The sequence below is a fragment of the Schistocerca serialis genome, chromosome 1 (assembly GCF_023864345.2).
Source record: "Schistocerca serialis cubense isolate TAMUIC-IGC-003099 chromosome 1, iqSchSeri2.2, whole genome shotgun sequence".
NCBI lineage: Eukaryota > Metazoa > Arthropoda > Insecta > Orthoptera > Acrididae > Schistocerca > Schistocerca serialis.
In genome coordinates, this window is record NC_064638.1 from 579,755,723 (window position 1) to 580,044,080 (window position 288,358).

Here is a 288,358-nt window from a genome sequence, read left to right on the forward strand (position 1 = left end):
GTACGAGAGCAGGAAATTTGCTTTCGCCATTCGGAAGAGTTAGCATCTGCAAGCAGTTTCTCTTGATAGGACCGATTCCTTTGCAATGATGACGTACAACCTCTTCTGTCTGCTACAGTAGTTGAAATATCGCCTAAACGCAGTAAAAGACGTCGATCTCATCTTAGTTTCAGTAAAGACACTTTGGACAGCTCAATCGTCGCTAATAAGAACAATTCTTCCAAAGAAACCCAAATTTAAAAAAAAATCTGGCAAATGAATCTGTCAAAGACCTTCCAGTCGGAACTTAACGACATGATTGAATTTAGCGAGATATTATCTGATAAAACTGCTTTATCTCCCGCTAATACTGGAGCACGCACAGCGTCGGTTGCAGTAGCTACTACTGATATATTTTTTTGCATCTGGTGCTACGAAAAAAAAAGATGAAACATACTCTACAATTCACACGTAAATGACTGGCAGAGGGTCCTTTGAACCACCTTCAGTCTTGCTCTAGCGTTTCTCTCTCTATCAGAGCGTGGAAAAAATGAGGGCTTAAATCTTTCCGTACGAGATCTGATTTCTCTTATGTTATTATGATGGTCGTTCCTCTGTATGTAAGTTCCCACTAATGAAATATTTATGAATTCAAAGGTGATTCAAATTTCGTGGCAAAAAGCCGTTGTTTCAATGATTCCCGCCTCAACTCGCTTTCATATCTGTGAAAATCCTATTTTTCGCAGTAATACAAAACGACCCCTTCTTCTGACTCTTTCGACATCTTCTGTCAGTCTTATCTGGTAAGGGCCCCGTACCGCAAAGAAATACTGTGGCAGTGTAGACAGTCTCTTTGGTATACCTGTTACATCTTCTGTTCTGCTCGCAACACGCAGTCTTCGGTTTTCCTTTCCCACAACATTGTCTACGTGATCGTGCCAACTTAATTTGTTCGTAACTGTAATTCCTAACTATTTAGTTGAATTAACAGCATTTAGATTTGTGCGATTTATCGTGTGAACGAAATTTAACGGATTTCTTTTAGTACTCATATGGACGACGACACACTTTTCCTTACTCAGAGACATTTTTCATTTTTCGCACCATACAGATATCTTAAATAAATCGTTTTGCAATTAGTTTCATCTTCTGAGAACTTTACTAGGCGCTAACTAACAGCATCATCTACATACAGGAGGTCTGATCAGATCCTCACCTAAATCGCATATATAGATCAGGAACAGCAGACAGCCTACAATACTTCCCTGGGAAACGCCAGATACTGTATCACTTTTGTTTTGTTCGATTATTTTTCATCGATTACTGCGTACTGTGTCCTTCTTGATAGGAACTCAAGGATCCAGTCCCACACCTGAAAATACAGGGTGGTCCAGGGTGGGCCAAATATCTCACGAAATAAGCGTCAAACGAAAAAACTACAAAGAACGAAACTTGCCTATCTTGAAGGGGGAAACCAGATGGAGCTATGGTTGGCCCGCTAGATCGCGCTGCCATAGGTCAAACGGATATCAACTGCGTTTTTTTAAAATATGAACCCCCATTTATATTACATATTCGTGTAGTATGTAAAGAAATATGAATGTTTTAGTTGGACCACTATTTTCGCTCTTTGATAGATGGCGCTGTAATAGTCACAAACGTATAAGTACGTGGTATCACGTAACATTCCGCCAGTGCGGACGGTATTCGCTTCGTGACACATTATCCGTCTTAAAATGGACCGTTTACCAATTGTGGAAAAGGTCGATATCGTGTTCATGTATGTCTATTGTGATCAAAGTGCCCAACGGGCGTGTGCTATGTATGCTCCTCGGTATGCTGGGCGACATCATCCAAGTGTCCGGACGGTTCGCCGGATAGTTACGTTATTTAAGGAAACAGGAAGTGTTCAGCCACATGTGAAACGTCAACTACGACCTGCAACAAATGATGATGTCCAAGTAGGTGTTTTAGCTGCTGTCGCGGCTAATCCGCATTTCAGTAGCAAACAAACTGCGCGAGAATTGGGAATCTCAAAAACGTCGGTGTTGAGAATGCTGCATCAACATCGATTGAATCACGCTGTAACAGCATGCGTTCTCAGAAATGATAAGTTCACAAAGGTACATGTATCACACTGGAACAACCGAAATAAAATGTTTAATTTAAAAAACCTACCTGTTACCAACTGTTGGTCTAAAATTGTGAGCCATATGTTTGTGACTGTTACAGAGCCATCTATCACAAAGCGAAAAAAGTGGTCCAACTAAAAGATTCATATGTCTTTACGTACTACACGAATATGTAACAAAAAATGGGGGTACATATTTTTAAAAAAAACGCAGTTGATATCCGTTTGACCTATGGAAGCGCCAGTACCTTGCTTCAGAGATTAAAAACCTGTCATGTCATCATAATCGAAACACGAGGTCACTCTTATTTGGTATCCTAACTGTGCCCACTCACAAAACAAAAAAATTTGCAAACTCCTTCTCAGTTGCCGCTGTCCGCCTCTGGAACAAACTGCCCCTTACCTTGCGCAAAATTCGATCTCCTGCTGCTTTTAAGAAGAAGTTGAAGCATTTCCTACTATCATCCTCATAAAGTTCTCCACAAAATTAATGTACCAAGCCAATCCTCTCATCTGTCAAATAGCAAAGCTAGCGTCTCCTATCTTGCTCCTGAGATGCCTTCCTCTTCATCTATCTCTATTAGCCACGCAATCTTCTTTTCCTTTATATTTCCTTAATTATGTTTCATCATGTCTCTATTCTTCTCCTCCCTTCACCATGAGTCTCCCTCATACTCCCTGCTGCCAGCACTCCTATCTAAAATCTGTCTCTTCAATAATGTCTAATTATAACAGTACATGTGACCTAAGAATATAAACTCTATATGTATGTATTTTTCCAGGTGTACCTGTCAAATTGTTTATTTCACTTTTTGTACTAGATGTAGTTTAACATGCCTACTAAAACATATGAATGTAAAATAAGTAGAATGCCTGGTTAGATGTAAGAGAGGGCCTGATGGCCCTAATCTTGCCAGGTTAAATAAATAAATAAATCTAGCGGGCCAACCATAGCGCCATCTGGTTTCCCCCTACAAGCTCGACAAGATTCGTTCTCTGTAGTTTTATCGTTTGATGCTTATTTCGTAAGATATTTGGCCTGGTCACGATCAATGGACCACCTTGTAAACTCCATAAGTACGTAGTTTGATTAGGACTGTTCTGTTAAAAGCCTTCTAGATCGGGGATCCAAATGTGGTTCATCAATTCAGATTTCTCAGTGCGCTACTGGCGAAAGAGCTCCCTAAAGATAGCGCCATGTATTTAAAAGAATTCAAAGTATTTTTGAAACGCGACAAGAAAACAGGAAACGATACTTCCGATCGCAAAAGAGTACACTAAAAATTTTGCAGCTCCGCGACAGTTAATTGAAAAACAACTCATAAAAACAACACTTACGGCGATTGTTAAGTGCGTTTGGAAAAGGAACGGTTGATAAATAAGATACGTGTTCGTCATTTCTATTTTACGAGAAGAACAATGCAATAACGTCGATACGATGGAAGTAAAGAGTAAACAGTGTAAACAGAATGCTGATTATCACTAATGACAACACCGCCCACAAACCAGACGACTTGGTCTCTTCTGAATCAAACTAGGTGCATGCTAATACATCTGCAGCCTTCACGAACCTGATGCAGTTTGTTATACAGTATCTGATTGATATTGCCTTCACCTAAGAGCCGTATTGTTATCAACAAAACGTAATGGGAATCACTAGGGGGTGTAAGATACTAAGCGCAGGCAGAACAAGAAAAAGGTGAAAGTTGCCTCTTAAACAGCACATTCAATTCCTCAATATTTTGCTTTCAATTATTCGCGAACTAGTCTATAACCATACTTTTACCAACAAAACGTAGTGGAAATCACTGGAGGGGCTATAAGATATTTACCGCAGGTAGTACAAAGACAGGGTGGAAGTTGCCTGTTAAGCAGCACATTCAATTACTCAGTAGCTTCTCTTTCAATAATTCGCGAACTGGTCTCTGCTAATATTTTCCAAAGGCGTTCTGTGACCTGTATCGATAGCTGTGTAGGTGTTCTTTGGTTTGTGATTACGGCGGAAGCGTGTTACCTATGGTGGTTTCCGCGCTCCCAACCAGTCAGACAACTGGCAGTTAGTTTGAAACACTCTTTGTTCTGAGGATATGTGATGGGTAGACTCAGGTCAGAAGTGGCACCAGCAGTCGATAATTTGGTGAAAACATTCCATTTATTCATTCTGGTTGCTAATATGCAATGTGCTGCAGTCAATTCATTCATGTGGTACTCGTATCACACGGTTTATTTTTCATTAATTTTGGCTGGTAAACTTGTGGTGATCTGCGAAGGCGAGCTATTGATTAGACGTGTGGTGTTACAAATGTTAAGTCTTCATGTTTCCGGTGAGCTTGAAGCGGGTTACAGTATCGTGCTCTTGTCATTCGTTTCGAATCATTATCCACTCAATTCCGTCATTCTTTCCTACAATTTAAACCATTGTCTATTTCACTGAAAGTCGTGCCATATGCCAGGTGCTCATAATTAAAATTTTCCCTATACAACACGTTATAACACAGAAAGTTATTACCGTGCGAGGACCAAACTTGGTAGCATTAATGCCAAGGACAAGGGGAAGAGAAATAATGCGGAATCAATTCAATTGAAACACTTATAATGTTCTGCTGCGGTACGTCATACCATTACATACCTGTACCAATACTGCTCCAAAATGGTCTCAATATGGTGCCCATCAATGTCCAGAAGAGTCTAAATGCGAAGGATTGCTTTCTGCGCAGCAGAACGAAGTATATCCGTAGTTATGCTTAATACCTCTCTTGATATGCCGCGCTTCAACTCAGCACATGTGTGAATGTTCCCTCGCTAAACACTGTCCTTCAGGTATCCCCACAACTACAAATCACAGGGAGTGAGATGAGGTGATCGTGCCGGCCAAGCATTTGGAAACGATCGACTGATAATTCGATCATTACCAAACGTGTTTCGGAAAAGCAAGTGAACTTCACGAGACGGGTGGGGCCTCACATTGAATGAAAACTGTTCAGTTCAATGCGTGTCTCTCCTGTAGGGCGGGTATGACATGCTGGCGAAGCATATCGCATTAACGCTGGCCAGTCACACTGCGCATCTTTGGCCCTTGAGCGCCAACCTGCTCAGAAAAGAATGGGCCAAGGATGAACATGGCCGTGAAGCCACACCATACGGTGTCACGTTCACCATACAGAGGGACTTCATGCCCACTGATTGGAGGTGAAGATCTCCACATTTGGCAATTCTGTGTGTTCACCTCGCCCGTTAGAGATAAATGAGCTTCGTCTGTCCATAGGATGGTCGAGTGGCAGCTCTCGTCAGCTTCAGTCCTTGCGAGAAAGTGGAGAAAGAAGTCAACAGGTCTTTGTGCGTCCTGTGATGCAAGCTGCTACACGATGTGGATCTTGTACGGATACCATTTGAGAATGGTTCGAAGCTCCACGGATCACGGGATGTTCAGCTGTCGTAACACAGCACGCGCACTGCCTGACGATTCGGAATTGCGAGCAGTTTTGTCTGCCATAGCAACAGCGATTTCATCGACCACCTGCGGTGCAACCGGTCGTCGGCCTCTTCCCGGAGCGACGCCCAGTTCTCCAGTTGATTCGAACATCTTCATCGTACTCCGCACAGCAGGTGGAGAAAGAAGACCCTTCCGTAATCCCTTCAACCCGTGATATTCTCGAAGTGCGAAAAAAATGTTCAAATGTGTGTGAAACCTTATGGGACTTGACTGCTAAGGTCATCAGTCCCTAAGCTTACACACTACTTAACCTAAATTATCCTAAGGACATACACACACACCCATGCCCGAGGGAGGACTCGAACCTCCGCCGGGACCAGCCGCACACTTTCGAAGTGCAGACGCAGCTGTTGTTTTGATAATAGAGCTTCACTAATAATGTTCTGCTTATTCTGTCTAAACTTATGTTGACACGTCAAGAAACGCACTGTGACTGGTCAGGTGTGTGAGACAAAAGAATCACGATGAGTGATCACGGCACCTGGTAGCCGTAGTTGGAACCGGACGGTGGCGCTGTGACACATGGAAATCATGTACCCTATACTCTGGACATTAATGCTACCAACTCTGGTACTCGTGTGGTAATCAGTTTCCACGTTAGAAAGTGCTAAATAGGGAAAGTTTAATTATAACCAGCCGGTATTTGAATTGGAGGATTATTGAATCCTCACGTGTCTCTTGAAAGTCTAGTGGTTCAAATGGCTCTGAGCACTATGGGACTTAACATCTATGGTCATCAGTCCCCTAGAACTTAGAACTACTTAAACCTAACTAACCTAAGGACATCACACAACACCCAGCCATCACGAGGCAGAGAAAATCCCTGACCCCGCCGGGAATCGAACCCGGGAACCCGGGCGTGGGAAGCGAGAACGCTACCGCACGACCACGAGATGCGGGCGAAAGTCTAGTGGAAATAACTTTGTTCATTTAATTTGAAGTCAATATAGATCATTTAATTACATTTGCTGTTACTCATCTCTACTTTTCTAAGTTATTTTTTAATGTTTACTTATATACCGGGTGGGTCTTTTGTCTGACGCCAGCTTGTGTACATATGTTGCAAGGCACCCCCTTTTGTCTATTAATCAGTGCAAAAAGTGCAGATGATAAGGTAATTCGTTATTCAAGTAGTTTTCCCACATTAATCGTGATAAATATCCTGTTCTCTGCATGCAAATTTTCAAGCGTGAAGGTAAGTTTTGTTGTCGATTGCTGAATATAGAATTGCCGTGGCAGATTTTCTACAGCGCTTGTTCATGTTCCATTAAGCAATTTGCACAGCGCATTGCATGGATGTGTTCAGTATTCAATAATAGTTCTTGTAGATTCAGTTCTTTCGAACGACGTCGTTTTTCAAATAACGTGAAGCATCATCGTCAATTAGTATAAGGAGTGATAAAAAACTTCTCATTTCACGGCGCTGCTGGAGCCTGTATGCAACGTAGCGCGACTGCGATGCGGACATATAAGCAACGACATGCAGGTAAGGGATTAGCGTGGGGGTAAGAACAAGGGGAGACGGCACTTCCTATGCAGAGCACAGCCATCAACTGAAGCCAGAGGCAGCATCTCGGTGAGTGCAGGAAGTGAGTTTCTCAGTTAAATACCGTGTGACGCTTGCCGTCTTAGCTCTCGTACATCTAATCGGCATTCTTTCCTGAACTCGTATTTTGATACAATATAAAGTATCACTCCAGTGCAGCATAAATACACACTCGACACAGCAATATGGCGGCGGTGGCTTCACTTTTGCTACGTAAGGGCATCTTCCTTATTCTAACCTCCTTGGGAATTAATGTGACTTTCATGTTTATCCGACGTGCATGAGGTAAATGCTGAAACGCGAACTATGGCGATGTTATTGCCAAATATGACGAAACAGGACCGACGTGCTGTTATTATTTTCTTGGCTGCCACAAAACCTGGTAGACATCCTTCGGAGAATGAAGAATGTGTATGGGGCAACAAGTTTGTCGAAGACCACAGTTGTGGGATGGTGGACCAGGTTATGTGATGGTCGCGATGGGATACAAAACCCCAGACGCTCGCAGAATCTACGCCAGCTGAAGTGGAATCTCGAGCACCCGCCCTATAATCCTGATCTCTCCCCATGCGCAATATCACGCATTCTGCCCCTTAAAAAAGGCCACGAGGGGTCGACAATTCCTGTCGAGTAAGGGTGTGCACCAGGCTGTTATGGATTTCCTCACGCTGCAGGACACGGTGTTTTGTCAAACGGATGTTCTCAACCCGGTGCGTTGGTCGGAGGACTGCATCAATGCTCACTGCGATTTTGCCTGACTGGCATGCTCGGTGATCGCCCCTTATAATTTTCGTGTTTAAGGGTACAGTGATTACAAACAGGGACCAAGATCCACACTCCACACTTTTCAGCTACAAGTTAGTCACTATTACACTCTTGTAATTTTTATACAATTTTACGAGTGATTTTTCGCAGGGGTTGATGTTCAGTCACACAGGGTAAGGATGAATTTTATTAATTGCGTGATGTTTTGTAAGTGTGAGCTACAAAATTAATTTGTTATCATTTTCCAAAGATTACATTATGAAATTGTTTGTTGGATCATGCATTTATTTATAATAAGGCGTAGTTTCACTAAATCATGGTCTGGAGATAGTACTTGGATTAGTGGTTGAATCTCCTGAGATAGCAGCCCATTTGCAAACTGATGACACATTCCATGATCCTGAACTAAGATTCTATTGATTCCTTTACTAATTAAAGTTGCAGTTTATTTCAGTTAACTGTAATTGAACTCAGGTTGGAATAAACTTTATACAGACATGTTGCCTTTCAGATCAGCCATCGCTAAACTGCAAATTCATATAAACACGACAGCAGAAGCGCTCGTAGCTTCAACAACAGCTAACCAAACCACTCAGTTCGTGGCCACTTTCCACAATGATTCAAGAAACATGTGTGGAGGGACATCTGGTAATATTTTAACATACTCGTAATCATTTTCTTGCCAAAGTAAATTTCGGGCACTTTCGGAAGCTATCTCGTATCTAAAACAGTCCTCCAAAGTGGAAGTAGTGGTAGTGAATTAAGGTAGGCATAGTAATATTGTAATAAAACACGTTCACAACATGGGAACATTGGATGAAACGTGCTGATGCTTAAGGTACAATACTGAAGCTTTGACCATCATTTAATCTGGCTTAAATCTGTAAGGAATGAAGAATAAAGGAATAATATTGCATGTGTAAGTGTTAATTGCGGTCTCTTTATTTCAATCACTGCTGTACCTTGAATCCCGTCTTATGTGACAGTCATTTTGGGAAACATAATAGCGTTTGATGATAATATATTCAAAGAAATTATAAGTATAAAAAATGAAACTTTTATCGTTGAAGTAGTGGGAGTAGGAGTTCAGAAGGGACAAATGTTTAATTCCAAAACATTCGTCGTCATACATATTTCCAATCTACATCTTTATTGATGACCAAAAAATCTTCGTATTTATTGAGTGATAACCATGTCAAGTGGCAACAGTTACGAGAATAGCAGTTCAGGCAGGGATGGGGGTCGCCTGGAAAGCAATGCTCTCGATGCCGCACTCGTTGGTCCCCCTGAGGATCTTGAAGTAGCCGGCGTCTCCCCAGTCGCCGCCCCAGCTGTTCTTGACGATCCAATACTTCTCTCCAGAGGCCTCGTCCACTCCGTATCCCACCAGCAGCACCGAGTGGCTCACGGACTGCACAGTGAGTGACACAGACGATTAAGCACTAATAAATAAATTATTCGTAATTACCTCACATTGTCAGAAGAAGAGTGATCTCTCTGTCATTGAAAAAACGCTTCCAAAATAGAAGATTCATTGCCCAGATCGCAGTTGATACATACCCTGACCAGTGGTTTCAGTGAAGTTATACTGCCATCTTCAGGTAATCGGATACATGAATTGTAAAGCACCCATGTGTGGTACATTGCCACCTGGCCACTGGAAACATGGAGCTAAACTCACAAAAAGACAGTCTCATGCAACAGAAAGTACACTAAAATGGAGGCCATAACTATATCAGCAAGGCACAAAGGCGTCATATACTCTGTGATAAAAGTATCCGGACACCCCCACAAAATACGTTTTTCATATTAGCTGCATTGTACTCCCAGGTACTCCATATCAGCGACTTCAGTGGTCATTAGACATCGAGAGAGCAGAACGGGGTGCTCCGTGGAACTCACGGACTTCGAACGTGGTCAGGTAATTGGGTGTCACTTGTGTCATATGCTTGTGCGCGAGATTTCCAGACTCCTAAACATCCCTAGGTCCACTGTTTCCGAAGTGATAGTGAAGTGGAAACGTGAAGCGACACGTACAGCACAAAAGCGTACAGACCGACCTCGTCTGTTGACTGACAGAAAGCGCCGACAGTTGAAGAGAGTCGTAATGTGTAATACGCAGACATCTATCCAGACCATCACACAGGAATTCCAAACTGCATCAGGATCCACTGCAAGTATTATGACAGTTAGGCGGTAGGTGAGAAAGCCGGCCGAGGTGGCCGAGCGGTTCTAGGCGCTACAGTCTGGAGCCGCGCGACCGCTACGGTCGCAGGTTCGAATCCTGCCTCGGGCATGGGTGTGTGTGATGTCCTTAGGTTAGTTAGGTTTAAGTAGTTCTAAGTTCTAGGGGACTGATGACCTCAGCAGTTAAGACCCATAGTGCTCAGAGCCATTTTTTGGTAGGTGAGAAAACTTGGATTTAATGGTCGACCGACTGCTCATAAGCCACACTTCACACCGGTAAGCCAAACGACGCATCTCTTGGTGTAAGGAGCGTAAACACTGGACGATTGAACAGTGGAAAAACATTGTTTGGAGTGACGAATCATGGTACACAATGTGGTGATCCGATGACAGGGTGTGGGTACGGCTGTGCCCGATGAACGTCGTCTGACAGCGTGTGTAGCGCCAACAGTGAAATTCGGAGGCGGTGGTCTTATGGTGTGGTCGTGTTTTTCATGGAGGGGGCTTGCATCCCTTGTTGTTTTGCGTGGCACTATCACAGCACAGGCCTACATTGATGTTTTAAGCACCTTCTTGCTTCCCACTGTTGAAGAGCAATTCTGGGATGGCGATTGCATCTTTCAACACGATCGAGCACCTGTTCATAATGCACGGCCTGTGGCGGAGTGGTTACACGATAATAACATCCCTGTAATAGACTGGCCTGCATAGAGTCCTATAGAACAGCTTTGGGATGTTTTGGAACGCCGACGCCGTGCCAGGCCTCATCGACCGACATCGATACCTCTCCTCAGTGCAGCACTCCGTGAAGAATGGGCTGCCATTTCCCAAGAAATCTTCCAGCACCTGATTGAACGTATGCCTGCGAATGTGAAAGCTGTTATCAAAGTTAAGTGTGGGCCAACTCCATATTGAATTCCAGCATTACCGATGAAGGGCGCCACGAACTTGTAAGTCATTTTCAGCCAGGTGTCCGGATACTTTTGATCACATAGTGTATATCAGATAGAGCGCATCCTTTGTTGTCAGATGCGCATATGTTGACAACCGGTTAATCAACACAGACACATCTAAGTGCAGCGGACGTGCTTTATCTTATGTATTTGACACCTCTGTGTCTTGTTGATACAGTTATGACTTTCACTTTAGTGTACTTAGTGTTGCATGAGAGTGTCTTTCCTATGAGTTTAACTCCATTTTTTCAATGGCCGGATGGGAATGTACCACACATAGGGACTTCATAATTCAAATATCTGACTAGATGAAGATGGTAGTATAAGTTCACTGAAACTAGTAATCAGGATATATACCAATTGCGGTCTGGGTACTAGAACTTGTATTTTGGAAGCCATTTCACATAATTGAGTTATTCGCATTTGCTTATAGTATTTTGGTTCCTTCCATACAACTAAAAATGCTTAACGTTTCAGTGATAGGGCTCACAGACAAATAAATTGTTTTGAACGACTTCATGGTTACCTTTTACTCTAAATACTATTTCTTCGTAAAATCCAAGCTTGTGATTTCGGCCGTATGGCCATTACCAAATGGAGTACAGTGAAAATTGTGCTTCCGTACATACCAAAACTTGCAAAAATATCTGACACGCATATATGTCATCAGCCTTTTAATACTGAGCGTATGCACTTTATGATGACATACCGTAAACTTCAGGTATCTTTTAAAGTTTTAACATGTACGGAAGCATAATTTTCGCAATAGTCCACTTGATAATGACCACGCGGCCATAATAAGAATAGTGTATTTCATGAATAAATAGTTTTTGATGTAAATGGCAACCATAACATCTAATAAGTAATATTAAGAATAGTGTTTTTTTATGCCTCTCTTCCACAGTGTGAGGGATGTTTTTTGTGGTTGTAATAAAGTCTTATTTGGACCAGAGGCCTTTTGCTTTATTTAAAAAGTCCTGTGTGGTCCCTGTAACAACTATGACTTTGCTTATAAATCTTTTTATCAAGATCATAAACAGTTTTCATGTATAGTTTTATACTCACATGTTTGGGCCCCTACAGTAGTTCTACGTTTTCGTTTACACACGGATGTTAGATTTTTAGCACACCACAATGCACTGGCACACAGTATCTTCTCGTTTTCATGTTATTATTAATCGACATTCACTTCATGAACTTTGTGGGATTTGTATTGATCACGCGTCTTTTGTTTTCTTTATGTGGTTGTGGCAGAGTCTGCCATTCCTCTTTGTTTCTTTTTTAAAAAACTAATTTGCGGTACGTTCCCCTGTGACTAAACTTCTGAAGTCATCGGTCCCTAGGCTTACACACTACTTAATCTAACTTAAACTAACTTACGCTAAGGACAACACACACACCCTCCCCCGAGGGAGGACTCGAACCTCCGACGGGGGGAGCCGCACTAACCGTGGCAAGACGCCTTAGAATAGGAATAGCAGCCGCGCGGCTGCTATTCCTCCCTTCGTGTTCTACGCACGGTATATTCTATGTAGGCCTATACAATTATGTCTCTCTTTCTCTCTCTCTCTCTCTCTCTCTCTCTCTCTCTCTCTCCTTTCTCTCCATGTGTGTGTGTGCGTGTGTGTGTGTGTGTGTGTGTGTGTGTGTGTGTGTGTGCGTGACCGTGCGTGCACCTAGAATCACACAGGAGAATGGTAGACAGTGCATATCCACAAAAACATCACGTTAATTTAAACAATAGGTTTCCGATGTCCTTAAATCGATTTATAAGCACGACCACGATTGTTACAGTGACCACTGAAGTCGCTTTCAATAAAAACCAGAAGCATCTGGTCCAAACGAGACTATTACAGTCGCAAAAGACGGAACAGGACACATGTTAATGAAAATGCGCTTTCATTTCGACGCACGGGTTTCGTTAAATTACTTTAAACATAGTTGGTCTACAATTAAACATTGGTTTGGTTGAAGGTTCAAGAACAGTTCGTTCAGTAAGTTCTTGACGTATGATGAATTACTGCATTTTCGTCTGCTTTCCGTTTACGTTAAGGAAATTTCTGCTTGCACATTTTTCAAGGATTCTTGTAGTTGGCTCTGGTCTTTATGGTCTTGTTCCACGTTCACTTGCAGCACTACCCATTTCCTGTTATAACATTTGAGTAAATGTTTCATTATACCACAAATTGAACCATAGACCTGTTAGTGGATATCAATGCCGGATGTTCCACCATTCACCATTATGCCGTCTTGAACTCTGCTGGAGGAATGGCAGCCCATTCATCCTCAAGATGAACGCTGAAGTCTTGAGCGAAGTCGACGTCCCAACTAATCTCAAACGTGTTTCCTTGGGTTTAGATCGGGGCTCTGGACAGGTTCAAATGGTTCAAATGGCTCTGAGCACTATGGGACTTAACTTCTCAGGTCATCAGTCCCCTAGAACTTAGAACTACTTAAACCTAACTAACCGAAGGACATCACACACATCCTTGCCCGAGGCAGGATTCGAACCTGCGACCGTAGCGGTAGCGCGGTCCCAGACTGTAGCGCCTAGAACCGCTCGGCCACTCCGGCCGGCCTCTGGACAGGCCAGCCCATCTCAAGAGTGTTATTGTCCACAAAGCAATGCCTCACAGATGTTGCTTTACGTTGCAGTGCATTATCATGCTGATTCATTCGTTGCCTCCGAACTGTTGATATACTGTAAACAGTACACAATACTGGAAAATGTGATCACATCCTTCCGCTTTTAACGTTTTCTTAAGTGTAGGAAGGAATCGACATTCTAACCTCGAAAACTACCCCACTACCATAATACCATCTCCACCACACTTCACTGTTTGGCGCTACGCATGATGGCAGGTAACATTCTCCCGGCATTCGCTACACCCATACCTATTCATCGAATTGCTACAGGGCATAGTGTGATTCATGACTGCAAATCACTCGTTTTCAGTCATCCACTATCCAACGGCTTCGCTATTTCCGCCATCTCAAGCATCGCTTAGAAGTGATCACAGAAATGCGTGACCTAAGAGGAGTTTCTCGACCACTGTACCACGCTCATTTTAAATCCTTACACACACTCATTGTTCTAGCTGAACTGCTGGAAGCACTTTGGAACTGAAAACTGATTCCTTCGGCTGATTTCGTGTGGTTTTTTTACCCTGTTCCTGTCCGTCGTTACACGAGATCTACCTGGTCTTGGTTGAGCTGTGGCTTGTCGTTAACATTTCCGCTTCACAATCGGAAATAGCCGACTTCGGGACTTTAGAAAAGCTTTAATGTCCCCGATTAATTTTTAACTCGGGTGACATCTAGTGACTAGTGCAGGTTGGAAGTCACTGAGCTGTCCTGACCCACCCGTCTTTCTGTTACTGCTTCTAATACCACCGCCTCCATATCTAGTGGTCGATTCCTAATTACATATGGGTGTTTGAACGTCTTTGATCAGATACTGTAATTTATTTACACTCCAGTTCAAAGCGGTGTACGTTGTTGTCTCAATGCGAAAGGAACTGAAGTGAACGCCGAAAACAACTTCGCAGGGAGGTAAAAACAAGAAAGGAATGAAAGTACTGAAGGAAAACGTGACAGGACGTGCAAGCACGTGTTAATGGTGTGCGTAGGAGAGACCCGATGCCGAGTGGAGGAGTAGGGTTCAAGTATCTACCCGAAAGAAGTAAGGTGCACACAAGAAATGCCCCATTGATGATATGAATTAATGTCTTACCACCTAGCAATTTACGTGATATTCAGTACATGAAAATGTCCAGACTCTGACAGCACTGCACTTCAAGCATAGCGAGAAAATCCTGAGAAAAATGGTTCTATCTGTGGGATTTGGTTTTAAAAGATGTCAGCATAAAAGAATCAAGTGCGAAAGAGACTATATATTATCAAAACAGGGAGGCTACATTTTCACGACAAAATCAATCATAAGAATTAAAATGTCCAGCGGTTCATGTAGACGAGACGTGAATTCAGACCCATCACAGTACGAATATATGCTCTGGAAATGATAGCGTGCGATTATTGTCAAATAAAAGTGTTGGTTTCTTATTTCCGTCTATGGTCAGTAATGTTATGTCCTGTCTGAGGACATAACACTTTGTGATCGTAGACGGAAATAAAGAAATTTATTCTGCACTTTGCCAGAGTGGCCCTGCGGTTTTAGGCGCTACAGTCTGGAACCGAGCGCCCGCTCCGGTCGCCGGTTCGAATCCTGCCTCGGGCATGGATGTGTGTGATGTCCTTAGGTTAGTTAGGTCTAATTAGTTCCAAGTTCTAGGGGACTGATGACCTCAGAAGTTGAGTCGCATGGTGCTCAGAGCCATTTGAACCATTTTTTATTCTGACTTTCCGGATCACTGTTCGAGTCGTGACCATCTCGCCGCTTGTGAAAAAATTGCTGCTCATTGCCTAATTTTCAGGGCATTTACTTATTGGCATGTAGCTTGTGAGTGTGTCCTAACCTTCCCCCCTCCTCCCCCCCCCCCCCCTCCAGGTTACGTGGTGCTATCATCGCTTTCCCGTTTTACCTGCTAAATATAATGTTCGTTCTTTAAAAAAATACTGTTTTGTTCTGTGACTGGTTCTCAAATAATAAAAATACTATCATAAACAAAAAAATGTAGTATACACTCAACAGACTCTGAGCATGATAACATTTTTAGATGTAGAAAGGAAACCACTTTTGGAAATTTATGTAATCGTAAAATTACTACAGCTCACTCTGTCGTAAAATTACTTTGAATTCGATAAGGAAATAAGCACACAGGAAGAGCGGGCAGTAATGGGAAATTGTATAGCAGGTACTACCGAAGACATATTTCTTAATGTGCTAGGAGAACAATTTTTCACCTCCAGTTCTGCTTCCCTCAACAAAATTATCTCTGACTACCTTAGATCTAATTTATTTGTCAACATATCGCGTCAATGGAACGATCTGTCATTTGACAAATGTTAAAAAGTAACACGAAATTTCTATAGAAGGTAAATACCTAACCTATATTAACATCGCGGTAAATAAAAGTAATTACGTTCGAAGATGTTTTATGGACATCACTCTATCTAGACGTAAGTACAACATAAGATAAAAATCTTACAGAACAGTTACATAAACGTAGAATTAAATGCTTCTTAAATGTAACGTTAACAGGAGCACTTTAACACCAGTTTTTTTACTTCTTCCTTTACAAATGGTTGGTGAAAGCCTACAACACTAAAAACAACAGAATTGCATCTAAAATAACCTTTTTCTGCTGCCACTCACAATTTCCCTTATGTTTCTCTTTTGCACGACACATTTCGGAAAATGATTCTCATTTTCAAGAACGTTTTTCGTATATTACATTTTTTCGATGTGTGAGGGGCCATATCGATCCATTACCTTTACTGTAATACGAGGTGCGACAGTAAAGTAATGAGACTGATGTGAAAAAAATGTTGCTTACAGTTTCAGTCAAGTTTACTGTTGTCTCCTTCAAAGTAATGTCCTTCTGATTGTACACACATTTTCCAGCGCTTCTGCCACTGATGGAAACATTTCTGGAACTCATCTTCTGTAATATCCTCCAAGACCCTCGTCACAGCTTTTTGGATATCTTGTGTTTTTTGAAAATTGTGTCCAATGACCGCCGTTTTGACTCTTGGAAATAGAAAAAAGTTGCACGGAGCGATATCTAGTGAACAAGATGGCTGTGGTAGTACTGAAGTTTGTTTTGAGGTTAAAAATTTCTGTACTGACAGCAGTATGGGATGGTGTATCATCGTAATGCAGAATCCAATAATCACCGATGTTGGCACGGACACGAAGAACTCTTTTACGAAGTCTTTCTAAAATTTCTTTGTAGTAATATTGGATAACTGTTAGTCCAGGAGGCACCCACTCTTTACGAACAATTCCCTTGGAATCAAAGAAGCACACAAGGATGCATTTCACTTTTGACTTTGACATGAGACCTTTTTTTCGTCTGGGTGATCCTTTTGAGCACCATTGCGAACTTTCGCATTTTGTCTCTGGATCGTGCTAAAAAAAACAACTTTCATCACCAGTGATAACACGGCTCAACAATTCTGGATTGATTTCCGTTTGCTCTAATAGATCGGCTGCCACGTTTTTCCGTGTTTTTCGCTGTTGTGGTGTGAGATTTTTGGGGACCATTTTTGCAAAATCTTTCTCACACCAAGATCTTCAGTTATTATTAGACGAACCGTTTCTCGGTTGATGTTCGTTCTTCTGTAATCATTTTCACGGATAACCTTCGATCGGAGCGTACGAGCTCACGCACCCTGGCCAAGTTGACATCCGTCCATGAGGTTGATCGTCGTCCACTGTGGTCTTCATCTTCAACATTCGTTCTGGCTTCACTAAACATTTTATGCCAACGAAAAACTTGAGCTCTTGACATAACCTCCTCTCCAAAAGCCTTCTGAAGCTTACCGTAAGTTGTCGCCATGTTTTCACCCAATTTAACGTAAAAAGAAATGGCATACCGTTGGGCAATATTATGCGGTTCCATTTCCGTGACGAGAGACACAAACACGTGTTAACTTATTACAGCACAACTCATGACTTAGCAGTTACATCGATGTGTCGCTTGGACTAGAAGCAGCTCATAGACCAAGGTCAAATATATTGTGCTCACGCCACACCTTGCAAAGAAAATCAGTCTCATTACTTTATTGTCGCACCTCGTATGTAAACACGCGTAATTTTGTAAGAAATGATCGATCTTCATATAGAGATAATTGCGAATTTTTAAAGTGAATTTCTTAATATGCACCAATAACATCTTTAAGAAAAGAAACTGATAGTGATACACAGAAATAAGTACTTTCGTAAATATGGACCATAATGTATGGTCTGCACAGATTTTGTTTTTGTTTAATGGAATTAGTATTTTATTACACCCATTGCTGATTTGCAAATCTATGTGCTTTAAAAGAGTTAACAATATTTCATACCCCTGCCAGTCTTTGCATATTTAAAATGTTCCAGCGGTTTTAATCTAATTTCATGTACGGAATTAAAAAAAAAAGATTTCTAAGTTCTAGGCGACTGATGATCTCAGAAGTTAAATCGCATAGTGCTCAAAGCCATTTGAACCCTTTTTTGGCAAATCGGATAAGTGGTTCTATGGTTATCACAGTCAGTCTTAAACACCTGGTACTGAATTCTCCCATCTCAAACTGGTATTCCTGTACATGGAATCATATCTCAACTTGGTACATATTTTGTCGTCGGAAATGATTAGCTTGCATATTAATTACAACAAAAATTATTCTATACGTTTATATTAGGTATACTGAAAAATTAATGTATTGAAGATCCGTTTCTATTTCAACGCAGTTCTGACAAAGCTGATTTGTCGTGGTGACTGTTAAGTTGTTTCTTTTATTTTATTCACAAATGCCACACCTTATAAACTCATTACTTTAATTAAGCCGATAAAATCACGGTCTTTCTCGACTGTACTTTCGTCCAATAAGCCATTCTGCTTTCATAATGAAACATTGTTATAAACCTATTTCACCCCATTAGTGGCTGAATTTCCAGAACTCTGAGACATATATGTTTTTTATTTCTAACCGAGATGTCAAATATCACTTTTCATAGGTATAGCTTTAGAAATGTCTTAGTAGTTCTTTAATAGTGATTTATTTTCCAAAAAAAATCACCCACAATTTCACCACCTTTGGGGTTGAATTTCTAAAAATTCAGAAACGTATTTTTTTTTTAATTTCTGTCCGAGGAACCAAATTCCAATTTTCGTATTTATAGCTTTAAAATTGTCATAATAGCGACATATTTCCAAAAACCTTTCATCCTCTGTTTCACCATCTTAGGGGTGGAATTTCGAAAAATCTATTCTGAAACGATGCCCATAATGTAAGTTCTCTCGCCAAATTTTAAGTTTCTATCTCTAGCAGTTTGAATTGTGCGATGATTAGTCTATCAGTCAGGACGTTTCCTTTTATGTGTAAAAAGTACTAGATTATTGAGAAAAATACCCTGTGTAGAAAGAATAGTATATCATTCTCTCTATAGCGTTATCTTTGTTGACTACATGTAAAAGTATCTGTATGACTGTTTTGTTTTTGTGCTTCCGCAGTTCTGAACCTATACTGTGCACGGTAAATTGTATGTGATTAACATGTATGACTTTCTCTGTAAGTGGACAACAAGAAAACCGTAAGTAAGAGTTTTTTTCCAAATTCACCGTGAACTCTTTATCAATATCGATCACTACTTACAATATTGGCCGGCCGCTGTGGACCAACGGTTCTAGGCGCTACAGTCTGGAACCGCGCGACCGCTACGGTCGCAGGTTCGAATCCTACCTCGGGTATGGATGTGTGTGATGTCCTTAGGTTAGTTAGGTTTAAGTAGTTCTAAGTTCTATGGGACTGATGACCTCAGATGTTAAACTCCATAGTGCTCAGAGCCATTTGAACCATTTTACAATATTGCTTTTGTTTATACAGGGTGAACATTAATAAAACCGACAAACTGCAGGTACGAATTCTGACCGGAAATGTATCTTTGCCCAGTAGATGGCGATGATGAATGAAAGAAATTCGTCCCTGCAGTTTGTCGGTTTTATTAATGTTCACCCAGTATATTACAGTAAAGGCAACAGCATAATACAGCAGCTCATACATCGAAAACTTTACGAACAAATTACATAACATACGAAAAACATACTTGAAATGGAAACCATTCCCAGAAACGCTTCGTGCAAAAGACAAATAAGAAGAAAGACTTGACTGGTAGCAGAAAAATGTTATTTTATAAACAGAAGGTACCAGCTTACCTCACAAATATTTTGTAAAGAGGAAGTTAATTGCGACATTAATAGGGTACGGGCGTCAACGTGTACTACTCACCACGAGCGGGTTGAAGTCCGACCTGGTGGTGGACTCGACGTGCTTATAGACGCCACTCGTGTAGGCCCGGAAGTCGTCGTAGACCATGAAGTCCACAGAGAGTGGACCGTTCTGTATCAGCGCCTCCTGCATCAGCACCTCGTTGCAGCCACCGTAGTAGCCTGCAAACGAAACCCAAACTCAGTTCCCCAAACTCTCCGGAACAATATACAGGCTGTTTCAAAAATATTCATACCATTTCACAACAGCATAATTACTAAACGAATGAAGACATTAACTTCTGGTGATTTTTAACTTATGTGTAGTGTGTTGCGGCACACTCCAGCGGTGTCAAACTGTTGTCGTCGCATCTGGATTGGACAGATTACATCTTAGCGAGCCTTTCAGGCTATAAAAATATTTCTATATAAAGTAATTAATATTAATTATAATTTATTTGCGATTGTATATGTGTTGCGAGGGCGGACAAGAGATACCAAACAAACAGTCTTCGCACATATTATAAAAGTAGGATGATCCATTGCAGTCTAACTTGGTACACATACAACTTACTGTCTGGAAGGAACCGATGTGGATGTAAGAACCACCTACCACTTAAAAGGGTGGGTGAGTGGGATGAAAAAGAAACCTAGCTCACGATTTGCAAATAGCCAGACTACATTCATCCAGTATTTGAGACTGAGAGCACTTAGTGAGTTGCAACAAACTTTACACATAAGTTCAAACCTTCAGGAGACTTTTTGTCGCTGACATCCCCCACAAAAAGGTGAAAGATAAAATGTATATCGCTGTTCGTGCATTAAAACGCACGCATCAGGCATAACCTTTCAATGTATTGCTTCTTTACTACTAACTCTATTTGCAACATAAGTTACGAACAATATTCATATATAACACAAAATGTACTTATGACGCTTTGATTTATTACTTCTTTACTACCAACTCTATATTCACAACATGTTTAGTAGATAATAACCACATATACCACTGAATGTACCTGAAAAGTTTATATCATTGTAAGTCACATAGTTCAGGAGATATGACGCCATAAATGTATACGTAGCTCAATGTCACGTCAAACAGTCACTGTACGGTGAAATTCGTTAGAGATACAGGTGAAATATGTGTACAAATACATGTGAAATGTGTTAAAAATAAGTGAAATATAAGTGACATGTGCGTACACTGGAAAGCCACAGGAAGAAGGAACAGATGGACAGAGAGAAAGGTAGGAGGAGATGAACAGTGAGGCTGGATGTGAGCAGAGAGAGGATGAGGATTAAATGGACAGAGTGTGGACAGTGGTGAGGAAAAGATGGACAAAGAGAGAGGGGAGGAGATGGATTTAGAGGGCGAATGAGGACGGATTTAGAGAGGAGCCATGGGGTGGACAAAGGAGCAGACGTACTGTGGGGGGGGGGGGGGGAGGAGATGGACATACGGGGGAGAGAAGGAAATAGAAAGCAGAGCAAGAAATGGATATAGCGGTGGGAAGAGGGAATGGACAGAGGGAGGAGGAGCATAGATACAGAAGGGGGAGTACCAGATGGACAGAGAGTGGGGATGCAGGAGGTGGACAGACTGGGCGAGGAGAACGGGTGGAGAGGGGGACGAAGAGATAGACAGACAGAATGGGAAGGAGGGCATGGGTTCATAGAAGATGAGAATAAATACTTAGCCGGGAACGCCGGACACTCATCTAGTTGCCCACACATTTTACCGGTACTGATTGCTATTAAATCAGAAGTTGGCAGTTTTCGCCTGGCTGGCGTTTTCCATTGTGAGGGACCTCTTCTCTGTGCCCACTTTGAACAGTCCTTTGCGCATAGATACATTAGAGAGGTGCCAGAGAAGCGATCCTGACCTTTAGAGGTGCGAATTAGCACTCTTGGGTTGGCTATAAAAGTGGGGCCTTTTGCGCATCGGTCGTTTTCTCCGAAACGCGAGTCGTTAAATAACTCTTACAGCAATAGCTCTACCTTACTAGGACCCGTCTTCGTCCGCCATCAAGGCGTATATCCATGGCTCGTACAGTCAGTCTCCAAACCATATGGACCCAGTTCAGATGCCATGTGAAGGCGGTTTCACAGAGTGCTACAATCACGAAGACGTCGCTCTAATACTACTGATTAGTCGGAGAATCAATGCATGGTCTTGCTGACCGCTAGTTATGACAATCAAACCATACGGAATTATGATGGCCACTCGTATTTGAGACGTTAACTGGACCACTGTTGTCGCCATGTTGCTGCTAGGGTAACCTACTTCGTTCTGCTGCTGTGTACCATCGTTAGACAGTATCTCTTTTGTTCACCCTAAATTACATGTTTCATTTGTTCCTTTTGAAAGTTTTCTCTAATCATCTATGTGTGTAGTTCTTCTTGACTGACTGGGAGTTGTAATCACTGTCTTGTATTCCGGCACTTTGCCACAGTAACTTTTCACTTTGTGTGTGTTTCATTGTTAACGTAATTGTGTTTTCTTTTCAAATTACATCTATTTAAGTAGTCTGTAGTCGATTATCATTTCAGTAGAGTTATGCTATTCCCTTTTGACGTTAATCTGTCATCAAGCTGGATCTACTTCTCTGTGGCTGTGTAGATAAGGTTGAATTACCCCTGTTGAAAGAAATCAGTTAGATGCCTTAGGTTCTGGCAGGATAGAGGAAGGTAGAGGGTGCTTCTTTTCAAATCACACACAGCTCGGAAAGCGGTTCAGCAATTTCACAATAGGACTCCAAAGATTTTATTTTCAAAACATCCATGCAATACTGCTACTCCTGTAGCACTATGCGAGCCGTCGAGTTGGACGAATATTAACAGCGTCACATGGCGCCACACAGTTTGTTATGAAACTGAGGACATGTTAGGGATTTGATACGGAACTCGTTACAAGCAGATGATAAAAAATCGTGTGGCAACCACAGCTCCCCAACATCGTCCCTCTCACCCTTATGAGTACTTTGATACGGCCTGCCGTCATTTCTGCCCCTATGGCAATCTCTTCATCTCAGAGCAGCACATACACCCAACATCGTCTATTATACGCGGTATATATTCCGGTTTCTGCCTACAGATCTCTAGTGCAATGCAAGTTATTCATTGATTACTTACCATATGTCATATCACCCTGCCCCTTCTCCGTATTAATGTTTTACAAATGCTTCTCTCCTCGCCAATTGTCCAGAGAACCTCCCGATTTGTCATCATTTCATCTACCTTTCAACATACTTCTACAGCACATCTCAAATGCTTCGGTTACTTTCTTTTCTGATTTTTCCACAGTCCATGATTCACATCTATGCGTTGCTGTGCTCCAAAAGTACGTTTTCAGAAATTTCTTCCTCAAATTAAGAACAATTTTTGATACTCGTGGACCTCCCTATAAGGAATGCCCTCTTTGGCTGTGTTAGTCTGCTTTCCATGTCCTCCTCGGTTCGCCCGTCACGTGTTACTTTGTTTCCTGTTTCCATGGTAGCATAATTTCTTCACCTCATCTGCTTCGTGGACCCCAATTTTGATCAGTTTCTCGCTATTCTCATTTCTGCTATTTGTCGTCTTACCCCTTGTTCTATTCATTGCTTTCCTCGCCGATTCTGCGGAGACCCACATCTTTTCTCACTTCTTTTCAGCGCCCTTCTCTTCTTTTTTTAATTTTCTCCCGTCCACTCACTTCCACAGAATTTTGTGTTCAGCTTGAACGTGTTCTAAAATATCATTCTCAAAATTTAAGCGTTGTATAATATGAGAGATCAGACTGTCTGTATTCTGAGCAGCTGAGTTACGACACGGACGAGTTAACGTCGAAGCACAAGGCAGACTGAAGATGGATCTGGAAGAAACGCAGGACACTGTCCTTTTCAAAGGAACAATCCCTGCAATTGCCTTAAATGGTTTAGGGAAAGAAAGAAAAATCTGCACACAGACATCCCGTTGGAAATCTGAACAGCTGCCCCCCGGCTGAGGGAATCTGGTGGAGAACATGCAGCGAATGGCGGTCGCATTACTTGTCAGGTTCCATCCGGACTCAGCATGACAGGCATGTGCAGCCTCCATGAGAGAAATGTTACTAATAATATCCCGTGCGTTGCTAACGATGCAGGAAAAGGAGACATTTCATAAAAGACAGAGGTACACATAATGCCCTCCGCCAGAGACGATAAGGTAGCTTGTACAGTGTACGTATATACGAAAAGGATTGCTCACCGCCGATGAATTCGTAGGCAGAGGAGTAGTGACGCGTACAGGTGACGTTAGTGGAACATTCCGTGTTGCTGCCGACATATGGGCTGCACGACTCCTCCACGAGACCGTAATCCTGCACGAAGGAGAAAAAACATATTAAAGTAATTACGGCAGCTAAAATCTTACTGCACAAACAACATCATTTTAGGCCAGACAAAGGCGATAAATATGTTAGACAAGCCACATCCTAAAGACAGGCCGTAACTTCAGATTTCGTTGCACCATACAGTTGCTCCACACACGACCTACAACCTGGTCCATGGACCTCATGGAGAAACTATAAATGCAATATATGCAAATAAGATCAAGACAGAAGCAAGATACTAAGTGAAGTAACGAAATTTAAGATGAAATATTTTCTCAGCAATCTGATCGATCGGATGAATAAATACCGAATGCACAAATACATTTTATGTGGTAGTAATTGACTATGTTTAGTAAATATGTAATTCACCTACTATAAACTATTAATTCATGGAGAACAGAAAGCATTTTCACGCAGTTTCAATATTTTTTTTCATGCCAAAACATCAACAGAACTCCTATTCGACTTCATACGTAATTATGTGTTGACCGTTTTGTAATAAATGATATCAAAATGTCAGCAATAGCCCTCATCTCAAGTACGTACGAGTATGTCCACAAAGTAAGTTCCGTTTGGTTATATAAAACAAACGTGTACAAACACAGAAAAAATATTTATTGCACAAAAATCTATAACTATTAAACAACTTTTCTACATAGCTTCCGAAATGTTGTAGGCACTTGTCACAGCGTGGCACAAGTTTTTGTGTGCCTTATTCATAGAATGTTGCCCCCTGTGTATTCAACTATGTGGTAACATGTTCTTTCAGCTCGTCATCATCGTTGAATTGTTGACCACCAAGAACAGATTTTTGGTGTAAGAAGAGATGAAAGTCGCTAGGAGCGAGGTTCGGGCTGTACAGAGGATAATCAAACGCGTCCCAGTGAAATTCCTGTAAGAGTTTTTGGTCCAATTCGGGGTATGAGGTCGGGCATTATCGTGGAAAAAAACAACACCTTTTGACAGTAATCCTCGGCGCAATTTCTTAATGGTTTCGCAGTAACCATGTGCATTGATTGTTTGGCCTCGTGGTAAGAAAACAATCAGCAAAATGCGTTTTCTGTCCCAAAGAACGGTGCACTTGACTTTTCGAGGTGTCAATATTTGCTTACGCTTAACCTTCTTTGGGGATGAAGTGTGCCTCCATTCCACTGATTGCCGTTTTGTTCCAGGGGTGTGGTACGATACCCAAGTTTCATCCCCCGTGAGTATCTGAGAAAGAAAACCATCGCCTACTTCATTGTAGCGTGTCAAAAACTGAAGTGCACTGCCCATCTGTTGTTTTTTGTGTTCAGTAAGAATATTGGGTACCCAACGTGAGCAAAGTTTTCGAAATTTCACTTTTTAAGTAGCAATTTCATGAATTAGTGGTCGTGAGATTTGCGGAACTTCCATAGCAAGGGCACTAAGTGTAAACTTACGGTTGTGCTTAATCTTCTCTTCAATTTTGTGAACCAGTTCATCAGTAACCATAGACGGGCGTCCACTTCGTTCTTCATCGTGCACTTGATCATGTCCTTCATTGAACAGTCTGACCCATCTTCTAACCATTGAATCACTCATAGCATTTTATCCGTATACCTCACAGATTTGCCGATGAATTTCCTTTGGTTTAACTTTCTTTGCATTTAAAAAAAGAATCACAGATCTGATTTCACACGCGGCGGCATTTTCAATTACGGCTGACATTATAAAGAAGCACTGCAAAGCACTCGTCGGCAGCAGCGATCTGAAAATGGCGTACCTGTCTTCTCCTTGAGTCAGAGTAACTGCCGCGCAAGCTCGGAACTGCTATCGTAGCGCTGCCGCGGATAGAAATAGATACGGAACTTACTTTGTGGACGACACTCGTATATTAGCACACACACTGAGGTGACGGAAGTCATGGGGTACTTCTTAATATCGTGTCAGTCCTTGTTTTGCCCGACGTAGTGCAGCAGTTCGACAGGGCATGGACTCCACAAGTCGTTGCAAAGTGTTGTTGATGGAGGATTCTGTGCACGAAACGACCTCTCGATTATGTCCCATGTCGGGCAACTTGGCGGGCCATATCATTCTCTCGAATTGTCCAGACTGTTCTTCAAACCAATCGCGAACAACTGTGGCACGGTGACATGGTGCATTGTCGTGCATAAAAGCCGCGTGGGGTAGCTGCACAGTCTAGGGCATCTTGCCATGGTTCGCGCGCGGTCCCCCTTGTCGGAGGTTCGAGCCCTCCATCGGGCACGGGTGTGTGTGTTGCCCTTAGTGTAAGTTATTTTAGGTTAGATTAAGTAGTGTGTAACGCTAGGGACCGATGACCTCAGCAGTTTGGTCCCATAGGAACTTACCACAAATTTCCTTTCCTTTCCATCCATAAAAATTCCATCGTTGTTTGAGAACATGACGTCTACGAACGGCTGATAACGGTTTCCAAGTAGCCGAACATAACCATCTCCAGTCAATGATCAGTCCATTCCATGTAAACACAGCCCACTCCATTATGGAGGCAGCACCACCTTGCACAGTGCCTTGTGACAACTTGAGTCCATGGCTTCGTGACACCTGCGCCACATCCGAACCTTATCGTGAGCTCTTACCAACTGAAATTTGGACTCATCTGACCAGGCCAAGGTTTTCCAGTGTCTGAAGTCCAACTGACATGGTCACGAGCCCAGGACAAGCGCTGCAGGCGAGGTCGTGCTGTGGTTTGCTGCCATAGCTCACTTTCGCCAAATTTCGTAGCACTGTCCTAACGGATACGTTCGTCGTACGTGTTGCACTGATTTCTGCGGTTATTTCACTCAGTGTTGCTTGTCTGTTAGCACTGACTACACACACGCCCTGTTCTCGGTTGTTAAGTGAAGGCCATCAGCCACTGCGTTGTCTGTGATGAGAGATAATGCTCGAAATTTGGTAGTCTCGGTACGCTCTTGACACTGTGAATCTCGGAATATTGAATTCCGTAACGGTTTCCGAAACAGAATGTCCCATACGTCTAGTTCGAACTACCACTCCGAGTTCAAAGTCTGCTAACTACTGTCCTGCGGCCATAATTAAGAGTTACGTCTTTTCACCTGACTCACCAGAGTACAAATGACAGTCCCGCCAATGCTCTGCTCTTTCATACCTCGGTCCGCCCCGATAGCTGAGTGGTCAGCGTGGCGGTCTGTCACGCCAAGGGGCCCGGCTTCGATGCCCGGCTGGTTCAAAAATGGTTCAAATGGCTCTGAGCACCATGGGACTTAACATCTGTGGTCATCAGTCCCCTAGAACTTAGAACTACTTAAACCTAACTAACCTAAGGACATCATCACACACATCCATTCCCGAGGCAGGATTCGAACCTGCGACCGTAGCGGTCACCCGGTTCCAGACTGAAGCGCCTAGAACCGCACGGCCACACCGGTCGGCTTTCCCAGCTGGGTCGAGGATTTCTCCGCTCAGGGACTGGGTGTTGTGTTGTCCTCATTATCATTTCATTTCATCATCATCAGTGGAAGGCAACGGGAAACCACCACTGTAATCACTTCCCTAGACGCTCATGCGGTGGACCTCTCTGACGAGGCTTCCCCCAAGACAAGACCAGCCGTAAGGCAGAACACAAAGTTTAAGTTCATATCTTGTGTATGGGATACTGCCACTATCTGCATATGTGGATATCGCTATCCCATGACTTTTGTCACCTCAGTATAAATACAATATAAAAACTTTACTACAGGGTGACCTAACTTCACGAAAAAATTTCGGATGTTGTTTAGAGACATTTTCTGAGTATTTTGGTATCAGAGACTCGTGAGTCCAGCGGTTCGTTACAGAGTAATGATGTAATAATGATTTATTCTGGTTCTTACTGCAGTTACCTTTGTGTCTGTGAAAATATTTTCACAACAGTGATAAAGCCTGTAAATTCGTCACCAAAACGGACAAAACAGAGTACTGCAACAAACCGCAGACCCTCTTAGTGAACTGATGCCCGTGGTGCACATCGGCCATCTCTCGCCAGCCAACCAGTGCGTACTGTTGTGTGCCACTGATAACGTACTAATCCGAGACAGAAACGAGTAATACAGAATATAATACTGAGGGCCAAGAGAAAAGTGCACTTTGCTTTTGTGAACAGGAGGTATACTGTGTGAACGAACCATATTTGTTTCCAAACATATACATGACAGCACGTCTTCTGTCAAGAAAGAAAAGGAAGAAATGGAAACCTTAAGCCCTATATCCGAGATGGGTTCAATAGAGTTTTAAATGAAAAGATAGAGCTATGAAGTATGAAATTCCTCGAAAATTTTACACCAATTGTATTGCGATTTCCTGCAGCACCTAGAGCTCACCATCGGTGTCAAATGGCTCTGAGCACTATGGGACTTAACATCTGTGGTCATCAGTCCCCTAGAACGTAGAACTACTTAAACCTAACTAACCTAAGGACATCACACACATCCATGCCCGAAGCAGGATTCATCGGTGTCGTGGTGACACTAGACAACCAGACAATACAGATGATTATGAAGAGACCTTAAACCTAAGAGGATGGTTTTAATATGTAGATGTAAAATAGTACTATATTTTAATAATTTATCGTGACTGATAGATTGTACGCTGCTATTCTTAAATTTTATTCACATATTGCTTCTATACCTATGAGCACGACGTTAGATAGCGCTCCGTCTTCAGGCCACAAGTGGCCCATCGGGACCATCCGACCGCCGTGTCATCCTCATATGAGGAAGCGGATAGGAGGGGCGTGTGGTCAGCACACCGCTCTCCCGGTCGTTATGATGGTTTTCTTTGACCGGAGCCGCCACTATTCGGTCGAGTAGCTCCTCAGTTGGCATCACGAAGCTGAGTGTACCCCGAAAAATGGCAACAGCACATGGCGACCCGGATGGTCACCCATCCAAGTGCCGACCACGCCCGACAGCGCTTAGCTTCGGTGATCTGACGGGAACCGGTGTATCCACTGCGGCAAGGCCGTTGCCACGACGTTAGATAGATGTGGAATATTAATTATCTTTTTAAATATGCAGGCTGCCATTGGCATAAGTTCTTTATACTAACACATTCTGGAGCACTGACGATATTGCCAACGCAGCAGATAATTTGATGAGCAAACTGGAAACAAATATATCTTGTAAATCAGTACATGTAGCGTAACTTATATTGTTTCACATTACCGATTCAACTTTATAGAAAGAATGTACTGATGATCTCACATTATTTTATAAATGACACTTTAAACAGGGTGCTTGAAAGTGATCTACGACCATAATTGCACAAAAGTATGAAAATAAACTGAAAATTAACAATTGCAAGCAGCATGAAGTCATTCAAAAATTCATACCAATCATGGAGCCAGGTTCAAAGAAAATCATAGCTTAAATAACTGTACAGCAACTGTGGACCCTACAACGAGACAACTGAAGAAGTTCACTAAAATTTTGAATATTAACTACATATTAAGTTTCATCACGTTAAATACAAATAAGTTAATCCCTCTTAGTTTATCTAGGGTCTCATTTAAATTGGGAGTTGTTGTATTCTAGGCCCGCATCTCGTGGTCGTGCGGTAGCGTTCTCGCTTCCCACGCCCGGGTTCCCGGGTTCGATTCCCGGCGGGGTCAGGGATTTTCTCTGCCTCGTGATGGCTGGGTGTTGTGTGCTGTCCTTAGGTTAGTTAGGTTTAAGTAGTTCTATGTTCTAGGGGACTGATGACCATAGATGTTAAGTCCCATAGTGCTCAGAGCCATTTGAACCATTTTTTTTGTATTCTAGGACTGAAGCCCCCTATGGTACAGTGAGGTCTGCTGGGCTGCCTACCCGGCAGACGTCAACAACACAACAAGCAGCAACATGGTTGCAGTCAGGCTCGTGGGAAGTGCAACACGGGATAGGAGGCACCATCACTGCTGCACTGTTTACTTAATCTTGTCTTGTGTAAGAAAATAGAGCTGGTCGAGTGACGTTCAGCCCAGACAACATTTCAGAGCCTACACGGTTCCATGATAGTCAGTCGAATTGTTACTGCAGTGATAAGCATTTACCTCAGAGTTCTACGACCTGTTTTCCACAAGTTGCCTGACAGTGGTCATGGATTAACCATCGAGCAACCTGCCAAACTTCTACTCCGGTTTATGAAAATTTATAGAGTAAACTACACCTAGCAAGCTTACTATCCAGGACAGGACTTTGAATAAGCAACATATAATTAATCCAGTTTGGATTTTGCTTCTAAGTGATTTTCAGTGAACTAATGTATTTTATACACAACCTACCCATACGACTCGAACTATATACTGTGCATTGAATAAACTTGGTGAAGCTCGGTAATACCATTATTTGCACTTGCGTAGCGACCTCGGAGAAACTGAATTTTATTTGGGGTGCAATGTAACTGCCCTCACAAAAAATGGCGACACGGATGTTTGATAATTTACTTGAGTGACAATTTACATTGCAAAATTTTTTTGTAAATTTGTGGTTAGATCTTATGAGATAAAACTGCTTAGGTCATCGGTCCCTAAGCTTACACACTAGTTAATCTAACTTAAACTAACTTACGCTATGGACAACACACACACTCGTGCCCGAGGGAGGACTCGAACCTCCGACATGGGGAGCCACGCGGACGCGGACCTTGACAAGAAGCCCAGACCGCGCGGCTGCCCCGAGTGGCTTTACGTTGCAGTTGTGGTTACTTCATGCAGAGCATATTTTTGAACTATTCTCAGTGAAATATTTTGGTCTTCCTGCCAATTCCTTGAATTTGTTCTGATCAGACGTTTTTCCGTTTCAGTTTTGTAACTCTGAAACTGGATATCGCAATGTAATTAATATTGCTCCTGCAAAATGCGCAAAGGACACAGGAGTTTATCTTAGCAAAATTGTCCCACCCGAAAGTTAACCTAGCCCAAGCGATGAGAATGCCATTTCCGCCGTTTCCCAGTTTCGACAAGAAGTTGGAGCCGTGGCTCAACCACGTGGCCAGATCGGAACTACATACGCAGGCACTAAATCACAGGTGAAGAGCAACAAAGAGCCTTTCCCCATGCATATTTTGGTGATATGTACATTCTCATCCAGAAGCTTAATCATGAGGTAGAGCCTAGTGAATTAATAAACGTTCAGTTGAAAGAGAGCAAACAGATTACTATGATTCCCAAACACATGCAGTGCGGCTATACATATTTTTTCTCTGCGATTGAATTAAGAAAACGGACAAAGTTAGTGTGAGTGGTTAGCCTAATTACATTGGTTAACGTGCGATTTGTAAATTCCATTGTCTCAGTGAGAAGCAATCATACCTGAATTCATTACCGTGGAAGATTATTCTATTGCATCCAGCCGACAAATTTCTGAAAAATGATTTATTGGGGTTAGACGCTTGTTTACCACTCATCTGTGCTTTTGAACAAACAGTGACGTTGTCCATGGCATTGCAGGATTTCTCGATCATACCGTATTTCAAACTAGTACACCGCGCAGCAGCCCAGAGCGTTCACACCACCCCAGATCACGTGACGGGCCGGACAAAGCCAGCTGCTCTCTAGGCAAAGCAAGAAAACAAGTTCCCACGAAGTTACGCTCTTGTCTTAGTTATTTTATAATGCACCAGTGTGATGACTGTTATTTTCAAAGGACCAAGTGTATACAAGAAACACCACAAGGCCTAACTGTGTAATTCTGCACATCAGCTGTACATTAATGTCGTACTGACGAGTGGGTTCCGTTTTAGAAAGACTTTCAGGTAAACGTAGTTTTGCCATGGTCCACAAAAATTTCAAGTAGTGACGTAGCAATCAACTGCACCCTTGTCATTTTCCAGACTAATACAGGTCCTTCATCCACAATTCTCAATTGACAGTCTTATGAACAGTTAAGCTCACCACGTCTCAGAGTCAGCTGGCCAGTTACAACAATGACTGCATATCAGTCTGCCGTCAGTTCTGTACTAATGTACTTTGCAAGGATACAACAACCTCAGCAAAGCTGTTAGTGATCAACTAGCAGGGCGCTAGTAATATTCTTGCTCTCAGCCTATTCTCAAATTTGTGACTGGAAGAGCACGACTCAGCCAATCAACTGCTGGCCGTAGTACCTCATACATACCTTATGTGCCTCTTACGCAGGTTCGCAGCTACCTTAGGCAGCAAAACTACTTCTGTCAGGGATTATGGAGCACGTATTACGCTAAAGTGTTCAGCAATACCAAAATTGTTCAGAGTGCAAAACATTCCCTTTGTCTTGAAGGACAAACTTTGAATTCCAACTACTACAGGAATAAGGTGTCATTGGACCAAACAGCAACAGCCAATGGCTAAACCAATTGCGTCTGTAGAGAAACCAGATGGTCATATTCAAGTAGTAGAGTTACATAGCCCACCCAAAGGATACTGCTGTCTATCGTAAAGTTGTAAAGCTCGTCGGCCAGAGTGGTCCACAGACAGCTTGGCATCTACCCAAGTTCAAACTACTTCATAGGTTATTTGCCTCTTTATTTTACTTAGGCAAGCAATGTTGGGCGCCATCTCGAATCACCAAGCTGTTGGGTTACTCCATGTCTGACAATCAGGCCTTTACCAGAAAGCACCTCAATTAGCTACGTCCAAGATGCGGAAAACATCTCACATTTTTTTTTCCAGATGCTCTCCGTTCGTATGTCGACCTGGGCGACCCACGACAGCCTCAGCCAGCGTCTTCTCCACCTCATGGCCACATTTCGATGGACAGGGACAGTGCTACTGTCTTCGAAACCATCCCGATGCAGGTCGATGTTTGCCGACTGCAAGACCTCATCCCACTGACCCACTCATTGAGGCTGTTACCCACGACATCGATATGGGTCCGCCATCTTTGCCGGCCGCGGTGGCCGAGCGGTTCTAGGCGCTTCAGTCCGGAACAACGTGGCTGCTGCGGTCGCAGGTTCGTATCATGCCTCAGGCATGGATGTGTGTGATGTCCTTAGGTTAGTTAGGTTTAAGTAGTTCTAAGTCTGGGGGGCTGATGACCTCAGTTGTTAAGTCCCATAGTGCTAAGCGCCATTTGAACCCTCTTCTTGAACCGCCATCTTTTCCCTAGGCAGAGGGGCGTGGGAGGGGGGATTCTGCACCCTAGGGCTTAGTCCCCCTGCCATTACAGCCAGGTCTGCCAGATTGTCTACCCAGTAGACATCAACAGCACAACAGTAACACGTTTACGGTCAGGCTCGCAGAGGGCGCTACACAGACATGCAGCGCCAAAATCACTGCATTCTTTTCTTACGCCAGTCACTTTTAGGAAAATAGAGTAGGGCAAGCAACAGGTTGCTCAAGCATATTTAGGAGACTGCACGTCTCCACGATAGCAAGTGGAATTGTGACCCCAGTGAGATGAAGTGCTCAGCAGTTACCTCCAGATTCTATTAATGGTGTCAGCCTGCATAGCTGGGTGCTTACGTGCTCGTCTCCCATGCAAGCGGGCCCGGGTTCGATTCCCGACCAGGTTGGAGATTTTCTCTGCTCGGGGACTGGGTGTTGTGTTGTGCTCATCATCATTTCATCCTCATCACCGGTGCGCAAGTCGCCCAATGTAGCGTCGACTGAAGACGTGCTCTTGGCGGCCGAACTTCCTTGGATGAGGCCTCTCGGCCAACGATGCCATACGCTCATTTCATTTTTTCTGCTAGTGGTTACCCTCGAGTTTCATAGCAGTTTGCTATCAAACACATGGGGTCGCAAATGTCGGGAAATACCCCAGAAGTGGATGACAGATGTTGAATATGTACGTCACCAGATGACGTACCTCGCCGCATGTGCAGTGGCTGGGCATGTTGATCCTACTCTCGCGGGTAGTGGGCAGTGTTAGACATCGCTCCACTAGACTACTCTGTTTTCGTAAATGTACACCAGTTCATCGTACCAGTGTATTACCACAAGCACTACCGCATCACATCGGACAATACAGGAATGAGTACAGAGTACCCTAGTGTAACAATGTGTAGGGCCTAGCACTGTTCCCCTATCGGCGAGGGTAACATCTATAAGCCAAACTGCTGCACATAGGTGAAGTACGCCATCTGCTGACGTTACACGTTCAACATTTGTCATCCACTTTTGGCGTATTTACCGTCATTTCCGACACCAAGTTTCTTATAACAAATTAATCATATCAGTGTTTCTACATCGCTTCTGTATAGTGCCTTGAATGAAAGTGGTAATTTTCATTAATACTGCCATTTGTGGTTACGTAGCCGTCTTGAAGAATCCGACATTTGGCGTTCAATACAGCCCTTCGTGACTGCTGTCACAACAGGAGTACTGGCCGATATCTGAGGTAGTGGTCTCAGACTGAAACTTCCTGGCAGATTAAAAATGTGTGCCAGATCGAACCCGGGACATTTCTTTCTTCTAGTAGTACCAGCTTCACAAGGTTATCAGGAGAACTACTGTGAAATTTAAGAGGTCGCAGAAGAGGTACTGATGGAAATACAGCTGTGAGAGTGGGTCGTGCGTGAGTTGCGCTTGCAGGGTGAGTCGTGAATCGTGGTAGGGTAGCTCTCGCACTTTCCCCTGAAAGGCAAAGGCCCTAGGTTCAATCCCAGTGCAGCCCAGAGTTTTAATCTACTAGGAAGTTTGAAAGCAGTGCACACACAACCGCACAGTGAAAATTCATTCTGGTCCCAGACTACATGGGAAACACTACCCTAAGGCGCTGCAACTTTTGGTATTGTTAGTGTTCAGCCAAGGATCAGTGTGACAGTAACATTCATCAATTAAGGACTGGTAATAAACCTGTGAGTATAATGTACCTTGCCATATCTGCCGGCCACGAGGTAGGCGAACCCTCCGGAGCAGCCCTGGTCGAGCGGGCTGCAGCTGACCACGTCCTGCGGGGAGAATACGGGCTGCTGCGTGCTGTTGGTCTGGATGCGGATGCGCGCCTCCAGCATGCCGGCCGCGGAGAAGGCGAAGCAGCTACCGCAGTTACCTTGGTTCCTGCAAATAAAGACGCTCTCACTGTGCGACACTTCAGCAACAACGGATCAGGCTGAGGCAGAATTTTTCTTGCCGAGGCTGTTTTTCTTTTCATACTTACCGTACTGTGTTGTTATTTACGGTACCTGATGTGTGTAAATTTTAGTGCTAACGGCAAAGAGAAAACATTGCCCGTGTAATTCAGTGAAGATAAAGCGGGAAAGAGTTTAAATAGTGTAGGAGTGACGTTACGGAGAAATGCTGAGGGATGGCATGTGAATTTTTGTGGAAAACTATTTGAAAGTACATGAGGTCAATTAAGTTCTGTGGAAGAGTGTATGGAGTAAAGCTTAAATGGTATATAATCAAAGAGTACTGACCAGGTGAAAATTCCTCAGTCAGTATTAAATTATAGCTGGTTTATGTATTCCCACAGTTTAGAAAACTGTAAGTTACAAAACAGATAAGCAAATTTACCGTTTCAGATCATGAGGTATCCGTAATTTAACATACAGACTATGTTTCTTTGATATTTGTTTATGTTTGCGTTAATGTTTGCACCAACTATGAAAATCTGAATTGCCAGTGCTCTCTCTCTCTCTCTCTCTCTTTCTCTCTTTCGGTGTGTGTGTGTGTGTGTGTGTGTGTGTGTGTGTGTGTGTGTGTGTGTGTGTGTAGGTTATGAGCCCTGAACCAACGATGATGTAAAGATGCATTACTACTAAATAGCATTTTTTTAAATCTGGATATCGGACTGTGAAAGAACGTTGTCAAAAGCAGCAAATCAGATAGGAGATCAATTTCAACTTACGACAGAATCAAACGGGTGCCTGATAAATAGCAGGACGTTGTTAAAAGTAGTCACACAGAAAGAAAAGGAGATTAATTCAATTTGACGACAGAATTTATAAGGTGCCTGCTTTGGGGAAGCTTGTGAATACCCTGTACGCACAACGGCAAACCTTTTACTGTGTTTAGTAATATTTGCCTAACACAGTAAATGTCTTTCATCTATTTTACGTTCTCTCTAAGACGACCCTCGCTGAAGAAGCTGACGGGAGTGACTGAAATCGATATAAACTGACTGACATCGACCGGTGTTTACTTATTTATGGTCGCTGCTAGCTCAAAGTATCAGACAGTGCTGTATTTAATACGCCTGCGTCTACGAAAGCAGAAGTGAAACACTGAGGTAACGACCACTGAAATGCTATATGTAATAGAATTTCAAATAACCTTCATTACTGATTACAGACGCATGAAGATAGATGCTAACCAGCCCGAGAAAGTCTACTCACAAAGTTCTGAGGACCGTCGTGATATGATTACTGCTATCCCTTACATATCGTTGCAGTAGGGACCGCGAGAACAAGGTTAGATTATTTACAGCGCGCACAGAGAGATTTCCAAACAGTGATTCTTTCTGCGCTCTATAAATGAATGGAGCGGGGAGAAGCCCTAACAACTGGTACAGTGAGAAGAAGTCTATCACGCACTTCATAATGATTTGCAGAGTATGATTGTAGATGTAGACGTCAAAAGCGGATGTTTTAACATTTGTACAACTTTGTGACTCCACAATGAGGTGGAATGTAGGTTTCGAAAATTCCAATCAGATTAAAACTGTGCCTGATCGATATTCAAGTCCAGAAACTTTCCTTTCAGGGCCATTGCCCTTACTGGCTGAGCTAGCCATGTACGACTCGGGACTCACGCTCACAGCTGCGCTTCGGCCAGTACCTCCGTCACACTTCCCGCGATTCACAGTAACTCTCTACGTACACGGAAGACCTTTTCTGCCAGGAAAGAGATCGCGGAGAAATGGCTTATCGATTACATTTTCGCCGGCCGAAGTGGCCGTGCGGTTCTAGGCGCTGCAGTCTGGAACCGCGAGACCGCTATGGTCGCAGGTTCGAATCCTGCCTCGGGCATGGATGTGTGTGATGTCCTTAGGATAGTTAGGTTTAACTAGTTCTAAGTTCTAGGGGACTAATGACCTCAGAAGTTGAGTCCCATAGTGCTCAGAGCCATTTGAACCATTTGATTATATTTTCAGAATGAATATACAGGGTGTTTCAAAAACGACGGGTATATTTGAAACGGCAATAAAAACTAAACGAACAGCGATAGAAATACACCGTTTGTTGCAATATGCTTGGGACAACAGTACATTTTCAGGCAGACAAACTTTCGAAATTACAGTAGTTACAATTTTCAACAACAGATGGCGCTGCGGTCTGGGAAACTCTATAGTACGATATTTTCCACATATCCACCATGCGTAGCAATAATATGGCGTAGTCTCTGAATGAAATTACCCGAAACCTTTGACAACGTGTCTGGCGGAATGGCTTCACATGCAGATGAGATGTACTGCTTCAGCTGTTCAATTGTTTCTGGATTCTGGTGGTACACCTGGTCTTTCAAGTGTCCCCACAGAAAGAAGTCACAGGGGTTCATGTCTAGCGAATAGGGAGGCCAATCCACGCCGCCTCCTGTATGTTTCGGATAGCCCAAAGCAATCACACGATCATCGAAATATTCATTCAGGAAATTAAAGACGTCGGCCGTGCGATGTGGCCAGGCACCATCTTGCATAAACCACGAGGTGTTCGCAGTGTCGTCTAAGGCAGTTTGTACCGCCACAAATTCACGAAAAATGTCCAGATAGCGTGACGCAGTAATCGTTTCGGATCTGAAAAATGGGCCAATGATTCCTTTGGAAGAAATGGCGGCCCAGACCAGTACTTTTTGAGGATGCAGGGACGATGGGACTGCAACATGGGGCTTTTCGGTTCCCCATATGCGCCAGTTCTGTTTATTGACGAAGCCGTCCAGGTAAAAATAAGCTTCGACAGTAAACCAAATGCTGCCCACATGCATATCGCCGTCATCAATCATGTGCACTATATCGTTAGCGAATGTCTCTCGTGCAGCAATGGTAGCGGCGCTGAGGGGTTGCCGCGTTTGAATTTTGTATGGATAGAGGTGTAAACTCTGGCGCATGAGACGATACGTGGACGTTGGCGTCATTTGGACCGCAGCTGCAACACGGCGAACGGAAACCCGAGGCCACTGTTGGATCACCTGCTGCACTAGCTGCGCGTTGCCCTCTGTGGTTGCCGTACGCGGTCGCCCTACCTTTCCAGCACGTTCATCCGTCACGTTCCCAGTCCGTTGAAATTTTTCAAACAGATCCTTTATTGTATCGCTTTTCGGTCCTTTGGTTACATTAAACCTTCGTTGAAAACTTCGTCTTGTTGCAACAGCACTGTGTTCTAGGCGGTGGAATTCCAACACCAGAAAAATCCTCTGTTCTAAGGAATAAACCTTGTTGTCTACAGCACACTTGCACGTTGTGAACAGCACACGCTTACAGCAGAAAGACGACGTACAGAATGGCGCACCCACCGACTGCGTTGTCTTCTATATCTTTCACATCACTTGCAGCGCCATCTGTTGTTGAAAATTGTAACTACTGTAATTTCGAAAGTTTGTCCGCCTGAAAATGTACTGTTGTCCCAAGCATATTGCAACAAACGGTGTATTTCTATCGCTGCTCGTTTAGTTTTTATTGCCGTTTCAAATATACCGGTCATTTTTGAAACACCCTGTATCACTCCACTGCGAAGTGTGATCTGTAATTAATGGCAAGACTGAGAGTTGCTGTCCGGCTCACAATTTAATCTGCTGGGAATTTTCAAAACATGCTGAGTGATCGGATACCCATAAACAATTCACCATATGCGATCTTTACTAGTCTGTCATCTAACATATTGCCAGTCAACATAAGAAGAATGGAAGTCGAACTAAACCATTGACTGTTTCTGTCTGCCGTTCGTAGTGACTTTTTGACGTTCAACTTAGCTGCACACTCCAGTTGGTCAGGAGGAGGCTCACCTGACTGGAGACACGTAGTTGACTCCGTCGACGTCCCTCCAGTCCCACTGCCTGGGCAGGTAGGAGGCGCGTCGCTTCAGCTCCGCCGTCACAGGTGCGGGCCCCGGCCTCTCTGCCAGCCACGTACTGCAAAAAGAACATACACCCGTCCGCTGTCACTCGTGTTGACGGCATCGTCCATTCGACTAGTGTTAGGGCTACTTATCTTCCTTTTATAAGAGAAGCCGACTTCGTATGGGTAGTACCAAGCATATAAGGCCGGACAACTTTATTAAAACTGACAGAACAACGTTAACTCTAAATTCTAGTATTACTTAAATGATTTAATCATCACAGTTCAAAAAAGTTCTCATAAATCACGACTTCGTCGGCAAAGATCGTCTTAATTCAACTAACTGACACGAAATATGTATTAATTATACAGAAAACCTTCCTGTCTGTCTGTGTGAAAACCATACCTACAGAAACTGCTGAGATTAGCCCAAACACACAAACAGCAAAAAGCGGCGGGTGTCTTTATAGATGTGTATACAGGGGATGTCCGGCACATAGGTCTCGTGCGGTTGAAGCGGTACTGAATAGCATATTTCATGACAGGTGGATTGGTCGTAGAAGCACCATACCATACCCCGCGCATTCACCGGATCTGACGTCCCCGGATTTCTTTCTGTGGGGAAAGTTGAATGGTATTTACTATCGCGATCCACCGACAACGCCTGACAACATGCGTCAGCGCATTCTCAATGTATGTGCGAACATTACGGAAGGCGAACTACTCGCTGTTGAGAGGAATGTCGTTACACGTATTGCCACATACATTGAGGTTGACGGCCATCATTTTGAGCATTTATTGCATCAATGTGGTATTTACAAGTAGTCACGCTGTAACAGCGTGCGTTCTCAGAAATGATAAGTTCACAAATGTACATGTATCACATTGGAACAACCGAAATAAAATGTTCAAACGTACCCACGTTCTGTATTTTAATTTAAAAAACCTGCCTGTTACCAACTGTTCGTAAAAATTGTGTGCCATATGTTTGTGACTATTACAGCGCCATCTATCACAAAGCGAAAAAAGTGGTCCAACTAAAACAGTCATAATTGTTTACGTATTACACGAATATGTAATAAAAAATGGGGGTTCCTATGTAACAAAACGCAGCGCCATCTAGCGGGCCAACCATAGCGCCATCTGGTTTCCCCCTTCAAGCTAGACGAGTTTCGTTCTTTGTAGTTTTTTCGTTTGATGCTTATTTTGTGAGATATTTGGCCCGGTCACTATCAATGGACCACCCTGTATAGCGCGATTCAGCTACCCCTACCTATGGGTTTTATATAACCTGCAACGCCTTCAAAAACTGCGTGCGATATTTTCATAGTTTTCGTTACATGCAAACTGCAAGACCTACAGGAAAAAATGAATAAGACCTTTTCATGGGAAACTTAATGTAGTTAAATTTTATACTGGGATACATTTCCGCTAGAGGCCGCAGTTTTCGAATTATTCATGAAAAACGCACAAAAGTGACCATAAGACGCGTGTCTCTTCAGCTCCGCCTTCAAACACGCTTCTCTTGAATAATTCGAAAACAATCGCCTCCAGCGAAAAGGTGTCCCCGTACAAAATTTAACTACATTAAATTTCCTACAAAAAGGTCCTGTTCATTTTTTCTATAGGGCTAATAGTTCCTATGTAACGAAGGAGGGAATATGAAAATCTTGCTTGTGGTATTTGAATGCAATGCGGGTTGCATAAAACCCATAGGTAGAGACAGTTTAATTAACCTGTGTATAAAGATATGTAGTAATATTAAAGTCAACATTGTTTCACAATTACTTAGCAATAATCTGAATTACAGTCGGAAGTAGCCCGTACACAAGCATGATGAAAATTGTTGTAAGATAATAATATGTTGCCTATTCCATGATATTTCGCGATTTCACCCGAAAGATGTTAACTTGCTGCAACCACTTTCCCACTGACAAACACTCAGCCATTCGCAAGTGAAATTTAGAGTTGAAGAATGCCAGTATTGTTAGCTATATTTATGCGACGCATGCACATCTTGTCAGCATCGCCACCGCTGTAGAATTTAGCACCTTTAATTCGGCAGCATATCGCGGTAATGCGAGTTGGCTTCGTCACAGTGGTCCAAAACGTGTCTAACCATAGGCATACACAAGAAAACGGCGGCGAGGAGATGAGGGCCGGGGGGGGGGGGGGGGAGAATGCAAGAGAAAGGTGGCACTTTCTCCTCTTGGAACCATTCTAGAGCATAACTGTTTGAAGCATATTGCAAAGGCTACCGTGCCGCTATCAGAACGGACGGCAAAAAGACATAATAACCATGAGCCCATTCGGCACGGTTTGTCTATCTTGTGCACGGAAGACGCACTGTTACGTGCTTTGAAAGTTCGAAAATATATCTCAAGTTATTCTCAGCCGATGTTACGAAGTAACATAAAGTTGAGAACGGATATTATCTGACAGGCGAAAATATTGCATTATTGAGAAGTTTTAGAATAATTCATGCTATTTAGCAATATATCAAAACTTTGTAGTGTTGCACTCTGCCTGATTTCTAGCGACCTGTCAAGGACCTCCTAAGTTGATGGTAAACGATCATTCTGTTTAGATGGACATGCGGAGTTGTTAGATGGTCGTCTGAGACTGAATAATAGCTAATTTAGTCTTTCTGGTTATTGAATGAAAAGATTAGAATCTCAGCCATTGCAAAATTCTCTTGAAAGTAGGCTTACCTTTTGCCTCCAGCCATATTAATGAGCTCTTCTCTTGTCATTCCTACAAACTTATCGTATACCTTTGCTTTCCACAACTTCTGCGACTTGTTTATTTCAGTTACCAAACGTGTCTCCTGCAAAACGTCAACTATTTGCGCCATCTGCAACAGGAAGATACCTTAGTCATATTCCAATAAATGCTGGTATGTAGTAAGCATCGAAGATAAACATTTGAGTTTCTGAACTGCCTAGCTCTATTAGATAAAGCCTGAAGATTTAGTGTGCACTGTCAAACATTTTGGTATCATCGTAGTGCCAAAGATTACAAGTTATTAGAGTACACTAAAAACTAAAATATTACCTTTTTTACTAAATGTCCGTCGAAATTACGCAATTCAAAATTTTTTTTAAGATTGCATAGGCAAATTTAATGCGAGATGCTGAAGTGTAATTAAGTGATAGTAAATAAACTTACGAAGTGTCAGTCAAATTACATAAATGTGCTGAATCAGGTCGTTGTGATGTGAATGTAAGTGTCTAAATGGAACCGCATTAACATGAAAGATTCGTGAGTCAGCAATTAGTCTCAATCCAAGCGAAATACAAACCGTTACAGCAGTGTGCCGAATGGTAACTGATAATAACAGTACTATGATTTTGATATACGTCTTGCAGTAAATAACTGAGTTTTCGTAAAAATAGTTGCCCAGAGACGTACGAGCGCTGTAATGATGGCTTGTAAATCTCAGAGAACCTCTGGTAAAAAGCTGAGAATAAATGTAAATATAATTCATATTCTGTACTCTGATGATTACGCCAATTAGAAACTGAAGCAGAAAAGACGCTCCACAAGCGTTCAGATCAATGTCAGTCCATATGTAAATTTGCAGTGTTCCAAAATATACATAACATAACTTTCCTTTATTAGGGATCGAGGTGGACGGATTCGAATGTCCGTATAAGATTGTTGCTGAAACACTAAGCTTGTGTTATGTCATTATGTGCAAGATGATTCGCGATGGAGCAATATGAATACTGGTAATGATGAATAAAGATATTAAAAGTGATTCTTTGAATTACCATGTTGTTATTCAACAGGAGTAATGTGAACAAGCACTAACGACAGTTAGAAAAGCGGTAGCATCGGAATTCTAATTGAGCACTCCCTACATTGTATTTCTGTGTTATACCGCTTCACCATCTCACTCTCTGCATAAAGTGAATTGAGGATACTTTAACTCCTTTCTAGGCCTCAAAGGGTATAACTCTGATTCTATAGTAGTCTGAGGGAAGATGCCAAATGAGGCACAGTACGTACCAAATTTCTTGATAAACACTATCCGATCAAAGCTATCCAAACGCTATTAGTGGGCATAAATAAGGAGTGTATACGCTCTTCACCTTTATGACGGTTTGAGCTTTGCAGGGGACACTTTCAACGAAGTGTCGGATGCTGGGGTCTGGGGAGAAAGTGATGTTCCAGCTCATCCCAGTGACGATCCATTGGGTTCATATCGGGACTATGAACAGGACATCCATTTCAGGAATGAGAGGATGCATTGTCATGAAGTTTCAAACATTCTTTGTCCCCGAACTGTTCGTCTACTCTACGCAGTAAGCGATGCTACAAAATGTGTTCATATCCTCCCCCATTTAGCATTTTCTTAAGGGCAACAGGAGGCAACATCATAAACACGAGAAGCACCTCCATACCGTTACACCACCTTCTCCGTACTTCATTGTTGGCATTACTCACGAAGGCAGGTAAGGTTCTCCAGGCATTCGCCAAACCCAAACCCTTCCATCGGATAGCCACAGGATCTAACGTTATCAATCACTCGAAATCGCCCGATACCTGTCACCTACTGTTCAGTGGCGTCGATCCTGTCGTCACCTCAAGCATCACTAAGCAATGCCTGCAGTACAGCGTGGCTTACGAGCAACTGCTCGAATATTGTACCTCATTCGTTTTAACTCTTACGCGTGGTCATTGTGCCAATTGGACTTCTGGTAACAATTTGGAATTAACAACTGATTCCTTTCTGCTGACTTCACGTTACTTTTTACAGCCACCTCCGCAATGCTCGATGGTCCCTCTCGTCAGTATGTGAGGTCTGCCTGGTACTGGTTTCTCTGTGGTTGTTCTTTCACCTTTCCATTTCAAAATCACATCCCCAGCTGTCGATTTGGGCAGCTTTAGAAGGATTGAAATGTCACTCAAGGATTTCTTATTCCGGTGACGTCCAGTTAAATAGTCCATGTTTGAAGCAACTGGGCTCTGCTGGCCAACCCATTCTGTTGGTATTGAATCTCTTCTGACAACACAATACTTGAAGTTTTAAACATGGCTGCGTAGTCAGTAACCGTTTACAAATCACAGTTAAAGCAATTACAGCCCTCGGTCACAAAATTTAAGTCTTTTGACCAGGTTTTGACACTTCTTGGGTGCCTTCATCAGAAATTAAATATTCAAATTGGCCTATAATATAAGTACAAAATTATAGGAAAATTTTTTTATATAATAGTTTAAGTAATGACTAACAATACAAGGAAGAAAGAGTATTTACATATCACGTATAAGATAAATATCAAGCGATACGGCTTCAGTCACAAAATTTTAAAAAAGAATACATGGAAGGCGCGCCACTATGAGCTGCTCATTCATATAAATCCACAGGTAGCAACAGACTGAGTCGCCCGCGTTTGCAACTGCGGGCAGGTTAACATGGTACCAAGAGTGCCATCTAGTAGCCGCAAGTACAAGCTAGCTACTTAACATTCAAATAACGACAGACGAATATCATGATTAACATTATTCAGTGCATGACGTAAAAGGTAATATTTTGTTTGACAGCAGCAGATAAGGCAACATTTTCTCTACATCAGAGCTTAGAAGTACAGTTTAAAGGATGAAAACACCATTACAGAAAACACAAAGGGGGCTGAATACACAGCCTGTAGAAAAACGATATAACGTGAAATACAGCCAATATAAACCATTTAATAAACGAAAAATTATGATCTGATTTGGATTGAAAAAACATTTCGGTAACTGCAAGAGGAAACCCGAAAGCAAATATCAAGTAACAGCTTTATACAGTTGAAGAAATTTTATTACGTAATTATACCTGGTCATTGGGAATGAGGCTATCATGTAGAGAAAGATGTTTAAAAATTTCTAATTCTTCGAGAATATCTAATCTACGTCCTTTCTTCTCGGAGTGCAAAATGTTGATATCGTGAACAGTTTTAGGCGCGTGACCTGTAATCAGAAGATGGTCGGCAAAAGACAAATTTTGGGTGCTAGTGCCATTTTTCCTTAAAAGATGTTCTTTATATCTGATTCTAAAGGCAGGCCCTGTTTCTCCAATGTAGTAAGAACAGCAGATGTCGCAGAAAAACTTATAGACGCCAGAATTTTCCAAAGGGTAACGAGTCGTTTTTAACTTATGAATGAAGTTTCTCTTCAAATTATTATTGGTAAAAAAGGCAACGTTATGGCTATATTTACGACGAAAAAAGGCATTGAATCTAATACGAGATGGGCCCCGAGAATGGGATAGAAAAATGTTTTTTGAGTTATATTCAATGATAGAGGTGCCGAGAGTAGTAACTCTTTTAACAGTTTTCTTTTTAGGGATGTCATCCACTAGGCCAGGTTCATATTCGTTACTAACTGCTACCGTTTGGAGCAAATTAATCTCTTCATTGAATTTTTCTTTCGAGAGTGGAACAGAAGTAGCCCTATGAATAGCAGAGTGAAAAAAAAGCGTTTTTATGAGTTTGTAGTTGCATGGAGGACGAAGGTACGATCTGGTCAGTGTATGTTTCTTTACGAAAAACATTGAATGAGATTTTATTTTCCTCTACTGTGAGCGTCAAGTCAAGAAAATTTAATTGACGGGCCTCGTTTTCGAGTTCGATGGTGAAAGAAATTATCTCATGAATTTCATTAAAGAGATCGAAAATACGGTCAATGCCATCAGCAAGTCCCTTGTAAACGACTAACATATCTACAACGTATCTGACATAGGAGAGAATGCCTAGTGCTGTAGCTGAAAAACAGTTGAAAAACCTTTCTTCTAGAGAGTTAATGAAAATATCAGTAAGAATACCAGCTAACGGATTTCCCATAGCGACACCGTCGGATTGCTGGCACAATTGTTCATTAAATTCAAAATAGTTGTATTTGACTACGACTGTGATTAGATTCATGAAGTCTGTGATTTCTTCATCTGAAAGATTTTTTTGAAATGACGTAAATTTTTTTCTACGATCCTAAGCGTTTCTTGTACGGGAACGTTAGTATAAAGATTTTTGACGTCTAGTAAAAACAACTTGGTATCTGAACTGCCTTCTAAATCTTTTATTTTATGGACTAAGGCGTGACTATTTGGGATGGAATAATTGTCCTTGAATGATTTTGTCAGAGTTTCATGCAGAAATTTGGTTAAATCATGGTATGCGCTAGTCATAATATTAGAAATCGGCCGTATCGGATGGTTAGGTTTGTGAATTTTAAATTGAGACCGAAGTTTTGGGGCTGAGGGTTCATGTGGATAAGTATTTTCTTCTGAAAAGGTTCGATTAGAAATTTTGCGCTATTGATAGCTGACCTGACTTCTTTTTGTAATTCTGGAGTCGGATCCTCAAGCATGTGACATGTGGGTACTGTTTCTTTCTTGTACAATTAAACAGTACTTACACTTCTATATAAAAAAAAATTTCCCATAATTTTGTACTTATGTTATAGGCCAATTTGAATATTTAATTTCTGATGAAGGCAGTCATAGAAGTGTTGAAACCTGATCAAAGGACTTAAATTTTGTGACCGAGGGCTGTAATTGGTTTAACTGCAATAGAATACTCTTCGCCTCCTTTCATATTGGCCTCTCGTGACAATTCCGCATTACACAGAGGTATGCGGGTACTTTCGAACATTTAGCTGTAAGAAAATCATTCCTGGTTTAGAAATACTGTATTCACACTATAGGCTCCTGCATGTCTTGCTGTTCCTTTGGCACGAACGTTAGCCACCTTCCATACATACTTACTGGGTAAGTATCCATTGGATATGAATTCGCTAAACGAATGTACAGAATCTTATTTTTGACACATATATTCGATTGTTCGTATTGTATTAACTTTATATTAACTGAGGCAACAGCAGGAAGGATTCCTTAAGAACGCCATAGCTTTCCCCCTTCTCCGTCCTCCTCCCTGTCCCCTCTAGAGAGCTTAGTCAGTAGAACGCTCAGGTCTATCCTTCATTCCCTTTTTCAATAGAGTTTTGATTGAATTAGTAGAATTACGCAATAGAATAGCGTATCTTACCAGTTGCGGCTTTGCTGCGAACGGATCCTCGTGGGTCTTTTTGGAGACTGGCGAGTTCTTGACACCGTAGTAGCAGGACCAGTGCCTCTGCGTGACGTCATGCGACCAGCCATTGAAAGTACGGTCGCAGATACTAGTTACTGTGCCATTATCCTGAAAACATCAGATGTCAGCAGTGAGCATACTTAGCCCCACGTTAACAATCTAACCTACTTCCGTAAATCAGATCTTACCGAGGTGTAGTAAGAGAATGCGAAGTAGCTCCTGCCGTTGACGGTCACTTCAAACCCCTGGTTGTATATCAATGTCCAGGTGCCCACGTTACCAAACTGGTCAGTAGCGATGTTGGGATACGTCAAGTCGACCGTAACTGTCTGGACGGCATCTTTGGACAAATAAACAAATTTCTTTCAAAATAATGAAACACAACAATTTCTTGTGACAAGAGTAGATTGAAGTTGGTAGAAGTTGCATAAATTATTATCTATCCACATGCAAGGCTTTTACAAAACGTAACTGCTTCCCTGAGGTACCTCCACGTCTTTGTAGACCGTGAATCACATGAAAATACATCTATAAGCTTCCGTCTTCTCTAAAAATATTAAGCCAGATTCCAACTTCCACAAACGGCAAATTTCGTCGTGTACATTCCTAAATCGCTCTCGTGCCAGTACTACAATAAAGCCTAAAGCGTGCTTAGGTGCTATTTAGGCACGAAATACATTGATGGGAACATAAAGTGTTATACCATGAGCAGCAGTCCGATGTTTATCAAACTTTATGGAGATGTTCGTCACATCACGGATTTACTTGATAAAACTTTCATTGAAGTTGGAACTGATGTCAAACATCAGTATCAGGTATACCCTAACGGGTAGGAATACATTCTTTTACTGGGTAGTTATAAAGTGCAGCTACTCAGAGAGGTCCCATATGGCTTGTAATTATCGTATAGTAGCGAAACGTGTTACACATTCCAATGCCTTAACGCGGAACCGATTCATGACGAAAAAACTTAGTTCTAGTTTTGGTCAGCAGGAGCGAATCTGGCGCTCTGAAAGCAAGAGAGACGTACGAAAATGTTTCATACGTAATGAATTAGAAATAAGACGTGGGCAAAAAAGGCCAAACAAATTAGAAAACCGTAATGTTGATTTTATTACTAACTGCTGCTTACGCAGTTTGTTCTATATGAGCATAGGAGACGTCGAAAACGCCAGATTTGCACCTGGTGACCAAAATTGGAACTATTTTTTTTTTCCAGATCAGATCGTTCCCATTAAACTATTAGAATATCTACCAAGTTTCATTGCCATGCTACAATTGAAGTCCACAACGGACCTCTGTAAGCAGCACCACTTTAATTATAATCACATGGTGTTTGTTGTGGCACATAAGGAAAAAGCCTTCGGATGTCATCGTGAGGATTTTGAGGAATTCCTCACCATCCTTGAAACACACTCCGTGTCATTTCACGAAGATTGCTGGCTGGAGACTGGTATGAAAATGTACGTCTTTGCACAGCATCCCAGACATCCTCTAGGAGACCGGGTAGGCGAGTGAACAATCCGTACATTCCCCAAGGCGTTCATGGTCTGAACTGCAATATGATGTCATGCGTGCATTATCTTTCCGAAACAACCATTTGGCACCCTGGTCATAAAGGGTACAGGAACAGGGCTTACCACTCTTGACAAACAACATTCCACCTCCCTTCGGCAGTTACCACATCAGTCCTGTTGTCATATCCAATAGCTTCCCACACCACGAATCCACAAGGTGGACCTTTCACCAGGTCGTCTACGGCCACGGTGGAGACGATACGACCGCCACAAATAGTCGTCTGTGGTATGGCGTCAGCAGTAAACGACGCATTGTAGATCCACGTCTCAAACCAGCGTGTACTAGTCTGTTCCCAACGGTACGTAGTGACACTTTGCCTGTAACCAGCTGTTGCCAAAAGTCTAAATGCCGGAGCCAGTCCAACAGTCCTACGATCTTCTCGTAGTGCGGTCCTTCTGGAAAGACACCTCCCTACTATTCTCGTCACACTGTTGTCGTCAGCCCATCTCGCCGCCACCCTTCTGCAGTCATTAGTCTGTGCTCTCTATCGGCCTAATGCTCCCGTATCAATCGTACAATTGATTCAACCTTTTTCAAAGTCCGAAAGACAACAGGAGCTGTACATGTACGCCCTCTGGATACACCGTGTTACGAAATCCACCTGAAAACAGCTTGAACGATATACACAAACACACGGACACACAGCAGCCATGCCATATTCACTTTATTCGTCATCTGTAGGAATGGCTTTTTTCTGTAAATATAATCTCAAAAATGGAAGAAATATTGATCAACACATTCTGCAAGCACGGAATACTGCAGTACCAATTTTTGTGGGGTTCGGTCAAGAAATTCACGGTGCACCGCTTTCCATTTTCGTCTGTGAATCGGCGATGCACTTCTCTTCGTCTGCACTACAATCACACAAAACACGTTCGCAGAATAGAAACATTAGAATATAGTTTTCGATCATGAAGAAAACAATGTAAGAATGCCTAGCACAATGATTAGGATACAAAGTGAAACATCGTTAAATTTGACATCGATGAAACGGATAGGGACATGCCAGAGGAAATCGAAGGTACATGACATTTTTCGTATGTCAGTGAAATATTCTTATATATAACAAACTTTTTTGCCTGACTGAGGCTGAATTCCGGACATGTCCTTACGTAGGTTACATTGTCTAAGTTATAAACACCGCGATCTAGGAGTAGCGATTTTGAATTAGTAACCAAAACGTTCTTGGTCCGGGGTTCCAACTTTACACTGCTTAAATTTTGAATGAAAATCATCAGCAATGGCGGTCGACGGCTTACGTCATAAGAAGTCCCCTCATTCAGCCAACGGTTTTGCAAAAGAGCTTCAACGAGCGGAAAGCTGTTCAGGACACTTTCTTGCCCATGAGGATGAAGAAGGAAATGGAAACCACTGCATTAAAGACACGTGATGTGTACCCTCAGGACATGTGGCCCGTAATTGAAAAAGTGTCAGTATGATCTCTCGTTTGGCAAATGATTCCGGACTCGTCCCCCATTCGGATCTCCAGGAGGAGTCTGCCAAAGGGGAGGTGACCACGAGAAAAAGACTGAATAAACAACGAAAGGACAAAGTTCTACGAGTTGCGCCGTGGAATGACAGAAGTCTGGACGTGGTACGGAAGTTAGAAAATTTGAAAATGGAAATGCTAAGGCTCGATTTGGATATAGTGGGCGTCACTGAAGTGAAATGGGAAAAAGACAAGGATTTCTGGTCAGACGAGAAAAAGTAACATCAGCAGCAGCAGAAAATGGAATAATAGCAGTAGGACTCATTATGAATAAGAAGATAAGGCAGAGAGTGTGTTACTGCGAACAGTTCAGTGATGGGATTGTTCTCATCAGAGTCAGAAGCAAACCAAAACCGAAAACATTAGTTTGGGTATACTTGCCGACGTTGCAAGCATAGGATGAAGATATAGAAAAAGTATTTGAGGATACTGAGCGGGTAATTCAGTAAGTAAATGGAGATTAAAATCTAATGGTAACGGGGGATTGGAATGCTGTTGTAGGGGAAGGAGTAGAAGAAAAGATTAAGCGAGAATATGGACTTGGTTTGGTAGTAGGAAAGAGAGAGGAGAAACAGTAACTGAGCTCTGCAAAAAATTTAACCTAGTAATAGTGAATACTCTGTTCAAGAACCACAAGAGAAGGAGGTATACTTGGAAAAGGCAGGGACATGTGGGAAGATTTCAATAAGATTAGATCAAAATCAAACAAAGATTTGGAAATCAGGTTCTGCATTGTAACACGTACCCAGAAACAGATATAGACTCAGATCACAATTTATTAATGATGAAGATACAATTCAGAAAGAATCAGTGTGCAAAGAAGTGTGATACGGAAGTACTAAGGAATGAAGACATAAGCTTTAGGTTCTCTGAGACTATAGATACTGCGATAACGAATAGCTCAGTAAGCAATTCATTCGAAGAGGAAGGGACATTTCTAAAAAGAGCAATCAGAATGTTGGACAGAGGCATATAGGCACAAGGAAGATAGCTGCGAAGAAACCATTGGTAAAAGAAGAAATACTTCAACTGATCGAGGAGAGAAGAAAGCACAAAAATGTTCAGGGGAATTCAGGAATACAGAAATACAGGACACTTATGAACGATATAAACAGGAAGTGCAGGGAAGCTAAGGTGAAATTTTTACTTGAAAAGTGTGACGAAATCGAAAAAGAAATGATTGTTGGAATGGTTGACTCAGTGTACAGAAAAGTCAAAACAACTTTTGGTGAAATTAAAACTAATAGTAAATACATTAAGAGTCAGATGGGATTCCCACAGTTAAATGTAGAGGAGATAGCTCTTAGGTGGAGAGGGTGCATTGAGGGCCTCTCTAAGGGACAGGACTTGTCTGATGGCGTTACAGAAGAAACAGGAGTCAATAAGAAAGAGATAGGGGATTCGGTATTAGAATAAGAATTTAAAAGAACTTTGGAAGACTTAAGATCAAACAAGGCCGAAGGGACAAATAACATTCCATCAAAATTTCTAAAATCTTTGGGGGAAGTGGCAAGAAAACAACTATTCATATTGGTGCATAGAAGGTATGAGACTGGCGATATTCCAACAGACTTTCGGAAGAACATCATCCACACAATGCCGAAAACAGCAAGAGCGGAGAAGTGCGAGAAGTATCGCACAATGTGCTTAATAATTCATGCATCCAAGTTGCTGACAAGAATAGTACACAGAAAAATGGAAAAGAAAACTGAGGATTCAGTAGATGACGATCAGTTTTGCTTTATCTAAGGTAAAGGCACCGGACACGCAGTTCCGACGTCGCTGTTGATAATGGATGCGCGACTGAAGAAAATCACACATTGTACACCTACATCTACGTACGTATACCACAAGCCAACGTATTGTGCTTGGCGGAGGGTACCATGTACCACTACTAGTCATTCCCTTTCCCGTTCCACTCCCAAGTAGAACCAGGGAAGAACGACTATCTACAGGGTGGTCCATTGATAGTGACCGGGCCAAATATCTCACGAAATAATCATGAAACGAAAAACAACAAAGAACGAAACTCGTCTAGCTTGAAGGGTGAAACCAGATGGCGCTATGGTTGTCCCGCTAGATGGTGCCGCCATAGGTCAAACAGATATCAACTGCGTTTTTTTTAAAAATAGGAACCCCCATTTTTTATTACATATTCGTGTAGTACGTAAAGAAATATGAATGTTTTAGTTCGACCACTTTTTTCGTTTTGTGACAGATGGCGCTGTAATAGTCACAAACGTATAACTACGTGGTACCACGTAACATTCCACCAGTGCGGACGGTATTTGCTTCGTAATACATTACCCGTACCAGTGTTAAAATGGACCGTTTACCAATTGCGGAAAAGATCGATATCGTGTTGATGTATGGCTATTGTGACCAAAATGCCCAACGGGCGTGTGATATGTATGGTGCTCGGTATTCCGGACGACATCATCCAAGTGACCGGACGGTTCGCCGGATAGTTACCTTACATAAGGAAAGAGGAAGTGTTTAGCCACGTGTGAAACGTCAATCACGACCTGCAACAAATGATGATGGAGAAGTAGGTGTTTTAGCTGCTGTCGCGGCTAATCCACACATCAGTAGCAGACAAATTGCGCGAGAATCGGGAATCTCAAAAATGTCGGTGTTGAAAATGCTACATCAACATCGATTGTACCAGTACCATATTTCTATGCATCAGGAATTGCATGGCGACGACTCTGAACGTCGTGTACGGTTCTGCCACTGGGCACGAGAGAATTTACGGGACGATGACAGATTTTTTGCACGCGTTCTATTTAGCGAGGAAGCGTTATTCACCAACAGCGGTAACGTAAATGGGCATAATATGCACTATTGGGCAACAGAAAATCCACAATGGCTGCGACAAGTGGAACATCAGCGACCTTTGCGGGTTAATGTATGTTGCAGCATTATGAGAGGAAGGATAATTGGCGGCTATTTTATCGATGGCAATCTAAATGGTGCAGTGTATGCTGATTTCCTACGTAATGTTCTACCGATGTTGCTAAAAGATGTTTCACTGCATGACAGAATGGCGATGTACTTCCAGCATGATGGATGTCCGGCACATATCTCGCGTGCGGTTGAAGCGGTATTGAACAGCATATTTCATGACAGGTGGATTGGTCGTAGAAGCACCATACCATGGCCCGCACCTTCACCGGATCTGACGTCCCCGGATTTCTTTCTGTGGGGAAAGTTGAAGGATATTTGCTATCGTGATCCTCCGACAACGCCTTACAACATGCGTCAGCGCATTGCCAATGCATGTGCGAACTACTCGCTGCTGAGAGGAAAGTCTTTACACGTATTGCCAAATGCACTGAGGTTGACGGACATCATTTTGAGCATTTATTGCATTTATGTGCTATTTACAGATAATCACGCTGTAACACTATGTGTTCTCAGAAATGATATGTTCACAAAGGTACATGTATCACATTGGAACAACCGTAATAAAATGTTCAAACGTATTTTTTTTTCTTTATTGATTTTCAATTCCCTCCGAAGGGGGCGGGCTGGCAGCAGCTTACTACGCTGCTCTACAGCCTACAGACCTTTCTTAAAAAAAAAAAAAAAAAAAAAAAAAGAAAAAAAGGAAGAAGAAAGAAACAAGAAAAAACAGGCGATAAAATGGTGATTTAAAGTGGAAAATGGCGTAAAAATGCGGAAAGTTAAAACAGAAAGCAAAAGGGGATGGCAATGTTGATAAAATACACTGGAATAAGACAAGTAACATAGTAGACACACAATTAAAAAACATGGCGACAGTCTGGTTTCTGTTCGCAAAAAAAAGCACACCCAGCGACAGTATATGGCTGTTCGCTACACTTCCCAAAAGACACAACACAGAGCACGCACTGGAAAAAATCACTGTAAAACACTGCACGAAAAAGGCGGCACAAAGATGGCACTCCCGATCCAAGGCAGATGGGGGGGGGGGACCAGGAGTAGGGGGAAAAACAAGGAGGGAGGAGAGGAAAAAACGAAAAGGAGGGGGAACCAAGGAGGGAGAGGACTAATAAAGGGGGAGAAGGGCAGACGCGAGACGGAATGAGAGGAGGCAGAGGAGGGAACTGTAAAAGGACTCGGGTGAGAGAAGGGGGCAAAAAGAGGGGAGGTGTGAAAGAAAGAGGATGGAAGGGGGGAGAGGGAGCCCGGGAAAAGGACAGAGGAAAGGAGGGGGAGTGAGGATCAGAGTTGATATGAGGGATAAATAGAGGGAGAGAGGGCATCATCCAGGAGGGGGAGTTGATGGAAGCCACCTTGGGAAAGGAGATGTAGGGTGTAGAGATTGAGGGTAGGGGGGACACAATGGTGAAGATGTGGCAGGGGGCGGGGATCAGAGAGGAGAGGAGCAAACAGGGGGTGAGGGGTTCAAGACGGTGGGAGGTGTAGAGGATGTGGATATGTTCGAGGAATAGGAGCAGATGGGGGAAAGGAATGAGATCATAGAGGATCCGCGTGGGGGACGGGAGGCGAATACGGAAGGCGAGGCGGAGTGCATGACGCTCAAGGATCTGGAGGGACTTATAGAATTTGGGGGGGGGGGGCAGATATCCAGGCAGGACTGGCATAACATGGGATGGGACGGATTAAGGATTTGTAGGTGTGGAGGATGGTAGAGGGGTGCAACCCCCATGTCCGGCCAGAGAGGAGTTTGAGGAGTCGGAGGCGGTTGTGGGCTTTGGATTGGATGGAGCGGAGATGAGGGATCCAGGTGAGGTGACGGTCAATGCTGAGGTCAAGGTAGGTGAGGGTGGAGGTAAGTTCAAACGTACCGACGTACTGTATTTTAATTTAAAAAACCTACCTGTTACCAACTGTAGGTCTAAAATTGTTTGTTTGTGACTAGTACAGCGCCATTTATCACAAAGGAAAAAAGTGGTCCAACTAAAACATTCATATTTCTTTACGTACTACACGAATGTGTAATAAAAAACGGGGGTTCCTATTTAAAAAACGCTGTTGATGTCCGTTTGACCTATGGCAGCGCCATCTAGCGGGACAACCATAGCGCCATCTGGTTTCCCCCTTCAAGCTAGACAAGTTTCTTTCTTTGTAGTTTTTTCGTTTGATGCTTATTTTGTGATATATTTGGCCCGGTCACGATCAATGGACCACCCTGTATGTGCCTCCATAAGAGCCCTAATCTCTGAAATCTTATCTTCATGTTGCTTACGCGAAATGCACGTTGGTGGCAGTAGAATAGTTCTGTAGTGAGCGTCAAATATCGGTTCTCCAAATTTTCTGAATAGTAATCCTCGAAAAGATCGTCACCTTCCCTCCAGTGGTTCCCATTTGAGTTCCCGAGGCACCTCTATAATACTTGAGTGTTGTTAGAACCTATCGGTAACAAATCTAGCAGCCCGTCTTGAATTACTTCAATGTCTTCTTTTAAACTAAACACTCGAGTACTACTCGACAATGTGTCGCTCTAGCGTCCTATATGCGATCTCATTTTCAGATGAACCATGTTGTTGTTGTGGTCTTCAGTCCAGAGACTGGTTTGATGCAGCTCCGCATGCTACTCTATCCTGTGCAAGCCTCTTCACCTCCCAGTACCTACTGCAACCTACATCCTTCTGAATCTGTTTAGCGTAGTCATCTCTTGGTCTCCCTCTACGATTTTTACCCTCTACGCTTCCCTCCAATACTAAGTTGGTGAGCTCTTGATGCCTCAGAATATGCCCTACCAACCGATCCCTTCTTCTAGTCAAGGTGTGCCACAAACTCCTCTTCTCTCCAATTCTATTCAATACCTCCTCATTAGTTATGTGATCTACCCATCTAATCTTCAGCATTCTTCTGTAACACCACATTTCGAAAGCTTCTATTCTCTTTTTGTCTGAACTATTTATCGTCCACGTTTCACTTGCATACAAGGTTACACACCATACAAATACTTTCAGAAACGACTTCCTGACACTTAAATCTATACTCGACGTTGACAAATTTCTCTTCTTCAGAAACGCTTTCCTTGCTATTGCCACTCTACATTTTATATCGTCTCTACTTCGACCATCATCAGTTATTTTGCTTGCCAATTAGCAAAACTCATTTACTACCTTAAACGTCTCATTTCCTAATCTAATACCCGTAGCATTACCCGATTTAATTCGACTACATTCCATTATCCTCGTTTTGCTCTTGTTGATGTTCATCTTATATCCTCCTTTCAAGACACTGTCCATTCCGTTCAACTGCTCTTCCAGGTCCTTTAACTGTCTCTGACAGAATTACAATGTCATCGGCGAATCTCAAAGTTTTTATTTCTTCTCCATGGATTTTAATTCCTACTCCGAATTTTTCCTTTGTTTCCTTCACTGCTTGCTCAATATACAGATTGAATAACATCGGGGATAGGCTACAACCCTGTCTCACTCCCTTCCCAACCACTGCTTCCCTTTCATGCCCCTCGACTCTTATAAATGCCATCTGGTTTCTGTATAAATTGTAAATAGCCTTTCGTTCCCTGCATTTTACCCCTGCCACCTTCAGAATTTGAAAGAGAGTACTCCAGTCAACAGATGAACCATACTTCCCCAAAATTCTCCCAATAAACCAAAGTCGACCATTCTTCTTCCCTGCTACAATCCTTGCGAGCTCATTCCATTTCATCTTGTTTTGTAACGTTACGCCTATGTATTTAATCGACGTGACTGTGTAAAACAGCACACTGCCAATGCTGTAGCCGAAGATCACGGGTCTGTTTTTCCCACTAATCTGCATTAATTTGCATGTTTCTTCATTTATAGCTAGCTGCCATTCATCACACCAACAGGAAATTTTGTCTAAGTCGTCTTGTATCCTCCTACAGTCACTCAACGACGACACCTTCCCATATACCACAGCATCATCAGCATACTACCGCACGCTGCTACTTACCCTGTCTGCCAGGTCATTTATACATACAGAAAATATCTTCCCCTGAGCACTCCTGTCGATTCCCTTGTATATGATGAACACTCGTCGTCGAAGACAACACACTGGGTTCTGTTACTTAAGAAGACTTCGAGTATTTCACATACCTGGGAACCTAGCCCGACGCTTGTACCTTCGGTAACTGTCGGCAGTGTGGCACCGTGCCTAATGCTTTACGGATATCTAGGAATATGGAATCCCACTGTTGCCTTCATACATGGTTCGCATGATCTCGTGAGAAAAAGGCAAGCTGAGTTTCCCACGATCGATGCTTTCTAAAACCGTGCTCATTTGTGGACAAGGAAATTTATGATATTCGACTGAGAATATGTTCAAGGATTTTGCAGAAAACCGGTCTTGAAGATACTGGTCTATAATTTTGAGGGTCCATTCTTTTACCCTTCTCATACAGAGGAGTCGTCTGCGCTTTTTTCCAGTCGCATGGGGCTTTGCGTTGGCCGAGAGATTCGCGATATATGCAAGCTAAGTGACGGACCTATTCTGTGGAGTACTCTACGTAACGCCAAACTGGGATTCCATCAAGACCTGACAACTGTTCTGCATAAAACTCTGTTGTTTCTCTCCTCCAGAGATGCTTATTACTATGTCCTCCATAGTGGAGTCTGTGCGATGGACAAACGACGGTATGTTTGTACCATTCTCCCGCGTCAACGACTTCTCAATATGCGAAATTGAGAACTTCGTCTTTGCTATCTCCTTCTGCCACAACAGTCTGGTCACGGGTGATTGGATGGAAGCCTTAGACCCACGTAGCGATTTTACGTAGGACCAGAATTTTCTCGGGTTCTCGGCAAGATCTGTTGCTAAAGTATGACGAGGTAGTTGTTGTAAGCTTCGCCCATCGACCTTTTTACAAAGGCAAGAATTTCTATTAACTTTAGCCTGTTGTCATTTGCGCGTTCTCTTTTGAACCGCGAGTGCGACAGCATTTTTCGAATTTCGCTGTTAAACCAAGGTGGGTGTTTTTCGTCCTTAATCCAATTACTCGGCACAGTATGATTTGCACTTCGTTAAATTTTTGCCTCTAGTTCCTCTACGTCCATCGTATTGGAACTAAATGACGTCAGTTCATTGCGTAATTGGGATGCTAGCAACTGTCTAGCTGCTCTTTCCAGCAAAAATACTCTCGTAGCCTTCTTGATTGACCTGTCAAATTTACTAACCAAAGCTGCTATGACGACATCATGGTCACTAATCTCTGTACACTGACGCCGTCGATTATGTCAGGCTTGTTTGTAGCAACACGGACTTTCATAGGATTTCTCGACCTTGAAAACGCGTTCGACAGTGTAAAGTGGTGCTAGACGTTCGCAATTCTCGGAAAAGTTGGAGTAAGCTGCAGGGAATGATGGGTAATATGCAACATGTACACGAACCAAGAGGAAACAATAAGAGTGGACCGCTACGGTCGCAGGTTCGAATCCTGCCTCGGGCAGGGATATGTTTGATGTCCTTAGGTTAGTTAGGTTTAAGTAGTTCTTAGTTCTAGGGGACTGATCACCTCAGAAGTTAAGTCCCATAGTGCTCAGAGCCATTTGAACCATTTGAATAGCAGTGGAAAACCAAGGAGGAACTGCTCGAATCCAAAAGGGTTAAGACAGGGAGGAAGTTTTTCGTCCCTACTGTACAATGTACACATCGAAGATGCAATGACGGAAATAAAAGAAAGTTTCAAGATGGGGATTAAAATTCAAGGTCAAAAGATATCGGTAATAAATTTCGCTGATGACATTACTATCCTAAGTGAAAGTCAAGAAGCATTACGGCATGTATTGAATGGAATTAACAGTGTAATGAGTATAGAATATGGATTGAGAGTAAATAGAAGAAAGGAGAAAATGATGAGAAGTAGAAGAAATGAGAATACCGAGAAGCTTAACATCAGAATTCGTGATCAGGAAATACACGAAATTAAGGAATTTTGCCACCTAGAAAGCAAAATGACCTACGATAGACGGAGCAAGAAGGACATCAGACGCAGACTAACACTGGAAAAAAGGGCATTCCTGGCCAAGGGAAATCCACTGATATCAAACATAGATATTAATTTGAGAAAGAGATTTCCTGACTGATTGATGTCCCCGGGCAGAGAAAATCCCCAAGCCGACCGGGAATCGAACCCGGGACCCCGTGATCCAGAGGCAGCAACGCTGAGATTTCTTAGAATGCACTTTTAGAGCACATCATTGTATGCTGGTGAAATATGGACTGTGGAAAAACCGGAACAGAAATGAATCGAAGCATTTGAGATGTGATGCTACTCAAGAATGTTAAAAAATAGTTAGATCGAGGAGGTAAGAAATAAGAAGGTTCTCCGCAGAATCGGCAGGAACGGAATGTGTAGAAAACAGTGACTAGAAGAAGGAACAGGACGATAGAGTATGTTAAGATAACAGGGATTAACTTCCATGGAACTACAGGGAGCTGCAGAGGGTAAAAACTGCAGAGGAAGACAGAGATTGGAATTCATCCAGCCAGTAATAGAGGAGAGAGATTGCAAGTGCTACAACGGGGCCGAAAAGTTAGGCACAGCAGAGGAATTCGTGGCGGGTAGCACCAAAGCAGTCAGAAGACTATTGACTCACAATAAAAAAAAAACATGGTGCACCTCATATCTGAAACGTGAAGTCCAAATACCCGTCTAGGCCGTCCGGATTTAGTTTTTCTGTAGTCCCTAAATCGTTTAAAGCAAATTCCGGGATTGTTTCTTTGGAGACACGATCGATTTCCTTCAGGCCGCTTGTCCAACCAGAGCATGTGCTCCGTCTCAAAAGTCCTGGTCATCGACAGAAAGTTAAACGTTAAACTTCTTTCCTTCCCTTATCTTCAGTCTAGCCGTACTTGTCTCCTACTTTCAAATATCCACGGCTATGTGTCCATCGATGGACTACCAAACCAGGAAGAAATGGATCAATTAATGTTCAGACGGAGTTGTTTTCGCAGAGAATATTTGTTCAATAGCAGAGAGTAAACTGTTATAAAACTCGCTGACAGATTACAACTTTATGTCGGACTCGAACTCGAAACCAGATCGTGGACTTCCGTGGTCAGTTCCTTCACCAGTTAGTCCTTTCTCATCTCTAGCGACTCCTTGTGCAGTCTGCAAGCTCTTGACCAGTGTAACCCTCGCCATCCCTTGGTCATTGCTATCCAGGATTCCCTGTATGCCCTTGAACAATGTGGACGCTCAGTGACCGTCGTCAAGTTCTTGACCACGTCGGGATACTGGGGATTGATAGCCTGGCCAAACTGGCTACCAGTAAGCTGACTCTTCAAATCAGTATTCAAACTTTAGGGTACTGGAATAAGGAATAGCTCACTTTGACTTCACCAAATAAACTACATGCAATAAAGGAGACGACAAATCTACAAGGTCCTCCATGCAGGGCGCTTGCAAGGACTCTACCATCCTTTGCCTGCTCCGCATTGGCCATACTTGGCAGATTCATGGTCATCTCCTTTGCCATGAGGACCCAGTCCACTGATGTTGTGGTTCTCATTTCACAGTGGTTCACATTTTGCTGGACTGTGCCAGCCTGGCAGCCCTGCGGTGGACTCTCAACCTCCCTCACTCGCTACCCCTGGTATTAGGAGACGATGCTTCTGCAGCAGACTTAGTTTTGCATTTTGTTCATAAAGGGGGCTTTTACCACTCCTTTTAAGGAAGGGAAATTAACCTTATCGGCCCATTGCGGGAGTCTTCATAAAGGGGGCTTTTACCACTCCCTTTAGGGGATGGCCACTTAACCTTCTCGGCACACTGAGGGGTTGACACAGCATTGCGTTGCCTCCTCTGCCCAGACTGGGCAGCAGCTGTCTCGGCTTGGTGGCCCACCCTGCCCCTAACCCTACCTGCTCTTCCCCCTCCCCCCCCCCCCCCCCCTCTCATGTGGTCTGTTTGACTTGCTCGTCTTATGTCTATCTGTGCTTCTCTTGTCCTGCCGTGTTGGCAGTCTTTCCTAGGCAATTTCTGAGTTGGGTACCTCTGGTAAGTGGAGGGGGATGGGGCTGTATGTCCCCTCATTGTATTCTGATTTTGGGTTCTTCTTGCTGCTCCCTAGATGGAGCATCATGCCTCCCTTTCTTCATGTGTCTCCCTTTCTTCCTCTTTTGTCCCTTATCTCGCCTTCGCTGACTTTTGGTACACCTTGGGTTTTCCTTCCCCTGAGTTTTCCGCAGTAGGTCATTCGATATTAATGAAAGCTTTTATTATGTTGTCAGTCTGCATGTTATACACTCTGTACTTTGGGCATCTCCACTTACTTTGCTGTCCAAACAGCTAAACTCGACTAGTACTTCCCATGTCTCATTTCCTAGTCCGAATCATTCAGCATTATCTTAATTCGATTGCGTTCTATTACCCTTGTTTTACTTTTGTCAACTAAGAATCTCTTTTCAAGACACTAACCATTCCGTTCCACTGCTCTTCCAAGTCCTATGCCACCTTTGACATATATCACAATTTCGTTGGAAAACATGGAAGTTTGTATCTTTCCTTCCTGAATGTAAATTCATTTTCCGAATTTATCCTTGGTTTCATTTACTTCCTGCTCATTGTACTTATTTGATAACACTGGGGACAGGCTATGTCCATCTCTCACTCCCTTTTTGACTACTTCGTAACCTTTTTCGTCTCTCTCAACTCTAACTGCAGTCTAGTTTCTATACCAGTACCTTTACCTCGGATGCAAGCCCAGAAGCGTAGCAACTAGCAATTTCGGCGAGAAGTTTTGATGGAATATATCTCAACCCACATAGAAATAAAGCGCTCGTATTAAATATACACAGATCAAATAAAGTTTTGCATCACCTCGGTTCCGAGAATTCCGGAACCTGTACAGAAAACTGGAATAGAGATCAACATAAACATCATTTCTGCTCATGAAAACCACACATTGCATGTTGTACCACCACACAGCGAGACCTTCAGAAGTGGTGGTCCAGATTGCTGTACACAACGGTACCTCTAATACCAAGTAGCACGTCCTCTTGCATTGGTTCGTTTCTGTATTCGTCGTGGCATACTATCCACAAGTTCATCAAGGCACTGTTGGTCCAGATTGTCCCACTCCTCAGCGGCGATTCGGCGTATATACCTCAGAGTGGCTGGTGGGTCACTTCGTCCATAAACAGCCCTTTACAATTTATCCCAGGCATTTTCGATAGGGTTCATGTCTGGAGAACATACTGGCCACTCTAGTCGAGCGATGTCGTTATCCTAAATGAAGTCATTCACAAAATGTGCACGATGGGGCGTGAATTGCCGTCCATGAAGACGAATGCCTCGCCAATATGCTGCCGATATGACGGACTATCGGTCGGAGGATGGCACTCACGTATCGTGCAGCCGTTGCAGTGCCTTCCATGACCACCACAGGCGTGAGTTGGTCCTGCATAATACCACCCCAAAACAGCAGCGAACCTCCACGCTGGACAGTGTGTCTAAGGCGTTCAGCCTGACCGGGTTGCCTCCAAACACGTCTCCGACGATTGTCTGGTTGAAGGCATATTCGACACTCATCGGTGAAGAGAACGTGATGTCAATCCTGAGCGGTTCATTCGGCATGTTGTTGGACCCATCTATACCTCGCTACATGGTGTCGTGGTTGCAAAGATTGACCTCGCCATGGATGTTGGGAGTGAAGTTGCGCATCATGCAGCCTATTGCGCATAGCTTGAGTCGTAACACGACGTCGTGTGGTTGCACGAAAAGCATTATTCAACATGGTGACGTTGCTGTCAGGGTTCCTCTTAGCCACAACCCGCAGGTAGCGGTCATCCACTGCAGTAGTAGCCCTTGGGCGGCCTGAGCGAGGCACGTCATCGACAGTTCCTGTCTCTCTGTATCTCGTCCATGTCTGAACAAAATCGATTTGGTTCACTCCGAGACGCCTGGATAATTTGATTGTTGATAGCCCTTCCTGGCACAAAGTAACATACGGACGCGATCGAACCGCGGAATTGACCGTCTAGGCATGGTTGAACTACAGACAACACGAGCCGTGTACCTCCTTCCTGGTGGAATGATTGGAACTGATTGGCTGTCGGACCCCTCCGCCTAATAGGCACTGCTCATGTATGGTTGTTTACATCTTTGGGCGGGTTTAGTGACATCTCTGAACAGTCAAAGGGACTGTGTCTGTGATAGGATATCCACAGTCAACGTCTATCTTCAGGAGTTCCAGGAACTAGGGTGATACAAAACTTTTTTGATGTGTGTACTATTACTACAACTAATTTGCCATTTCTTGTTACATGGTATGTTAATATTTGTTATAGATGCTGACTATATTTACAGCAGTTAATTGTGAATTTATTTACAGGACAAGAACAAATCGATAACATCGTTTTGCTAGAAACTTTCTGTTCAGCTACTTACCAAACGAGTCGCAGGTGGCGGTATTGTCGAGATTCCTCTCGCCTTCGTAGAAAGTCCAGCTGCCCTGCACGTCACTGTACAGGCAACTCGCTGGAGTGTCTGCTGTAACGCCCACCAACAGCAGGGCTGCCACCACCACCGACACGCACGGGGATGTAAACATGGCTGCTGTCTCAACTCCTGCAGCCAAAATTAAATGTGAGATACTATACATCAACAAAGTATTAAGTGGATCTAGTTATACCCACCTCTCTCCTTTCAGATTTCCTATATACTACACATTATGGTCTCTTTCAGTTCTATTCGCGTAAGAAGTGCAAGAAGAATGTTTGTCAAATGTCAGTGTATGCGCTGTAAATCAGTCTAAACCCGCATTAGCGGTCCATACCGGAACAATGACGCTCCAACCAAGATAACATTCAGAGTCATTCCTAGTAATAAATCTTCAGACTAGTTTCTAAACTTGTCTGATAAACCCACGTGATTGTAATTTCGTCAATAAGCATTAGTGTGGTATTGAGGATCAGCACAACACGTGCACTGAAAATTGTGTTGCTGTTGTTCCTGCTGTTCCAATACCTCTACAGCCAGACTTCAAAACCTATGGCAAGGCAGGCTAGCTACAAGATCATTCTGCCAAGGCTGGAATTTTGTTGCTATTTCACAGACCAAGGGCCTGGCCACCGCAGTGGTGGCTCGAATTAGCCCAAGCCAGGGACCAGCGCTGCTTCCCCTTGGTTGACTACGTGATCAAAATAGAATCAATAAATGTCATAAAAATCAGACCAACTGAGTACTAGTACTGGTCGCTCGCACCTAGCAGTATCTCGTCTCCGACTGTTGTCTGCACTGAGGCCTACTCCAAGATAGACAACCGTCCCGTATGGATCACTCAGCTTTATCTAAGTCGAGCCACATCATCCACCAACTACTGGCCTACTGGCCAGTGCTAGACCTGCTGCTACTGGGACTTGAGCAGCAGCCATCAAGAAGGGGGTCCACCTTAAGGTTTTTGGACGTCTACATGTGGCATAGGTTCAGTATCAGCACACGAACCTCGCGCCTAGCCCACTACAGGTACTGCAGGGCTGTGCTACACGTATGCCTACTATGGGATATATACAGACCCTGAGGCATAACACAGGTTATAAGAGTTCTGGCGGAGTCTCTGTTGGGGAGGCAGTTACCATTTCAGATCAGATTAGCAATTCGTAACTGCACGTTTAAAAACATACAAATGCGTGATAACACAGGACAGCGTTAAGGACTTTCATGGGTACAGTCTCATTGACGTATTGATAACTTGTGGATCCTGAACGGAGCCGATCGTCCATGATGTATGTTGAGCAAGACAACCAATGTGACATCACAAGTTCGTTATGTGGCCCGTATTACTCGTGAGACCCGTATCTGCAAGCCAGACGGCAGCAAGGCGCGTATGCCACCGCTGCTTTGTTGAGCCTCCGTTCTGCTGCCCTCGCGTCCTCGACTGGTGCAGGCAGAGCACGCAATCTGATCATTGCTAAGGCATCCACCGCTCCATGGGCACCATGCCCAGTGACGAGTCATCGTCTTCAGATACTTTACGACCATCTTTTTAAATAAAGAACTCTGTCGTTATTCGAAGAATTTCTGATTCTTCGACGTCGAGCAGCTGGTAATATGCACCCAACGTCAACGTCCTACACAGCATTCTCAGATTGCCACCCTGCATACAATAGTGTCCGGGCCTGCGGCACTATTACATTCCGTGCAGTCAGTTCCACAATCGGAATATCACGAGAAATGACAGCTGAGTTCGACATCCCTTACAGGACAGTTCTTCATGATGAGATTCCAACCGTTAACCACGAGATCGACTCCGATGACAAATGGTCCCCCCCGCAGCATTTGTCATGGGCCCATCGATAGAATTGTAAAATTACTGCCGCTAACGAAGTCACAGTGACTTGCACATTGACAGCAACCAAGATATTATACAGATCTGACGCTGAATTTCGATAGCCATCACGATCGAAAATTTTTGTCGCAGTCCTACCCCACAGTCAGGCACAGATATACAGTCACGATTTTCAGCCAGTACAATAGTGATATTGGGAGAGATCGGGAAGTGCCATGTGTCACATACAATGTCGCAGCCTGTATGATTTTTGTAATTGATGTAAGTTCCATCGAAACTTAACGACACGTTACATGTCCACCAAGCCTGCCTCACGTTCCGTTTCAAATCTTTAATCGGCCAGTACGTACTTGAGCTGACATGGAGGCATTACAGTAAAATAACTGAAAAACGAAACAACTAATTCGTTTCAGTAACAATTGTTACCATCCTCCGTGCTCACCCTATGCAATGCATCACTTCTTATTTTAAAAGTAGGGAACATTTACAGCTTGGATGGTCAAGCCAACTTCTTCACCTCACCTTGCAACTGACAGTAGATACCTAGGCAGACAAGATACTGCTAGGTGCGACCTAGGCAGTAAAATAACGAGTGACGGATGGAGCAAGGAGGACATCCAAAGCAGACTAGCAACGGCAAAAAGGGCATTCCTGACCAAGAGTAGTCTACTAATATCGGTCTTAATTTGAGGAAAAATTTCGGAGAACGTACGTCTGGACTACAGCTTTGTATGGTAGTGAAACATGGACTGTGGGACAACCAGAAAGGAAGAGAATCGATGCATTAGGTGGACTGATATGGAAAGGAATGAGGAGGTTCTGTGCAGAATCGGAGAGGAAACGAATATGTCGAAAACACTGACGAGGAGAAGGGACAGTATGATGGGACATCTGTTAAGACATGAGGGATGACTTCCATAGTACTAGAGGGAGCTGTAGAAAGCAAAAACTGTAGAGGAAGACAGGAGTACATCCTGTAAATAATAGAGGACGTAGGTTGTAAGTGCTACTATGGGATGAAGAGTTTAGCAGGAGAGGAATTCATGGCTGGCTGCATCAAACCAGTCAGAGGACTGATGACCCAAAAAAAAGTGTTACAACCTGTCATGGACCACTACCAACCTCACTTAGGAACATATTGTGTGGATGTTCCTATCATCTGGAGATATATACAGCTTAAAAATTGTTGAGGACTGCCCTCTGTGCCCACGCAGACAACTAGAGAACCGAACTATTAGCCCAGACTGACGTGAGTCAAGCATACCTGACAGAAATGCAGTGTGCAGGTACCGCACAGCTCACATTCCAATTAGGAGATCCAGGGGGCCCTGGCGTCCAGTATGTTGTATTCCTTTTTTTCCGCAACGCTTCGACACAATTCAGAATCGATGTCGAGTGAACAAAATACGAGATCAAATGGATTCAGAACTTCGTATCAGATAGAACTCAACATGTCGTTCTCATTGGAGCTTAATTCTCGGATGTAAAACTAACTTGGGGAGTACCGCAAAGGAGTGTTACAGGACCGTTACTATTGACTATACGTACAAAATGTTTATTCGTGGATCGTGCTGTTCTATACAGAGAAGTCGTGATGACAGAAAACTGCAACGAAATGCAGGATATCCTGCAGAGGAAACACTCTTTTTGAATGGAGATACAGTTGACTTGCAACGTAAGATTCTTTTACGTTCGAAAATATTTCTAGTGATATATCACTGCAAACATTGAAAACTGTAAAATACCTACGAATGACCGCCCAAATCAACCCAAGTAGAATAATCATATAAAATTAATTGTACTAAAATCAAATGCCGGGATCAGACTCATAGAAGGAATATTAACGAAGTGCAATTTATCTATTCAAAAAAGCAGATAAAAATTCATTTGACGCCTTCTGAGAGACAGTCTCCACTCATTCCAAATTAATAATAGAAGAGTAGACCAGACGAGGCTTGAAGTGAAAGAAATAGTATAGGCAGCAGTTGAGAGATTTATAACAAATAAATTAACAAACGACGGAGCTGATCCTCCTTGGTTCACAAAACGAGTTAGAACACTTTTGCAGAAACAACGAAACAAACATGCCAAATTGACAGACGCACAATCCCCAAGATTGGCGATCCTTTACAAAAGCTCGAAATTTAACGCGAACTTCAATGCGAGATGCTTATAATAGTTTCTACAACGAAAATTTGTCTCGAAACCTGGCAGAAAATCCAAAGAGATTCTGGTCGTATGTGAAGTATGTTAGCGGCAAGAAACAATCAATGCCTTCTCTGCGCGATAGCAATGGAGATACTATCGAAGACAGTGCTGCCATAGCAGAGTTGCTAAACACAGCCTTCCGAAATGCCTTCACAAAAGAAGACGCAGTAAATATTCCAGAATTCAACTCGAGAACAGCTGCCAACATGAGTAACGTCGAAGTAAATATCCTCGGAATAGTGAAGCAACTTAAATCACTTAATAAAAGCAAGTCTTCTGGTCCAGACTGTACACCAATTAGGTTCCTTTCGGAGTAGACGGTTTGGGAGACAATCTGAGCAGCCGTCTTAGGTTGTCTGCAGATGAAGCTGTCGTTTATCGACTAATAAAGTCATCAGAAGATCATAACAAACTGCAAAATGATTTAGAAAAGATATCTGAATGGTGTGAAAATTTGCAGTTGACCCTAAATAATAACGAAAAGTGTGAGCTCATCAACATGAGTGCTAAAAGGAATTCGTTAAACTTCGGTTACACGATAAATCAGTCTAATCAAAAAGCCGTAAATTCAACTAAATATCTAGGTATTACAATTACGAACAACTTAAATTGAAGGAACACATAGAAAATGTTGAGGGGAAAACTAACCAAAGACTGTTTTATTGGCAGGACACTTAAAAATGTAACAGATCTACTACCCTTGTCCGTCCTCTTTTAGATTATTGCTGCGCGGTGTTGGATCCTTACCAGATAGGACTGACGGAGTACATCGAAAATGCTCAAAGCAGGGCAGCACGTTTTGTATTATGGCGAAATATGTGAGAGAGTGTCACTGAAATGATGCAGGATTTGGGCTGGACAGCATTAAAAGAAAGGTGTTTTTCGTTGCGACGGAAGCTTCTCACGAAATTCCAATCACCAACTTTCTCTTCCGAATGCGAAAAAATTTTGTTGATACCGACCTACATAGGGAGAAACGATCACCACGATAAAATAAGGGAAATCAGAGCTCGTACGGAAAGATATAGCTGTTCGTTCCTGCCGCGCGCTATACGAGATTGGAATAATAGAATATTGTGAAGGTGGTTCGACGAACCCTCTGCCAGGCACTAAAATGTGATTTACAGAGTACCCATGTAGATGTAGATGTAGATCTAAGAAAGAAGTGTTTCACAAAGAACTCCTTCGACCATTATTGAGTCTTGCCCGTCAGTCTAGGACATTTTTCAGGCAGGATAACAAGTGACACAGATTTAACGTAGAATGGGATGTTTTGTCACAGATTCATTTCGTTAACACGAGAGCACTACGGAGACAAACAGTGCCAGTGTCTCCACAGCAGAAGCGTTCTTCATCATGCAAAGGTTTTTTTGTTAAATGGTTCAAATGGCTCTGAGCACTATGGGACTTAACTTCTGAGGTCATCAGTCCCCTAGAACTTAGAACTCCTTAAACCTAGCTAACCTAAGGACATCGCACACATCCATGCCCGAGGCAGGATTAGAACCTGCGACCGCAACGGTACCGCGGTTCCAGGCTGAAGCGCCTAGAACCGCACCGCCACTTCGGCCGGCGTTTATTGTTAAAATTCCGACACCGGAGGACATATTTCCACATACGACCCACAAAATGACTAAGACGGCAAAGTCAAATAAATCAGAGTTAATTTGATGGCTTACTGGCTGTCGTCCTACCCACGCATAGTTCGCGATAAGAACAGGGAAGGGAAGAAATGACAGGATGCGCTCCGCCACAGACGATAATGTGGCTTGTTTTGTATACAGGGTATTTCGAAGTCCTTGCAACAAACGTCTCAGGGTGACAGATCACATATAGAGAACAGCTTATGTTGGAGACAAACTGTTCGCTGACACTCTTCAGCGACACTAGACGTCGTTTAAGTCTGGTTTGTACCCTGATAGGCAGCAGGGTGTAGGCACTCTGCAGCGTTCATATGCAGTGTGTGTTGCCTACCATTCGGTTCAAAAAAATTGTTCAAATGGCTCTGAGCACTATGGGACTTAACATCTGTGGTCATCAGTCCCCGAGAACTTAGAACTACTTAAACCTAACTAACCTAAGGACATCACACACATCCATGCCCGAGGCAGGATTCGAACCTGCGACCGTAGCAGTCGCACGGTTCCGGACTGCGCGCCTAGAACCGCGAGACCACCGCGGCCGGCCTACCATTCGGTCATCTGATCCTTGTGAAAGGCAGTAGGTCGCGCAAAATTAAAGTTCTTGAATCGCTTCTGAAAGGTTCTGATGGTTTTCTTGCAGAAAATCACTGTCAGTTTACTGCGATAAATAGTATGCTGCGCACTAGGTTGGTAGACCTTCCTAGTTCAGTGAAACCTCGTCTCCAGGGCCGGCGAATACTAAAGGACACCTAACATCGTTGGGAAGCGCCAGCGCATCTTTGCCTCTAACAAAACTTATTTCCCATGACATCAACTATCACCCTTAGACGTTCGATTCACAGACTTTGAAACACCTTTAATACGCATGTGTTATCAATTGTTTCTTCTCAACGCTTCACCACCGTGAAATTCATTTATTTTAATTTATAGGTGTAATTTTTGTTTTACAAAGGTTTGCACTTCCTCAATGTGAGATGTGATCATTCTTTTGAGATTCACTTAATGTTTTACAACCATTAATCACTATAATAGTTGTATAATGAGTGTTGGAGAGGGCCCGTTCAAGGAAACGCAGGCTGGCTTTACCTAAATAACTGGTAGAAGCAGTTAGCGAAATGTTGTCCTCGTTAAAAATACGATTTGGTAAGTACAAAATCTGAACGATTATGACAGTGCGAAACCTATGTCGTTTCGGTTACGTAAAGATAATATTTACCATCTAAAACTACGCTATAGAAAATTAGGCGCATTTGTGTCAGCAAGGTTCTTTTCCAATACACAGTCAGCCACGGATTGAAAGTTTCAGCGTGATACACACACCAATCCTTACCAGCTGGTCACTGCTCTTATTGTTGTTTTCGTAGGCTTCAGTCCGAAGACTCGTTTGAGGCAGCTGTCACGCTAGTCTAACCTGTGCAAACCTCTTCATCTACGAGTAACTGCTGCAACCTACATTGATTTGAACCTACTTACTGTGGTAAAAGCTCCGTCTCCCTCCAAAATTTGTACCCCGACGCATCCTTCCGTTACTAAATTCATGATTCCTTCATGCCTCATGATCTTTCCTGTCACCATATCCCCACAAGTCTCTGTGTGGCCATCTTTACAGAGATGGTTGCAGGACCTAAGCTGTTTAGTACAGAATGTCGAAACAAAACACCTTTCAGACGTATAAATTTCCAGTTATTATATTACTCAGCAACCGGTTTCGGCGGTATATTATGCCATCTTTAGGCCCCCTGGCCGACGTGAAGGAAGATTCTCATCTCTGGTCCAGCCAAACAGGAACCAGCATTCACTGTCTGGTATCTGTCAGTTTGTGACACAACGATCCCTTCGATTATCACAGTCGGCAAGTAATGATTGAATGGATAGCTGTGTCAAAAACCGACAGATACCAGTCAGTGAATGCTGGCGCCTGTTTTGACGGGACACGAGGTGAGAATCTTCCTAAACGTCGGTCAGGGGGCGTGAAGATGAAGTAATATATCACCGAAACTGGTTGCTCAATAAAATAACAACTGGAAATTTAGACGGCTGGAAGATTCAGATCCCCACAATTTCTTTTCTCCCCAAACCGATACACTCTTCAACTGCTCGATAGTAATCTGGCGTATCCATCTAATCTTTAGCATTGTTCTGCTACAAGAAGATAAAAGGTTATGCTTTTGCCTGAGCTGTTTATCGTAGACGTTCCACTTCAGTACAAGGCTACGCTCTAGACGAGTACCTTTAGAAAAGACTTCCTAATATTTGAATTTATTTTCGAATTTGACGAATTTCTCTTTTTCAGGAATGCCTTTCTGATTATTGGCAGTCTAAATTTTATCTCTTTTCTATTTCGGCCATCATAAGTTATTTTACCGCTCAAATAACAAAATTCATTAATTACTTTTCGTGTCTCATTTCCTAATGTAATGTCCTCAGCATCGCCTAATTTGACTCTACTACATTCAAAACATTCCCTGTAAACACTGCTGCACAACTTCAATCTATTTACAGGACGGCACTTAGTGGTTAATAGAAAAGTGTAAAAGACAATGTACGCATGCATAAGTGACGAATGCTGCAACTAATAATAATTATGTACTTGACGCCAAATAACATTCTGTTAAGCTGATGTAAAGGTATCCTTGCCCTGAGGATGGTCACTTGACTAAAACCGTCTGTCGATAAATAAATACACATTGCAGCAGCTTCTGTTAGTTTCGCAAAGCTGTTTTTTAAATGTACTACACTCCATTAAACATTTCGTTACCCTTGTTTTACTTTTATTGAGGTTCATCTTATAAACTTTTATGAAGGCACTGTCTATTCCGTTCAACTGGTCTTCCGAGTCCTTCGTCGTCTCTAACAGAATTAGTCATCCACAAACCTCAAAGCTTAGTTTCCCTCACCCGCATTTTAATTTCATCGATTCAGATATAGTAGTGTAATTGTCAAAACACGTCTTACATTAAACAATCACGGACGAATGCTGATCTCTACTTATATACTTTAAATTTTCCTCGTTGCGAAAGGAATAATTGAAAGAAGGTAATTCTGTCCTCGACATAAGGTGGGTTTGAACACCGCAGTTATCTACTGGCGTAGACCTATTGGATTTGGTACGTTCTTTTCTTCCTTTGAAGTGTCTTACACCACCAGTTATAAAGAGATGGAGAGTGGTTTCCAAACAGCGCTTTAAGACGTATATAAATTATTTCCAGACGTGAAAGATGCAACAAGTAACGGAAAGGCACCTAGGACTAATTGACCCTAAGTTTTAGTAATCTGTCTTACCCGTTTACCGAGCCAGACAGCAATTGAAAATTGCTGCATAGGCCTGCTGACATAGGAATTAATTTGGCAGTATTTTCATTGTCTACAATCCAAAACTCTGTAATATTTTTATTATTGATTAATGTTTCATCGAAACTTCACGTCAGATTGCAAATCAACCGAGCCTGCCCCATGTTCCGATTCAAATCATCAATTTGCCAAGACGTCTTGGAACTGACATGAAAATATTGCCGTAAAATAAATATAAAACGAAATGATTGATTCATTTCAGTGACTGTTATTAAACGCTATCATTTTCGAAATTCATCTTCACTAGTAACACATTGTTGAAACTTCGGTTTTTACCTTCGGCATCTCATTGTACTAGTATGATTTAAGTTATGTTTGACGAACGGTAGTCCACATTATGTTCATTGTATCGTAAACAGTCCGATAAAAAGAATTTGAAGTTGTGCACTGGAGGACGTGACACCTATCTCCGGTTCCCATAATAGTACAGCAAGCCCTGGTGTAATCCTGATTGAATGACACAAATAGTAGACACAGTTTTTTAATTTTTGGGCATATTAAGGGACCTGTAGACTTTCGAGCTCCTGTAGGATCACTCTATGATGTTTGTTGTATGTTAATCGGCGACCTACAAACGACGGAGAGGCTCCGTCCCCGCTGCAGCCGCAGTGGTCCACAACCCCACGACGGCTACCGCAGTCCACTTCACCCCTCCATCGCCCCACACCGAACCCAGGGTTATTGTGCGGTTCGGCCCTCGGTGGACCCCCCAGGGAACGTCTCACACCAGACGAGTGTAACCCCTGTGTTTGCGTGGTGTACGCGTACATGGAGAACTTGTTTGCGCAGCAATCGCCGACATAGTGCAGCTGAGGCGGAATAAGGGGAACCAGCCCGCATTCGCCGAGGCAGATGGAAAACCGCCTAAAAACCATCCACAGACTGGCCGGCTCACTGGACCTCGACACAAGTCCGCCGGGCGGATTCGTGCTGGGGACCAGGCGGTCCTTCCCGCTCCGGAAAGCCGTGCGTTAGACCGCTCGGCTAACCGGGAGGGCTTCACTCTATGATAGTCAACACACTTTTTAATCGCTGATTCTACAGGTAATAACGGCAACGCTTGTCGCAGGAAAGCAACGCACATATCGGGGATCAACATAGGCTGTCAGTCTTGGAAAATAACAGAAATGAAAGCCTCCTGGTACACTTACCTCGTGCCTGACGTCGATGATGGCCAGCTCTGTAAGGCTGGCTTTATACCCACAGACTGATAACATCGGTTGACATGTTGATGGCTATCGTCCAGATAGAGTAATGTCAGATATTGTTTTCACTTTGTTCTATATCGAGGGACTACTTACTTGCCGTACCCTGATGATGTGGTGCACTTAGCGTTATCAATGAAAGGCGAGTAAACGCGCACCGTTTAGGTTGACTCAGAAACTATTCCACGTTGGGCAAAGAGTGAACAGGCAAAGCTATTTACTTCAGGCAATCTAATTTAAATAATAATTTTTTCTTGAGATTTTTATCTTCCCAGAGCCCTAAAAATACTCGACACAGTACACGCATTTGTATTTATTTCTTCGTCTTCTTCTTCCTCTTCCACTTTTCTCTAACTGATAATGCGATTATTATCACAGTACAGTTTACTAGTAATAGCCTCCCAACCTGATATTGTTTTCTCTGCAAATACACAAAAAAACTTATTATTTCATTTGGATACCTTGACTTTATATTTGGTCAAAACATTTTTCGTGTCATAATGGATTCGCCGTTACTTGGCAGAATAAATTTCAAATTTAAAGGGTGAAAAGTAAACAAACTGCGCCTTGTTGCACTAACATTTGTTTATTACTAACCATTTTTCGGCTTATTAGACAGTCATTAGTAATATTCACGATAAACGCTAGCTTGGAGGAAGCGAAACCTTGACAACTAAAGATAACTATTGCACAGAATGGTCATGACATAAGGCAGAAATTGACAAATCGCGCACTCATCGCTCGCATTATACATGGTGAACCCGAACCCCTCTGTCGACACAATCTCAGAGGTTATTCATGGATATTTTCCAAGTACTTTGGTATAAGAATCAGTCGAACGAAACGAGACATAATAAATAAGTAATTCGTCTATTATTTCAAAAGTAATCGCCATAACTGTTAATACATATATCCCACTGCGAAACAAAGCGTTCAATACCTTCATGGAAAAATGTTTGCGGTTGCCTGCGGAAACAGGTCTGTACCCAAGCTACCACTTCTCCGTCCGAACCAAATCGACAGCCACAGATGTCTTTCTTCACGGCTCCAAAACTGTGGAAGTTACATGGAGAACTATCAGGAGGATGCGTAAGGGCCTCTCTACTTCTCACTGGACGGACATCACGATCTCCTCAGAAACGAACTCCGTTCAAACGCGAGAATGAATGAAAAACTCGGTGCGTAATCTTCTCTTGTACATTGAGGTGAGAAAAGTCATAGGATAGCGATATGCACATGTGTAGGTGGCGGCAGTAACGCATACACAAGGTGTAAAAGGGCAGTGCATTGGCGGAGCTGTCATTCAGACTTAGGTAATTCAGGTGAAAAGGTTTCCGGTGTGATTATGGCCGCACGACGGGAATTAACAGATTTTGACCGTAGTGTGGTAGTTGCAGTTAGACGCATGGGAAATTTCATTTCGGAAATCGTTAGGGAATTCGATATTCAGCGATCCATACTGTCAAGAGCTTGCCGAGAATACTAAATTTCAGGCTTTACCTATCACGTCTATCACCACGGATCACTTAACGTCCTAGAGCAGCGGCGTTTCGTAATGTTGTCAAAGCTAACATACAAGCAACACCGGGTCAAATAACCACAGAAATCAGTGAGGGACGTACGACGAGCGTATCCGTTAGGACAGTTCGGCGAAATTTTGGCGTTTATGGGCTGTAGTATGGAAGCAAACGACTGACACGAGTGCCTTTGCTAACAGCACGACATCGCCTGCAGCGGCTCTCCTGACAATATCGGTTGGACCCCAGTCGCCTGGAAAACCGCGCCCTCGTCAAATGAGTCCCTGTTTCAGTTGGTAAGAGCTGATGGTAGGATTCGACTGTGGCGCAGACCCCTCGAAGCCGTGGACCCAAGTTGTCAACAAGGCACTGTGCAAGCTGGTGGTGGATCCAGAATGGAGTGAGCTGTGTTTACGCTAGATCCTGTGGTCCAACTAAACCGACAATTGACTGAAAATGGTTGTGTTCGGCTGCTTTGAGATCGTTTGCAGCAATTCATGGACTTCATGTTCCAAACAACAATGGAATTATTGTGGATTACAATGTGCTACGTAACCCGGCCACAGTTGTTCGCGAGTGTTTTGAAGAACTTTCTGGACAATTCGAGCATATGATTTGGCCACGTAGATAGCCCGAGATGAATCCCATCGAACACTTATGGGATATAATCTAGTCCTACATCGGCAACATTTTCGCGATGGTGGATGGCTACAGAGGCAGTATGGGTCAATATTTCTGCGTGGGAGTTCTAACGACTTTTTGAATCCATGCCACGTCGAACTGCTGCACTACACCGGGCAAAAGCAAGCCCGACATGACGTTAGGACGTATCCCGTGACTTCTGTCACCTCACTGTATGCAGAACGAAGACCCTTCCTACTCTGTTGGGTTGGATTGGAATGCTAATGACTTGCACGTTTATTAATACACTGTACGAGGGTAATCCCAAAAGTAAGATCTCCTATTTTTTTATAAGTAAATAGACCTGTTTATTTCTACAATGGTTCAAAATGGTTCAAATGGTTCTGAGCACTATGGGACTTAACTTCTGAGGTCATCATTCCCCTAGAACTTAGAACTAATTAAACCTAACTAACTTAAGGACATCACACACATCCATGCCCGAGGCAGGATTCGAACCTGCGACCGTAGCGGTCGCGCAGTTCCAGACTATAGCGCCTAGAACCACTCGGCCACCCCGGCCGGCTTTCTACAATGGTTTACATCAGTTTCAGTTTACAGCTTGATCATTTAGCTGTTTTTCGACATAATCACCATTTCTGTCGATGCATTTTTGTAGACGCTGTGGCAGTTTTTGCATGCCCATGTCATACCAGCTCGCCGCCATGCTGTTTAGAAACTTATGAACCTCCTCTTTCACCTCGTCTTCAGAGCTGAATCGCTGGGACCATAATTAACGCTGACAGGTACTGTGAGACTCTGAAAAAACTCAAACGGGCGATTCAGAACCGGAGAAGAGGAATGCTGAGCAAGGGCGTACACATTCTCCATGACAACGCGCACCCACACATCGCTCGGAAAACCCTTGCTCTCCTGCAACAGTTTCAGTGGAACATAATCACCCACCCTATAGTCCCGACTTGGCGCCCAGTGACTACCACCTGTTCCCTAGGTTAAAAGAACATTTGGCCGGAAAGCGATTCAGCTCCGATGACGAGGTGAAAGAATTAGCAATCATATACAACCGCTCACTTGACGAAAGGTTGTTTCTAAAGACTGGAAAGTAGCACAGGTCACACCAATATTCAAGAAAGGCAATAGGAATAACCCACTGAATTAGAGACCCATCTCACTGACCTCAATTTTCGGTAGGATTTTGGAGCATATACTGTACTCGAACATTACAAATCACCTTGAAGAAAATGACTTATTGATACATAACCAACACGGATTCAGAAAATATCGATCTTGTGCAACACAGCTTCCCATGAAGTAATGAGTGCTGTCGACAAGGAATCTCAAATCGATTCCATATTCCTAGATTTCCAGAAGGCTTTTGATACCGTTCCTCACAAGCAAGTATTGATCAAAATGCGTGCACATGGAGTATCGTCTCAGTTGTGTGACTGGATTCGTGATTTCCTCTCAGAGAGGTCGCAGTTCGAAGTGATAGACGGTAAATCATCGAGTAGAACAGAAGTGATATCTGGCGTTCCGCAAGGTAATGTCATAGGCCTTCTGCTGTTCCTGATTTACATAAATGATCTAGGTGATAATCTGCAGCTCCCTTAGATTGTTTGCAGATGACGCTGTAATTTACCGTCGAGTAAAATCATCAGACGATCAATTCCAACTACAAAATGATCTAGAGAGAATTTCCGTATGGTAAGAAAAGTGGCAATTGGCACTAAACAAAGAAATGTGGGAGGTCATCCACATGGGTACTAAAAGAAATCCGATAAATCGCACAAATCTAGGGGTTGCCAATTCTACTAAATGCATAGGAATTACAATTACGAGCAACTTAAATTGGAAAGACCACATGGATAACGTTGTGCGAAAGGCGAAACAAAGACTGCGCTTTGTTGGTAGAACGCTTAGAAGATGCGACAAACCCACTAAAGAGACAGCCTATATTACACTTGTCCGTCCTCTGCTGGAACATTGCTGCGCGGTGTGGGATCCTTACCAGGTAGGATTGACGGAGGACATCGAAAAAATGCAAAGAAGGGCAGCTCGTTTCGTGTTATCGCGCTGCAGGGGTGAGAGTGTCACTGATATGATATGCGAGTTGGGGTGGCAGTCACTAAAACAAAGGCGGTTTTCTTTGCGGCAAGTTCTATTTACGAAATTTCAATCACCAACTTCCTCTTCCGAATGCGAAAATATTTTGTTAGCACCCACCTACGTAGGGAGAAATGACCATCATAATAAAATAAGAGAAATCATAGCTCGAACGGAAAGGTTTAGGTGCTCCTCTTTCCCACGCGCCATTCGACAGCGGAATGGTACAGAAGTAGTATGAAAATGGTTCGATGAACCCTCTGCCAGGCACTTAAGTGTGAATTGCAGAGTAACCATTTAGAGGTAGACGTAGATGTAGATATAGATGTATCTTACACTTTGTCTATCTGTGACGTGTGTTCTCCAGGCACAAGTAATATTCGTATTGTTGAGACTTACTCGGCTTATTGATAAAGACTACATGAATTTACGCAGAGACTCAGTGCTTGAACTGCAGAAAGTGTGCTTATTTGATGTCTCATGGTATACATTCCCTTTGCACTGCGTATGGCTATAAACCACCTTGCATAAACGCTTTTACGCTTGAGATACTTAGTATGACTGCACATACTTATTTGGAGCCAATTTTCCTTCTATAACCACTATAAATCATTACATTCGTGAAGTACGTGTTCACTGCATAGGTAATTTTCTATAAACTCTTCCGGTCAGATGACGTTACTAAAATTAGTTCTTAGGTCTGAATTTTGTATATGAGAGGGCATAGTTTTCAACTCAGAGCTTATGCGGATACACTATCACTGGTAATCCGATTTTCAAACCTAGTAGTAACCCTGCAAGGTTAGGTCCACTACCTATTTGTTTGTTGTTTGACGCAGTTTGCTGGTACACAATCAACGACTAGGAACAACAACTTTACCTTCGAACACAACCATAATATCCAAATAAATTACTTTATCACCTTCCGAGAAAACTCTGGCTAAGCACACTGAGGTGACAGAAGTCATGGGACAGCGATAGGCACATATACAGATGGCGGTAGGAACTCGCTCACACGATATAAAAGGGCACTGCACTGACGAAGCTGTTATGTGTGCTCATTTGATTCAGGTGAAAAAGTTTCCGACGTCATTGTGGCAGCACTACGGGAATTAACAGACTTCGAACGCGGAATGGTATTTGGAGCTAGACGCAGAGGGCCTTCCAGTTCGGAAATCGTTAGGAAATTCAATATTCCTACAGTGTAAAGAGTGTGTCGAGAATACCACAGACAGTGCATTACGTCTGACCACACTTAATGACCAAGAGCATCGGCGTTTGAGTAGGGTTGTTAGTGCACGCAGACAAGCAACACTGCGTCAAATAATTGAAGAGATCAATATGGGACGTACGACGAATGTATCCGTTACAACAGTGCGGCGAAACTTGGCGTTAATGGGCCAGGGCAGCAGACGACCAAAACGAGTACCTTTGCTAATAGCACGAGATCATCTGCAGGCCCTGTCCTGGTTTTGTGACAAGGTCGGTTGGACGCTAGACGACTGGAAAACCGTAGCCTGATCAGGTGAGTCCCGATTTCACCTGATAAGACCTAATGGCAGGGCTCGAGTGTGGGTTCGAGTGTGGCGTAGACCCCACAAAACCAAAAACAAAAGCTGTCAACAAGGCTCTGTGCAAGCTGGTGGTGGCCCCATTACGGTATGGGCTGTGTTTACATGGAATGACCTGGTCCTCTGGTCCAGCTGAACCGATCGTGGTCTAGAATTGCTCAAGTTCGGCTACATGGAGACCATTTGCTGCCATTCATGGACCTCGTGTTCCCAAACAACGATGAAATTTTTATGCATGACAATGTGCCATGTCAGAACATTCTGGACAATTCGAGCGAGCTATTTGGCCACCCAGATCGCCCGATATAAATTCCTTTCAACAATTATGAGACATAATCGACAGGCCAATTCGTGCAGAAGAACACTTTCGCAATTGTGGACGGCTGTGAAGACAGCATGGCTCAATACTTCTGCGGGGGACGTTCTACGACTTGTTGAGTCCATGCCATGTCGAGACGCTGCACTACGCAGGACAAAAGAAGGTCCAACACGATATTAGGAGGTATCCCGTGACTTTTATCACCTCACTGTATGCAAAATTTAACATTTGAGCCAAGTGGAATTTAATTACCGTCTCTCACAACTGTTGCTGAAAGTGACAGAATTCACAACTGCAAAGAATATGGTACGTAAAGTATAATTTCATCAGCTAGTTCTGTAGTGAATAGTTCAAGGATGGGGAGTTAAATGTCGATTGCTGCTGTGTATGGTTGCTAATGCAGAGGCTTCGTAATTTCGCAATTACCAACAAACACTTAAACAAGCTTGAATAGAAAAGGATTTGGCCGAATGTCTTACCGGCACTTTCACACTGACATTTGAGGCATCCCAGACCCCACAAAGGAAAAAAATTGGGCCGGCCGGGATGGCCGAGCGGTTCTAGGCGCTACAGTCTGGAACCGCGCGACCGCAACAGCCGCAGGTTCGAATCCTGCCTCGGGCATGGATGTGTATGATGTCCTTAGTTTAGTTAGATTTAAGTAGTTCTAAGTTCTAGGGGACTGATGACCTCAGAAGTTAAGTCGCATAGTGCTCAGAGCCATTTAAACCATTTGAAAAAATTAGAAATTTGTGGTAATGTCTTACGGGACCAAACTGCTGAGGTCATCGGTCCCTAAGCTTACACACTATTTAATCTAACATAAACTAACTTACGCTAAGGACGACACACACACCCATGCCCGAGGGAGGACTCGATCCTCTGACGGGGGGAGCCACACAGACCGTGACAAGACGCCCTGGACCGCGTGGGTACCCCGCGCGGCTTGCCAAGGAAATCCACTGTACTCTAAGGCTTCTTACGCACTGATTTTCAGTAGCAGGTTACGCACTTGGTTGCCACACTCATCTGATCATCAGAAATCACGAAGACACGAAGGAACATACCTGGCGAGGCCGGCCGCGGTGGTCTAGCGGTTCTAGGCGCTCAGTCCGGAACCGCGGGACTGCTACGTTCGCAGGTTCGAATCCTGCCTCGGGCATGGATGTGTGTGATGTCCTTAGGTTAGTTAGGTTTAAGTAGTTCTAAGTTCTAGGGGGCTGATGACCACAGATGTTAAGTCCCATAGTGCTCAGAGCCATACCTGGCGACCAAGTAGTGGGGCAGCCAACGTGTTGGCTTGAAGCATGCCACGCATGTGTGTAGAGTTTAACAAGCAGTCGGCGACAAGAGTGTTTCCAGAACATGCCGTTTGATACAAAATGAAACCGAACATCGTGTGGTGATATTGGATGTTTATTCCAATGAATATTCAAACCGAGAGTTGGAAAAGAAGTCAGTGATAGGAGGTAGTTGACACTTTTGCGAACAAAGAACTGAATGAGAAACGAAAAGGGAGCGATTTTTATTCAGTAGTGATATATTCGCTTTCCCATGCTTCGATTTTACATACAGTTACTGTTTTCCTTGAATTTCCTAGTTGTTAATAGTTCTTCGCTATTTATTACAATGTCATCGGCGAACCTCAAAGTTTTTATTTCTTCTCCCTGGATTTTAATACCTACTCCAAATTTTTCTTTTGTTTCCTTTACTGCTTGCTCAATATACAGATTGAATAACATCGGGGAGAGGCTACAACCCTGTCTCACTCGCATCCCAACCACTGCTTCCCTTTCATGCCCCTCGACTCTTATAACTGCCATCTGGTTTCTGAACAAATTGTAAATAGCCTTTCGCTCCCTGTGTTTTACCCCTGCCACCTTTAGAATTTGAAAGAGAGTATTCCAGTCAACATTGTCAAAAGCTTTCTCTAAGTCTACAAATGCTAGAAACGTAGGTTTGCCTTTCCTTAATCTTTCTTCTAAGATAAGTCGTAAGGTCAGTATTGCCTCACGTGTTCCAACATTTCTGATCTTCCCCGAAGCCGGCTTCTACCAGTCTGTAAATAATTCGCGTTAGTATTTTGCAGCTGTGGCTTATTAAACTGATAGTTCGGTAATTTTCACATCTGTCAACACCTGCTTTCTTTGGGATTGGAATTGTTATATTCTTCTTGAAGTCTGAGGGTATTTCGCTTGTCTCGTACGTCTTGCTCACCAGATGGTAGAGTTTTGTCAGGACTGGCTCTCCCAAGGCCGTCAGTAGTTCTAATGGAATGTTGTCTACTCCCGGGGCCTTGTTTCGACTCAGGTCTTTCAGTGCTCTGTCAAACTCTTCACGCACTATCGTATCTCCCATTTCATCTTCATCTACATCCTCTTCCATTTCTATAATATTGTCCTCAAGTACATCGCACTTGTATAGACCCTCTATATACTCCTTCCACCTTTCTGCTTTCCCCTCTTTGCTTAGAACTGGGTTTCCATCTGAGCTCTTGATATTCATACAAGTGGCTCTCTTTTCTCCAAAGGTCTCTTTAATTTTCCTGTAGTCTGTATCTATCTTACCTCTAGTGAGATAAGCCTCTACATCCTTACATTTGTTCTCTAGCCATGTCTGCTTAGCCATTTTGCACTTCCTGCCAATCTCATTTTTGAGACGTTTGTATTCCTTTTTGCCTGCTTCATTTACTGCATTTTTATATTTTCTCCTTTCATCAATTAAATTCAATATTTCTTCTGTTACCCAAGGATTTCAACTAGCCCTCGTCTTTTTACCTACTTGATCCTCTGCTGCTTTCACTACTTCATCTCTCAAAGCTACCCATTCGTCTTCTACTGTATTTCTTTCCCCCATTCCTGTCAATTGTTCCCTTATGCTGTCCCTGAAACTCTGTATAACCTCTGGTTTAGTCAGTTTATCCAGGTCCCATCTCCTTAAATTTCCACCTTTTTGCAATTTCTTCAGTTTTAATCTACAGTTCATAACCAATAGATTGTGGTCAGAGTCCACATCTGCCCCTGGAAATGTCCTACAATTTAAAACCTGGTTCCTAAATCTCTGTCTTACCATTATATAATCTATCTGATACCTTTTAGTATCTCCAGGATTCTTCCATGTATACAACCTTCTTTTATGATTCCTGAACCAAGTGTTAGCTATGATTAAGTTATGCTCTGTGCAAAATTCTACCAGACGGCTTCCTCTTTCATTTCTTAGCCCCTATCCATATTCACCTACTATGTTTCCTTCTCACCCTTTTCCTACTCTCGAATTCCAGTCACCCATGACTATTAAATTTTCGTCCCCTTCACTACCTGAATAATTTCTTTTATCTCATTATATATTTCATCAATTTCTTCATCATCTGCAGAGTTAGTTGGCATATAAACTTGTACTACTGTAGTAGGCGTGAGCTTCGTGTCTATCTTGGCCACAATAATGCGTTCACTATGCTGTTTGTAGCAGCTTACCCGCACTCCTATTTTTTTATTCATTATTAAACCTACTCATGCATTACCCCTATTTGATTTTGTATTTATAACCCTGTATTCACCTGACCAGAAGTCTTGTTCCTCCTGCCACCGAACTTCACTAATTACCACTATATCTAACTTTAACCTATCCATTTCCCTCTCTAAATTTTCTAACCTACCTGCCCGATTAAGGGATCTGACATTCCACGCTCCGATCCGTAGAATGCCAGTTTTCTTTCTCCTGATAACGACGTCCTCCTGAGTAGTCCCCGCCCGGAGATCCGAATGGGGGACTATTTTACCTCCGGAATATTTTACCCAAGAGGACGCCATCATCATTTAACCATACAGTAAAGCTGCCTGCCCTCGGGAAAAATTACGGCTGTAGTTTCCCCTTGCTTTCAGCCGTTCGCAGTACCAGCACAGCAAGGCCGTTTTGGTTAGTGTTACAGGGCCAGATCAGTCAATCATCAAGACTGTTGCCCCTGCAACTACTGAAAAGGCTGCTGCCCCTCTTCAGGAACCACACGTTTGTCTAGCCTCTCAACAGATACACCTCCGTTGTGGTTGCACCTACAGTACGGCTATCTGCATCGTTGAGGCACGCAAGCCTTCCCACCAACGGCAAGGTCCATGGTTCATGGGGGGAGGGAATGTGTTGTATGAACACATAATAATGCCTAACCAGAGAATAAGTGCTGGATAACTGAACCGGTGATTCTGGCAGAGTCTGTAAAGTTAACTGGAGAATAAATTTCGACAGTGGCAGGACTGGTTATAGAATTAATAACGACAAGATTGTTTGTTAGAACGAGTAAGGAAACGGAACGGGGACATCACACAAATTACATGGAAGAATATAGCGATTCCAAATTTATACAAAAATTTCGTACTACTATTACTTTTCGATCTCATGCTTGAGAAACTGGAGCATATGAACCAAATGTGAAACTGTTCCCTAACATAAAATTTTGGCTTGTTCTAGGTGTAATAGGCATTTGATATTGGTGCTTCGTCAATTACATTCTGTCGTGTTATTTATGTAAATGAGGTAGATAAAAATGACCATTTGTGCCAAAGCAGCCTCGCTTATTTGGCGAGTGTTAGAACTGCTGCAATATTAGAAAGGTCTGTTTCGTTTCATCTAGCAGACAATGACAAAATAGACGCAATCAAATCGATAAACCACACCAGTCTTGGGTATTATTCGTATTCAGTATTAAACAACGACATTTTAATTTTTCATGCAGCAAAACGTTTGATGAATTTTGATGAGGTAATAGCTTCTTGCAGAGAAAGGAACACACACCGTGTAAAGACGTAGCAAGATTAGAGAGAAAAAATTCTAGGAACTAACGATTGAAGAAATGTACACTGTCTTGACATTACTATTTTATGTTTCCTATATTTAATTTTATGTCACGCGAAAGAAATAGTTATTAGCTAACAGACAATAAAGAATGCAAATTTTCTGAAGAGATCTCATTCTCCCGATCACAAATAATCCCATATGGTATTAATTGTGGGTTTTTTAAGGAGGGAAGATGCCAAACCGGCAGACTGGGAGCAGGAGAGACACCACAGGACATTTTAATTCCCACTGTCCTAAATATAGGCTTGATGGCTTCCATTACAAACGGTACGCGTTTGAATTTCACAGAGCGAAATAAAGTGGCGTGTGATAGAAGAATGCTGTGTGAAGAGGCGTGGCACTGCACTTTGGCACACTTAAGACCGAATAACATGTCTTACATTTCCTCGAACATTGGGTTTTATATATCAACTTCTTCAGAAAGAAGTGCGCTACAAAATGAACAAATTTTTGAAAAATCGGTTTTTTTTAGTTTTTGACTTCCTATTTCAAACGCTCAAGGGGCAAGGGAGGGCAGCACTATCAAGTTTTTGCCTCGGTTCGGAAATATCGTAGATCTATGACTGTAAGTGTTTATTCTGCCACACTTGGTACCAGAAACTTTGCATATATATCATACTTTCATTCAGCCTTGCTTTGAAGGTAATTCAATATCGACGCACAAACAGAAGATACTCGGAATCATTACAGCACCAAAATAAAATTAAATATTCTTCACCTGATTTGACTGACGTATATATTACAGACTGAACTGTCTAAATTTGAACAATTCCATTAATACTATCGTTGTTTGTGGAGGCACCAACTCGACTAAACTGCGTCCTACGTCCTATGACGACGACAGCTGGCTGGTTGGTTGGTTGGTTGATTTGGGGGAGGGGACCAAACAGCGAGGTCCTCGGTCCCATCGGATTAGGGAATGAGGGGGAAGGAAGTCGGCCGTGTCCTTTCAAAGGAACTATCCTGGTATCCGTCTGAAGCGATTTAGGGAAATCACGGAAAACCTAAATCAGGATGGTCGGTCGCGGGTTTGAACCGTCTTCCTCCCGAATGCGAATCCAATGAGCTAGCCACTGCGCCACCTCGCTCGGTGATGGTGGTGATGACGACGACGTCGACGACGTTTAGTTGTTTAGCGCGCTAAACGGCGAGGACATCAGCGCCGAATAAAATAACCTACGTCCGATACCGTTGGAGGTCGCTCCTACACTAAGATTTATCTCGTTATAACTTTGAACTGAACTTCGGGCATCTTCGCAAACTCTCGTGGACGATGGGTTTCACAATGCGTTTATTATTAAACTGTATTTACTACCAACGTCTGTATCACTTTGAGATTAATGAGTATTTCCCTGAGTTTTGAGTTTCTAATTTGTGAAGCTTTAAGGAATATGATTATATTCATGTGATTAACTTTCGGAGGCTGGGCCTGCTGAATACGTTACGACCAGCGCTTGCTTGTCTCAATGTACGCTATCTGGTGAAAAGTATCTGCCGGCCGCTGTGGCCGAGCGGTTCGAGGCGCTTCAGTCCGGAACCCCAAGCGCTTCAGTCCGGAACCGCGCTGTTGCTACGGTAGCAGGTTCGAATCCTGCCTCGGGCATGGATGTGTGCGATGTCCTTAGGTTAGTTAGGTTTAAGTAGTTCTAAGTCTAGGGGACTGGTGACCTCAGATGTTAAGTCCCAAAGTATCTGGACATGCTATGTAATTTGGAATTGATCGCCAGATGGCAACAGAGGCGGGTCCGCCAGTATAAAATTAGGCGAGGAGTATCGTGTCGTCAGTAGAGATGCCGTAATAGCAGAATGGGTCGTCGAGGAGACGTCAATGACTTCGAACGTGGACTAGTCATTGGATGTTACCCAAGTAATAAATCAATCAGGCATATTTTAACCGTTATGAAGGTGCCTAATTTGACTATTGGTGCTGTAACTGTGACGTGGAAGCACGTAAGAACAACCACAACAGACCTCACGTATTGCCGGACAGGGATCATCGATCATTACGGTGTGTATTATCAAAAAAAATAACACATGAAATCAGCGGAAGGAACCACCCGTGAGCTCGAAAATTCACAGTCCAGCTAGGACAATGACTGTGCTCAGGGAGTTAAAAAGAATGAGTTACGATGGTCGAGCCATACACATCTGCAGTCAGTGCTAACCGACGCTTGAGATAGTGTTATGATCGACGGTACGGGGCAGTAGATGACTGGAAATGAGTGTTTTGGAGTGATGAATCACGCTGTATCCTGTGGCAGTCCGATGAAAGGCTATGGGTTTGGCGAGTGCCTCGAGAACGTTGCCTGCCAATAGTGTAGTACAGATGATGTGATGTTATGGTACGACGGTGTTTTTCGTGTTTATGCTGTGGCCCCTCAATGGGCCTAAGAAAACGGTAAATGCGGGAGGATATGAACACATTTTACAGCACTGTGTATTGCATAAAGTAGAGGAACGGTTCGGAGACGATGACTGCTTACATCTGTATGACAATTCACTCTGTGATAAAGTTACATCTCTGAGGCAATGGTTTGTGGACAATAACATTCCTAAAATTGACTGACTTGCCCAGAGTCTTCTGCTGAACCGATAGGAACACCTTTGGGATGAGTTGGAACATATACTTTGCTCCAGAGTCCAGCGTCCGACTACCTTCTTTGGTTTTGGCTCTTGAGGAAGAATGGGCTGTTATTCCTCCACAGGCATTCAGACACCTCACTGGAAGTGTCCCCATTACAATTCAGTTAGGTATAAAGCAGAATGGTGGACACAATCCGTGTTAATTTCCGCTAACAGGTGGTCGGATGCTTTTGATCAGATAGCACACATTCCCACACGGGCCATCTGTTACGCCAGCGACTGCTGCCTAACGTTGCACGAACATCGGTGTCTGGTCCTGTGCGTTTGCGCAACTTTTAAATGGCTCGCCTGTTTGCGCTGAGGGTGACTTTGCCCAGCACGATTACTTTTAATAAAAATGATCAGAAAGGAAAGTGTCGGTTCTGATGGAAATGCCACAGCTGCTTTCGATATTTATAGATAAATTGTGTAACTAACTGTAGCATTGGTACATTTGGCAATTTACTGTATCTTCTGACACATTTCACATCATTTGCTACTAGTTCTGCATTGTACAGTGGACTGGGACTATTCTATACATGCATTTATACACTCCTGGAAATTGAAATAAGAACACCGTGAATTCATTGTCCCAGGAAGGGGAAACTTTATTGACACATTCCTGGGGTCAGGTACATCACATGATCACACTGACAGAACCACAGGCACATAGACACAGGCAACAGAGCATGCACAATGTCGGCACTAGTACAGTGTATATCCACCTTTCGCAGCAATGCAGGCTGCTATTCTCCCATGGAGACGATCGTAGAGATGCTGGATGTAGTCCTGTGGAACGGCTTGCCATGCCATTTCCACCTGGCGCCTCAGTTGGACCAGCGTTCGTGCTGGACATGCAGACCGCGTGAGACGACGCTTCATCCAGTCCCAAACATGCTCAATGGGGGACAGATCCGGAGATCTTGCTGGCCAGGGTAGTTGACTTACACCTTCTAGAGCACGTTGGGTGGCACGGGATACATGCGGACGTGCATTGTCCTGTTGGAACAGCAAGTTCCCTTGCCGATCTAGGAATGGTAGAACGATGGGTTCGATGACGGTTTGGATGTACCGTGCACTATTCAGTGTCCCCTCGACGATCACCAGTGGTGTATGGCCAGTGTAGGAGATCGCTCCCCACACCATGATGCCGGGTGTTGGCCCTGTGTGCCTCGGTCGTATGCAGTCCTGATTGTGGCGCTCACCTGCACGGCGCCAAACACGCATACGACCATCATTGGCACCAAGGCAGAAGCGACTCTCATCGCTGAAGACGACACGTCTCCATTCGTCCCTCCATTCACGCCTGTCGCGACACCACTGGAGGCGGGCTGCACGATGTTGGGGCGTGAGCGGAAGACGGCCTAACGGTGTGCGGGACCGTAGCCCAGCTTCATGGAGACGGTTGCGAATGGTCCTCGCCGATACCCCAGGAGCAACAGTGTCCCTAATTTGCTGTGAAGTGGCGGTGCGGTCCCCTACGGCACTGCGTAGGATCCTACGGTCTTGGCGTGCATCCGTGCGTAGCTGCGGTCCGATCCCAGGTCGACGGGCACGTGCACCTTCCGCCGACCACTGGCGACAACATCGATGTACTGTGGAGACCTCACGCCCCACGTGTTGAGCAATTCGGCGGTACGTCCACCCGGCCTCCCGCATGCCCACTATACGCCCACGCTCAAAGTCCGTCAACTGCACATACGGTTCACGTCCACGCTGTCGCGGCATGCTACCAGTGTTAAAGACTGCGATGGAGCTCCGTATGCCACGGCAAACTGGCTGACACTGACGGCGGCGGTGCACAAATGCTGCGCAGCTAGCGCCATTCGACGGCCATCACCGCGGTTCCTGGTGTGTCCGCTGTGCCGTGCGTGTGATCATTGCTTGTACAGCCCTCTCGCAGTGTCCGGAGCAAGTATGGTGGGTCTGACACACCGGTGTCAATGTGTTCTTTTTTCCATTTCCAGGAGTGTAGAATGATTCCGCTTTGGTCACTTTATTGTGTTGTGGCTGCAGAAAAGTGAGTGATAATCTGCAGAATTGTGAATGATTATGTTTAGTTTCAGAATCCTTGAGATATCACGCGGGATTTACGGGCCTCAAGTTGCGTGGCATCTTAGGCGATGTATTAGTGATTTCATTTAATTTTAATCTGTGTCAACTCACAATTTGTAACTAGTCCTGTATTATGTATTAGTTTATGTATTATTATGTTTAAAATTATCGTGCGAGACCACTTACATAATTTCTGAGCATATTATTAGTATTATTATTATTGCGCAAAAGCCAGTATTTCTATTTCATTGTAGAATGGGTGACACTACACATAGGATGTATAGGCTTTACGTTGTACAGCATTACAGTTGTTGCATTACTCGTTTCTCATTTTACACTAACATATCCTGCTTAGTTGATTATTTTTCACATACGATGTAAACCTTTGGAATCTATGGCATGTGACGTGCGAAGCAAGCGTCTCGCATCTGTAGTCCCGTCCATTACAGACGGCTAATGACTGATACTCGACTTCTAAAAAAAAATATTTGTGATGGAGACTGTACAATTGTGATATACAGCATATTTAACTGTAGCGTCAGATTGCAGCTTCTACATTTATCGTGTAAAATGTACGCTTCCCTAATGTTACTATTCAACACTTACGTCATTTATTTGACCAATATCAGACTAAAATTGCAGGTATGTGGCCAGTAAGTAAAATTTGAGTATGAATTTATCAGTTGGGATCAGTGTGCGTTCTGAAACACAGCGCAAAATTAATCTCAGCATCAATCACTGATCTGACGCTATTCTGTTTCACAATATTGATGCGCAGGAAATACATGACAAGTTAAGAGCACATAATCTCTACCTTAGGACGTTAATGACTTAAGTGCGACGGTCGTTGCTTATCGTATTACACAACTCAACAGAAGAGATATCGACTAGCTGTTATTGCAAACTCCTAGCCACAACCGAACCGGTGCCAATGGTAACTCTCTTCCCTCAAACGCTTGTAAGATACGAAAAAACGTAATTTTGTAACTGTCGATGACGAATGGTCATCTTGTTAAGAAAGTATGCGTGAAGTTTGTAGGTGTGACGTGTGGCCAGTGAGTCAGACTATAGATACTGGAGAACAGGGGAAGCGCCATTTGGGCTGCTTGGTGTCACGCATGAGGCAATTGTTGGAAATCGATAGGTGTTCAACCTAATGAAGGAGAGGGGAAAACTTTTCAAATCAGTAAAGAATTCTTGTAATGGGAGCTAGAAGGATCTGGAAAACCGAAATGCATAGGATTCAATGATTTTTAGAGCTTCATGGAATTCGAGGGACTGTAAATCTACGTAACACTTTAGAGAGTGGGTTGGCTCAAAGAGCTGTAGGTGTGCAGGATAACTGATGGAGATAACCTCACTTTTAGCCAGTTATAACTGTCAGTTGTAACATAGCCGACTGTGAGTTTTCTGTAGCACGGTTAATAGGAGGGGCTGCCACATTGGTTTAATATCCAGAGCTAGCACAATGTATTTTATCAATGATAAGGATGATAATGTGTGGTCACATTAAATATTCATGAATTCGCAAGTTCTAAATGATTCGTTCTCTAATTTTTTTTTTTTTTTTTTTGGGTTTTGGTACGGTTTATCTAAATGAGAAACTAATTGCATCAGGTAATAAAGTGACTTGGATGGGGGTTTTATTTATTTATTTATTTACACGTCAAGTTCTGTAGGACCAAATTGAGGAGCAAATCTCCAATGTCATGGAAGGTGTCAGTACATGAAATTACACCATAAAAGTAATAAGAGATAAAAATAAAATGTTTATGAACCCGGAAAAAAATCTGTCCATAATTTAAGTAAGCGCAATCAGCAATACAACAAGAATCAACTTACTTTTTCAATGAACTCCTCGACAGAATAGAAGGAGTGACCCATGAGAAAACTCTTCACTTTGAATATGAAAGCGCGTGGATTAATGCTGAGATTCTTGAATTCGAATGGTAGCTTACTGAAAATTAATGCAGCAGTATACTGTTCACCCATATGCACAAGAGTTAAGGAAGTCCAATCCAAATGCAGGTCTGATTACTGCCGAGTATTAACTGAGTGAAAGCTGTTTATTCTTGGGAATAACCTAATATTATTAACAAGAAATGACAGTAAGGAATATATATATTGAGAGGCCAATGTCAAAATACCCAGACCCGTAAACAGGGGCCGACAAGAGGTTCATGAACTTACACCACTTATTGCCCGAACCGCCCGTTTCTGAGCCAAAAATATCGTTTTAAAATGGGAAGAGTTGAAACTTCGTGGCAGATTAAAACTGTGTGCCGGACCGTGACTCGAACTCGAATCTCGGTCCGGCACACAGTTTTGATCTGCCACGAAGTTTCACATCAGCGTACACTCCGCTGCAGAGTGAAAATCTCATTATGGAAAGAGCTACCCCAAAATATAACACCATACGACATAAGCGAATGAAAATAAGCAAAGTAGATTAATTTTCGCGTCGAACGATCACCCACTTCAGATACCGTTCGAATAGTAAACATGGCAGCATTACGGCTTTGAACAAGATCCTGAACGTGGGCTTCTCACGACAGTTTACTATCTACATGAACACCTAGAAATTTGAACTGTTCAGTTTCACTAATCATATGCCCATTCTGTGACATTAAAGCGTCAGGTTTTGTTGAATTGTGTGTTAGAAACTGTAAAAACTGAGCCTTACTGTGATTTAGCGTTAGTTTATTTTCTGCAAGCCATGAACTTAGGTCATTTGAAACCGAGCCAGCGTTGCACACAACATCCCTTACTACCAAGCTAGTGTCATCAGCAAACAGAAATATTTTAGAGTTGCCCGTGATATTAGAGGGCATGTCATTTATATAAAAAAGGAACAGGAGTGGGCCCAAAACTGTTCCCTGGGGCACCCCACACTTCACTGTACCTCTCTCAGACCCCACATCACAGCCATTCTCAACATAATGCGACTTAACTTCTGAGGTCATCAGTCGCCTAGAACTTAGAACTAATTAAACCTAACTAACCTAAGGACATCACACACATCCACACCCGAGTCTCAACATTATGAATAATGACCATTTGCTCTCTGTTGCTAAAATAAGAGGTGAACCAATTTTGAGCTACTCTCCGTATTCGGTAATGGTCCAACTTCTGGTGCAATATTTTGTGAGTAACACAATCAAACGTCTTGGTTAAATCAAAAAATATGCGTAGTGTTCGAAACCTTTTGTTTAACGCATCCAGTATCCCACAGAGAAAAGAGAATATAGCATTTTCAGTTGTTAAACGACTTCTAAAGCCGAACTGTACATTTGATAGCAAATCGTGTGATATAAAATGATCAATTATCCTTACATAGACAGCCTTTTCAATAAATTTAGCAAAAAGCATAGAAATAGGTCTAAAATTGCCTACATTATCCCTTTCTCCCTTTTTATAAAGCGGCTTTACTACTGAGTACCTTTATCGTTCAGGAAACTGACCATTCCTACAGGAAAAATTATAAATATGACGCAAATAGAGGGCTAACATGTGCAGCACAGTAACATTCTGCTAGGCTCTCCATCATGAACATGACAGTCCTTAGTCTTGAGTGATTTAATTATTGACTCAATCTCCCCCCTGTCTGTATCACAAAGGAGTATTTCAGACATCAATCTCGGAAAGGCATTTGCCAGGAAAGCTATATGATTCCCTGTAGAAACTAAATTTTTATTTAATTCACTAGCAATGCTCAGGAAATGATTGTTAAATACTGTACATATATCTGATTTATCAGTAACAGAAATATTTTTACTACGAACTGACTTTATATCGTCAACCTTGTGCTGCTCACCAGACACTTCCTTCACAACTGACCATATAGTTTTAATTTTATCCTGTGAGTTAGCTATTCTATTTGTATACCACATATTCTTTGCCTTCCTAATAACATTTTTAAGCACCTTACAGTACTGTTTGTAATGGGCTACTGTAGCTCGATTGTGACTACTTGTAACATTTTGATATAATTCCCGCTTTGTTCTACATGATATCCTTATCCCACTAGTCAGCCACCCGGGCTGCCAATTACTACTAGTATCCCGTTTAGAAGTTTAGAACGTTCTAGTGGAAAGAAACACTCAAAGAGCACGAGAAATGTGAAGGGATCATTGTGCTTTTTGGAGGGTAGGGTAAGGAACTAGGATAGCGATCATTATATCGGAGTATTTGAGAATGAAGAGATAGTTTATGCACAGTCGTAGTGCAGACGAATGCTCTGGAACGGAAGATGTCGAAGTTGGGTGTTGTTGGCGGCAACAAGTAATGGTCGATTGGACTGAAAGGATCAAACACGGCGAAAAAGTGCATCCTTTGCATTAAAGCAGAAGTAACGTGCAGAGTGCGTAACTATTAAAACGTCATTTGGAAAAATGGGTCCTCAATGACGGTCTGAGTGTTCTCAGAATGACTGGCTGCAGCTGACGTCCGACGCGAAGTGGTCCTTTCATTGTAAGCCACGTTGCCGTGAAAGATGACTTTAATCTGTCAATGGCGATTGTCGTAGGGCTTCCATTTTTATTAGCGCCGAAAGCCTTTTCGCAACCCGTAATCACCTTGAGCGGGCCATCAAGCGGTGGCTCGCATGGCTTTCAACTGGTATCGTGACGAATAAACGCAGTTCATGGAAGTCGAACGACAGTATCGCACATAGTTTCCTCATCTAAACAATAAGTTTAACACTTCGATGATATTGTTGAATGGATCACAGAAACATTTTACGAGCAATATAGAATTCGCCCGGAGACAAGTTTAGAAGTCGTCGCGATCAGGTCTTCTTAGAGAGCTTTTCGCAAATCCTGTAAGACAATCCGTAGATTTTCTGTCCGGTAGTGGAAGGTAAGGCAACTAAGGGAATCTTCCAGTTGTCGATATAAAGGCTGCACTAAGCCGCTGGCTGTGTGATTGTATGCTGTAGGGGAAAAAGTAGAATTCAAACTGTCTGCTTGGATCTCTTCTTGCCGGCCGGTGTGGCCGAGCGGTTCTAGGCCCTTCAGTCTGGAACCGCGCCACCGCTACGGTCGCAGATACGAATCCTGCCTCGGGCATGGATGTGTGTGATGTCCTTAGGTTAGTTAGGTTTAAGTAGTTCTAATTTCTAGGAAACTGATGACCTCAGATGTTAAGTGCCATAGTGCTCAGAGCCATTTGAACCATTCTTTGGATCTGTTGTTATTTTAAAATCTAAATAGTACGTTAAAACGCGTGATACATCTGTAAATTAAAACGGTTATTGTTCCTTTGGAGGGCTTCAGGGGAAAGTCTAAGTACTTTACTGTTGCCAAGCACGACACGCGATTTAAGGATGACAGAAGTGTTCCAACGATGTCGCTGTGCGCATATTTCAAATTCTGATTCGCTAGAGCAAACGTAGCAAGAGGAGTTCAAAAATTACGGCTTGCCAAACGAGGCTTTTGCCGTTTTTGGTTATGCTAGATGAAGCAAATGTCTTCTCCTTCTACTGTAGGGAATGAACTGTTGCCACACGAAGAGATGACCTGCTGTCGAAAATCAGATGTACTAAACGACGTACATTCGACACTGAGACATCAATTTGCGAGATGCTGAGTGGGATTCCAAAGCATCAGAGTTTTAGGTTACCTGTGAGTGTGATAAATACACTGACGGAAAAAATCGATGCATCAAAAAGCAATTAATGTAGCGGTATGAAATTTGGGGAATACACTTTTCTAGGTGACATATTAAAGTGATTAACATAGCAAGATCACAGATTCTTATAAGCGCGAGATAAGACGTTGCAAATGTGAAATGCTAGTATATCAACAATCGGCGTAGCCGCGAGAACGTAGGGTGCAAGCATGTGTAGTACAGGTGCCGGATGACAGTTTGTGGGATGGAGAGCCATGCTTGTTGCACATGATCGGTTAGTGCAGTTTGTGAACGACGCTGGAGTTGTCGTCCGATAATATTCCATACGGGCTCCATTGGAGACAGATCTGGTGATCGAGCAGGCCAAGGTGAAATTTTACACTCTGTAGAGCATGTTGGTTTACGACAGCGGTATGTGGGCTAGCGATATCCTGTTAGAAAACACCTCCTGTAATGCTGCTCATGAAGGGCATACAACAGCTCGAATCACCAGATTGGCTTTCAGATTTTCAGTCAAGGTGCGTGGGATAACCAAGAGCGTACCAAACCTAGGTACGCTGCAGGCCCTCAACTGACCTCCTCCTAACCACAAACATCACTGGCACCGAGGTGAAAACCAGATTTCATCAGAAAACACAACAGACTTCCACCCTGCCCTGCAATGAGCTCTCCCTTGTCACCACTGAATAGCGGTGGTTTGGGGCAGTGGAGCGCACGCTAAAGGCGTCTGTCTGGCTCGGAGCTGTCCTTGAAGTAACCGTTTTGCTACTAAAATTTCTGCTGCAAATGGAGTACTATGTGCCAGAGCCATACGCCGAACATGATGGCCACTGGGCCGTCCGAAGCCCGGTCTTCTTGCGAAGGTACATTCTCGGGACCACCGCTGCCAGTAATCACGTACAATGGCCGTATTCCTGCAAGTCTTTCTGCAATATCCCAGAAGGGGCATCGAGCGTCTCTTAGCATTATTAAAAGACCTTGTCCAAGCTCAATGAGGGTTTAATAATGGGGTCTTTGTCGTCTTAAAGGCATTCGTGACTAACATCAACTCACTTCCACCAATCTCAAAGGTAACTAATGCTGACGGCCACTACAGCAGGTATTTAAAGCAAACCTGATTTGCATCCTCATAGTGGCGGGCGCTGCTAGTGTCGTTCTGCCGGAGTGGCCGAGCGGTTCTAGGCGCTACAGTCGGGAACCGCGCGACCGCTACGGTCGCAGGTTCGAATCCTGCCTCGGGCATGGATGTACGAGGGCAGGTCAATAAGTAATGCAACACATTTTTTTTTTGAAACAGGGGTTGTTTTATTCAACATTGAAATACACCAGGTTATTCCCCAATCTTTTATCTACACAACACTATTTTTGAACGTAATCTCCATTCAATGCTACGGCCTTACGCCACCTTGAAATGAGGGCCTGTATGCCTGCACGATACCATTCCACTGGTCGATGTCGGAGCCAACGTTGTACTGCATCAATAACTTCTTCATCATCCGCGTAGTGCGTCCCACGGATTGCGTCCTTCATTGGGCCAAACATATGGAAATCCGACAGTGCGAGAGCGGGGCTGTAGGGTGCATGAGGAAGAACAGTCCACTGAAGTTTTGTGAGCTCCTCTCGGGTGCGAAGACTTGTGTGAGGTCTTGCGTTGTCATGAAGAAGGAGACGTTCGTTCTGATTTTTGTGCCTACGAACACGCTGAAGTCGTTTCTTCAATTTCTGAAGAGTAGCACAATACACTTCAGAGTTGATCGTTTGACCATGGAGAAGGACATCGAACAGAATAACCCCTTCAGCATCCCAGAAGACTGTAACCATGACTTTACCAGCTGAGGGTATGGCTTTAAACTTTTTCTTGGTAGGGGAGTGGGTGTGGCGCCACTCCATTGATTGCCGTTTTGTTTCAGGGTCGAAGTGATGAACCCATGTTTCATCGCCTGTAACAATCTTTGACAAGAAATTGTCACCCTCAGCCTCATGACGAGCAAGCAATTCCGCACAGATGGTTCTCCTTTGCTCTTTATGGTGTTCGGTTAGACAACGAGGGACCCAGCGGGAACAAACCTTTGAATATCCCAACTGGTGAACAATTGTGACAGCACTACCAACAGAGATGTCAAGTTGAGCACTGAGTTGTTTGATGGTGATCCGTCGATCATCTCGAACGAGTGTGTTCGCACGCTCCGCCATTGCAGGAGTCACAGCTGTGCACGGCCGGCCCGCACGCGGGAGATCAGACAGTCTTGCTTGACCTTGCGGCGATGATGACACACGCATTGCCCAACGACTCACCGTGCTTTTGTCCACTGCCAGATCACCGTAGACATTCTGCAAGCGCCTATGAATATCTGAGATGCCCTGGTTTTCCGCCAAAAGAAACTCGATCAAAAATATTCCACAAGGAATTTCCGGTTTTTTCAACCAAAATTGGCCGAGAAAAAAAAATGTGTTGCATTACTTATTGAACTGCCCTCGTAAGTGATGTCCTTAGGTTAGTTAGGTTCAAGTAGTTCTAAGTTCTAGGGGACTGATGACCTCAGATGTTAAGTCCCATAGTGCTCAGAGCCATTTGAGCTTTTTGAGTGTCGTTCTTATGCGACTGGCGTGAAATTTGGACAGACATCTTTCAGACGTAGAAACACGCCTACCAACTTTCGTTTATGTCGCACTACTCCTTCTTGGTGTTGCAATTTTTTTCCGTCGGTGTATATTCAGTTAATTTTGTACAGGGTGTCTCTCCTAAGAGTCGTCAGGCACATTTTCACTGGGGTTTTAGCAAATATTTGCAGTTTTGTTTTTGCTCTGTGTAGTTGGAGTCAGTCTCAACAATTACTGCACCTTTCATGCGATGCCCAGTGTCAACGGAAAGCTCTGTTTGTTTCCCATAGCAAACAAAATTATTTTTCAAAACGGAATTGTACGTGTCCATAGAGCGCACTCGAATCATTCTAGTCCGATATTTGTTTTATCGACATGTAGTAACACCAACAGTAAAACACGAAAAATAAACAGTAATGCAGCAGCGACTTACAAGGGAAACTCCCCTCCGCATCCCCTCATATTTAGTGCTAAGATGGCCCAGTAGATAGCCCGTCAGGAACTGAAAGCAGGAAGAAGGTGTACTGAACTGTGAAGAAAAAGCAAAATAGAAACAGTGAACGGTCCAAGCTTAAGAAGTGCAATACCGAGAAAAGTGCTACCATAGCGGCGTCATGGTTAAGTGGCCACGGAGTTGGACTGTAAACCGGACGAGCTGTGTTCAGAACTCTTTCGTGCCATTTACTTTTTTTTATTTCACAACATTATGAACTGTTCGTCCGGTCATTGAAATGTTTGTTCTCTTTCTGTAGTCTTAGCAGTTATCACACTATATTCATTGGTTATAGAATATGAGTCATGTGGCAAGAATACTTTACCGTCTCAAGTAAATGTGATGAACAGTGAGAGCAGATGAGCTACCACATACATGTCTCATAGGAATGAAAACAACAAATAAACAGATGTGAACTATATTACAACAAAGGAGTTCAAGAGTCAAAACGTGCAAAACGGAACGCAACTTCAAAAACGTTAAAAACTGTGACTATGAAACTGCTGCGTTTTTTTGTTGTAGCTTATATGACAAACTAATGTGTTTTCATCATTTCCTTGGGAGTGATCACGTTCACATTCATACGTAACCTAAATCGGGCAAGGAGGCATATCTCACTCACTTACCAAACGTACAGATTAGGTACGTCGATAAGAGATTCCTATCTTACGACGCACGCACTGTCTGTCACTAATATCGTGAATGGCACACATGACATGCTTTCCGGTGGAGGATTCGGTTGAATTGTCACCTTGTCATCAAACGTTGCGGTTCCCATTCACAAACCACTTACTACGGGCTGCTAATAGAGTAAAATGAAATGAAAATTGAATCAAGACAGGCGTTGATATACATCAACGGGGACAGTTGAAAATGTGTGCCTCGAGTGGGACTCGAACCCGGGATCTCCTGCTTACATGGCAGGCGCTCCATTCATTTTTTTTTTCGGTATTGTTGGTTGCGTTTGGTCTGGGACGACGTCACAAGACAAACGTTCAAGTTGATCGTTGATTTCTTTACTCAGTTCTTTATTACAGAGGGCGAGCAGCCCTCTGACCCATCTGAGCCACCGAGGGCACAGAGGATAGTGCGACTGCAGGGGCTTATTCCTTGCACGCTCCGCGTGAGACCCACATTCCCATCTTAATGTCCACACACTACATTCGTAGTGCCCCTGCCCATTACACCCATTACTCGCGGCAGACAATCTTACCGAGTCCCGTAATAGTTCGGGCAATACTTTTGCATCTGTAGAGAAGAAGAAGGCTAATGGCCGGTTAGCCTTAACTATATATGAAGATGGTATGTGTTCTTTCATACATGTCCGAGAGAACACATACCATCTTCATGTATAGCTAATAGAGTAGTCGTGCAGAATCAACTTATCATTGTAGGTCTCTACCTTACACCTCGCTGTTGCTAACAGGCGTTACACCACCACACACACACACACACACACACACACAAATGTGAATACAGGAAACAGCGGAAAAAAATTAAATTGGCGGGAGCGCGATCTGAACACGGTTCGACCGCGTGTTGCCGAACACCGCGGCCACTTAACCACGACACCATTGCTATATTAAGCTACTCTTTATTCCACTTTTTGTCCCTGGCCGGTCACTGTTTCTATTTTGCTTTTTTTCATAGTTTAGTACACCTTCTTCCTGTTTTCATACTTGACCTGCGTTCATTTTTGACGGGCTGTCCACTGGGCCCTCTTACCAGTAAGTCTGAGGGAGCTGCCCATGTTAGTAGCGGTGCGTGTTTGGCAGTAGCAGTCAGCGCGGCCCAGGCAGTGCTGCAGTTGCTGCAGTACTGGTTATTCTTCGCGTTTTACTGCTCCTATTAATACATATCGATGAAACAAATATCGCACTATATTAATTTCGGTGTATCTACCAATGGGACGTAAAATTACGCTTTAAAAATAATTTTGTTTGTAACGTGAAACAAATCGACGCTTTCTGTCGACACTGGGCAATGCATGGAAGACGTGATGAGTACTCCTTGTTTGGACTCACTCCAACAACACAACGCAAAACCAGGTTGCAAATATCTGCTGAAACACCAGAGAAAATGCTCCAGACGACTCTTGGGAGAGACACCCTTTCTGTGCATCAAATCAGTCAGTAAACTGTCCCTTTTTCGTAGCTGTTTTCCTGATGTGACAAATTTATTTTATTTTCACTTTGTGGCTGCATACCACTGCTGTCCCAACAGTCGACAGTTAACTTAGAGGAGAGAATCGGGTGCGCAATCTGCGTATGAAACGCATAAACTTTTTTCTTTATGTTACCGTTATAATACTGCTTGTGTATCTTATTTTCTGAGTCGGAGATCAGAGATCAGCCCATAATTCACCTAACTAGCATAGAGAACCGCCAAAAAGCTGCACTCCTGCTGACCAGTAAGCAAAAACTACGGTCGTATTCGATCTGGGTCTGGCTCGCTCGCCTTCCTGTTGGGGAAGCAGGCGCTACGCGCGCTAAGCCGTAGGAGCAGAGCATCAAACCACTCTAGGGGCAGCTAACTCAAAAAAAAAAGTACGTCTTGAGCACTGTTCGAGGTATCGAGACCAAACAATTTAATTTGTCTGGTTTCGGAGCAAACTGCACGATGAAGTCGGGGTATCTTGGTCATTCTTTAAGGGGACGAGAAGGAGTTGGGGGGGGGGGGGGGGGGGGGACGAGGCAGATGCAAGCTGTGTCGCCGGCTGATTTTAAAAGGCGACAAAATCTGAAGTTTTAATACGGCTAAAAAAAGAAGTATGAAAGTTTTATGTAGATGAAAAAGTGTGAGAATAAGTTAAAACAACAAATAATTCACAAAATCTAGCGTCTCACTGTAAACTGTGTACAGTATTGTGAAACAGATGACAGACGAAGTGCTTGAGTTGGTCGCCTTGGCTGCCTCTTTCAAAATAGCGAAGATCTTATTTGGCAGTGCTGGGAACTCTATTCCTACCCTGCGCCTACAGAACACTTGGCAACGTACCTAAGTCAGTTTGAAAGGCCCTGCAGTAGCGAAAAACTTCGTAATAAGGAAATAAAGATACATGTCAGTATATGACTGCCTAACAATTCCTTAAATGTTTGGAAGCCCATTGTTCTCGCGGACATGGACTGTGGCAGATGATATAAACAAAGAAAACTAACCACCTTAGCCCTACCATCAAAGAAATTCATTTCAAACGTCTAGTTTCGGCACAATACTTATGCCATCTTCAGGTTCACTATAAAACAAAAGAGTACCTACATTCCTTGGCTCAAGTATCGTAGCACCCATATAATGCTAGTAGTAGTGTATGACATACGTCAGGAGTGTATAGTCTATGACCTGTTGTCATGACTGACAATGGTGACAACACGTTGTAGATTATACACTCCTGACGTATGTCATACACTACTACTAGCATTATATGCGTGCTACGATACTTGAGCCACGGAATGAAGCCACTCTTTTGGTCGACAGTGGAGTAGATGGGGTATGTGCTACGCAGAAACTATTAATTTGAAATAAATTTCTTTGGTGATACGAGTGTGGTGGTTCGTTTCCTTTATTTCTGATTCCTTAAATAGCAGTAGGGATATCCCTGGGAAAAACAATTTGTAATAAACACAGAAAGAATAAGTAAACTATGCACTGCCCGTCACGCGCCATAGTCTTTTGAAACCTGACGTTCTGATTAAGGGGCATGCTCTCCCCCCCCCCCCCCCCCCCCCCAACACTAATCCCTCTCTTTTGGAACTGTCATTGATACCATTTACATTGCTCTTCTTCTTTTCACAATCATCTAAAATAATATTTCTGCTTTGTCTGCAACTTATTTTAAGTTTTCCCTCATTCCCTTTTTTCTCGGCGTTGAAGCAACTAAAATGCGCGAACTGTTTATCCATTTCGTTGTATTCCACACTGTTTATCATATGACTGTTACTTTTCGCTGCAATAAATGAAACTGCTTTCGAAACTTCTTGTTTTGAGCTATAAATCACGGGCATGTCGGAAAGCATCCTTCTCGATACTAAACCACAACCGTTTTTCCTTTAGTGTTACGGATACATTAAATAGCCACTAGCGATTTATACACTTTCTTTCAACAATTAAAGCATTTACATGTCAGCCAGTCGCTGTCCTGTGACCATCCAGTTCGTACAGGAGAAGCGAAAACGATTCCGTCGACAAAGCGGTACTCAACTGCGCTGGTTGCTGTGGGTTTTGCAACGCACGCTCCCCTCCGCTCAGGACACGGCAAGAAGCGAATAGATTTTAGTTAAATACTCTGCGAGTGACATAACTTAATTTTGGTTGCATAATTCATTTTGGAGCTGTAATTCAAAATGTATTACACTATAAGCGTTTCACTTCTGCTTCACTAACTGGTGCCTCACACCCCTAGCCTAGGCAGCTCTGGTCTTAAAGACATATGTGTGAGTTTGGTATGTAAAAATTAGACGTCATGGCTGAATGAAATTGCGAAAACGGTTCATTATGTCTGAAAATGCAAGGGGTGAGTGTAGCGAGAAGGGCGGGGGGTGGAGGGAAAGGGGAGGTGTAATAGGCGCTTCAAAATTGCACACGGAGCGGCGAAATCCCTTGAGTCAGTCCTGCGCGGTGATCATTTCTCTGATTTCCGGCGCACGGCGAACGTGAGAGGATTGCCGTCGATGGAAAATGTGAGCGAACCTCCGGTAAAAATACTTCAAACCAAGTCTGCATCGCAATTCACGCACTTTAGTTGGTTTATGAAAGATAGAAACTGTCTGCTCTACTGTGCTTGTCAAATTCCTTTCTTGTTGATCAGACAGAGGGCCTGCACCTCTGTTGCTACAAGGACGCTGTCAGAGGGACCGATCGCTAAGCTATGTTCTTATAATGGTGTGAAAACCCTTCGGAATGGTCAAAGGGCTCTCTTCATATGTGACATAATAATGAAGAAATCTAAATAGCAGAAATAAACATCGCGAGTTGTCTTGTTCGCAAAGCGTTGAGATATCTCTGCCTCTTTGAATTATCAAATGGTATCTGAGTCTATATATAATATATATATATATATATATATATATATATATATATATATATATATATATATTTCCCATTCCGTGAATCAGAAATCGACGATTTTTGCCTGTTTTCGACACTTATATTGGCAAGATATCGGTCCTAGAGATTCAAACACTTCATAGAATGTTTTAATTTCAAGTCTAACGTCAGATACGAAAATGAAAGAAATTTTTTTTTGTGTCATATAATTACAAATTAACAATTTTCTGATTTTTTCCTTTACTGATGTTATGATACCTTTCTTCTTGCCAATTTTCATTATTCTACGTCAGCGGGAAGTACCCTGCAGGTTTTGATGAGTGAGTTCGCGAGTCTCTAAATCTGTGACATAAATGACCGTATCTTCCGATTGCACTGACTTTGAAGCTAACGTTTATTACACCGCCAAGAGATCATAGATCTTAGCATGTGACAGAAATTTCAGCTTCATACATGTGATCATTTCTAAGAAAAAGCCGTCTTAGCAGACGGACAGATAGACAGTCAGCTAACAAACGACACAGGATTTTTTTTCGTACGATAGTTGCAAATTAACACTAATCGGACGTTTCCCTTTACTTGCGCTTTAAAGCCTTCCTTCTTCCTAAAAGTTCATGCTTCTCCGTCAACGGAAAGTACCCTATAGGTTTTGATGAGTTTGCGAGTATCAATATACGTGACAAATGGTCGTACCTTTTGATTTCACTGACTTAGGAGCTAACGTTTATTACGTCGCCAAGAGTCCATGGGTCTGAGCATGTGACACATATTTGAACTTGGTACGTCTACCATTGCTAGGAAAAAGTGTTTTTAACAATCGAACACACAGACAGACGGACGGACAACAGAATGATCCTACAGGATTCAGTTTTTACCGATTGAGGCACGGAATACTAAAAATCAGTTTACAGAACTTATTCGCACTGATCAAATTACTGCACTCAAGTTTTACCAAGTCATATTTTAAATAATATTCACGTTATTTGATATTACTGATAGCATACACACATCATTCGGTTCTGCTAAGAAATTCCCCAGTGGAGTAGAAGGAGTTGGTCACCAATAAGTCCTTTAGGCTCCTCTTAAACTAAAATCCAAGAGCGGATAAACTTTTTATGGCTGCTGGTAAGCTATTGAAAATGGATATTCGTGAATAGGGACACCTTTCTGAACCAAAGTAACTGACTTTAAATCTTCGGGAGGATTATTTTTATCTTTAGTATCGATTCCATGACCTGAGATGTTGGTTTGAAAAAAAAGTGTTACTTATTTATGACAAAGGCTGTACCTTAGTTCCCTGAGCACGCACCTGCAAGACGTTCTTGAATTCGTACGATGTATAATTCGTATTACACGATTTTGGTATCGGGCACAGATAAGATCAGTTACTGATAATACTTAAGTGTTTTCCACGGATGTTCACCCGAAATCCACAATCTTTGCGATAGGAAACGGTCAGGCAGACTCTGAGCGTTGAGTTGGCGGCGATCATCGCGTGGCCGTCAACCTTTCTTTTCTGCTGCAAAACATGAAGCGGGGATTACTGACTGCCGTTCGAGGAAGTCTTAATCGTGAAGGAAATTTCCCGCTTGGCAACTTTCAATTTTCCAGGAGACAGTCAGCGCGTCCTTTCGTGGTCAGACTATCTGGGAGCAGGGACTACATGAGGAACTCCAGAGAGGTTGTTGACGGGTGGGAGTTGTGCCGAAACTGGCGAATCTGCATCTGCAATATCTGTGAAATGCGTGGCTGGTGTTCTTTTTTATTGTGCCTTATATTAAGTTTCTTCCCGTTCACTCACGGATGGAGCATTGAAAGAAGACTGCTTTACTCTCTGTGCGAGCTGTTACTTGCTGAAGAACACTCGGGTTTCTGCTCCAAAAGTGCTGCTTCTTAGAGTGTTTACCTATGACGGTTTTGCGGTTATATGTTACCCTATCTCGTCTGTGAGTCTCTTGTGTCCATTGACACGGCCCTACTTTGCATACGTTAGATTGTCCCATTTCACTCAAAACTGACAAGAGTCTCATAGATGTGATCAGTGTTCAAGGATGGGCCTTCAAGTACACTGCTTGACAAAAACAAATGAAGCACCCAGGAGGAGTAGAGGAAACCAAACTTCACGGCTTTAGAGGGGGTGTGATGTTATTTCAGTGGCTGCAAAATTGATTCAAAACTACAAATAATTTGGCAGTATGAGCCCACTTATCAGTATGACGTTGCACCCCCCTGACCTGGATGCATGCACTGATTCCATTTAGTTTTCAAAACGTAAAAGAGTGTTAATTGTTCAGTTACGCTTATCAGAGATCCATTTTACAACTGACAGTGGACACTAATTGGCTTTATACAATGCGAACAACATTTCAAGTATACACAGAATGGGCGACCAAAGCCTAACCTATTAACGAAGTGTACAATACAACGCGCTATTATTGGAAAGTATACCAGCCAGGTAAAAATGCATACAACACATATATCAAACATGACATGAAATTACACATCTTCTAATAATGACAGCATATATTATTATTAGATAAGCAGTAATGTAATAAAGCCATTATGTACCGAAACTGTGATGGTCTATGTAATTTGTGCTGTGAATCTTGGGTAATTTGCTTCAACAATAATTTATAGTGCCCCTTATCATAATTAATCCAGCAACAAACGTCCTTCCTACCTTGATAGTCTATGATTTTTACTAACCACAGTGAAGAAATTAATAGTGGAAAAAATGATAGCATTAATGTTTATATAGATGTGAACTGTATTTAATACTTTCATAACTTTACGATATTAATATTATTAATAGGCTTACAATTTCTTGAATCCCACATATAGATATGTGTTCGAAGACAAATTGCGACGGTTTGATACCTCTTGGTTACTCTTTCCCATGAATCGTTATTTCCGAGCACTTTGATGAATATTTATGAAAACCTGCTCTCCCTCCAACGGAATATTTGAACTTCATCATTTCTTATAAGTAGTGAAGGTAATGAATTAAGCGAGCTGTTGGCTGTTAGATGAAAATATGTACCTGGGAAAACAGATAAAAAAATTTTTGTACCCATTCAAATTAAAAAAATGTATGTGCGTATTTTCCACATCTCCTCCTAAACTACTGCACCGATTTCAACCAAACTTGGTATGCGTATCCCTTACTGTCAGGTATAAAACACTGTTGGGGTAAGAACCACCTACCGATCATAGTTCAGGAGATATGACATCATGAACAATGAGTGCGTGAAATACTGCCGCATCATGCACGACGTTTAAATTTATTATTTCTGTGATACTAACTCTATTCGTAACGTATCTCGCAGACAGTATCCACATATGCCGCTAAATGTACATACAAAATTGTATCACGATACCACACGTAGTTCGCGAGATATGACATCATAAACACTGAGATACGTGAAAAACTGGCGCACTGTGTATAACATTAAATTTATTCCAGAATGAGATTTTCACTCTGCAGCGGAGTGTGCGCTGATATGAAACATCCTGGCAGACTAAAACTGACTGCCCGACCGAGACTCGAACTCGGGACCTTTGCCTTTCGCGGGCAAGTGCTCTACCATCTTTTTTTTTTTTTTTTTTTGTTATTTTTTTTTTGTTATTTTTTTACCGACTTTTCTTTTTTTTAAAAAAAAAAAAAAAAGAAAACAAATAAAAAACCTCTTGGGTATGAAAATAAAAGACGACGTTCTTCATAAATAACACAATATCCTTTGAAAACGTAAAACATAAAAGGTAGCTATATTTCCGCAACGGCCTTCTTTTGTATTTGTATGTTTTTTTGGTAACATAAATGAGTGTACAGTCTCACCATCAGCAGCATTTTTTTTTTTTTTGGAGCACAAGAGAAAGAAAACAAATAGGCTGCAGATAGAGAGCTATGTATGAAAGGGAGAAACATGTCTAAGGAGAAAAAAAAAACTTAGAAGAGGAGGAGAAAAGAGAACTGAAATAAAATAGGAATACTTTCCGCGCCATGCTCCACTTTGGCGCGCCAGCAGAACAAAATGCATTCTATCATTGACCATTGAAGGGGAACGTGGGATCGTCCAGCCTTGGCTGGCACGGTTCGTTGAGATTCCAGCTTTGAGGCGGGTTGGTGAAAATGCTCTGTAAATAGTTCGCGAAAGTGGCCCGATAGTGTCGATGCCGGCAAAGGGTGTGGTGATACACTTGGAGGCGTGTCCAAAAGTCCGCCGGATCGACGATGTCGTCTCGGAAGAGGTAGTCGACAGCCATGCCACTGATCCATGTGATGGCGTGCCACTTAGCCGATGGAAAGTAGGTCGTGTCGGGATATATCATCATAGTGGGAGAAACGTGATGTGGTGGTACTCGGAGGTAGAAAGCCACAATCTTCTGTACGAGGGTCCAGACAGCTGCTGCTGGCCCACACTCAAAACGATGTAAATCTGTATCTTCGACATTGCACTTGAGGCACAGGGGTGAGTCCACCAGTGCGATGCGATGTAGTTTCTGTCTTGTAGTATACTTGCCGTTGACGAGAAGGTACCACATAGAGGTGGTGTCAGTGGTGTGATATGGTTGGTGGATCGTTTTCCAAACTGTAGGCCATGAAACCTGGGGGTGACGTGTTTCGACGGGGTTGCGGGGTGGAGACTTTCGGAGAAGGCGGTAGATGTCGCGGGTGGTCGTCTTCCTGGTCCTGGGGAGCTCGGTGCATATGTAGCTGTACTCCAAAAAGAAACGGCCGATATGTGACATCGGAGGTGGGATGTGTGCCAAAGACGTCGGTGGGCGTCTCGAAACAGGCGCGAGCTCGGTGGTCAACATTCCAGTAAAACTAGCATTTTGGCTTTTCCATAACCGGAGCATAGTACTGGTGTAAAGTGCCGTTGTCCTGGCTCTCACATTAACCAGATCGAGGCCACCGTCCCGCTTCGGTAAGGTGAGAGCTTCATACTGGACTTTGAAGATGTATCCAGAACAAATGAAATAGCCGAATGCCGCCTGTAACCTGGCCGCCATTGTCGCAGTGATGGGCAGAATCTGCGCTATATGGGGTATCCGAGCTGCCAGATGGGTATTGACGAAGGTGACTCTCTGGCACATATTCAGCGGGCGTAGTATGTGATTTTGTATGTTGGCCCGGATGCGTTGCAGCAGCGCACGAAAATTGATCGCCGAGGTGCGGCGAATGTCTCGCGTGTACACCAATCCGAGACAACGAATGGTGTCTACCAGTTGAAATGGAACTACGCTGTCTGCGGGAAGGCCGCGGCCGATCTTCATGGCGTATGATTTTGCCACGTTCATAGCGCTCCCTGCCCCTGCACTGTAACGGGTAATCCACTGCATCGCAGCTTGTACTTCAGCCGCTGAACGTACGACGAGGGCCAAGTCGTCCGCGTAAGCTCGGCAGCGGAACATATGATCCCGGAGTGGAATACCTGTCAAACGTCGCCGTAATCCGCAAATGAGTGGTTCCATCGCAATGGCATAAAGTACCGTCGACAAAGGGCAACCCTGCCGTACTGAGCGTTCAATGCGTATAGGTTCTGTAAGTCTGCCGTTGACGAGAAGTCTGGACGTTGCTCCACGAAGGAGCCGCATAATCACGTGCGTGAACGTCGGGGGAATTGCCATTCGGTCCATCACTGCGTTGAGGAATGCATGATTGACGCGGTCAAACGCTTGTTTGAAGTCGATGGAGATGAAAGCGCCTGGCAGTCGCGAGTGTGTTGCCACAGCGATCACATCTCGATAGTCACTGAGGGCCGTCTGTATATTACGATCGCCGCCTAAGGATGTTTGTTCGTGGGAGACAATGTCCCGTAATACATGTTTGAGTCGCACTGCCAGAAGGCGTGTGAAAATCTTGAAGTCCGAATTGAGTAACGTGATCGGCCGATAACTGTCGAGTCGTGTTCCTCCTGCGGGTTTCGGGACTGGTACAAGTAAGCCTTCCATGAACATTGGTGGCGGGTTCGCTGCGCCGGACAAAGGTTCCCAGTACATGTCCCTCCATCGTGGCATCATCAAATCTTGGAAGGTTCTGTAAAATTCGAGAGGTAAACCGTCCGGGCCGGGAGATCGATTCAGAGACCCCTTGGCCACAGCGCCTTGGACGTCGTCGGTGGTCACTTCAGCAGTCAGGAGGGTTGCAGCTGCTGCGTTTAGAGTACCAAGTGTCTCATGGGCAACCTCAGCAATGGCTTCTTCACCGGCAGGTACTTCTTGATAGAAAAGTCTATAGTGCGTTGTGAATGCATCCGCAATGGTAGCTTGCGAAGTCAGCCGTCGTCCATCAGGTAAGTCTAAAGTTGTCATTAAAGCCTGTCGGCGTCGACGAACATTTTGAACAATATGACGCATAGAAGGTTCTTCACCATTAATCCTGTCTTGGCTGCGGGCTCGTACAATGGCTCCCTCTAGACGGCATCTGGTCAAGGATAGAATCTTTGCCTTGATGCGTTGAGCTTCTTTGAGGCGATCCGGGGATGGAGGATGATCCATGAGTTCACGTAGAGCGCTATAGTAGAAATCAGTTGTATGGTGATTCCACCTGGCTTTTGCTCTGCCATAGTGTGTCAATGTGCGTCGGATGGCCGGTTTGGCGCACAGCAACCACCACTGCAGTGTGGTCTCGTAACGCATAATGCGTTGAACACAGGTGTGCCACGTGTCGGTGACCTGTTGTCGACATTCAGGGTCCCGCAGTAGCGCGACATTGAGCTTCCAGGGTCCTGCACTGCGCCATATAGATTGTCGACGTAGGTTCATGGTACAGATATAGATGTCATGATCCGAAAAGGCAGACGGCCAACGTTCCGCGTCGAGGAGTACTGATTTTAGAGCGTTAGAGATGTATATTCTATCAAGTCGGCTGGCGGAGTGGCTCGTGATGTGTGTATACCCCGGGCGGTCGCCGTGCATCACTCGCAAGTGTCGAGGAGACGAAGGCGGCGGACGAGGAAGCGAAGTTCGGGACATGTGGTGAAATGGGGGTATTGGTCTGTGCGCTCGAGAACACAGTTGAAATCTCCACCTACGATGAGATGATCGTATCGACCGAGGAATAAAGGCGTGATATCTTCTGCGTAGAACTGGGAGCGATCCCTCCGTTTATCAGTGCCCGATGGGGCGTAGAGATTTATGATTTTGAGTCCTTCAACTGTTATGGCCACCCCTCGCGCTGTTGGGAGGTATGCGACATCGGAAACTGCAATTCCTTCTCGGAGGAGGATGGCTGCGCCTGTGTGTTCCATAGCTGCAGGGGCAGCGTACGTCTCATATCCATAACACCCAGTCCAAGTCGCTGTCCTCAGTTCTTGTAACAGGGCGATGTCGATGTCCGCTGCTCTTAGCGTGTCACGGAGCAGTTGAAGTTTAGCATGGGAGCCGATATTATTAGTATTGATAGTAGCTATTCGGTACGCCTGATGGGAGATCCGTGCTGTTGATAAGGTCGTAGCTGGTGAAGATTGTTGTTGTGGATGCTGGAAGTCCATAGAAGTCGCAGGATTCGCCGTAGAAGCTTCCCCCATTTTAGTTTTGGTCTAACGGAGAAACAGATCTCATTTCCGCATCAGATGGAGGTGGGAAATCCGTGTCATCCGCCCATGAAAGGTGTCCGACAGGTTTGACATCGGCGAGAGGTGGCAGCGCTGGCCGAGTCGGCTCAATGGCGTCGGTGACAACAGGCGTGCTATGTTCCATGGCTTCTGGGCGCGGGGCTTGCGCACGATCTCTGTCGGACGGTTCACCGTCTTGTGGATGACGCGTCTCCGTGGCAGAGGAGAAAGTGTTATCGTGTTCTCCGTCGGAGTGATGTGGCATTTCTTCGTCCTGCGGAGGGGGCTCAATGGTCGATTCTGATGTCTTGCGGCGTTTTTTTCGTCGTTTGGGCGACTTCTGCTTTCGGCAATGAGTTTCGGTGTCTGAGGAAGGAAGAGATTCACGTCGTTCCGGTACAAAAGCCGCGGGTGCTATGATGCGGTCTTCATTCTCCAGAACACTCTCATTGGTATCCTTGTGATGTTCTAGCGTGGGTGTGTCCGGCTGTTGGACATGTTCACGGGCGGCATCGCCGGTGTCAAGGTGCTGGGACGCCTCCGGGTGTATCGGACCAGAGAGACGCTCGTGAACGGCGCCTTGTGAGGGCTGGACGTGCAGTGTCGCAGCATAGGTGACTGGAAGGGTGGTCACGGTTCTGTCGGTGTTCGTATCGTCGGGCCTTAGTTGTGTGATGCGGCGTTGCAGGCATTCAGTACGGACGTGGCCTTCTTGGCCACAACCGGAACATGTTCGAGGTTGTCCGTCGTAAATGACCACCGCACGGCAGCCGCCGATAGAAATGTACGATGGAACGTGCCGTTTGAGATCGATTCGGACTTGTCTCACACCATTAAGCACCGGATACGTCGTAAACTGTGCCCATGTCTCGGCTACGTGGCTCTGGACTTTTCCGAACGGACTTAGCGCCGCGATGACTTCATCTTCAGCCACCTCGAAAGGCAGTTCGAATACACGGATCGTCCGAAGGCCAAGTCCTGCATGGTCGACATCCACAGGCCCGACGTTTCCGTCGGAGTGCCGAAATTTTAGTCCATGTCGCGTCCTTTGAATGATCTCGTTGCAAGCAGCGTCGGAAGTCATCTTAACATAAACGACGCTGCTAATGATCGATAGGTGTATGCCGATGAGTTCGTCACGCGGGATCTTCACGTCTTCGCGTAGGAAGCGTTCGACGGCCAGTGCTTTGGGTCGTGCGTATTCGTTTGAGAAGGTGAACTTAAGAGTGTTCTTCCTGTAAGAGTTGGCCATTACAGCTTGTTCGACTGAGAAGCGCTGTGACGAGGAAGTAAACAAAACACTCCGCGCGCGCAGCGGCGTGGACGGCCGAGCGCGGTGCGCACTGCTGCCCTGCCGAACGCAGACTGCCATCTCAGCTACCGAAGCACGACTCACAGCCGGTCCTCACAGCTTTACTTCTGCCAGTATCTCGTCTCCTACCTTCCAAACTTTACAGAAGCTCTCCTGCGAACCTGCAGAGTGAAAATCTCATTCTGGAAACATCCCCCAGGCTGTGGCTAAGCCATGTCTCCGCAGTATCCTTTCTTTCAGGAGTGCTAGTTCTGCAAGGTTCGCAGGAGAGCTTCTGTAAAGTTTGGAAGGTAGGAGACGAGATACTGGCAGAAGTAAAGCTGTGAGGACCGGCTGTGAGTCGTGCTTCGGTAGCTGAGATGGTAGAGCACTTGCCCGCGAAAGGCAAAGGTCCCGAGTTCGAGTCTCGGTCGGGCAGTCAGTTTTAATCTGCCAGGAAGTTTCATTAAATTTATTACTTCTTTGCTTCCCTTCGTCGGTGGTTCGAGTCCTCCCTCGGGCATGGGTGTTTGTTGTCCTTAGCGTAAGTTAGTTTCAATTAGATTAAGTAGTGTGTAAGCTTAGGGACCGATGACCTCGGCAGTTTGGTCCCATGAGATCTTACCACAAATTTACATTTTACAAATTTTACTTTTTTGTTACTCACTCTATTCGCAAGACGTTTTGCAGACCATATACAATATGCCGCTGGATGTAACTGCAAAATTATGTGATTACATGATACTTAGTTCAAGAGACAAGACGTCATGAAGACTGAGATGCCTGAAAAAATGCTGCATCATGCATGAAGTTTTAACACATTTATTCTCTGACAGTCGGGTTAAGTAAATTCCTGCGCTTTTGACAGCTTTCAGCTGTGAAGCGCAAATAGCTGCAGACTAAAACAATAGCCGTCCACAGGGCTATGAAAAGGCGTTACCAAAGAAACGTTCACAAAATCGCGTTGCACGTAGACATGCGAAACAGCTGCGTCCGTCGTACAGAAACTATCCCGGATCGTTGTACGGCTGGTTCAGATTTCGAAGGTGCTTTCGCGAATACATGGAAATGAATTTTTTTCGATCTTACCCTATAAACACAGGCCATTTTCCCCCTTTTCTAATAGAAAACTGGTAAAATAAATATCTTGGCAATGCCGCGTTTGTCAGATAGTTTTACTGTAATAGTAGATTTTATTATTTTTTCACAGCACTTTAACCACACAGTGATTCCTGTCTTTACTTATGCAACGTCTCTGGCAATACGCGGTAACAATAAGCTCAATATCTTATTATTTACATCCACTGGACCATCTTTCTTAAATAACTTGGTGTTACAATACAATCGTCCTAAACAACCTGTTTATTAGATATCGGTAATTACTTTCGTTCCACCCAACGGCGTCGTCCTTTCACCCAATAAGATCAAGTCACTTCACGTCCGTCATCATTTGCCCCTCCCAGACTGTTATTACGTAATACATTTCGAAGCAGAATAACCTCGTTGTTTTCATGAGGTAAACATTCTACATATACTACAGAAATGTTCATACTACAAAATTAATATAATTTAAGAACATGCAGTTGTTCGACCTGAAAATACGTAATATGTTGTCTGATGCCCACCGTCACTCTACTCTATCCTGTGTAAGTCTCCATCACTTCTGCATAACTACAGTAAACTACATCCGCTTTAATCTGCCTATTGTAGTGAACTACTGGGCACCCACTTTAAAAATTTCATCTTTCACATTCCCGTCCGCTGTCAAATTAATCATTTCTTGATGCCTCAAATTATGCCCTACCAATCTATACATTCAATCGTCGATTTATACCAAAAATAGCACAGTTTTAGCCTCATTTCCTTCTTTCTAGTTCTCTTAGCACCGCCTGATTTAATTCTACTGCACCCCATTTTTTTAGTGATCAGTATTCTGACTGGTTTGAAGCGGCCCGCGACGAACTTCTCTCCTGCGACAACCCCTTCACCTCAGAGTAGCACTTCCACCTTACGTTCTCAATTATTTGCTGGATTTCTCAAATCTCTGTCTTCCTCTACAGTTTTTATCTTCAACAGCTCCCTCTAGTATCATGGAAATTATTCCTTGACGTCTTAACACACGTCCTGTTATCCTGTCGCTTCTTCTATTCAGCATTTTTCAAACCCTTCTTTCTTCACCGATTCTGCGGAGAACCTCCTCATTCCTTTTCTTACGATATCATCTGGTCTTCAGCATTCTTCTATAGCACCACATCTAAAATGCTTCGATTCTCTTCTGTTTCGGTTTCCCCTTGTGCATTACTCACTACCATTCAATTCTGTGTTCCAAACTTACATTTAAAAAAATTTATTTATCAAATTAAGGCCTATGTTTGATACAGTAGACTTCTTTTGGCCAAGAATGTCCTATTTGCCTTTGGCAGTCTGCTTTTTCTGTCTTGTTTGCTTCGTCTGTCATGTATTTTGCTTCCAAAATAGTAGAAGTTCTTAAGATCGTCTACTTCATGATCCTCAATTTTGAAGTTTATCATTAATTACATTCATACTACTCCTCGTTTCTTTCGTCGTTCTTCGGTCTACTTCTAATAGAGATTCTGTAGCAATTATTCATTCCATTCAACACGTCCTGTAACTGCGCTTCATTTTCACTGAGAATTCCAATGCCACCAGCGAATCTTATCACTGATATTCCTTTTACCCTGAATCTTGATCTCACTCTTTAACCTTTCTTTTATTTCCAACGTTGCTTCTTCGATGTATAGGTTGAACGGTAGGGGCGTAAGACTGTATCCTTGTCTTACGATTTTTTTAAAGCGTACACTTTGTTCTTGTATAACACTACCGCCTGTAATTACGAGAAATTTGCCTTGTATTACGTATCTGATATTCACGAACATGAAGTGTTACGTAAAATTATTGTGAAAACTTTATCTTTGGTGGTACCGTTGTAAGACAATTAGGGCCTGATATTCTTTTGTTGAATCTCAATTATTTTTGTAAAAATCAAGAATGACAATAATATTGTTAACTTTCATTTACTTCTAAAACTGCGAAACTGCTACGGCCACAGTTAGCTTGGAAACATTTCGTTCGATATTTTACTGACTGTGAAAAGTTTCCTTTCGTAGTAACTGCACTCAGAAAAATTAGCGGACTCCGAGAAAAATAAATTACTTCAGGTTCTAATGAATGTAAATTCAAATAGTAATTAGACACAAAATGGCTTTTGAAATCACCGCGTACCAAACGAAAGGCTTCCGTATTTAATTTCCTCACTTTTAATGAACGAAATTTATTTTTTTCTTATATCTAAAATGGAAGAGGATCTTCAAATAACGTAGTGTAATACGCAGTTTATTTTTTTAATGCTTCAATGAACACTCAGTCTACAAACCTAAATCGGACTCTCTTTTATTAGTTCAGCTCAGCGACAAATACCTAATTCCACACAAGACCAGTACCAAGAGAGCAAGAGCACAAGATAACAAGAGAGCTTTTTACAGTCGTGCATGTCCTTTTATAATATTCCAACAGTGGTATCGTTGCATAATTTTTATGTCAGTACTAGTTACAGGGTTCCTGCATTACTGCATTACGTAGATGTTGATACTAATAAAATTAAATGTTGTTTCACTTAAGTATACCAGATGCTCTCATTTAGTAATTATTTTTCTTGACATGGAGAAAAAATCGTTAAGTCTGGCTTTGACGCCACACTGGGTCTTCCAATTTTATTATCCCCTCTTGGTTCTTGCACTTATGGTAGGAGTATATCAACCACCTTTCCCTGCAGCTTACTTTTACCCAAATTTTTAAAATCTTGCACCAGTCTACACTGACAAACTTTTTTTCCAGGTCGACAAATAATATGAGCGTGTCTTGATGATTCTTCAGTCTTGCTTCCATTATCAAGCGCAACGTCAGATCCACCTCTCAGGTGCCCTTACCTTTCCTAAAGCCAAACTCATCGTCATTTAACATACACTCAGTTTTCTTTTCCATGCTTCTGTGTATTCTTCTTGTCAGCAGCCTGGAAGCATGAGTTGTTACGCTGATTTTGCAATAGTCTTCGCTTGCTGTCTTCGGAACCGTGTGGATGATATTTTTCCGAAAATCTGATGGTATGTCGCCTGACTCATAGACTGTACACCCCAACTTGAATAGTCCTTCGGTTGCCATTTCCCCCTATGATTTTAGGAGTCCCGATGGAATGGCATCTCTCCATTCTGCCTTACTTGATCTCAAGTCTTCCAGAACGCTTTTAAATCCTGACTATAATAGTGGATCCCTTATGTCTCCCTTATCGACACCACTTTCTTCATCCATCAAGTCATCCGACAAAGTCCTCCCCTCATATTGGTCTTCAGTGTATTCTTTTCACCTATCCGCCTTTTCCTCTGCGTTGTGAAATGCTCATGTTACTATCCTTGCTTTTAATTTCATCAGAGGTTGTTTTAACTTTTTATGCTTGCTGAGTGCCCTTCCAACGATTATTTCCCTTCCGATTTCTTCACAATTTTCCTGCAGCCATTTCTCCTTGATGTAGGAGTATCGTCTTTGACTAATAATCGAAAAGTCTCGGGTTAGGACCCAGCCATTGATTAAATTTTGAATAAAAGTCATCAGCAATGGCGGCCGAAGAATTCCGGCATAAGAAGTCACCCTCGCTCTGCCAACTGTCTTATCACAGGGGGCTGAGGGACGGTCAGAGGTTCAGGGCACTCTATTGCCCTCATGGAGGAATGATCAATGCCATGAGGATGCGGAAGAAAATGGAAGTCACTGTATTAAAGACACATAATTTAAGCCACAGGATATGTTGCCTGTACTGAAACAGTGTTATGATCATCTTTCCAGTGGCAAAATATTCCGGACTAGTTCCCCATTCGGATCTTCGTGGGAGGACTGCCAAATGGGAGGCGACCATGAGAGAAAGATGGAATAACCAACGAAGGGGTAACATTCTAAGAGTCGGAGCATGGAATGTCGAAACTTGAAAGCAGTAAGAAAGCTACGAATTTTGAAAAGGGAAATGTAAAGGCTCAATCTAGATATAGTGAGGATAAGTAAGTGAAATGGAAAAAAATAAGGATTTCTAGTCAGTTGAGCATAGGTAATATCAACAGCAGCAGAAAATGGTATAACGGGAGTAGCATTCGTTATGGATAGGAAGATAAAGCAGAGAGTGAATTACTGTGAACAGTTCAATCAGAGAATTCTTCTCGTTACAATGTACAGCAAACCAACACCGACAACAATAGTTCAGGATACATGCCAACATCGCAAGAAGAAGATGGGGTGATTGAGAATGTATATTAGGATACTGAACGGTTAATTTAGCAAAGCGAGATGAAAATCTAATAGTCTTGGGTGATTGGAATGCGGTTGTAGGAGAAGAGGTAGAAGATAGGATACAGAAGAACATAGGCTTGGTAGTAGGAATGAGAGAGGAGAAAGACTAGAGAAAGAGTTCTGCAATAAATTTCTGATACGAGAAGGTTCCAGATACACTCCTGGAAATTGAAATAAGAACACCGTGAATTCATTGTCCCAGGAAGGGGAAACTTTATTGACACATTCCTGGGGTCAGATACATCACATGATCACACTGACAGAACCACAGGCACATAGACACAGGCAACAGAGCATGCACAATGTCGGCACTAGTACAGTGTATATCCACCTTTCGCAGCAATGCAGGCCGCTATTCTCCCATGGAGACGATCGTAGAGATGCTGGATGTAGTCCTGTGGAACGGCTTGCCATGCCATTTCCACCTGGCGCCTCAGTTGGACCAGCGTTCGTGCTGGACGTGCAGACCGCGTGAGACGACGCTTCATCCAGTCCCAAACATGCTCAATGGGGGACAGATCCGGAGATCTTGCTGGCCAGGGTAGTTGACTTACACCTTCTAGAGCACGTTGGGTGGCACGGGATACATGCGGACGTGCATTGTCCTGTTGGAACAGCAAGTTCCCTTGCCGGTCTAGGAATGGTAGAACGATGGGTTCGATGACGGTTTGGATGTACCGTGCACTATTCAGTGTCCCCTCGACGATCACCAGTGGTGTACGGCCAGTGTAGGAGATCGCTCCCCACACCATGATGCCGGGTGTTGGCCCTGTGTGCCTCGGTCGTATGCAGTCCTGATTGTGGCTCTCACCTGCACGGCGCCAAACACGCATACGACCATCATTGGCACCAAGGCAGAAGCGACTCTCATCGCTGAAGACGACACGTCTCCATTCGTCCCTCCATTCACGCCTGTCGCGACACCACTGGAGGCGGGCTGCGCGATGTTGGGGCGTGAGCGGAAGACGGCCTAACGGTGTGCGGCACCGTAGCCCAGCTTCATGGAGACGGTTGCGAATGGTCCTCGCCGATACCCCAGGAGCAACAGTGTCCCTAATTTGCTGGGAAGTGGCGGTGCGGTCCCCTACGGCACTGCGTAGGATCCTACGGTCTTGGCGTGCATCCGTGCGTCGCTGCGGTCCGGTCCCAGGTCGACGGGCACGTGCACCTTCCGCCGACCACTGGCGACAACATCGATGTACTGTGGAGACCTCACGCCCCACGTGTTGAGCAATTCGGCGGTACGTCCACCCGGCCTCCCGCATGCCCACTATACGCCCTCGCTCAAAGTCCGTCAACTGCACATACGGTTCACGTCCACGCTGTCGCGGCATGCTACCAGTGTTAAAGACTGCGATGGAGCTCCGTATGCCACGGCAAACTGGCTGACACCGACGGCGGCGGTGCACAAATGCTGCGCAGCTAGCGCCATTCGACGGCCAACACCGCGGTTCCTGGTGTGTCCGCTGTGCCGTGCGTGTGATCATTGCTTGTACAGCCCTCTCGCAGTGTCCGGAGCAAGTATGGTGGGTCTGACACACCGGTGTCAATGTGTTCTTTTTTCCATTTCCAGGAGTGTAGATTACATCATGGTCAGTCTGAGATTTTGAAATCATATACTAGATTGTAATGCATATCCGGGAGCAGATAAAAACTCAGATCACAATTTAGCAATGATGAAGAATAGAATGAAGTTTAAAAGAATCATAAAGAAAAATCAGTGTGGAAAGAAGTGAGGTACTGAAGTACCGAGGAATGATGAGACGCGTTTTAGGTTCACTAAGGATGTGGCTACTGCGTTTAGGAAAACCGCTGTAGGCAGTTCAATTGAAGAGGAGTGGACTTCTCTAAAAAGAGCAATAACAGATGTCTGACAGCCAAACACAGGAAGGTAACTCCGAAGAAATCTTGGGCAACAGAAGAAATATTTCAATCGCTCGACTAACGAAGGAAGTACAAAAATGTGCAGGAAAGACAGGAATATGCTCCACTGCCATTGTTTTTCTTCTGTTATTTTTCTTCTGTTGTTCATCATAGGACCTCTTTTCCCGACAGTATCAATTCCATTCAACCGTTCTTCAGATTCTTTTGCCGTTTCTGACAGAATTATGATGTCATCGGGAAACAAACAAGTTTTTATTTCCTCTCCTGAACCCTAATACCCCTTCCTGATTTCTCTTTCGTTGCCTTCCGTGAGTATTCAATGTAAATATCGAAATATCGAACAACATGGGATAGGCCACAACTTGTCTGACTCCCTTGCCGACTATAGCCGTCCTTTGTCTTCAGTTCAATATAGCCGTAGTCTGGTTCCTGTACAAATCGTAGATGACCTTTCCCTCCTGGCATTTTACAACTGCTACCTTCGGAATTTCAAACCTGGATCTTGGAAAACAGTCAAAAATACGTTCGCCTTTCTTCAGTCTATCTTCTCAGGTAAGTCGTAGGGTCAGTATTGCCCCATGTATTCCTTCATTTCTCTGGCACCAAACTGACCTTCCCTGATGATGACATTTTACAATACGACTTATTAAATTCTGAGGGAATATTGTCTACTCTGGTGTCCTGTTTCGACTTAGGCCTTTCAGCGCTGTCAATTCTCTCATTATAATATCTCTCATCTCATCTTATTTACTTGCTAAAAATCGTACCACCCATCTCATCTCATTTCTTGCTAAAAATCATACCTCCCATCTCATCTTCATCTTCTTGCTCTTCTCTTTCCACAAAATTGTCTTCATGTTTGTTTTCTTTGCATAGCTTTTCTATATATTGCTCCCACCTCTCTGTCCCCCCTTCCTTGGCTGGTACTGGTGCTTCTCTTTTCTTGCTCTTCTCTTTCCACAAAATTGTCTTCATGTTTGTTTTCTTTGCATAGTCTTTCTATATATTGCTCCCACCTCTCTGTCCCCCCTTCCTTGGCTGGTACTGGTGCTTCCCTTTTCTCGAAAGGTTTCTTTAATTTTCCTGTTATCATCACCTAGCCGTGGTTGCACAGGCTCGCTTTTCTGCTCTAGTCATTCCTGCTTTGGTTTTTTGTACTTCTTGTCGTATCGTTTCGAAATTTGTGTATCCCCTTTACCTTCATTTATTACAGTTTTATATTCTCTCCTTTCCTCAATTAAATTTGTTATCTCTTATGTTGCCCAAGGATTTCCATTATACTTTGTCTTTTTGTCTACTTGTTTCTCTGATAGCTACACTACTTCATCTCTCAAAGCTATCTATTCATCTTCTATTCATTTCTTTCATCCATTTCAGTCACTCGCTGCCTGGTGCTCCTTTTGAAACCTTCTACAAATCCTATTTCTTTCAATTTCTGCAGGTCCCATCCTTAATTTCCTAAATTTCTGCAGTTACTTCAGCTTTAACTTGCAAGTCGTACCCAATAAATTATATTCGCAGTCCACATCTATCCCTAAAAACGGCTATCAGTTAAAAATCTGGTTTTCATATCTCCGTCTTACTGTTATATAATTTATCTGAAACCTTCTGTAGGGCCGGCCGGGGTGGCCGAGTGGTTCTAGGCGCTGCAGTCAGGTACCGCGCGACCGCTACGGTCGCAGGTTCGAATCCTGCTTCGAGCATGGACGTGTGTGATGTCCTTAGGGTAGTTAGGTTTAGGTAGTTCTAAGTTCTAGGGGACTGACGACCTCAGAAGTTAAGTCCCATAGTGCTCAGAGCCATTTCAACCAAACCTTCTGTCTCTCCAGGTCTCTTCCATGTGTAGAACCTCCTTCATGCCTCTTAAAGAAACTATTCGCAATGGTTAAACTGCGCTCTGAACACAATTCTATCAGACGTTTTTCCCCTTAATTTCTTTCCCTTCTTTCCTTATCCTCTTTTTCCTAATATCGAACTCCAGGCCCTCGTCTCAACTAAATTTTTGTCTCCCTTAAGGAAGTGAACAATTTATTTTGCCTCATCATACATTCATTCAATGCTTCCGTCACCTTTTTAGAGTTCTGTGTATGAGTCCGTAAAACCGGAGCCCTTATGGGATCATTTTGTTTTACGTCCGTCTGCCTTCCCGACTGTTCAAAACTCTTTTTCTCATGAAAGAGTAAACGTTTCAATTTGAAATTTATATCACATACAGTGAACCATTGTCCCTTGGCGGTGTAGGACATGAAACTTCTAAGTCAATAAAATCAAAATATACGCCCACTTTCGTCACATTTTTATACTCGCAAACACTCATTAAAACCTATAGCGTACTTCCTGTTGGACTAGAATCGTGAAATTTGGCATGAAGCAAGGTCTCGCAGTAGACCTGTAGCGAAACATCCGAAAATTGTAATAATTGTGAAAATTATATCGCAAGAAACAATTTTTTACACATTTCTTATCTGCCTGCCTGTTAAGATCCCTTTTACTCATGAAAGGGCAGTCGTATCAAGTTGAAATGTATGTTACATACTACGGTCTAAAGGCTGTTGGCGCTATAATAAATCTAAGCTTCAAAGTCAATGCAACCAGAAGGTCACACTTTTTGATACTCGCTAACTTAGTCATCAAAACCTGTAGGGTATTTTCTTGTCGATGCTCTTCACGGGTATGCAGCTTGATTTCATCATCTAGACGACACGATATTTCGATGGTCAACTGGCCGCTATCTTCAGGTGAAATTGCAGGTGCACAATCACGCCGGAACTGAGGTAACATCCGATGCGGCTACTCCTTTATACCCCGAGAACTGGCTGCTGCGCGTGCGCGAGAAGTGAAAGGGCTGCCCTCTGCGAAGTGAACTGCAGCATCGCCAGTGGCAGAAACTAACAAAAGCGATGAATATTAAATTAAGATGCAGCCTTTCGAAAACCAAGCCGTTTTTTTTTGTATCTTATAAAGCAGGATGCCACATCTGGCTTAAAGTAAAACTTTTATCTCTAATAATAATGTCACCGAATAATCTTATTTCGATAGAATTCTTAAGTGCACAATCCCAGTAATGGGAATTCGGAGCAATAATTTGTGTCTCTTCAAATGACATATTATGATATTATGATATTATAGAGCACTTGCCCGCGAAAGCCAAAGGTCCCGAGTTCGAGTCTCGGTCCGGCACACAGTTTTAATCTGCCAGGAAGTTTCATATCAGCGCACACTCCGCTGTAGAGTGAAAATCTCATTCTGGACATATTATGATGCCCTTCATTGAGACAATATTCAGCGATTCAAGATTATTCCGGCTGGAGCAATCGAGCGCGATGTTTATGTTCCACACATCGGTCATGAACCGTATAAATAGTCTAACCAGTACACGCCTTTTCATTATGACCAGCAATTTTACGTAACCCAGACTTTCTCAAATCCAAATTATCTGTAAGAGATCCAAGAAGGGTTCTAGTATTGGCCAAAGGGTAAAGGACACTTTTAATGTCGTATTTTCTGAGGATTCTTGAAATTTTCGAAAATCAGTGCCCGAAGGGGTAAAAAAGCAACTGATTTACAATGTCCATTATTTGTTCACATGGTAGTCCAAACTGAAAAGCATGAATAATTTGATAATCAGTGTATACACTTTGCCTGAAGACAACATTAAGATAATCCAGTTCCTGCGTCAAATTATCAGAATCCGAAATAGCATGAACTCTCTTGCCGACCGGGGTGGCCGAGCAGTTCTAGGCGCTACAGTCTGGAACCGTGCGACCGCTACGGTCGCAGGTTCGAATCCTGCCTCGGGTATGGATGTGTGTGATGTCCTTAGGTTAGTTAGGTTTGAGTAGCTCTAAGTTCTAGGGGACTGATGACCTCCGAAGTTAAATCCCATAGGGTCAGAGCCATTTTTTGAACTCTCTTGAGCCGGCCGCGGTGGTCTAGCGGTTCAGGCGCTCAGTCCGGAACCGCGCGACTGCTACGGTCGCAGGTTCGAATCCTGCCTCGGGCATGGATGTGTGTGACGTCCTTAGGTTAGTTAGGTTTAAGTAGTTCTAAGTTCTAGGGGACTGATGACCACAGATGTTAAGTCCCATAGTGCTCAGAGCCATTTGAACCATTTGAACTCTCTTGACCAGCATAAGTAAAACTCAAAGATGCCGGTGTGGTGGATGACAACTAGGAGCATGGCGGTAGCGGTCCGTAGGCGCAGGTTTACAGCGTACCCTGTGTCTCAAAGTCCCATTTTCTTTTTTATGTACTAAAACATCCAAAAAGCGTAATTTGCCTTCTTTTTCAATTTCCATCGAAAATTTTATGTGTGGATGAAAGCAGCTAAAATGATCTAAGCCGGCCAGAGTGGCAGAGCGGTTCTAGGCGCTACAGTCTGGAACCGCGCTACCGCTACGGTCGCAGGTTCGAATCCTGCCTCGGGCATGGATGTGTGTGATGTCCTTAGGTTAGTTATGTTTAAGTAGTTCTAAGTTCTAGGGGACTGATGACCTCAGAAGTTAAGTTCCATAGTGCTCAGAGCCATTTGAACCATTTGAACCAAAATGATCTAAAAGCCGATGAAGAGCTTCCATTCCACGTGGCCAGACGATAAAAATATCTTCCACGTATCTCAAAAAACATATGGGTTTAAGAGAAGAATTTCTGAGTGCAGTATTTCCGAAATCTTCCACGGAAAGACTGGCGACAATAGGAAAAAAAGGATTCCACATAGCCTCACCTTCAGTCTGTTGAAAAAATGTATCATCAAATAAAAAATGTGTTTATTTCAACACAGGACGACACAGCTCTTTCCCCTTTCTTGACGCAGGAACTGGATTCTCTTAATGTTGTCTTCAGGCAAAATGATACACAAATTATCAAATTGTTCGTTCTTTAAATTTGGACCACCATACGAACCAATAATGGACACTTGTGAAACAGTTGCTTTGGCCCTGTCCGTGACTATTTCTTCGAAAATTTAAAGAATGCTCACAAAATACGACGTAAAAAGTGTCCTTTTGCCTTTGGCCATAACCAGAGCCCTTCTTGGATCTGTGGGAGATGATTTGGGATTGAGAAAGGCTGGGGTATATAAAATTGCCTGTCATAGCGGGAAGGCGTATATTGGACAGACTACTCGTACGGTTCATGACCGATGTGTGGAACATCAGCTTCACTGTCGATCGCCCCAGACAGAATAATCTGGCGTCGCTGAACATTGTCTCAATGAAGGTCGTAATGTGTCATTTAAAGAGACACAAATTGTTGCTTCGCTTCCCGTTACTGGTATTGTGTACTTAAGGAATCCACCGAAATAAGATTATCCGGTGACATTATTAATATAGAGAAAGGTTTTTCTTTAAGCGAGGTGTGGCATCCTACTTTATCAGATACAAAAAAACAACGTCCTAGTTTTCGAACGGCTACATCTTAACGTGCGATTCATCGCTTTTGTTAGTTCCTGCCACGGGCGGCGCGGCGCTGCAATTCTCCGGTTCGCAGAGAACAGCCCTTTCACTTCTCGCGCACGCGCAGCAGCTAGCTCTCGGGGTATAAAGGAGTCGCCGCATCTGATGTTACCTCAGTTCCGGCGTAATTGTGCACCTGCAATCTCACCTGAAGATGGCGGCCAGTTGCAATGTCGAAATATCGTGTCGTCCGGCAGCATAGCCGTGAAGAGCATCAACAAGCATTACGCCTGACAAATCTAGGTAATCACAGCTTCTTTCCTGTTGGACTAGAATCGTGCGATTAGGCAAGAAGCAAAGTTTCACAGAACAACCAAAGGAAAAAAATACGGATATTGTTAATGTTTCATTATATCATGCGAAAAAATATTTCTTTCGTCATCTGTTATCCGACGTCAAACTCGAAATCAAAACTATCAGTAGTTCTGCATTCAGGTTGACTGGATCGCAATGGTAATAGTCAGACATCAGGCAAGGAATCCCTTTATTGCTCACATGACGCGTTTTGGAATTCATCCCTCATCAGATATCCAGGAGCACTTACTGCACGTAGATAAGGCCTTTCAAGTTGTATGTGAAACAAACATTTGTATTCCTTGCCTTCAAAAATGGCTCTGAACACTATGGGACTTAACAGTGGAGGTCATCAGTCCCCTAGACTTTAGAACTACTTAAACCTAACTAATCTAAGGACATCACATACATCCATGCCTGAGGCAGGATTCGAACCTGCGACCGTAGCGGTTCCAGACTGAAGCGCCTAGAACCGCTTGGCCACAGCGGCCTGCATTCCTTGCCTGATGTTTGACTTTTATTACCTGAATGGAGAACTGCTGATTATTATAATAATGGTCGCCTGCCTACTACATGATTTTGTTACAATTATACTATTAAAATTAAAACTTACTCTAAAGTCTTGGTATCCCTGGGACCGATATCTTGCTTGTATCAGAGTCGACTAACAGGCAAAAGTGGTCGGGATACTCTATTCCCGGAGGGAATGAATCGTCTGTATACATAATTAAGTTTGTAAGAAACCCTCAGTGTGCGTGTCTTAGTCGCACCCGGACAATTTTTCAAATTAATAGCTGCTTCTCTGCAAACGAATTGTCACAATATGTGACATTCAGTGGTGCAATATGCCAGGCCGCATCATTAGAAATAATGCGTGGGAGAAAATAATTAAATGAAACACAATATTCTAAATCCTTAACTGCTTGTGTTGATAAGAACATGAACTGTATAGACAGGTATTACAGATCTTCCTAAATGACCAACCTTTGTAATTCTTGTGTTGCAGGAAATATCAGACTCTGGAAATGGAAGTGTAGAAAAAGGCGACTTACTTGCCTTATTTTTATTCACTAAAAGCTTATGGCTCCATATTCTGCAGTAACTCGTCACCCGAGGAAAAAAAATGTTTGTTGCGCTGAAGTGCGCAATAATGATAATGTGTGGTGTCCTCTCTAGAGCCTCTTGTAGACTGCTTTTTAAACAGCTGAGCATACTGACAGCAGCATCACAGAACATTTCATTATTTAGCTTGTTGTACAATTGTAACGTCGGTAAGTATAATACTAAAAGGAAAAATGACAGTCTGCGTCATCAGACTTAACGTGACAGAAATGAATGCGGTATTCAGCTACAAAAATCTTATATGTATTCAGTGATGTAATGAATTTATGAATTAAGTGGATAATAAAATTAACCTCAAACACAAACTGAAGTCATACGTGGTTGACAACTTCTACTCTCTAGAAGAATTTCTAACAGTGTACTAAAAATGGTTCAAATGGCTCTGAGCACTATGGGACTTAACATCTGTGGTTATCAGCCCCTAGAACTTAGAACTACTTAAACCTAACTAACCTATGGACATCACACAAATCCGTGTCCGAGACAGGATTCGAACCTGCGACCGTAGCGGTCACGCGGTTCCAGACTGAAGCGCCTAAAACCGCACGGCCACATCGGCCGCAACAGTGTACTACTGTGATTTGTGTGTGCGTTTTATAGAAGAAGAGAAACAAAAACAAACATAAAACATTTTTAAAAATCGTAAAGAAACCATGTAATTGGCCAACATGTACCGATATCATCCGCTAATATTAGGTTGGTGCATAAGTTTGCAGCGTTTTTGTTGTGCATGTGGATATGTCATGAAAGAAGGATATAAGATGAACAGCAACAAAAGCAAAACGAGGATAATGGAATGTAGTCTAATTAAATCAGGTGAAGCTGAGGGAATTGGATTAGGAAATGAGACACTTAAAGTGGTAAAGGAGTTTTGCTATTTTGGGAGCAAAATAGCTGATGATGGTCGAAGTAGAGAGGATATAAAATGTAGACTGGCAATGGCAAGGAAAGCGTTTCTGAAGAAGAGAAATTTGTTAACATCGAGTACAGATTTAAGTGTCAGGAAGTCGTTTCTGAGAGTATTTGTATGGAGTGTAGCCATGTATGAAAGTGAAACATGGACGATAAATAGTTCGGACAAGAAGAGGACAGAAGCTTTCGAAATGTGGTGCTACAGAAGAATGCTGAAGATTAGATGGGTAGATCATGTCACTAATGAGGAGGTATTGAATAGAATTGGGGAGAAGAGGAGTTTGTGGCACAACTTGACTAGAAGAAGGGATCGGTTGGTAGGACATGTTCTGAGGCATCAAGGGATCACCAATTTAGTATTGGAGGGCAGCGTGGAGGGTAAAAATCGTAGAGGGAGACCAAGAGATGAATACACTAAGCAGATTCAGAAGGATGTAGGCTGCAGTACGTACTGGAAGATGAAGCAGCTTGCACAGGATAGAGTAGCATGGAGAGCTGCATGAAACCAGTCACAGGACTGAAGACCACAGCAACAACAATTGGTTCATGTATCGCTTCTCATTCTTTTATTTGTAGTTCGCTGCATCTGAGTCTACATAATGTCAGTTTCTCATTTGGAGATAGAGTGGAGATGTGACTCTAGAAAATGGTGTGCCAAGTCTAGAAATTGGAACATTTTCGACATATTCTTCTGTTTTAGTTCGATAGAGGGGTGACAGCAGCGGACGCGCCATGTATGGAGATAATGCCATTAGACAGAGTACGCCAAGAAAATGGTTTTCTCGTTTTAAGGAGGATCGTTTTGACATTGCTGAATCTCCGCGTTCGGGGAGACCTCCGGGGTTTTATGACGAGCGTTTAAACGCATTAATCCAGAATGATCCACGTCAGTGTATACGAGAATTGGCAAATGTGGTGAACTGCGATCATTCGGCCATGCAGTGGGGAAGGTTCAAAAATACATCTCTGCTTGCTCGTCATCAATTGGCTCGTGAACAACATGACCGTTCCTATCCTGTATCGTTACTGGTGACAATAAATGGTTTCTTTACGCTAACACAGGGAACAGAATGTAATGGCTAAGCCCAAACAAAGCAGCAACTACCCTTACAAAGACCTACGCGCATCCATAGACGATAACGTTATATATGTGGGGGAAACAGCGATGGTGCGGTGCACTACGAATTGCTTCCCCCGGAGTGTAACCATCACTGCTGACATTTACTGTCAACAACAAAGACGTCTTGCAGAAGCAGTTCAGGAACAACGACCAGGGAGACTGCATGAAGTGATGCTCCTCCACGATAACGTCCGCCCGCTACTTGACTGACAAAAAGCGCTATGAAGAAGTTGGGTTGGCAAGTCATTCCGCACCTGTCTTACTCATCTGATCTTGCGCCCTCAGATTTTCACTTTTTTCGCTCCCCATCGAGCCGCTGCAACGAACCTCCTTTCCAGATGAAAATGCGCTCCGAGCAAGACTCGACGAGTACTTCGCCTCAAAACCATGCGATTTCTATAGTCCTGGAATCGAAAAGTTACCGAAGCGTTGGTAGACTGTTGTAAATAGTGAAAGAGAATATGTAATTGGTAACTGAAGACCTTGTTATGTATATATCTTTTGTTTATTAAACTTAAGGAAAACGCTACGAACTTATACATTAGCGCAGTAAGATGTACTACACTGATGTGCAAAACTTACAGACAGAGCAGCTTTCGCAAGATGTGTGACTGGCAGCTCGATGAATCTTGGACTATGCATAGAAACAACTGCTTTAGTATAGTACAGAAGGTAACTGAAAGAAATTTGCATTGAAACGAACCGAAATACACTACTGGCCATTAAAATTGCTACACCGTAAGAAATTCAGTTGATAAACGGGTATTCATTGGACAAATATATTATACTAGAACTGACGTGTGATTACATTTTCATGCAGTTTGGGTGCATAGATCCTGAGAAATCAGTACCCAGAACAACCACCTCTGGCCGTAATAACGGCCTTGGTACGCCTGGGCATTGAGTCAAACAGAGCTTGGATGGCGCGTACAGGTACATCTGCCCATGCAGCTTCAACACGATACCACACTTCATCAAGAGTAGTGACTGGCGTATTGTGACGAGCCAGTTGCTCGGGCACCATTTTCTGTACCCGGAAAGGCCCGTACAGGACCTGCAACGTGCGGTCGTGTATTATCCTCCTGAAATGTGGGGTTTCGTAGGGATCGAATGAAGGGTAGAGCCACGGGTCGTAGCACACCTGAAATGTAATGTCCACTGTTCAAAGTGCCGTCAATGCGAGCAAGAGGTGACAGAGACGTGTAACCAATGGTACCCCATACCATCACGCCGAGTTATACGCCAGTATGGCGATGACGAATACACGCTTCCAATGTGCGTTCACCGCGATGTCGCCAAACACGGATGCGACCATCATGATGCTGTAAACAGAACCTGGATTCATCCGAAAAAAATGACATTTTGCCATTCGTGCACCCAGGTTCGTCGTTGAATACACCACCCCAGGCGCTCCTGTCTGTGATTCAGCGTCAAGGGTAACCGCAGCCATGGTCTCCGAGCTGATAGTCCATGCTGCTGCAAATGTCGTCGAACTGTTCGTGCAGATGGTTGTTGTCTTGCAAACGTCCCCATCTGTAGTCTCAGGGATCGAGACGTGGCTGCACGATCCGTTACAGCCATGCAGATAAGGTGCCTGTCATTTCGACTGCTACTGATACGAGGCCGTTGGGATCCAGCACGGCGTTCCGTATTACCCTCCTGAACCCACCGATTCCACATTCTGCTAACAGTCATCGGATCTCGACCAACGCGAGCAGCAATGTCGCGATACGATAAACCGCAATCGCAACAGGCTACAATCCGACCTTTATCACAGTTGGAAACGTGATGGTACGCATTTCTCCTGCTTACACGAGGCATTACAACAACGTTTCACCAGGCGACGCCGGTCAACTGCTGTTTGTGTATGAGAAATCGGTTGGAAACTTTCCACCGGCGCCAAACTTGTGTGAATGCTCTGAAAACTTAATCATTTACATATCACAGCATCTTCTTCCTGTCGGTTAAATTTTGCGTCTGTAGCACGTCATCTTCGTGGTGTAGCAATTTTAATGTCCAGTAGTGTAACATTTAAGTACATTGTGATCGCTGCGATTTATATGAAGATGGTATCTGTTCTTTCGGAGACGAGTGTGGGTTTCAAGGGGAGCGTGCCAGAGATAAGTCCCTATCCCCTGTGTCCTCAGTGGCTCAGTCGGATAGATCGTGTGTCAGGTAAGCAGGAGATCCCGGGTTCGAGTCCCGGTCGGGGCACACATTTTCCACTGTCCCCGTTGATATTTTCAACGCCTGTAAGCAGTTAATTGGACTTCATTGTAATTTCATACCGCGATTTATGGTCGTCCACTGAACATTACAAAAGGCGGGACATGATTCTTAATTGGGTGTGTGATCACTGCGGACAGCAAAACATACTCCGTAACATGCCCTCATTCTAACCACAATGTTGATAACGAGTTGTTCTTGTGGAAAAGCATCCTATTCCTCCACCACTGTGGTTGACAGCTGTTGTGCATGTGGACGTCCTACAATACTTCTCAGCGGAGCCCACACGTTAGGTGGTATTCAAGTTTGGGAACGGGTAGGCCAGTCCATTCGCAGGATATCCTCTCGTTTCAAGAGCTCCTCCAACTGTGCTATTCGATGGGATAACACGTTGTCATCCATGAAAAATGAAGTCAAGGTCGAATGCGCCTCTGAAAAGGCGAACATGGGGGAAGGATTACATTCTCGCGATAACGTTGACTGGCGAGTGTCCCGTATTCAAAGATTTGCAGATCAGCAAGCAAATGCAGCATTACTCCTCCCAACATCATAACACGTGGACTATCAAAACGGTCATGTTCCACAATGTTCCTGGGTGCATTACGTTTTCACTTCTCATCATATGATGTGCGTCTAGAATCATTACTTGGATTGAATCTGTTATCCGAGAAGAGCATGTGATCCCACTCCTCGTTGGTCCAGCCCCTCTGGTCTTGGCACAATCGCAAACACCGTCGCAGAAGTACAGGTGTCAACGCAACTCAGCCTAGCACACGTGGGACGATGAGATCACCCCCATGCAGTCACTGTGCCACTGTGGGACGTGCGACAGTGTGCCTTAAATGGGTCTGCAATTGCACCCACTATTTGACGTGGGTCCCTTCCTGTCTGTCGCACAATGTAGCGGTCATCTTATGTTGTAGCTTGCCGTGGTCGACCAACTGCTCTCCTTCGGGCTCCACATGCATGTGAAACACTGTTACGAGCAGTACCAGTCTCCTGGGCTACACTTGTCGTCATTCGTCCTTCTTCCAGTTTCCCCAAGATTCGTCCCCTGTGTGAAGTCATACATATGTTGTCTCTGGACTATGATGGAATGAAGACCGCCACTACAATGCACCGTAACTGCTCCCTGATCGACGCTCACTATCTTTACCCGTTTCTTCAAGAGCCTCGTGTTGCCGGGCCAGCCCCATTTGGCGTTGTAGTCACGCTGACCTAATGCTATGTGACGCCCAGCTTTCTGTGCGCGACTGGGAGACGTCTGGCAACATATTTCTGTACATTCATTTATTTCCACCGAGTAGTTAATATGCCACGTTACTGTATCTGTCTCGTCCTTAAGTTCTGCACAGCAGTTTATAACTGCAACACTGACTCGTTCTGTTAATATATCGTAGCGAGAGCAATTATTTTTCACTTAGCATGCAAATACGAGGAGCGTTTAGTAAGTAATGCAAAAAATTTTTTTGTGGAAGCAGGACGGTCTTATTCTTGTTGTTGTTGTTGTGGTCTTCAGTCCTGAGACTGGTTTGATGCAGCTCTCCATGCTACTCTATCCTGTGCAAGCTTCTTCATCTCGCAGTACTTACTGCAACCTACATGGTCTTATTAAGGATTCCAATAACCATATTATTCCCCACAGTTTTGGCTACAAACAAAAATTACACGAAGCGAAATGTAGTTTGAGGTGAACTATGCAAGAGGAGTTCAACGAATTCGAAAGTGAAGTTCTACGTACTGACTTGGCAGAAAATCCTAAGAAATTTTGGTCTTATGTCAAAGCGGTAGGTGCATCAAAACAAAATGTTCAGACACTCTGTGACCAAAATGGTACTGAAACAGAGGATGACAGACTAAAGGCCGAAATATCAAATGTCTTTTTTCCAAAGCTGTTTCACAGAGGAAGACTGCACTGTAGTTCGTTCTCTAGATGACAAAATGGTAGATATCGAAATAGATGGCAGAGGGACAGAAAAACAATTAAAATCGCTCAAAAGAGGAAATGCCGCAGGACCTGATGGGATACTAGTTCGATTTTACACAGAGTACACGAAGGAACTTGCCCCCCTTCTTGCAACGGTGTACCGTAGGTCTCTAGAAGAGCGTAGCTTTCCAAAAGATTGGAAAAGGGCACAGGTCATCCCCGTTTTCAAGAAGGGACGTCAAACAGATGTGCAGAACTCTAAACCCATAACTCTAACGTCGATCAGTTATAGAATTTTGGAATATGTATTATGTTCGGGTATAATGACTTTTCTGGAGACCAGAAATCTACTCTGTAGGAATCAGCATAGGTTTCGAAAAAGACGATCGTGAGAAACCCAGCTCGCGCTATTCCTCCACGAGACTCAGAGAGTCACAGACACGGGTTCCCAGGTAGATTCCGTGTTTCTTGACTTCCGCAAGGCGTTTCATACAGCTTAAAAAAATATTCAAATGAGTGTGAAACCTTATGGGACTTAACTGCTAAGTTCATCAGTCCCTAAGCTTACACACTACTTAACATAAATTATCCTAAGGACAAACACACACACACTCGTAAAGAAAACACGAAAGTCAAAACGCTGTCTAATGCGAGGCGATATGTCCTGAGACGCATGAGAGGTTAGACTAGCAAGCTGAGCGACAGGGGGGCGCTTAAGTACTTGATCGGGGACGCCGCTATTGGCTGCTGCAACTACGTGTTCCACTGTGGCACCTCTATGGGTCTTCGACGTCCTTGACATCTGGCGGGGTTTCAAATTCCTTTTTACCACATCCCCAAGATGGGAGGGAGGAGACATCGTGGCCAGGCCTCAGGTTGCGACGCCCTGCCCACCTCGCCTCCGCCACCTCACTACCTGATCCACTTCCCACAAAAAAAAGAGAAAAAAAGTGTTAGTCTCCAAAGTGGAAGATCCGTGTTCAAATCTTCCTCCTGCCATTTTTTTTACTTAATTATGAACTTTTTCGTCCAGTCATTGACGTGTTTGTTCTCCTTCTGTAGTCTTGGGAATTGTCGTACTATATAGATTATGGGTCATGTAGTAAAATAGTCGCAAGTCAATGTGATGAATAGTGAGAGCAGGCGAGATACCGCATAGACCTCTCACAGAAATCAAAACAACGAATAAACGGGTGTGAACTATACTGTGTTACAACAAAGGAATTCAAGAGTCAAAACTTCCAAAACAGAACGCAAGAGTCATAATATGTGTTACTTGTGTAGAACAAATGGGAGGTACGTGTGTCTGGAGGCTGCTCCCTTACACCTCGCTGTTGTAAACGAAAGTTACACCACGACGCAGTCACAAATGTGAATTCGATGAACAGATTCGTCATTAACCGAACTGATGTTTCATAATTTTGTAAAAAAAAAAATAATAATCACGACGCATTGGCTATTCATTTGTGCTCGATGTTGCATATATTAACCCTGGACAACTCAGTTTCCATTTTGCTTCTTTTTTCACGGTTCAGTACACCTTCTTTCTGTTTCCATGCTCGATCTGTGTTCAGTTTTTGACAGTCTGTCCATTGGGATACGTTACTATGAGGGAGGGGGGGGGGGGGGGGGGGATTCCTTTGTCAGATCCTCCACACACAGATACGTCCATTGTGATGCTGAACTGAGACCCGTATGGAAAGAGAACGTGGTTCCACTCTTGTGTCTGGTGTTGTAATTGGGTGCACCACAGCCTCTGTGTCAACGGAAGCCGCAAATGGTCGCCGTGATTCAGACGTAGTGCGACTACTGCTCGTGTGGCTGTCGTCACACTGCAAACAAGGATCTACAGGATGATTACGTGATGATGTTTCAAACTTTCAGGGTAGAGATCAGAATCGGAGCGAGTACGAGTCTAACGTTCGGGTTGCATACTTTACAAATCAAGGTGTCTATGTCACAATAGTGTTAACTGGCTTCCTTTGCTCCCGCTGAAGTTCCGCGAGTACGAGGAGTCTGAAAACTGTGGCTGTGCGATCGCGTCCTGCTCGTAGACCCGTTGTCTCTTACTGAATCATGCAGGAGTGAAAGGCTAGTCGTGGCTTATTGTTAGTACAGAAGATGAGTACACGACATTGCTGCTGCAGAGTAGCACCGAGAAGGCGTAATGACCGACTGTCGGGATCAGACGGCCTTTAACGAATGTGTATTTTGTAAGACTATGGAGGGTGTAACACGAATGTTGATTTGTGCAGTGTTCGCAACTGCAATGTGTTTCATTAGAGGATAGAGGATGAGCGATATATGGAATAAGTTTCACGCTGTAGTCCATACTGCAGACGAAAAACATACAAATTTTGTCCAGTGCAAACAAAATGATTGTATTCATGTTTATTCCATCTCCACCATAAGAAAACAAATGTGTTATGTCAAACGAAAACTGGGCACAGAGCAACCTCACTTTATATCACTGCGACAAAAAGATAGCCATTTCTGTACTCATTTGGTCATGACGACTTGTGTTTTTTGGCTAACCGCGAGTTGTATAGCTTATCATTCATTTTTGTAATTTATTTTAATAATTAATCACCATTTAGAAATTGCACTTCATCCTTATGTCATGTTTTGTTTTCTGGTACTGTCGTTACACATTCGGTAACGCCTCGAAAGTGTGTATATGCCAACGTAACTTCTACATCTACATCTACATCAACATCTACATCTACGTGGATACTCTGCTAATCACATTTAAGTGCCTGGCAGAAGGTTCATCGAACCACCTTCACAATTCTCTATTATTGCAATCTCGTATGGCGCGCGGAAAGAACGAACACCAGTATATTTCCATACAAGCCCTGAGTTCCCTTATTTTATCGTGGTCATCGTTTCTCCCTATGTAGCTAAGACAAAATATTTTCGCATTCGGAGGAGGAAGTTAGTGATTGGAATTCCGTCGCAACGAAAAACGTGTTTGTTTTAATGATGTCCAGCCCAAATCCTGTATCATTTCAGTGACACTCTCTCCCATTTTTCTTGATAATACAAAACGTGCTGCCCTTCTTTGAACTTTTTCGATGTAAAGGGTCAGTCCTACCTGGTAAGGACCCCACACCGCGCAGCAGTATTCTAAAAGAGGACGGACAAGCGTAGTGTAGGCAGTCTCCTTAGTAGGTCTGTTACATTTTCTAAGTGACCTGCCAATATAACGCAGTCTTTGCTTAGCCTTCCCCACAACATTTTCTGTGTGTTCCTTCCAATTTAAATTGTTCGGATTGTAATACCTAGGTATTTAGTTGAATTTACGGGCTTTAGATTTGATTGATTTATAGTGTAACCGAAGTTTAACGAATTCCTTTTAGCACTCATGTGGATGACCTCACACTTTTCGTTATTTAGGGTCAACTGCCAATTTTCGCACCATTCAGATATCGTTTCTCAATCGTTTCCCATTTTTTTTTTATCTCCTGATGACTTTATTAGTCGATAACCGACAGCGTCGTCTGCAAACAACCTACGACGGCTGCTCAGAGTGTCTCCCAAATCGTTTATATAGATACGGAACAGCAAAGGGCCTATAACACTACCTTGGGGAACGCCAAAAATCGCTACTGTTTTTCTCGGTTACTTTCCATCGATTACTACGAATTGTGACCTCTCTGACAGTAAGTCATTAATCCAGTCACATAACTGAGACGATATTTCATAAACACCTATTTCACTAAAGCCGCTTGTGTAGTACAGTGTCAAAAGCCTACCGGAAACTGTTTGACATTTTCTCGATAGACATTAAATATTAAAATAAATTTATTGCAGTCTTCGAAAAAGTTTTGTGTGTGTAAATGTATGTGTAAACAGAACAATGTACACTGCTAACCGATCAGTCGTTATACTGCCATTTAGATACGTCGGACATTTTGAGACATTTCAATCATAACTTGGCTATAGAGTCGAAATCATGACTGTGTGGAATAAATGAATAGTAATTTAGAGTTTAATGGCGGAAATTTCGTTGAAAATGGTTGCATATGTAACGGGAACACCGCGAGTTCGCGGTTATACTTGCGATCTCTTGTACTGGCTCTCCCTTCTGAGCGCGTCGATTCCACTTGTACCCGACAACAGACTCAGGTCCCGAGTGGACTGCGGCGGAGACTCACGAGTCTGCGGGCACACGGAGATGACGTCACAGGACTGGCTGGCTAGCTTAAAGCTAGTATACGGATCTCATTTCTGATCTCTATTTCAGGGATCATGGAGAAGCGTAAATGTATAAACTTGAGGTAAGAGACCCTGGTCCGATGGCGACCGAGTCGCAAGATCCGAGCGAAAATCGTTTTGATACCACTGACAGTGGAAAATATGTACTGGTACTCTACCCAGGTTTCTAGAACACACCCCACTTGTTATTCGTCAACAAATGGGATTCCAACATGGTGCAGCCCCACTTCATTTTGGACTGAGGGTTCGTGAACACCTGGATCAGACATTCCCTGAAAAGTGGGTAGGGAGAGGAGGTTCTGTTTTGTGGCCAGCACTTTTACCTGATCTCACCCCACTTGACTGCTTCTTGTGGACCCAAGTGTAAAGTCTCGTGTACGGAACACTAATCGAGACTGAAGAGAATCTCTTTGCAAGAATTCTAGCTGCCTGAGACAGTGTTCAGACGGTACTAGGTGTATTAGAAAGGGAACGACAGGACTGTGTGCGACGATTTCATGCCTGCATTGACGCTGGGGGACGCCATTATGAACAATTGTTGTAAATTTAGCAGCTTGTGAAACTTGTGTAGGTCAACGGAATTCATTATTACTGTACTGTAGAGTTTGGATTTTCGGACTCTCTGACATCAAGTTACGTGCGCGTTACTAACCCATCAACAGGCGAATTACCTGACACCATTATGGAATATTCAGCGGGAATTTTGTACGTCATCATCAGGGGTCGGAAATTGGGGCCCTTAGTGTGAGTGCCGCGCGTGGTTAAGACGGAACTTGAGAAGATTTTCGTTTATACCTCCTGACTCTGTGGTTTCCGGACTAGGTTCCCTTACCTCAGATTAATACATTTACCCATCTCCATCACCCTTGAAAGTTTGTAGCAGCATCACGGTATCACGATGTATAAACCAGGGCACGGTAACCGCTACCAGTTGCACGTTGCCTATCTAACTATTCTTACATATATAGATGTAAATGGCGTCACTCCTACCTAATCTGCACTGTTGCGCTGAAATGCTAATCATTTGTGTAGCCAGGCATGCCAATTTGACGTTTATTGTTCGCGCTCATCATGATATTGCTGTTCTACTGGTCAGAAGTGTAGCTAGAGAAACTGCAACACAGGACTGTCTCATTACATTGGCGGTAAGTTCCTACAGGACCAAACTGCTGAATTCATCGGTCCCTAGGCTTACGCAATACCTTATCTAAATTAAACTAACTTACGCTAAGGACAACACACACACCCATGTCCGACGGAGGACTCGAACCTCCGACGGAGGGAGCCACGTGAACCGTGGCAAGGAGCCCCAGACCGGGTGGCTGCCCCGCCCGGCGTATTACATTGGACATAAATTATAAGCAGCGGAAAAATGCTCCTGTCGGAGCACAAAAATGACGAATATCTTTCTGTCTGACGGAGAAGTGGCGAACCAGCTTCCTCAACTCTCATTACGCCCTCCTCACCAAAAACTTTGGCAAGTGAACATACTCGCGCTCTTTTTAACACAGAACGCTCTAACTCCTTGTACCCAGTGCCTTTTGTGCTTAAGCCACCATACTCGGCATCTTCCTATCACTGTCACTGTCTATACATGTCTCTCTCCCACTGCCTCCTTTTTCCCCCATTGATTAACAGTATATCCCATTGCCACTGTCTCCTCTCTCACTTACACTTTCGCCTTTTGGCCTTCTATCCCAGCCCCACTGTCTCTACATAGTTGGACGGCTCAAAAATTCTGGGAGTCCACCTTATTTTTCCCCTACACCACGTGTTTAAAATTTCGGCCCAAAATCCGCCCTCCTCTATATCTACGTGTTAAAGTTCGCAAGTCTGGAGCCTATTAATGGTCTCCGCTCATCTGTATGTTTCATTTCCTCTGTCTCCTCTCTCTTTTGGTCCCACTGCTTGTCCGTCTCGATCCACCTCTCTTTCTCTCTTGCTGCCTCTGTCTCTCACTGACCATCAATACGCCCTCTCTCTTTCGCTCACACTACTAATGTCTTCATCCATCTCTCTTTCCTTTTCACTGCCACTTTCACTCTCCCGCCATCACTGTATTCTCTCTCTCTTTCTCTCGCAGTGGCACTGTTTCCTCCCTCTGCAGCCGTCACTGTCTCTCTGTTACTCTCTTCCACTACAAAAAAGCGCGAATACATTCGCATGCCAAAATTTTTGGTGATGAAGGCGTAATGAGGATTGGTAAAAGTGGTCCTCCACTTTTCTGACAGTCTTTTAAAAAGGAGCATATTCGTCTTTTTCGTTCTCTGGCAAGAGCATTTTTCTACTTGTTCCCCTCTGTTCTCTGCTACAGCATGGTATGCTCCTTGCACGGAACGAAATCTAACGGCCAGTAAAGTTTTGACAGTTCATTTATGTGTTTCGACGCATTTGCTTACTTTGAAACACGTAAACAATCAATATGTATGATACAGGGTATTCAAAAAAAGTGTTGAATACTTTGAGAGATGGTACTATTCATCGAAACAAGAAAAATAAGGCCAATAAACAAGGGCCCGGGAAGGCATATTTTCTGAGACAAGTCCAATAACTGTGGGTCCGGAAACGCATACATCCTGCGATAAACACGTGTTTACAGGTGTTCAACGTGGCGTCCCTTCATGACAATGCACCCCTCTGCCCTCCGGCGTATTTAATAACGCACCCTTTGAAGTATACCCAGTTGTTGTTGTACCTGCTGGCACGCACTGAAGATGTTACCCTGCAGTGTCCGCACATCGTTGACTGGCATAGCGTAGACCAATTCCTTCAAGTGTCCCAAAACCAAAACGTCTAGACGGCCCTATTAATCTATCACCAAGAACACTTGCCCATACGGTGATTGAGAATCGGTGTAGATGCCCTCTTTCCTGAATTGCCTGATGGTTTACATCTGTCTGGCTACAGAAGTTGACAACACCATCTCTTGTGAACCCTGCCTCATCGGTAAAATCTTGGATGTTAACGATGGATCTGCGGCACACTTCTGCAACGGCTGACAGAACCGCCGTCTGCCATGTTGCATGATGAAGCTGTGCCTTAGGACCTGACACGCTGTAGATGATATGGGTACAGTAATTGTTCATGAAGTACCCACCATATAAGAGAGTGAGTCACGCCTCCTGCTACTGCTAGCCGTCGCACACTGGTCCCAGGGGTTTCTTCCACCAAACGTAGCACACATTCCTCCACATCAGGCGTGCGGACTGTGCGGGGCCTTTCACTGGCAGTCTTCCGCGGTAAACGGGTACCTGTGGCGCTCAGACGTTGGGAAAGAGTGTCGAACAGCTTATCAGAGGGCACTCTGCGCTGTGGATATTTTTCAGCGTAGAGGGCATGGTCTCGCAGGCCACCTCCATTTGCTAAACCGTAGCAGAATACCATAAACGCCATTTCACTTGTCAAGTAAATGGCTTCCATTGTTAACAAGTGGTTGAAGAGAGAAAACGTAAATACCCTACACCATTTGTACGTACAAACAGCGCAGTAACAGTAAACACATTAGTGAATCTGCGTTTGGAAGAAAATAAAACGCCATGACGCGTACCCCGGGTTGACAGTACTGTATAATAAGACACACAAACACGACGAAAACTAACGTAGCATACAACATGACTCGAATCACACAACTGACTGCAGACCACTTAATGTTAAGTAGAGTACTATGAGTAAGACATCAAATGCCGACACACTTGACGAAGCGCCAATGCAACGACTGTGCTAATATCCGCATCCAAGCGTCGCGCAGCCGTTCCTATAACATGTGTTTATTGCGGAAAGTATGCGTTTCCGGACCCATGTTTATTGGACTTACGTTTCTTGTTTCGATGAGTATTACCACCTCTCGAAGTATTCGACACTTTCTTTGAACACTCTGTGTAAGGTTAACAAAAACTCGGTTGCTGTACATTTATTCTGCATACTTCGCTCGTCGATCGCAATTCATCGAAAACGACTGCCTTATGATTTCTTTCTTAAAACTGTAAAAGTACTGTTAGAAATATTTTACGGAATTTTCAGTCTTTCCTGTTTCACATAATTTTTGGGAGTCATTTTAAGTTCTTTTCAACTATGTTGAGACCCTTTTCAGCCCACTTTTTGTCGTTTCAGTGCTAGTTTGGGCACACTTCCACAAGTGTGAAATACCTATTTTACCGAGATCCCGTGTTTTACTGGTGAAAAAATGTTGATTAAATACGTAGAATGTGACCTTAGCACCCTTTCTAAGATCCTGGAACCCTTGCCATGTGTTCAAAAGGTCGGCTAAAATTACATTTACGCCTCAGACCGGATATTACTTGCCTATTTTACCTGCATAAGTACGGAAACTTTGAACTTCTGGATCTCGGTAACACACAATTATATCGAAAAAGTTTCAAGGATCCCCGAAAACATTATCTTCAGAACATATGTTAAAAATTTCGACGATTTGCCTTATCTCCAAGTTATAGAAATGGCCATTCCCACAGTTAGTATTTTTCGTACCCAAAAATCATGGTTTCTCACTGTCTTCTCAGGAACCGCACATGAACAAATGATACTTTTATCAGCCGCCGAAGGTCCACCCTAGACTACACCTAATTTTTATTATTATTTCGTGTCAGATGCAAATTAAAACATTATTGCATACATTACTGCATTACATTACTACATACATTATGGTTTATAAATTTAACCAATCAAAGAATTTTATATATATATATATATATATATATATATATATATATATATATATATGTTGTTGTTGTGGTCTTCAGTCCTGAGACTGGTTTGATGCAGCTCTCCATGCTACTCTATCCTGTGCAAGTTTTTTCATCTCCCAGTACGTACTGCAACCTACATCCTTCTGAATCTGCTTAGTGTATTCATCTCTTGGTCTCCCTCTACGATTTTTACCCTCCACGCTGCCCTCCAATACTAAATTGGTGATCCCTTGATGCCTCAGAACATGTCCTACCAACCGATCCCTTCTTCTGGTCAAGTTGTGCCACAAACTTCTCTTCTCCCCAATCCTATTCAATACTTCCTCATTAGTTATGTGATCTACCCATCTAATCTTCAGCATTCTTCTGTAGCACCACATTTCTAAAGCTTCTATTCTCTTCTTGTCCAAACTATTTATCGTCCATGTTTCACTTCCATACATGGCTACACTCCATACAAATACTTTCAGAAATGACTTCCTGACACTTAAATCAATACTGGATGTTAACAAATTTCTCTTCTTCAGAAACGCTTTCCTTGCCATTGCCAGCCTACATTTTATATCCTCTCTACTTCGACCATCATCAGTTATTTTGCTCCCCAAATAGCAAAACTCCTTTACTACTTTAAGTGCCTCATTTCCCAATCTAATTCCCTCAGCATCACCCGACTTAATTAGACTACATTCCATTATCCTTGTTTTGCTTTTGTTGATGTTCATCTTATATCCTCCTTTCAAGACACTGTCCATTCCATTCAACTGCTCTTCCAAGTCCTTTGCTGTCTCTGACAGAATTACAATGTCATCGGCGAACCTCAAAGTTTTTACTTCTTCTCCATGAATTTTAATACCTACTCCGAATTTTTCTTTTGTTTCCTTTACTGCTTGCTCAATATACAGATTGAACAACATCGGGGAGAGGCTACAACCCTGTCTTACTCCCTTCCCAACCACTGCTTCCCTTTCATGTCCCTCGACTCTTATAACTGCCATCTGGTTTCTGTACAAATTGTAAATAGCCTTTCGCTCCCTGTATTTTACCCCTGCCACCTTTATAATTTGAAAGAGAGTATTCCAGTCAACATTGTCAAAAGCTTTCTCTAAGTCTACAAATGCTAGAAACGTAGGTTTGCCTTTCCTTAATCTTTCTTCTAAGATAAGTCGTAAAGTCAGTATTGCCTCACGTGTTCCAACATTTCTACGGAATCCAAACTGATCTTCCCCGAGGTTGGCTTCTACTAGTTTTTCCATTCGTCTGTAAAGAATTCGTGTTAGTATTTTGCAGCAGTGACTTATTAAACTGATAGTTCGGTAATTTCCACATCTGTCAACACCTGCTTTCTTTGGGATTGGAATTATTATATTCTTCTTGAAGTCTGTGGGTATTTCGCCTGTCTCATACATCTTGCTCACCAGATGGTAGAGTTTTGTCAGGACTGGCTCTCCCACGGCCGTCAGTAGTTCCAATGGAATATTGTCTATTCCGGGGGCCTTGTTTCGACTCAGGTCTTTCAGTGCTCTGTCAAACTCTTCACGCAGTATCATATCTCCCATTTCATCTTCATCTACATCCTCTTCCATTTCCATAATATTGTCCTCAAGTACATCGCCCTTGTATAGACCCTCTATATACTCCTTCCACCTTTCTGCTTTCCCTTCTTTGCTTAGAACTGGGTTTCCATCTGAGCTCTTGATATTCATACAAGTCGTTCTCTTATCTCCAAAGGTCTCTTTAATTTTCCTGTAGGCGGTATCTATCTTACCCCTAGTGAGATAGGCCTTTACATCCTTACATTTGTCCTCTAGCCATCCCTGCTTAGCCATTTTGCACTTCCTGTCGATCTCATTTTTGAGACGTTTGTATTCCTTTTTGCCTGTTTCACTTACTGCATTTTTATATTTTCTCCTTTCATCAATTAAATTCAATATTTCTTCTGTTACCCAAGGATTTCTACTAGCCCTTGTCTTTTTACCTACTTGATCCTCTGCTGCCTTCACTACTTCATCCCTCAAAGTTACCCATTCTTCTTCTACTGTATTTATTTCCCCCATTCCTGTCAATTGCTCCCTTATGCTCTCCCTGAATCTCTGTACAACCTCCGGTTCTTTTAGTTTATCCAGGTCCCATCTCCTTAAATTCCCACCTTTTTGCAGTTTCTTCAGTTTTAATCTACAGGTCATAACCAATAGATTGTGGTCAGAGTCCACATCTGCCCCTGGAAATGTCTTACAATTTAAAACCTGGTTCCTAAATCTCTGTCTTACCATTATATAATCTATCTGATACCTTTTAGTATCTCCAGGGTTCTTCCATGTATACAACCTTCTTTCATGATTCTTAAACCAAGTGTTAGTTATGATTATGTTGTGCTCTGTGCAAAATTCTACCAGGCGGCTTCCTCTTTCATTTCTGTCCCCCAATCCATATTCACCTACTATGTTTCCTTCTCTCCCTTTTCCTACACTCGAATTCCAGTCACCCATGACTATTAAATTTTCGTCTCCCTTCACAATCTGAATAATTTCTTTTATTTCAACATATATTTCTTCAATTTCTTCGTCATCTGCAGAGCTAGTTGGCATATAAACTTGTACTACTGTAGTAGGTGTGGGCTTCGTATCTATCTTGGCCACAATAATGCGTTCACTATGCTGTTTGTAGTAGCTTACCCGCATTCCTATTTTCCTATTCATTATTAAACCTACTCCTGCATTACCCCTATTTGATTTTGTGTTTATAACCCTGTAGTCACCTGACCAGAAGTCTTGTTCCTCCTGCCACCGAACTTCACTAATTCCCACTATATCTAACTTCAACCTATCCATTTCCCTTTTTAAATTTTCTAACCTACCTGCCCTATTAAGGGATCTGACATTCCACGCTCCGATCCGTAGAACGCCAGTTTTCTTTCTCCTGATAACGACATCCTCTTGAGTAGTCCCCGCCCGGAGATCCGAATGGGGGACTATTTTACCTCCGGAATATTTTACCCAAGAGGACGCCATCATCATGTAATCATACAGTAAAGCTGCATGCCCTCGGGAAAAATTACGGCTGTAGTTTCCCCTTGCTTTCAGCCGTTCGCAGTACCAGCACAGCAAGGCCGTTTTGGTAATTGTTACGAGGCCAGATCAGTCAATCATCCAGACTGTTGCCCTTGCAACTACTGAAAAGGCTGCTGCCCCTCTTCAGGAACCACACGTTTGTCTGGCCTCTCAACAGATACCCCTCCGTTGTGGTTGCACCTACGGTACGGCTATCTGTATCGCTGAGGCACGCAAGCCTCCCCACCAACGGCAAGGTCCATGGTTCATGGGGGGGTATATATATATATATATATATATATATATATATATATATAATATTAAAAGACATTGGTTAAATTTACTATACAATGGATGCCCAAAAATAGCAACATCCAGTGCACTTTGTGTAGCATTTACAAGATCGTCCATGGTGCACACAGTTGGAGCTAATGTGCATTGTAGCGGATGTGATGATGTCTGCACGGCAGCTCCACAGTCACACTTGGGAGAGTCCGCCTGGAAGCCCCACCTCTGCAGGTTGCTTCTCGATCTTGTGACACAGGAACGCAGGCGATTAAGTGATTTCCGTGTGGACCATTTCTGTGTGTGGCCGGGGGAAGAGCTTCTTGTGGAATCAGCCACTCCTCCAGATGCTGTTATCTTGCCTGCCATCTCTTCTCCCAGTGTTGGTGTTGAGTGTCAGCGAGCGCTTCTGTGCTGCGAAGAACGCTCTTTCTAGACAGAAGTCTTTGCTGTACCGGTTGACGAGCATGTAGTGGATGGCCTTTAGGTGTTAATGCCTTTTTCATTTTGTGCTGCTGTATCCCGTCGGATGTCCGGAGGGGCTATGCCGGATAAACACTGCAGTTTTTCCACTGGTGTGACTCTCAGACAACCCGTGATGACTCTACATGTCTCGTTCAGAGCAACATCAACTTTCTTGATATGAGTGGAACTGCACCATACTGGGCAAGCGTACTCAGCTGCAGAGTAGCATAGGGCTAATGCGGATGTCCGCACTGTATTTGGCTGTGCTCCCCATATTGTTCCTGTCAACTTCCCAACAACATATTTCCCGCCGGGCACTTTTTGCTTTGTTTTTAAGCAGTGCTCCTTGTATATGAGAGCACGGTCCAGAGTGACTCCGAGGTACTTTGGAGTCTTGCAATGTTCTAGAGACGTTCCTTCCCACTCTATCTGTAAGGTTCTGCTTACTTGTTTCTTTCTACGTGGAAAGCGCACGTCTGGGTTTTTGATGGATTTGGTTTCAGCTGGTTGTCCTTGTAATAGACACACAATTTTTTCGAAGCATCAGTGAGCTTCTGCTCCACGCTCTCAAAGCTATATCCTTGAGCTGTGATTACATGGTCATCTGCATATATGAAGCTTTGTGTTCCTTCTGGTAACGGCTGGTCGTTAGTGTGTATATCAAACAGAGATGGTGCCAGCACACTGCCCTGTGGCAGCCAGTTTTTCTGCTGCCTCCATCTGCTTCTTTGTCCTTATATTCCAGAAAATATCTTCGATTCTGCAGTAGATTTCTAATCACACAGGTTACTTGGTAATCCTTGATGAGGTTGTATTGCTGCAGCAACAAGAGTCTATGGTTGACAGTGTCGTAGGCTGCTGAGACACATATAGTGTGTGTGAAATCTCATGGGACTTAACTGCTAAGGTCATCAGTCCCTAAGCTTGCACACTACATAATCTAAATTATCCTATGGACAAACACACACACCCATGGCCGAGGGAGGACTCGAACCTCCGCCAGGACCAGCCGCACAGTCCATGACTGCAGCGCCTGAGACCGCTCGGCTAATCGCGCGCGGCGGACACATATAAACACAGCTCCTGTGATCTGCCGCGTTTCGAAGCCGTCCTCTGTGTCAGCTTCATCGCCTGTGCTGTGCGGCTGTTCCGTTGTCTGAATCCTGCTTGTTAGAGGATCAGTAATGGGTCTATCATATCTGTCTCTCTTTGGAGTATCAGGTTTTCCAACACCTTATACAGGTGGCATAGAGGGGAGATAGGTCTATAGCTTTTATCATACCGGTCTTTTCCTGGTTTATGTATAGCTACAATTTTTGCTTTCCTCCACGATTTAGATATCTTGCAGCTCTTGATACAATTATTCATTAGTTCGAGTAGCCAGCACTTTGCGCCTGGACCAAAGTTCTTGGTCTGTTCAGTTCTTACATCATCTACCCCTGCTGCTTTTCCGACTTTGCACTTGCTTAGAGCCTAATCGAGGTCGCTATGACTGAAAGGCCGAGACAGAAAGGTGCCTTCTTGCTCGGGCTCCATTTCCGGGGTTCGTCTCTCGATTTTACAGGTACGGTCAGGTTTACCATTTTTCACGAGGTGGTGTGCAATCTGATCAGCCTTCACATTTGTATGTGTATTTGATTGGGAGACATAGTTGTTGAGACGTCGTAACAATCTCCAGGCTTCGCTATAAGGATTTTCTTCATATAGCCGGTAATATTCATCCAGCAGAGCAGCTGTTTCAGGTGTCACACCCTGCAGATACATTGGCCAGCACCCTCTCTAAATCGATGCCTGGGAGCAGTATTTTACAGCTTGAACAAAGCTCTGATACTCTTCAGGTATGGGTGGCACAGACCTAATCTCCTTGTCCAGCATGTTAGAAAATTTCGTCCAATCAGCCTTCTTGATGTTGTATCTCCGTTTGAAAAATTTTGGTAATTTGTGGTAAGTTCTCATAGGACCAAACTCATGAGGTTCAAAAATGGTTCAAATGGCTCTGAGCACTATGCGACTTAACTGCTGAGGTCATCAGTCGCCTAGAACTTAGAACTAATTAAACCTAACTAACCTAAGGACATCACACACATCCATGCCCGAGGCAGGATTCGAACCTGCGACCGTAGCGGTCACGCGGTTCCAAACTGAAGCGCTAGATCCGCAAGGCCACACCGGCCGGCAAACTCCTGAGGTCATCGGTCGCTAAGCTTACACACTACTTAATCTAATTTAAACTAACTTACGCTAAGGACAACACACACACCGATGCCCGAGAGAGGACTGGAACCTCCGACGGGGGAAGCCGCACGGACCGTGACAAGACACCTTAGACCGCGCGGGTGCCCAGCGCGGCCCATCTCCGTTTGAAACTCACCTCCTGTGGCCTTATTGCTGGGAGAACTTGACACAACAGTGGCCTGTGTTGTGTCTTTAGTATGGACGAGCACACTGGTTTGGATCATAGCTGCGCAATGTTTTCACTCACAAATGGGAGGTCAGGGTTAAATCAACGCTGCCACCTGGCACTGTTGAAGGAAAGGGGGGGGGAGGGGGGAGTACCTTGCTGTCATGTATAAGATACAACTGGCAGGATTCAGCCCAGGAGAGGACTGCTTCCCCATTTTCACTATCTTCAGAATATCCCCACATGTGACTATGACTGTTAAAGTCACCGGTCACTATAGACGTCTTACTGTTGTGGAAGTTCCTAGGTGGTGTAAAGGAAAATGCAGCAGAAGGGGGCTTATATACAGAGGTAACCACGCAATTACTCAGCTCCACTGAAATACAGTAACTTCGATATTATTTTCTACAGTGCAGTGGGTACTGATTATCTGAAGCCCTGGTCTTACAAATATGGCGCTTCCGTACTGAGAGTGCGGTATTTCTGCAGTTAATCTCATGCCCGGTATTTCTGGTCGAGGACCGTTTGTTTGCTCGCATGTTTGCTTCTGGTGTGAGAGAATCAGCCGTCTGGGTAATATCTAAACGCCCAGGGAACGCCCGGATGTGTAGAGTTTAGTAGTCGGTACACACCCTTCGTGGAGGCTTCTCTCATGTTCCCCACTACACCTTCAGACCAGGCAAGTTGACCAAATCGGTTGGTTCTACTACACCTAATGTAAAAGAACCAACCGATTTGGTCAACTTGTCTGGTCTGAAGGAAGTGTGTAATGTTTAAATTTTGACCCTGTACTGTAGGATGCTCGTCTCTCGTACAAGTTGTCGCTAGGTGAAGGGCTATCCAAAACAATTGACCCCTTATCTCTGTGATCAACAGAACCCAAGATACGGCACCAGAAAATTTTTTATTTTCGTATGCTGCTTCTTCTAACATTCTGGCACCGTGTACCGTCGTGTACTGACCGATTTTGGAGCCAAGACTATCTGTTCTCCCGACTTAAATTCCATCGAGCAAATGTGGGGTGTGTTGGGGAGATGTACTGCAGCAAGTCCACATGCACCAACGAACGTCCAACAGTTCTCAACCGCGCTGGAGGAGCAATGGAACGCACTACCGAAAGACCTTCTTACCAATCTCGTGATCAGCATGGGAGGACGTTGCAAAGCACACACATTGCCATCCGAGGTGATTACACACCCTACTGCGAATCACGTCCTGCCTTTTGTGATGTCCAGGGGACCGTCATTGAGACGCCCTGCTAGACTCGGAGGACGGGAAAGGCAGTTTAAATTGTGGAAAGGCGACAAAACAAGCGGCTGTCAGTTACACTCAAACATACAACTTTATGTAGTTGACCAAACATTACAAGAGCCAAGAAATTAAAAAAAAAACACAGCATTAATTTTTGGAACTTAATAACCGGCTGAATATGCCATACAATCTCATGCCTTAAGGGCAAGACCACTTTAATTTAAAATCGGTTGAAAGCCAATAACTTAAGACTCAAACCAAAATCAGAATTTTTAAAAGGCAAAAGGCCTTACCTTAAAGCAGTTCTTTAATTAGGCTGAAGGCCCAAACAATCTGACACGTTAAGAGCAAAACAACTTTAATTTAAAAATCGGTTGAAGCCGTACAAGTACCAGCAACAAGAATAAATAAGAAAAGGCAGTGCTTAGAAGTTTCCGAGGGTCGGCCTGGAATTCAAACAGTAACGTTCGCTTAGGTGAGACAGGCAGTCGGCCCAACCATTCTCTATCCGACGACAACCCAACCGACAGACAGTCAACGGACCTACCGACAAGATAACTTCTGCCCCACCCAACCAGCACAGAACAGGGAGTTCAATTGAACAACGTAGAGAGTATTGGCGCCCACAACCAATTATACATTGAGCTGTCAAACTACACACCGTGCTGGACAGCGACAACACGGTGAGGAATATACACTGCCTGAATTTACGTCAATGGCCAGGGCAGGTAACCAGAAAATTAACAGCCATAAGGCGGAAGATTCCGGTGGTGCACTTCAATCCAAAATAACCGAATATAGTTAAACTCCACCGGAGGGTGGCTAAAATCTGCCAGCTTGAAAACACACGTTGTTGCTTGCGGGAATGTCCCGACAGCTGACAACGAAATCCAAACGACACAATGTCAACCGTCGTGACTTGCTGGTAGATTAAGTCAAAACTCAACTTTCGTGACCAGGATCGGTGAGCCGCGGACCTCGTACCAATGGGAACAGCACCACACACTCCGACCGCGCGTGGACGCCGCCAGCGGCCTCGGCCAAACTAAGCTCCGCGGAGATTTCCTCGCTGCTCCACGCCAACCGACCAAATGCCAGGACCGGAAACGGTGAAAGGATCAAATATACGTCGGCCGATGAGACGACCAACCAACAGTCGTCCCACTCCAATCTCCCTCCGTCGGACAGTTCACGTGTGTCTCCAGCGGTCGGCGAGCACTGGCTGTCCGCGCCTCACCGGCTCTCCGTCCCGATTTCAGTGCTGCTGCTTCCCGACTGCACTGCTGGTCCGTCTCCAACTGTCTGCCAGACACACGACGACCCGGAAATACTATCAGTCCCTCCAGAGATGGTACGACAGGGCACTTATCGATACGCGCTGCTGCTGCCGCTCACGGACAAGTAAGACAGAAAGTTAGTGACGCCAGTAAATGGAATAAGAAAACGAGGTGGCAGTACCATAATAGAAGATGACAAACAATAAATGGCATGAACACTAGCCGTGCGCAACTCAGTCTCGAATAGCGGTGACTTTCGTGTAATTATTCTCTTTGAATAAAAGCGTCATTTCTTTTTTGTCTCATTGTACCTTTCTTTCAGTTACCTTCTGTGCTACACTGTAGCGATTCTTTTTATGTATGCCCTAAGGTTTACCGAATATGTTGCTTGGCACTGACACATCACGTGGAACGTTGTTTGGTTTGTGAGCGCTCAACTGCGCGGTCATCAGCGCCCGTACAAAGTCCCAAGTTTTACACAGTCCAATTTTTTCACAGTCCAATCTAGCCACTGTCACGAATGATGGTGATAATGATGATGAAATGATGAGGACAATACAAAAACACAGTCCCCGGGCTGAAAAAATCCCCAACCCGGCAGGGAATCGAACCACACATCAGGCGGAAGTTACTTTCGTCCTTACGTCTTGCTCACCAGTGTAGTACTGGTTTCAAAGCATTGTAATTCGTGCATTGTAATAATCTCTGGTTATAATTCCCGGCTTTAAATATGTACATTCATGTTTAAAATAGTGGACAGGTGATATACGCCACTTTAAAATACTTACCTTCTTCTAGGTAATGACAGACTGCCCAAACTAGTTACGGAGCAATACGTATTTTAGCAGCTTCGTCATGGGTATACATAAAAATGTGTTTTATAAAAATCTGGAACATAACTTAAAGATTTCTCCAGCAAGTATTTAGTTTATCTCGCAGGAACAATGCGAATCAGCAGCCTCACAGATAACGCAAATTCAGGGCTTAAAAATCAATTTCTCAGTCAGATTTTTACCAACCTAAGCTTGATTTGTCTTAGCTTCATTCTGATATTATCATCTGACATCAGAAATGATTGATTACTATCTGTCACCTTCCGCTTGTATAAAATTTCTGAAGGCGGTAGGCAAAATTCAGAGTGTAGGAAGGTGGTTCGATTGCAGGATCGTCAGCCGATGCCGTAACTCACGTAAGTACAGTATGTGAGTTTACTCTGCTGTGTATGAATCATGTTATGGTACACTGTACAGAACTATTACCACTTATTTATTTATTTATTGGCCTCAGTTAATAAAATTATATAGCCGGTCTTAAACAATTACTCATGCAACATACTTTTAAATTTTTGTGATAACTGAAAGCAATAAACACGCTTCCTAAAGCACAGTAATAGATAGGTGTGCTGAAACGGGGTGTTATATTAGCAGTGACAATCAGTGGATTTCTTTTCATTAATTTCAACACGAATTGATATTTGAAATATGCAAGACCATTTATTAGTTTATAATGCCATGTTTGCATAAGACAAATAGGAAGCTATAGTTTTGTTCGTGGAGTCATTGTTTCCATTTAATAAAACAGTTATTGATGTGGAGAATGCGACTCCTTGTTTGCCAACTATTTTGTATAATTTACACGCACGGTCCACAGTTGTACGAAATACCGCAAGATTATAATTAAACCGATGAACACCAGAAAAAATTAGTTCCAGTTTTGCCCACAATGGGCAAATCTCGCACTGTGAATGCAGAAAAGACGCTTCGAAACGTGTCCATATGTAATGGATTAGGGCCGGGACGTGGGTAGAAAAGGTAAAACAAGTGAGAAAAGCATAATTTTGGTTTTATTATTCACCGAGACGTATACTATTTATTCAATAAGAGCAGCAGAGACGTCTACGAGACGCTGTACAGCGCCAGATTTGCACCTGGTGACCAGACTAATTTTTTCCGGCGTGAATCGGTTCTGTATAACGCATTAGCATATCTATCAAGTTTCGCTGCCATACGGTAATTGCAGCCCACAATGGACCTCCATGGAGAGCTGCACTTCAATTATAACCACCCGGTACTTCGAACTTAGTTCGGGGACTGCAAATTCATTGACATCTGCTGTATTGGGTATAGACCCACCACCTAATACTGAAATATGAAATTTTGTGCCGGACCGGGGCTCGAACCTGGATTTTCTGCTTATCGCGAGAGGTCACCTTGACCACTTCGGCTATCTGTGTACTCTTCCCTCTCGCGATTAGCCGGATATGCGGGTTCGAGTCTCGGTCCTACACTAACTTTCAGATGTCGCTGTTGAGTAGTAGACCTATAACTAACACAGCTGCTGTCAAGTAATTCACAGTCAACGAATTGATTTCGAAATTCTTTGTATAAGTATCTTGCTCATTCCCATATCTTTTACGTGCTAGAATGATGAGACTTACCGGCTTTTGGAAAACGTTTCCTCAGGAGAACACGGATCAGCCTTAGCTTTTATCCTATCTAGATTATAGGATAACTTTCAGGTCCATGGAGCATCTTAATATGGATTTAGTATGCCGTTTGTTGAAATTCATTTTAAAAAACCATGGTTTTCGAGTGGTGACAGGTTGAACCCATATATAAAATCTTCCTCTCTCCTAGTCCACACTGTACACCATTTCCATTGAGTAAGTTATTTTATCATATAAAAATACGAGTAAATCAGTTTAAGGTAGAGAAAGGCCCTAGAAATGGCCTTTTGTAATACGAAGGGAAAGCATTCAGTGTTTCGTTATGTTGGATCCCAGCATTAGCATTAGCATTAATGGATATTAAGTTATATTGATGCAAAGGTTTGGCAGTCCATATTCATTCCCAATCTATTACACATTTATTTGCTTGACTCCAGTTGTTGTGATATTCCAATTTTTGTAACGCTGTTCTACAGTCCCTCAGCACTAAAAGTATTTGTAGCTATCTTAATTGCCAAGACTTCTGATACATGTACGGATGTTTCGTGAGGAAGATTATACATTCATTATGTTTGGGTGACGCAGAATGCACATCCTACTCCACTCTACACCTCACATCCATATGAAAAAAATTGGATATGTTCGGGCCATCTAAACTGAAGGTCATTACTATATTCCTGGAGGTATTGCTGACTGCACTGCCTTGATAGCTGAGGTATCTGTGAACTGATTTCGTAGTGGTACTGAAAGACTGCAATCGTGTAAAACAAGTGGAATAATGGAACTAAATTAACAATGATGCTAAAAACGCTCCAGTGGGGAAACACGAACGAGTGGGTTTCCAACGTCAGTTGTTACGAGATCCGGAATGTAAATACGCTGTTGAAGCAAATTACGAACTTTATCGGGTGACATGCAGAGTACCCGGTGTGAGAACACGTAGACATCATCTTGGCCGCAGCTGTTTCAACAGTGCGCTAGTGCCTTCGAGAGCCTGCTGGTATTTCATAGGGTCTCTTACGATATGTCACACAGAAACGCTGCAGGAGCCCGCAATACACTTTTGCTGAGAATGGCATCTTCTTACCATAGAACCCCGTTGTCAAGAGTTCTACGCGCTCACGAGGAACCTGGTGCTATCAGAATTTCTAGCCCTGCTCAGTGGCACTCAGTTAATGGTAACCTAAGGAATGAAAGAATATTCTTCTCTAGTTAGAGTATGTCTCATTCACATCTAAGATCTGACCTTGAAGTGGCCGAATATGTTCTGTCACACCTGATCGTCTCGTTGTTTCGACCTTAATTTTTCATCAAATGGCCGGGCATTCCGTCAATGAAACCACAATCTCGCTCCTATAACGGTCTCTTACTCTCAGCCTTGGGCGCTGCTCAGTAGCATGAGGAGAATTCAACATTTCTGCGCGGCCACAAGTAAACTACCCCTCCCGTCCCCACCACAAACGCCACCGCTGCGTCGCTCATTCCAGGACAGTTGTACCGTATCCTGAAATAGTAACACCAAGTATCAGTGATAACTGCTATGAGGGAAGATAAAAAATGTCCTATTCTTTTGTGAAATAGTTACTCAACTTCAAAACCTTGTTGTAACCAATTCAGTAATCCTATCACGGAGTGGTTGTTTCTTGTTTTACAGGTCTAATTGAAACATGAAGCTGACGTTAACAGTCGCAATACTGGCAGTCCTGCTCCTAGCAGGTGCTGAAGCTGATACGCCAGCCAACTGTACCTACGGGGAAGTTCTGGGCACGTGGACATTTTATGAAGGAGCCCGCACCTTCAGCAGCTCGGTAGATTGCTCCTCGTACGGTAAGCATGTAAATGAGAGAGTTTTCCAACACATACGAACACCCACGTGAGAGGTCCCAACGACCATACCGTCAGCCTGACAAACAAAAAGAAATGGAACATTTGAGTAATTCAGAATACAAGTGCAGATTCAGACTATAAGAGAGAGGACGAATCAGATGACGGCAGTCACGGGAGGATAGCATGCGCAATTAACGAGCTGATAAATCTGATAGAAGCTTGTCACCTTGGTAAATAATTTTCTCGCCAATTCAGAAGCGACCATTTTCATCCCAAGATAGAGAGCTACTGGACGAGAAGGTCCGCATAATTTTCAGCTTTCTACAAGCCAATTTAGTAACATAATCCCAAGATGGCGAGTCTATTGAAAAGACAGATCTTTACCATTAGATTCAAACTCAATTTTCTGTAACGGTTTGGCGGAGGGAGACGCCCTTATTTGAGGAAGAGCCCGTTTGGCGCTTCTTCAGAATGGCGAACGTGAAAGCTCCAGGGGTCGCCTGAGCTGATCGTCTGATCCGCCACAAAACGGACAGCGCTGCCTCCCTAGTCAGGTTGGGAGTGTGGGAATTTTTTTCTGCAGTGTAACAATACAACTGTGTCGTCCTCGAGGTGATAAAACCTGGAGACGCACGCTCCACCCTTACTCTGAAGCGGCTCCTGATCCCGATCGGTGGATTAAAGTTTATCGAAAGACTAGCATGTACGTCAGCAGTCCTCTTAGTCATAACACATCCTGAACATCATTACTTTGAAACCAGATGTATTCAGTAAATGTGCGAGTAGAATCTGATCGCATTTTTCGATAACGCACGCTGTAGCTGAGTCGGCGTAAGCTGATCCATGGCAGATGCAGCAGTCCGAGCGTGGCAGCTTCGCTGGCCTATCTCAACAAATAACGTATAGCGATTATGCAAACGTCCCTAAGCCAACGCCTAAATGTTGTCATATCTCTGCAGACAGCTACTGTTTTCGCCTGCAGCCATTGACGCTTCACAGTTGAAAACTGGAAACAGTGGTGCGAGCTGTCAGGGATCTTCTTACACCGCCTCGACTACAGTATAGCTAGCAGACGTTTCCAGATCTGTAGACGGTCCGCCGACTACAGTACAGTGCACTGACGTGCTGCTGTTCTCTTTTCCTCGTGTAAATCTCTCTCATCGCTCATTACGTGTACATCATCTCTTGCTTGTTTACCTCTAATTACTGTGCGTACTTTTCTCGAAATGTTGGACAATCACTCACTATTATTTACGAGGAGCGTTCAATAAGTAATGCAACACAATTTTTTCCTCGGTCGTGACGGGCAGTTTTACAGGTTAAGTTCTGAATTATCTGTGAAATTACAGGAAGGAATAGCCGACCTCAAGTACATTTTGATCAGTCATACTTCATCTTATCTTTTAACAAGTTTCACGAAGAGTGACAACTTGCTCTAAAGCTTCACAGGCCTGGGCGTTTTCAAGCATCTACAACAACTGTCGCTACAGGTGTAGAACGAAATGTCTTCTTATTGAACTAAAAAGCGACTAAAACTAAAGTAATTTGCATGATACATTACGAAATCAGCGTTTCGGCTTCACTTAAGACGCAGGTGCTTTAAATTTTTCATTCACTTGACGCACATGAACTACTCAACAAATAATTACACACACATTAGTAACTGTGTGGAATTATACTCAGGACGACTAAGTCTTAAAAAACTAAACAAATAATTGTACTGTAAAATAAAGATATAATGGCGTCGGCAATGCGGACACCAGGAAAGTCGCTTTTACCCGGGAATGGTGTGTGAATGAATCCTGGGTTGCGTTCTGCTAGTATCACAGCGAGTGCGGAGTCAGAATAGCTCATTCATTATCAAAATTCTTTAATTAGCATGATGTCGATGTCGGCGTCACAGGGGCGTGGTGTGGTCAAAAATGGTTCAAATGGCTCGAAGCACTACGGGACTTAACATCTGAGGACACCAGTGCCCTAGACTTAGAACTACTTAAATCTAACTAATCTAAAGACATCACACACATTCATTCCCGAGGCAGGATTCGAACCTGCAACTGTAGCAGCAGCGCGGTTCCAGACGGAAGCGCCTAGAACCGCTCGGCCACAGCGGCCGGCGCGGTGAGGTCATCCAGGCGGGGTGCTATCTCAGCACAACTCACCAGAGGTGTATGTGATCCCGCAGGTTGCTGCCTCAGCAGAAGTGATCTGTCTGGTGCAAGGTAGGTGTAGCCCAGCTGACGACAAGCTTTTGCTGGACTGCAGACAGTTCCAAACAAGTGGTCAGGAGCACTGGCACCTAACGCTGGGTGGAAGACCCTGTCAGACGATGATGCCCTAAGCGTGCCCTTCACTTGAAGGCATTGGCTCAAGACCATGAACCATCAGACCTAGCTGGTGGTTTGCAGACCAGCGGCTAGCCGATGTCGCTGCTTGGTGTGGTGGAAGCTGCTCAGCTCCACACTGGACCGATAGCTAGCATGGAGACTGTCACGGCGTCACCGCAAATCAGAAATCCAGGACCAGTGCAAGAACCTACAAGTGCTGCTAATGGCTGAGCTATGGGCATTTACAGTCGCTATGGCCAGCTATTTTGTGACAAGAGCTCGCCTCCAGTCACGTAGGTGGCTGTGATATTCTAGAGTTGTGAAATGGCATATGGAAATGTAGTCCACTGCTGTATTGAGGAGTGCTACGCCTACAATATTCTGGTACGTGGAGGCAGGATTCTGCAGGTGGCTCGCCTGCATGTACCTCAATGGGTTGCGAAGTCTGTCTCTGACTGACGCCACGACAAAAACAATAAAGAAAATATAGACAATCTGTACAAATAAGCAAAAGTGCACATCTGTAAAATAAATGTCTGTTATTGGGTAATATTCAGCACCATTTTCCTTTGCTTTGTGCACAGTAACAAGCTTTCATCCTCCTTGACATATTGTCTATGGTTTGATCGAGACATTGCTGCTGATGCCTATAACTATTTTCGACGGCGACCCGCATGAGGTCAACCAGTGTGTGAGGAGGCTTCCTGCAACACCGCACTGCAGGTTTCAACTGGTCCTAGGTATCTTCCGTCGGAATCGTGTCAGAAGATACCAAAGGCACTTCCATTGGGTTGATTCCTCCTTCCTGCAAAAAGGTGTTCATGAGGTGGTCACAGTGTGGTCGCATATTATCATCTGGAAAGAAGAAACCTGTACCGATATGTTGGCAGCAGGGCTACATAATAGTTTGGAAAGCCCTGTCACGACACTTTTAAGCACTAAAGTTACCCTTATAGCAATGAGAGGTGTTCGACATTTGTATATGATACTGGCTCAAAACATGGCTGAGTCATATCCCTGCTGGATCCGTAGAACTACATGCCTCTGACGTACATTGGTGCCTACCCACCTCCACACTCATTTAGGAAGATAATCGCGGGTCAGATAACTCCTGCACTCAGTGGTGAATGAAATCTGCCACCACTGTTCCAGGATCCATTCCAGGTGTTCCCATGACCAACTTCTTGCACGCCACAGCTGTGTGCAGGGAGGTTTTATTGACGGTTGGGTACTGTATTGGTCAACAGCGACCTTCGAGTTGCCTCGGAAAGCAGCACTCAGTTCTGTTCCATTCTTCTTGGGGTACCTACTAGTCACATTTTGCAGATATTAGTTATCAGGTACTGTTGTTGACCACGGGCTTTCACTGTGAGACAGATGTTCAGTATTTTGTGTTTCACAGTAGTGGCTAAACGGCGAATGACCTACCTGAGGTACACGCTGGCTGACACAGCGGGCAGCTTCCCACCCTGACAACCCTTCTTGTCGTTAACGTGTACTGAAGTCTTCAGTTTCTAAATGAAATGACACATAAGTTATTCTGTCAATTATAGGTTACTTATAGAAAGGGGAAAACTTGAAGCCATTGGAATATATCAGATATCAGGCATTATCCAACCAATCCACAGAAAAGGAAGCGAAACAGAGCCTAGTAACAACAGGGGAATATCGCTCCTTGCAGTCACATACAAAATATCTTCCAAGATCCCAGAACGACTAGAAACGAGACATGTGGACAATTAGTTAGAAGAAGATTAAGTAAGTTTCAGACCATCGAGATCTGTACTGAACAAATGCAGAACTTTAAGACCATCCTCTAATACAGCAAGAAACGAGCCATACAGCCGATAGATAACTTTGTAGACTTCCAAAACTCTTGCACCTACGTGTATTGACCCACTCTCTATGGAATAATTACAAAAACCAGGACTCAATGAAAAGCTCAATAGGTTGGTGTGAGTCAGCCGGTACAACACCAAGTCCAAAACATAGAGGGAGAGTTTCCTGATCAATAAAGGGGTGAGGCAAGGGGGACGGTGTTTCACGTATATTATTTAATTTCGTCCTAGAAATAATCGTCAGGGAATGGAACAGACCGTTGCTAGCGAGCACCTGATTAAGGATGTGGATCAAAGCAGACAATCTAAGGATTCTATATGTGGCTTTTGCTGGCGACGTGGCCTTATTGGCCGACGACATGCAAGAGGCTTCTATGCAACACCAAGTACAGCACTTACTAACAGAGGAAACAGGTCTATCAATAAACATAGCAAAGATCGAATTCATTACCAACTTAAGGTTCTCCCAAGTGCGAAGAGAGTCAGCGATAGCAAGCATATTAAGAGAGCCAAAACCGTAAAGTGCCTTGGACAATGAATCTTATGTGGCATCAGTGAAACGGTAGCTCTCGAACAAAGGAAACTCAAACTGCATAGGATATACTATACGTGAAGAAAAATGTACACCTCGAAACATCTACCGCTTAATACTAGACTAAAACGCTATAATACAGTAGTCAGAGTGCCTGACTCTTACAAAGAAGGCCCAATACGAGTCTTCGAATTACAAGAAAGGAAATTCCTGCGAAAGATAACGGGACATGGATCCTACACGCTGGGAGACGATAGTGCAATCCTAATCGTCAACTCTACCAACACTAAGAAAACCTCGTACATGCCATCAGAAAAAGACGAGTAGCTTTCTGTGGGTATATGTACGGAAAGGTGTCCCATAGGCTCGCCTATAAGATCTTCAAAGCACAAGCAACTAGAAAAACACTTAGGACAACTTCATACACTGAAAAAATGCAACATCCTCAAGGACTATGTTCACTGACACACCAGGGTATAAACAACATGTAGATAGTGAGTAGCTGTAGTGCTAGTAATTCATTAGTCACTATCGTCGGCGATCAGATGGCATTTAGGAGGCCATCTTTCTGTGCACCCTTCATGTATTTGTCTACAGGCGGTAAATGTGCTGAGTTTACAGGTGAACAGTATTTAAAACATTCATACACTGCTGACGATTACATACTCTTTTTCACCAGATTGAATGGAGTCACATTGTGGCCTTGCGGGAAGCTGGATGGACGTCTGGATTGCTGCACATGCTGGGCACAATGTATATGATGTGTCGCTGCTTTTATCATTGATCTGTGGGACATTCCCACACCCACAGAACAGGTCTGCCTAACACAGACGTAAGTCAGGATCGATGCATTGTACGAGCAGTGGTGGCCAACCGACCATCATCAGGAACCACTGGAAACCATACTAATGCAACGGAGTTAAGATAACGTCACCGCCAAACATGGCTACTCTGGCGTCGTGAAGAGTCGACTACAGATTGGAATGACAATCTGTTGGCTTCACTGATGAGAGTATGTTCTGTCTGTTGTGAATCATTGAAGTACATGTGTATGGCGTAGAAACGGTGAGCTGCCTCTTCCAGAGTGCATTCACCCACGATGCACAAGCGTCATGGTGTGCGGGGGGCGCGTGGAGGGGGGTGGGGGTGGGGGGATGGGGGGGGGGGGGGACCAAGAGAACATAATTTACAATTCGCGGTTACCTTTGTATTTTCGTAGGGTTAAGTTGGCTGTTGTCCCTGTGCTTCTGCCATTTCTTCAACAGGAAGATGACGTACTTTTACAGCAAGACAGCACATGTCCATATATAGTTGCAGCAACGCAGAGAGCTCTTCGTTCTGTAAGCAACTACCCTAGCCAGAAAGACGCTCAAATCACTCGCCAATTGAACGTGTATGGGACTGATGAAGCAGGAACTTCCTCATTGTCTAGGGCCTGCGAGAAACATCGCCGAACTGCAAAAAAAGGTGCAAGATACTTTGGAAAATCTATCACAGGATGCCGTTTGGCACTTTCATGATCGTTTGTATGTGAGAATACATGCATGCGTTGCTGCCAGATAGGGGTACGTTATGTACTGATGTGACTGTTTGGGCATCCTTCACTGTGACTTGTGTATCTCATTTTGTCTGACTTTGTTATCATATACTCTAACAACGATAAGCTACCTATCACCTCACTTGTCACGAGATGGCTTGTCCTCGAGGGAATTACATTTATTTTTTCCAGCAGTGTATTAGGCAAGACATAATGACTACCATGTATCTGTTGAAAGCTGATCTTTCCTGGCATCCTTCACAGAAGTTAACCAAAGTGAGATAGAAAATGTTGTGACGAATGCAAGACAGAGTTCAGCAGGAAAATGAAGGAACACTGGACTAACAGAAGACATCGAGGTACTAACAAGAAAACAGCTGCTAAACTTCACTAAGAACACGAGAAGCGGCAGACGACAACAGCACAGCAAACACACAAGCACCGTGGCCCATAGGCGGGCCAAACGAGTTTTAAAAAAATCAGACTATACGAGATATTGACGAATTATTCACATCTGCTCATATTCCCCGCAAGACACCAAAAGAGACTAATTGTTTGCTCAGTGAAAAGTATTTAACTAAGACTCATACTGAAGTACGTTATGGGAGTTACATTACATAAAGTGCAAAGTCTGACTTAAAATGTCCACGAAATAGAGAAAGGAACTATTAAAGGTTACCTGCACTGTTCGCTTCAGCATGCTATTTTGTGTCTGTTATACTGACATTCACGAAAAGAAATTGAAATCAGCAAATGCAGCAGCTAAATAAAAATAATCTATTCACTACCAAACTTTTCTATGCTTGTCAGAAACAATCTGTGAATGTGTGTGGCATAAGGCGCAACACACACACTACAAAATATATAAAACTTTACTAAGAATGATGGAGGATTTTATTTTAAAGAAAAACGTTCTTCAAAAATTAAATTATGATTATTGTCGGAAAAGATTGTACGACATAAGAAGACTCTAACAATTACGAAATTCACTCACTACAAAATGACAGGCATTTAAACCAATTGAGCTATTTGTGACATAATGAAAACAAAGAGATAAAATTAACCTTAATCATGAATACTATTAGTTATCTAAGGGACAGATATTTCTCTGAATTAATTGTTCTGAGAAATAAACATTTCATTCTTGCGCATGCTTTAGTTACCTTGAAAAATTCCTCCAAAAATCTTCTCCATCAATATAATCAGTAACATACGTTTACAAACAAGTTTTTATCTTCATAATAAGGTATTCCAGATAATTTGTCTCAGATTCCTAAGTATCAAATCTCCTCTAAAGCTCAACTGCTCGCTGCTATGCCTCTAATAAGAATGTCCTGACGCTGCATAACTGGCTAGCGACCAAGCGCAGCACAGATTACTAGGGCTGCGCAAACGATACTAGCGTTCGAACAGGCTCGAGGTTTCTCGGTAAGCCGCAGCGTTCGATGCCGTATCGAGCTTGTTCGAATAACCACTCGACATTTGGCTCGTGTGGCCCGAGAGTAAGGGATACGCAAGAAACTACGAACTAGCGCAACAATAGCCTATGGCTCTGCGTCAAATTTGACAGCTTCAGGAATCAATGGAGCAAATAGCTTTATATCCTACCAATGCTCAAAATCCTATGGTGTTTGAACGATTTTTCAGTGCAAATTCTCATACAGTATTTTATAATGGATATACAAAAATGTATGCCGAATTTTAAGTAAAGATGACAGGCAAAGAAGAAAATATATCCTCTAAAAATTTTTACTTGGCTGTATTCATTGCAATATTTTATTTGATTCTGAGAGGTGGTAATGATTTACCAAGTGGGTTGCAAATGAGCAGTTCAATCCCTGTTCACATATTAGAATAACAGATAAAAGTGTTGTCAGGTTTTAATCAGTTTGAAAACAAGACGGCAGCATTCAGAGGACACAATCAAGACAATTAATCAAGAATTAAATGCCGAACAAATGATATGTATCGTAATAAAGTGACCGTAATTTTTATCACGAGAATGAATAATAGCAGCAGAACGCATCTTGGAAATACACTCCTGGAAATGGAAAAAAGAACACATTGACACCGGTGTGTCAGACCCACCATACTTGCTCCGGACAATGCGAGAGGGCTGTACAAGCAATGATCACACGCACGGTACAGCGGACACACCAGGAACCGCGGTGTTGGCCGTCGAATGGCGCTAGCTGCGCAGCATTTGTGCACCGCCGCCGTCAGTGTCAGCCAGTTTTCCGTGGCATACGGAGCTCCATCGCAGTCTTTAACACTGGTAGCATGCCGCGACAGCGTGGACGTGAACCGTATGTGCAGTTGACGGACTTTGAGCGAGGGCGTATAGTGGGCATGCGGGAGGCCGGGTGGACGTACCGCCGAGTTGCTCAACACGTGGGGCGTGAGGTCTCCACAGTACATCGATGTTGTCGCCAGTGGTCGGCGGAAGGTGCACGTGCCCGTCGACCTGGGACCGGACCGCAGCGACGCACGGATGCACGCCAAGACCTTAGGATCCTACGCAGTGCCGTAGGGGACCGCACCGCCACTTCCCAGCAAATTAGGGACACTGTTGCTCCTGGGGTATCGGCGAGGACCATTCGCAACCGTCTCCATGAAGCTGGGCTACGGTCCCGCACACCGTTAGGCCGTCTTCCGCTCACGCCCCAACATCGTGCAGCCCGCCTCCAGTGGTGTCGCGACAGGCGTGAATGGAGGGACAAATGGAGACGTGTCGTCTTCAGCGATGAGAGTCGCTTCTGCCTTGGTGCCAATGACGGTCGTATGCGTGTTTGGCGCCGTGCAGGTGAGCGCCACAATCAGGACTGCATACGACCGAGGCACACAGGGCCAACACCCGGCATCATGGTGTGGGGAGCGGTCTCCTACACTGGCCGTACACCACTGGTGATCGTCGAGGGGACACTGAATAGTGCACGGTACATCCAAACCCTCATCGAACCCATCGTTCTACCATTCCTAGACCGGCAAGGGAACTTGCTGTTCCAACAGGACAATGCACGTCCGCATGTATCCCGTGCCACCCAACGTGCTCTAGAAGGTGTAAGTCAACTACCCTGGCCAGCAAGATCTCCGGATCTGTCCCCCATTGAGCATGTTTGGGACTGGATGAAGCGTCGTCTCACGCGGTCTGCACGTCCAGCACGAACGCTGGTCCAACTGAGGCGCCAGGTGGAAATGGCATGGCAAGCCGTTCCACAGGACTACATCCAGCATCTCTACGATCGTCTCCATGGGAGAATAGCAGCCTGCATTGCTGCAAAAGGTGGATATACACTGTACTAGTGCCGACATTGTGCATGCTCTGTTGCCTGTGTCTATGTGCCTGTGGTTCTGTCAGTGTGATCATGTGATGTATCTGACCCCAGGAATGTGTCAATAAAGTTTCCCCTTCCTGGGACAATGAATTCACGGTGTTCTTATTTCAATTTCCAGGAGTGTAGTACTGTCAGACTTCCCTCCAGCAGAGGAAAGGAAATACAATACTAACCTGTCTACAGCATGTGTTGACAGCGACCACCAGTTCTGAGTCCTGGTCAGCAAATTGTTGAAGGGTGATCGAAGTTGGACTGCTGGAATTGCTGCCTTCTCATCCTTAATGTTCTGCTGCAATTCTTGAAGGCTATGAGGGTTGCACTTGAGGGCTGCCACACAAAGTGATCGCACACTGGCTGATCAGGAAACCTGTGTGGCCTACTCGGGTCCCGACCAGACTGAGCTCTGCTAACAACTCTGTCAGGCGTGAAGACCGTGTAAACGTGCTCCAAGGTTCAGCCAGCTGTATCGCCAGTTGCTCCATCCTGTTGGAAGTAACTGTAGGTTTTTTTCCTCCTCTGTTACTGCTGTCACACATAGTTTCAAAATGTTGGCAACGTAATGCGCCGAAGTCAGCGTCTGGTGAAAGAAGATGGGACCAATAGCGCGGCGCGCAGGCGCTGCACACCAAATCCCAACCTTCCGATCGTGCAGTGGTGTTTCATGGAAGTTGTGCGTATGAGGGAACGGGCGAGCTGTGGCACCCTGAAAGTATTCCAAGTTCGGAGCTGGCGTGGCCGCACGGGAAGCTCGGCAAGCTGGGGCTCACCAGCAACCACACGGTGTCGAATATTAGCCGGAGCAAGAGGGATAGCCGCAGCGCGTGGTCCAGGGCTACCGAGTGGCTGGGAATTCCATGTTGACGCTGTGTCGAGGACTGTGCTTTGTGTCGATGAAGGAGATTTGTATGTCGGGAGTGCCAAAGATGGCGCACTTTGTGAAACCATAATGGCCGACATTTCACGGTTCATGTAGAAATCAATAATGGCCAGAGGAATCATGATACCTTAAAAAGAAACATATATATTACCATTACTTTCGCGACGATTCTGATGGTGTAATCAGAATTTCAATATCTTTATTAGTTTAAAATTTAGTATCTGACTGAATTATACAAGTAACAACCAGCAACGAATTTCCAAAATCTAAACGGTTCATCCGTTTTTGTCGATCAACTTGTCTTTAGAAAGGTATTAGTGTAAAACTAAATTGGTATGAATTACAGGCATGTAACTTGAATAGTACATGAGTTATTGGAGGTCAAAGTGGCCAATTACAATTTGTCGCGTCAGGCCATATGTACTCCACAGTTACACGAAAAACAGTAGCAGCGTGCTTATAAATATATTTATTCATCTATGTCCTTGTTTACATCCGACATACACTATTCATGAAGAAATTGCTCAAAGATAGAGAGGTACAAGTTGACACACATGCTTGGAATGATATGGGGTTTTATTAGAACAAAAAAAAAAAGTATTGCTAGACGTGTGAAAGATCTCTTGCGCGCGTCATTCTTGGCCACCCAGGTTCCCAGACCTCAGTCCGTGCGATTATTGGCTTTGGGGTTACCTGAAGTCGCAAGTGTATCGTGATCGACCGACATCTCTAGGGATGCTGAAAGACAACATCCGACGCCAATGCCTCACCGTAACTCCGGACATGCTTTACAGTGCTGTTCACAACATTATTCCTCAACTACAGCTATTGTTGAGGAATGATGGTGGACATATTGAGCATTTCCTGTAAAGAACATCATATTTGCTTTGTCTTACTTTGTTATGCCAATTATTGCTATTCTGATCAGATGAAGCGCCATCTGTCGGACATTTTTTGAACTTTTGTATTTTTTTTATTTATTTATTTTTTTTTTTTTTTTTTGTTCTAATAAAACCCCATGTCATTCCAAGCATGTGTGTCGATTTGTACCTCTCCATCTACATTATTCCGTAATTTATTCAGTTTTCAATTTTATACTGACTATTTGATCACCCAGTACGTTTATTTAATCTGTTTATGTGTTTAATAATGTGTGTTAGAGCGTGTTTATGGTCCAGCCGTAGGAATATTTGTTTAATGTCAAGTTATTTAAATGTTTGTGAGTGTATGTTGGCTTGGAGACATGGCGGGAGCGCTCTAGCCCATCACAGCATTCGTTACTGCGGTAGGCGACTACCGAAGTCAATGGAGAAACTGTATGGAAGTGGGGGAGGAGCATCGGGTCGCACAGGACACTGGGGAGTGCTGGACGGGAAGGCGAGACGGACGGTCGCAGGAAAGGCTTGGAGAGTATTGAGCAGTTTGCACGTGGTGGCGGGAGATAGAAATATTTCGTAGTGCCGACTTGTGCACTTGTGAGATTTCCGTGGCTTCTGCAGTTAAGACGTAGTATGCATTTAGAAGTGAATATCTCGCGAGTTATGTTGTTGCTCATTACTAATTACATGAAGTAGGAATCTATTGTTTCCCTGTTATTCAACTTATATTTTATTTAATTGCTGGACCATCGACACCAATAAGTGTTTTACAGTAATAAATGGCATTCTTAAAGGTACTCCCGCTATCGTACTCATCATTTAAAGTCTTTAAAATAGTACCTGCAGATTTTATTTAATTGCAATCTTTCATTTATAAATATCTATGTTACATTCAAAATTCGCAATTGCCGAGTGATAGGACCCTTCGACCATTCGATTGATGTGTGTATTCATATTGTAAACTGTAGACTCAGCAGTATTTGGCATGTAATGCGGCAACTACGTAGCCCAGCCGCTAGACAACGAAACCAGCCAAAACTTTTAATATTTCAACTCTGAGTGTGAGGGTACGTAGTTGAGGGCCACCATTAATTTTTTTGAAAGCCCACATGCTTCATCAAAGATAAAGAACAGATCCATGTCCAGATCATTTATTGTTATTTCAGTGAACAACCACTCACAAAACTGGAGGCGCTGAGGAGAGAGAATCTGCTGGTTTTAACGCGTGAAGAAGAGACATTTGGCAGGAACGCATGTGTAGGTCCAGGTGGAGTATTCGTCTGCATGATCGACGTGATATGCCGGTCTCTTGTGAAAGGGGTCGTGTTGATTTGGTATGTCTCTGAAGCAGTTTCTGGTGAACTGCAGGCACATTTTCTTGTGTGTGGGCACGTTTCGGAATTTTTTTGGGTTGTTCGAAAACAGATCCTGTCTGACGCCATTTTCGGACTAAGCGTTGCATGACACTCTTTGCTGGCAATTTGATACCATTAAACTTCTCAGCAATCCACTCACCACACCGTTTCCATGACTTCCACGTAACTATCCACAAGGAACATCCGCTGTTCCATTGTGAGTAGCATCGTCCCCTTTTGCACAGCTCCACTCACACTAGCACAGCCCGCACTACACTCTGAACCGGTGTGGAACAAGTGCTGGGCTTACACGTGGTGTGCGCGTCACAAGGTGTGGTTATACGCATAGATTCAGGTCCAATCGTATCCACTCGTCCGGGTTACTTTTGTTTGTCCCACCCTGTATCACGGCACGTATTCGATTTCACTGAAACTGCGTGATGTATCTAGATTCTGCTTATCCTATCTGTACCGTTCCATTTCGTACCTCATTTTTCTTTTTAAATTGTGGACGTGTTCACCTTTGCATGTCACCTCCTGAGTTGTGGTAGGCAGTTTGCACACTCCATTGCCGAGCCCCAGCACGTCAAGCTCACACCGCAACCATGAGGAAAACCATTCGTCAGTCATGTTTCACACACGACTGGTTTCGCCCTGTGTCCGAGCTGATTCTCTGAGATAAGTTTCTTTCCTCCCGGAGCATAATAATGTTAAGGCTTAATAATATACTTTAGGATCCTGCAACAGACAGCCGTCAGCAATATTAGTCTGAAATTCCATGCATCCGATCCTTACCCTGTTTGTAAACAGGAGTGACTGTTACACCTAAGCACGAATTGTTGCACAGCCTTTACTAACACACTTTCCGTATTTCTTTTTTTGTAGAAATTGTAAATGAGGAAAAAATACATCTGTCGTACCCGAACGTAGCCACAGACAAATTCGGAAATATCGGCACATGGACACTCATCTACAACCAGGGCTTCGAGGTCACTGTCAACGGCCGCTCCTACTTCGCTTTCTCGTACTACGAAGTTGTAAGTGTTGAAAATTACAAAACTGCTCGACAGCTCACTACGTGAAGTGACACGTCTACTTTCGCCGTCATTTTGTGTGCTCCTTAGAATAACGACTCGTCGGTGACCAGTTACTGCGACCGGACGTTCGACGGCTGGGCCCATGACGTCACGGTGCGACACTGGTCCTGCTTCAATGGCCAAAAAGACGAGCAACTGCCCGCCAAGACGCACACCGCGCCAGCCGCAGCCCTGGGACTCAAGGTATGAGGCTACTTCGAAACATATGTGGATTGTTTTAAATGACGAGAGCTCCAGATCAAGTCGACATGCAAAATGGAATATGAACCAACCAAATGAAACATTTGAAACTTCCTGGCAGATTAAAACTGTGTGCCCGACCGAGATTCGAACTCGTGACGTTCTGCAAGGTTCGCAGGAGAACTTCTGTAAAGTTTGGAAGGTAGGAGACGAGATACTGGCAGAAGTAAAGCTGTGGGTACCGGGCGTGAGTCGTGCTTCGGTAGCTCAGTTGGTAGAGCACTTGCCCGCGAAAGGCAAAGGTCCCGAGTTCGAGTCTCGGTCGGGCACACAGTTTTAATCTGCCAGGAAGTTTCATATCAGCGCACACTCCGCTGCAGAGTGAAAATCTCATTCTGGAAATGAAACATTTGACAGTTATGGGATTTGTTGTTATTCTTGTCGCCTACTTCAGTCCGAAGACTGTTTGATGCACCTCCCCAAGCTAGTCTATCGCAGGCTCTTCATCTCTTCCTAACTACTGCTTACTGTTGTCACGCTACTCATTTAATCCTCATCATTTTTCTGTAGCGCCACTTTTCAGTAGCTTCTGTTCTCTTTTTGTCTAAACTGTTTATCGTCCATATTTCACTTCCGTAAAAGGCTACACTCTTATCAGGTACCTTCAGAAATGACTTCCTAAGACTTGATTTTACATTTAATGTTAAGCACACTCTCTTTTTCAATCGCTTTTCCTCCTAGTAGGCAATCTGAATTTTATATCCTTTGCACTTCCGCCATTATCAGTCATTTTGCTGCCTATAGTAGCCCTTATCTCTCTTGTCTTCATGGTCCTTAAGCAATCTGTCTCAAATATTGATTTCAATCTTCCCTTCACAGACTGAGTTTATGAAACATCTCCGTTCATCAAACCTTCCGGTAACAAATCTTCCAGCACGCCCGTGAACTGCGATGATGTATTTGTTTAATGCGACCTGGTAGAAATCCCAAACATCTGTATTGTATTCAACAATAGGTCACACAAATGTTCTGTATGCGATCTCCTTTATAGATGAGCCATAGTCGTCTAGAATTTTCTCAATAAACCGAAGTCGATCTTTCGGCTTCTCTAGGACCGACCTTAACTACTCGCTCCATTTCATGCCACTTTGGAACGTTACGCCCACAGGCGTTCATAAAAGGGGGCACTCGCCCTTTCCCCCTCTACCCCCAGAATCTGGCGTACAGAGTTTATATTCATTACACAACCCTCAGATGCTTCTAGAAGTGAATGGGTAATCATCTGCTCTGTGTCATATAATAAATTCTTTGTTTCCCTCTTAAAATTTAGTTCTTGCACCATGACACGTCTCAAAACTGGACAAATCATTCATATCAATAATGGCAATGTTAGAGTCTCGTCCCCTCGCCTCGCCTCCTCCTCTGGAAAAGTTTCTGCTGGCGCCCACGGTCACGCCTCGATATTTAATCAACGTGTGTCAAGCAGCACGCCACTAACATTGTATCCGAACATTCATCTTATAATCTCTTTTCACGACTTCATCTATTCTGTTCAACTGCTCTTCCAGCTCTTTTGCCGTCCCTGACAAAATGGCAGTTCATCGATAATCCTCAGTTTCTTTTTATTTTTTTCTCTCGCAGTCGGGGTACGGGGGATAACTGCGAAAGTGCTCCTGCTGTAATACGAAATTGCACCCCAGGCGATAACTCCAGGTGTCGGTCCAGTGTGTCTAGCACGCAGACAGGTTGGTTGCCGGCCCTCAACTGGCCTCCTCCTAACCAACACGCGGCCATCACTGGCACCGACGCAGAATCAGCTTTAATAAGAAAATACAACAGACTTCCACCCTGCCCTCCAATGAGCTCTCGCTTGATACCAATGGATTCGCAAGTGGCGGTGGTTTCGGGTCAGCGGAATGCACGCTACAGGGCGTCTGGCTCGCAGCTGTCCTTGAAGTAACGAATTTGTAATAGTTCGTCGTGTCACTATGGTGCCAACTGCTGCTCAAATTGCTGCTGCAGATGTAGTTAAGATGCGACGGAGCCAAACGCCGAACACGATGGTCTTCCCTCCCGGGAGTGCCACGTAGGCGACTGGAAGCTGGTCTCCTTGCGACCGTACATTCTGGTGACCATCGCTGCCAGTAATCATGTACAGTGGCTACATCCCTCCCAAGTCTTTCTTTAGTATCACAGAAACATCCATCTTCTCGTAGCCCTATTACGCGATCTTGTTCTACGTCAGTGAGGTGTTAATAATGGCGTCTTTGTTGCCTTATAGGTATTCTTGACTAACATCAACCCACCACGTCCAATCTCAAAGGTAACTAACACTCACGACCGTTGCAGCTGTGAGCGTGTGGTTGATCTGAGATTCTGTTATTCTGCGCAACAGGTTAATCTGAGGTGTAACCCTTTACCCTGTGGCTCCTGCAAGATGCAATTTCCACCCCCACACTACTACAGAAGTCAGACAGACGCTCCTAACGTTCTAAAGGCAAATGCCTGAAAAACTTTCAGCAATAAATATCTACTGGAGTCGTCCGCTGTAAGGAAATGACACAAAAATTCACAAAGTTCCTTACGTAACTAGTGGGATACTTGGGTATTGGAGTAGTGCTAGTTAGTGCAATAAAACATGAAACTAACGAAAGTTGTTATTTATTTTGCAAAAATTCTGAGAAATCACAATGGCACTTTTAGTTATGAATTGAACAAGTTATATCCTGGTTCTTTTCGGAATGTGAAGTTACCTCTCAAGGATAGGATTCGCTAATGAAATTTATATACAAAGTTTAAGATTGTTGTTGACTTGGCAGAATGGCTGAGAGGCGCGCCTACTCAACTTGAATAATTATCCTTTAGGATGTTGCTAGGTACGGTCGAGGCTGTCGCGTGTGAAATGCAGTGAAGTCTACTGTTGTGGAGGAAATTTGGGGTTCGCAATAGCTGTATCGCACAATACCGTAAGCTGCGATGACTGCTGTCTGCACCGCTCGCTGCTGACAAATAAGATAACTCTCGTCCTATCTGGATTGACCTTCGCCAATCAAACTCTCCCTACGCCTTGATGAAGTCAAGGATTCCTATTCGCCCCTAGTCTAACTATTGGCGTGGTACACCGGTCAGATAACCAGTCCACCGCGATGCCACTCAAAAATTCGCTCGCAGGCGTTTAACTACAACTCTGTCCATTCACACCGCACAATAAGTGTGTCGGCCAACACAGTGAACAACGCTTAATCGCAAGGACTCAATATAGAGTCGCACTTCGATTCGCTCTCGACAGAGGTGCTCTCCCAGTGAAGTACTGTGGAGAGACTTGTTCCTCGCTCCAAGAGCGACCACGGAATGGCGCCTCTCCACGCCAGACGTGAAGGGGTATAGCTTTCGTTGTCTTCCATTACTCCTTCAGCGCAAGGCATCATAAATATCGTCTGCCAATCAGCATTGCTCTTCTAAAACGGGAGAATGACGTTTCGTTTAAGGCGACCAATCCGGAACTCTGTAGTATCGGCGTTTGGCGTTTGCTGTCTCCCTTTGAAAATCTCTGAAACTGCGTGCTATGTGTAAAGAATGCGTAGGCTGGCCGCTCCCACACAATGTAGCGGAATTTGCTTTTAAGCCGAACACGGGGTCGTTCCTCCTTTCCCTTGGGCGAGCGCTGTCCGCTCCACGGGCGTCCACCGGCCGACATAGATGGGTCGGGACTGACCTCCTGGCGTGCGGTTGCCTCTCTCGAACTAAAAGCTCCTGTGACCCTTGTGTCTGGAATGTATGTGTGTACACCAGCCTCGAGTATTTCAACCACGGTGCGCTCTTGCGATTTATTAGTTATTTGCATATCGTTTACATGAATTCATACAACATTGACTTTATCTTATCGAGTTTGGGTTCGAATGAAGAGTCTTGATGGGGAATATGTAAGCAATGAAGGTCAGGAGACCACGACGTCTTACACAGCGTGTATTTAAAGCAAACCTGATTTGCATCCTCATAGTGGTGCTGCTAGTGCCAATCTTATGCGAATGACGCGAAATCTGGATAAACATCTAGAGATGGGTCGTTCGCGAACTAACGGGTCCAAAGGAACGGTTCACCAAGATGAACGGAACGAGCGAGGAACGAGTTCTAAGGAATGGTCTTTCGTAGTTCACTTCGGTCGCGCCTTTCTACGGGAGACGGTCGGTCTCGTTCCCGAACTGCACGTCGACTGGTCTCGTTCAGCCTCGGTCCCGTTCCCGTCTGTCTCTGTCTCGTTCTCGCTCGGCCGGACTGTCCTTCGCGTGGCCACTCGTCGCAGTTCCACTGCCGACTGCTCATAGTTACTCAGTATCAAGTTGTTGTTGTTCGTTTCGTTCGTTTCGCACGCCCATTCTAGATCTGTTTCAAACCTTTTTTGAACTCTGAACTTCTGGTTCTTTCCGTATTATTCAGCGTCCACGATCGGTAATTAAAATGTATTTTATAATTACATGAATTACATAAAAATTACGTGGTATGTATTACATACATCTTTTCAGGTAACAAACGGTGTATCAGCTTACTTCACTATTTCGATAAACAGCAGAAGAAATACTTGTAAAAAGACAAGGTTTTTTTGTTATTACACATGCAAAGGAAATATTTCGCAAGCCATAGTTATACATCTATTTGTTCATTTAACATAGAATCTATGTTAAATGAACAAACAGATTCTGCAAACCATAGTTATTTCAGTAATTTTAAAGACCTATTCTAAAGTTATTTCTTGCACATGTCAATTGTTTAATAGCTATATCTTTAGCACTACGAATAAAATCATCTTTGACAACACCATGTACAAAAACATCTGTGAATTGTTTATAAACATGTGTGTGTAAATGTACATCCTGAATGAAGTGACATGTTCTAAAACGACGGAGAAAAGAATGTTTGCCGGTACTAAAATATTAAAAATTATTTCCTCGGATTATGTGGTAAGTTTATACTGTTAATTTTCCACTATTTTGCACATATTTTCCGCGTTCAACTTACGAAATTCGTAACCTAACATTAAACCTTTTCGTGACAGGAATATGAATTTCTCCTCATTCAGGAGAAGAAATTTGTCATGTATTAAGACAAATTACACCTGACGATGGACCCACAGGGTCCGAAATGCATCGTGCGCCACCTTACATTATTTCACTGCGATCAGCCACATAACGCTACAGTTGGCTAAACGAGATGTTTTGCAGAATCACGAAAATTACAAGTGTGTGAGAATTCTGTTATGAATAAAAACTCTGTACTCCAAGGGGTAGCGCCTTCCATCTTCAGTCACCTATGCTACTAATTTTCAATTTTTCAAAAGAACCATATACCAAGCACAATGAAATGTGAACGAGTAAAAATGAACTGTTTCCAAGAAAGAGCGGTCGCCAGTGAACTTGTTCCCAAGGATGAACGACTTTGCCCATCTCTATACACATCATCTTTCAGATGTAAGAACACATCTGCCATCTTTCATATATGTAGCACAACTGCTTCTTGGAGTTGCGATTTTTTTCCGTCAGTGTATATTAAAGCTATTTGGAGGATATTTTAATTCTTTAGTTAAAGAATTTTTGTGGTGACTAAAATCCTGTACAGTTTTAAAACTACTAACTTAACATGTAAACGGTTTAACCATACTTCGTCGCTCCTGTACCATCTCGCTGCCCTCCCATCTGCCTCACTGGAGCAGCCTTTCGTATCTTCATCTTTTCTCTTCTTTAACACATGATCACCCAATAATTGCATTTTCTTCTTTTTTGTTATTTGTGGGGTGTATTGCAGGTCGCCTTAGGAGTTTTGGCCGCACCGCAGTAAAAATGCTGTTTCACACGTATCTTAGGCAATCATTAATTGTGCCATTTTGTTCCCTGCAGAAAGAACTTAAGGTGACCGCTGCAGACCAGAATCGGCTCATCAAAGAAATAAATCAGGCGCAGCATCTGTGGAAAGCCAAGGTGTACAAGCAGTTCAACGGCATGTCATACAAGGACCTGATGAACATGGGAGGAGCCCAAAGGTAGTGTATGGAATCTGCTAGTTCGCTACTCCCGAAGTTCGTGTAGAGTATGGTTTGGCGATATTTAACGTAACTACTAAAACACTGCTACTGAGTCGTACCTACTGAACAATAACACGTTCCACAATGGATCCTATTAAATTTTTCATAGATTGGATTTCACCGGCAGAAAAGCGAGTTTTCTCCATTCGCAACGTGTTTGGATAGCAACGAGAAAACTGTTCAGTTTCAAACACAGTGCTGTTCTCCTCGTTAAAATTTCAATAATTCATATAAAACAGTGCCATTCGTTCCGCGTCGTTCAAATTATCAGCCACAGCGTTCTCTCACACAACATATTACGCACACTTACCTCCGTGACGTCGTGGTATTACTCACAGGCCTGTTACGTACACGTTCGTTCAGATCGTTCCATTACAGCCTTCCGCGCTGTAAATGTCAGTCATTAGTAGCTCCTTCTGGGTATGGTGTTATTCAGGGCCTGGAACGTTTTCTTTCATTTGGCAACACTTATCAGGGGCAGGCTGTCGATTGCTAACGATGCCAACATTCCAACACGGAAGCCATGATACGTTTACATCTCTAAGTGTGCCGTGTGTTCTTGACTGCGGTCGTTGACTTGTACACGGTGTAAGTGTGATATACTGTAGGAAAGTGAAGTACATAAATTTTACATTCATTTTGTGTGTAGTTGTGTGTGTTGCCAACAATGAATGAAACCCAGAAATATAGTTATTTGTTGGTATATTTTTGTGTAAGAGACAAAATTAACAAAACTGTACAGTGTAAGATCAAACATTGTTTCAAAACCACTGAGTAGCCTGAGGAAACATTTGGAGAAAAGGTACTGAGTAGCAGCTTTATCAGTTCACACACAGACTGCTACAGTAACGCTGGTTACAATACAATTCGAGGCCTAGGTGGAACCTATTAAACACACACTAAGACAAAAAAACTCGCGCCACGAAGGAATTATCTGAATGGAACGGAAATCGATAGATGTGATGTAATATTATTTTATTGGTTTTGATTTTTAAAACCATGGCGCCAGCTGCATTCTATGAAATATAATTTTGTTTACTCGAATAATCACATTATCACCTATCCAAATCACACATATCATTGCTTTCACAAATCCGAAATAGATTTTGTTATGATGTACTTGAATAACTCTGCCTACTTTACCAATACACCCCGAACAAACTTGGTAACACAAACATACCCGTAATATTGTGTGCTTAAACAATAAATTAACAGACGAAAATTCCTCTCCAGTCTTGTCCCCCTGCCACCAGCATCAGTTTGTGAGACGTGCTTGCGTTTTCCTGCACAGCCCCTCAGCACGCCACTGGCCGGAGCCTGCCCCAGTGACGGCGGAGCAGCGGCAGCGCGCCTCCTACCTGCCCAAGCACTGGGACTGGAGGGACGTCGACGGCGTCAACTACGTGTCGCCCGTCAGGTGAGTTCATGTGTCACAGCCCGACAGGCAGTTATTATGCAGACTAAATAGGCTGTCCACTTCTTTCAACTGGGCTCCTAAGTGTTCCTTAGATCAGACGTAGTCAGCCACCCCGTCTCTGAACCGTATCACTGGTATCTAGTTTTCTTAGAACTTTCATTCCTTCTCCGTTAATTTCTTTCTCTTCCTCTACTACTTCTTCGATATACAAGTTGAATAACACTGATGATAAGCTCAACCTTTCCTCACATCCTTCTTAACAAAAGTTTCTCTTCCTCGACCTTTCAGTACTTTTTTACTCTCACTCGGCTTTTATGAATATCGTAGATAATTCCTCTACCTTTATACTTCAGCCCCAGTCTTCAAACGATTTTGAACAGTTTATCGTGGCTCACATCGTCGAATGCTTTCTATGGGTCCATAAATGACGCAAAGGTTATACACTACTAGCCATTAAAATTGCTACACCAACAAGAAATGCAGATGATAAACAGGTATTCATTGGATGAATATATTACACTAGAACTGACAAGTGATTACATTTTCACGCAATTTGGGTGCATAGATCCTGAGAAATCAGTGCTCAGAACAACCATCTCTGGCCGTAATAACAGCCATGATACGCCTGGGCATTGAGTCAAACAGAGCTTGGATGGCGTGTACAGGTACAGCTGCCCATGCAGCTTCAATACGATACCACAGTTCATCAAGAGGCGTATTGTGACGAGCCAGTTGCTCGGCCACCGTTGACCAGACGTTTTGAATTGGTGAGAGATCTGGAGAATGTGCTGGCCAGGGCAGCTATCGAACATTTTCTGTATCCAGAAAGGCCCGTAGAGGCCTTGCAACATGCTGTCGTGCATTATCCTGCTGAAATGTAGGGTTTCGGAGGGATCGAATGAAGGGTAGAGCCACGGGTCGTAACACATCTTAAATGTAACGTCCACTGTTCAAAGTGCCGTCAATGCAAACAAGTGGTGACCGATACGTTTAACCAATGGCACCCCATACCATCACGCCGGGTGATACGCCAATATGGCGATGACGAATACACGTTTCTAATGTGCGTTCACCGCGATGTCGCCAAACACGAATGCGACCATCATGATGCTGTAAACAGAACCTAGATTCATCCGAAAAAATGGCGTTTTGCCATTCGTGCACCCAGGTTCGTCGTTGAGTACACCATCGCTCCTGTCTGTGATGCAGCGTCAAGGGTAACCGCAGCCATGGTTTCCAAGCTGGTGGTCCATGCTGCTGCAAACGTCGTCGAACTGTTCGTGCAGATGGTTGTTGTCTTGCAAACGTCCTCATCTGTTAACTCAGGGATCGAGACGTGGCTGCACGATCCGTTACAGCCATGCGGATAAGATGCCTGTCATCCCGACTGCTAGTGATACGAGGCCGTTGGGATCCAGCACGGCGTTCCGTATTACCCTCCTCAACCCACCGATTCCATATTCTGCTGAAATGTAGGGTTTCCGAGGATTAGATCTCGACCAACGCGAGCAGCAATGTCGCGATACGATAAACCGTAATCGCGATAGGCTACAATCCGACCTTTATCAAAGTCGGAAACGTGATGGTACGCATTTCTCCTGCTTACACGAGGCATCACAACAACGTTTCACCAGGCGACGCCGGTCAACTGCTGTTAGTGTATGAGAAATCTGTTGCAAACTTTCCTCATGTGAGCACGTTGTAGGTGTCGCCACCGGCGCCAATCTTGTGTGAATGCTCTGAAAAGCTAATCGTTTGCATATCACAGCATCTTCTTCCTGTCGCTTAACTTTCGCGTCTGTAGCACGTCACCTTCGTGGTGTAGCAGTTTTAATGGCCAGTAGTGTATATTTAAGTGCAGCTACTCACGGAGATCCAATGTGGGCTGTAAATGTCGTATTTCAGCGAAACTTGGTGGATATTCTAATGCGTTAATGCGGAATCGATTTACACCGGAAAAAGTAGTTCCAGTTTTCGCCATAAGTTTCAAGTCTGGTGCAGTGAATGAAAGAAACCAGAGAAATGTTTCCACGTGTAATGGATGAGGAACGGGTCGCAGGCAGAGAAGGTAAACAAGTGAGATAGACATAACGTTGGCTTTATTTTTAACCGCTGCTTACACAGTTTTTTTCAATATGAGCACAGGAGACATTGACGAGATGTTGCATCCTTTAAACAATATGATCAACAGTTGCTCGAAGCAGTTCCGGTGGAATTTGAGCAGTGTTCCTGAATACTGGCCTTCCGATCAGGTAGAGACTGAGCGTGTCCACGGTAAACACGTTCTTTTAGATATCACGTGAGACAAAAGTCACAACGATTCGCCGTGCGGAGTGGCCGCTCCGTTTGAGGCGCCATGTCGCGGACTGCGGGGCCGCCCCCGCCGGAGATTCGAGTCCTCCCTCGGGCATGGGTGTGTGTGTGTGATGTTCTTAGCATAAGTTAGTTTAAGTAGTGGGTAAGTCTAGGGACCGATGACCTCGGCAGTTTGGTCCCTTAGGAATTCACACACACACAACGATTCAGATGAGGTGATCTTGCAGGCTACGCATCTGGAAAACCTCTGGAGATAACACCTTTATGGAATGTTGCATAGGTAGATCTTTTACTGGGTGTTGCCCCATCTTGCGTGAAAACAGTGGTTTCCTCACAGTTGCGGTCTTCCACGGCAGGAAACACGTGCTGTACTAAGTCTCGATACGTGCAATGGTTACGGTGCACCTGATAGGCCCTCTGGATGTATTCTCTTCAGAGAAGAACGGACCTAGAATAAAGGCGCTTATGGGTCCACCCCACACAGTCACATACGGTGAGTGAAGTGGCTCCCCGTGCACAACGCGCCACGAAACAGTACCCCAAATTCGGCAGTTCTGTGTATTCACTTCACCCTGTAGTGTAAACTGTGCTTCGTCACTCTGCAGAATATTGCCCAGTCACATGTCATCAACTTCGATCGGTGCCAAGAACCAGAGAAAATTCAGAACGTTGTTGAAGATCAAGAGGTTTCAGTTGTTACACCGTCTGGATCTTGTACGGGTACCAGTGTAAAATAGACTGCAAAACTGTTGACCGTGCGCGAGCACTAGCACTACGTGGGGAACGTGCTGCATGGTCAGTTACAGTAAGAGTAACCTCGTCAATAACTTCCAGCGGGACAGGACGCCTTCCTCTTCCAGATGCCACGCCAAGCTCAGTCGTGTTTTCTAATTTCATTATCATCTTCTTTAAACCACTTAAAGGCATCGGGGCTCTCCTCGGACCTCTCAGATTACGATACTCTCTCAAAGCAGCACTGTTATTACTGTCGTTCACATAGAACAGTTTCACTAACAGCATACTGTCTCCCTTCTCAGTAGTCATACAGTCCACTGACGTTATGGTTTGTCGAATGACAGTTTGAATGTCTTATCGTCATGCGAACAGTGCACATCGCTAGATTTGTATGTAATGGCCAAAATATGAACTAATTTTTTTTCCAGCGTAAATCGGCTCTGCCTTAACGCATTAGCATATCTTCTAAGTTTCGCTGCCATACGATAATTATATCCGACACTGGACCTTCTTGAGTACCTGCACTTCAGTTATAGCCCACCTGGTATCTCAATTTCTCGTAAATCCACAATTACATTCTCTGCTACAAATTTCCTTCCAAACCTCTAATTTTCAAGCAGTACGCCATCCATTTTTCTTTCTATTCTTTTAATATTATTGTGCCACCTACCGAAATAGGCGGCACAGTGATTATCACACTGGACTCACATTCGGGAGGTCGACTGTTCAACTCCCGGTCTGGCCATCCAGATTAGGCTTACCCGTAATTTCCCTAAGTCGCTTAAGTTAAAGACTTGGATGGTTCTTTTCAAAGAACACGGTCGATTCCTTCTTCAGTCCGAGCCTGTGCTCTGTGTCTAATACCTCTTCGTTGACGGGATATTAAACCCTAAATCAACCTCCCTAACTTATTCTGGCCAGCAGTTTACAAACGTGATATTTGCCATGCTAAGCGTCTGGCGCTTTCGCGTTTATCCGCACTTGCCTTATTTGCTCCTGTAGCAATGTTTATCCGGATTTCTGACTGTCAATCTCAAGTTTGATTGATTTGTGCTATTCACTGAAATAACCTCTTTGGTTCCTACATCACCTGCAGATTTCAATAGTTCTAAAGGTTTATCATCGACCCCTGTTGACTTGTCAGAACTCTCCGTGCTCTGTCAGATTACCGGATCACCAATTTCTTCCCTAATGACTACCTCCTCGTCTTCTATCAAACTTTGAGACAGTTTCTGCCCATCGTACAGGCCTGTGATATACTCCTGCCATTTGTCTGTTCTTTCTTCTACATTTGAGAGTGGTTGTCCATTGCGTCACGCAGGTTAACACATATAAATTTTACTTATAATTTTCACGTTTAATCTTCCTGTGTGTCGCTTCGATTTTTCATACGTTTTTCAATATCTTTACATGTTTTTTCTCTTTATATGTTATCCTTTTTGCATTTAATTTTAATTTCATTCGTAATCAACACATGCGGCTGCATTCCTCGTTATTTAGATTCTTATACTTTCTTCTTTCATCCACAAGTTCAAATATTTATTCAGTCACCTGTGGTTTTCTTCACGGGAAAGCCTTAAGCAACACATCCGTGCCTTCTTTACTTCTGCTTTCACTGTACCTAACGTACCTTGCTGTCCTAATTATCTATTTCCTTCTTGTATTTCACTCTTCTTCAACTTAACTACTCTCGACTCTTTTGCTCAGGCCGTTGTTCACAGCCTCAGCGAGTTTCTACTTTGTCTCCTTCTGTCGTGCTTTTCTATATTTCATTTCGTAATACACTCATTTCATCATGCTATAGGATATGGCTTGAGCCCAGGTCCATTCACGAGCATTCTTTGTAGTCTAGAATTTGATTCCTAAATCGTTATTCGTGCACTATGTATCGCAGTTATCACTCTACATAAACAGCTGCAACATTCTTTCTCAGGAAGGTTTCTACCTACGACCAAATAGCATACTGCTGCCATGTCATACGCCAGCTAGCCTAAGTAAGGTACACGTTGCGTTTCTCAGGGATCAGGCAAGTTGCGGCAGTTGCTACGCCTTCGCATCGGCTGGCATGATCGAGGCTCGACTCCGTATACAGACCAACAACACCGTCCAGACGGTCTTCTCCACGCAGGATGCGGTCAGCTGCTCGCAGTTGGCCCAGGGTTGCTCAGGTGGATTCGGCTACTTAATAGCAGGACGTTACGGCAAGGTAGGTGAATGGCAATATTTCAATCTGAAACAAGCTACAAATACCTTCTGACTTTTCGGAGTTTACAAAGAAATAAAAAATGTAAGCCAAATTTCACTATGAAGAAATAGCAAATGAATCATGTTCTCGTTGTTGTTGTGGTACTCAGTGCAAAGACTGGTTCAGTGCAGCTCTTCATGCCAGTGTGTCCTGCACCAGCCTCTTCCTCTCTTTAACTACTGCAGCCTACATTCATCTGAACCCGCTTATTGTGGTTGAGCCTCTTACTCCCTCTACTATTTTTGCCCTCACACCTCCGTTACGAAATTAACGAGTCCTTGGTGCATTGTCATGTTTCCTCTCCAGTCGATACCTCTACATTAGCTAGCCATCTTTCCTTCACCGTTCTTGTGTAACACCACAGTTCAAACGCTATGTTGTTCTTGCCCGTATATTCCATTTCCATATAAGGCAACACTGTATACAAATACTTTCAGAAATCATTTCCTAACATTATATTTATATTCAATGTTAACATATTCATCTTTTTCAGAAAAGCTTTCCTTGCTATTGCAAGTCTTTATATTATAACCATATACCACCGCCATTGTCAGTAATGATGCTGTCCAATTAGTGAATCTCATCCACTGAGTTCAGTGTCTCATTTCCTAGACTAATTACCTCGCTTTCATATGATTTAATTCGACTACGCCCCATCACCTTTGTTTCACTTTTGCTGATATTCACCACACGCTCAGGTGACAAAAGTCATGGCATACCCCCTAATAACGTGTCGGACCTCTTTTGCCCGGCGTGACATGGACTCAACAAGACATTGGAAGTCCCCTGCAGAAATATTGAACCATGCTACCTCTGTAGCCGTCCTAAGTGCGAAGGTGTAGTCGGTGGGTGATTTTGTACACGAACTGACTGCTCGATTGTGTCCCATAAAAGTTCAAAGCAATCGCGAACAATTATGGCGCAATGACATGGCGCATTGTCATTCATAAAACTTCCATCATTGTTTGGGAACTTGAAGTCCATAAATGGCTGCAAATGGTCTCTAAGGAGCCGAGTCGACGATTGTTTCAGTTGGACCGGAAGACCCAGTCCATTCCACGTAAACACAGCCCACATCACTATGGAGCAACCGCCGGCTTGCACAGTGCCTTGTTGACATCTTGGATCCAAGGCTTCTTGGGGTCTGCGCCACATTCGAACACTTAATCACCTCTTATCAACTTAAATCGGGACTCACCTGACCAGGCCACGGTTTTCCAGTCATCTGGGGTCCAACTGATAAGGTCACGAGCCAATAAGGGGCGCTGCATGGATTGTCCTACTGTTAGCAAAGGCATTCGCATTTGTTGTCTGCTGCCAAAGCCCACGAACGCCAACTTTCGCCACAGTATCCTAACGGATACGTTCTTCGTACATTGATTTTTGTGGGTATTTCACTCAGTGTTTTGGCTGTGGTAAGAGGTAATGCCTGAAATTTTATATTCTCGGCACACTCTTGTCACTCCGAATCTCAGAATACTGAAGTTCCTAACGATTTTCGAAAAGGAATATCCCATGCATCTAGCTCCAACTACGATTCTGCTTTCACAGTCCGTTAATTCTCGTCGTGCGGTCATAATGACGTTGGAAACCTTTCCACCTGAATCAACTGAGTACAAGTGACAGCTCCGCTGCCCTGCTATACCTTGTGTACGAAATACTACCGCCATCTGTATATGTGCATGTCGCAGTCCCATGGCTTTTGTTACATCAGTGTATAACCTCCTATCAAGACAATATCTATTCCATTCAAGTAATCTTCCAAACCCTTGGCCGTCTCTGACAAAATAACAATTTCATTGGCAAGCCTTAAAGTTTTGATTTCTTCTCCCTGAACTTCTCTCTCCAATTTTCTTCTTGGTTTCGTGTAGTGTACAGACTGAATAACATGGGCGATAGGCTACAATCTTATCTCTTCCCTTCTCAACTACTGCCTCCCTTTCATAGCCTTAGGTTCTTATGACTACAGTCTCGTTTCTGTATCTTCCTTCCTTTCTTTTAGTTAACTCCAACTAGTTTCGAAAACTCTGACATCTTTCGTGGCTAAGGTGGCTAAGGAAAAGAAACGAACATTATATGAGAACATTAAAGGAGAAAGGGACACACTGAAGAACGCAAAAAAAAAAGACACAAGCTACACCTCTTTTTTTCTAACTTTAATTCCAGTTCGACTTTGTCACCATGACGTTTGAAACTTCCTGGCAGATTAAAACTGTGTGCCGGACCGAGACTCGAACTCGGGGCCTTTGCAAGTGTTCTACCAAGCACGACTCACGCCCCGTCCTCACAGCTTTACTTCTGCCAGTACCTCGTCTCCTACCTTCCAAACTTTACAGAAGCTCTCCTGCGAACCTTGCAGAACTAGCACTCCTGAAAGAAAGGATATTCCTCGAGTCTCGGTCCGGCACACAGTTTTAATCTGCCAGGAAGTTTCATATCGGCGCACACTCCGCTGCAGAGTGAAAATCTCATTCTGTCACCATGACGTTTGTTGGAAGGTTGTCAGAACTGTCCCTCTAAATGAACATTAAACTGCTCTGTACCCCTTACTGATCCTTGCAAAAGCTAGCCTCATCATCCTTCTGAAATAGAGGCTTGCACTTCGTGAGCGAGATAGTTTATCTTCGTGTGGTGTAAGACTGCCACACACTGCTTGAACATAACTAACTGCTTCATACAGTCAACATTTGATTCTGATTCTACCTCTATAATGTTTGGCAGCCCAGTCTTCATTAAAAATAGCAATGTCAGGAAGCACTGGCATAGATCATTGCTGACCGATGTGACACTCGCTTTCGAAATCTCCTCATACTTTGTATACTCTTTACCATTAAATTATCCCCTAGGTATCTTACTTCATGAAACACACGCCTTCATGTTGAAAGGTACAATGACCATTTCCTGACGTTTGCTTTGGTAGTATATACAAAATAGAAACAATACCATTCCAAATCTCTATCATGACATTACCACTTACATGAATCTGGAACCTAACTCTACAAAAACCACAGGACAAGGTGTCGCAGGATGCAAAGAATTCCCTTTCCTAGTCTGAGATTGTGCTCCATCTCTGATAACCTCGTTGGCTGCGGGACGTTAAAATATAGACTTGCTACCTTCCTTCTTCCTAACGAGAAAGAGAACTACGGTGTAAGTTTCCAACATACAAATTCCAGCGTAGGCTTACGCATTCCAATTAGCGTGGAGCTCAGCCAGGTTTCCATATGCAACTGAAGTGGCGCCGTAAGATCGCCATTAGAGTGACGTCATCGAAGTTGCTTGTGGAATAGCCACGTTACTGTTGCGTCACTAACGTCGCTTTAATTCTGTAGTGCCCCATTCCTTAGCCCATTATCGATTAGCAAGATTCAGCTGCCACCTCGTGGCTGAATTTCGAAGCACCATCGCCGTATTCTGGTTTTCGAGTTAGTTAAACACCTGTCCAGTGAATTTGAGAACTGAAGTAACAAGGCTTCTGGTGTCAATATAATTTCATCTTGGCTGTAGCTGTTAGTAAAGCAACATGAACGTCCAAACATTAACTTTATTAGTAAAGCCAATGCTTCAATCTTCTCCCAGTTTTTTTCTCTATGAGTCACGCCGTCATCTCTTTCCCTATATTCGCTAATTGTGTGTTATCACATTCCTCTTTCCCTCCCTCATCCACCCTGTTCTCCATGTCCATTGACGCTAGCACTCATAATTAAAATCCTACCTTACCGTATCTCTAATTATTGTAGTATTTATCATGTACAAATATAAACTATATGTATTTTTAAACTTACTACAGTAATTTTTATTTTCTAAATTTAGTTTAAGATGCTTACTGTAATAAATGCAATGTAAAACACATGTAGAATGCCTGGTTACGTTAAATAAAAAGATACTATAGATATTCGTACATGAAAATACCTCTCCAACATGAATGCTGCATCATGGAAACCGCAAGTTTTCCGAAACCAAAAGTTTCCCTGATTTCATCAAAGGCTAAAATTGTCCTTGCAAGAATCTCTTCGATGGTGTCCACTGGAGTCGCGTAGAAAATTTTCTTCAATGCCCCCACCGATAAAAATCCATATGGGTGTAATATCTGGCGAACGACCTCGCCGGGGAACTGGACCACCTTGACTAATCCACCTCTGCCGATACATAACATCTAAGTGCTCCTGTATCGCAACAGCAAAATTCAGGAGTGCGCCGTCAATTTGGTACTATATTACCTGACGAACCGCCAAAGGAACGTCTTCTAAAAGCTACGGAAGGATGTTTACATGGAATGCTAAATAAGTCCGTCCATTTAAACGGGGAGGAAGTAAAATGAACTCAACGAAGAGTCGCCTGCCATACCTGCCCAAATGTTCACGCCAAACTTGTGCTGGTACGATTTCACATATGTGCTACGCGTATTTTCGTCATACCAAATGTGGCTGTTTTGAGAGTTGAATAGCCCTTCTCTGGTGAAACTTGTCTCGTCTGTCTACATCACTTCCCCTTCGAAATTTAGAATGTCAAATGGTTCAAATGGCTCTGAGCATTACGGGACTTAACATCTGAGGTCATCAGTCCCCTAGAACTTAGAATTACATAAACCTAACTAACCTAAGGACATCACACACATCCATGCCCGAGGCAGGATTCGAACCTGCGACCGTAGCGGTCGCGCGGTTCCAGACTGAAGCGCCTAGGACCGCTCGGCCACACCGGCCGGCTTTAGAATGTCGATGCATTGATTTAAGAACCACAGGGAACACTGATTCCTAGAAGCGCAATCCTCTTCCACCAAATCTTGCACTTTCTGTAGGTGTTATGGAAATAGGTATTTGTCGCGTAGGACTTCCAATACTACAGCGTGCGAAACCTGTAGCGAAAAACAAACGTATACGTTTCACCATACTGTAAGGCATACAGTAAGAACACCGGATTAACCTTACATACTCCTGACGAATTGCCCATGGCCCTCGAGCTGGTAGCAGAATTTGAAACAACCATATCAAGAACGTTTTCTTCAAACTATATAGTCAACGCGTAGTATTGTGCAGCGTCACCTTCGTTCATAACAAAACTCCCGGTCTCCCTTAACTGTCTAACGACAACTTGAAACGTATTCGCACTTGGAATTACGCAGTTTGGCAATCTTGTGTTATAAATTTCGCGGCCTCCAGTGCATTCTGATCCTGCGCGCCGTATTCTAAATGCATATAGGCATATACGTCGAAGGAATACCGATAACGCGCTATCGAACCACTACGTTCGCAGCTGTGAAAATATGTGTCATGCCTACCTTTGTCATTGTTCCATCTACATCTACATTTGCATCTACATTGATACTCCGCAGTCCATCTTACGGCGAGTGGCGGACGGTACCCCGTACCAATACTAGTCATTTCCTTTCCTGTTCCACTCGCAAATAGAACAAGGGAAAACGACTGTCTGTATGCCTCCGTATGAGCCCTAATTTCTCCTATCTTACCTTCGTAGTCCTTACGCGCAATGTATGTTGGAGGCAACAGTATCGTTCTGCAAACAGCTTCAAATCCCGATTCACTAAATTTTCTCAATAGAATGTCGCCGTCCCTCCGGGGATTCCCGTTTGAGTTTCTGAAGCATGTACGTAACACTTGCGTGTTATTCGAAGCGACCAATAACAAATATAGCAGCTCGTCTCTGAACTGTTTCGATGTCTTCCTCTAATTCGACCTGATACGGATACCAAACACTCAAGCAGTACTCCAGAATAGGTCGCACTAGCGTCCTATATGCAGTCTCCTTTACAGACGAACCATACTTGCCTAGAATTCTCCCAATAAAACCAAGTCTACCATTCACCTTTACTATGACAATCGTCACATGCTCCTTTCATTTCATATCGCTTTGAGATATTTAAACAAAGTGACTGTCTCAAGCAGGACCCTACTAATGCTGTTTCCGAACATTACGAGTTTGTTTTTCCTACTCATTCGCATTAACTTACATTTAGTACATTTAGAACTAGGTGCCATTTATCACATCAACTACAAATTTTGTCCAAGCCATCATGTATCCTCCTATAGTCACTCGGGTCCGACACATTTATGTACACCACAGCATCATCAGCAAACAATCGCAGATGGTGACCCACCCTGCCCGCCAAATCATTTGTGTATAGAGAGAACAACAGCGGTCCTTTCACACTTCCCTGGGCACACCTGATGAAACCCTTGTCTCTGCTGAACACTCGTCGTCGAAGACTACATATTGGTTTCTATAACTTAAGAGGTTTTCTAGTCACTCACATGTCTGTGAATTTGTTTCATATGCTCGTACCTTCTTTAACGGCCTGCAGTGGGGCACTGAGTCTAACACTTCCGGAAATCGAGAAATATGGAATCTACCTGTTGCCCTTCACCCATAGGAGTATATCGCGTGAGAAAAAGGCAAGCTGAGTTTCGTACGAGAGATGCTTTCTAAAACCAAGCCGATTCCTGGACAGAACTTCTCTGTGTCAAAAAAATTTATTATATTCGAACTGCGAACATTTCAAGATTTCTGCAACAAATGATGTTAAGGATATTGATCTGTAATTTTGTAGGTACGTTCTTTTACTCTTCTTAAACACAGGAGTCGCTTGCACTTTTTTCCAGCAACCGCTTGGGACTTTGCGCTGGGATAGAGATTCGCGATTAATAAGTAAGGAGCCAATGCCACAGAGTACTCTTTGAAAAACCCAATTGGGATTCCATCTGGACCTGGTAACTTATTTGTCTTCAACTCCTTCAGTTGTTTCTCCACGCCAGGGGAGTCTGTTCGATGGTCAGACGACGGTATATTTATACGAGTCCCCCGCATGAACTATTTCATAAACGTGAAATTTAAAACTCCGACTTTCGTTTTGCTACCTTCAGTTGCCATACCGGATTGGTCAACAGGTGACTGGATGGAAACATTAGACCCACTTAGCGATTTTGCATAGAACCATAATTTTCTCGGATTCTCTGCCAAATCTTTTACTTAGGTATGATGGTGGAAGTAGTTGTATGCTTCACGCAAAGCTCTTTTCACAGACGCGCTAATCTCCACTATCCTTTACTTGTCATCATTTGCGCGTTCTCCTTTGAACCGAGAGTGCAACAGCCTCCGCTTCCTCAGCAGTTTCCGAATCTCCTTAATCCGCTTACTAGGGACATAATTCTCCAGAGCACGATTTACAATCTGCTTAAACGTTGACCATACATCTTGCTGGAACTAAGTGAAGTCAATTCACTGTCTAAGTGAGATGCTAGCGACTGCTTATCTGCTCTTTCTAGCAAAAATTCTCTCCTAGCCTTCGTAACTGATTTATTAACATTCGTAACCGTAGTTGCTATGATGACATTATGATCGGGAATCCCTGTTTCTATACTGATGTTATCTATAAGGTCCAGCCTAATCGGAATTACAAATTCTAAGATATTTCCATTGCGTGTGGGCTGCCGAACTAGCTGCTCAAGACAGTTGGCAGAAAACGTGTTCAAAATTACTTTGCATGACTGTCTGTCTGTACCCCCTGCAATGAATCTATAGACATCCCCGTCTATTCTCGGCAGGTTAAAGTCGCCTCCAACTAGCAATGCGTGATCTGGGTATTTGGGCGCTAGTGATCATAAACATTCTTTGAATGACTCTAGAACTGTCACAGCAGAACCGGGTGGCCAGTAAAAGCATCCAAAAATTAAATTGGTTTCTCCTAGACCTGTTATACTCGACCAGATAACTTCACTGTCACGCTCAACTTCGACGTCAATAGGGACTGAATTTTTATCAACTGCAGCGAACACTCCCCCTCCTACAGATTCTAATCTGTCTTTCCGATATACGTTCTACGACTCGCTAAATATCTCAGAGCTTCCCATTTTGGGCTTCAGCCACCTTTCTTTCCCTAGAATAACTTAGACGCCAGAACTTTACTGGAGGACAATAAATTTGGAAACTTCGTTAAGAATATTTCGACAATTTTCTGATAAAAAGTGTCTACTCTGAAAGCAGTCGGCCTTCCCTTGCTACATATTGACTAGCGCGTGTTCATCAGAGTACCTCAAACTACCGCCTAACTTAAAAAAACTCTAATGTGCACTCCACAAGAACTCTGATACACGAGTATCCGCTTCCTTTGTGAAATGCACCTCTGACCTTTCAAGGGGAGCCCTAAAAATCCCCACCCGATAACGTAGGTCTAGAAATCTGCAGTCAAGACCTTCGCAGAATCGACGAATCCTCTGATCGAGACTCTCTACTCGGCTCCAAACCAAAGGACCCGATCAACTGTGGGAACAATGCTGCAAATTGCAAGATCTGCTTGCACCTCACGCGTGAGGCCAGCAGCCATCACCACTGCCTCCAGCCGCCTGTATAAACTGAGGATGGCCTCAGAACCCATGCGACAGGCGTCGTTGGTGCCGACATGAGCCACAACTTGCAGAAGACTGCACTCTGCATACTCTATAACCGCGGACCACCTCCACATCTCAGATGAGGCTCCTCCAGCAGATATACTGAGTGCACATTGGCTTTCTTTCCAGCCCTGATCTGCCTACCGTTGGAGCTCCCGATAACCATTAAACCGTACTCCTCGTGTGTCTGCTCGCACCCCGCTGAAGGAGCGGACACCTGTGCACTCACAGGGTGAAGGGGCCCTCTGCCTCGAGCGACGCGAACGTTGCCGGCCGTTGTGGCCGTGCGGTTCTAGGCGCTTCAGTCTGGAACGGCGCGACCGCTACGGCCGCAGGTTCGAATCCTGCCTCGGGCATGGATGTGTGTGATGTCCTTAGATTAGTTAGGTTTAAGTAGTTCTAAGCTCTAGGGGACTAATGACCTCAGATGTTAAGTCCCATAGTGCTCAGAGCCAATTGAACCATTTTGACGCGAACGTGTTACCACCCGCCACTCATGGCTTTTTATCCTGACGAAGTAGCTAGTGTTGTCGACAGGAGATCTCAAATTGATTCCATGTACTCTGCTGTAAGGGCATATCAACCGCGTCGCGTAGACTAGGAGGTGCCTCGGTAGCAGTTCCCGAGGGAGAAACAAGCAACATCTGAGGTGTTCAATGTGACGCGCCAGATTCTCTGCCACCGCAACACCCCAAGGCAGCAGCTTGAAAGTAGGTGGCCGTAGCCAAAACCGCATTCAGCTGTTCGCCAACTGCGGCTAGCTCCTCCAGCGTCTGCACATTGCATGCACACATCCTGCCCATCCTAGCAAGACTAACTGAAAAAGTAAACTGTAAAAACAGATAAAATAGATATGCAACTTGCTACTCCCCTGGTTTGTCACCAATGGACGCTGACGCCTCAGTGAACAACGAATTCGCTGCTGGCTGTTCGCAAGGAATGAAAATTGCGTTACAGACTGCCCGAATTTACACTTAAAAACTGTGGGCTTACACCTCGTAAACGGAAACACGCACGAAATTCTGGAAATATACTACGAGGAAAAGACAGTAATACACGAATTCGATCCCTGCTACCATCAACTGTTTAATTTTTGTATTACTCTCTCGTTCGGTTTCAGCTAACCAAACGAAGAACACATATGGCCTCTGGCAGGATGCTTGAATTTGCACGCACGACGACCTGACTGGCTAACTTCAGTGCTTAACTCGGAAACGGCGCAACGTATCGAATTTTTTTTCTTTGCAATTTAACTGACCGGCAAGAAAAACGCAACACCTAATAAATGATGTGTTATCATTGTGCAGTTATTTATTTAATCAAAGTGAAACACTTCAACCAACTTTATGAGATGGGGAATGTTATTGGCGTTGCTTTGCAAGCAAACAATGAAGTGTTGATTGTTTATTGCACTAGCCTCAGCTGTTGTTTCCCTCACAACTTGGAAAACACATGGCTGAATGTGAGTGAAAAGTGACAGTAAAATAATAGTGTACCGAAACAACTGTCGTCGAATAAATTTTGTTCATGAGATTATTTGTAGCCATATTTTCTGCAGTATCTCTTACGATGTTAAACTACAAACTAAGTAAAATGAGGACCATTATGTTGTACACTTTGGCATCTCTGATCTGCTGCTGATGCAGTTCTCACGTATCAGGAACCGCCTACTACAAAAGGAATGTGATGAAGCTCCTGACGCTACTTTTTTTTTCAGGACTATGGACTCGTGGAAGAGTCTTGTAATCCGTATCAGGGAATAGACGCACAGTGTACCACTGACAGCTCCTGCCGCAGGCATTACGTTTCTGACTACACGTATATTGGAGGTAAGGCGGTGAAACCATTGCTAAATATTGTACGTAAGTTAATGTTTTTGTTAAGATACATGGCCAGTTTCAGTAACTGACCTTTTTTAAGTTATTTCACTAAAGAAGAAAATAATTTGTAGACTTCCACCGGTCCTTAAAGGACCGTGGTTTAATTTGTTCGTTTTCGGAAGTGACGAATGCGGCCGTCTCTAGTGAACTGATTCATTGCATGCTTTAAGTTCTAAGTGTTTGAAATAAAGTTGCTGTCTCTTTACAACTAGCTGTCTTCGAGGCTAGTTCATTCCACCTCTGTTTGCCTCGGTTTCGTGTCGCACGTCCAGTCACCAAGGAGTCACTGTCATCTATAATAAGTTTCCATTGGCAAGAAGTGACGCCATTTCTTTTAAAACCTTCTTACATTAGATTTTCCAGCTGGGTATCTGCCCTCATGAAGTTCTCCGTACAGCAGGGCCTTAGGTATCCGCATAACATCCATGTCTGATATATCTTATTACCAGTTCTGTAGATGGCAGGTATTTAGTTACTTGTTCCATAGATCATTTAAATGATACTTCCGTTGAAATGATGTGGAATGAGTCAGTTAACAGGATATGTATACATCATTAATGTTAACGTTAATGAATACATTATTATTTTAGTCCTACTTATGCAACTAATTTTTTCTCTGATACCAGTTTTTAAGTAGAGATTTGCCAATAGAATAGAAGGCGATGTCCAGGAGAAAGATTTTAAATTATATTCAAAATTTGCTTCCCTACTTGTCAGACATTTTATATTATTAGGCAAATAATCAAAAATGTTTGTTGCTGCATATTGAAGTCTTCTCTGAGCCACTGACAGCTTTAACAATGGTTAATAAAAGTCGTTTTTCTCGCTTGTGTTGTTGATACGTATAACACTGCTCTTATCAGCTTTTCGATGGATTATTTATGACAAATTTCATTCACGAATATACGAGGGTAGCTCCAAAAGAAATGCACACTATTTTTTTAATCCATCTTTTATTCTACATGTTTGAAAGTTTTACAGTGTGTAGATACATCCTTTAGGAACAATATTTTCATTTCTCCACATAATTTCCATCACTCTCAACTGCCTTACGCCATCTTGGAACCAGCACAGTAAAATTCTGGGACCAACCTGTCGGAGCCACTGTTTGGCAGCATGCACAAGGGAGTCATCATCTTCAAACCTTGTTCCACGAAGAGAGTCTTTCAGTTTCCCAAAGATATGATAGTCACATGGAGCCAGGACAGTAAGGCGGGTGTTTCAGTGTTGTCCATCCGAGTTTTATGATCGCTTCCATGGTTTTTTGACTGACATGTAGCTGTGCACTGTCGTACAACAGCAAAACATCCTGCTTTTGCCGATGTGGTGGAACACGACTCAGTCGAGCTTGAAGTTTCTTCAGTGTCGTCAGAATTTATGGTGGTTCCACTTGGCATGATGTCCACGAGCAAGAGTCCTTCGGAATCGAAAAACACCGTAGCCATAACTTTTCCAGCAGAAGGTGTGGTTTTGAATTTTTTTCTTGGGTGAATTTGCATGATGCCATTCCATTGATTGCCTCTTCGTCTCTGGTGAAAAATGATGGAGCCATGTTTCATCACCTGTCACAATTCTTCCAAGAAATTCATCTCCACCATTCTCGTACTGTTCCAAAAGTTCGCTGCATACCGTTTTTCTTGTTTCTTTGTGAGCCACTGTCAACATCCTGGGAACCCACCTGGCACAAACCTTTTTTAACGCCAACACCTTCAGTATTCTGGAAACACTTCCTTCCCCTATCCCAACGTAGCGTGACAATTCGTTCACTGTGATGCTTCTGTCAGCAGTCACCAATTCGTTAACTCTCTGCACATTGTCTGGAGTGTGTGCAGTACGAGGCCTGTCACTGCGAGGACAATCCTCAATATCGCCATGCCCGCTTTCATCACGTAATCTGCTTGCCCACTGACTAACTGTACTGCGATCGACAGCAGCATCTCCATACACCTTTTTCAACCTCTTGTGGATGTTTCTCACTGTCTCGTTTTCACAGCACAGGAATTCTATGACAACACGTTGCTTCTGAAGAACGTGAAGTGTAGCAGCCACCTTGAAGACATGCTGTGACGGCGCGACTCACGGGAACAGGTTGAACTAAGTTTGAAAACAAGCGGGAAGGATGTATCTACACACTGTAAAACTTTCACACTAACGGAATGAAAACTGTATTTTTACAAAAACAGTGTGCATTTCTTTTGAAGTGACCCTCGTATGTATTGTGACAGCGTAGTTAAAATGGCTATCTCCTTGAAGAGGTACCTATACGACTTCCGTGGTTGAGGCAGTCAGTGATGCATGCTAGGTATACGTTCTTGCTTCAGAAAATCAGTCCTGGAACTTCACCCTCTCACATCATTTGCAAAATTCTTGTCCTGCGAGGTATGTTAAACCTTCACTACCTTAAGTTATTGTGCACCTTAGCGCGCTGATTACGTTGCCACAAAAGGAAACTAGAAATATTCGCTCTCGTAGTTATCTACTGCTTCGTACGCTTTTCTCCAGCACAGCTATAACATCTGCTTCTGCACAACGCAGTAATGACCTCAGTCAGCTTCAAGCAAAACTTTATCTGTTAGGACGAATCTTAAATGCTTGGAAGTATTAATTACTTCTAGAGAATAGTAGAGGACAGAAGACTGTTCTCCTTGTAGAAAACCACAAATAAGTCTGTAGTAATTGTTTGATTCTATAATTCATGGTCTCCATTATACAAGAACTTGACAGAATTTCAATGTACAATTTTTATGTTACTAATAGACGAAATTTAAAAAATCAATATTTTATAATCAAGCAATCGTCATACTGCACTCTTAACAGTACATAGGTCATGAAAACAATTTCTCAGTTTCTTCATTACAAACTGCAAGTCACAAATAACTAATACTATGTTGAAAAGTATTATCAAATTACGTTACGAACTTTCTCAGTGTTTGCATTGGACCAGATAAAATTTCTTCAGTTTGTGGCTCTTAAACTTGCTCGTTAGCTGCTTTTTGCCACTTTTGACGATACATCTTTATAACGTATGTTCAACAAGGTTTCTATATTTGAGTGACTCGAAATATCAGTAAACATAAAGATGATACTGTAAGAAGAATTTGACAGAACGCTGAAGTCCCAAAGTCGAAACAAAGGCCTTGAAAAAGATTATATTCCCTGAGAGCTATTGACCTCCTAGGGAGCCAGCCGTGTCGAAACTACTCCACTTGGTCAGGAAGACATACACCACAGGACCTCAGACCTCAAGAAAGTTTAATAAGTTATGGTTGCAAAATATTGACACAACTTATTTACAGAACAATGAAAATAAAAATGATAGAAGTCAACCTCGCAAAAGATGGGAATGGGTTCCAGAGAAATGTAGAAGAGTACTAGCCAGGACTGACCCTATAATTTATCTTAGTAGGTAATTTAAAGACAGACAAACTTACGTTTATGGAATTTGTAGATTTAGATAAAGCTTTTGGCAATGTGGACTGGAATACGCTCTTTGAAATTCTGAAGGTAGGAAGGATAAAATACAGGAAGTGAAAGGTTATTTCCAACTCGTACAAAAACCAGGCTTCAGTTATAAGAGTCGACAGATATTAATCATTGGTTGAGAAGGTTGTGAGATAAGGTTGTAGCCTATCGTCCATGTTGTTCAATCCGTACATTGAGCAAGCAATGAAATCGCCCCTATCTCTCTAAAAATGGAAACATAAACTTACTTTTCAGTTTGATTCTCTTTATTTCCAAAGCGCAGAATTATGTGACTAATTCTTTCATTCATGAGACGCAAACATTGCTTCGTGATAGGCTGTATCATTTACCCTCTCATTTCAAAACACAAAAGAAAATGGAAGCATTACACGAAGACACACTGACTGTGCACTATCAAACTTATACTTCAGCATATGTTGATTAACTTTTCATCCTTATGTGGGCTTAGTTTTAGTACAGAAAACTGCCATCACTACAGATGAAGGATGCTTATCGCCATCTTTCGAACTCTAAAAAGTCGAATCATTGGCATAAGGGACACAGCATCTTAATGACTGATCAGAATACCTAACTGCATATTCCAGCGTGATAACAGAAGACCCCTCACTGAAATGTACACCACAAATGCCCTTAGGATTATATGGATAACTGAGTGGCCTGCCCTGATTCGTCACCCCTAGCACAAGTCTGAGATGTGATAGGAGGATGTATACTTTCATCTAAGTTGCCAGCCGAGGATCTTCGTGAAGCGACACAGTAGGTGTTTCAAGCATGCAAGAAATTCCTCAAGCTGACATTCGTAGGCTGTTTGCTCCCATATTACAATGAGTACAAGAGGATAATCGTGCCGATGGAAGTAACACCTCATACGTCGATTCCTCAAGCTGTCATTCGTAGGCTGTTTGCTCCCATGCTACAGTGAATACAAGAGGATAATCGTGCCCATGGAAGTCACGCCTCATGCGTTGATGATGATGGACACCAGTTCTAAATGAAATGAAAGTTAGATAATTTAGTACCCATTATTTAATGAACATCTTAGTGAAGTTTGATAAATATCAGCCACCGAACGTCTAACACTTTCCATTTGTGTCAGTGTATATAGCCGAAACCTGTAGACCATAATCTAATATCAGATCTAGGTTGTAAGAGCTGCTCTGGTGCACAGATCAAATCCATGTTGGTATCACTTAGCGTCGATGTTTAATCGTCCGTCCCACATGTAATCTAGGAAAAACATGGCTGCTGCCAGAGGATTAGTCAACCTCTAAATGGATGTGCATTGTTGCACCGCTGGTTTATATGCGATCCATTTTGTGCAACAATATTGTGGCAATAGCACCATCAGTAGCCTGTAAAATGTTTCATCTTTCATCTTATGAGACTTCTGCGGCATGCATTATAGAAATCAGTGCAATACCCTGTGGTTTACTTTCACAGGTTACTACGGTGCGGGGAACGAGGTTCTCATGCAAGAAGCACTTGTGCAGCGTGGACCTCTCGTCGTCGACTTCATGGTGTTAAACGACTTCCGGTCCTACACTAGCGGCATCTACAAGCACGTCGAAACATCAGCCTCGACACGGGAATTCAACCCCTTCGTCGTAAGTATGGACTACACTGTATCATGGCCACGATAGGTTATAGAGGTGAGAAGCACATTGAGAGGAAAGTGCCCAGTGCACATACACGTGTGCTCAGCAAAAGTAACAAAGTCCTTGAGGTAAACATCAACCATCTCACTGTCAGCTATATAATGTTGGTAGTTCAAGCTGTAGCGTCAACGCACTAATACTGCACTTGCGCCAGTAGAAATCGCAGCAGCTTGTAGACACTGCAGTTGCCGCCGACGCTACAGCCTGAACTACCAACACTGGCCCACTTACCACACTGAGACGGCAAATTTTTTATCGCAAAAATTCACTATTCGTGTTGCGTATGCACGTAAGGCACTTTCCACTTACCGTGCCACTCTTCTCTGAAACAGCCGACACCTTCGCCTCTGAAACAACCAGCATCTCATGGCGCCATTATGGTACAGTACCCATCAAACCATTATTGCAGTACTGTGCCTTTGTCCTGCTTTGGCACAGAGCTGGCTTGTTATAAACCGATCTGCCGAGGTTAATTTTTGAGGCGTGGTCGGATCCTCTTCTTGTTACCATCCAATTACCCCCTGAGACCGTATATGTGCACTCCAACTCTCTGCATGCAGTGTTGTTCATGTGAAAGTAACCGAAGTTTTCTAAATGTCTGCGAATCGTGCAACTGAGCTGGGACTTCGGTACCAGCCCAGTATTTGCCTTGCAGTGTGTGGGACACCACCTAAAAACCACATCCAGGGTGGCCGGCACGCCAACACTAATCGTTAATCTGCCTGTCGGATTCGATATGGGAACAACAAACCTCCGTGTCGCGGAAGCGGCGATTCTAACTCGCACAGCTAATCCTTATTTTTTCGCCCCTGAACGGGAAGGGTAACGACACAAAAAGTGTCTCTTGCCACCGCCACTTGTGTCCTAAGAAAAAGAAGAAATGAACCTCTTCAGGCGTTGACACCTATCTATGCCTAACCCAAGACAACTTCCCTGTTACTGGGTGGGGGTGGGGGGGGCGAGGCGGGAGGGGGGGCGGAAGTAGGAAAGAAAGAAATCAGGCGGAGGACACACGGGCGAGCGACGAAAGTGAAAGGAGTTGTGTAGGGGCTTCTTTGTTTTTTATGTACCAGAATTCCAGGAGTCGCTCACACCTTCGGATGGTGGAACATTCAAACGTATCTTTTCGATATTTTAATGGTAATTCCGTTTGTAGTTCTTTAGCATCATGACGGCAAAATAAGCATTACTATCACACAGCTTGGACGTTCCAGCTGAAAGGTGGATCATGAAAGACGCTCCATAGAAAATTTGAAGAGAACTGCTTGTATCTGAGGTTGCAAATAAGTGTACAGTGTTGATCATTAAGGTACGTCCAGTAACCCAGTTCCAATTTCTTGTTGGGGCCGAAAAGGTATGGTCGTGTATCCAATTCACAGCGTCAGCATTTGTTGCAGGATAATGAATCACGTCTTGGAACAAAAGCGTCTGGAAAGTGATCTGAGCAGGTGTATGTCAGATAAGGAAACCCAAGATACGCTCTGCAAGCCTCCAGACATCAGACGATGGACCACATGAGAATCACTGGGCATCTGTGTCGTCCACACCACAGTGCACACATAGGGGTGTGTCAGCGAGGTGTATGCAGTGCAAACGAAACTGGTTGACCTGCTTGCCATTGATGGTGGGAAACAGGCTGATTGGACATTGGTTTTGAGAAAGCCTGTATGTACCACTCTCCATACACCTGGGGAAACTTGTGTTCAGTGGGATTAGGGGCCCGGTACTTTTTTAATGGATCATCTGTGTCTGGAGAATTAGTGGAAGTGGTAAGGAGTGGAGGACATAACTTAATTCCAGAAAGATATACCGAAAGTGATAAAAGGGTAATGGAATGTTCGATAACATGACAGACTGGCGCATATTCGTGTGAAGTCAGTCCAGCGAGGCTCGTCGGGCAATGGGCGCGGACTTTCATTTGGCAGCTAACAAATGGTTCAAATGGCTCTGAGCACTATGGGACTTAACATCTGTGCTCATCAGTCCCCTAGAACTTAAAACTACTTAAACCTAACCAACCTAAGGACATCACACACATCCACGCCCAAGGCAGGATTCTAACCTGCGACCGTAGCAGTCACGTGGTTCCAGACTGAAGCGCCTAGAACCACGCGTCCACACCGGTCAGCCGGCAGCTAACAGGAAGGGATGTAACTCTGCCTGGCATGTGGAATAAGCCAACCCCATCACGCCCCCATGGGAGGGCAAGGGAGGCATATTGAACTTTGAATAGCATCCCAGTACAGACAAAGGATCCCATCATCATCAACATACAATGGGCAAGGGTAATCAGGAACAGGAACACTCGTGCCACATGAGGGATGCGAGAGGTACAGTATACACTCACGTTTCATATGTGCTGCACAGTGTTGAGGGATCTAAGTCAGTGATCAACAAGGCCACCCAGATCATTTGGAGGAGAGTCTGCTGTTTGTCGTCTCCAAACTGTGGAGATCATTCATAAAATAAATACCTAAGTAGCACACAGTGGTGGCCACACTTATAGGAGCGACACATCTCTCAGGTAAGCCTTCAACAATGAGCAGAATCTGCTATTTGAAAAAGTTAAGAGAACTGCCTGATGCCTTCCCATATGTCGTCATCCATGATAGAGCCAAGTGGGCATCATCCTCGTTGTGTAGGTAGAGAACGAGATCATCAGCATAAGACATACAACAGAAGTAGTACATATGCATTATTGAGAGGCCCACCAGATGCTTGTGAAGTGTACAGTATCGTGGAAAGTGGAAAACCCTGTTGGACAGAGCGCTCGATCGCTAGAGACACGGTGAGGCGTCCATTCTAGAGTATTCTTGAAGTAGCGCCAATCAAGAGGTGTATTACCACTGTTACTATATGAGCCAGAGAACCCTTGTGCTGGAGGACTGTCTTCAGAAACATGTGAATGACACAGTCAAATGCCTAACTGAAGTCAAATTATGAAAATGCACCAGGCAGACAACGCGACCTGGTGAGTGTGATCACATCCCTGTAACAGCAAAGGGCTGTATGAATATATCGCTGTTGAGTAGAGTAAAGGGCCAGTAATCACAGATGCATGACCCTCCAATCGGGTTTAGGGACCAGGATGATGACACTATCAAGGAAGGTGGCTGGGATCGTCGTTGTTAGGGACATCAGTTCACAACAGATGGATGCTCAAGTAGGTACCAACACATAACTAAAATACTTATAACATTCGAGGAGAAGACCATCAGGCCTGCGAACTTATCGGCAGTTCCCACCTTGAGAGCTTCTATGATTTCATCTGTGGTCATGTTATAATGTTCTGCTCGGATAGTGACATTTAACTTAACTTTCTATTGCATGGAGTTCATTTTGATGAAAGAATATAACAGTTGCCAACTTTACAAAATTTATTGACAACTGAATTGCATACTTGTCACGTTAACAAAAACACTGACTGACATACTTCACAGATCTCTTTGACAGACTGAAAACAACAACTCAACGATTAACTTCCAGCCTCGCTGAATCGCTTTATATAGAATTTTAACAATAAATTTCAAAATAACCCATTATTAATTTTGTACAATTTTAATGTTACAATTAAAATTTACAAAAGTAAAGAAATTGATGTTACAGCCGAATAAGGTATAAAATACAATATCATATTACATAACTTTTTTAGTATTATCTGTAGTTTTAAATATTAAAAATCAGTCTGAACTTTAATTACAGTTTGAATTTGATTACTAACATTCAATGGCAGTACAAATCTCATGCTTTATCTGACTACATACGTAAATTTTACAAATAAGGCCTTAAATTCCGAAAACCGGAAAGTTGTGTGGTGTAAACAATTGGAGAGTTAATTATAAATGTAATTACAAAGGATACTAATTACAGAAGAGGACATAAAAATAGATAACAAATGAAAATACATCGCTTGGTAATAACTTTTAAGCCGTTTCTCGAGATAATGATGTTCTCTGTGTCAACCCACCAATCAACTGCAGTTAAGGTAATTAGAGGTGACAACCACTTATGCCAACATTTCTTGATTAAACATGTAACTCAGCACCTGTACATAATTTTGTTAATGACAACAATCAAAAATGGCTGTGAGCACTATGGGACTTAACTGCTGAGGTCATCACTCCCCTAGAACTTAGAATTACTTAAACCTAACTAACCTAAGGACATCACACACATCCATGCCCGAGGCAGGATTCGAACCTGCGACCGTAACGGCCGCGCGGTTCCAGACTGTAGCGCCTAGAACCGCTCGGCCATCCCGGCCGGCTGACAACAATCCCCTGACAATCATGATAATATACGTCCTTCCAGAACATTCTATATGCTTTCACAATGAATATCAAGTGTTTTAGCAAACTGTAAAGAATGATATATATATATATATATATATATATATATATATATATATATATATATATATATATATATATATATATATATATAGGAAGCACTGACTCGTCCGACAGCCACCTGGATGCATAGAAGAAGGAAAGAGGGGGGGGGGGGGGGGTGATAAGATGGTATCAGTCTCTTCATTAGAGTCTTGGCTCTATCGTTATAATGTCTTCCTGAAGTTCTTAAACCACGTCCTCTGGTATATAGTGTTAACAGTGAGTGCCTCTACCTCCTCAATTAAATTTGGGAGATGTGGGATGGCAGCATACAGCGGCCAGGTGAAATATGCATGGAAAGCGTGATCAGTGGTGCATTGCATAATATATCGTCATCCTTCCGCATTGATGAGGTTGTATATGAGATCTTGACGACGAGGCCAGTGTTCTATGAGGAGGTGTTACATTGATGGTATTTTGTGAGTCATACAGTAATGGCAGCAGAACTGGACAAGAGTCCCTTCCAAATGTCATGTGAGTGAAGTGATCTGCACTTTAGCATGATGCATTATCGCCTGATGGAAAGGAGAAAATGTCATCGAAGTGCAGTCATGTAGATCTTGTAGTAGAAGTCCATGTTGCTCACATTCCAAGCCTTGACGTGTTAGCCATAACTCATCAATGCCTGCATAGAGCCGGTTTCATGCAGGATAGCCACCAGGATACGGTGGATGTCTAGGCAGGGTGACGCCAATGACAGAGGGCCCGCACATCCTCAGCAATCTGTCAGCAGTCAGGGACAGTCAGGTTGGCAATGTTTAATTTCCACAGTCCACAACTGTGCCACACCTGTTGATAAGTGAGAGTGACATTGCAAATGTAGGCCTCATGGTCAGAGAAAGCCAGAAGCTAAATTTTGGCATGTCGAGTGTCTCCAGCAAGGGAATGTGTGAGATATGTATAGTCACCTGGATAAATGCGCCGTATAGTACATGAAACCTGCATGGGTGCCATGAACCTCCACCTATGTGCTGATAAACTGAAGTTGGTCGATGATGACAGAGAGGGGTGCATGCAGGAAATGCCATGGGAGTTGATCAGTAGGCCCTTGTGTGGAGTAGAAGTCCCTACCGAGAACCACGTCATCCAGGAGACCCTAAAAATGTGACCTTACTTTGTCAGTAAAGAAGATGTGTTATTCTGACATTGACTGCAGCTGGACAGTGCATATACATTTGGGATCCAGAAACCAAACAGCGTGAGGGTCACACCCCTGGCATCAGAAAGGTACACGGGGCCTTGTGAGGAGGAGCAGGACTCCACTACCATTATCAGAGGCATGGGAGATGTGGGCCGTATAGCAAGTTGGAGCATAGAAATCAGTAATGATCGCTTCTCAGGGAAGGGCGATGTTGACATCAGCAGTGTACATGATGTCTCTGAACATTGCTAGTTTATGTGGAGCCTGAGTGATGGCCCGATTCATCATCATAATGTGGTAGTGTAGTGGATGGGCTCTCCCTAATGACACAGAGGGTCCTGCAGAGATGTCCAGCTGTTTTGAAACATTCAGTGCAACCACTGTGGCTGCAATCACTGGCTGGAAGCTGGGTTGGGCATCAACATGGCGCACACCCTGACAGGTGAACCAGCATCCCAATCTGCTACATCGTCAGCCGAGGAGATCAAAATTTGTGGCAGATGACTGCCACACCCATCGAGGGCTAAGGCTGGTGACACTGCCATGGTTAGATCTGGGGAACCTCCCTCCATGTAATCTGTCATTATCAGGTGGGATCACAGGCCATGGAAAGGATGCTCCCCAGACGGGACATTGGGAGCAGCCACTATTGTTGTCAGGGTGCTCAAAGTAGATCTGTGTCTGGAATCTGGTTGACTACCCATGATGCTACATGAAGAAGTGTGTTGTTGGTGGGCTTTGACTTTGCTTCTTTTGTTTTTGGGGTGCCCTCTGCTTTCAGAGGTGCTGTTCTTTGTTGGAATTTTGTCATCTGAACTTATGCCCATCTGAAGGAAAGCAGAGGTAGGCACCACACTTAGTTTGCTGTCCATTGCAGTGGACAGGCTGTTCATTGACCTCTGTAGAGTTGTTGGTCTCATTGCCATCAGAGGAGATGGTGCAAGTGAGGTCTCATTTGCTCCATCATTTCATAGGGGAAGTTCCAACAGGAGAACAGGTGTTTCCTGAAGTGACGCATTCATGTTGTGCATGGCTGATGCGCAGGTGTTACGTAAAGCAGTGACCATCAGTTTGGGAGCTATGTCACCAGTCGAGATCTGGAACAAATGACAACAGAGACAATCAGACCTAACATTGTCCTGTTGTCCACATCCGCATATGTCTTTGCTGGACATCGTACATGATGATGGCTCACGCACCATCTGTCAGCAGGTAGGATGGTACATGTTTTGACAGTTCAATCTGATCGCTCAGACACCATTTAAAATGTGGTATGTTGTGAACATCTGCCATTTTTCCGCAATGTGGCCCACAATGTTGCCAAAGGATCGGAAGGCTTCAACAATCACATATTGTGCCTTCTCAAAAGGGAGTTTGAACAGCCAAAATGTTCGAAAACCAGAACCAGTGTGGTCTTCCATCACCTCCCCAATTTGCCTGTCAGAATGTTTAAACTTTCGTCCGTGTGAGTGCTCTCGAACTACATCAGTGCATGCTTCCTCCATAGTCATTTTAATGTAGATGATGCTGCTGGTGATAGAGAAGTAAATACCTATCACTTCTTGTGAGACCAGGTGCAGCTCTTCACGAATGAACTGTTCAATTTCATAAGTGCATATTCATGTAATTTTGTCATGGAATGTAACTTAAGTGTCACTCAGTGGTAAGAGTGCAACATGAGGTACAATATTGATTAACACTATACAACACAAACACTGTGATGCACAAATAAACAACTTCATTAGCAGACCACTGCCTAGTGTGTATAGCTAGTCCACACATGACCATGGTCAAAAGCAACCAACACTCTTTTTGTTGCCACCCCATTACCCCTCCCCCCTCCTCCCTCTGAGGTTGAATATGTGCATCCCAACTGTCTGTGTGTAATGACTGAAGTTTTCTAAATGTTTGCAAATCATATAACTGAGCCAGGACTTGGATACCAGCCCAGTATTCACCTAGTAGGATGTGGGAAACCATCTAAAAAACAACATCCAGCGTTATTAATCCACCAGGCAGATTCGATCTGGGGCCATCAAACCTCCCTGTCATGGAATCAGCACTTTTAACACACATGGATATTCAGATGGGTTGTCCGAAAATACATAGTTTGGGCCCAAATATGCATCGAAGCTTCAGACTGGTGGTGTCAAGGTTTATTGAAACCCTTCCATCAGTATAAAATAGATGCAATGACTACACTTGTGAAACTTTTGTTGGGAGGAGCAGTAACCTCACAGTTCTTGCACGAAAACCCTTGTCTGAAAACCACTTGACGGGCACTGTTGTGCTTGCATGTTTGAGAATGGTTCACAAGTTCAGATATAGTGAATTCCATTATAGCACTATTCATGCTGTAATTGTAAAAAGAAGTGCAAAACTTTGAGATCTGTTTTAATGTAGAGTGTAAACAAGCAATGTAGAGACTGAAGCACAAAATGAAAAAAGTGTGGCTGTGCACTTGGTGTTTCAATTCTAGTGTAGCTTTGTGTGATAAGGAGATGTTACAAGAGTAAAATCCACGACAGTCATCACTGCACCCCACAGAAAACAATCAATACAGATAAGATATAGTGGTCACGGAACATGTCCTCTTCTACCAATACATTATTTCAGTATGAGGTGACCAGTGGTGTCACGGTTCTACATCAGAAAGAATTGCAATTATGTCATGTTCAGCAACATTACCAATGAATTTCCAGTAGTACCTTATTTAAAACAGTAGGAAGAAGGTATCTGAGAAAAATTAGATAGATTGGTCCTGTTAGTTGGGTTAGCATTAGATCTAGCCTAATGATGTGATCACAGTTTATCCCAGCTCATAACTCCGCACTGCACCTGTGCTGGTAACTTCTATAATTTACTGTAGATTTCTTGTACAGCCCTACAGAGTTGGACAAAATTATATAAACAGCAAGAGAAATGAATGCTTGAACATGAATGCAGATGCTAGCCAAGCCTGCTGGTTGTGCTCCTGTATTTGACCATAAACAGCAGCTGTGAATGTGTTGCAAGTGTTAGTCATGGCCAGAGCAGTGTTCTGTGTAGTTATGGGTGCTTTATGTTGGACCTAAATGAACTGGAACATAGGCAACCTCTTGGTGCATGTATGGCGAATGCCTCCATAGCCAAGGTAGCTGATGTGATTGGTGTTTCAAGATGCACAAAACTGAAAATTTACACCACATACAGGGAAAGTGGAAAAACATCATCCACTAAGTCACAATGTGTCCGAAAGTGTGTGTTGAATGATTGTGACAGATGGTCATTGATGAGGATTGTGACAAAAAATAAGAGGATGACAGCCACAAAAGTCACTGTAGAGCTGAATGTGGCATCTTCGAACTTTGTCAGCACGAAAACAACACAAAATAGAGCTCCATAAGCAAGGAACTAGAGGGTGAGTTGGAATATCAAAACCACTTGACAGTGATTCAAATGTCATGGCAGGAGAACATGGTGCGAAAGGCAAAAAATCTGAATTATGGAACTACGGAAGTAAGTCATTCAGTAGGAAGGGAACTTGCACACTGTCTCTAACTTCAGGCTGAGTTTACGTCCCAAGAATAAAATATGGCTGGGATTCAGTTATGATTTGTGCAGCAATACCGTGGTACTCCTTGGGTGCTGTGGATACTCTGTCAAGGATTATGTGATCACTTTGGCTTATGATGTCCATCCCATGGTACAATATTTGTTCCACAATGGTAATGCTGTGTTCCAAGACAACAGGGCCACTGTCCCACAGCTTCCATTAGCCAGGACTACTTTTGTGAGCACAAGGACCAATTGTCACATCTCCCCTGGCCACCACAGTCACTAGACCTCAGTATTATTGAGTCTTTGTGGACTGATTTGAAGAGAAGGATGCACTCCCACTATCCACCTCCACTACTGTTACCTGAACTTGACACAATTTTGCTGGTAGAATGGTGTAAGATTCTCTTTAAAATCATACAGGACTTGTATTTATCCATTCTGAGATGACTGGAAGCTATTTTGATGCCAACGTTTTTTACACCAAATTAGGCATGGTAATTTATTGTGCTTTTCGTTGGTGTTTCCACATTTTTGTCCACTGTCTGTATATTCCATATAATTGCAAACAAGCACAGATCATAACAATCTATAAAAAAAAGGAAGTGGAAGTTATTGACAGAACTACCATCATATATCACTCAGATTTATTTAAAGTAGAATCAGCTTGAGTTCCGAAAATGCTGAACATGGAAAACTCATCTCTATCATTACATACACTCATGAACCAAATGATTAGACCATCTGATTAATAATTCACTGGTCCACCACTGGACCACTGGAACACAATACAACAATGATAATGCATAGCATGGGTTTGACAAATTCTGGATTGCTTTCCAGAGAAGAAACAAAGATTTAGGGTTTAACACCTCATTAACAACACAGTTATTAAAAATGAAGCACAAACTCAGCTTATGAAAGGATATCAGCTGTGCTCTTTTCACAGGAACCATTCCAGCATTTACTTGCTTGGATCAATTTAGGGAAATCATGGGAAACTTAAATTGGGATGGCCAAATGGCGATTAAATAGTTGTCCTCCTGAAGGTGAGTATTTTCCAGAGAATGTGGCACTCAATGTCTACACACAGGTCACACCATTTGCTTAAATTACTGTTCAGTGGTCTTTTAGTTCAGGGATGGCACCCAATAGCACCTCAGATGTGTCCCACTAGGTTCAAATCAGGTGAATTTGTTGGCTAAGACATCAATGTGAGTCCATTATCATGCTCCTCAAACCACTATAACACAATTCTGGTCTTGTGACACAGATAGTTATTCTGCTGAAAGATCCCTTCCCCTTCGAAGAAAACGTCAGACATGAAGGTAATTAGCTGGTCCACAATCGTGTTCATGTAGTCCACAGTTGTCATGGTCCCTTTGGTTACTATCACAGGTCCCATGGAAGGCCTGGTGAATGTCCCCCATAGCATTGTACCTGGATTACCATGTACCCAGACACAACCATCAGCCTGTATTTTTTGGTTTCCAAAAAGCATTTGACTCAGTACCAAACCTACACTCACTGTCAAAAGCACAATCATATGGGGTATCAAGTGAAATTTGTGACTGGATTGAGGTGGATCCAACATGTTATCTTGGATGGAGAGTGTTAGTCAGGTGTAGAAGTAACTTCAAGTATGCCCCACAGAAGTGCATAGGACCTTTGCTGTTCATGTTGCATGTTAATGGCCTTGCATACAATATTTATAATAAAATCAAGCTTTTTGCAGATGATGCAGTTATCTATAATGAAGTACTATCTGAAAGAAACTGCATAAATATTGAGTCAGGTCTTAATAAGATTTCAAAGTGGTGCAGAGATTGGTAAATTGCTTTAACTGTTCAGAAATTGAAATTTTGCACTTCACAAAACGAAAAAATGCAGCATCCTATGACTATAATATCAGTGAGTCACTGTTGGAATTGGCCAACTCATACAAATATCTGGATGTAACACTTTGTAGGGATATGAAATGGAGTTCGAATGGTTCAAGTGGCTCTGAGCACTATGGGACTTAACATCTGAGGTCATCAGTCCCCTAGAACTTAGAACTACATAAACCTAACTAACCTAAGGACATCACGCACATCCATGCCTGAGGCAGGATTCGAACCTGCGACCGTAGCAGTCGCGCGGTTCCAGACTGAAGCGTTCCTTTGAAAGGGCACGGCCGATTTCTTTCCCAATCCTTCCCTAACCCGAGCTTGCGCTCTGTCTCTAATGACCTCGTTGTCGACGGGACGTTAAACACTAACCACCACCACCATCACCACCAGACTGAAGCGGCTAGAACCACTCGGCCACAGTGGCCGGCCGAAATGGAGTGATCACATAGTTTCAGTCATGGGTGAAGCAGTTGGTAGATCTCAGTTTACTGATAGAATACTGTCAATTTACAAAGGAGATAGCTTACAAAACACTTGTACGAATAGTTCTAGAATATTTCTCAAGTGTATGGGACCCATCCCGGACAGGACTAACAGGTTATTAAACATATACAGATAAGGGCAGCACAAATAGTCTCAGGTTTGTTTAATCTGTGGGAGAGTATTACATAGCTGCTGAAGGAACTGAACTGGAAGACTCTTGAAGATAGATATAAACAATTCTGAGAACGTCTATTAACAAAGTTTCAAGAACCAGCTTTAAATGACTACTCTAGGAACTTACTAATACTCCCTATGTATCACTCACATAGGGATCATGAAGATAAGATTCGAATAATTACTGCATGCACAGAGGCATTTGGGCCATCATTCTTCCTGCACTCCATACATGAATGGAACAGAAAGAAACCCTAATAACTGGTACAGTGGGATGTACCCTCCACCATGCACATCATGGTCATTTGCAGAGTATAGATGTAGATGCAGATATAGGCCAGTGTAACAACGATCATAATTCATCTGACCAGCAGAAACATTTCAATTGATCCGCATTCCAATCTCAATGGTCTCGTGTCTGCTGGAGTTGTAATTGATCATGTCATTAGGTCAACTTAGGAACAACTAAGGGGTGACAGCTACAGAGTCCCACATTCAACATAGTGCTCTGTAACACTTGAGCCTGCACCACCATTGTACTCTGTTATCAAATCTGACACACTTTGCCACTTACCTCTACATTCTGTGATGAGGCACCAATGTCCAACACTTTCTCATCTTTCCCTGGTTTGACCATTCTTCAACCAGTTTCCAAATATCCCCAAAACAACCAAACAGCTTCACTATTTCTAAAGTGCTCATTCCTCGGGACTGGGCCATGACAATCTGGTCTTTGTCAAAGTCACTTATATCAATGGATTTTCCTATTTGTGGCCTTTATCATCACAAGATTGATGTCTGATTTGTGTCTACTCCACTTACATAGTTTCCTTATTGTGTTTTGTGCCCACAGTGCTACCAGGCAACATTTAGTCTTACTATGAGCAGCAATCATTATGTTTAGGCTCGTCAGTGCACATTCTCTCTATCATGCATAGAGGAAATCAATTTGATTCACTTTCTCTAGACTTTTGGAGGGTATCTGATTCAGTACCTTTGGGATCGCTTACTAGTTTTGCATCTGCATCAAAAATTGCCTAACAGGCAGGATGTAGCCCATTATTCTGGATGGAGAGTTGTGTACAGACACTAAAGTAGTATCTAATGTACCCCAGGAAGGTGTAATAGATTCATTACTGAAACTTCCTGGGAGATTAAAACTGTGTGCCGGACCGAGACTCAAATTCGGGACCTTTGCCTTTCGCGGACAAGTGCTCTACTAACTGAGCTACCCAGTCACGACTCACACCCCGTCCTCACAGCTTTACTTCTGCCAGTATCTCATTTCCTACCTTCCAAACTTTACAGAAGCTCTTCTGAAAACTTTGCAGAGCTAGCACTCCTGAAAGAAAGGATACTGCGGAGACATGGCTTAGCCACAGCCTGGGGGATGTTTCCAGAATGAGATTTTCACTCTGCAGTTGTGTGTGCGCTGATATGAAACTTCCTGGCAGATTAAAACTGTGTGCCAGACCGATACTCGAATTGGGGACCTTTGCCTTTTGTGGGCAAAGGTCCCGAATACGAGTCTCAGTCCGGTACACAGTTTTAATCTGCCACAAAGTTTCATATCAGCGCACACTCTGCTGCAGAGTGAAAATCTCATTCTAGGGTCATTACTGTTAAGGTTATGTATCAATGTTTTAGCAGGTAGTGTGCGCAGGTGATGGGGTTATCTATGAGGAAATACTTTTGTATCAAAATTTAGTAATTTCTCGTTAGATCACCACAAAATATGACCCTGGTACAAAGACTGACAGCTACCTTATGCAGAGAAATGCAGAGATGTGCAACACACAAATTGTAAAATTGTGGTATTCTTTGGTAGAAGGGCAATGAATCCCTGCTACATTCAGTTATGTTGAACATAACAAATATTGAATGTACATTAATTTACGATAGCGTATGTTACAAAATATATTCCTATTGACTAATGTAGAACCTTTTGAAAAATCTGTTATGATAAGACAGGTGAAAATGCTAGGTTTTTCATCAAATTCAACACACACTTTTCATTCCAGTGTCCTTCTCATAGCCAACGGAGTTGAATGTTGGGTGACTGAATACTGATCAGACTGCTAAATAGCAAAAACACATTTTATTGACTTCTCACTGTGATACACAGTTAAGAAAGAAATCTTCAAGTTATTGGAGATGCAGCATCTGTGCTTGTTTTACAAACCACCTGGACACTCGCATTTGGTGTCTCACAAAGTCACTAATAATCTAAACAAGTACAGCCGGGTAGAAATTTTAACCATTCAGTCTCATAACTGTTGTGTTGACACTCTTGGAGGGGTAGATGGTGCACTTCTACACAGCATTACAGTTCAACATTATACATAATCACTATGCATTTGTACACACTTGCACCATCATTGAACGCAGTCTGGAAAAATTCAGGATTGTGCTTCTTGACCCAAGATTTTAAAGTGATTTTAACCTCATCCATGAAGAAAGCATATGGGGACTGTAATGTACGTGAGCAATGTGCAGCTTGGGATGAAGAAATCTGTTAATGCAGAAACGTATATCACAGATAAACTGCACAGTGGCTGGCACAGATGCCAAGTGAGGGCATGCTGATGAAGTATTCAAAGAGACAGATATGTTAAGCATTTGTAATCAACAACGAAACCTGGATTTTTAAAATAATGGGTCAAGAAACAAAACCATGATTTTTCCCAAACTGGTTTTGATGCTTTGTTCAGCAAAGGCACAAATGTGTAGAAATGCATGGTGAGTATGTTGAATGGTAGTTTGTTTAGAGGATAGTTCAGCATACGATCTGTACTAATTCCACTGTTATATATTCACTATTAATTTTTTTTTTATACGAAACTATTACTTTTTGATCCAACCTCATATAATTGTTTTCAGTAGGTCTATGGTTGCACTGAAGGGTAAGCTTACTAGTAAGGCCTGTGAAATAAATTTACATGACTATTTTCATTCGTTGTTGAAGAAGGCCCCGGCTGTTCTCAGCAGGACATTAACTCATTCGAGATGAAAAGACAAGACAGAAAACGCCCATGTTTTGATGACCATCAGAGTAAAGTACCTGGTCTTCCTTGGTGTCCTTAACCATAGAATCTAAGTATTATTTAGCCATTGTTGCCTCTTCTGGGAAAACAATAAACAACGTGGCAGTGAAAGTCTATTTGTGAGCAAAATGCAAAACCATGTTGACAACCATTCATGATTTATAAGTGTCCGTTCTCATATTCATCTGGATTGTTTTGTATGCCAAATAAAGATGCATAGACCTACCACATTACAAGAATCTTTGTGCTATTGTTTACAAGGCCTGTGTGAGTAAAGTATCATGTACTGCTGTAGTTGCTAAAAATAAATCATTATGTTAAACGTATTCAGTTTATCATCATATAGTGTTAGAGCTCTGGTATTTCATAAATAATTTCATAATCCTTGCATAATCTATTCCTTCTTGCTTTTTAGGAGACGAATCATGTTGTACTGCTGGTGGGTTATGGTGTAGATGATGAGACTAATGAGAAGTATTGGATAGTGAAGAACAGCTGGGGAGAGGAATGGGGTGAAAATGGATACTTCAGAATCATTCGTGGCGTCAATGAGGTCGGCATTGAAAGTCTGCCTTTTGAAGCCACGCCCATCCCTTGAGCTACTAGTGCCAAATTTGTCACTAAAAGCATTTACTAGCAAAAGATTGAGCCTGTAAGTTGTGATTCACACCGTTTTATATTTATGCAGCAAATAGTCTTTTTCAATAACAATGTGTTCATCTGAAAATGTGATAAGCATTTGATTGCAAATGTAAGAGTTTTCATGTTCACTTTAATTTCAAAATGGATGTTTTCAGTGTACTGTGGTCTTTTGTAGCTTCAAACAGAATTTTGCTAATTGATGATACAAAAGTTCAGAAACATTAAACATATATGTTTGCTGCTTGAACATAAAAATTAAAAAACACCAATAATTAGACAAATAATGTAGAACATGCCAAAGTGTTTAACAGATGCAAAATGTAAAATTTAGAGACTTCAAGTGGTATGAGAAAATAAAGAATTGATTACAAAAAGCGGAGATTATCTGTAGTGTGAATTCCTCTTTCTCGTGTAAATAAGATGTGCAACAGACTTTTAAATTGTTCAGTTTCTGAAACTAGTTAAGAATGTGGTGTGCGTGCATGCGCGCGCGCGCACATGTGTGTGTGTGTGTGTGTGTGTGTGTGTGTGTGTGTGTGTGTGTGTGTGACAGAAAATCTTATTTATTTATTGGACTTAATCATAAACTTTTTACTGTGACTCAGTACCATACCTGAAGCATGCCAAAGTAGAAAACAGGACCGCTTTCATGACTACCGATGAACATTAAAAGCCTTGTTTCTGTTTCGATTGATGTAATAAATGCAGAGATATATTGTTTTACTCATCTTCAGTCTTGTTAAATAACTGAAATATGGGGTGATAATGTTTCTGCTAAGTGTTGCATGTTTTTATAAGATTCTCTCTGTGTTCAAGCAGTGTAAGATTTGAGTAATAACATGAGGTTTTAGAAGTTAGCACCATTTTCACAGACAAAGCCATGTCTCACACTAGCAGGTGAGACATGTAGAAACCTGTCAGTAGGAACTTGACAAGCATTTCATTTTGTCTGCTCTACCTCCTAACACAAATTCATTTGAAACTGAACAGTATTTAACTCCCACTCCATCTCTAGGAATTCATTTACTGAAAACAAAAGCCACAGGCTTTGATTCTATAGAAACCCCGACACACACACACACAGAGAGAGAGAGAGAGAGAGAGAGAGAGAGAGAGAGAGAGAGAGAGAAATATCCAGGCATATGGCGTTTGCCTAATATTCTGTGTCTTACTATGGGTCATGAACTTAGTAACGTATTTTTAAGAAATCAACTTTCTCTCTTATGTTAGGAGCAACAAATCAAAAAGAATAAATAATTGTTTTGTACACTTAATCACACAACATGATCAGTGCATACAATTCCCCGAAGTGCGCTATAGTAGGAAGTATTGTGCCCAGCGAGTTTTCTCTCTTGCGCCTCGAAATCTTTTGGATAATCATGAAATGGAATCTTTTGATGCAATGAGAAACCCTTACTTCCTTCACTCATGACACTGTTTTGCGCCAGCTGTACTAAAATCTACATCATCCAAATTTCTAAGTATGGCATTTATAGTTTCACTTACTACAGTGTAAATATGTTTCATAGTAATACTTTGTCAAATCTGTATAAGAATAAATCTGCCTGCAGCAGTCAGCTTCAGAGAACGTCTTCTATGTAAATCAGAGAAAGGACTAAAATGAGTAGGAAGGTAGTTTACAATTTTATGAGATGTCATTTTATTTACTTTTTTAATATGTGTTGTTTTGTTTAATGTCTGAAAGGTTTAGTGAATGATTCATTAAGCTGTATAAAATGCTCAAAATGCCTTAACTTTTGCAAAATCAGAAAGATCATATCTGATAAAAATCCCATCATCCACACCAGACCTGCCAAAATAAAACAAATTTTAACATGTGTTAATGTTTCCCTCACAAAGAAATTTAAAAAAATCTCATCTCTGAAATTCAGGCCAGGTTACCTCCATCAAATATCTGGAGTCCTGAGTTGGGCTCTTGATCCAGCACATAGTTTTAAGCTTGCAAGAAGTTTCTTATGTGAAACTGAATGGAAAGGTGGCGGTTTGATCCAACAAAAATGTAATAGTTGCTGTGTCCTGCTACCAGGGCGTGTGAGTGTGAGTGCAGCAAGTGTGGTGTCACCATGCATGTGCAACTGAATCGGCTGCCAACTGTATCAGCACGGGCCACCCGCTGGAGTCCTCCTATGGGAGTAGGGTGCAGCATGGCACGGTCTCCGCCACCACAATCTGCTGGTGACTTGCACATATGTATGCACAGAGTAGCGCTGACTGACCTCTCTCTGTGTTATTCTAATTTGTATCTCTCACATCAGTGTGCCGTGTCTTGTGGAGTCCCAAGAGGATATTTTTGTCATGGTTCAGAGATTATGAATAAAGCCATATTTGTGAGACTTGGATTGGTTTTGTGTATTGCTTGGTTACTACAAAACTGGTGATGAGTTTGGAATGTGTGGTTTCATCGGGTTTATTCATCACGGATGCTGTGCTACCAGCATATTTCAACTGTGACTTCCATTCCACTGGTCCATCTACTCACTTTTCCTCTGTATGATGATTCACCCAAGGGTTGGATAGTTTATAGAAAAAGACTTGGACAGCATTTTTTGGCTTTCAGTGTGACAAACTCGAATTTGTGCAAAGCCTTCTTCCTCTTGTGGATTCCACCTAAGATGTATCAATTACTGTGTCAGGTTGCCCCTTTTCAGTAACCAGCTGCTCTTACTTTTGATCAAATGTACAGTTTATTGTCCAGCTACCACTACAAATGAACACGTCATAGTGGCACGAGTTGAATCCCACCAATGTCGCAAGAAACCAAACCTGTCACACAGGCCTGGGCAGCTGAACTTCACGATCTTAGCCGTAAGTCTCAGTTCATTACTGAGGCTCATAATGACTTATGCAGACTCTATGGTGTGTGGTGGAATTATCTGTTTAGCTATGGACAAGGAAATGCGCCAGAAGGCTCTACTCTATGAAACCACTGAAACCATCACCCCCCCCCTTCCCCACTTGCTGAAGTTTTGCAAATAGCACACTCTTTTGTGGTTTCTCAGGCAGCAGGTGACCAAATTGAAGCATGGGGTGATGTAGCAGTAGTGTCACAAGACATGCCTACTAGGATGTCGGACAACTCACACAAGGAAGTGGCAGTGGCAGCGGTAAACATGTGGGCCCATCACCAAGCTCACCAAGGCCAGACTTAGCAGCCGCAACCACCGCAGCACCAGCATCAGTGTTCTCTGTTTCCATCTTGTCCTTTCTGGTTTGTCCAGCAAAAATATTCAGAGTGCACTAAGCACTGAACCACCTGCAATGCTTTCCAGAAGCAAGGCCACATCGCCGCCATGTGTTGTTCACTGCAGGTTGCTCAGGGTATACACATGGATGTAAACTGCATCGCTCCAATGATAGTAACTTCTTCCAAGCTCTTTATTGAGTTAAGTGTTTTTTGCCAAGTGTTTTGGCTGCAGTTTGACACAGGTGCTGCAGTGACATTACTGATTTCTCAAACCTATGTTAGTTTAGGCTAGCTGTCGTTGATAGCTGTCACATGGAAGCTGGTCAGTTATAACAAACAATTAGCTGTTGGAACAATTTATGGCATCTGCCTCTTGCAAGTCATAGGTTTCTTCCATTACATTTTTGGTGGTAGCTGATATCAGTGTTGAGAATTTGTTCGGGACGGATGCAGTTCAGGCATTTGGATTTACTACCACCAACGCAGTTCACTTTGTGTCTGATCAGGTACCAAATTCTCAATTGGAAACACCATGTGGGAAGTTTTCAGACTTGTTTTGGAAGATATAGGGTGTGCTACGAATATTTCTGCTCCTGTTTCTTTGAAATCCATAGCTTGAACTCATTTTTGTCACGTGCATCCTATTCCTCTTGCCCCAAAAGATCAAGTGAAAGCAGAATTTGACAGATTTCGGTTCCTAGGGGTGGTACAACCTGTTGTGGCTAGTGAATGGTCATTTCCACTGATTGTAGTTCAAAAGCTAAGGGGAAAACTTTGCTTTCGTGGTGACTTCAGTACTGCTGTCAATGCACAGTCAGTTGAGGATACATATCATTTTCCACACCGGGAGCAACTATTGGCGGAAATATTAGGTGGCCAGCACTGTTGTAAAATTGATTTGATACACATATTTGCACCTCCCTTGATTTTTAGAGCAATTGACTCTGCTTGTCCTCGGTTGGATTAATTATCTGGATGATATTGTTGTCACGAGCTCCTTCGTGGCCAGTCACTTGAAAAATTTGTGCACTTTGTTTCCTGTCTTACAATCCATGGGCTTACAGCATAAAAAGGGAGGTAATGACAGTGGCACGTAAAGTGCCCTCCGCCACACACCGTTGGGTGGCTTGCGGAGTATCAATGTAGATGTAGATAACATCATGAAATCTCAGTTGCTTTTTTTTTTTTTTTTTTTTTTTTTTTTTAAAAAAAAAAAACCTTCTACTGTTTATTTGAGGATTGAGGTCTCATGGGATGACGTTCACTCTCTGCCAGAGCATATCTGCACTGTTACATCTATGCCTTGCCCCTTGTCCATGAAGTAGCTTCAGGCCTTCCTAGTGAAGATAGCCTGTCAGGGGGTGGCCACATTGGCCCACCCATTCCATGCCTTGTTAGGCAATAATGAACCTTTCTGATGGAGCCCAGATTGCGAACATGCTTTTCAAATGTTGAAATCCAAACTCCTCTCGGCCCCTTATTTAGCTACGTTCTCTACGGACCAGCATATGGTTTTGGTGGCTGACTCCACACAGTAGGCCTTGGCATGGTCCTAGCACACCAATATGCTGGCAGGTCTGAATGATTGGTTGCTTTCGCCTCTAAATCTCTCAATCTGGCCCATTGGCATTACTCTAGGTGGAAAAAGAGGCTCTTGTCATCTATTCTCTCAGGAAATTTCATGATTTTTTTTTTTATGTCTCCAAGTTTCACCTTATTACTGACCATAAACCCTTTGTTGCCACGCTTAACTTCCTTGCCTAAAAACGCAGCACACTGCCTACAATGCTGGATGCGGTTCTTGTCTTGCTACAATTACGAAATCCATTTTTGACCTGTGTCTAAACATGCCAATGCGGAGGTGGTGTCCCTCATTCCTATGGGTCCTGATCTCTTCTCTGATCACGAATAATTGCTTTGCTTCCATCTTGATACTGAAACACAGGCCACTGTCAAGGGTTTCACATTTACGAGCTCAAGCATAGCAGCTGCTGCTGCTGCTGTCAACCCAGTTCTCCACCAGGTGGTCCGATTTGTTCAACAGGTCTGGCCAGATAAACCACTGTATGGCCTCTCTGTTTTTGACTGTGTTTTGCTGTTGTCCACCGAAGACTTCTCTTCCAGAGAAGTCATTCCTGCCGCATTACAGTGTGAGGTTCTACACCTTCTCCATCAGGGCCATTGGGGAGTTTCACGCACTAAACTGTTAGCTAGGCGACATGTTTTTTGGCCAGGCATTGATGTCAGAACTGTCCATTCTGTCACGGCTTATGAGCAGTGTGCCCAAGAACAGGGAGGTCCCAGGGCGTCCACATCCCGCTGGCCTGCTCCCAGCCAGCCACTGGAACACAGTCATGCAGACTTTGCAAGTCTGTTCCTGAATTCCTATTGCCTCTTGGCTGTGGGTGCATTTTCCCAGTTTCTTTACATTCTCCTGTGTGTGCTGACATCAGCTAAGGTCACAATTTGCATGCTTTTGAAGATTTTCTTTTTCCTTTTTGAGGAGTTGCCTTGTACCTTAGTTTTGATAATGGCCCCATTTCTTTTTTCACGCCATTTAATTGATATGTCCCTTCAATCAAACGGTGAGGAGGAACAACTAGTGTGTACATTCAAGTCCCAAATGAAAAAGTTTATTGTGAATTCTCTGCTGGATGACGCCCTTCTCCATTTTCTGAGCATGAGCACCTAACGCTACACGGCTATGAAGGGTTGGAGCCCGGCTGAGTTGCTTCATGGCCAGCAGCCATACACGTTCTTCCACCTTCTGCGGCCTATGCCACACCTGGCATTGGCAGATTTGTCTGGCAACTTTGTGCCAGGATCGCCAGTGTCGGTTCATGGATTTGACCACTGGCCCAAGTGGATACCAGGGACTTTTGTCTCCCACCGGGGATTTCATCTCTGTGATGTCTGTATGGCCGGTGGGTGGACTGGTGGCTCACCACTTTGATTGGGTGGGCTCCCAGTCACCGCCGGAAGCTACCAGTTCATGGGCGCAGCCCACCCCACTGCCCTCAGCCTCGAGCCCATTGTTGCCTACCTTGGAGGCATCCACATCCAATTGGCACCTCCTCCAAGGGTGGTGGCCTAGGTTTCCAGCTTCCTAGCACCGTGCGCTGGTCCATCTCTGGCCTCTGGTCCACTGCCGCAGCCTGCTGTTTCAGCTGGGCCGCCTCCACCAGCTGCCAAACCATCTTCGTCACACCCATCGCCACTGATGGATCCAGACCCATCTCCTCCACACTGGGACCTGCCTGCTGATGTTGAGGTGATGGCACCCTCATCTTCAGTACTGTCGTTGGTCACTGTGCAGGCCCACGGCAAGCCCACAACCCTGCGCGTTCTAGCCCTATACTTGGTGCCCAATCAGGACATCATCCCACCCCCCACCATCAGCACCAGTTCCACCACTCTGGAACCGATGGATGTCTTTCTTGTAGGGCCACCAGCATCTCCTCCACTGCCTGGGCACCCACTTCACATGAGGGAGAGATGTGCTGTATCCTGCTATGTATGCTGTGTATGAGTGTGAGTGTCACAGTACATGTGAGCTTCAATCGGCTGCCAATTGTATCAACACTTCTGGCCACCTGTAGGAGGTGTGCACATGGCGCAGTGTCCACCAAGCCGTCTAATAGCATCTCGCGCATAATTATATACCAGGTGATCAAAAAGACAGTATAAATTTGAAAACTGAATCAATCACAGCATAATGTAGATAGAGGGGTATAAATTGACACACAAGCTTGGAATGACATGGGGTTTTATTACAACCAAGCAAATACAAAAGTTCAAAAAATGTCTGACAGATCTGATCAGAGTAACAATAATTAGCATAACAAAGTAAGACAAAGCAAAAATGATGTTCTCTACAGGAAATGCTCAATATGTCCACCATCATTCCTCAACAATAGCTGTAGTCGAGGAATAATGTTGTGAACAGAACTGTAAAGCATGTCTGGAGTTATGGTGAGGCATTGGCGTCGGATGTTGTCTTTCAGCATCCCTAGGATGTCCGTCGATCACGATACACTTGCGACTTCAGGTAACCCCAAAGCCAATAATCGCACGGACTGAGGTCTGGGGACCTGGGAGGCCAAGCACGACGAAAGTGGCGGCTGAGCACACGATCATCACCAAACGATGTGCACAAGAGATCTTTCACGCATCTAGCTATATGGGGTGGAGCGCCATTCTGCATAAACATTGTACATTCCAGCAGGTGTTTATCAGCCAGGCTGGGGATGATGTGATTCTGTAACATATCGGCGTACCTCTCACCCACCACGATAGCAGTTACAAAACTGAATCACACATTTCCTCGAAGAAAAAAGGCCCGATAATGGTAGATATGGTAAATCCAACCCATACCGTGACTTTCTCGTCGTGCAATGGAGTTTCCACGACAGTTCTAGGATTTTCAGTAGCCCAAATTTTGCAGTTGTGGGCATTGACAGACCCTCGGAGCATTAAATGAGCTTCATCGGTGCATAAGACGTTACTCAACCAATCGTCATCTTCTGCCATATTTTGAAACGCCCACACCGCAAATGCCCTCCGCTTCACTAAATCGCCAGGTAACAGTTCATGATGCCAATGGATTTTGTACAGATAGCATTGGAGGGTACGCCTCAGTGCCAACCAAACAGTAGTGTATGGAATGTCGGTGCGACTGCACGAGCGCTGACTTTTCCATGCATAGTCGAATCCACTACAGTCTCCATTTCTTCTTGAACTGTCTCAGCAGCATTACGTCTTGTGCTCGGTCGGCCACTACGGGGTCTATCGTCTAAACAACCCATGGCTTCGAACTTCGAAATCATTCTCGCTACAGCTGCATTTGTCAACGGACCTTTACCCGTTCGAATCCCCTTCCTATGGCGATAGGATCATAACGCTGAACTAGCACATTCCCCATTCTGATAATACAGCTTCACTAAAAGCGCCTTTTCAGGTAACGTCAACATGCTGCGACTGCTGGTGCAGCTGATTATCTCTCTCATTACAGCTCCTTTTATACACGACTGTCATGCGCAGTCACTGATGTTTTGCTATCCAGCGCCATCTGTTGGACATTTTGTGAACTTCGTTTTTTCTTTTGGGTTCTAATAAAACCCCGTGTCATTCCAAGCATGTGTGTCAATTTTTACCTCTCTATCTACATTATTCTGTGGTTTATTAAGTTTTCAAATTTATACTGACATTTTGATCATCCGGTATGCGCGCGCGCGCGCGTGTGTGTGTGTGTGTGTGTGTGTGTGTGTGTGTGTGTGTGTGTGTGTGTGAGAGAGAGAGAGAGAGAGAGAGAGAGAGAGAGAGAGAGGGGGGGGGGGGGGGAGGGGGAGGGGAGAAGCACCAACTGATCTCTCTCTCTGAATTATTCTAGTTTGTATCACACACATCAGTGTACTATGTCTTGTGGAGTCCTGAGAAGCTATTTCATTATAGTTAATAGATTATGAATAAAGGTTGGATCAGTTTTGTGTATTACTTGGCTACTACAATAATAAAAATCAACACAAGAATAATGAAAATGAAATAAAAATGAAATAGGAGTGCATGTTGTCACTCAGTACACCAGCACATATACGACTGAAAACATCTTTTCAAGACTTGTCAAGATACTGCATGGCACCACGTGCTCACCACTACAATAGATTAATTCTGGTACAGAGTTGAAATTATGTACCCGTATCTGTCATCCAAGCTCCGTTCAGCTCCGTGCCTAGAAGCATTAGATCCACTGTTGCTGCCAGATGTTACAGCTGTGTGTTCTGAATTTGTACGTGCATACCCCCAAATTTAATCAACTATTTCTTGTACTATACTGTGTATGTCCAATAAATAAAATTTAATTATTTTCTATCCTTCCTACTATTAGCAGTTTTAATGTTCAACTTGCGTATTAAGTGACATTACATAAAAGGTATTTCTTAATTAATTAAGTTTTATTTTACAGTCAGATTCCTGCTGTACCAAGGTAAGTCAGGGCAGTAATGGGAAAGGTGAAGTCTTGTATTATCCTGTAGAAAAATAATGTCACAGTGACCTCTATAATAAGCCACCTCATTACATCAGAAAAATACTATGTCTGCTGTCCAAATTACCAGCTATCCAAACCACAAGTGGTCATGTTGTTACACAATGACAATCCATAGCATCACATCACTGATATCGTAAGACAGTGACAAATGCACTCTGGCACCTTTCATACTCCTTGGATCGTATGCTTCACACTAATCTGATATTTGTTGCCATCTTCGTTGTGTTGCAATTTTAGTGGTAAGCAGTGTAATTCCAAACACTTATTGCATCCTTAAACGAACAGGAAATATACGTCCCTTGGCTCGTGAATCTAGTTCAGGTGAGCCCTAACTTGGTTTAATATGGCACATCTATTAGTAATCACAAAAGGTCGGTCCAACCCAAATTGTTCTAACAGGTAAAAAATAAATTACAGTGCCTCTTTGCCTCTAAACAATTCTTGAAATCTAGTTCTCTACGATAAGCCACACAACATTTACATAAAATGACTCACATAAAACAGCGAAATACAGTACTGCACTCTGCACATCAAAGAAGCAGTGACTGATTTAAGATTCTTCCTTAACATGTAACAGTAACATCTAATTGTTACAAACAGCAGTATCTGTCTCCTTTCAAACTAATACTGATTGGTTTTGTCCATTATGATTTTATTGTTTTAGTCTCTCGGAAATAGATTTAAATTGCGCACACCTTGTTTATGCTTCAAATAGTAATTGCTTTGAGTGTCAAATCTTAGACTGATGGTTCAATATGGTCTCTACCAAGAAATACTACCGTCAGTTTCCTAGCCAGCAGCATACAATACCATTCTCATCATAAAGAAAAGATAATAGCACCAAGAAGCAGAGAAACAAATGTGCTAGTACTGCCTTTTACCGCATTGTACATGCCATAAACAGATCATAAGACTGTAAAATATGGTAATTAAAATGCTGTTATTTAGCCATTCAAATGTATTCGTCAACTCTTAAAAAAATGAAGAAGTGATACTGTAATGAGTCATGAAAGAAAAAATACATACATACCACAATAAAGACATGCAGCAAAACAACAAAAATGTTATCGAACTCTGTGAAAACATCTGTTTATATCAAACTTCCTGGCAGATTAAAACTGTGTGCCCGACCGAGACTCAAACTCGGGACCTTTGCCTTTCGCGGGCAAGTGCTCTACCGACTGAGCTACCCAAGCACGACTCACAACCCGTCCTCACAGCTTTAATTCAGCCAGTACCTCATCTCCTGTTTATATCCTTTATATCAGATTGTTTAATTATGTTCTAACACACTGGCTGCCACCTACACCTTAGGCACCATCCAAAGTCAGCCATCGTTGCATGACTAGCACATATGACGTTCATTCAAATGAAACCTGGTCAGTGCGTCTACCTTTGCCTTACATCTAAGATGGCACCACTTAACTGCAAGTGTGGTGGCACCATCTGGTGGTAGAGAGATGATTTGCACCATTTGATGTTGCATAGTGCCAGTGTGGTCTCACGCCCTAAAGAAAGTGGCCACACAAGTTATCGTCCACTACCGAACAAGCAGGCGAGTAAGCAGGAACAACAAAGAGTGATTCAACTCTTGGTGGTGGAGGGAGTTGGAGGCCGTGAAATGTATCGACGAATGAAGGCTGTGTACGGTGAGTACAGTCCGTGTCATTCAAGTGTTGTGGAATGGTGCAAATGATTCCTTGGGGGCCACGAGTCACTGGAAGACTATGCTCATCCTGGGCAGGCTCATTGTGTCATCACATCGCAAATGGTTGCAGAAGTGAATGCTTTAGTCTTGGACAATTGCAGAATCACCGTGGATGAAATCCATCGGTTAATGGGTATCCGTAATGCAACAACACTTGAACTTTCGAAAAATCTGTGCGCAACTGACTGCTGAACAGCGCAGTACTCGAATGGCACCAATGTTGAGGAGAAATATGGCTTTCTCTCGCGTATTGTCACAGGTGATGGAACATGGTGTTACTATTTTGAACCAGAGAGCAATCGTCAGAGCAAGCCATGGGAACATGCGACTTCACCTCCTCCAAAGAAATCAAAGGCCGTGCACACCAGATCTGGTAAGGTCATGATGTCAAGGGCATACTGCTTGTCGAGCTCCTGGAACGGGGAACTACCCTCAATGCCCAGTGTTATCAAGCCACTTTACAGAACCTTAGACGAGCCATCAAATCGAAATGCTGATGCATGTTGTCCAGTGGCGTTATCCTCCTACATGATAATGCCCACCCACACATGGACATTGCAGTGAAGACAACATTGCAGCAGTTTCGGTGGGAAACGCTGGAACATCCATCATACAATCCTGACATTTCACTGTGTGATTTTCACGTGTTTGGACCTCTAAAACAAGCTAATCGCAGACATCGATACGCAACGGACGACAAAGTGTGTGACTGGGTCCAGGTCTGGATCCGACAGCAGCCTACTAGCTTCTTCAAGGATGGAATCAACACCGGCTACTGTCACAGTGGAATAAATGTGTCAACAGTTTTGGTGACTATTTTTGAGTTTGTGTACTGTGTATAACTACATTTTTGAGTTAATAAAATCATTACTAGTGACCGGGTTTCATTTGAAAGCCCCTTATACAACGCAAAAGTCATTCTGTGTCCACTATTAAGAATCATGGCCACCAGGGAGAGACACCATACATGATGGCTGTGCAGGTGCCTCCCAGGGCCACCTGTGGAATGCTGTCTACATATGCGTTTGCCACCCAGCGACGCCCTCAGTCTGCTCTCGGCCACTTTGCTATTTACTATCCTAGCTAGAACTGTACTGTACCTGTCCTGCACATGGCTATGTCACAGATCCTGCCCAGTACATACCAGCTTTTAAGGAGACTTTCCCCTCTCACAGAACTGGCGCCCCTTGCACTTGATGAAGTGTGTGCTCTATCAACTATCTACTTTCAGAACATTGTCATATCGATGCATCCCCTGTGGAATTTTATCAGTCATAAATAGCCTAATTAGTTACAACCTATGGTGCATGGGAGGCTGAACTACAGGGACTCAGTTGGAAAAGCCCTTTTGTGACTACAGTATATAAAGAATTGTATGCAGATGTGATCATTAGGAGGACAATCATTCAGGCGGATCCACATGAGGAGGACCTTATTTTGGAGGGTGTTTCAAAATGAGCCCAATCCTTCAAACTTTCCCAGGCCATAAGCCATAGATTAGAATTCCAGGTGAAGTAGTGCGTCTCATGTTGTACCCAGGAGAGTGAACCAACTTCGCCAAAACAGCCAATGCAGCAACAGTAGAGTGCAAACACAAGTGCACTCCAGCTCTATGTAATAAACAAGGATAGAAGTCTTGCACCCTATCCCCACCCCAACCAGTGCTCGTTTCCACCATGCCCAGACTGTTCTCAAACACATCAGAGAGGACTGTCCCGAAAGCTTCACACAGTGCTACGTATATCAGAAGGAAGGATATCTTACACCTGCCTGCAGGATGAAGAACATTCACCTCGACAGGACCTAATCAGCATTAATGTAATTTCAAAGGAGTCTCACACCACAGTGGTGGCACTAACAAGGGAACCTTCCCATCGCACCCCCCTCATATTTAGTTATAAGTTGGCACAGTGGGTAGGGCTTGAAAAACTGAACACAGATCAATCGAGAAAACAGGAAGAAGTTGTGAAGAACTATGAAAAAAATAAGCAAAATATACAAACTAAATAGTCCATGCGCAAGATAAGTAACATCAGGGATCGTGTGAGCTCAGGAGCACCGTGGTCGCGTGGTTAGCGTGAGCAGCTGCGGAACGAGAGGTCCTTGTTCAAGTCTTTCCCCGAGTGAAAAATTTAATTTTTTATTTTCAGACAATTATCAAAGTTCAGGCACTCACACAAATCAACTTCGCTCTCCAAAATGGAGACAGGACATGTTTAGATTCGCTTGGACACAACCAGGATTTGACGGTCTACACATGGAAAAATTTGAAAACGTTAAAAACATGTTTTGACAGAGCACAGGGAAAACAGAGAGACTGTGAAACTGTTGCATTCATTTGTTGCAGTTTATGTGACAAACTCTTATGTTTTCATCACTTTTTTGGGAGTGATTATCCCATCCACAAGAAAACCTAAACCGGGCAAGGTAGAAGAATCTTTTTACCCATTCGCCAAGTGTACAAGTTAGGTAGGTCGACAACATATTCCTGTCATGTGACGCACATGCCGTCACGAGTGTCATATAGAATATATCAGACGTGTTTTCCTGTGGAGGAATCGGTTGACCTATGACCTTGCGATCAAATGTTTTTGGTTCCCACTGAAGAGGCATGTCCTTTCGTCTAATAATTGCACGGTTTTGCGGTGCGGTCGCAAAACAGATACTAAACTTATTCAGTGAACAGAGACGTCGATGAACGAACGAAGAGATCGTAACTTTGCGAAAATAGAGAAAGTAAACTGTTCACTCGAGGGAATACTTGAACCAAGCACCTCTCGTTCCGCAGCTGCTCACGCTAACCACAGGACCACGGCGCTCCTGAACTTACGCTATCCTTGATATTGCCTATCTTGCGCATGGACTACTCAGTTTGTATATTTTGCTTAATTTTTTCATAGTTCCACACAACTTCTTCCTGTTTTCTCCATTGATCTGTGTTCAGTTTTTCAAGGCCTATCCACTGTGCCAAGTTATAACTAAATCTGAGGGGGGTGTGATGGGGAGGTTCCCTTGTAAGAAATGGTTCATCAGGCTCACTTTGCACAACAAACAAACTCAGCTACATGTTGACACTGATGCCTCTATATCCCTGTTAAACTCTCAAACATTTCTCGAAATTAGAGTGCCACCCCTTCAATCCACAGCTCGCCATTTGGTGGTATATAACAACAACTTGTTCCATTCAAAGGACAATTCAGAATCAGGACAATTCAGAATCAGGACAATGTAGAAAAATGCATATGACACCTCACCTTCTCTGTGATTCATAGAATGGATACTGAGAATCTATTCAATCTTGACGATTTTTCTGCTTTCGGACTTATCACCCATTAATCAGTCCACCTGGTCTCGGAACAAGTACTGTTTAGACAATTGGAAACCCTGGCTTTTTCTCTTACAGTCTAGGGAAAGCGAAGAACTTTATGGCACCCATTACATTAAAGAACTCGGCACATCCTCACTTCTTCTGTGCATGACCCATGCCCCTCACACTGCGGGATTCCATAAAGAATTAGCTAGATAAATTCAAAGCCTTTGGACGTCATTGAACCCATATCTACATATGAGTGGGTAACACCTTTTGTTATTGTGAAAAAAATGTCAATGAAACCAATCCTGTGTGGAGACTTTAAGGTTATGGTCAGTTTTCAGTCAGAGACTGATATGTATCCCATTCTGAAACCAAACAAGTGTTCCCTTGCACTTGCGGGAGGCCAGTACATTCCAAGGTCGATCACTTCAAAGCTCACAAATGGTTCAAATGGCTCTGAGCACTATGGGACTCAACTGCTGAGGTCATTAGTCCCCTAGAACTTAGAACTAGTTAAACCTAACTAACCTAAGGACATCACAAACATCCATGCCCGAGGCAGGATTCGAACCTGCGACCGTAGCGGTCTTGCGGTTCCAGACTGCAGCGCCTTTAACCGCACGGCCACTTCGGCCGGCCAAAGCTCACATCTACCCCTGGATGAGAAATCACTGAAAGTACTGGTACTCATCATGCCACATGAATTATATCGTTCCATATGCTTAGTCTGTGGTGAGGGGAGCCACAATGGAAGAACACTTAGGGAACTTGCAGATACTGTTCCACACCCTTCTGTCTGCAGACCTCAAATGCAATCTCAAAAATATTTTCTTTTTTCAACATAGGACACATCATCTCTCATGGAGGTATTAAGCCCACACAGAAGCTGGTCAAAGCTGTCACTGCATTTCTTCGCCCCACAAATTTAAAATAGTTCAGGTCCTTCTTGGGAAAAACAATCTATTACAGAAAGCTTATTCTCAGCATGGCATCAATTGCATACCCCCTCAGTGACCTACAGAAGAAGATAGTGCCTTTTGAATGGTTAGAGGCATGTCAACAGGTGTTCAAGACTCTGAAACAGACCCTCCTATCAGTACCATGTCTTGCCACATTTCAACTGGGCAAAAACGCAGTGGCTGTGTTGCAGTTGCGCAACGCTGCGCCATGTGGGTGACCTTGAAACGAGTTCCACTCGCTGCCATCAGGGCCCCGCAGGATCGCGCTCTAGTTTTAACAGAGCGCGATCCGCAGTTATTGCTCGCTTCCGGTGCGGCGACGCCCTTCCGGCGCTCGCTGATTGGCTACTGGGGCTTTCTTATCAGTAACGACATCCGCTGGAGGGGGCACAGTCTCTCTCATGAGGCAACAGCATGTCCATTCGACTCGAGGCAGCCGCACCGTACACACAGCCATGCCTTACCATCGCAGAAGATATTCAAGGAAGAATCGACTACCAGTTTACAAGAATGTAGACAGTTTTGATGTTACACCAAAACCTACAGCACAACAGCAACTACTCGGAGGACCTATTACTTTTGTAGGGTGTAAGATTAATTTTTCTTGCACTACTACAGAGGTAGTTAGTGGGAATTCATGGTTGACTATTGCCATACTACGAGGAGGAGACATAGCGGTGGATGCCTCTGAACAGGGCCTGGGGGATGTCATGGCACACAGAGACATGGAAGTCTCTGAACATCTGATTCCATTTGCGTCACAGATGCTCAATGACACACACAAGAGATAGGCCCTCACGATCATCTATGTGCTGACAGAATTCCATGTATTCCTATACAGAATAAAGTTTCACCTCATTATTGATCATAAGCCATTGATCTCCCTCTGGCAAAGCTAACTGAGAGGACTTCCAGGTTATTGGCACATTCTGCTGCAGTAATGGCATTCCACACCTGCTGTCTCCACATTTCCACTCTGAATCAAATGAGGAGGGCGAAAGACTAATGCATACTTTTAGGATACAGATGAAGAAATATCTGGCTGACACTTCTATGGATGAGGAACTCATCCCAGCACATTCCTCCATCTCATGCTGCCAATGCCTGTGGGTCTGGCTGTAGCGCTGTCTCCACACCTCCAGGTGGGCACCCGTGTCTGGGTTAGGTGCTTCAGATGCCAGGACAAATAGATTCTGTCAGTTATCCAGCAACAGCAGGGATGCCACATGTTCACTCAAGCCAGAGTCCAGATGGGGACACACCATGAAGATCAGCTCCATCTGCAGCAGTGGATCCAGCTGTTGCCACCTCTGGGTGAAATACATTGTGCCAATGCCACCTTCTGTTTCTCTTCTGCTGGACCCTCTGCTATCTCCCCTCCTGCTCCCAATCTATTCCTGACCTCTGTTTCTTAGCCCTATTCATCAATCCCACCACACTGTCATCTCCCTTGGTTTATAGGTCACCTGAGATAAACCAGATGCTGGGAGAAGATCAGGATGTGGTACCAGCCCCACTCCTGCCTGTGCAGGATCCATGCCAGGACCCAATACAGATTGACCTCTGCTATTAGTCAAAGCGACCACAATTCCAACTGCAGTGTCAGGGCAAGGAATTTGCAGCTTTACACTCCCATCTACGCTGACCAGGAACTAGTAAAACTGAAGGGGCGTCCAACATTTTGATAGACATCAGCCTGGTCTGGAGTTCTACCTGACACCTTGCTGGGTGTCAACTCAGCGAGATGCGGTTTGCTGCTTCCTCATGGAAGGAGAGATACGGTAACTCACTGGCCTACCACCTAGATGTCGGGCACCAACCAACATCTCTGATGTCACACAAGAGCTACATATGACGTGACAGTCACTATTGCGAAGCATGGCCACCAGACAATGCAGCTCAGCTATGCAGAGACCTCTCAGTGCCACCCGCAGCACGCCATCTGTGTATGCTATGCGATCACCCTCAACTTGCTATCTTGCATCATGCTATTTACTACACTATCTACAACTGGGCTGTCTTGCCACATTGCTACACCAAACATTGTTTCCCTGGTAGACTATTGTCCTGCGAGAGAGTTAAATATACTTGTTCTGGACATGTCATCTCACTATTTTTTATGTTGTGAGTTACAATAATTACAATGAAACACAACTTGTCATATCAAAAGCTGGTAAACACAATGGACAAAAAATTAGTCACCGTCAGGAGACATCTACTAGTACGGTGTAATATCAACTCTAGTCCTGACAATGCCCTCAATTCTACAGGATATCAAGTGCATGAGTTTCTTCAGGTAATCCACAACCATCTGGAGCCAGTCATTGATAATTAGATCCTACAGAACTGAAGATGTTGGTTGTTGTTTCATCTATTGTCCCAGATAACCCTAAAATCATCTATCAGACTGCGATTGGATAATTTACGGGATCACTTAAGTTGCAATAGCGCCTGAGCGTTCATGAAAATAGGTAAAGATTGCACACTTTTACTCGGCCCCTGACCTATGGATGCTGAGAGAGTGGAACCTAGGGACAGCTCATTGCAAATTCGCTGCTGATACAAGCCCCATCTCCTTCTCACAGAGCAGTCAGCTTATAACTTATAAAAGAAACGAACATGTAATGGATTCATTCATCATAGAAGTTATATGAAAATCAATGGAGAGTCATCAGAAGGACCAGGTACAGCCTCCTCACTCATTTTTGCAAATAATAATAATAAAAATCATTACACTCAACAACGTAGTCACTAGACTCAACACCACACATGGATCAACAGTATATTCACAATGGCTACTTACATCTACAGGCCACAATAGTGTTATGTAGTGAAGGTGGGTAGTAAGCATAAACATTCCGAAGCAGCATGAAGTCAGCAGACTACAACCGATCACCGAGGGGCGAGGCCAAAATTTGCAACCTGTACATATTCACTGTGGTGACATCCAAATTGTGCTCAGATATTATTTAATCTCCTTTTTGCTGGCCACCAAAATTCATCATTATCAAACAAGCCAAATGTCAATTCTTTGCGGAACTAAGACACATATTCCTGAATGTGGGCAATATATCTGAATAACTAAGTGGTGAAAAGCAGTTGCAATTTCAAACATCAGTGTATTAAAACAAGGAATATACATAAAGGGTCTTGGATCTCATGGTGCTTTGACTGGGCTGACTTGGCACAATAACTCTCTGATAAGCTAACTTGGCGGTTCGATCTCACCCAAGGGCACATGTTGTTGCATTTGCTGTTGACAGCACAGAATTTATAACCAGCTGTTGATAATTTCTGTTTGTGTGAGTGTGTGGGGGGGGGGGGGGGGGGGGGGGGCGGCACATGCAGTTCTCATCACAAACAAAACTGATTGCCACTGACAAGGAATAAAATCTGTCTCTGGTCCCTGTCAGTTATCATGTTTTTACTATCACTATTATTACACAATAATATGGCTGTTGAGCAGTACACCTTTGCTTGTTGACACATTGGACAGTCTGCAATGATACACCAACAAATTGGACAACTTCATTCACAGTACAGTTATGGGCATATCCACACAAAATATCTCCTTTGTGTCATTCAGTCACGTCTCAACACTACCTACCCTACTATGTTGATTCCATGTAGTCGACTGGCACATGCACACCACTTCACAGTCATATGATGCTAGTACCTTCTACACCATTTACAGCACTCTAAGTAACCAGTGTGCTCTTTTAAGAAGAAAACTACTAACTTTTCCAGTGAGCTCATTATGCCATTTTTAAAGCTACATTTCGCTATTGTTGATTTCAAAATTTCTGAATTTGTACCATGCCACTGTTCGGACACTGTGTGGATCGTCTTTCACGTGTACTTTTCACCCATTCACAAGCTAGCTCCGTACAACTGGTACCCTACAACCAAGACCTCCTTTCACTCAATGAAACATTTTGTTGAGTTTCAGTGTGGGCATACTTGTCTAGCAAATACCCTATCGCGTTACGTAGAACTGCAGAATGGAAGGAGAGCTTTGAGTTTATGTTTTTCTGTCAGCTAAATCAGTTTTCACTTTTTTATTACCAATGAATGCAGATCTCATTTTTTGCCCTTAATTTTACAAATATTCATATTGTGTAACTGCACACACTGAATAATTACAATATTGTAAGAACCTCTGTTATCAATAAGAAGACTCCTCTACATATACAAATTTTTGTAGTGAAATTCTCCTTTATTTTAATAAAGCTTCTTTATTTAAACAAGCTCTTTACAGTCTTTGTTCTGATTCGCAACTGCACAATAACCTTACAGCCATTTTTCCACTCAGAAAGACAAAACAAATTTATCTTCAATATAAAAATTGTCACAATCACTCAGTTATTTTACATTAACAATGAAGTCCACATATTACACACACAGACATGGTTAACAACAAAAGATCTTTTAATTTTTTTAATGCAAACAATATCAAAATAAAAAGAACGCAGGAAGAGAGACTGTGAAAGAGGGAGGGACAGAAGAAAGGAGACGGGGGAAGGGTGAGAAAGTAGGAGGAGAGGCAACTGGAGTATTTAGATGTCTTACATTATAAGTCATCTTCTGAAAATTAACTGTAAACACATTTAAGATTTTTATTTTTTAATCCAAATTTATATCAACAGCAAATAAATACTCATGTAAATTTTACACCATATGAAAATAACATTGTGTTCACTCTGCAAAATGTTCAAATGTTATTTACACTTCTGGCCATGCACAACTAAGGTGTCACTTGCAACCAGCACAAATTTATACAAGTTTCTTGGCTTCAAAGAAACTCTTCAAATGGCGCATTTGCCAAGCCCCCATTGCGAGCAAAATGACTGTCTGTGTGATCGACCACCAAAGAACTCGCTGACTGGTGCTCTCACTTGTTTGGCGGAATCTCTCTTCACGAAACTGTAAGTTACATAAGAAACAAAATTGACATGTTACATCTACAATGATATGCTGATGTGTGCTTGCTTCCAAGATATCATTTCAATGTTTCAATGATGAACAGTAAGTTCATTCACTGGGTACAAGTTGTAGCTCAGAAGCCTGTCCACTACTACTAATACTACTACTACTACATAGTGAATCATTGGCTTTAGTTACACTGCTATTCATATAAAGCAAGGAATCAGACACACTATCAAGACATAAACACATGTCTCATTTTCTTAGAGGCACTATACAGTTACAAATAATTCTTCCACCAGTGATCTTTACCAAAACTTAATGTAGCGTTGCACTTCCTGTCAGACATCAACAAACTGACAGACCAACAAGAAAAATGGATTCAGTTTGATCTTCAGTCATTCATTTCATTGTCTTGTGAAACAATGCCATGAGATCCATTAGAAACAGATAATTAGACAAAATTGTGATGCACGTGTAATTTGTGAAACAGTTTGATGCACACATGATCGGGACAGTTTTTCATAAAATAGATATTGCTCGCTCTAACATATTACAGTTGATCCCAAAGTCAATACCGAGCGAGGTGGCGCAGTGGTTAGCACACTGGACTCGCATTCGGGAGGACGACGGTTCAATCCCGTGTCCGGCCATCCTGATTTAGGTTTTCCGTGATTTCCCTAAATCGCTCCAGGCAAATGCCGGGATGGTTCCTTTGAAAGGGCACGGCCGACTTCCTTCCCCGTCCTTCCCTAAAACCGATGAGACCGATGACCTCGCAGTTTAGTCTCTTTCCCCAAAACAACCCAACCCCCAAAGTCAACATCTGTCACCAGCAGCTCCCACAAACAGGAAAAATAAGATGACCCCACTACAGGTCATTCAATTTTTTTCATATAATGTATATATTGGCACAGAACTACTGAAACACACTTAACAAAACCATACTTACTTAATTTGCTCTGTGTGACTTAACACTATTGCTGTGATGCAATGTACATAACTTATTACTTCCTCCCACATAGATCTGCCACAGTGATCATGATGATATTGGATGTCACATGGAGAGCTCTACTGACAATCATTTTTCCCCTACACCATTTTTAAATGGATTAGGAAAGAGGGGGAAGATAGTGGTAACAGAAGTGCTTTTACTACACATCATAAGGTGGCTTATGGAATAGATATTATAAATACAAAACACTGTACACAAAACAGAACTATCATTTATGGCAAACAGCATCCTTCAATAAACAGTAATTTCATTCAACATGTGAAGCAATTATGATTAACACTAATCTGTAAACTGCAAAAAATTACTCTGAGGAAGTCCAATACGAAAATCACTTTGTTAAGAACTAATGCTTAAATTGAGGCCTTTGACGTGTGTACAGAAAAAAGTGATACTGCTGAACACTAACCTATATAATACAAGTGTGGGGCAGTGTTTTCTTGGAACTGTTTATAGTTTTTGTTTCCTGGAAATGATCTGTAATGCCTCAGTTTTACTATCCCCACATCCCATACTAACTTTACTATTCCCACATCAGAGACTGCTCACAAAACATAAATTTAAAAATTCATCAATATTTGGTCTAGGGAACTATACTGGAGAACACGGTGAAATGAAGTTTCCTAATTTCACAAAGATTCCAAGATAGTAAAAGGTCAAATTGTAATTCTGAACCCCACAAAATATGTTGGAATCACAGCTGTGCGACGCAAGAAGTAACAATACCTTTGATGTGCTATCAGCATTTGTACAACTTTCCGGCAATTCACGGTTCAAACAACTGAAGTTCATATGGAATACCAACGTCTACATCCTATATGGATATTCTGCAAATCACATTTAAGTGCCCAGCAGAGGGTTCATCGAACCATCTTCACAATTCTCTTATTATTCCAATCTTGTATAGTGCGTGGAAAGAACTAACACCTGTATATTTCCATACAAGCACTGAATAACCTTATTTTATCGCGCTGATCGTTTCTCCCTATGTAGGTCGGTGTCAACAAAATATTTTTGCATTTGGAGGAGAATGTTGATGATTGGAATTTCGTGAGAAGATTCCGTAGCAATGAAAAACACCTTTCTTTTAATGATGTCCAGCCCAAATCCTGTATCATTTCAGTGACTCTCTCTCCCATATTTTGCAATAATACAAAATGTGCTGCCCTTCTTTGAACTTTTTCAATGTACTCCGTCAATCCTAGCAGGTAAGAATCCCACACCACGCAGCAGTATTCTAAAAGAGGACGGACAAGCTCAGTGTAGGCAGTCTCCTTAGTAGATCTGCTACATTTTCTAAGTGTCCTGCCAATAAAATGCAGTCTTTGGTTAGCCTTCCCCAGAACATTTTCTGTGTGTTCCTTCCATTTTAAGTTGTTCATAACCATAATTCCTATTTATTTAGTTGAATTTATGGCCTTTAGATATGACTGATTTATCATGTAACCGAAGTTTAACGGATTCCTTTCAGCACTCATGTGGATGATCCTCACTTTTCATTATTTAGGGACAACTGCCAATTTTCGCACCATCTTTTCTAAATTGTTTTGATCTTCTGATGACTTTATTAGTCAATAAATGACAGCGTCATCTGCAAACAACCTAAGACGACTGCTCAGATTGTCTCCCAAATCGTTTGTATAGATAAGGTACAGCAAAGGGCCTGTAACACCATATTGGGGAACGCCAGAAGGCACTTCTGTTTTACTCGATGACTTTCCGTCAATTACTACGAACTGTGACCTCTCTGATAGGAAATCACATAACTGAGACGATATTCCATAAGCACAAAATTTCACTACAAGTCGTTTGTGTGGTACAGTGTCAAAAGCCATCCAGAAATATGGAATCAATCTGAAATACCTTGTTAATAGCACTCAACACATCATGGGAATACAGAGCTAGTTGTGTTTCAAAAGAATAATGTTGCCTAAATCCATGTTGACTGTGTGTCAATAGACTTTTTTTTCCTTCGAAGTAATTCATAATGTTCGAACACAATGTATGTTCCAAAATCCTGCTGCATATTGACATTAATGATATAGGCCTGTAATTTAGTGGATTACTCCTAATACCTTTCTTGAATATTGATGCGGCCTGTGCAACTTTCCAGTATTTGGGTACGTATCTTTCGTCGAGCGAACAGTTGTACATGATTGTTAAGTATGGAGCTAACGCATCAGCATACTCCGAAAGGAACCTAATTGGTATACAGTCTGGACCAGAAGACTTGCTTTTATTATGTGATTTCAGTTGCTTCACTACTCTGAGGATATTTACTTCTATGTTACTCATGTTGGCAGCTGTTCTTGATTCAAATTCTGGAATATTTACTTTGTCTTCTTTTGTGAAGGCATTGGAAGGCTGTGTTTAGTAACTCTACTTTGGCAGCACTGTCTTCGATAGCATCTCCATTGCTATCGCACAGAGAAGACATTGATTGTTTCTTGCTGCTAACATACTTCACATATGACCAAAATCTCTTTGGATTTTCTGCCAGGTTCCAAGGCAAAGTTTCATTGCGGAAACTATTATAAGCATCTCGCATTGAAGTCCACGCTAAATTTTGAGCTTCTGTAAAAGATCGCCAATCTTGGGGATTTTGTGTCTGTTTAAATTTGGCATGTTTGTTTGTTTGTTTCTTTGTTTCTGCAACAGTGTTCTGACTTGTTTTGTGTACCAAGGAGGATCAGCTCTGTCGTTCGCTAATTTACTTAGTATAAACCTCTCAATTGCTGCTGGTACTATTTCTTTGAATTCAAGCCACATCTGGTCTACACTTGTATTATTAATTCAGAAGAAGTGGAGTGTGTCTCTCAGGAAGGCACCAAGTAATTTTTATTTGCTTTTTTGAATAAGTATATTTTTCGTTTATTTTTGGAAGACTTGGGGGTTACAATATTCAATCTCGCTATGACAACCCTGTGTTCACTAATCCCTGTATCCATTTTGATGCTTGTTATTAACTCAGGATTATTTGTTGCTAAGAGGTCAAGTGTTTTCACAACCATTTGCTATTTGCATGAGCTCATGAACTAACTGTTCTAAAAAATTTTCAGAGAATACATTTAGCACAACTCCGGATGATGTTTTATGCGTACCTCCAGAATTAAACATGTATTTTTACCAACATATCATGGGTAAATTAAAGTCACCACCAACTATAATTGTACGAGTCGAGTACATGTTTGAAATCAATCTCAAGTTTTCTTTGAATCTTTCAGCAACTGTATCTTCTGAAGTGGGAGATCAGTAAAAGGATCCTATTATTATTTTATTCCGGTTGCCAACAATAACCTCTGCCCATACTAACTCACAGGAACTATCTACTTCAATTTCATGACATAATAAACTACTTCTAACAGCAACACACACACCACCGCCAACCGTGTTTAGCCTATCCTTTTGGAACACCGATAGGATCTTCGCAAAAACTTTAGCTGAGCTTATCGCCAGCTTTAGCCAGCTCTCAGTGCCTATAATGGTTTCAGCATCAGTGATTTCTATTAGCGCTTGGAGCTCTGGTACTTTCCCAACACAGCTACAACAATTTACAACTGTTATACCAACGGTTCCTGTATCTACGTTTTTCCTGTGTTCAGGCTGCATCCTTTGTGAATGAAGCCCTTCTTGTGTTTTTCCGAGACCCTCTAACCTAGAAAACTGCCCAGTCCTCGAAACACAGCACCTGCTACCTGTGTAGCCACCTCCTGCATATAGTGGCCACCTGACCTATTCAGCAGAACTCTGTATCAGAGGCGCTTCGGTCCTGGTCCTGTCGACTATGCTGCAAATTGTCAGCTCTGCTTTCATCTTGCAAGCAAGACTGGCAGTCTTTACCACTTCTGTTAGTTGCTCAAAACCAGAGAGAATCTCTTCTGATCCAAAGTGACACACATCATTGGTACCAACGTGAGCCACCACCTGCAGTTGGCTACACCCTGTGCTCTTCATGGCATTTGAGAGGACCCATTCCACATCTGGAATGACTCCACCCGGTATGCACACGGAGTGCACATTGGTTTTCTTTCCCTTCTTAGCAGCCATGTCCATAACGCACCTAATAGTGGAGCTCCCAACTATCAATAATCCCCCCCTCTGTGATTGTCCTCTGAAACAGGGACAAGTGACGACATCTGGCTCAGCAACAGTGTCAGCCACAGACAGCACCTGGAACTTGTTTGTCAGACAAACCGAGGAGGCCTTACATGCGGCCACCTGGGAAGTATTTTGTAACCTGCTGGCCCCGGGATGACCTCCCATTTGACCACAGGTGAGAGGTTGACCTCAGTGCGAGCAATAACTGAGCTGGCTACCGGTGAAGACCAATCGGAGGACTCAGAAATGCTGGATGTCCTTTGGATCCCCACAGCCAGCCCACAACAGTTGTGCCCATCCACTGCAGCCTCAAGCTGTGTAACCATAGCCATCACAGACTGGAGCTGTGAACAAGTGTCACCAACTCAGCTCTCATCTGCAGACAACAATCGCAGTCCCCATCCATACTAAAGACCGTGAAAAACTAAACTATGCAGATAAATGGACTATCGACACCTGCAGAGCAACTCTACTGTAGACACTGATGGAAATGCAAAGCTGTGTCTAATAAATTAGATCAATACGCAGAGATTCAAAAACCTAACTACCGAAGCACTCAGGTGAAACTAAATAATTTGCCCCTGCGTAGGAACTTCTAAAATGTGACAAAATTGGTTTACTTTCTGATGCAAACGAAAACGCGATAACTTTGGCTATTAAATATTAAATTAACATGCACAAACTCAAGGAACTAAACTATTAAAGCATACAGATGACATTACAAAATTCGTTCCTAGTTAGGAACTCATAAAAGTCACAAAGTTACTTTCCTGTTGCTGCGTGTGTCTCAGCTGGCTGCTGCTGCTGCCTGACAATATGGAAATGATAGATTGCTACTCACAACATAGAGGGGGCACTGAGTCGCAGACAGTCACAATGAAAAATAATGCTAGAAATATCCATCTTTCAAAGTCCTTCATTACAAACACAACAAACATTACAAACATTACAAACAAAACATTACCATACACATTCACGTAATTATAAGACACACAAACACGGCCACTGCTGTCTCCGGACATTAAGACTGAGGCTAACACAAACCCTTGTAAGGGTCGAAGTGTCAGGCCTTAAGACCCAGAGATGATGGTGGCCATGTTTGAGCGAGTTGTCTTAATGTGAAGGCTTGTGAGCTTTCTACATCTGATACTACGCAGTTCATGCTTTATATACAAAATTACTTGAATGCTTATGCACTAGCCTTATCAGTGTATTGTCTACTTGCCCAGTATATGCAGTAATTCTGTATCACACATCATGAAGCTGGGAAAAATTCTTTATTTAGTTGTCCGATAATTTGGTCAGTCCCATCTAATGAAAGTTATATGCACCTTAGTGCTTATTGCTAAAACTTAAACAAGGTACTTGGGTTAACCACATAATAATAGAAAATGTAATAACTTGAGAAGTAATTGATATATTTATTGATGGTACGTTTCTGCAATGTATGGTAAATCAATATGTTTTTTTACATACGTAATACACCTAGGTATGAGCATAATTAGTGGCACAATAGACATGTAATCTGTATACCACTTCTCTCCAAGTGCTTTTCAACATTGCTGGTGTAACATTTGCAATAACTACACAAGTGCAATGGTGCAGATATGGTAAATCACAAACTGGTGTCTGGTACACTCGATTCTGATAAACCCCACAGAAAAAAATCAAGTGGCATAACGTCTGGGCTTCTATGGAGCCAAGCAACTGATTGATAACAACTGCCAATCCAGCTGTCTGGAAACTCATGATTCAAGAAATCCTTCAACATTCGCAAAATGGCATAGTGCGCCATCTTATTGACAGATTATGTCATGAGGAAGTTGTGGTGTAGCATACAGTTCCAACATGTCTATGTATGTTATTGCATTAACCGCAGGCTCTGCGACAAAGAATGGGGCCTATAATCTTGTCCTCCAACAACGCACACCGCAAAATTCACTTTCGGACAGTCACGTCTGCGCACTGGAGAGGGGATTGGGGGTGGGGGGGGGGGGGTGGGGGGGGGGGGGGCTTTCAGTTCCCCATATGCGGAAAATGTGCATGTTTACCTTGCTGGAAATGTGCAACGTAGCCTCATTTGAGAAATGGATGAAATCACTTTCATGCATTTTTGCCAGAATTGCCTCCCTGAAGGCCTTCTGTCTTGGCCTTTCTCAGGCTTGATTTTGTGATGAAGTTGCAGTTTTTATGCCTATAGGCACAACCTTTAATGGGCAACATCGTGTGCTCTCAAATGAGATAACTGTAACTGCTTACTTGCTTGTCAGATTGATTTATGAGGACTCCGCTGGATGGATATGTACTGATTAATTCAATAGCAAGCTCTGGAACTCTGTGTTTGGCATGGTGGCCAACATTGAAAGCAAACTCCCAGTTTCCTGAAGCCATTTGTCCCATTTCTTGATTGTTACATAAATGAGGACATCATTAGTTGATCGCAGTCCATACTGTGTAACAGACTTTAGTTCCACAAGAGGAAGCTGCAGAACGCCTTCTGCTGTGGAGTCCACGTGGCTACTGACATGCATTTACATGACGCAAGCAGCCACACACATGCACACAAGGATACCAACTGCCGAACAAACAGAAAACATTTAGAGTTACCATACATGTGGAAGCAAACCTCCAATAAATTACTTCTCTTACTTACTTACTTCTCAAGTCATTACATTTTATATTATTGTATGTTTAACCCAGACACCCAGTATTTACCATAACACAAAATCACATACTGAGATTACTGGCTAGATTGTGATGAAAATTAAATCATAACAAGAAAGTAGAACTGTTTGTTTCGGATCTGTATTTCATTTCTACGACTGCATGCCATCTTAAACACTCATTGAGCACTTCCTTTCACGCCGATCACCTGCCGCCCTACCTAAAACCTCTTTCCTCATTACCTTAGCCAGCTTCATCCTGACCCACAACTTCTTCACTTTTGAAGGCCAGACATACCAACAATTAAAGGGAACAGCCATGGGTACCAGGATGGCCCCCTCGTATGCCAACCTATTCATGGGTCGCTTAGAGGAAGCCTTCCTGGTTACCCAGGCCTGCCAACCCGAAGTTTGGTACAGATTTATTGATGACATTTTCGTGATCTGGACTCACAGTGAAGAAGAACTCCAGAATTTCCTCTACAACCTTAACTCCTTTGGTTCCATCAGATTCACCTGGTCCTACTCCAAATCCCATGCCACTTTCCTTGACGTTGACCTCCACCTGTCCAATGGCCAGCTTCACACGTCCGTCCACATTAAACCCACCAACAAGCAACAGTACCTCCATTATGACAGCTGCCACCCATTCCACATCAAACGGTCCCTTCCCTACAGCCTAGGTCTTCGTGGCAAACGAATCTGCTCCAGTCCGGAATCCTTGAACCATTACACCAACAACCTGAAAACAGCTTTTGCATCCCGTAACTACCCTCCCGACCTGGTACAGAAGCAAATAACCAGAGCCACATCCTCATCTCCTCAAACCCGGAACCTTCCACAGAAGAACCCCAAAAGTGCCCCACTTGTGACAGGATACTTTCCGGGACTGGATCAGATTCTGAATGTGGCTCTCCAGCAGGGATACGACTTCCTCAAATCCTGCCCTGAAATGAGATCCATCCTTCATGAAATCCTCCCCACTCCACCAAGAGTGTCTTTCCGCCGTCCACCTAACCTTCGCAACCTCTTAGTTCATCCCTATGAAATCCCCAAACCACCTTCCCTACCCTCTGGCTCCTACCCCTGTAACCGGCCCCGGTGTAAAACCTGTCCCATGCACCCTCCCACCACCACCTATTCCAGTCCTGTAACCCGGAAGGTGTACACGATCAAAGGCAGAGCCACGTGTGAAAGCACGCACGTGATTTACCAACTGACCTGCCTACACTGTGAAGCGTTCTATGTGGGAATGACCAGCAACAAACTGTCCATTCGCATGAATGGACACAGGCAGACAGTGTTTGTTGGTAATGAGGATCACCCTGTGGCTAAACATGCCTTGGTGCACGGCCAGCACATCTTGGCACAGTGTTACACCGTCCGGGTTATCTGGATACTTCCCACTAACACCAACCTGTCAGAACTCCGGAGATGGGAACTTGCCCTTCAGCATATCCTTTCTTCTCGCTATCCGCCAGGCCTCAATCTCCGCTAATTTCTAATTTCAATTTGCCGCCGCTCATACCTCACCTGTCTTTCAACTTCATCTTTGCCTCTGTACATCCGCCCCGACTGACATCTCTGCCCAAAAAATGCCCAAACTCTTTGCCTTTACAAATGTCTGCTTGTGTCTGTGTATGTGTGGATGGATATGTGTGTGTTTGCGAGTGTATACCTGTCCTTTTTTCCCCCTAAGGTAAGTCTTTCCGCTCCCGGGATTGGAATGACTCCTTACCCTCTCCCTTAAAACCCATATCCTTTTGTCTTTCCTTCTCCTTCCCTCTTTCCTGACGAGGCAACCATTGGTTGCGAAAGCTAGAATTTTGTGTGTGTGTTTGTGTTTGTTTGTGTGTCTATCGACCTGCCAGCGCTTTTGTTTGGTAAGTTTCATCATCTTTCTTTTTAGATACATTCATTTTTTTATATGTATAAAAATGTAACATTATAATATATTGACCCCATCCAACAGTTTTGTCAACCCATAACTCAACACCACATGTTTAGTACCTGAAACAACAGAAGGCAACAAAACTGCTCATTTTAATTGGTAAAAGTAACTCACCCTTTGGTAATTCTGTTCTTTTGCTATCTGCTCAACTTGATCAAGAAGTTGACGAACTCTGAGCTGAATCTCGGAAAGCTTTTCCTTTTGTGCAACATTGGCGTAGTCCACAGCATGTTCTCCAACCTGTATGTCTAGGTGCACCCTCTTAACAAATGGAAAAAAAAAGAAATTAGCTTTATAGCATGGTGTCTATATGATGGTATAGGAAATCAGCTATTGGTATGTCAAGACTAATTCCATTAATGAAAACAGTTCAAGGAAAATGTCATGACTCCAAAATATTTGATAGTAAAGTACAGTGAAAGAGTTCAGAATTTGGATAACTTGCTTGATAATTCCTGATAAACACAGTTTCTCCTTATAATACAAAGAACACTTCTTGTAACGGTCCCCAATTTGGTTTGTTGTGCTTCTTTGTAAAATACTCATGCTTAACAAAAAACACGATGATGAGTCATACAGAGTTTTTTCATATTGGTATCAATTCAACAGATGAGCATGGCTCAAAGCTGTGTGACACAAAGCCTTGCAGGTCACATCTTTAACTGAACACTTCAATCTCTCTGAAAATATTCCAAATGTGTTGCAGTCTGCCATTTATTAATTCACTTTAAAATCCAAATAACTGATAGGCATTACACAATTTTCAACACACATCATCATACCTGACAATATAGCAGAGGTGCTGAGTCGCAAATAGGCACAACAAAAAGACTCTCACAATTATAGCTTTCGGTCATTAAGGCCCTCTTCAACAATAGACACACGATATAGTGACCACCTTTGTAGAGCATGAACTGCATGCACTAGGTAGAGAATGCTCCTCCTGCCCCCTGTGCTTGGAAAAACCCTGTCACTGACTTTCAACCTATCTGTGTAGGATGCATGTCGAATTGAGATAGTTATGGAGAATGGTGAGATCAGCATTTTCCTTGGGGTCACAGAAGAGGTCCAACCAAATCATAGGAGTGGGTACATGACACAGACACAGACTGAGGCGGTTCGCAAACATCGATGTTTGCAAACCGCCTCAGTCTGTGTCGCCTGGCCATCAAGAGCTGTTGCATAACAATTTGATTCACAGATCCAGTTATATGGCTCCTTCCGTGTATAGCGATTTTGCGACTATGATGTGTGGGGCCTGAAGATGGTATCAATGTAATGCTGAAACTGGTAGCACATAAGAAACTCATAAAATAAATTTCTGCAATACATATGGTTGTTGGTAAATTATTGCATCAAGAAATACATGCCAGCCGTTGTCCCACGGTCCATAATGGATCAACGAAGAGTTTATGCTTGATGTCTTCCCTGACAGCAATGTCATCTTTCAGCAGTGTAATCGTCCATGTCTCTGACCAGGAACCGTGCTACAGTGGTTTCAGGAGCATTGTAATGAACCCACATTGATGTCTTGCCTTACGTAAATCCTATGGAATGCAACTGGGTCACTATCAGTCACCATCTCCATGCAAGCAAATCAGCAGCCTGTTATTCACGTGGATTACACGACCTGTACCTAGACATGTAATGCCACATACCTCCACAAAGCTACCAACAAATTGTTGGATCCCAGATACATAGAATCTGGTAATGTATTTTGTTCCAAAGATGTACAAACAAGCTATTAAGCAGGTGGTCATAATATTTTGCCTCATCAGTGTATTTCCTAATAGCTTTGTTTGGTTCTGTATGTAGAAAGAAGGAAGACTGGGTTTAATATTCCATCAACATAGAGGTCATTAGAGACAGAGCACAAGCTCAGATGGTCTCAAGGATGGGGAAGGAGCAATCCTGGCATCTTCCTGGAGCAATTTAGGGAAATCACAGGAAACCTACATCTGGATGGCTGAATGTGAGTTTCAACCATCGTCATCCTGAACGCAAGTCCAGTGTGCTAACCACTACACCACCTTGCTCAGTAATTCTGTATGTATCCCCATTACCATTTGCTTGAAACTCTCACTAACTGGTTAATTGTTGCCTTCTTTTGTTTAAGATTATCTTTTCTTTTGCTTTCTTCATATCTACATTTTGTAATTTGCAATAGTACCTTTGTTAAATAATTTCCTATTTTGTGTGTGACTGAAAAACCTCCATTTTCTTCTAAGCTGAAGTCGTTATTTTTTTTTAATCTGACATATCTGCCCGTTCTTCAAAAAATACTACAATCTACGATTCTGATCTCAGCTTTACTCTGCATCCTGAAAGTCTATGACCCTAGAAATTCTACAGTCGTTTAGGACCATTATAAAACATACAATTTCTCTGTTTGATAAAATTCATTTATGACCTCTGTCATTTATGGTGTCACATCTGAAGCTACCCACTGAATGTTCATTCCAAAGTGTTTGTCCTACTTTCACTTGAAATTCTTCTTATCATTTTTATTGGATTTGCTATTGTTTATCAGATTCTATAATTTTTCTTAGAGGTATTGACATTATCATCAGAATGTCAATATAGTGGTGCACAGACTGGTATGATTGTCACATACTCTTGTTTATTTTTAAAGCAGGTATTGATTTTCAGTCAGATTCTTTCAATATTTGTATCATTACTCAGAATATAATGCCCGATATATTATTATGCTACAATATATTAAACACATCAGATTGTGATGAAAATGTAGTATATTTACTGCACTTTGGAAACCTTCTTATAAGTATGTACAAGAGGTTGCAGAAGAAAAGACAAAAATGCACTCTGTATGAAATTTGTTTTGATAGAAAAGAACTGCATTATTTCTCCATTTACACATTACTTACTAGTTGTGATCCACTGAACCAGCTAGTGCTGTTGGAATACAGGCATATCACATGCTCGCCCGGGGTCTGCGATGTGAATGAAATTCTACCCTCGGAGCTATACACCTACAAAAGAAAGGGCATCTTAAGATTTTTAGACAGTCATGCTATTCTGGTAAGAAACACACCAGAAACACTTTCACACATGAAATAACGAGTAGAGGTAATACTATCAGCTAACAACTCATGAAATTACTTATCCACTCTAGCTACGTTTTCCACAAGTTGAATGCTCTGTCGAATTCAACAATATGTTCAGTAATAGCCTTTTAGAGTGTAAATGGCAGAAATAAATTGTTGCCTACAATAGTTAATACTGCCATCCTCTTTCTGTTTATGTACAAGTTGTATCTCATTCCCATCTAATGTTGCTACCACAAAATGATGCACTCAGCACAATGTATGAATGAATGAGTGTATACTGCAATCACATCAACCAAGTGAAGCTTGTGTCTCATAATTACAGCAGCACTGCCCACTGTACCTTTTCTGAGGGAAGTATTTGAAATATTTAGGTACAAACATCAAATAAAAATATAAAACAGAAAGTATAACTATTTAAAGTGTGTATTAGTTTCCCCTGCAAATAAGAAATACAAGATTAAAGAAACGCTGCAATTTTTCTAAGCATACATTTTACTCTGGCTAGCTGCACTTTTAAGTGTCAAGAGGAAATTGAGGTTTTATCAACCAGTATTTGTATCAGCAATGATTTGTCCTTGATGCTATGAGGCAGATACGGAGGGTAAGGACACGTCACTCTACACTTGAAAGTTGCGGGGAAAACTGACTATCTCACACAGTGATGTCGAAAAGAGAAGCAGGACTTGCATCTTCCACAGCATCAGCAAAATTTGAAACCGATGTCCAAGGTGAACTAATGCTTAAATCTGTAATGCAACTGCAAAACTTAATTGAAGTTGACTAGTAAATTGGTAGATAATCATAACAGAATCAGAAACTATAGTACAGGGTGTCCAGGTTAACCACATTATAATATACACTGAAGTGACAAAAGTAATGGGTTACCTCCTAATATTGCATTGGATCTCCTTTTACCAGTGTAGTGCAGAAATTCAACGTAGCTTGGACTCAACAAGTTGTTGAAAGTCCCCTGCAGAAATATTGAGCCAAGCTGCCTCTGTAGCCATTCATAATTCTGAAAGTGCTGCCGGTGCAGGATTCTGTGCACAAACAGATCCTTTGATTAGGTCCCATAAATGTTCTACGGGAGTCATGTTGGGTGATGATCTTTCGCTCAAATTGTCCAGAAAGTTCTTCAAATCAATTGGGAACAACTGTGGCCAGTGACATGGCACACTGACATCAACGAACATTCCATCGTTGTTTGGGAAGATGAAGTCCATGTATGGCTGCAAATGGTGTCCAAATAGCCAAACACAACCATTTTCAGTCAATGACCAGTTCAGTTGGAACAGAGGACCCAGCCTATCCCATGTAAAGGTAGCACACACCATTATGGAGTCACCCCCACTTGCACTGTGTCTTGTTGACAATTTGGGTCCATGACTTCATGAGGTCTGCACCACACACGAGCCTGTCATCAGCTCTTATCATCTGAAATTGGGACTCATCTGACCAGGCCACAGTTCTTCAATCAACCAGGATACAACCAACATGGTCACGAGCCCAGGAGAGGTGTTGCAGGTGGTGCCGTGCTATTAGCAAAGGCACTCACTCACATCTGTCGTCTCCATCATATCCCATTCATTAACACCAGATTTCACCAAACCGTCCAAACTGATAGATTCATCATACGTCCCACAATGATTTCTGTGGTTGTACAACGCAATGTTGCTTGTCACTTAGTGCTTACAACTCTACACAAATGGCACTGCCCTCGGTGGAGGCTGTCTGTCCCTGGATTGTCCGTGGTGCAATGTAATGCCTGAAATTTGGTATTAAGGCACACTCTTGACACTGTGGATGTCAGAATACTGAATGCCCTATAAATTTCTGAAATGAAATGTCCCATTTGCCAGTCTCCAATTATCATTCTGGTTTCAAAGTCCGTTAGTCTGTTTATTTCCGTCATGCGGACTTACTCACATCAGACACCTTTTCACTCGAATCACCTGAGTACAAAAGACAGCTCTGGCAATGCACTGCCCTTTTAAACCTTGTGTACATGATAACTACTGCCATTTGTATATGTGCATATCATTTCCAACAATTTTTGTCACCTCAGTGTAAAATGTAATAAGTTGTGATGTAATTGAGGTATTTATTGATGACATGCTTCTACAAGAATGGTAACTCAACTGACACAACAGACTTCTAACCTGTACTCCACTTTACTGCAAGTGCTTTGCAACATTGCCGTCATAACATTTGCGATAGCTACACGAATGCAAAGGTACACATCTGGTAGATTACAAACTAATCACTTCACAAGGAAAAAAATCAAGTAGCTTAACGTCTAGGCTTCTAGGGGGAGAGGGGGGGAGGGGGGGGGCAATCGATAGACTACCTGTCCTACTCGAGCAATCTGGGAACTCATGATCCAAGAAATCCCTCAATGCTCGCGAAATGGAATGGTGCACCATAGAGATTAGCAAAGTAGGTCTTTTTAACAGGACTATTCCTTGTGACGTAGTTCTTACTGGTCTAGCTTGATGAACTAGTTCAAATGAACTACCCAACAAGTTCACGCAGTTCAGAACTGCAGCCCGAGCTGAACTAAGTGAACTAACGATACGGTTTTGGACTTCTGATCAGACACAGTTTGTACATTTCACCATTAGGCGTTCAGGACTATGGACACTTAGGTCCTGGGAGTGGAGTATACTCACATATCTAGGGACAGGAAATTTATTTGTGCACATTCCAACTTCCAATAGGTAGGGGAAGCAAGGAGACTGCTCTGAACATTTCCTTTCATGGACTAGTTCATTTCAACTAATTTGTTCATGAATTACTCATCCCTAGGGCACCATTTTGTTGAAAGATCACATCACGAGGAAGTTGTGCCACAGCAACAGCTCCAACATGGCTATTTACATTGGTGTGTTAACTGTAGGCTCCATGAAGAACAATGGACCTATAAAACTCTCTTTCAACACTCTACATGGCACACACACATTCAGAGCACCCCATGCTGGATGTGTGGAATGTAACCTCATCCAGGAAACAGATCAAATTGCAAACAGCCTCATTTTCATCCATTTTTGTCAGAATTGTCTCCATGAATGCCTTCCATCACAGCTTATCCTCAGGATTTACTCTGTTACAGTTTGTATACAGACTAAATCATGTACTGTCTAACGAGGTAACTATAACTACCTGCTTGCTTGTTGGATTTACTTAACATAGGCTCTGCTGGAAGGACATATGACTTAATTCAACAGTAGTCTCTGGAACTGTGTGCTTGGTGTGGCGGTCAGACATCAAAAACTAAATCCCGCTTTCCTGAAGCCACTTGTCCCATTTCTTGATTGTTATGTTAGTGAGAGCATTGTCAGTTGTCGCAGTCCATACTCTCACTGAAAATCACATTGTACCAGTGTAACAGACTTAAGCTCCACAAGAAAAAGCAACAGAATACCTTCTGTTGTAGAGTCTATGTGGTTACCAATGTGAGTTTACGCAAACAAAGCAGCTACGCACATGTGCAAGTGGTATCAACTGCCACGAGCAAGAACAAAAACATTTTGTTGAAGCAAACCACCTTGATTACTTCTCTAATCATTACCTTTTATATTATTATATATTTAACGTGGACATCCTGTGTATCACAGAAAAACACATCATTAAAAATAGGGAACTTCAGCAATGCTTCTGTGCCTGATACAGTTTTAAAATATTGTTAGAACATAAATGCTAGAAAATTGCTGATGGAAATTTGGTTTTCCAGTTTCTGATGTTTTACAATAATAATGCTGAGTGTCAATAAAATTCGGTTTCTTGTTTCTTTTTATTTGTAGCATGCCCGGAGTACATTCAACAATTAAAGACTGTAGAAACAATCAAAAATGTGATTATAAACATTATCCTCACATAGTTTACATAGGCTTCTAATTTTTCAGTCTTTCAGGATATAATCAAGTTTATAATTTCAGAACTATCGATGATTCCTTGTACATGAGATTTTCTTAACAATTACACCCTCAAAAAAAGTAATTATTTTTTATCTGTATGTATGTACCTGTCTGCAATCCTGGTACACATTAAATTCTTGCACCACAACACCATAGCACACTGCTACAGGAGACAAAACAAAGTGGCCTTCTAATTAGTCGGAAAGCAACCACCTCCGCCACACGAATACACTTGGCCTAGAGGCATGCATTGCTTGAACAGTACAAACCCGCCAGCACCAAAGGTGGAAGAGGGAACATGAATGGACGACTTTCATCTATGATATGGCATTGGGCTCTCTTCGTGGACAAATGCACGACTTATCAGAAGCTAGATCACCATCGTCGCAGAGTTTGGTGGTGGCCAGTTACCAATGTATGTCTCAGGCATACAGTCCCATGTGTTCAGTGGGTAAGTGGTTAAGTCATGTTTTGGGCACTTCTCACTACTCTCAAGAGTAATTGGAGGGATGTGCAGTACCTGAACAGGAACCTGTAACCAACGTTACCCTAAAGTCAACATTTCAATGATGGCTTTAACTTTCGAGACAATAACGCATGAAAAACTGCACCCATCTTATAAGTCATCCTCCAGACGGCAGGCATCAAATGAACTGAATTGCCTGCAGTATTCCCGGGTATGAATCCAGCTGAGTACAAGGCGACTGGTTGAATCTTGTAGTGCATAGTTGCACAGATCTTTCTCACAGTGGATGATCTCAAGGAAGGTTGCCATCAAAGAGAGGACCAGCACATCCAGCAGGATCCAAGCATGTTGCAGTGCACAGGATGGACCAAGATGGTACTGGATGTTACCCAGCAGCAGATTTTGACTCTTCATGGCTGTACACTTTCAAACCAACAGAAATTGGTTAGTTATTGCCTTGTTTTTATTTTATAGTAAAGTTCTTTTCTAAGGCTTCTTCTTTGATTCCCTGCTGCCCTAGCATCTAAATCCATGCAGATTTGTAGATATGCAACCAGTCTGAAATGTTTTTGGGACTGTTTTGCTTCTGTTACTGCAGTACAACAGTGATGTTCCCAGTCAAAAACTATGGGCAAACCTTTATAAGAGATAAAGCTCTACTGTAAGCTCATCCTGAGAAATATGTATACATCATCATAACACTTAAGAATGTACTTAAGTAATATACCTGCAGTTTTAATTACAACACCTACCAATTATACATGTAAAAAAATTCCGTTTATGTAAAACAAAACAGTGTTTTTAACAGTTAATGCAAGAAGTATAGATGCTTAATAACTTCTTCATCCACACTTTTGAATTGAAACTTCATATAATGATGTGGCCTTGGTGTCTGTATAGTAGATTATTTTACTTACTCTTGATAATAAGACTTTATCATCAGGATCTCTTGCTTCAACATGCATCCCAATTCCTGGACTCGATGGCATAAAACCTCCACTTTTGGGATCATATAATTCAACCTTGTAGTTAACTGAAACAAAATATCACAATCAAACAAATTATAACCAGAGCTGACACCATAAAGCAAAAAAACAATAGTATTTCAGAAATCACTTTCGCAGAATTCTGAATGATAACTCCCACTATTGTACACATTGAGATTAGGTAAGGAGAGCATGATCCGCTGCAGTTACAACCAAAGGAAAAAAAAGGAATGGCCTTATCTAAAAATACAATTTTGCCTTTCTCTATTTTTTTGTGGCTTCAGCTAAGAACAATTACAATAATTGGTAGAACACATCACAATGAAAGCAAGGTCACCAAAGACTGAGCACAAATTCTGACTGTACAAGAATGGCAAAGGGCATCAGCCTTTATCAAAGGGAACATCTCAACTCTACCTAAAGTGATTCAGGATACTACAAAAAAAAAACCTTAACTCTGGACAGCTGAACAGAGATTTTAATCTCACTCCTCCCAAATACAACTGCAATTCACTACTTTCATTAATACTCGGGAGTGATTTCAAGTCAAAACGCACGAAATGGAAAAATTTGGGGGAGCATATATAACACATGACAGTGGTTTAATCAGAAGAAAGAATAACATCCTATATTGTAAGTTATTTATGAAAATGTGCATGTGCACACACACTAACACATGCGAAATATTGTCCTAACTGAGCCATTCAGAACCACCCGTTGTTGGGGGTCTAGTGAACAACATTAGCCACGAATACATTACTTGAAAATGATATCATATGTTACATAGTGCCTGGAATGTTTTAGTTTGTATCTTTCAGTTTTAGATCTTAGTTGAGAATTTTGTTCACAATGTCTTGCTTAGATTTTGTGGGTGGTGGCTCACATAATTTTATTTACTATATCTATATAGGCCTAGTGGAGCTGGTGAGCCTTGAGAACAATGTTTTGGTTTGTATTGTATACTAACTGCACAGGTTTTTATGAAGATGCAGTGACAGACTAATCTGTAGGGTACCCTGATGCCCCTGTAGATTCAAAGGTGATAGTTTGGTTACAAGCATTATAACATTCTTTTTTATATGCATTGAGCATGCCATAGTTACATTTATGACCATAATGGAAATCCCTACTTTCTCATTGTACCTGACTTTTTGAAGTTTTAAATGTGTTAATCACAAAAAAAGAATCCTGTGTAGGTTCTGTTAGACTGTCAATTTATATTTTGCTAATGTTTTCGTACTGTTAGTGATACCATCTGTTCTTCATTTCTTGACGCTTATATCCCAATCGTGTCAATAGTGCCACTGGACTATCAACAAGGTATTGCACTGTTCTAACAGATCACCCATTGCTATTATGGTCTTCAGTCCAAAGACTGGTTTCATGCAGCTCTGCACACTACGTAGTCCTGCTGTGAAAGCCTCTTCATCACTGCATAACTACTGCACCCTAAATCCATGTGAACCTGCTTACTGTAGTCAAGCCTTGATATCCCCGTCAACTTTTTATCCCCAAACTTCCCTTTACTACCACATTAATTATTCTTTGATGCCTCAAAATGTTTATAAACCAATCTCCTCTTTTAGTGAAGTTGTCATACAAATTTCTTCTCCCCGATTCAATTCGGTATCTCCTAATTGGTCATCCAATCCACCCACCTAACCTGTAGCACCACATCTGCAGCTTTTCCTATCTCGCCTATACTGTCGATGTTTCACTCCCCCCCATGTAAGGATACACTCCAGACAAATACTTTCAGAAAAGACCAAACACTTTAAATTTATATGTAGAGAAACAACACATATAGTGACAATGAATCACACTGATACATTACTGGTCTAAGGTGCCAGCTGCAACTGACTGTGGCAACCAATGGTTGAAGTAGCTGAGCAACATAATTTTGAACACAACAGAATGTGTGACCATATTCATTCCATAGTTGATTGTTACTGTCCTTTAAACATACCACATTTCTCTTTATCGGAAAAACTTTTCTTCCATTATTACTTAAATATTATGAACCAAATTAGAAACTTGTGATCAGTGAGAGAGCCAAGCAATTATTTTCATTCTGTTTTATTTAAGTATTTGAGAAATCGTACACTTTGCACATACACAGACACATCCTCCAGTTGTATGATGTTGGTTAGCAAATTTTATATTTGTTTCTTCAGTCTTGTAATGTTGCATTTTTCAATTTAGGTTTAGATCCTTACTTAACAGTTGCATACCAATGCTGTATGTTGCACTGGCCAACACCAATGGGAGGGGTCAGCGATTAACCCCACAACCATCACACATTCTCTATCTAGGATAAATCACATTACTTATGTGTTTCCATAATTTTGGCAAATTAGAAGATTAAAATGTTGATTATTATTACTGGGAAAGGGTTTCTATGACATTTTTTGTAAAAATAAATAGTTTTTTTTACATTTACTTGTATTAATTTCACAATTACAAGGATCACTCAGATTCACACTCAGAACACTTTACAATAAGAACTACTACTTCTTTCTTGTTGTGTGCAGAACTTCCTGCAAAAAGTCAAAGGCTTCATGTACTTACGGTCTTTGCTTCTGGTGCATAAGTAACAGCGTCCTTTCTTTGGCAGATTATGCACAGCTCCATGTGTTACTTTCCGTCGCGGCTCCGTAGCGTTTTTACCTCTGCTCACAGCAACTTGGTTTTGATTACACTCATACCCAAAAGTTGATAACGCTGTAGTGTAATTTGAGTGTAGGCCTACAGCATTTTGAGCGCGTCTTTTCATGTTGAGGTCACAAAGTTCACGAGCAAGATATTTCAGGTACTCTTTGAGCTTTTGGATAGTTCACCACTAAATTCATCGTCTGAACTCTCAAGCAAATTTCTAATTTCGTCATCTGTCAATTTCATCTTCTTGGACATTCTGTCAAATGCCACAAAGATATTACCTTCCACTCACCACACTGTTTACCGGTTGTCTGCGAGTGGTGATTGTTGACCTGCTACACCTTCCGTTATAACAAGCGCTATAACTCAACAATGAGAGAAACCAAAAGATGTTCTTCTTGTCGATTGTAGCAATTGTAATTACAATAAATGTCATGTATTTATTAAATAAATTACTGAACACGACAGGAGTTTTAGCCTAAAAACTTTGTTGGGGTCAGTTACTGACCCCAACCATTGGTATGCAACTGTTAATAAACACAGGTGACTTATCTTAAAATACGTAAAGGTCACAGCCTTCAAGCAGATTACCTAAAATACACAAACAGATGAAGGAAGAAAAAATATACAGTTTCACAATGCCTGCTAAAATCTACAACTGTAAGGCTAATGACCTCTCTCTGTGCATACCTCTTGTAGAGTTCTCACACTACAATGTGAGATCCTGTCTGCAGTGATGTGCTCCTTTCAATCTCTGAATTACATTTCAATCAGAATAACATGATTGAGAGCTATTTGGTTAAAGGACAACTATCATAACAACAACCACTCAGGGAATCAGCTTGGTCACACTAGTCACATTCAAAGGTGTCAATTCACTCTCCTATGTCAAGAGCTAGTTATCAAAGTCAGTTACAGACAGCACTTTATGCTAGTACTATAACAAAGTGATTCACTGATACTGTCTGTCTGCTTTCTCTACACGTTTTGTTCATTTTATGTGACAGAATATATTAAACTAACTGCAAAGTACACAGGAAATTGACAAGGCTGTTAGCATCCCCCTAAGTAAACCCAATACTGCTCATTCACAGGGAGCATGTGAACATACGGAAAACTGGAGTGAACAGCTGTTGCTGCTGCAGCCATGTCTTGTGCATTGGCCAAGGCAAATGTCTTATATTGTCCCCTTTCCAACTGGGATCACTTTGTTATTTTGATCAACGCTCATCTACTCAGTTTATTAAATGCCTGTAGTTTCAAGTGGAACTTAAGTCATAACGTATCCTCTTATTTTCAGATGGAATGTTCTTGTAAAGCAGAGATTATGTTCCTAAAAATTAATTCTACAGTTCAAAGACCACCACAACACACACTAACACACAAATTTCAATAACTAGGTTTACTATAAATTTCAATTTTTGGCATTTATTCACCTAGAGGAAACTTTAGGTGGTAACATCAGGGTGTGTGTGTAGCTACATTCTGCTGTTGTTCCAGAACTGTAGGGTGAGTAAATCGGTACAAAATGTAGATTAACGGAAACCTCTGATACTCCTTTGCTAACTCACAACCACACTGGCATCTTTCACTGTAGCCAAGGCATCAGGCATTGCTACAGACCAGTATGCCTATGCCATTATAAGTTACATTCCAAAAAATAATACAGGTCTAGACACAAAAGAAATAGGCTATTGTCAATGTTCTGTTCTGTTGTTCTGTTTGTGGACAAATGACACCACTAAAAATAAGTAAAAATACTGCATATTTGGCACTTAGGCTACGCACATTCCTGCCATTAAGCCACGATTGCCTAAGGCCACTACACTACTACATTTTAAAAAAATACAACTAGAGATACCACAAGAGAGTCAGCAAAATGAAGATCACAAAGTGAGTAAACTGTATTTCATAAAATAATGAATGCTTGAAAGATACAGTAACTGAAATAGACCAAGCAGCACAAAAAAAAGATAGTTACATCGATGGTTTTCTCCTCTCTGCACTGCTTAGACATAAAAAAATTTCTCAACTTCCAAAATAACATTCACATCAGGTTAAACTGCAGGTTACTCAGTCAACCAACATTTGTTGGTGTCTGGCAGGCAGGGAAGAGGATGGGAGGGAAAAAGACACTATAAAACCCAAGTCAATTGGTACACAAATCGGTAACAAAGTACTACTACAAATAATGAGATTCATTTTCTTGTGTTCCTGAAAATGAGAAACATCCTTATTTGTTTCATATGGCATATTTTAAAGGCATATACACAATGAAGGATTGAAACATTCTCGACTTAAAGAAGAACCACGTAATCAATATATCTCAAAAGCATTTTACCCTGGGCATAGTGCAGACCTCTTCCACAGCATTTTTCCCTTGACATAACATAGGCTTCTTTGACAAATTTTTCCTTACTTCCTAAAGTTACCCATATTTGACTAAAGTCTGTCCTAAATGTAGGCTAGATTAAATTTAACAAAACGTACATTATCTTTGTTGGCAGTGTTCACCAACCTATATACTTCAGCATTCCAAAGTCAAAATAATGAATATTCAAATAACATCAATTGCCGCTTTCCATTGATTTTGAGTACTCCTCACAAAAGATAAATATTAACGTTATTTAAGAAGTATGATTGATAATAAAGAATTGTCTCCGATTCTTAAACACCACTTCTCACGTTTACACAAGATAAAGGAGGGAGAACGATGATCTTAAGAAACAATATTGTATTATACACATTACTAACCTATAACTGTGGTTTCGTCCGGTATTTCTTCAATAAAACACTTGCGCTCAGTTTCACCAATGTGAAAATAAAGACCAAATGTCATCTCACAAAGCATCAAAAATATGCCTAAAACAATCCAAACCACCTTCATGTTTTGAAACGATAAGCACAAACACACAAACTTTCACAGTCACAACACTGGTTTGACTGCCCAAACAGATTCGACCGAAGACAGACCAATAGCTTTACACGTCACTGCAACACGTGTAGACAGCTGACAGCTCCGTGATTATCGTGGTGGAAGTGAAACGTCACGACGAACTTCTTTGAATTGCAGAGACATCCGTTAAAGGGACACTTACACGTTCAAAAATATTGTCAAACAGTCAATATATTAACCGTCTGAGGGCGCGCTTAGGCTATTGTCAGTACTAGAAATATTGACGAGAAGTATTGATGAACGTCAAAATATTCTCAGTACTGTCAATACATACTGTACGTTAAAATTCATGGTGAACCTTCATTTGTCCTTTATTTTGCACAATTCGTTTCGCTACTATTTTCGGCCAAATGGTCATTATAAAGTATAAGCTGGCACGAACGGCTGGACAGTAAAGTCATAATAAGAATTATTTGCTCTTTTGAGCCCACTATAGCAGAAATTTTTTACAGTACCGTAATACATCTTCATCTACATCCACATTGATACTCTACAAATCACATTTAAGTTCCTGGCAGACGGTTCGTCGAACCACCTTTATAATTCTCCCTTATTCCAATTTCGTATAGCGCGCAGAAAGAAGAACACCTATATCTTTCCGTCCGAGATCATTTTATCGTGGTGATCGTTTCTCCGTATGTAGGTCTGTGTCAACAAAATGTTTTCAGTTTCGGAGGAGAACGTTGGTGATTGGAATTTTGTGAGAAGATTCCATCGGAACGAAAAACGCCTTTCTTTTCATGATGTCCAGCCCAAATCCTGTATCATTTCTGTGACACTCTCTCGCATGTTTCGCGATAATACAAAACGTGCTGCCCTTCTTTCAATTTTTTGGATGTACTCCGTCAGTCGTATCTGGTAAGGATCCCACACTGCGCAGCAGTATTCTGAAAGAGGACGGAAAAGTGTAATGTAGGCAGTCTCCCTAGTAGATCTGTTACATTTTTCAAGTGTCCTCCCAACAAAACGTAGTCTTTGGTTAGCCTTCCCGACAACATTATGTATGTGTTTCTTCCAATTAAAGTTGTTTGTAATTGTAATACCTAGGTATTAATTGAACTTACGACTTTTAGATTAGACTGATTTATCGCGTAACCGAAGTTTAACGAGTTCCTTTTGGCACTCATGCGGATGACCACACATTTTTCGTCATCTTTTCTAAATCGTTTTGCAGTTTGCTTTGATCTTCTGATCACTTTATTAGTCGATAAACGAAAGCGTCATCACAACCTAAGACGATTCCTCAGATTGCCTCCCAAATCGTTTATGTAGATAAGAAACAGCAAAGGGCCTATAACATAACCTTGAGGAACGCCAGAAATAACTTCTGTTTTACTCGATGACTTTCTGAGAATTACTATGAACTGTGACCTCTCTGACAGGAAATCACATAACTGTACACAGTGGTACCTCTAATACCCAGTAGCACGTCCTCTTTCAACGATGCATGCCTGTTTTCATCGTGGCATACTATCCACAAGTTCATCACGGCACTGTTGGTCCAGATTGTCACACTCCTCAATGGCGATTCGGCGCAGACACCTCAGAGTGGTTAGTGGGTCACATCGCCCATAAACAGCCCTTTTCAATCTCTCCCAGGTATGTTTGATAGGGTTCATGTCTGGAGAACATGAGGCCACTCTATTCGAGCGATATCTTTATCCTGAAGGAAGTCATTCACAAGATATGCACGATGGGGCGCGAATTGTCGTCCATGAAGACGACTGCCTCGTCAATATGCTGCTGATACGGTTGCATTATCAGTCGGAGGATGGCATTCACATATTGTACAGCCGTCACGGAGCATTTGATGATGACCAACCCATACGTTGGGCCCACATAATACCATAATAAAAGAGCAGGGAACCTCCACCTTGCTGCACTCGCTGGACAGTGTGTCTAAGGCGTTCAGCCACACTGGATTGCCTCCAAACACGTCCCCGACGATTGTCTGATTGAAGGCATATGCGACGCTCATTGGTGAAGAGAACATGATGCCAATCCTGAGTGGTCCATTCGGCATGTTGTTGGGCCCATCTGTGCCGCACTGCATGGTGTTGTGGTTACAAAGATGGACCTCACCATTGTCGTTAGGAGTGAAGTTGGGCATCACGCAGCCTATTGCACACAGTTTGAGTCGTAACACGACGTTCTGTGGCTGCACGAAAAGTGTTATTCAACATGGTGGCGTAGCTGTCAGGGTTCCTCCGAGCCATAATCCGTAGGTAACGGTCATCCACTGCAATAGTAGCCCTAGGGCAGCCTGAGCGAGGCATGTCATCAGCAGTTCCTGGCTCTCTGTATCTCCTCCATGTCCGAACATCACTTTGGTTCACTCCGAGATGCCTGGACACTTTCCTTGTTGAGAGCCCTTCCTGGAACAAAGTAGCAATGCAGGCATGATCGAACTGTGGTATTGACCCTATAGCTATGATTGAACTACAAACAACATGAGCCGTGTACCTCCTTCCTGGTGGAATGACTGGAACTGATCAGCTGTCGGACCCCCTCTGTCTAATAGGTGCTGCTCATACATGGTTGTTTACTGCTTTGGGCGAGTTTAGTGACATCTCTGATTCATTCAAAGGGACTGCTTCTGCGATACCATATCCAGAGCCAATATCTGTCTTCGGGAGTTCTGGGAACAGTGTCGATCAAGACATTTTTTGATATCTGTAGTATTTAGAATAGGACTTTATTTAAAAAAGTGTTGTATTTTTCATTCATGCCAAGACTACTATATACACCATTTAGTTCAGGTTTTTGAGGAGTATCTTTAACCAGCTTCCGGCTTACTCACCATGGTCTTGAATTCAGATTTAGTGGATTTTATATCTTGTTGAGCATTAACAGTTAAGGAAATGGACCATTTCATAGTGTGAGAGACTGCTGAAGTATAAGGAAATAGCATGTTTGGGCTAAATTTTTTAAAAGTAAGCTCACTTGCTCATTTTTTACCTGAAAATTAAAAAAATATAAATTTTATTGAAAAAACTGTATACAATTAAGAGAAAAGAAATGAGGAGGATGGTTTTTTCTTCAGTTCCCTTTTTCATATTAAATCACCTTTAAAAAAATAAGAGAAATGGGCTCCATTCATTGAATTTTTTAAATGTTCTACATATTTAATAATTTTTTATTTTTAGCGTACATAAGATAATTATGAACTGATTTTTATACCTGTAAATTCAGTTTCATGGTAAAAAGATACATGTATAATGATAGCTATATTTTTTATACTTATCTTTATGAAATTCTTGAGAATTTTTATTAAGGAAAAAATAAACTTCAAACAAGGAATATACTCTACTATGACAAATAAAAAACACAACTTTAAATTTTGGTTGAATATTTACTACCAAAACACAGTTTTTTCAGCAAAACGCCCATCTCGTTTGGAGAAACTGTGGATCACTGGATCACACAAAGCAGGATTTTTTTAAATGCTCTATTTGAACAGGATTTAAATCATAAAATATCACCAACAAACATTTAATGATTCTAATCCACTCACCTAGCATGCTGAGCTACTGACCCTTGGCTTTAATTTTATATCTCTTTCAGTGGAAGCCCAGCATTATCTCGCGATAGCTAGTCAGTCTGCGCCGCGCGGGAGTAGCCAAGCAGTTTAAGGCACTGCAGTCATGGACTGTGCGGCTGGTAACGGCGGAGGTTCGAGTCCTTCCTCGGACATGGGTGTGTGTGTTTGTCCTTTGGATAATTTTGGTTAAGTAGTGTGTAAGCTTAGGGACTGATGACCTTAGCAGTTAAGTCCCGTAAGATATCACACACATTTGAATTTAATCAGTCTGCATGATACCACCTGCAATGTTATCTTTATCTGATTTCCTCTCCTGGTTACGTTGAAGACACAGTTGTCATATTGTACCCATTCACAGTAACTCATTTAGCAACAGTATTCCAAATAGATCGATTTTCATTCATTTCTCAGCCAAATATTAAACAATTTTAAAAATTCAAAGCGCTAACATAAAAAGAACTATCCATAAAAATTACAATGTATAAAATTTAATATATAAAATTTTTAAGTTCAAAGAATCAGTTAGTATCTTATGCTAAGTGTCACATGTTAAATTTTTTGTACCATACGTAACTACATATGTTACATTATTTGCAGGAATGTTTTCATTAAAAGTTGCAACTAGTTTCACTGTTGTCTTCTGACTTGTAACAACATTTTTCTATGAGTCATATTAATAGCACACATTGAATAATTTGTTATTAAATTATAATGACTAACATCTACATCTCCGTTCAGTAATGTAACACTTTTAAAATCGAGAAATGCATCATATGCTTTCAGAAAATCGTGTGGTGGGTAAATATTCTGCATTATGTGAGGGAAAACTTCGTTTCTCCCATTTTTAAGGTACATGATCTGTAGCTTAACGTGATCGAACAATGAAGCATCAAGTAACAGATAATTTTCACCATTTTTTCGAAAAGCAAAAAATATGAATAAGGCATATCAAACTCTACTGATTATGGTAATTGATGATATCTAGCTTGAAATTGTTCTTCCCACTTAATCTTGCTATGTCAACAGTTTGCAGTTGATAAAAGGATGTAGGAACTTAGGGATTTTTCAGAATATTTTCTAGTTGTTCATGCTCATCAGTCGGTTCGAATTTAAGAATAGGCACACGAATTTCCGTAGATTCGACTATAATTTTGCTTTCATTTGGTAATGTATCTTTTATTTCATTCCAGCATCACTGTAATAAGCCCATCTCCAGATAGAATCTCCTGCACTTGACCTCCAAGTACAAATTACAGTAAGCTCGCCCAACCATATAACTCACCTATAATCTTTCAAAAATCTGCCAACCATTCCTAGTGGATAAAGCACTTCATTTTTCTTAATCTTTATATGTCCTTCCATACTTATTTTGTCAGGAAGATATGATTTCAAATGCAACAAAACAGACGATGAAATCAAATGATGATCAGTTCTAGACAGAATATTTTTCCTTTTATTTGTGGTTATAAAGTCAAATAGCTTTCCCACATAATTATTACTTCATTTTTAATTGACTTTTGCATCATATATAGGGTAATCTGATCCAAAAGCTTTAACTATCCTTATGCTCATATATAAGTGAGCATGATTAGGGTGAAGACATCCATCTGATACATTTATGTTAATTTTACTATTCTTTTTAGCTACATTTAAATTATTTTTACTTTTCTCACTCATAAGCAATGAGTGAAATTGATAGCTGCCAATCTTGTTCATTATTTATGGTTTAAATGGCTCTGAGCACTATGGGACTTAACATCTGAGGTCATCAGTCTCCTAGAACTTAGTACTACTTAAACCTAACTAACCTAAGGACATCACACACACCCATGCCCAAGGCAGGATTCGAATGTGTGACCATAACAGTCGTGAGGTTCTGGACTGATGCGCCTAGAACTGCATGGCCACCACGGCCGGCCATTATTTATTAACAATAAAATTTTATTAAGATATTTCTAAACTAATTGTCTCAGTAGCACCATTGAAGTCAATTAAATTATCATTTTCATCAGTCATAGTAATTTATAAATCCTGAATAGTATTAAAAATTGGAATTTAAACAGGAATGTGGCAGTCCACCAAAATCAGCATTAGGTTTGAATGAAGCAATAATATTAGTATCTCGATGAAAATTATCTGTATATTTCACAAGCATTACATCAGCTAAATCAAAATTAATATTAATCAACTAAAATGGAATAATTTTAGTAATATCATAAGCAACAGCTATTTTACTAGCTTCAATAGTTTGACTGCTAACTCCAAGCACACTTCCAATACTATATTTTTTAACTGCATATAATTTAAAATCACTCTCGATAATTATTCTATTTAAAATTTATTCTGCTTCACTCACTTGTTTTGAATGAATAAATTTTTCCAGCCTTTTCAAACTACAGAGTCCGCCAGAAAAATGTATACAATCTTTGTCAGACTCTATCGAGATATTGATGTTCGATTTGAGTTACGAATGTGTTGTAGTATGGTCTTTGGCTCAACAGATTTTAGTGCTTTCATCTCAGTATTGAGAAAACAAGATGGAGCACACTTGACATTCGAGCAATGAAATATATTGTCAAGAGGTTCTTCAAGTTTGATAATTCCGCTGAAGTGCAACAACAATGGAGGTGGGAGTTTGGAACAGAACCGCCAACCCACCTAACAATTAAATGCATCACTGACAAGTTTGAACTGCATGGAACGATTTGTGATATTCACAAAGGAAGATAAAGAAGACAGCATACAGTTACAAGTCCTGCTTGGCTGGCTCTCATGTTGGAAACGTTTGTTAATTCTCGACAGAATTTTGCAACACAATGTGCATGTGAAGTGGGTGTTAGCAACACAAAGGTACAAAGAATTCTGAAAACTGCAAAGTGGAAAGTATACATTCCATGATTACTGCACTTGAATAATGATGACGATCCTGATTGCTGAATCCAATTTTGCGAATGGCATCAGAAATGATAACTGATGATCAACAATTTGTGACAAAGGTAGTGTGGAGTTATGGGGCACAATTTACACCATGGAACCGTGAATCAGCGTAACAGTGATTACTGGGCACAGGAAAATCCACACGTTCATGTGGATAAAGCGGTCAATCAACCAGGGGTTCATGTGTGGTGTGGACTACCATCTAGGGGCTTAGTAAGACCCTTTTTTATGTCACTGGAGAAGTGTATCTGGAAATGTAACACACATTAAATTTGACAGGTATACATGCGCTTTATGGAGCTGATGAGGTCTTCTAACAACAGGACGAGGTGGCACCACACTAACACCTCACTGTACAAGCTTTCTCAATGGCAGTTTTCCAGGGCACTGGATTGGACGAAGATGGCTTATTGAGTTCCCTCCACGGTCGCTAGATCTAAGACCTATAGACTTTTACTTGTTGGGAACTGTGAAAGATAACGTCTATCGACGTAAGCCATGCATGCTGGAGGAACTTCGCCAGGAGATTACAACAGCAACATGTGCAGCGATATCCACTGTAAAACTGACTGTTGTACTTGCGGTGACCGCTCGCTGTTCTGTTATGTGTATAGCCGCCAAGAGTGAACATTTTGAACATTGAAAGTAACCATGTGCTAAACTGAAGGTTATACAACGTGTGAGATCAATTATCAAATGTAAAATAAACACATAAGTAATACTTGTCGTTCCTTAAAGGTTGTATACATTTTCTGACGGACTGTGTATATTGGCCAATCGGAAATTTCATTTTATCTCCATCACATTATAATTTATTATTTTTTGTCTAATATTTGGAGTCAGAAATGTTGTAAAAACCCATCTAGTGCAAAATTAGTATAACTTTCTCGAGTAAGTACAGTCAATCTCTTTTTGAGAACAGATGATGACCAATGAACTGAAATAGGTGACTCATTCAACATTAATAAAAATTATTTAATTAAATGAAAATTGATTGGAAACCAAAAATAAGAATTCTAGAGAGGAAATAAAAAAATAAACATGGTAAGCTTTTAATAAATTCTATTTCATGTGCAATAATAGAACCAAGTGTATGTGGAAAAACAACATTAATGATTCTACCTCCAGGGTAGTAAACCTGGAATAAGATAAATCTCTCGTATGTTCATTCAAAAAGCTTATATGAACCGAAGTATCAAGAATTTCAAAAATGAATAAAAAATTTGAAGATAAAAAATAAGATTATTGCTTTTATAATAATGATGAAATTATAATGCAGAACCAGTGCCAAGACAATTCACTAGTAGCACTCGACGATTTCATTCTTGAAAATCAGAATGTAGTAAGAGAATATTTTACTATAGGTAGACATAAGGGAATAGCTTGTTTATTGTGTTTGGACATATTCTAAAATAACTAAACAATTAGTCAGAGATAATCTAAATTTTTTTCATATTTTGAGAGACGACAACACAAATTTAAGTCATATTTATCATGAGTTTGTTGGAGGTGGTTTAAAGTTTGATAATTTTGAATCAATGTGTAGTAACTGTTGGAATGATAAATTTGGACTTTTCATGATGGACATGACTAGGAAATATAATGAAGTGAAATACAGATGTCATATAAAATATTTCTTATAATAATTTTATTATTAGACGAGAAAGAATAAGAAATGAAGCAATCAGAAACAAGATGAAATGTAAAAATTCAATTATTGATTTCATCGAGCACAAACAACTTAAATGGTATGGACACATCAGATGAATGGAACAGGAAAGGCTACCAAAATGCATAATCGACTGGGTACCAATTGGAAGAAGAAAAAGGGGACAACCACCTGATACATGGATACAGGGAGTTCAGTCAGCAATGAGGAAGAACAACATTCCTGAAGATTTATGGACAAATAGAGAAGAGTGGAGAACAATAATTAGTGACTTACTGTAATCTAGAATAGGTGCTGGAAAAATGTACTCACATTGTAAACCCAGAATAATAATAATAATTTTATTATTGTTTTTTGAGTGTTTTAAAAGATGATTTTGCACACCTATTAGACCATGATAAGAGTAAAAGAAGAGTACAATACCTTCTTAATTTTTATAGTCATAACAGATAAACATCTGAAAACAATTTATTTATGTTTTTAACATTTGTAAATGTTTGGAAAATATGACCCAGAAGTTGTTTAAAAAATCTAAATGAAATAGGAAAAAATTGAAGGATTAAATGAAGACTTTAAAAAATGGAAGAAACAACTGAGAGCAGATTATGAAGAATATAAAAACGAAGATGAATGTGTTATTGATGCAATCGAAAAACTTAAAGAAGAATTGAAGGATTAGGTGATAATGTTCTGAAAGTAATTGAAGAAAATACAGAGATTGAAAAACAAATGGTTCCTTATAGTGGTGATTTACCAAGATACCAAAGTCCACAATTTGAATGGTCTGATAATCATCCTGCTTAGTATGACAATACAATAAGTGAATCAGAAATATAAGATGCATTGAAGAAGTATGAAGAAGAGGTTAAAATCAGAAAAAATTAAAACAGCTACTCATGGTGCTATTAAAAGAATATATATGTGAAACAATGATAAAGTATATTAACAATAGTGAACACAAATGCTTGGATTGGGACCAGTCAGTAGTTATCCACTTGAACTCAGTGGAGATATGATAATGATCAGTGGAAAGCCATATGAAGGTATTCATGGACTGATGAAGCTTTTAACTAAAAACAGATTACTATAACTGATATGAATGAAATTTTGATGATGTTCATTTATCAAATTATGCAGATACATTATTTCATTCAGGAACTTTATATTCTCATCAAATAATAATAAAATAAAATCGAGGAAAGATAAAGATTACAATAAATTAATAAAAGAAACTGTTAAAGCTTTTTTCCCATGACTAAGAATATAACAAATAAATCTGGATGAATTATGTGATTATTCTGTAAACGAAATTTTCGATGTTGCTCACCCAAAAGAACAGAATCAGATGATTCACATTATTCAGATCCAAAAACAGGTGACAGCTAAATTAAGCAATATGCAGGAAAACTAACTGAATATATTTAGATGAATGATGTTAAGAATTTAATCGACAGATTAGCAGTAATTCATGGTGAAGAATTAGCTGGAAATAAAAATTATCATACTCAAAAATTACGAGTAACATACATGTTAACGAATACATTATCATACATTAAAAATGAATTTCACATTGGCTTAGATTTCTCAATAATATTTTTCACACATTCTGGCAAAAAATGAAATGAAAGGCTTAGTTAACACTATGAGTGACAAACTACCATTTGAAACACATCAACCAGACTACCAATTTTGTGGTCCAGAAACCAAATTAAACGAAACATTCACTAGAGAAGGTCAAGGAATAAATCCACTAGATAAAGCTTGCAAAAACATGATATTCTGTGTAGGCATAAGAAAGATTTCAGAACAGGACAAGAAGCAGATACAGAGCTCCAATTAGCCACAAAAGAAAGAATGCATTGTTTGATGCTCCTCTTTGTGAAAAATCAGCAGTAACAGCAGTCAGAGGAATAATGTATGGAAAAAGAAAATTATGTGTTGGTTTAGAGCTTGATGATTAATGGATGGAGTTCACAAAAATATCTATCCTTATAACATTTTCATCTATATGAATGAAGAACTTCACTACTGATTGTACTTTGCTACCAAGCAGCAAAACTAATCCAAAATCAATTAAAATTAAACTGAATAATGATCATTTACAAAGCACTGATAAATTCTTAACAAGAAAGAGAGACAAAAAAACTGGTGGCAATTTACTCATAACACTAGGTATTCTTGTTGTAAAAATTGAATGTCTAACAAAACAGGAAAAAAGGTTCAGGACCAACAAAATATGAAAGTTGTTTTCTTCCACTACTTTGGTAGCATCACCATATCTAGCAACTACTGCTTCACAAGCTGTTGGAGCAGCAGGTATTGTGAAAGGAAATAATGGGCTAGAAAAAGGGGATGCAGAATTAGAAGAAAAAAAAGAGACAAAATTTTGCGATGGAGAAGAAAGGAAATGAAACAAAATCCTAATGCATTAAGGCAGATTGTAGCGCAGTCGTTAGGCATTTGTTTTGTTATGGTACATCAGTGGCACTTGTCTGTCTAGTAGGCTCTCAGAGACCAGTGTGGCCTGAGCTCCCAGTTGGTGCACATCGACAACGCAGAAAGATACATATATAGCTTCTTTTCTGTGTTTACTTCGTAGATTCTTACTTAAATTGCGTGTGAGTTTCGTACAGGAGGTGTAATTTCCAGTTTTAGTTACTGTAATCGTAAATTCAGGCAGATTGTAGTGCAGTCGTTAGACATTTGTACAGGTTAGTTCATACATTCTTTGCATGTTTCCCTTGCATTATCTAGGCATGGACTCGTTTTTCAGTAACTGTTGTTCAACATCGATTAGAAAGGACAGGGACTGTGATTGTCGTGTTTGGATGAGGGCTGAGTTGGCATCCCTTCGCTCACAGCTGCAGGCCAATGGGCACCACTGTGGGGAGCTGGACTTGGGTATCACGGGGATGTCAATCTCGTCCCGTCTGTCCCCAGATTGGCCTGCCACTGTGGTTGCCCCGGTTGCTGCACGCAGTCGGGCTGAGCCCTCGCCTGTGGTTGATTGGGAGGTCGTTCCAAGGCGTGGCAGGCAGTGAAAGGTGTCCCCGGAGGCTGATCAGAAAGCTTCCCCGGTGCGTCTGACAAACAGGTTTCAGGTACTGTCTCTGGCTGAGCCAGATGCAGCTGCCCGGCCTGTTTCAGAGGATGATTCTCAGCCTTCAAGGGCAATCACAGAGGGTGGGCTTATTGGTAGTTGGGAGCTCCAATGTTAGGCGCGTAATGGGGCCCCTTAGGGATATAGCGGCTAAGGAGGGGAAGAAATCCAGTGTGCACTCCGTGTGCATTCTGGGTGGAGTCATTCCTGATGTCGATAGGGTCCTTCCGGATGCCATGAAGAGCACAGGGTGCAGCCAGCTGCAGGTGGTGGCACACGTCGGCACTAATGACGTGTGTCGCTTTGTATCTGAGGAAATTCTCTCTGGATTCCAGCGGCTATCTGATTTGGTGAAGGCTGCCGGTCTTGCTTACGAGATGAAGGCAGAGCTCACCATCTGCAGCATCATTGACAGAACCGACTGCAGACCTTTGGTGCAGAGCCAGGTGGAGGGTCTGAATCAGAGGCTCAGACGATTTTGCGACCGCGTTGGCTGCAGATTCCTTGACTTGCGCCATAGGGTGGTGGGGTTTCGGATTCCGCTGAATAGGTCAGGAGTTCACTACACTCAGCTGGTGGCTACACGGGTAGCGGAGGCTGTGTGGCGTGGATTGGGCGGTTTTTTAGGTTAGAAGGCCTCGCGAAAGCACGGGGTGGGCTGCAATCTCAAAGGGTGCATGGCAAATACAGGACGTGCTTGGATCAAAGAACAGTCGGAATTGTAGTTGTAAATTGTTGTAGTTCTGCTGGGATCGTCCCTGAGCTTCAAGCGCTAATAGAAAGCACATAAGCTGAAATCGTTATAGCCTGAAATAAGTTCTGCAGAAATTTTTACGAAGTCTCAGACGGTGTTCAGGAAAGATAGATTAGGCAGAACTGGTGGTGGAGTGTTTGTGTCTGTCAGTAGTGGTTTATCTTGTAGTGAAGTCGAAGTAGATACTCTGTGCGAATTGGTATGGGTGGAGGTTATACTTAACAGCTGAACTAAGTTAATAATTGGCTCCTTCTACCAACCCCCAGACACCGATGATATAGTTGCTGAACAGTTCAGAGAAAATTTGAGTCGTGTAACAAATAAATATCCCATTCATATGGTTATAGTTGGTAGGGACTTCAACCTTCCCTAGATATGTTGGCAAAAATATTTGTTAAAACCGGTGGTAGGCAGAAAACATCTTCCGAGATTGTCCTAAATTCTTTCTCTGAAAATTATTTCGAGCAGGTAGTCCACGAACCCACGCGAATTGTAAATGGTTGCGAAAACACACTTGACCTCTTAACCACAAACAATCCAGAGCTAATAGAGAGCATCATGACTGATACAGGGATTGGTGATCACATGGTCGTCGTAGCTAGGCTCAATGCCGTTTCTTCCAAATCAACCAGAAACAAACGCTAAATAATTTTATTTAAAAAAGCGGATAAAGTGTCATCACTAGAAGCCTTCCTAAGAGACAATCTCCATTCCTTCCGAACTGACTATGCAAATGTAGACGAGATGTGGCTCAAATTCAGAGATACAGTAGCAACAGCAATTGAGAGATTCATACCTCATAAATTGGTAAGAGATGGAACTGATCCCCCATGGTACACAAAACAGGTCCGAACGCTGTTGCAGAGGTAATGGAAAAAGCATGCGAAGTTCAGAAGAACGCAAAATCCCGAAGAGTGGCTAAAATTTACAGACCCGCGAAATTTGGCACGGACTTCAATGCGAGATGCCTTTAATAGGTTCCACAACGAAACATTGTCTCGAAATTTGGTAGAAAATCCGAAGAAATTCTGGTCGTATGTTAAGTACACAAGCGGCAAGACGCAGTCAATACCTTCGCTGCGCAGTGCCGATGGTATTGTTACCGACGACTGTGCCGCTAAAGCGGAGTTATTGAACGCAGTTTTCCGAAATTCCTTCACCAGGGAAGACGAATGGAATATTCCAGAATTTGAAACACGAACAGCTGCTAGCATGAGTTTCTTAGAAGTAGATACCTTAGGGGTTGCGAAGCAACTCAAATCGCTTGATACGGGCAAGTCTTCAGGTCCTGATTGTATACCGATTAGGTTCCTTTCAGTTTACACTGATACAATAGCTCCCTACATAGCAATCATATACAACCGCTCACTCACCGATAGATCTGTACCTACAGATTGGAAAATTGCGCAGGTTGCACAAGTGTTTAAGAAGGGTAGTAGGAGTAATCCATCGAACTACAGACCTATATCATTGACGTCGGTTTGCGGTAGGGTTTTGGAGCATATACTGTATTCAAACATTATGAATCACCTCGAAGGGAACGATCTATCGAAACGTAATCAGCATGGTTTCAGAAAACATTGTTCTTATGCAATGCAGCTTGCTCTTTATTCGCACGAAGTAATGGCCGCTATCGACAGGGGATCTCAAGTTGATTCTGTATTTCTAGATTTCCGGAAAGCTTTTGACACTGTTCCTCACAAGTGACTTCTAATCAAGCTGCGGGCCTATGGGGTATCGTCTCAGTTATGCGACTGGATTTGTGGTTTCCTGTCAGGAAGGTCGCAGTTCATAGTAATAGATGGCAAATCATTGAGTAAAACTGAAGTGATATCAGGTGTTCCCCAGGGAAGCATCCTGGGATCTCCGCTGTTCCTGATCTATATAAATGACCTGGGTGACAATCTGAGCAGTTCTCTTAGGTTGTTCGCAGATAATGCTGTAATTGACTGTCTAGTAAGGTCATCTGAAGACCAGTAGCAGTTGCAAAGCGATTTAGAAAAGATTACTGTATGGTGTGGCAGGTGGCAGTTGACGCTAAATAACGAAAAGTGTGAGGTGATCCACATGAGTTCCAAAAGAAATCCGTTGGAATTCGATTACTCAATAAATAATAAAGTTCTCGAGGCTGTCAGTTCAACTAAGTACCTGCGCGTTAAAATTGCGAACAACTTCAGTTGGAAAGACCACATAGCTAATATTGTGGGGAAGGCTAGCCAAAGCTTGCGTTTCATTCGCAGGACACTTAGAAGATGCAGCAAGTCCACTAAAGAGACAGCTTACACTACACTCGTTCGTCCTCCGTTAGAATATTGCTACGCAGTGTGGGATCCTTACCAGGTGGGATTGACGCGGAGGACATCGAAAGGTGCAAAAAAGGGCAGCTCGTTTTGTATTATCACGTAATAGGGGAGAGAGTGTGGCAGATATGATACACGAGTTGGGATGGAAGTCATTAAAGCAAAGACGTTTTTCGTCACGGCGAGATCTATTTACGAAATTTCAGTCACCAACTTTCTCTTCCGAATGCGAAAATATTTTGTTGAGCCCAACCTACATAGGTAGGAATGATCATCAAAATAAAATAAGAGAAATCAGAGCTCGAACAGAAAGGTTTAGGTGTTCGTTTTTCCTGCGCGCTGTTTGGGAGTGGAATGGTAGAGAGATAGTATGATTGTGGTTTGATGAACCCTCTGCCATGCACGTAAATGTGAATTGCAGAGTAATCATGTAGATGTAGATGTAAGTAACCTTTATGTAGAAAAGCTTGCAAATAATTTAATATTAAACACTTTTGTGGTGTTTTTATGACTCATGAATTAGGTAATCCTCCAAAAGAATACTGATCTGGAATAGTAACTTTAGAAACATCTGGTGATGCTGATTGGATCTGTTATTATAAGAATAAAGATATAAAATTTGTATATGATTCATTCCGAGGAAATATTCCACAGGAATTGGATGATCTGAGTTGTACTATAAAAGAGGAGGAATACAAAGTATTAATGAAATAATTTGTGATCGTTTGTGAATATTTGATTTAAGCTGATGTCAGGTAAATATAAGTTGAATCTAGTAAATGGACATTTTTAGAAATAAGCTGCAGGCTAAAGGTGGCATGGATTATGGAGAATACAACAAGATTGAAATAGATCCAAAATACATGAAAGAGTTTCATAAAGAATTACATAACATTATTAAAGCAATTAAAGTTATATCAATTTTAAGGCAGAAGAAGTATAGTTGAAAGATCCAATTAGTGGGAGTGATGTATTTACTTAACAATACTTAGAAAATGAATTAGACAACCTTGTCACAAAATCTGAATACTCAAGAATTCTAACACAACTTCATAGTGATAAAACAAACTATGTTACGAAAAGTCAGATTTACAACCACGCTTAAACCAATGAAGTAATCATCAAGCTAGAAAGTGTGACAAATATAAAGTGAAATTTCATTTTGGTTCTTCTGAGGGAGTATTAAAATAGAAATTTGGAAATGATGTAAAGATCAAGTGAATTTTTATTTTTGGAGCCAATCTAAGTATTGACCTGTCACTTACTGATTTTAAAATTGACATAAAAAGACGTAATGTAGATTAACCACAAATTTTATATCCAACACAGTTCAATAACTTGAAATGAAAAGGAAAGATAAAATGTTTACATATCCAAATCAACATATTAAAATGTCCCTATTTTAGGCGAATTACACATATTTTGCGAATTTTTTTCGACAATGAAAGAATGGACCAATAATTTATAAATCTTTAATCTATATAAATATATAAACATATCTCATACTTGAAATGTAGAAAATGTACAAAAACACATCATCATCAAAGAGTACAACTCAAAATAAGAGAGACAGAGAATGAAAGAGATATGTACAATACGTAAAACGAAAATGATTAAATTCCTTAAAAAATCTTTGTTAGTGAGGGTGTGAATTTTCGTGAAGTAATAAATAAATTACATAAATCAATAATACATTTTTGTAGGAAAAAATGTAGTTTAATCCAGTATAGATGATTTATATCAATCTGTTGTAGTAGAAACTGATTCTAGCGACTTAAAAGGACTATCAAAAATAAATAAAGGATATGAATATTTATTGACTGTTATTGACGTATTTGAAGATTTGCATGGACTATACAAATTAAAGATAAAACTAGCAAAAATGTAGTTGATGCTTTCGAAAATATATTTAAAGTAAAAACTCAAAGAAATTAATTAATTGATAATTGAAAAGAAATCTACATTAAGGAATCTCAAGAATTAATGAAACACATAGTATTAAACATTATTCAGTTTTTACAGAATTAGAAGCATCATAAAAGAAATAAATAACAGAAAATTGAATGAAAAAATGCGGAAGAGGTTTGTCCTTCAAGGAGATCATAAGCAGGTAGATACGGATTCCAAACACAACACTACACAACACATTCAACATCAAAAAATGAAACCAAAAGAAAAATCAAATATTTGTGCAACAAATGTAATATATTCTGAGCCAAACTATAGAATAAGTGATAAAGTTAGAATTAACAACTACATGGAATTTTTGAAAAAGGATACACAGATTAATTTTGAAATTGGAAATGTTTTTCATTATGATTCAATTACACACAAATTATGACGTTTACACTGAGAAGAAGTGAAAGGAAATATTTTTGACTGTGTGTTACAGAAAACTAACTATCCTGATGTCTATCTTGTTGATACAGCATCTGTTACTTTGTTAAGATTTGATAATTAACACAATTACTTGATAAACAAAGATAAAATTATTGCATAAGAGATTTACATACAGAAATGTGAAATATTACTGACAACATTGGTATGTTTGGTATTGATTATTATTAGTCATGATGCAAATTGTTTAATTGAAGTAGGATGAATATGGTTTGATATTAAAATAAAACTTAATAAGTTTGACATAAGAAATTATTTCAGAATTTTAAATTTTAGTTCACTTAATCTTATGGTTCTGGTGCATCTGTTTAATTAGTTGTCTGTAGAAAAATTATGAATGATACATAACATTTAATTATGAAAAAGTAATGAAATATTCTCTTCCATTGAATAAGAATCTCAATCTGATGAAGATAATTATATTACTAATCATTTGTTCTTATGTGTAGTCATCCAAAATATTGAAGTTGTTCTGATAGTAAAGATCCTCAAATTTTCTTTAATTTTCTAGTATAAATATTGAGTTAGAATCGTACTTATGTCTCAGTGTTTCTTCACAAGTTGGATATCTATCTATAATTCCATGTACCCACCTTTGTAGATTTCTTCTTTGTATTTTAATGACATAATAATTATATTGACAGTCATTATCAAATAATTTTAATATAACAAACATATTTCTCAAATTAATACCTTCAGCTGGTTTGATTTCTCTTATTATTTTATGTTTCTCATCAAGTTGTGATACAAACACTTCCGCTTGCCTTTTCAGATCTTCATTATCAATTTATGAATCTTCAGTTTTCTCGAACTGACGCTGAAGGGTCACTAATAAAACGTTTGCTGAATAGATTTGCTTCTTCTTTTTTAGGTTTTAAAATTAATGAATATTAACTAGATTCATTGATAAATATGTTTATTTCGTTATTGGATATAGGAGATTGCTAGTCACGACATGTATTTTCCAGCATTTTTTATTAATATACACCAATATTTTTTCTGATGGCATTTGTAGTATCCTTATACTCCAATATCTCTGCAACATGTTTGGCATTGATCTAAGGTTTATTGTCTTTATTAATTACAATACACAATTCTTTGTTGTTATCAACAAAACTGTTGTTGTTCCGAATAAATTCACATAAATTCATCATAGGTAGTTTTCATTTAGCAACAGCTGGCACTTAATAGAATTTTTTTTACAACGAAAAGTATCTTTATATATACTTTTATATCTTTTTCAATAGAACTAAGGGGTCATAAGTCACCCCTCTTCACATCTGAGCATTCAGTTTTATAATTTTCACATACATGCTCTCTTAAAACGCGCTTATTATTTTTATTTCCAATATATCACAAACTTCCTTAGTTGTAAACCAAGGATTATTTCTTTATCAACTATAAAATGCACTTCTCTATTGTTATAAACAATTCCTTTGTTACTCTGGAATATAGTCATTAAAGTGGTTCTGCTTGGAAACTGGTTGCATTTAAGAGATTTTTGACTAATAAGAAGTTAGTTATATAAATGTATCATACAATATGAATGAGAAAATGAATATTTTTATATTTACTTTCTGTATGCGTCCTAATGATGAAGTATCCACATTCTTAGATCAATTAACCAATGAGAATATGAATTATTTATACAATCTAAATTGAGAAAAATATATATTGTTTCTGAATGCTGTAAGTGTCAATTAGTATGTAAAGTTGATATGTGAATTTACTGCTCTTAAAATATTTTCTGTGCATTTCCGTATCATAATCTACCCCCTTAATTTTATACTCTTTTGATTCCAGAAGTAATTTTCATGTTTCCTTAACTGCAATAAATTTATATTGATATTCATCACAGATTTCAGAAATAATCGCAGCTAGTTTATGTCTAGACTAATTATGTCACATAATAGTTTTTTCATTTTATGTATTTTGTTTACACAGCTAACTGGACAACAGTTTCTTGTTCAATAACGACTGGATCAAATACTATAGGTATCTTCACAGAGTAGCAGGATATGGTGTGATAGATCATTAAAGTGCATTTCTATCTCTTTATTTATATCTCAATATTTTTCAAGTATGCTTTCAACAAGTTGATAATTATGACATTCATAAGTAATTTATTATCATCTAATCTGCCACTAATATATGCAGAAAATCTACAGTGTAAATGTAATTTAGATTGTACATCATCTACTTTTATGACGTTTCTCGTGCCATAGTGCTTAGATGTGGCAATATAAATAACTTGTTCCTTCTTTATTTCCACCACATCACACACTATATGTTTTTACAGGATATATTTTTTTCATTTCGTTGTAGTAGTTGTTGTAGTTGTTGAGATTTGTTCTGTTCTATATTTGTTGTATACTTGAGAAAATCAAGTAATATATCATCGGTTGTATGTAATAGTCCTTAATTTCATCAACAATTTTAATTCTTAAAACTCATGACTGGTTTTTTAAAACTTGTAACTGGTAGTAAAATCCAAGATTTGTTATTTTAATTATTAGATGTTATATCGTTAATTTCATTTTGGATGTGTTAATATTCTAAACCTAATGAATTATCATGCTTTATCTTTTTACATTCCAAATTATAATTTGTGAATGATTTAATTAAACCTTGTTTTATACTTCTAATATTTTCAGTGCTGATAATCAGCACTACTTGTTTCATTAATCCATAAATTATTAATACTCCTTTTGGGTAATAATGAAACTGAAATATCTTTAAACTACCTAAATTTAGCTGATAGTTTTTCTTCTGAGTAAATCCGAATATGTCAGATATACCTGGAATTGATTCTCTTTAAATAAAATAAACTTTATTGAGAGAAATATTTTTTAATACATTCATATTCTAAAGCTAATGTATCAGTATTTTCTAGCTCTTTGTAGGCTATGTTATTATCTACAAGAAATACATCATAAATTTTTTACATCATTTGAAATTTGCATTGGAACAATCAGAGTTCCTGTGATATTATATAGAAAAGTTAAATATCATCACTTATCATTTTTTTTTCAAACAGTGGAAACCAAATATCTTTGAATCAAGTACTTAAATTTAGCTGATAGTTGTTCATCTGAATAAACTGAAATATATTCATTCAGTGTGTTCCTGTATTATAAACAAAGTAAGAAGTGCTTTGAATTGGTTTCATTTAAAGAAAATTAGTTTTATTAGGAAAAAAAATAATTTTAGTATACTCATTTTCTTCTTCTAATTTCTTTTATACCTAGAAAAATCTGAATTATTCCAGGCATGGAATTTTTTTCGATAGCATGAACTCTTCATAAATACACCATAAAATATGATTTGTGATCAACATCTGTTTCCAGTCTCTGGGTTGAAGGAGGCTGAAATACTGTAGTGAATAAAACATAAAATGTCATTAGTATTCAAACCTCGTTTTTTACTCAAATAAAGGAACCCATGTGACTTTAAACCAAGTACTTAAAGTTAGATGATAGTTGTTCTTCTGAATAAACTCAAATATGATCATTATAGATTACTCAGTATTAGATTCAGTGATGAAATGGCGAGGCGCGGCGACTCGAATGCACCGATAATTCCTCGAGCCTCTAGTTCTCAAGCAATTCTCGAGAAGCTCACGAGAAACGACTCGGTAGCTTGTGCCACTACGTGGCAGTTGGCTGTGACAACATATGCCGCGCCGCTGTTGTTTTATGAATTGAATGCAGCTGCTAGACAAACACGCTCGCTGCTCGCTATGCTCGTAACTAGTATGTCTCAGGTTTCATTCCAGTAAAGTTGTTATTCAAATCAATACGGACACTCGAAAACGAACATCATGGTGCTAGCAGTACTTTATGAGGAATAGAGATAACATTACTTGCAACATTTGTCATAAAAATCTCTGTAATGTATCAAATGGACATGATTAGACATCTCAAACTACACAATTTATCGAGCAATAAAACGGCGACGTCTGTGGATACAGAGGCTCATTCTTCCAATAGTGAGAGCAGACAAAATATCCAGGTACGTATGGTACAAAAGGTGAATTCCATGCAAAAGTTCGGATAGTGTCCGAAGCGGTTCGCCATGCTTAAAAAACATTGATCTTTTAATCATACTCCAATAACATACAATATACCCCAAAATCAAACCTATACTATACTAGCTTTTGCACGATACGATATGTAATTTTATTGGACTAGTTGTCGAGCATAACGTATCCCCTTGCAGGAGCACTGATCTAAATCTTACGTTTCTCTTCATAGAGGGAAGTAAACAGAAACAACAGCTAGTTGAAGCACTAGTGGCTATGATAACAGACGATTTTCAACCGCTTTCAATCGTCGAGGACAATGGTTTTCGACGTTTTGTTTCACTGTTGCATCCACAGTACTCGATACCAAATAGAAAAAAGTTGTGCCGCATGATTGAGGACGATTACCATAAACAGAAAGAGGCTGTAAACTTGGCCGTGGAAGACTCTACTTGTGTTTCTTTAACGACCGATTTTTGGACCTCATATATTGCTGTAACTGGTCATTTCGTTAACACTAATTGGTGCCTGAAAGCTTTGGCTCTCGAGACATTCCGTTTCCCGGAAAAGCATACAGCGCTAAATATTGGTGAGGCGTTAGATAACGCGATTTCAAGATGGAACATTGAGAACAAAGTTGTAAGCATCACAACTGACAACGCCAGTAACATGATGGCAGCCGTACAACTTATTCACAGTGGCAACATAGATATGCAACACGTGCCTTGTTTACCACACACCATCAATTTAGTTGTGAAAAGTTCTTTGAACAGCAACAGTGAGCTCTGCATAATGCGGGAAAAGGCCAGAAAAATTGTTAGTTATTTTAAAACAAGTTGCAATGCTAATGAAAAACGCCATGAGGTTCAGGTTGTAATGAAAAAACCTGTACATAAATTGATTCAGGAAACCGAAACCCAATGGAACAGTATGTTTTATATGCTACAACGTCTAGTGGAGCAAAAGGATTGCATTGCAGCGTGTTTATCATCTTTGTCTTCAGGTGTAGAGAATCTCACAGCTGACGAATGGCGAATTTTTGTGTGTACTGGAGCCATTTGAAGTGGTAACAAGTGAAATCTCAACTGAAAACTATATCTCTCTTTCGAAAGCTATTCCGATAATCAGACAGCTAATCCTTACCGTATGCAATGGGAAGTGGGCTACCACGACAGTGCAAGAGCTACAGCAACATCTGCACAACTCCCTAATAGCCTGGCTAGGATTAATTCAAACAAAAAAAGTACATGCTGTTGCAAGCCTAATTGCAGAGTGCACAAACGTCGTAGAGACTGCACGATCTACTCATTCGCCTGCTAACAACACTAGCCACGAGTACCATTTCGTACAAAATACAAGTATTTCCTTGTGGGCTTCTTTCGATGAAGAGGTTTCCAATAAAAATCTAATGAAAAGCGGTTGTGATAGCATAGACATGGAGGTACAACGATATTTGGAAGAACCATACCTACAACACACGGATAATCCTTTACACTACTGGAAAAAAAATGAAAACAGTTACCCAGGTCTAGCTGTCGTGACAAAAAATATCTTGCAATACCTGCAACTTCTGTTCCCTGTGAAAGAATATTTTCGAAAACAGTACTACTTATAAACAAACAAAGAAGCAGACTAAAAGTCCAATTGGTTAATAAAATCATATTTCTAAACAAAAATCGACGGCAGTGCAGCAGTGGGATGTAAAAATACCTTCTGCTGAACAACTTTTAATTCCTTTCTTTCTTCAGTAATTAAACGCATGTATGCAGTTTCTGTATATAAAAGGCTATAGCACTTCTCTTTTATACTCAAGCATGCATGCATACGTGTAGAATGTACAAGGTAATTTATTTTGTAAGAATAAAGCTTCTGTTTCATGCGAATTCTGTGCTTTGTTTTAAACAACACTTCTACGATTTTTGTCTTATGAGACATATAGTAATACTTCAGTACACATTAATAACAGTAGTACAGTTGATATCAATCATAGAATTTCAAAGTTTTCTGTGCACATACGTACGACGAGTACGACTGCTGTGGCTCAGTGCTTCATGTAGTGAAGGTTTGCACAATTTCTCAGAGAGCACAGCACTGTCCACTTCTCGAGCATACCCGAGACCTTCTCAAGAAATTGCAATCGCATTATGCGTTTCACGAGCGCCATCATAGCCCATCCCTAATTAGATTACTTGGCTTTTGGTTTTATTTAAAGAAAATAATTTTTTATGATTTTTGTACAATATTATTCAATTTCTTCAGAGGAACCGATTCGCCTCTTTTCTGGAAATAGGTAGCTTTAATTTTTCTTGCAAAAAACTAATATTGATAATGGAGAGCCTAAAAGTAATCGAATTAAAAGCTAGAGACAACAGCTAGAGACAAAAGGTTATTCTAAACTCAGAAAACAACAATGTATAGATTTTATTGACAAAAATAATAATAATGAAGTGAATGAACGAAAAGCTAAAGAACAACAACATATTCAAATCATTCATCCTATGTGTAAATATTTTGATTTTGAACAATAATATGAATTGTATTTAAAAAATGAAACATAGAGAACTGTAGTAGTTGATTATATTAAAAAGAAAATTACATTTACTTAATATGCCTGAACATGTATATTAAAGTAACAAAAATTACCTGAAGATTTTATCATATAATTTCATGAGACAATTGACTGGAGTCAAATATCAGGTGGGCATAAACTGCCTGAAGATTTTGTAAGAAAACTTCAAGGAAAATTAATTTGGGATGATATATCAATCTTTCAGAGTTTATCTGAAGATTTGAAGAGAAAATTTCATGACAAATTAATTTGGGATGAAATGCCAATTGAACAAAAAAGCAGAATATATTATAATGTAATTTAAACATAAAGGTAACTGCGATAATGTTTTAAGTGATCAAAATTTATCTAAACCATTCACACAAGAAATAATAAGTCTTATGAGATATTATCTACCACATGTAACATCATAGATTAAGGGTCGATAGCAATCGCACAACTTGCGTACGGACCACTAGACGCGCCGCGAGCGCTAAGAGTGCATTTCGATCGCAAGCGTGCGTGTTGCGTACAGGCCGCGAGGTGCCGCCACGAGCGCAACTTTATATAAGTGCCGACGGAATTCGACCAGCTCTCATTTTTGTTGGCATCTCATTTTTGCCTATTCTCTTATTTGCTTAGTTCTTATTCGTTTATGGCTGATGTTATTGTGCTCTCTTTCAGCCATTCTGATTGTTTTGATTTACTCCCAATTGAGAAGTGCTCATTTTGGCATTTCACTTTTGCATATTTCTCATTTTGCTAATAATATGCTCCTTAGCTTTTTACGGTTGAATTGATTAACATAGTCTCATGTACTGTTTGTTCCTTTCAGCCTGTTCATATTTTGATGTTCATTAAATACTGCAATAATTATCAGAAGCATTTCTTCCCTTAAACTTGTGTAAAGTATTCTCGATGTAGGATTTGTTCTGTGACACAGGTGTAAGATTTTGAATATAAATTATATACGAAACTGTGCTTTAAAAGGAATTTTTTTCAGTTTGTTCTACATCAGACATCAATTTTGTGATATGAGGGAGAAATTTGAGGGGCGAACCCATGGAAATAGTCTTAAGTGATCCTCTTTAAAAATAAAAATTTATGTGACACTGAAAGACGTGACATTGTAGGCACCGAAAATTTATACAGGGTGTTACAAAAAGGTACGGCCAAACTTCCAGAAAGCATTCCTCACACACAAATAAAGAAAAGATGTTATGTGGACATGTGTCCGGAAACGCTTAATTTCCGTGTTAGAGCTCATTTTAGTTTTGTCAGTATGTACTGTACTTCCTCGATTCACCGCCAGTTGGCCCAATTGAAGGAAGGTAATGTTGACTTCGCTGCTTGTATTAACACGCAACTCATTGCTCTACAGTACTAGCATCAAGCACATCAGTACAGGTTAGTGTTCATCACGAACGTGGTTTTGCAGTCAGTGCAATGTTTACAAATGCGGAGTTGGCAGTTGCCCATTTGATGTATGGATTAGCACGGGGCATTAGCCGTGGCGCGGTACGTTTGTATCGAGACAGATGTCCAGAACGAAAGTGTCCCGACAGGAAGACGTTCGAAGCAATTGATCAGCGTCTTAGGAGCACGGAACATTCCAGCCTGTGACTCGCGACTGGGGAAGTCGTAGAACGACGAGGACACCTGCAACGAACGAGGCAATTCTTCATGCAGTTGACGATAACCCTAATGTCAGCGTCAGAGAAGTTGCTGCTGTACAAGGTAACGTTGATCACGTCACTGTATGGCGAGTGCTACGGGAGAACCAGTTGTTTCCGTACCATGTACAGCGTGTGCAGGCACTATCAGCAGCTGATTGGCCTCCACAGGTACACTTCTGCGAATGGTTCATCCAACAATGTGTCAATCTTCATTTCAGTGCAAATGTTCTCTTTATGTGTGGGCTGACGAGAATCCGCACGCAATTGCGCAATCATGTCATCAACACAGACTTTCTGTGAACGTTTGGGCAGGCATTGTTGGTGATTTCTTGATTGGGCCCCACCTACACTCAATAGAGCACGTTATCATGATTTCATACGGGATACTCTACCTGTGCTGCTAGAACATGTGCCTTTGTAAGTACGACACAATATGTGGTTCATGCACGATGGAGCTCCTGCACATTTCAGTCAAAGTGTTCGTACGCTTCTCAACAACAGATTCGGTGACCGATGGATTGGTAGAGGCGAACCAATTCCATGGCCTCCACGCTCTCCTGACCTCAACCCTCTTGACTTTCATTTATGGGGACATTTGAAAGCTCTTGTCTACGCAACCCCGGTACCAAATTTAGAGACTCTTCGTGCTCGTATTGTGGATGGCTGTGATACAATACGCCATTCTCCAGGGCTATATTAGCGCATCAGGGACTCCATCCGATGGAGGGTGGATGCATGTATCCTCGCTAATGGAGGACATTTTGTACATTTCCTGTAACAAAGTGTTTGAAGTCATGCTGGTACGTTCTGTTGCTGTGTGTTTCACTTCCATTATTGTGATTTGAAGAGAAGTAATAAAATAAGCTCTAACATGGAAAGTAAGTGTTTCCAGACACATGTCCACATATCATATTTTCTTTCTTTGTGTGTGAGGAATGTTTCCTGAAAGTTTGGCCGTACCTTTGTGTAACACCCTGTATATATAAAATTATACGTCACACACAGAAGATTTTTCTACATGTTGTATTGATCAACATCATCAATTTGTAAGAACAGAACGTAGTAATTTATTTCAGAAAGAATGTGCTGATAAATAGTTAGTAGATAGTTCTTCTTTTCCAGTGTGTAGAAATGTAGATAAAATTTGCGGCATGAGAAATATTCCCCAGACTGTTACACCTGGTGAAGATTTATTATGTTTAATTAGTTGTTCTCATGTGTAGTCATCCAAAATAATCAAATAACTGTGCAAATAATCAGTTCTTAAAGATCCTTTCATTGTTTGGTACAAATTTACTGAATTAGAATTGTAATTAAGTCTTATCATTTCTACACGATTTGGTTCTCTATCTACAATTCTATACAATTGCCTCTGTAAGGTTCTTCTTTGCATTCCAATTACATAATAATTATATTCAAAGTTTTTATCAAATAATTTTAAAAGTGTGAGAGTTGGTTGAAATCATCATTAGTCGTTTCAGGTACAAAATGAGATAATTTCTCTATTTCTTCTTTGTACTAATTTTAATGCATTATCAACCAACTCAATTAAATGATCTATATGGTCATCTCAAATTTTAATTCCATCATCTTTAATTTGATTTAAATTTCCTAAGTGAGATTTTTTGGCATTGTTACATTTGGGTCACTTGGTTTTTTTTTTTATTTTATGTACTCCATGTTTACAAATTGAAGGTGAAACTTCTTCACAAAACCAAACATGGACCTTTTCTGCAAGAGCCATATTGGACCTCATAACTTAAAAATACAGACAAAATTCATTGGTAAATATTGTAGAATTTTGTACATATTTAGGTAGTACAAAAAAGGGACTAACAAAATTATTGTATGTTTAACAATGTTTTTGTATTACATGGTTCTGAATTCCTATCTTTGGACAGTCATATCCTAAAAATCAGCAACTTGATATGCATAAAATTATGGGCTATTCTTTTCATCAATAATTATAAATACTTGTTTACTATTATGTGAAAGCTTGTTATTAATAAATGAAGACACTTCTGCTATTGCTGCTTGTAAAAATAGTAGTTGGAGACAGGGGTAATGCAATAAAATATTTAAATGATTTTTTTATTTGTGTATTTCAATAACAGATGGAAAACCCTAGTGAGTGATGTATTCTAAGAAGAATGAACAATATTTCAGAACACGCATGGCCTTGGAATAAATTTTGAGTCAAGTGAAGATAATTTATATGTTATGAATAAACCTAGATGTGGTGTAAAAGATACAAATACTGGCTACTGAACTAGTATGTATAAGTGGAATAAGAAAAGTTGAAATGGTATTACAAAGGTGCAACTGAAAAGGTATTATAGATAAGAAAAGCACTATTTCATTTATGGCAAAAGTTAATTGACATTCAGTTTCATCAGGGTACCAATAATTTTGGTATTTTTTTAATAAAGAAAGTATGTGTATACAGTTACGACATATATGGCCATCGTTGTTCAAAGGATCTAGATGAGAAAAGTGCTGTGTTAGGTCTTGCATTTTTTTCACAAACATGAATAATGATCCAGTGGAAATTCATATGGATGATGAAGATTTGTGATCTTTGGACACTGATGAGAATACACCAAAAGATGAAACAAATCTATCTGAAGTTCTAGTTCATGAAACTGGTCAGGTGTTAGGTCTAGAGCACACTGATGTTTACAGAGGAATTTAGAATTATCTCAAAATGATATTTATATTATTCAAAGCTTGTATGTTAAAGCAACAGCAGCACAATCAACTATTTCAGAAACTGTACCAATTACGTTACCTGAACCAACTGAATCACAGAAGCATTTTGATCACTTACTATTTATGGATGGAGATTTCTGTATCTGTTATCAGATGTGGGTGTGTAGGTATAGATATGAAATCTCAATTAATAACTAATTGGTTAACATTCTTACCTCGCAATCCACAAAAAAACAGATTGAGTATATCAAAGACTTCATGGTGAAGTGGTGTTATTTGTTGATCATATGATATATATGATGAATTTTCATACTATAAAATTAGCTTTAGGATATCCTAAACCAATATCTAGTACAGAATTATATAAAAAGAATTTATTAAATGGTGTACCCAACACATTTGTACTTAGAACATTTTCATTCTTTAACGAAATTTTCTATATGTAGATAAATGAATGCAATTTTAAACGTACAACACAAGGAGTTATAGCAAGAGAATTTCCAGGAATACCTACTGTAATAAATTCATTTTAGGTACATTAATGGATCGTTGTATTTTTCAAGGATGATAGTTTCTATGAATATAATAAATTCACCCAAAAGTAGTTACAGCTGGTTCCAAGAGATCTGTCACTATTTGGTATTGACAGCAGTAAAACATCAGGATTAATTCCAGAGGTAATAACTATTTTTAAAAAATGCATTGCAAAAATTAGAACATACAAATTTTTCAAGTTCCTAATAAGAGTTTTTTCTAAATAAATGGCAGCCATGAGACATAAAATATGAAAATATTGTGGAGGTGGAAAATCAATTGACAATTATTCGTCACAGAAATATACAGAAGATAGTTATAGAGCAATTGTAGGCAATGTATAAATAAATATCTTATAAGAGACCATTATAGTAAAAGAATTCCTTGTGCTTGTGAAAAAAGTATATACATTAGCGTTATAAAATTCGCTTAAAACGAATCCTGTGTGAAGAACATAAAAAGTATTATCATCGATTAAAAATGATCAAAACATAGAAAAAACGATGAAGAAAATACAAATTCAAAAAATTGTGCAAATCGTCAAGAAATTAAAGATAGATTGTTGTTACCCAAACCCATCTTGTAAAGACAACCTTACCAGTAAATACAAAATAATGTACTCAAAAAATATCAGAATAAATAATCTGACTGAGCCTTTTTTAAAATCCTTAGTAAAACTTTTAGGGTTGAATAAGAGACTAAACTGGGTCAATTCATGATTGCCCAATTTGGTGATCATTGTACAAAAAAAATTTAACTTGATATAGTAAATTAACTAATGCTTTTCTAATTACACATATTAATAGTCACCAGGATAGAAATTTTTGGAAACAATTTACTAATTCTAAAATTGGAAATGAGGTGAAATTCTTCAAAATAATGAAAGTAGAAACTACAAGAAATATCTCCTTTCCTACTTAAGTATTTGAGGATATAAGAAACAGAAGAACAATTAGATTCTTATCTAGTCGATAAAGCTTTTGCAAAAAGACTAGAAACTATAAATTATGAGAAGAATCGAAACTTGCTTGACACAAACTACTTCTTGAAGGCGCCAAAAATTATGAAAACTGTTAAAAATTATCTTAAAATAAATCATGGGTCCAAATTAAAATTTAAACATTTTTGTGAGTACAGAATGTAGGCAAGTGGAAATATTATGGAACTTCGATTTCAAACATAAAACTATAAATTCATCAGAGAGAGAGAGAGAGAGAGAGAGAGAGAGAGAGAGAGAGAGAGAGAGAGAGAGAGAGAGTTAATAAAAAATTTAAAAAGGCAAACAAAATATCATATCAAAAATGTCTAATTTTCAAGCTCAAGAATCAGGTTGCTCATTAAACAGAATAATCAGCTTCCAGTTAGGAATTACTACTTACATTCCATTAAAAGGTTCGTCTTATATTGACCTGCCAGAAGAGTAAAAATATGAAATCTTCTATTAATGTAAAAAGAAATAATGATACAAAATGTTTTCTTTGGTCCATAAAAACTACATTATATTCTGTAAATAAAAACGCAGCTAGAGTCACAAAATATAAATCTGTTGATCTAGATCAAAAACTTGAAAACTTTAAATTTCCTTTACTGTTTGATAATATACCAACAATTGAGACTAGAGTTAAGGTATCTATTAATGTTTATTCATTTGAAGAAAAAATTAAGTATATCCGTTAAAAATAAAACGTAAAAAAGAGAAACAGAAAATCGCTTTATTCCAAAAATGGTGAAAATTCACACTACTCTTACAAAAATAGATAACTAGACTTGTTTTGAATAAGGAAGGAAGGAAGACTGAGTTTAATGTCTCGTAGAATTTGAGGTCGTTAGAGACTGAGCTCAAGCTTGGAAAGCATCAAGGATGGAGAAGGAACTGTCCCGGCATTAGCATGGCCGGACACAGGTCAGGACCATCAACCTCCCAAACGCCTCTCCTATGTGCTAACCATTGTGCCACCTCACTTGGTGTGGGCTTGTTTTATGTCAAATTACAAAACATGAAGAAGTAAAATTTATTTGTAATATGTGTTCACTTCACTTCAACATTAAAAAAATTAGACATTCACATAACAAACTGTTTAGTTAACGAATCAATAGAAGTAGAATTATGAGAGACAGATTCATATGTAAGTTTTAAAAATTATCAACAATCACAGAATGTTCCATTCATTATTTTTGGAGATTTTCAAAGTTTGCTGTTAAAGATGAATAATTGTCAACTGAATCTCGAAAACTCACATACAATGAAATATCACGAACATTAACCAAGTGGTTTCTGTTAGTATATTAAATACATCAATAGACACTACAAGGATCCAGTCATACATCAAAGAACAAATTATCATCAAAAATTCATTGAATGTATGGAAGAAAAGAGGTTGAAGAAATTGGAAGAATTTATTCTGAAATTGGAGGAATGATGCTATTAACACCTGAAGAAGAATCTACACACAAGATCTAAAATGTTTACATTTTGTAGATGTCATTTGACTGGAAAATATAAAAATCAATTAAACTACAAATTGAAGTTTTCTACCAGTTTATTTACATAATCTTTCACGATACAATTCTCATTTGTCTGTAAAAGAACTTTGTTATGATTGAAAGGATATAGATTGAATACCAAAAATGAAGGCAAATGTATTAATTTTTGAAACACGACAGAAAATTAGAATATGAGTTTTACTGACACATTTCAGTTCATGTCTTCAAACCTTGACAAAGTTTCATCAAATCTCAAAGGAGTAAAATGAAAAATATTAAGAAATTTTTTCTACAAAATCTATTCAATCTAGTAAGCAAGAAAGGTGTTATCCATATGATTATATGCATAGTTGGAAGAAATTTGAAGGAACACAGATTCCATCAACAGAATAAGCTAAATGACTGTGAAATAAGATACGACAATTGTGAACATATAAAATTAGTTTGAGAAAAATTTAATTTGTAGCTGCAGTTTATGGCGGGTCATGGCCCATCAAACATAGGTCGGTGTGAGGTGGAGCGTACCCTATTTAGTTAAGAAGCGGTTTTCACTTTGTACATATGTACTGTTTGTGTTTTCCTTTTCTTTTTTGTTTATAAATGTATAGCTATGGTGTTCTTTTAATCATTGACAAAGGTCTTCTTAGGCACTTGTGGGTTTTATTGTTGTTCTGAAGAAGGTGTAGTTATCTACGCCGAAACCTGGGTTAACACTAGGTGCTTTTTTCACAATCGAAGTGGGTTTTTAGTTTTTTAATACATTTCCATTCTGCTTAACAACACTCTGAGAGTTTACATTAATGATTATGGATTTGTAGGTGAATGAGCTTTCACTAGCACTATCAAGTAATATTCTGTAAATCATATTTCCTCACCTCCTCTTAAGAAGAGTTTGAAACATGTACAAAAGCCTAATTCACATCTGCATATAAAAACCAGCTTTTACAAAGTTTTGCTGATACCATTCCAATTTTTAATTGGAGAAATGTGGAAAAACATGACACAATTAAATCAGTGGCAAAATTAACTGGTTCCAGATTGGTAAGTATTTACACCCTCTCAAATTTCGTGATTAAAAAAATAATGGGCATAATATCATTCCCTTTCTGCACACTTATAAACTGGGTGTTTGTTGGTGATATTTTTCCAGAATGCCTAAGAAATACAGCAGTAATCATGCTACACAAAAAGGGTGATAAATCCTGCACTAATAATCATCATCCAGTTTCTCTGATACACATCTTTTCGTAAGTGATTATTATATACAAAAGGAAATTTACATTTGTTTGTAAAAAAAAGTCTGTATGTTTTTAGGTCCCAGTTAACAGTTAACACTGTTCAAAATGTTTGTATTGTGTAATGAAGGCACAATAATGGATTCCATTTGATTCTGTAAACAATAGAATATTACTGGAGGATCTATGGCATTACAGCATCAGGGACCAGGAACTCTCCCTCATTAAATCCTATCCCAGTAACAGGAAACAAATTGTAAGCTACAATGGTCAAAAGCCACAATTTCTGACTGTTACTACAGTTGTACCTCAAGGTTCAGTGCTTGGGCCATTACTATTTATAATATTTACAAAGAACCTGACTTGCAGTTTGAGATATTCGCTATTTTTGACTTCATTAAAACAGCAAATACGAGTAGTTAATACTTTCAGCCAGAAGGCAAATACTTGTTTGTAAATAATGATTAATGTATAATGAGGCGTCGCATAGCGACGGTGTAATTTTCTAATGATGTAATTTGTCGTCTTTGGGCGGCAATAAAAACAGAAAAATACGGATAGATATACGATCCTTCACTATTTTGTTCGATGGAGAACAAATGAAGCCTTGA

General features: G+C 42.2%; 3 protein-coding genes and 1 pseudogene across 3 annotated transcripts; 1 reads left to right on the plus strand and 3 right to left on the minus strand.

Moving 5' to 3' along the window:
* Nucleotides 1–9,139: 9,139 nt before the first annotated feature.
* Nucleotides 9,140–147,704, minus strand: LOC126417141 (dipeptidyl peptidase 1-like). Its single transcript, XM_050085074.1, has 10 exons — nucleotides 147,617–147,704; nucleotides 63,639–63,818; nucleotides 47,424–47,575; nucleotides 47,191–47,343; nucleotides 41,875–42,017; nucleotides 39,112–39,237; nucleotides 35,046–35,232; nucleotides 24,152–24,263; nucleotides 19,947–20,107; nucleotides 9,140–9,325 (listed from the first exon to the last, which is right to left on the minus strand). The coding sequence occupies exons 1-10, from the start codon at nucleotides 147,702–147,704 to the stop codon at nucleotides 9,140–9,142; spliced, it is 1,488 nt and encodes a 495-aa protein (XP_049941031.1).
* LOC126427898 (5S ribosomal RNA) lies at nucleotides 29,125–29,242 on the minus strand (annotated as a pseudogene).
* A 6,583-nt stretch (nucleotides 147,705–154,287) lies between the features above and the next one.
* LOC126417261 (dipeptidyl peptidase 1-like) lies at nucleotides 154,288–211,875 on the plus strand. The gene is made up of 9 exons (XM_050085109.1): nucleotides 154,288–154,447; nucleotides 168,012–168,163; nucleotides 168,251–168,406; nucleotides 174,295–174,437; nucleotides 175,771–175,896; nucleotides 180,967–181,153; nucleotides 191,315–191,426; nucleotides 196,401–196,564; nucleotides 211,693–211,875. The coding sequence occupies exons 1-9, from the start codon at nucleotides 154,288–154,290 to the stop codon at nucleotides 211,873–211,875; spliced, it is 1,383 nt and encodes a 460-aa protein (XP_049941066.1).
* A 19,490-nt stretch (nucleotides 211,876–231,365) lies between these two features.
* LOC126476689 (transmembrane emp24 domain-containing protein eca) lies at nucleotides 231,366–255,855 on the minus strand. Its single transcript, XM_050103562.1, has 5 exons — nucleotides 255,641–255,855; nucleotides 250,163–250,278; nucleotides 244,683–244,787; nucleotides 241,912–242,058; nucleotides 231,366–232,073 (listed from the first exon to the last, which is right to left on the minus strand). Exons 1-5 carry the CDS (start codon nucleotides 255,771–255,773, stop codon nucleotides 231,924–231,926), a joined length of 651 nt encoding a protein of 216 aa, XP_049959519.1. The 5' UTR covers nucleotides 255,774–255,855; the 3' UTR covers nucleotides 231,366–231,923.
* Between the last annotated feature and the right edge of the window lie 32,503 nt (nucleotides 255,856–288,358).

Coding starts and splice junctions, on each gene's coding strand:
- LOC126417141 (XM_050085074.1), bottom strand. CDS start 147,704: ATGATCCAAACCAGTGTGCTCGTCCATACTAAAGACACAACACAGGCC. Junction 47,576..63,638: donor CGCCACCTGCGACTCGTTTG/GTAAGTAGCTGA, acceptor ATTTGTCCAAAG/ATGCCGTCCAGACAGTTACG. Junction 42,018..47,190: donor TCGCAGCAAAGCCGCAACTG/GTAAGATACGCT, acceptor TTCCTGTTGCAG/ATGGCGCAAATAGTTGACGT.
- LOC126417261 (XM_050085109.1), top strand. CDS start 154,288: ATGAAGCTGACGTTAACAGTCGCAATACTGGCAGTCCTGCTCCTAGCA. Junction 181,154..191,314: donor TAGCAGGACGTTACGGCAAG/GTAGGTGAATGG, acceptor TTTTTTTTTCAG/GACTATGGACTCGTGGAAGA. Junction 191,427..196,400: donor TGACTACACGTATATTGGAG/GTAAGGCGGTGA, acceptor TTACTTTCACAG/GTTACTACGGTGCGGGGAAC.
- LOC126476689 (XM_050103562.1), bottom strand. CDS start 255,773: ATGAAGGTGGTTTGGATTGTTTTAGGCATATTTTTGATGCTTTGTGAG. Junction 250,279..255,640: donor GGACGAAACCACAGTTATAG/GTTAGTAATGTG, acceptor ATTTTGTTTCAG/TTAACTACAAGGTTGAATTA. Junction 232,074..241,911: donor AAGAACAGAATTACCAAAGG/GTGAGTTACTTT, acceptor TGTAACTTACAG/TTTCGTGAAGAGAGATTCCG.